The sequence below is a fragment of the Micrasema longulum genome, unplaced genomic scaffold (genome assembly GCF_059751315.1).
Source record: "Micrasema longulum isolate JH-2025_06_02 unplaced genomic scaffold, ASM5975131v1 h1tg001185l, whole genome shotgun sequence".
Lineage (NCBI taxonomy): Eukaryota > Metazoa > Arthropoda > Insecta > Trichoptera > Brachycentridae > Micrasema > Micrasema longulum.
This window is the reverse complement of record NW_028278372.1, coordinates 1-230,915: the sequence shown is the minus strand read 5'-3', so window position 1 is coordinate 230,915 and position 230,915 is coordinate 1. Positions and strand designations below refer to the sequence as shown.

The 230,915-nt window shown below is 31.3% G+C and overlaps 2 protein-coding genes across 2 annotated transcripts; both read left to right on the top strand.

The window, feature by feature from the left end:
• The first annotated feature begins 40,874 nt into the window (after positions 1–40,874).
• Positions 40,875–169,721, top strand: LOC148276599 (uncharacterized). Its single transcript, XM_088234046.1, has 4 exons — positions 40,875–41,060; positions 86,742–86,860; positions 162,807–162,900; positions 169,563–169,721. The coding sequence occupies exons 1-4, from the start codon at positions 40,875–40,877 to the stop codon at positions 169,719–169,721; spliced, it is 558 nt and encodes a 185-aa protein (XP_088090172.1).
• A 25,695-nt stretch (positions 169,722–195,416) lies between these two features.
• Positions 195,417–197,189, top strand: LOC148276598 (uncharacterized). Its single transcript, XM_088234045.1, has 2 exons — positions 195,417–195,542; positions 196,165–197,189. The coding sequence occupies exon 2, from the start codon at positions 196,263–196,265 to the stop codon at positions 197,142–197,144; it is 882 nt and encodes a 293-aa protein (XP_088090171.1). The 5' UTR covers positions 195,417–195,542; positions 196,165–196,262; the 3' UTR covers positions 197,145–197,189.
• The last annotated feature ends 33,726 nt before the right edge of the window (positions 197,190–230,915 follow it).

The window sequence follows — 230,915 nt, the reverse complement described above, 5'->3', positions numbered from 1 at the left end:
TCGTGGTGTAATGGTCAGCGCGTTTGTCGAACATGCAAGAAGTCTCGGGTTTGATTCCCGACATGGTTGATATGAAATATTTATTTAAAAGGGTGTTTTTACTATACAATTTTTTATTATACCTGGACTGGTATCTGAAGCGTAAGACTGGTCATTTTATTTTTTTATTTAAAACTTCAAGTACAAATAACAAATTATTTATCGGACTTATTGCTAAAAGCAATATCTTTCAGCCAACTAAAAAAGAGATTGGTCAAAAATAAGAGATTGGTCAAAATTTCGTACTAAAATAAAACATCAGTATATACCAAGAGATAGGGATACATAATATAAATAAAAACTAATTTATTAAAAAAACCCGCTGTTTTTTTTATTGGAAGATAAGGCTTGCACATATTAACCTTAATAAAATTTAAAAAATACATTTAAGTTGTACATGATAAATGATGAGAAATGTGGGATCAGATAGTGTGTTTGGAAGGAGAGAGAAAGAAGAACCAAAGAAAGAAAATTAGGGATAAAAATACATATTTAAGAAAAAAAAAAAAAAAATCAGTTAAACTCAGGAAGTTCAGGATTCTGGGGATATATAATATTAAAATATAATACCTTCATGTTAAAAAATATGATGATAAAAAAAAAGATACTATGTACCTAAATTGGTATACCAATGCAGTGCCCTATGCACCATTAGGTGCAAAAATGGAATGATGATGATGATTTGTTTTTTATTTTTTTAATTTGAAATTTAATTTAAAAACCCTTACGGATTACATACATTCAACAAAATATGTTTTCTTTTTAATAAATTAATATTCTACTGTTATTGATAATATTTCTTCATCTTTTGTGAACGTTGTCTGAGTCTTTTGTTTCGTTTTGTCTGATAGTTTATTGTATAATTTTAGTCCCTGGTTTATTACTCTCGACTGTTCTTGTCTCGTTTTAAAAAGTTGAATACGATATTGTTTTTATATTCTCGTATTTTGTGTCCATGTTTACTACATTTATTTAAAAGTTTTAGTTCTTCGTCTACAATTATACCAGCGGCTACGTTATAAATAAAATTTAAGGATTTTAGTTGAAAGAGTCCAGTTACATTACATACTTTTCTTTTTTAATCCCTTTCTTTTTCTTAAAAGTTTTACATATTTTGTAATTTTAGGTTTACATAATATTTCGAATATTTCAGTATATTTTTTTATATTCTGAAATTGTAAGTTTTTATATTATTTTTCTCGTATATGTTACTGATGCGCAAAATAAAATATTATGGACAAATAATATGTTTCAAAGGTACCGCTTACTTTTGAAAAAATAAAATAAAATAGGAATACTAATAAAATTTTACATTATGTTAAAAGTGTTCTGGCTCTTTCATGAACAATATATTATTAGTTAGGACTAACAAAGTCAAAAGTAAAATAATAAACATTGTTCAGTAAACAAAATAATAATCAGACATATTTAAACTCTGAGTAAGGGCGGATGAATAATACAGTTTATAGATTTATAACATTCATGCTTAAAGTTTCGGGTTATATTCTTAGCAAGGTGAATATGAGATATTATTTTTAACTGCACGTTGCATTTGTTTAGAAAATTTCTTCATGGGGTCGATTATTTGGGATAGTTGCTGAATGTACATCTTGAGTGGTTTATGCTATGTATTTATGTAATGTATATGTTTGTGTATGTTTTATATGTGCGTTCATGTGTGTGCGTGGATGGCTCGGAGTGTACATTCGGTATTTTTATTTTTTTTTATTTTTTTTATTTATTTTAATTTATTACCTCCATGGAAAACGCAAATGTCAACAATTATCCTTTTTTCACTTAAAATTCTTATTTATATTTTATTTTTTGTCACATTTAATGTTTATATCTTTTTAATTTATGAAAACTTAATTGGTCTTTTTATGTTAATTTTTTTTGTTTTTAGTACTTATTTTGTATGACTGTATTTTTTTTAATTTTTTTTTTATTTGATTTAATAGCATAATTATACATTTTTACAATTTAAAAAAATTTCACTTGTTATATTTTTACTAAAACTAAAATCCCACCAAGCCACTTTTTGTAGCTTGTTGGTGAAGATTATATTTATACTGACTTAATAATATTATTTACATTTATTAAAAACAATGAATTACATATAAAAATTAACAATTAACAGCCGGAAAGATCAGAATAAACATGTTTATACAAATAATAATATATAAATTTATTTTTTAAATACAAGAAAATACATGAAAAAATAAAATATTTATACCTAAGCTACTATTCATATATAAACTCTTGATCGAGTAGCCACTCTCTTATTTTGCTCTTGTTACAATGTGAGTTAAATTTAAGTTCTTTTGGTAATAAATTAAAAATTCTAGGTACTAAATATTTGAGAGTTCTATTTCCATATTTATTGCATACTTTTGGTACTACCAAGCCATCATTAGACGTGAAGCGTGTATTATGGTTATGTTTGAGAGGAAACTTGAATGTATTACTATGAAATTGTTCCAAAATGATGCAAAGCCACAGTATTCCTCGAACAGGCAGAGTTTTGATTGTTTTGTACAGGAGATCATTATTACTTCTTTGTTCGTAAATCTCTGCAGGTACAATTCGCTTAACTATAGAATACTGTAGACCCTGGATCATTTTAATATTAGTTTTAGTCGAATGTCCCCACGACTTTATACCATATCTTATTATTGAATAAAAGATAACTTATAGAAAGTACTCACAAGAGTCCGCAATCGATCACAAAGTTTAAATATATGACGATCCCATTTAAAATTATGATCAATAAAAATACCCAAATACTTATACTCCTCCACAAATTCTATGAGTTCACAATTACATGTGTTAGAAATACCATCATGCAAGCAATCTGTGCAATGAGCAATAATATTAGGCAAAACATATTTTTTGGCATGAGGAGATTTTATGTATAAGCATTTAGTCTTTTTTGCATTTATAATGAGACCATAGTCATGAGCCCATTTTAACAATTTATTGAAATCACTTTGCAATATCTCTTGTGATTCTAATGGGTTTTTATTGGAAATAACTAGTGCGGTGTCATCTGCAAAAATAAATCTCCTTACTTCTTTAAAAACGTTGCAAATCACTGACACATAAATTATATACAATTTAGGACCCAAGATAGACCCTTGTGGCACCCCTGATAGACATTCCCTCGCTAGACTTAATGAATTCTTTATTTTTATACTCATTTTCCTCCCCACTAAATAATTTTCAAAAAAAGTTAATAAATTACCCCTTATGCCAATTGACTCCAAAATACATATTAATTTAGAATGACACAAAGTGTCAAAAGCTTTTGAGAAATCGATGAAAAGTACAGTGACATGATGCAAAATATTTAATTTGTTATTGATGAAATCTGCGAAATCCTGCAGCAAGTCATCGCAACTCTTTTTTTTTTGAAAACCATATTGGAAAGGATCAATGATGTTGAACTTTTTTAAATAAATATCTAAATAAATGCAGACATATTTTTCTAAAATTTTTTCAATTGCAGGTAAAAGTGAAATTGGTCTATAATTATTAACAATTGAATGATCCCCCCCTTTGTAAATTAGTCTAACTATGCTATGTTTAAACATCTCCGGAATCACACCAGTCAGCAAAATAATATTTATAAGGTGTGTAATTATAGGACCTAACACCGAGACATGTTTTTTGATATCGCACATTCTTATATTGTCAATACCGGTTGTTTTAGAATTTTTCATCGAGCTTATAATTTTTGTTATTTGAGAAGTTTTAGCTCTAGGCAAATACATTGAATGCTGTTTTGGTGTAAACGTGATTTCACTGGTTTCAATAGTGCATTTGTGCAGCAAGTCTTTCACTCCAACCTCAAAAAAAGATCCAAATTTTTCTGTCGTGTCTTCTATTGAATTTTTCAGTAAGAAATATTTTTCAATAACTGTGTCACAATCAGTTTTATTATTTCTTCCTAATACTTTATTAATTTCATTCCAAGTAGACTTAATGTCATAGCCGCAACCATAGAACCTGTTATTATAATAGTTTTTCTTTGTTTTGAGCACATATTTGTTTAATTTATTTCTATATGCTTTGAATTCCCTTTCAAAAGTTATGTTTTTAGGTGATCTTTTCCATCTGTTCCAAAGTGCATCTTTTATTTTTATTTTTACTAGTAAATTAGAATTTGCCCATATTTTTCTTCCACAGTTTTTGACCGTATTTTCTATATTTCTAACTACTATACTTTTGGAATAAACTCTTTCAAAATTTTCATATATTTTATTATACAAACAAACAGATCCAGTCTCCTCTAGAAGCGGCTCCCAATTTATTAGTTTGATGTTCATGTTAATTAATTTATCAGATAGAAAAGTAAAATGTTGGGACTGCTTACTCTTGTCTTCCATCAATGGAGTTTCAGGAATGATAAGAGCTATCAGGTAGTGGTCAGCTATATTACTCTCATAAACACATGTCCTTAAATCCACGCACTCCCTGTCACGAACATAGATGTGATCCAGGCACGAGCATACTGTCCTCTGTTGAACGATCACCTCTCTTGTTACGTCTTTTATACATCTTGTCATGCCGAAGGAGGCCATCATATTTTCATATTGTAAAGTTGTCCCATCATTGCAATCTAGAAGATTTAAATTGATGTCTCCGAGAAATATAATGGAGTCCTTTTCCGCAATTTTTTTAAAAACGTTTTCAATTTCTTTTATAAAAACCATTTTATTTGTATTTGGTGGACGGTATATTGAATACAGGTGGTATTTTTTGCCATTTTTTAAAGTTAATAATCCACACACAAATTCAAAAACGTTTTCAGTGCATTCAATTTTTGTTTCCGTAAATTTAAGATTATTTTTAACATAGAGTAATATTCCACCTCCCGTTTTTTTTGGTCGGCAGTAATAATACATATTATAACCCTGTAACGTATATAAATCGATATGGTGTGGGTCCGTTATTGCAGTTTCACAAATACTTATTACGTCGATATTTTCTAACGAGTTATTCAAATGTATATTTAAAACGTCCCAATATTTAGATATCGATCTTATGTTTAATTGAATACACACACGTATGTTTTCTAAATAAAAAAAAATAAAATAAAATAAGTGTTTTTAGACTACGATATTTTACTGTCCGTGGACTGGAACCTGTAGCGTAAAATTTTTTTTTGTTTTTTTTTTAAAGTAAAAATATTTGCATTCTTATGATTTTTTCAAATATTTCATTTTGAGGGTCATTTTCTACTAGTTGTTAAAAACTCACTATTACAAAATAGGAATCAAGTTGGGGTAGAGTGGGACTCGAACTACAGACCTTTGATCCGTGAGTCCGATACACTAACACGGACCACACTTATCACCGTACCTTCTTGTAACAGGTGATTAAGTTACACTACATTTGGTTTACCAATGCATTGCCTTGTCTATTTTTGGTGCAGATAGGGATATGATGGTAAAAAGTAAGAATAAATAAGAAGTAAAACAATTGACGTACGTAACTTGGTCAAAATAAAACCTCGATGGACATCAAGTAAATTAAAATAATAAATGAAATAAATGATACATTTTGAAAGAAAAGTAAAATTAAAAAGAAATAAAAACTCTTGGCTTAAGGCATCCTAAATAAAAATGAATAACACAAATTGTAATAAAAATAGTAAAAATGTCTATCTGGGTAGGAAATTATTATATTTTAAAAGCCGTTTTATTTTTTAGCTAAAATATTTTCAGGATCCGAAAGGTTTTCTTTCTTTAAGTTTCGATAGAGTCCATAATTGCTTGAACTTGGGGTCGTCATCATTATTGGCTCCCTTTGTAGATGGTCCCGGAAGTGAGGGAGGACACACGACCTAATGGGCTACTTCACAAAGGATTTCTCCCCGAAAATGTGAGGTCTGCTCTTATGTCCTCTAAACGCAGTTAACAGAAAACCATCGCATCATTATAATAATAATCTAATATAAACTAATCTTATATTATATCAACGTCTTTAATACGCGATCTTTTCCTTTCCATTATCCCAAGCTTAATGATGCATTATCTTCTTTGAACTTCTGTACACTAATATATTGCGAGATAATGTAATTAAATAGAAGCAATATTTTTACAAATTTTACAATCTGTGAAAAAAAAACTTATAACGTTAAGAGGAGGACGTTTGCATACCGAATCGTAACACTAGATCTACCAAATATCTTGTCATAGGTATGAAAGTATAAATGAACGGTAATTTAGTTGGAAATTATGTTGCTTTCAATGTTAAAAAAGCGTATTTATTCGGAAAATTTATTATTGTATTTTTTCATGAAAACATTTCTTATTTTATTACGTTTTAAAAGAGTTTATTGGCGTTTATGTCTTGATGAATGAATTAAACAATGACGATCTATATTCTGCCTTACAGAAACAATAAGATTTGGCAGTAAAACTTATTTTGTTTTGATTTGCCTACATTAAAAGAAATATTATACGAATACAAGAGCACCTTAATTACAATGAGTAATTTTTATTTATATTAGAAATCATTATACGTAAATAAACGAGTATAATTAGTATACAACTAAAAAAATATTAGTTTATTTTATTAGTCTTACATATAAGGTAATTTTATTAAAAACACACAACGACAGTATTAGGGAGCACCATTGCTATCTAAGGGTGATATGAAACTATTGTTAAATATGCATAGTTATTTATTCATTCAAAGTAAGACTTGTTTGCAGATTCATGATCGTATTTAGATTTTTGAGTCTTTGAAGAATAATCAACGAGAATAAAAAATAAAAAAATAAAAAAAAAAAATTTACGTAATGCAATACAATAAAAATCCAGAAAAATAAAGCACAAAGAAAAAAACGATAAATGATAACATTTTAAAGAATATAACATAAAAAATAATCATATGTGAATATAAAAATATAAATAATACAAATTTAGTTGCATACATAATTAAATTAGGTCGGGTTGTGGTCCTGTGGCTAGTGTCTCGGACTCACGGAATAAAGTTCCGTGGTTCGAATAGAATCTTGATTACATTTTCTAATAGTGAGTTATTTACAACTCGTTGAAAATGGCCCTAAAAAAGAAATATTTGAATAAATCATAAGAACGCAAATAATCTTTTATTAAAAAAATATATATACGTAAAATAATAGAATCATTGATTTTATCAATCGAAAATAATACGAAAATATAATTAAAATCATTATTGATATATGGTTTATGAAGTAAGATCTTTAAATTATGAATAATATGTCAAAGAACGGTAAATATTTAATGAAAAGATACAAAAATAATTTATGAAAAAATATCTATTTATTTATATAATAAGAAAATAAAAATATGGAAGGAAATCAGATTGGTAAATTATTAAACATAATACCTACTATTCATAGTGTATTTATAATATCCTGTATTTATAATATAAGTTCTATATCACCCGTCGATGGAAGACGTGCTTCCAAAACTGTAATAGAGTTTTTTTAACTAGAATAAAGGCATATGTGTATCACCATTTACAAAGTTAATTATTATTTTTTAATTATTTATCACAAAATCAATGCCGATTCAATTAATAAACGAGTACATATCAATATCCAATTCACGTTTTATTACATTTTGAATAATTTTTTTTAATTGTGTTCTCAATTTAAAGGAACACATAAAAAATAACAAGAAATGAAAACACCGGAATTTCCTGGTTATAGATTTAGCTTTGTCTTATAAAATACAGATAATCTTATCAATTAAAAAATACATATCTTCCGAAAGCTTTTCGAAAGCTACAATTTACCCTGCAATGATTGAGAAACAGTTTGCTATTATTGCGAAGTCTGTGGAGGAGTTATCTTTAGTATATTTCATTTACGTTTATTATTAAGTACGTTTCAATTGAACCCCTTCTAAAATTTCTTTCGTGCAGATGTACCGAATAATTTTCCTTACAATAATAATTGAACTAAATGTTTATGTAAAAATGTTAAATAGGGAACTGAATATCATTTAACAAACGTTTTATTTCATTTGAAAGAAATATTAAACGATAATATTTTGAGTCAGAAACTGAAATTATTGTTTTTATACATATTAGTTCAAGGAGATATTTTTAGGCGTTGCCAATAATGCAGGTAAAATAATACAGTCAGATGAATCTAACCCTTATCAATAAAAATTTCAGCTCTATTTCTTTAATAAAATCAACACATGAAAGAATTGAAGAAATATGGATGTTTAAACATACTAAAAATGATTAATGTTAAACAGTGTGAAAAGTGAACACTTAAACTTGCCTGGACTTACATATTTACTTCTCAAAAATATTCTCCATCTATATAAATCTAATATATATTAGCATTATTAATTTGTTAAGGTCTGGAAGTTTAAGGTAACATTTACTTATTTTGCAAAGAATTTTCGAAGTATTAATCTCAAATACCTAGGCGAGCTTTATCCGAAACATCTAAGCTACTTTTTAAATTATAACATCTAAAGAAACACATTTTAATCGCTAAGGGAAAACGTGGGGTTGGATACAAGTGAAGAAAACTCTCTTTTTCTCATTAAAATGTATTCCAACATTTTTCAAGATTTAAATAAGTGATTTATAGAATTAGCTCTCAGATGTAACTTCAAAAGATCATTTCTTTTGATATTTCGTATTTGCAGTACAAATATGAAATCATTTTGGATATTCAAGTATGGATTTTGATTAATTAAAAAGAAAAAAAAAACTGGTGGAAAAAAATAAAAGGAACGATACCTTGATTAAGGATTTTATTAGAGATTCTTAAATTAAAATTCGTCATATTACTTTATTGTATGTTAATATTGCGCGAGAACCGTCAAAATACGTGCTTTATGTAAGGCTAAGGAGACGCATTATCAAAAAGCAGAACTCCGTTGGTTTAGACATGTGGAGTAAATGGGCCGCAAAATAACGGCTTAAAGGATTTACGATGCAAATGTTGATGGATGTAGAATACGAGGAAGACCTAGAAAGATACGGCATGACCAAATTCAACAAATACTTGATGGACATGTCAATTGTTGACGACGTGCGTAATAGTGACAAAACGAGTTTTTTACCACATTTCACTATCACTGAACTGCACCCTTGTACAATAAAAGCCATCACCTATTTTAATGTAAAAGATAGCAATTTAATTAATTCAATTTAATTTTACAAATCATTTATAATTCAAGTAACTAACATTTAACAAACGATTTATTAAATCAATACTTATATACTATTATCGCAATCAATATAAAGGATGTATTTGAAAACAATATTAAATTTATTTGAATATCTGTTTTTGTAACAGGGGTTTTTTTCGTGTTCATTTTTTTTTTCTTTTAGAATACTGTAGATTTTTTGACAGGTTTTGGTTCGGAAGAAAATGGGAAGTGAGATAGGTATGGATAGGTGGATATTTTTTTTGAGAGTTGGCTCACTTTCATCACTTCACTTCCCTCTTTTCTCAATCCAATGAAGTACATATTATGTACTTCTGGATTACTTTCTTTCAGCACACAGATGTTAAGGCCACCAGATTACAAAAAGCTTCTTCGTGCAGCTTTTTTCGTTCGGCAACGAGCAAATTTTCCGTGTATGTGGCAACCGCCAAGGAGACTTGCGTCCTCAGATGAGGTTTGCGGTATGTGGTGGGCGAGCTGTTGAGAGTCGGTCCGAACAAAAACAACGTTAGCGAAAATGATATTACTTTCTAAAAATGTTGTATGTTATAGTGAAAAAGATGAATAAACATTTATCTTTTAATCACAGGAAAAATCGTTGACGCCGTGAACGATTTTAATTTAATTTAAACGAGCGCGTATAAATTGCAATATTTGTTTAGTGAACTGGCCAATCGATAATTAATTATTCAATTTTGAGGCTGCCTTTGTTGAATATGGTACCAAAGCCTGATTGGTAATTACCCAACTAAGCATAGATCCTCACCACAATTCTAAATCTAATCGAAGCGCAGTATATATTGTAGGTAAATGATGTTCAATAAACATAATTTTATCAACAATAGGACCTGCATGCGATTAGTAACTTTAACGGATTATTGTATTTGTCGTTAACATTTTGTTTATGAAATTGATATAAAACCCTGGACAAGGAACGGACTTAACGGTGCTTAAATGAGATCTATGCATTCTATGACATAATAGTTTGTTTGTTTTAATTACATATATCGTTGACCTGACTTGTAAAACTAGTTTTTTTTCGATATTTGATTTTTTTGAAATAATGCAACACTATACAAATATACAAGGTTTACCAATAGGGGCGATAGGATTTTACAGCTCATGGCGGCCATGTTCAAATTTCAAAACTGAACATTTACTGTCAGTTGTCATCAAGAAGGTTCGCTATTTCATTATGATTCGTTTCACGTTACCCCAATGTTTGAAAATTCTTCAAATATTCTATCGAAATTCGAAAAGTTTTGTTGCTACTCTAGAAGATTTTCGCACAAAATATGGTGGTCATTCCACTCCTTCTGAGTTTGCTATTTGTCGGGTTATTCAAAATTTGGAGACTGAATTTACTCTCCACGATTTTTTTTGTGGTACCATGTTAAATCACATGTTTATACCGACAAACCCAGGAGTCTTAATGAGCTTGAAACCAATTATTATCAATCCTCAAATTATATTTTTTCACTTTCGAAGCTATGGACTAAGATTCCGGAATAAATTATTTTCATTTTTAAAATTGATATCTTCTGTTTTTAATGTTCTTAGTTGTTGATTAACTATATTCCTGAAACAGTTAATGTTTCTCGTAAACTAAGGTTTATTTGTCATTTTGAAAAATGTGTGTACCTACCTAATTTTAAAATTTGTCTTTTGGATAATTAAAACTAGAATTATTGGTATGTGTACTTTAATGTAACATTTCTATAAATAAAGAAGATTTATTAATTTTTCTTAAGTTATCAACCAGATTTTGACAACCCTGAGGCCTTTAAATTGCTAGTATGAAAACAAATAGAGTTTGGTGGGTAAATTTGCCTACTTGTTTTTAGACGAATATTTTATTAATTAGCCATTAAAAATATACTCAAACGACAATTTTACCCTAGAATTAATAATTTAATAAGCAGTGCTTAGACAAAAACGTTATATGAGCTACAGTTCAACAAATAATGGTTGCGAGCAAACATGGACGAAAGTGAAAGTTATTAAGCCCACCATAAAAATTCCTAGGAAATTAAAAAGTAAAACATAGTTAACATTTTTTTTGAGAAAATCAACATATTCGGGTTTCGCGGTACCATCTAAAGAAAATCATTCCGCAAATTTTTCAATCAATTTTACCGTGTTTTATTTCAATTTGTAATCCTATACAAGTTTTACACACATATGTTAAGGATTATTTGAAGTCCTGACCAAAAACGCAAAAATATTGTTTGTGGGCTAAGGATTTACAAGTTCTTACTTGTAAAACCGCAGCCCACATAATATACACAAATAAAAATAGCGATATCTCAATATTGATATTAATGTTTCACATTCAATTATTGTTAGCTTACATTTTAATTGTTTAATGATCATTTAATAATAAAAAAAACTCGTAACAAAGAAGACCCTGCCTTAACACGAGAAATTCCTAGCTAATCGGGACCAGAATTAATGAACCTCCGTGCATTGCAAAAATGGTGAAATTAATGAAACATCCTAAAACGGGTAAGCTTAAAAGATTAGTTGAAGAATATTATCGAATTGATTAAGACGTTTCACAAAAAGAAATAAATTATTTGTCTGCGTCAAAAGTGCAGATCAAATGTAATGTTAATAATTTTTTCCCATTTTTTCGGCCATATTAGATTTAAGCCTGGTTAAGCTTATACTTTAAAAAGGTGTAAGTTGAATAATTATTGCATTTTTACCATTCTTGTATAACACAAAGAAAACAATAATAAAGGTTCAAACAGTTCGACGATAGGAATTTAGATATAATCGGGAGAAGTACCGCTGCATTACAATACAATGAATTGGGATTAATCCCAGTGAATATTTTTGTTTCTTAAAAATTAACCCACACCGGACCAAAAAATCTTTGAAGTGTTTATTTTAAATAAATCATCATCAATAATAAAGTCCTGTGGCGGTATTCTGGATCTTCTCTACCCCCTAGAGAGTGATTAATGTGAAGATTTTTTTTAATACGACGACACTCTTTTCATATAATGGTCACACTGATGATTAAACGTCAAATGGTGTATAAAACTGCTTCAAAACCGGAAAAAAACTAATACGGTTTGTTCAATTAAACCGAATCAAGTGTTTTGGGTAATGCTCAAGGTTGCAACAATGTTTTAAATGAAAATAATCATTAACATTTTACAACAGAGATGAAGAACATTTAAGAGAAGGTAATTAAGAAGTCTAGGCATCTACAGGGCTTATGATCTGGTCAATGGCTGGTTTAAGTGAAAGTTTGGACAAACTCAAAATATTGTTGATAAATTACCTGGTCCATGAAGAAGTATAGAAATTGAAAAAATAACATTTTCAGGCGTTGCCTAGTAAATAGGTGAAATAATTCAATTAGATGAATCTCACCCGCATAAATAAAGGTTTCAGCTCTTTAACTTCACAAACATCAACAGATGAAAGAATTGAAGGAATATAGATGTTTGAATATGGGCAGAATGGTGAATGTTACACAGTGTGTAAAGTGGCCACTTAAACCAGCCATTGACAGGTCATAAGCACTGTAGATGCCTAGACTTCTAAATTACCTTCTCTTAAATGTTTTTCATATCTGTTGTTATATGTTAATATAAACAGCTCCCCAGGGAGTTGAATCCAGTCCTTGTCTACAAAAATTTGGACAAACTCAAAATATTGTTGAAAATAATCATGTTTAAATTCACGTGTTCATATTTTTAGACAATTAATTTTCAATTTTCAATTTCAATTTTATTTATTCATATGTATTTTTATTACAAAATGGAATCTCTTAATTTATACATATGGAAATAATAAAATAAAATTAGGTATATATAAAAAAAAACACATAAGTGTACATAATATCTAGAGAATAATATGTTCAAAAAGTAAGAGAATCTTGTAACGAAAAACTCCTTTAGAGACGCGAAAAATGTCAATGTCCGAAGTTATATTGTTCAACATAGATATAAGCCTTCCAACAGGCATAACCATTGGCAGGTTGGTCCTGTATATTGGAATGTGAAACAGTCTATGCTGATGCTGTCTAAGGTAATTATCCGGAACATAAAAGCTAATGCTTCGCATAATTTCAGGATGTTAATAATAACACACAACAATCGAAAGACGTGCGTTGTTAAATACACATTCCTTCTAGTCTTCAAACTGCTGTAACCAAGCATACCCTGGAAAAACTCAGTGGATTAAATCCATGGATAATATCCGCACTCCCTCGTGTAGAGAAACTGAAGAATTTTTTTCTGAACCTTCTCCACCATAAGAGAGTACTTCAACCCACACGGTCCCCAAATCATCGAGCCACTCTCGAGTCTACTCCGCACCAACGAATTATAAAAAATTCTCAGTACTCGTGTACTACCAAAAACCCTGGCAGTACGCAAAACGAATCCTAAGAACTTCATATTTAATCATCAGTGTGGCCATATATGAAGCAAAAAGTATTCGAATAGAAAAACTAAATATTCCCAAATTAACCAATCTCAAGGGGGTACAGAAGATTCACAATTGCACCCCTGGGTGACTATATGAAAGCACTGCGTAGATAAAAAATACCTAAATAATTCCTAAGGAACACAATCTCTATGTTAATTAATAAGAGGAGGAAAATGATATATGTATGAACAAAGGCTAAACCTTCGTCCCTACTACTCGAATTCCCTCGAATCTCCTCAATATAACTTTTTATTGCTTATCTATAGTATCGCAAATATAATTATCGCAATTGATGGTGGTCTTGTTTTCAATAATAAATAGAGACACGTATTCAAATGGTTTGTTTTAGTTTTTATTTGCATGTGCCGCGGGTTATTACTGCTTCGGAATTTGACGGCGCCCGGTAAAAACAACGATATGAATATAAAACTACAAAATTGGTCTTCTATCGAGATGTGTGAACTTATTTTCTAATAAGTCATTATAATATTTTATATATCAGGTGCATGCAGTGTCTATAATTAGAAAAATAAAGAATAATCTGTTGCTAGATCGCTATGCTGGCAAAAATTGATTAAATTTTACAAAATTAAGAATTGTTGAAAATAACGATAGTTACTTACGAAAAGAAACAAAAAATAAACGCATACGGGAAATAATTTGAGAATACTTTGTTCACCAAATGCGGTGTACTATTTCTTACGAAAAGGTCTTACTAAAGATTTCAAGCTTTAGAAGACGGTCAAGGAAACGAGACGTGTACGCACGACAATGAAAACAAAAAATGTACCAATATTTTTTAAAAAATTGTGATAAAACTAATACGCAATAAAAATTAACCTAAATTTTGAATAGGAAACTAGATAATTTGAAAACATATAGACCATTTTGAAGAAATAAAGTTTTAATTTTTGTAATGATATTTTGTCTACTGTCATTTTTGGAGGAACTACATTTTTATTATAATAATAAATATACGTGTTTAGTTAGTGTCACTATTATTTTTAATTTTCACCAGTGACAGAGTTTTGTGATCCGACATCGTAAGACTGGAAACCAAGCCACCGGGGAAAGCATAAATAAAATTGGGATGAAACAAATTTATAATAATTATAAAAACACTTCATTTTCGAGATCGAACCCGGGAACGTTTATTGCATAGAAACTGGGAAATATTTTGCAATATGTTACGAAAATATCTATGGGCTTTGTAGAAGTTTACAACCTATTTATCAAGTTTTCGAAGTCCACTGTGTTTCAGTCAATTCGTGGGGGGAGTGAATTTTTTTTTCGCAATCTTGTCAGTTGGCGAGTTTCCTTAGCCAATGCGCAATACTACGTAATATGTATATTCAAGTAAAAGACATTGGTGCTGAATATTTCTTTTACGGAGGTTTATTTTTGTCAGCTACAAAGTCTATCAGTTCTCAGCCCGCTGGAAGTTAAGTGCAAGTAAGACTTATTTTAATCTTCTTTATATTGTTTCTAAGGAATTCACTTTACAAAGGGGAAACATCTTGAAAAGGGAATTTTATAAAGGCATGTTTTGTATATTAAGATTCTACGTTTGGTGTCACCTTTTTCAATATGTTTCGCATCTAAGGAAATTTTAATTTCATATTTATAATATCTACAACTAAAACAAAATAAAATATTAGAAAAAAAAATATTTTTAGCACTCACTTTGTGATTATTCATTATAATAAAACAAATAAAAACGACTTTGTTTTTAACAAATTATTTTTTATACCGACCGGTTTCAAAGCTATACAAGTTTTTTCATTAAGGTACGCTTAACTTATAAATTCTATCATATTTTATTTTTTCAGTATTTACTAAATATTATATATGGAGCTAATGGATCAATTATTTGTGTCTTGTAAGGGTGGGAAGCGTAATGTGTGAAACCAAATTGTTTTAATTTATTTTATTAAGATATATTTGAGTTGCAAAATTTAATTTGAAATTATTTTCTTATTCGCAACTTATGATGTTGGTATAATTAACATTTTGAACACCTAATTAGCAAAAAGAAAAGGATTATGTTAAAGTTCCTATAAAGACACACAGTATACAGCTTGCTCACCACATACCACATCTGATGACTTAAGTCTCCTTGGTGGTGCTCACAAAGATGACTCGTTGCCGTAAGAGAAAAGTTGTTCAAGGGAGCTGTCTGTAATCTGGTAGCTTTGTCATCTTTGTGCTTAAAGAAGGTAATCCAGAATTACGTGACATGTACTCCATTGGATTGAGAAAAAAAAGAATGTGAATTTTTCACTGAAGGGAATCTCTCTTTTGGAAATTTATTCGACATGATGAATTCGCCGAAATGATTACAAAACTTTCAAATAATATTGAAATTCTGTTTACAAGCCACCAGATCTTTATATTCGACAGGATTTATAACAGGTCCACGAATAGTAGCAAGAATCTCGATTCAATGTTAAGGATACACAGCCGAAATTTTCTTCTTCCCCACACTCTCAGATAAGGATAGCCACAATCTACAAATAGATACATTTATAAGTAGATCGTGTTATCGTTAAATTCACAATAATATGGTAAATACCCCATTTTCCCTATCATTATGCCTAACTACTCTCCCCTACTTGAAGCGATATCTAAGTGTCGATTTAATTTAGAATTACATACTACATTGCAGTTAGTATTAATGAACGAACCAAACAATTAGTTTTTTCATTGCAACTTTGTAATTTTTTGGTTAGTTAAATTATTTCTTAATTTGATTTTTATTTACAGCGTTGCCATTCACATTACATGTATAATATTGTTTTTGTTGTGAAAGAGTTTTCTTTAATTATTATTAGTAGAAGAAAAAAGTAGGAAGTTTATATATACGCTTTAAAAACTTTATGATTTTTGACAAAAAGATTTTTAAATTAAAAAAAATAACACAGTAATTTAGTATAAAATAAAGTTGATTGATTTAATATACAAAAGTTTCTATTTGATCTAGTTTTTTATGCAAAATGTTTTTTTTTAATGTTTATTTCCTTTATTTATATATTTATTTCCACAACAGTTTTTTTGGGAACATTTTATGCTAAAAATAAAAATGAAAAATTCACATTTCCTAAAAGTTATAGTAGTAGCTAAAAATCCACATTCATTTAAATGCAAATATTTTTGACAAGAGATATATAGTCAATTATTCCAAGAAAAACAAATAATATACTATCTTATGAATATGTTCGATAGAACCAACATTGACTTTTACGTATTAATTTAACAGGTACAACACCCAGTAAACGAGATAATGAGAGTGTGAATTGTTAAAAAAGCGTTTTGTTTTATTAATTGCGAAGTACATTAGTAATCTTCTTCTTCTTCTTGTGCCCTATCAGGTATCTCCAACGCTGGCGATCACTTCAAAAAATGCCTCTCTGTCTTGGGCTGCCCCGAATAACTCTTCCACTTATCTCATTCCGGTTCAGTCTTTTGTGCAGCCAAGGCATTTGATTTACCAGGTCTAAGTTGTACTTCAATCTTGCCCATTAGTATAAGTTGGAGGATTTTATACTTGCTTGATGTGACCCAAAAAGGAGACCTATATGTTTAAATCTGTCTGTTGTAATTAGCTATCCTCAGGACCTCTATAATTCTGATCAAATTTGTCCACGGTAAGCGAAGCACTCTTCTGTGAAGCCACAGCTCGAATGCGTCCAACCGGTTCATAGTGTGTGCTTTTAAAGCCTAGATTTCTGAGCCATACAACAGAACAGACCAAACACAACACTTCACCATTTTCTGCCTATGTTTAAATTTAATTTATCATTTCAGAATATTGTTGAATGTGTTACGGGCTATTTCGCACCTGAATTTTAACTTCAGATCTGGGTCTACAGACTTTGTAATAACACTGCTACGGTATTTAAATTCTTCCACCGCCTTCAACAATTTATTTTCTTGCCTTGAAGTAGTCTGCTCTGCCAAATGCCATCCACTTTGTCTTTTTGATGTTAATGTTTAAACCCAATTCCTCTCCAGCATTATCTTAATAAGGCGTTCTTGAAGGTCAGCAATGTTATCAGCGACAGTTTCACCGGATATTTTATATTGTTGATGAGTGTGCCGTTAACCTTCACTCTTTTTAAAGAATTTCCTGGAGTTTTTATAAAGATATAATCGAAGAACGTCTTTATTTCATCAGAACCGGCATTGCTTATTTTGATTTTGGCAGTCTGGAACTAGTTAAGATTGCATAAATAGTTAATTTAAAAAAAAACCTTTTCAACATTCAAATCAAAAGATCGGATTTAAGATTTGAGTTTTTAATTGAAGCATAACAATGTAATGACTCTCATTACTCGGTTGAATGTGTCCTTTATTAAACAGAAGGAGTGTTTCTTATTAGGAGTAATTTGCTAAAATTATTCACCAAATTACATTGCGTTAAGGCGATAATGCACCCTCTAATTTGATAATTCGTCTGGAAATGGCAGAAATTCCAGTAATTTCCTTGTAATTTACTAAGGAATTCTCCGCAACTGCGAAATGAAGCTAAGTCTTTGATATTAAATAGCAAATTTAAAACAGTTATTTCGTAATTACTTCTTGTAAAGGTACTCACAAATAGTTAAATACTGTTTGTACTTAAATTATTACCACAAACTAAGCTGCAAAAAAATTAGGAATAATTTACAGAAAACATAAATTCAATCTCTCTATAAATATAATTTCAATATGAATTTTAGTAAATATTAGTATATGTCCATATACATTTCTATGTCTACCGGTTCCGAGATGAACCCGTCTCTTTGTCAGGACAATAATACACTAACATGCAAAATCCCACTTTACACCTTCACCATAGAAGTTAGTGTAATTACCCGTCTCGAAACCTTACGAAAATTTAGTAAATGGTTATATGGAAATATTTACTAACATTTATTGAAAAGTTAATGCATTAAATATGAAAAATAATTAGAATATTTTGATTATATTTTGAAAAGTAATTTCAGACGTTACTTAGTATGTATCTAAGTGAAAAATTGGTATGAATAAATAATATTTTAATGTTTTCACCTCACAAAAATCAACAGATAAACAGTTTTAATATATAAATGGGTAAAGAACGCATTGCTAGGACGTAATTGCAATATAAATGAAAATATAAAACGGTTTTCATATCATATAATTTAACATAAAAATGAAAATTATAGCCGAACTTCACAATCTCAGTGCTAGCGCAGGCAACACTAAGAATCCAAATCCGTTTGTTCAGATGTTTAATAAAATGTATATTTATGTAATAATTTTTAATTTTTATCTTTGGTATTTTTTAATAATGCACATTATTGTACATGTTTCCACATTCCATTATGTTCTATTTCAACTGAACATAGGCCCCCTGGCCTCAGAGTTAGGGATACGTTATAATTTTTTTTTAAATATATAAGTGCTTGTATGAATTTTTTTTTTCTGAAAGCAAAAAACACACTCGCTATGTCAAAACTGCCATGTTTTAATTAGATAGAGGTTGGGTCAGTGCGGCACTGCTAGGATGTATGCCAAAGCTGCACAAATTTTCCTTTAGCTCTATCTGGAGCATGATGGCTGCTGGTTGCTAGCCGACTTCACCCTTAACTAGTTGATGATTTAAGAAAGATTATTGTGATCTATATTTGGTGATATAGAGATCGTTGGTCGATATGTTTTGTATTTATTTAAAAAAATAAAATTACGCAATTTTTAAACGAACTATCGTTAGTATCAAACAGTCTAGAAGTCTCAAAGAGTCTCGTCTTAATCTCGATATTTAAATTTGTGTCGAGACTAAAAGCCCTAATAATCATGTTATTATCTGTTTATAAGAAATCGAACTTTGATTGCATTGAATGGTGTATTTTTTCCTTTTTTTTACATCTTTCTAAATATTTTTTTGAAAACATAAATTATATGTACTTTTTTTTCGCTCTTTATATATGAGTTAGTAGTAATTATTATTATACAACTATGTAGGACTATCATATGATTAATTGTAAACGATCTTTACCGACAAACCATATTCATTGGCTTGGTGAGTCCTGTAAAAAAAATTTTTTTTTAAATGTTTTAAAAATAACTAAAATGTAATATTGTATGTAAATAATAAAAAAAATACCTGTTGTTAAATAAATAACAGCATTTATCGATACTATTCCTGGCCGATTACCTTTCACTCCCATCCTTCACTTTACCCATCCTTAGGGTACCTACCTAACATCAAGATAGAACAAATTCAAAATTAGAAGATTTGGATTTAGAAGATTCGGATTTAGAACAAAAACAATATTTTTGACTTCACATAAAATCGGATAAAAAGTGGTTGGAATCGTCGCGCGTCGTGGAAAACATTGTTACATTTTATAGTTCATTTTGTCATCCAGTGCCCGAAATTGAAGAACATTCAAACCATATTAATGGTAGGTATCCATTCCATGTTCCTATCCTTTTTTCAAATATTTCCCAATCAAAAAAAAATATAAAATTCGTTTTTCATTTACAGTCCGCCTTTTCGTTAACACCTGTGGTGTAGTAGTTATATAAAATGAACTTTGGTTAATTTTAGATTTTATAAACAATTAAATGGTTTGTAACAGAACTGTCGCATGACGCCCAAATAAAGTTAACATGTCGATATTAACAAGAGTAGTAAAAGCATATTGATTTATTTGTACAAGATTCACAACTCGTGGACACTTGCGAGAGTAAAGTAATAAATTATTCACGATGTGGAAAAACAAACGCATCTTTTATCTCGCACGGATGCTCGTGAATAGCGTTTGCGGTTTTATTGCCTTATACAGGTTGGGCCTTAACTGTATACCTAGTTTCAATTAACAACAAATAAATAATTGTAGAACTTAGAAATGTTTTATTTTTATTTTCAGAATCTACAATAATTGGAAATATTAATGTTATAAATAAATATGTAGTTGGATAATTTATACAGCGCCATTTTTGTGAAAATCACCTCAAGGGCGCTGTACAATGAAAAAATATCCCAGCACGTCTTGCGGCTACAGAGCGCATGGACGCTTGGGATTCTAGTTCCTCGTTTTCAATTAAGATCATTAAAAATTACAACAAATAAAAGCTTGATAACAGGACGTCTTGCAGCTACAGAGCGCATAGACAATATAAATGTAGCCCCTATTTACACATTTTGAAAATTGATTGATAAATTAAGTGTATTAATGAAATAAAAAAAAATAATAATATGAATAATAAAAAAGAGTAAGATTACAACACGTCTTACAGTTACGAAGCACATAGACGGTTGTAATTCTAGACCCCATTTACAAAATTTTGGTATTTTATTGTTGATATAAAAAAGCTAGATAACCAATCATCGTGTAGCTACAAAACGCGTGAAAGAGTGGAATTCCAGCAAAGTTAAAATGATATCAATAAATTTACAAAAAATAGAGCATAGTAGAAAATTTGTCAAGTGTTCATGCCAAGAAGTAGGCAATAAAAAACTAAATAAATAAAGCACTGTTTCAACTCCATGGTTAACAAAGGGAGATAGACGTCCGAAGATAAGCTTTTGTAGACGGTAAGTAGATACCGTCGCCACGTGGCCTTCTGCTTGATAATTTCTGGAAACTTACGTGTGTAGTTACTGAGGGATTATGCCTATTGTTCCAACGATTTAGTGTTTATTTTGGTCCGTATTATTTCGTTTCGACGCAACATTCCTGTTCAGTTTACTTATTTACATGAGTATTACACAAACGCGTGTTAAGCGGTTTGATTTATCATTTTGTATGTTATTAGAAGGCAGGTATTTAAAATATTATGTTTTAATCATAATATCTATGTTTTAAAAATTATATTGTCCAAGTGATTTCCACCACCTTGTTTATTTATTTATTGTGGATAACTTATATAGCGCCATTTTCGTAATAAAATACCTCAAGGGCGCTTTACATGGTGATTCTATTGTTAAGTTAATTTCATTGAAGCTTTTAAATTTGTAACTTAATCAAAACAATCTACTTTGTTGTCACGTGCTACGGATTTATTCAAATGATTTAGAGAACAAGTGGGTTTTAAGTTTTTTCCGAAACATCACTTCACTTTCACAGCCTCGCACCTCTGCTAGGAGAGCATTCTTGTTGATATTGTTTAAGGCGGATTCGCCAATTCTTAAAAACAAATTGACAATTTGCTGGCGGGATGGCGTTAATTTTCCGTAAAATGTTTTATTTTAACTGAATTATTGTTGTTGGTTTGTCCTCATAGACTCTTGATTATTAGTTTACCCACAACAAATAATCACACGGGCTGAGATCTGGGCTCTGTGGGAGCCACTCAATGTCTCCTCCTCGTGAAATAAGTTTCCCAGGAAACATCTCCTTTAAACAGTCGACGATCGGTATTATTCGGCATTAACTCTTGCGTCAGTTGAATTTTTAAGGCTTTTATATGTTAACCGTAGCAAAAAAAAAATCGTAAAGTGCTCTTCTTGTTGTTTAAGACATGGTTTTTCTTGCAAGTCGATTGTTGTGGATTTTCCCTTACTGATTCACTAACATGCTGAATTACTTTTGGTATCCTCGCTGACTTCGGGCGACCTTCATTCATTATTATTACTGTTAAACCGGTTGTCTCGAACATGTTGATCCATTTCCAAATAGGCTTTGCGCTTGGTGCTTGACTGATGTCTCGTAAACCGAAGTGAGCACGGTACATTCGTCTCGAAATTGTCAGGGAATAATTGTTTATGTAATATGCGTGAACACAAAACGCGCGCTGCTATTCCGCGAATGGCTCTATGGCGAATTAAAATTCCACGAAATAGTCCAACGTCCAACGCTACCCCCTGGACCGCGCCCACCCTACGTATTATTTAAAAAAAATAACGAGACGAACCGCAAACACAGTTAAGGCCCACCCTGTATAAGAGGGTTTAGTTTAGTTTTTTTTGCTGAGCACAGCACGGAATGCAATTTTCCATAGACTTACTTTTTGACATGTTGGCATTATTGAGTATTGCGAAGAGTCTTTGCAAAGTATCGGCAGAAAAGATTGATATCCAAGACGAGACGAAGAAATAATTGGGGAACACGGAATTGCAGGCATTTGAAGGGATTATTATTTGCTATTTTTTTATTGAACTAATAGTAATGATAAACAGAATAAAAAAAACTATCGTCAACAATGCTTTGAGTATTTCCGAATGTTTGTAGACAGCCTGTATTTCCTCCATAGAGAGTTATTTAGATCTAAATATGTTGCAACAGAGAGACAAGACATTTTAAAAAGGAAAATGAAAGTCTAGGCATTAACAGAGCTGAAACCTTTATTATGTGGGTGAGATTCATCCAGCTGAACCATTCCACCTACTAGGCAACGACAAAACAATTTTTCAATTTTTGTACTTCTTCTAATACCAGTTAATTAATTCAACAATGTTTCTAGTATTTTCAAATGTTTGTAGACAGGCTGATTATTCTCAAGAAGGAAGGAAATACTGCCAAATTTTTTCCCTCTGTTGCAACAAATTTAGATCTAACCTGTCGTCTTTTAAAATAAACGAATGGACGTTTTGTATTGTGAAAATTCCGATCCTTTGATAGATCCTTAATATAATTATTATTTCATAACAATGGCCAAGGTAGATTGAGGTAAATTGTATACCAGTAAAAGCAGGCAAATCCTATTTTTGCCTTTGCTTACGGAAAATTCAAAGTCAAATCTTGCTTTCCAATTTAACCGTTCAAATATCACAATGCATTTGACAGGAAATTGTAAATAATTGTATAAGATTAAATAAAACGGGTAGCGTTTAATCAACATTTTTTTTTAGTTTCTAGGTTTATTATTCATCTACTTAACTTTCTACCTCGAATTCGCACTTTTTGGTGTATGAGGCACTACAGAAGTAATTATTTTTTCAGTTCGCATGTCCAAACCTTTAAAACAAAATAACTTGCTTAACCCATGTCCGCTCCCTAGGTACCACATATTTATTTATTTACAGTTCTATATTTAGTAAACAATTTTTGAGACACTTCCAACTCCATGGACCAAAGTCAAGTGTGTTTAAATGTTTGTAGACAAAATACTAGATTTCACCCTTAAGGGAGTTGATTTACAGATTACAACAAAGATGACAAACGGCGTGGCGCAGTTGGTTAGACAGCTAACTGTGAAACTGGCGTCGCGGGTTCGATTCCCGCCAGATGCACGAAAAAAATCCAAGAAATATTTTTTTCACAATCGGTCATAGTGTTGTAATGTATTTTTCATTACCTCCTTCCATATCCCCTCTATCCCACCTGCTGACAAGGTTTTGAATTAAGGCTTAGCGGGTTATTCCTTCACAAAAAAATAAAATAAAAATGAGAAGTATTTAAGAAAAGTAAATTTGGAAGTCTAGGCATTTACAAAGCTTATAACCTGTCACTGGCTAGTTTAAGCCACAACTACACACAGTGTACATTCACCATCCTGCTCATGTTTAAACATCCATATTTCTTCAATTCTTCCTTCTGTCGATTTTAGGAAAGTAAAAGAGCAAAAACCTCTATTTATGACAAGATATTTTTTTTATTTATTTATTCACATAAATATACATATTTCAAAAAAAAAACATATCCCTAACTCTAGGAAACCAAGAGCCTTGTGTTTAGTTGGAATACAATAAAAGATAAAGTGGAAGCATGCATATTATTTAAGAAAACTGCAAATTAAAAATTATTAAATAAACATAAATTTCGATTTACATCGGGACAGCACTCTTAATAGTATTATACATAAATCTATGCAATATCTCGCAGCAGTCTCCTGCAATGGTATCTTCCCTTAGACAAAATCCAAACTTGTACACCTTTCTTGAAAATGGCTTTCGTTTTCAAGAACTTAATATGTTCATCCAGGACATTGAACACTCTTGAAGGGAAACGAATATTTTTTCGAAAAAAATAACAGTTAAAACAATTTTCAGAGCAGCGTGAGAAAAGCGTGCCCCCCCTCCCCTATAAAAAAGTTATCTGTGAAACAGTTTTCTTATAATTTTATCAGTTCAATTAATTATTATTAAACTAATGCAGCAGTCGTCTGATCACGCAAGAGGTCTCGGGTTCGATTCCTGGCATAGTTGACATGAAATAAATATTTATGGTGGTTTTTACACTATAATATTTCATAGTCCCTGGACTGACCCCTGAAGCGTAAGGCTGATCTTCTTTCCTCAATGAGTCAAAAAATGATCAACGTAAGCTGCGATGTACCAATGCGGTGCCATGTGCACCATTGGGTACCAAAAGAGGAATGATAATGTTGATGATGATGAACTAGCAGACGCTTGTACCAGAATTTTTAGCTCACGCTGCTCTAAACTGTTATTGAAACATAGTTTAATTTGTGAAACCGTAAATGTTATTGCTGCTTCTTTTTAATAACCAAAACGCCCATCTCTACGAAATATAGGTAGAATGGTGAATGTTATTCAGTGCGTAATGTGGCCACTTAAATCAGCCAACGACATATCATAATTTCAATATTCCCTTATATTAAATGTTCTCCGTCTCTGTCGTAACATGTTAACAACTTCCAAGAGAGTTTAATCCTGTCGTTAAACCCTATAGAGCAGTGTTTTGCACGTTGGGGCATAACGTCTCAGAGGTGGGGCACCACGCTTCAGAGATGAGACACGTTGGCATTCCACAGATAAAAGGAATACTCATCGGTCATACTAAAAAATGCCTGAGATGTACAAAATTATAATATACGCCAAATTGTACTTAAAATAGAATGAAACCCGTTACAATTTCAATAATTATCTAAAAACACAGGAACTGTGCAAAATTTAGGGATAATGGCATGGATTCGCGAAGAAACACAAAATATCCTAATATCACTTTGCATGCCAGAAAAGGATTATTACTCTTTCCCTCATCTTATTTGGTGGAATGTGGTTTTTTTATTTTTATTTTTCAGTTCAGTTGGTTTTAGCGCCATAAACAAATTACTCATTAAAAAACGAAATCGATGGGATATAACTAATAAAGGTATAAAGGGGACCTAAGACTGAAATTAACTAAGTTAGATCCGGACATCAAATTTCTTTGTAGCGAGCGTAACTGAATTTAATAATGAATTAAGCGTCTATATATGTGTGTGTTTGCACTAAATTTGAATGAAATGACTACGGTGGGGCATAGCATAAAGAAGGCTAGGAAACACTGCTCTAGAGAGTTATTTAGGTTAATTGAATTAATCAAAACATTAAAGCTCTTCTAAGTTTTCAAGCTGGACTCGGTTCGTCCGTTTACCCTTATTTTAAAAAAATGTTTACCAAACGGCAGTTTTTCCTTTCCTGAATAACGTTCAGCAAATAAATGATAAAAGAAGATCTACTTCAACATTATGCAACTTTTACTCCAGTTTAAAGATGAGAATGATGTTACTTTAAAAACTAACTGCACTAGAGTTTGAAATGGTATATCTGGAAATGAAATTTGAATTGTTAAGCAGAAACGTTTGCACGCTGGTCGCGAAAGCGTGACTGAAAATGTTACATAATTTGGTATTCGTAATATGTACGCAATTTGCTCGTTATGATTGCCAAAAAAATATTTATGTATTAGGTGTTTACACTGTTTACATAAGCTGTGTCTGTTTTTTGCAAATTTAAAAATGACCACCAAATATATTAAAAAGGTAAACGTTATACATATGTCATTCAAAATCAAATATTCCGTTCTTCAAGATATTGTGTTTGCTTTAACGTAACATATTTTATTTTTGATTTTTTATTGCATTTTATAGTAGGTATACATAAATTACAAATACAAAAAAGCTATAACATAAACACAAAAAATACGTTCAAATAAAAAATCAAGTACACGAAAGTGAGCATTTTTGACAACTGTTTCCGTTGTGAATGAAGCTGCCTTAGCTGCTCGAAATGTTTGGGCAGTTTACGGTAAAGATGCTATGCATTGCTGACTATTTTTTTTGTAAAATTATGATGAAAAATATATTATTGACTAATTTAACTTTTTCCAAATCACTTTTTTTTTCTCTTCATTTGGGAAAAAAATACACTTATGTTCATACTAACAAATAAGTCAATGATGTATGTTCTTTCTTGTTTTTAGAGCAAATTGATGAGTGATTTATAGAATCTTCACTGTACACTAAGCAAATTTTGCAAGCAGCTTTGGCAGCTTTATTTCCTCGATTTAACGCGAACAGAAATGGGTATCTAAAACTTTCGTCTACTTAACATTAGATTTTGACGGCTTGTAATTAAATAAAATAAACAAACACTATTTCTTATAGAACAGACAATTTTCTTTCTAATTAACTTTACCATTTTTTTGTGAGCCTCGCGGTGTAATGGTCAGCGCGTTAGCTTGCTATGCAAGAGGTCACGGGTTCGATCCCCGACAAGGTGTATATGAAATATTTATTTAAAAGGGTCTTTTTACACTAGAATATTTCATAGTCCCTGGACGCCTGAAGCGTAAGACTGATCATCTTACCTTCATGTAACAAAAATTTTCAAGATACGCAGATTAGTGTACCAATGCAGTGCCCAATGCACCATTAGGTGCGGAAAGGAAAAAAAATGTTTTTTACTTTAAGCTCTCATTTTTAATTCGCAAAAAAACGGACACAACCTTTGTTCACATCCAAAAGAACAAAATATCATTAAGAAATTCTGTGTGTGAAATAGAACAAGAACCCTGATCGAGTGTTTTAGATTCGATTGGTAAAACTTAATCTTAATAAAACTTAATTATATGGTGTAGCTTAATCATGGTATACTGGTAAGTGCATTTTTCGACCATGCCAGAGTTGCCGGGTTTGTTTCCTGGCAGAATCGACGTGAAATATTTTATTGATTAGTTAGTAAGTTATCACTTAAAATTTCTCCTACTGGCGCTTAAAGCGTGAGATCGTTTTTGGCAGCCTCCATCATGAAGAAGACGCTTCACGCACGAGAAATTTCGTGTTCGATTCCCGGTGACAACACAAAAATTAAATTGCATTGTTCGCAAGCCTGGGTGCTCTGTTGTGTAATTCACTACTATAATTGGGCCCCCTGACCTGTTTGGTGCTAAATCAAATAATAAATCTGATTTTAATGTATTTTACATCTGATCTCTACAATGTAGTGATGAAAGTACCAACGCAGTGCCTTACGCACCAATGAGTGTGGATAGGGAATTGATGATGAAATTTTGTTCTTAAGTAAAAAACAAAACTACAATCTTAGAGAAGAGATATAATTTATATTTAAGCAATCTAGGCAGAATGGTGAATGTTACAGAGTATGTAAAGTGGTCACTTAAGGTAGACAATGAAAAAAAAAATGCTTAAACTTGCACTTTTCCTCTTTAAAAACGTTTTCACACTCTGTTGCAATAAATGTTAATCGTATCAATAATTCCATATAATTTTATTTACATTTATGGAGACACAGGTGAAAAACTTTTTTATTTTATAATCTCAGAGTCATAGAATTAAGAATAGTCCAAAAACCGTATACGCGCATCAAAAAGAAGGCGACTGAACTACTCTTAAAATAGTAGTTTAACGTTTTGACCCATAAGTTTCTTTGTAGACGTCGCCCAGTACGCAACTCCCGATTCGCGTTCAACTATGCAGTGTTGTGTCGTTTTTAAGTGTAGAAATACTGCTGGTATCTTGAAGAAACAGGATGGGAACACATTTCACGTATAATTAGCAAATGCATGTATAAGTAGGAAATGCATAACTTAAAAATTGAATTATTTTTACATCTGTCAGATTGTCAAAGAAAACAAAATGGACATTTCGTTGGTGTTGCCAGGGTAGTAATTTTTTTCCCTTCTTTGCTCATCTAATCAGAGAAATAATGAAAAATGGACTTCGGATTAAACAACGCCGTGGTGGACATTTGACCGATATTATCTTTAAAACATATAATTTTATTTTACATTGTTTAAAAATATCCACTTTATGTTAGATAAAAATTGTTTTATATGGTAAGTTCGAAGTTCATTGATTAAATTACTCTTATTAATTGACGCTTTATTTATCTACTTTGATGTGTCAATTAATGTTTCCGCGTGCACAATAACATTTTAGAGAAATTAACAAATTGATTTTTTTTTAAACTTTACATTTGTGTTGTGATTATATTTTTTTCCATTCGGCAACATTACGCGGTGACTTCACGAATGCGCGCGGCGAAAGTGGAGGGATTTTTGGACACAGTCCGATGTATTCAAATATGATTTTACGCTTTTTCTGGATTTTTCTAAATTCTGTGCTCAAAGTAATAATTATTCACTAGAGACGTTCTTTATCTCAATAGCACAGAACAAAAGCGTTCTAAATTTTCAGTTTGGTTTTTAGTTTAACAACCAACCTTAAAATGACGATTTTGGTTTGCGCTTGCAATTCTCGACCTGAGTACCTACGGCCAGTCGTATTGCTGTAAAGTATAGCTTACTTTGTGATTGATAATCATATCATATGAGAATGATTTTTGAATGTATGGTCGACTCTATTAGTCATTGGCTTGTTATTACTCTAAAACTATAAAAATATTAATCATTTTCACGTACACACACACAGTTGTAAATTGAGCTTTGCATTGGTGTAAGGTGAGTTTATTATTCAGATGATAATCCAGGAACAAATGAATATAGCAGTTTATTTATTATTTTTTTTAATATTCAAGTAAACATTTTTTAATATTTTTTTTTATATGTGAGTTGCTTTATTATTCACCTTACTTATAACATACAAGGTTTATACATAAAAAAGTGGATTTGTCTGTAACTGGACATTAAGCATTGTGTGCAAACATGCTAACCGGTACAACACCAGACTCACTAATATTTACAATTGAAATTTTCTTAAGGACCTGAGATTAGCCATCGAGCCAAAAATACTTGTCCTGGGTTCTAGTACTTATTTGAAGCTGATAAAAATATTGCAATTTTTTGTACACAACGAAAAACTCCATACAAACTGTTTTTAATTCTGTATTTGATTGAATATTTCGATTTTAAAGAAGACCTACATTATTTTGTAAAGTATGTCAATAATTCAATGTAGTGCTTTACTCGAGACTCTGAAATCTAGTACGAATCGTAAAATTATCAAAAGAAGATAATCCCTTTCGTTCGTTTTATTGCACATTTTGTGAAATATTACGATGAATAAAAAGTAACGTGTTCCTTGTCAAATGAAGAAGGAAAAGTTCCACTGTAAAGTATGGCGGTAACTGCCACAACGGTATCAAACTTTTGTCATAAACTATATTATCTTTACGTCGCAATTTTTCATTTATTTCCACCCTCTAGTTGCTTGAATATAAAGTCGTTCTGATCTGCCCGATGAAGCCTGTAATGAAACAGCCATTTCAGGAGAACAGAATATTTTATTGTCTTCTTCGTTGTAAACCTAAAGATTTTTTCATTAAACATTCTTTCATAAATACCGGAATATCATACGCTTTTTGTACCTTCGACTAATTAAGTGTAACGATGGTTGCGACATGGTATAAAATCTTAAGAACGTAGGGTTATAGAAGTACATTAAGGTGGTTCGATTCCTTATTTTTTGGAAATTTACAACAGCCCTATGCAGGAAAGATCTTTTATGACCAACAGATTAAGTTATTTAGGTTTTTTAGCATTTTCATAGTAGTACTAAAAAATTTTTTTTTTGGCCAGAATTTTTTTGGATGTATTTTGTTAGGATTTATTACAAAGATAAAACATAAGGAAAGAGAATACATAAAAAAATATATAAAATATATATATGTATTGAGCAGTATCAAAATATTATTTTTTTTTTTGCTAAAAAATATATCAAAATTACAGTTGACCTGTTTCTTTTTGGTTTCTGCAGACATAAACTGACGCTTTGATAACTATTTTTACAATTCCTGTGGCTTGACTGTGATAGGAAAACCACTTGATGAAAGGTATTGTGGCCTCCTGAATAATGAACGTGTCTCCGATTGCTTCAGAAATCATTTTATAAGTAAATTGTTCAGTCATTCGTGGCTCTGTCAGATTATCTCACTCAATCAAATCCACATAATCTGTATGTTGCTTCATGATATAAGGCCAACATCTTGAAGTGCAGCTGACACAATTGTTGTCTCTCCTCGATCAGAAACCCCATACTGATCTAATGTTCTAGCTATGGTTAAAAATTTGGCCACTTCAAGTGTGAGGTCTTTTGAAAACTTCTGTTAGCGAGTATATAGGACAGACGCATGAAATCGATTGTGGAGTATTAATATTATATTTAGATAATAAAAACTTGTTAATATATTTAAACGTCTTTGATCATATTTTGTAAACCAACAAGTTATTGTAATATATACAAGTTTATTTTACAATCCACTGTAATTCTATTTCAACATTGGACTTATCTAAGTATTTCAAAATAATTTTCCACTGAGGATGATGAAAACGCTGGATTATGCGGATTAATTTGTTATTCAAAGAGAAGCATTATTGCCAGCAATGTATTCAATCCCATAATTGTGAAGACTGAAATACTGCATTTGAAAATATATTTATTTCGAGTGGATAAAATGAGGAGCGTAAAATACATCAGGTGTAAAATCCCTTGAAATTGAATGATGGATAAAAACACAATGTTACCCTTAACTCATAAAGTTCATAATTTTTTACATACATTTTATTTCTTTTACTAGAAAAAATGCTCAAACCAAAAGTACACAAGCACATTTTAATAAAGCATAATGTTCAAGTTTATCTTAATACTTCGAAGATTTGATTTCTAATATACCTACATATATGTAACATGTATTTTTAGCGGGTTAAATACAGTGCCAATTTTGACTTATCACCAATGGACTAAAAATAAAATAAATTATGCGATATATTCTGGTGTATGAAGAACTTGAGAGACCTTGGAAAAAAACTAGTTTGTACTATGACGTGAATTGCATTTTTTACAATTGAAAGTTTATTTGCATTTTTTATTCATAACCTGACTTGTGTGGATGCACAAGAGTTGGCAGCCGACCGAGATGCCTGGAGGATCTTTGTGAATACCATATGCTCCAACTAGGTAGCGGACATGGAATGATGAAGATGATTATGACTTTTGGTAGGTCAACTACCAAATAATTAGTAAAAAATTAGTGCAAATACCGCTTTTCCGCTATTTTGATAAACTCTATTTGATGTTCAAACGTGTATCTTAGAAAGTATTGGTTCGATGAAAAAAAAAATTTACAACTGTTTGGTAAACTTTATTTTTTCAGACTTAAATATTTTCTTATAAAATCTAGAGGGAAGCAAAAAAACTTAATTTTTTCAAAATTGCGGCATAAGCAGTGGTCGTTCAAGGTCACAAACTAAAGGTTTTCTCAAGAGTCCTATGTCCACCAATCCTGTTAAGTTGTAAAACATATTAGCCTTTTTTATCAAAAGAAGTAAAAAAAATACATACCGAATGACCTTGAACGTCCCACACTTATATAAAATCTCGACAACCAACCGATGGATCTAAACCTGGTTTTCATATAACGTGTCCAAAACAAAGCTACTCGCATTTGTTATATCTTCGAAAAATAAACATTAGTATGTCATATTCGTTACTTACAGAAAATTACCGTAAAATACTGAAAAATACCGTATTTTATCAAAATCTGATAAAACTCCCGTAAAACACCGCGGTAATTTTAACGTCTTGCATTTCTACTTTTTATAGAAACTATCTCAAATATTATAATTTTTCCACGTTTGATGAGCGGTTCTTATTGTGAACTAAACTCAAGTACAAACAATAAAACGCAGGAAGCTCTTTTATTTCACCCATAAATAAAGGCAATTTAATTAATGGCAATTTTGCGTGATGCTTGGTGCCACATGATTTGGACTTAACTTATTTTGTTTCTGACACCAGTGTTGGTAAAAGTTGTCGTTTTGCTCCTATATAGTATTGTTTTCTTTTGTGGCCTCTTCATCCTCAGATATCTCGCACAATTTTTTTATCTGTGTCTCATTAAACATATTTACAATTGAATCTAGACGTTAGCACCAAGACAAAAACCGTGGAATATTTTCTGGATCGCTTATCGCAATGTTTTCACATCGCTATGGATCCTTCAGACTCTTAAATGCGTGATTCCGCCTGACAGTGTGTATATTTTTGCTCACAGACATTTTGACAAAAAGGAACTTCAGCCCTACGGGAAATTGGATTCAAAAGATATTTTCTTTCCCGTGGTCAAAATAGAAGCAAAAAAATTTGTGGCAAAGTTTCCTAAAAATATACAAAAAAATAAAATAAAAATAAAAACGAACTACTTTGAACGACGTTACTCGTTCACATCAATCAACCAATGATATGAGAGTTATGGAAGATTTACGGTTTGCTTTCCGTTAATAGACCAATGGGAAAAACTGATCGAGAATAAGCGGAAGAGATCCTTTGACATCACACGCGGAGTTGTTTCAAAAATACACCATAGTGCTGATAATACGACATAGATTTTTTTTTGATACAGTTTAATAGTCTTTTAACAAATAAAAAAACCACTGAACTTCCTCATTGAAAAATGATTTCAAAGTACATAGTTTGGATACACAATAACGGAGTTTTTCGTTATTCGATCAAGTATCGAATAACAGAACGTATTTATTTCAACTGTATTCGAAATGTTAATGCAAAAACATTCTTCGCTTGACGGGCCGCTCCGCTTAGTATTGACGCGCAAAAAGTAGGTAGTTTAAAATCTTGATACAAATAAATAATTAAACGAAAGCACACGAATATTTTACGTAAACGAATGTTTTGATGATGATTATACGTTTCAAAATATAAAAGAATAGTGTTGGTATGATACAATGACAATTCAACCATTAACCAATACAGAATTATTTTCTTCGACGTTTCGCAAAAAGGCAATTTGTCCGAATGTATTATTAATCCGCGAGATGGACCAAATTATGTTCGTTATTACTTCGACTCCTTGGTGGACTATAAACACGGGATGCCTGTTCCCGGAACGTGTTCGAAGAAAATTGGTGTGTGTTAGTTTGGTTTTCGATATACGTTATAATAAATGTGTCAATCTAGGAATTGAATGAAAAGGATAAGGACTTACGTTTTTCTCCTTTTGGCACCTGTACCAGTACAGCACTCTGTCGATTTATTAGCACTTCTTACGTTATTTGAATTGTTTCGGGCACGTTATCTTAAAAATCAATTTAGAATATGCGTTTTTCCGCGTGTTGTTCGTTGCGATGTTACATGAAAGTACTGTGGTTTCTTGACTTGCCGCTGGGGAAAAAAGTGACGCCAAGGACTGAAGAAATCAAAACAAGGAAAGGGAATATTCAGAATAGGATGGTTTGAAACTTGAATCAAAATACACAGGAATCCGAAAGAGTACCAATGTTCTCATTTGAAAATAGGAGTGTATAATATATTTATTAAAATACAATTTGTTTATTTGTTTCATATATATGATCGTAGTTCAATAAAAAAGGTATGTTATGTATATGTTTGTGTTAAGGAAATAGTGTTATTCACCGCATAGAATTAAGAATAGTCCAGAAACCGCATACGCGCATCAAACAGAGGCGGCTACACTACTCTTAAAATAGTAGTTTTACGTTTTGACCCATTAGTTTCTTTGTAGACGTCGATCAGTACGCAACTCCCGATTTGAATTTAACTATGCCGTGTTGTGTCGTTTTAAAGTGTAGAAATACTGCTGAAATCTTAAAGAAACAGGATGGGATCACACTTCATATATAATTAGCAAATGCATGTGTAAGTAGCAGCTGCATTACTTAAAAAAAAAATTATTTTCCCATCTGTCAGATTGTCGAAGCAAACAAAATGGACATTTCAAACACAATAAAAATAAAATTTGTTTTATAATTTAAGTTCAAAGTTCATTAATGAAAGTCTTCTTATTAAATGACCCTTGACTTATTTCTTCTATTGTATCAATCAATGTTTTCGCGTGTGCAAAAAAATTTAAGAGAAATTAACGAATTGCTTTTTTTGTACCTTACATTTGTGTTGTGATCATATTTTTTCCCATCTGGCAATATTATGCGGCAATTTCAAGATGCGCGCGGTAAAAATGGGGCATAGTGGGGTATTTTCGGACACAGTCCGATGTAAATATGATTCTTCGCTCTTTCTGGACTATTCCTAATTCTATGATTCACCATTTCTATAATACAATTACAAATTCATCGTTCAGAGAAAAACGCAACATATCCATTTCTATTGTGTATCAAAGTGATGGAGCCAAATGCATGATTTTGACAGTGTTTTTATTTATTTATTGTGCAGATAATTGATAGAACTCCATGTTAAAATTTAGTAAGGTATTTGAAATACAACTATTTTATTGGATTTAGTTATAATTATTATTTTTTAAATTTATGTGACGCGCTTTATTTTGTTGGGTTTCCTTATATACTAACAATTATTGCTGTTTAATGATTTATAAGTTATTTTATGGGGGAGGGGGGGTATTTAGGAAGTATTGAGGATTTTTATATAAGTAGACCAAGAAAAGTAATGTATTTTCTAACAAGACGAAACGCGTCATACCAAATAGTAGAAATTTTTTTCGAAAATCGGAAATGTAAAACAATGAATCGATGTACTTAAATTTTATATTTAACTTATTAATTATTTTAAAAAACCCGTTAGAGTGATAAAATTTAAAAAAAAAGTCTATTTATGTTATGTCTCGTCTGGTTAGCGTAGTCATAATGTGCTTTTTCGGGTTGATTTCAAAACTGTCTCTAGTGTAATTTTTCAAATGGTCAGGCTAGTCATAGTAGTGACGTCCATTGTACAGTATTTTTGACTGTCCTACGTTTGTTTTTGATTTTTTAATGCGGTAGTGTTATTGTTGTTGTCTGGTTATGGATACTTACTGTGTATGTCAGAATTTTTGGTTAATGTCATCGACTTGTATGTTTCCCAGTACAATTTTACCGTCTTAATTTTCGTCTAGTTTTTAATGTAAAACAAGTGTGTTTTTCATACAGTTCAGTCGTCATTAAGGGTCAGATAGTACTGTAAAAATTGCAAAAAAAAAAAAATTGCCACTCCGTTGCCCTTTTAAAGTTCGTATCAGGTAAACAGATCTGGTAGCTTTCAAAATGAATTCCAATGTTATTAAAAAAATTGTAATCATTTTGGCGAATTGATCGTGTCTAATCAATTTAGTGACGAATTCACTTGCCTCTTTTCCTCAATCCAATGAAATACACATTATGTACTTCTGGATTACCTTCTTTCAGCACAAATATGTCACGGCTACCAGATTATAGAGCCTTCGGGCAGCTTTTTTCATTCGGCAAAGAGCATTTTTTCCTCTAGTGTGAGCACCGCCAACGAGACTTAAGTTTGCGGTGTGCGGTATGTGGTAGGCAAGCTTTAAAAAATCGGAGATAGATTTGATAGTTCCTAATTGTGTGTCCCAAATGAGAACTAGGTTAATTAATTTGCCACTCGTAATACAGTCATCATTGCAAGTTTATGAAAACAGCGAAGCGATAATGTATTTAGTAGAAAATTCGTAAAATAGAGATGTGAGATAGTTATTTTGATCAGCAAACCGCAAGCGCGGGTGGCCACATTTGGCAGATAAATGCGCTTCTGTTGTTAGTGATTTGAGCGTACAAATTAACCGAAACATTATAACCTACATGACATATTTACTAACATGTCTACATGACATGTCTATGACAAAAAAAAAACTATGGAACAAATTATTTTTTTATGTATCGTATTATCATCGCTAGAATTTTGGAACGTTTCGTTATTTTGAAATTACTGCGCCCGTGACGTCACTTACTAGCAGCCGTCGGTGAGTTGTCCGATATTTAAAAAGTGAACCCCGTACAAATAAAAACACGCTAAACTGGCTATCTGTAAACCTGAACTAAACACATAACTGATTGCCTATTTTATGCAACTGTTCACTAAAACTTCTGACGCATTAAAGAAATTCATTTGTATGATTTTTTTCATACATTCCCGAAAAACTTACAATTGAGAATAGTCCAAAAGGAGCGTAGAATTACTATTTGAATACATCGGACTGTGTCCAAAAGACCCTCTACTTTGCCCCACTTTCGCCGCGCGCATTCGTGAAGTTGCCACGTCATGTTGCCAGATAGCGAAAAATATAATCATAACACAAACGTAAAATAATTATATTGAAAAAAAAGCGATTTGTTAATTTCTCTAAAATATTTATTATACACGCGAAAACATTGATTGACAACACAACAGAGGAGATAAGTAAACGGCCATTTAATAAGAGTAATTGAATCAATTAATTTTAGAATTTAAAAAAAATTACAAATTTTATTTGACATAAAACGAATATTTTAATGTCATGTTAAATAATATTTGATATTTTAAAGATAATGTCAGTCAAATGTCCACCACGGCGTTGTTCAATAGAGAGGTCCGATTTTCGTCAGTTCTCTCATTAGATGAGCAAAGTAGCGTAAAAAATTTGACGACCCTGGCAACACTAACAAAATGTCAATTTTGTTTTCTTTGAAAGTCTGACGGATGGATTTGCTACTTACACACGCATTTGCTCTACTTACACATGAAATGTGATCCTACCCTGTTTCTTTTTGATCCCATCAGTATTTCTATACTTTAAAACTACACAACTCGGCATAGTTGAATTCAAATCGGGAGTTGCGTACTGAGCGACGTCTACAGAGAAACTAATGGGTCAAAACGTAAAACTACTCCTTTAAGAGTAGTTTAATTGCCTTCGGTTTGATGCGCGTATGCGGTTTCTGGACAATTCTGAATTTTATGGGCAAAAAATTAAACGCTCTAATTTTTAGCGAGAGTAAGAAAAAAATAATATTTTGTCCAATTTCACGTAGCACTAGACTTCCTGGTGATAAAATAGGTAGCAAATATTTTGTGGATTTTTTTTCAATTTTGTTTTTTTGGTTTATCCATGCAAGGGATTGTAAGTAAGTTCAATAATTGGATTCTTGTGCATGGTTCATGTATGTATATAAACATGTACGATCCTAATACTAAACATCTTCAAAACGCACAAACAAAAATCTTATTTCCCCAGTTAAAAAAGCGCGGAATGACATCATAATCCATAAACCAACATTTGCAAGTGTGACGTCATCATTTTTCTAACATTTTTTTTTTAATTATCATAAATTTAAAAAAAATAGCACCAGACTTCACGAAATTAAAAATAATGCACATTATTTAAGCACATACTGTAGCTGAGAAAGGGGAATATCAGAGTCAAGGCATTTACAGGGCTTATAACCTGTGAGCTGGTTTAAGTAGCTAATCACCACAATATGCAACATTAAATAAATTGAAATAAATAATCGTGGCCTTTTTCAAGGCCCTGTCGGTTTTACAATTCTGGTGGCTTCCAAAATCAATTTCTAGGCCTTTAAAAAGTTTTGTAATCATTTCGGCAAATTGACCACGTCTAATCAATTTGATTCCAGTCATTTCCCTATTTCCCTCAATCCAATGAAATAAATAAATTGTAGCCCGAATTCGTTTTCAGCGAAATAATGAAATTCATCGCTATCTTAAACAAGAATCCAGGCAACTCAGAAAAATCTGAATCGTTAAGGATATTTAATGAGTTGTCAAAAGAGATGAGGGATGCTGGGTCTATCGCATCGGTTCGTGGCAATTTTAACAATTTTATTTTTTTTTTTTTTTATAAAAAAAGAAATATTTGCGTTCTTATGATTTACCCAAATATTTAATTTTGAGGGCCATTTTCAACGAGTTGTAAATAACTCACTATTAGAAAATGGAATCAAGTTGGGGTAGAGTGGGATTCGAACCACGGACCTTCGGTTCGTGAGTCCGAGACACTAGCCACAGGACCACAACCCGATTTATGTTGATGTATAATAAAAACAAACATCCACATTAGTTAAAATTGATGTTTTTTTTAATGATATTTCTTGATAAAACTCCATTAATAATGATTTTGATAAAATATAAATAAAGTTATCAATAAAACTAAACCAAGAAGTTTTATTGATATTTTTTTTTACAATTTTATCAAAATCATATTAATTAAGTCTAGTTTTATGTAGATACCCTGGTATAAAATATATATTTATTTTTTATTGTAAAATAAATATTTCATCGTCGTCATTCCCTTTTCGCATTAATGGCGCATAGGGCACTGCATTAGTGCAGCAATTGCAGCGTATCTTGATCATTTTTGTTACATGAAGGTAAGATGATCAGTCCTACGCTTCAGGTGCCAGTCCACGGAATTTGAAATATTCTAGTGTAAAAACACCCTTTTAAATAAATATTTCGTATCAACCATGTCGGGAATCGAACCCGAGACCTCTCGCATGGTAGGCAAACGCGCTGACCATTACACCACGAGGCCGAAAAGAAATATTTGCGCTCTTATAATTTATCCAAATATTTCATTTTCAGGACCGTTTTCGACGTGTTGTGAACGACTCACTATTAGAAAATGGGAATCAAGTTAGGGTAGAGTGGGATTCGAACCACGGACCTTTGATCCGTGAGTACGAGACACTAGCCACGAGACCACAACCCAATTCATATGTATGCTTATTTATACGATAAGTTTATTAAATAAATAAACATGGGTGGATAGATTGCATCGGAAAGCGTCTGGATTTTATGACAATGTTTCGTTATGAAAATAATTTTTGTGAATATATTGTTTATTCGTTAAGAAATGACAAGCTGTTAAAATTTGTTTCGTAATTAATCTAAAAATAAATAGATTCATTCCACTCACCATTCTGCATCCACATTTCTTCAATTCTTCCACCTGATAATTTTTGTGAAATCAAAATGCTGAAACCAGTCCTTGAATACAACAATTAAGATAAACTCAAATCATTGTTAACTAGGCCAACTGATCTAAGAGGAAGTATAAAAATTTATGTAGAAGTATAAATATTTTCAGGCATAGCCTATCATGCAAGTAAAATTATTCAGTCAGATGAATCTTACCGGCGCGGCATTAATAAAGATTCGTTATTTGTAAAAACGGTTAACAGTGTGTTATGAAATATTTGGATTTTTTTGTTTTTTCGATAAAATTGATTAAGTTTACGGTGAGGAATGGGCCTCCGAAGTTTTGGTCTGGCCCAGAAACACGTGTATATATCAATATATGAAATAAAACACTACATTTAACAAAAAGAATACAAAAATTTGATGTGATTTTTTTAAGTTTGGGTGTTCTGTGCTGTAGTTCACTACTGTTTTTGGGCCTCCTGGCCTGTTAAAAAAAAAGTAAGATACAATTTTTTTTTTTAAAAAATGGCATAGGGCCTTACTCATAAATCTGGCATAAAGTTACACTTAAGTATAGTGGAATAATTATAAGTATGGGTATATGGGAATATCATCCGTATTATAGCAGTATAGTGGTAGAAAAAAAATATATCCCCATCCTAATTATACTACTATACTTAGACGTAACTTTACGCCGAGTTTATGAATAAGGCCCATAGAACTTTAAGGTGGGGAAAATCCTAATAACGAATTTTTTACCATCTAACAATAAAAAAAAGCCTAGAATGTATCAAATCTTATTTATTGTTTAAATCATTTAACATAAATACAGTAGATAATTGAAAAAACAACTTATTCATTGCATAATTGAAATAAGAATATAAAAAAATTATCCATATTCCTTAAAAAAATATGCATAAGTGTATAATTATAAAATAAATTTTTAAAATCCGTAAGTGCAAATACAAAACGGAATGAGGGGGTCAAGACAATAATTTAAAAAATAAATAAGTATTCTAATAATAGACGGCATTAAATAATACACAAAACTGTAATAAATATTATTTTGTTTCAGATGCTCAATATCCAACAATAACAACTGGATTACGCTCAATCAAATATTATATTTTTTTTAAATATTAAATACTTAAAAAATATGAACAGAACTCACGTTTTGTATAAATTATTAAAGATTAATCATACAGTTTCTTTTAATGTAAATAACCACATCAAAATGTGCTATCAAATAAGATTGTGTATTTAAAATACTAATGCTTCAGTAGCTTAAAAAACATTGTTTTAAGTGTTTTAAAATCTGTATTTTTCATACACATTATACTTAAGCTACACGTTCGCGGAGTCTTGCGTTATTTGTCGGATGAGTTCGGAATGAGCGGGTGCAAGGGGGCCACGGTGGCCCGCGGCGAGGGGGCGTGCCACCCCTCCCCCGGGCCGAGGGCCTGCTGCTGGGGGGGCGCGAGGCCGCCAGGGGCGCAGCGCCAGCAACAGTTCTACCACGACAATAGAGGAAAATGCTGTAGAAAGTTACTGAGACATAACGGTTACCCAAATAAGGTAAGAGAGTTACCATTTTGAAAAACGTTTTTATATTTATTTGTTTATTTATTGCGGAAATTACTGGTTTAAAAAAAATACAACCCATAAATATTTCTGAAAATGGTTTTAGAGGAGAAATAAAATATATTTATATGTAATGTGGAATAATAAATTGAGTATTAAAAAGCAGAAATAATCTTTCAACACAATATAGTGCCTATATTGACGATTTATGATAGTTGGAGAATACGGTGTCCACAAAGAGCCTCTCGCATCTCTGTTAGTAGTTAGTTAACAAAATCATTATATAAAAAATACCCAACTCGATTTTCTCATCGTTTTTCCCCTCTGTTTCCATAAACGTTTATATTTTTAAGATAATTAAATATTAAAATTGAATTTTTAAAATAAATTTTACGAAAATAACTAGAACATGCTTTAGATTTACATTTTTTACTTTAAAAAAACTATGTGTTTGTGTTTTTATGATTAACTTCAATAATTTAATTTTTTTGGGCCGTTTCTAAGGAATGTAAATTACTTACTATTATAAAATGTGAAGGAATGAATCTCGATTATTTAAAAATAATAAACTTTGAAATTTTACAAATTTTTACGGAGGAATCAAATAATTTCAGCAGCGAATTGTATGTTGAGCTTAGGTGGAAGATAATTAGGACGAAATTAAGTTATATTTCGTTAAGTCTTACAACTTCTTCGGTTAATTTGAAGGCGAAGTAATAATATTATTGCTATGACAAAATCCTCCGCTTCCCTGCGGTTTGTTTAACCGCCATTAAATTCACCTTATCCCGCAGAACAGCACACTGCGACACTGAATAGCACAGCACAGCATAGCAAAGTGTAGCATAGCACAGCTCCATTAAAGAGTGGATTGTACATAGACTATATACTCATATTAGGAGAGAATAACGCACAGGGAACAGCTCATTTGCCGTATAATTTGGACCATTTCGCTCAATTTGCATTTCAAACGAGTCTCAAGCGCTCTCCGTCTCGCTTATAATACACATTCCTCGCCCTTAATTGTCTCGTTACCTCCCTTTACGGTTTTTTCATCTCATTCTAAACCGTTTCTTGATTTGCGCCTCGTGATTGCAACTGCATGCAGCTGGAGTTTTAATTTGTTGCATGGCATTTTACGTATTTCTTCACTCCATAAGTTCATTCACAATGGCAATAAAAATATGTTTTTGAGATAAACCAAACTTAGTACATAGATTCGCAGGTGCAATTAATGGGTATTTTTAAATATGATTTGAGCAAGGTATTTGAGAAAATCAATTTGATGCGTCATCGAAAATAGGCAATGAATGATTTAATACACTCGTTTTGAAAACATCAAACTCAGTTTAAAATAGAAAATTTATCTAAGTATTTTAAGTTCGCTGAAATACATAGGCCCAGTTAGATTTATATGATTTTTGAAATAATCAGTTTATATTGTATGAAAGCACGTCTTGTTATCAAACAAATCAAATAAACACAACACGTAAAAAATACTTTTTCCATGTGTTATACAACATTTTTACTCTTTTATTATTTGAAACTAATTTTGGATCATGAACATTGACAGTATTTAAATATTGAATCAGATTTTTAAATAAAATAAAAAAATTACAAAAATCATATAGGATAGTACACAGGTAGCTACCACAAAATGTATTTATTTTAGGAATAATTTTTAGAAAAAAAAACGTTTTTTAAAAACAATTTTAGTACAAATAGTAAAGATCGAAATAGTGATTTTGATGTACTTTAACCAGACAAAAGTTGGTTTGAATATTTTTTCCTTCAAGATGAAACTCGTTAAAGAGAATTTCAAATAAAAATGATGACTTTAATATAAATCGTTCAATTAACTTTTATTTTTTTCCAAAGTCTGGCAATCAAGCGCTGTAATGACAGACTGTTACAGTTAAAATTTGCCAACGTGCGTCAAAATGGCGCCAGAGCCTGCGGATAGAACCCTCATTAGAATATTCGTTATTATAACCAATGTACAAAGGGTTGAATCGATGTGGAAAATGAAGGTTCATTAAAATATGAATGTGTGTATACTGAGCATAACATTTACATAGAAAACGTGTCTGATTTAATCTGAATGTGTTTGGCAAGACAATTTTCAAAACTAAGAATGCTTATTAGCTAAAATTAATACCAGGATCAATGGAAAAACTTGGAAAAAACAAGTATTTCTAAAAACAGGGAAAATGACTGAACGAAAAATAATTAAACAATGCAATAAAAAAAAAAAAAACAACGATTGTAAAAATATTTTTTTTTCTACATCAAATTTTAGTGTGTTAAGTGATCACTTGACTTAAACCATCTTTTTCTATCATCTATTTGAATAAAAACATCATGTTATGTAAGGAAAGTTATGTAGAATACACAATAATCATTCACAAAAGTCACCAAACAATGAAGACTTAAGATTGACGTCACAAAAATCAAAGTTTTGCGAAATTCACAAATTTAATGTCCATAAAATTAGTAAAAATATTGTATACAAATTTTATATGAACATTAAGTTAAAAATCTGAAAGAAATTTTAAAAACTTACCTAATCCTCGTTTCGTCTTTCACAAAATTTTGCGTCATCTTGCTTCTAATAGAAATGCAATATTACAATCCTTTTTAGAAAAAAATAGCTTGTTCTTCTTGTTGACTTAAAATTTAAATTAAATGAAAAACTAATGTTTTAATTTATAGACCTTAGTGGTTTTTATTACCATCTGGTATTAGACCACAGCATTAGTATACGACTCAGGACCATCTAATGGAGCTTAATTTTAAAAGTCGTTATGGGTGGATCGTTTTCCAATTCCAGCATTCCATTACTATCTAGTTGTTTCACATTCCGTATTGTCAGACATTCTAAAAAAAAGTGAGAAACTGTATTGGGAAATATTTTTTTACATGATTAAACACAAAATTAAACATTTTGGTAAGTGTTGAGACATTACTTTTACTAGTTTTTTTCTTCATTTTTTATAAAACTTCCATTGATGTAAATACTAACAAAAAACTTTTAAAATAACTTTCTTACTTGGATTTAATTTTTGATCAATTTTCTGTTATGTTTTTTCCTTTCTTTTTTGTACTAGAAAAAAGATAAATAGTAAATTTACAACCCTCAATATAATAAAACTATAATATGGTAACTTTGCTGGTCCATTAGAGTTAAGTCACTTAGTTGTATACTCTAAAACTATGCAATTGTACAGTATGTTTCCTAATTTAAAAAAAAAACATTGACTGACAAAACAAACTAAACAATGATCCTTCCGATAACAGGATATTTTGTTGAGACCAATATTTTTAGTATACTCAAATGTTTTTAAATAACGTCTAGATTTTACTCCATAACCCTAAGTATTACAAAGATTGAATATTTTTAAAAGGAATATTTACATTTGAATTGCAAAAATATTTCAATTTTATGCTGTCTTTCTTTTAGCCGTCAATAACGTGTTTAAACAATGGAAAACAAGTGTTAGAGGGGCATTTGAGCTTTGGACCTTCTAATCCAGAGTCCGAGATATTATTCACAGGACCACAAGCTGTTCATCACAACAGATAATGAAATGTATTTCTAGACATTACAAGGGGCTATAAACTCTTATTGGCTTATGTGTGTTTTAGCGTTTTAGCTCATAAGATTTGTTAATGCCAAGTTTTACATTTTCCTTTCTCTAAAATGGTCGCAATTTCTGTTATAATACGTCAATTAAATTTTGTAATTAACATTTTTCAAATGTTGAAAAAATTATTTGCCCAAATGTAAAGACTTTAGTCATCGTATCAAACTTTTATACCAAAATAATTATCAATGAGCTATTTGCAAGTACGCCGTGGGTGTTTTCCGACGACTTCTGCATCTGTAATTAATTCGATTTGCACCTTGGTTCAGTGGTAGAATAATGTCTATTTGGCACCCCAGCCCGGCCCTCGCTTGGCCCGAGGCCCTGAATACTGAGTACCCGAACCAAACTCAACCGCTGCTTTGTAATTCCAAATTGACACCACTCGAACAGCGAAATGGGATTTGGGATCCGCCATTTGAGGAATTGCCTTTTGCCTATTTATTACTTATTTTCTCAGTCAGGCTGTCAGTGAGAATTCATCACATGGTCAAAAAGTCAATGTGTGGCAAGTAAAATACTGTTGATAAATAACTACTGTAAAACTCCAATTATCCGAATCAATTGGGACCGGACCCCATTCGGATACTAAAAAAATTAGGATAATTGGACTTTTTACGAAAAAGGGGTGAAATTTACTTAATTTCGGTATGTACGTTGAAAATAGGAGAAAAAACTATTTAAATAGAAAAAGAGCTTTTAATTAATTAAATGAAAAGGCAATTCTTTTACATGTTAAGCGTGGAGGAAAGGACAATAGCGCGCTTAGTCAGAATTATTATTTTGCGAATCACAGTACGTTTCCGTCATATTTTTTTTTCCTCATGATTCGGATAGTCAGAGTTTGGATAGTTGGCATTCTACTGTAATTTTTCTTACAACAGAATACTGAATGTTATACATTATGTAATGTGATTATAAACCATGCAATGATAGACTATCAGTCTTTCATACTCCTGGCCTTTCACGTTACAATTCTCAATTTTTTTTTTATCTCTATTAAAGTATGTCTGTTGTAGACTTACTATTGTTTATCATTATTATAATAGGGAAATATCTCATACTACAAATACTGATAAAAATATATGAAATGTGTTCAGAATAATTGATTGTATTTTAAAAATCAATAAAGATATTGTGGAGAAATGTTTTCATAGAAAACTTTAAAAAAGAAATTACAAAAAAAATTGTCACTAGAAAATCGCAACATGTTTGGCATTGATAATTGTGACGTCAAGATGTTCTAGAAACATTTGAAAGGTTATGAACAAAGTTCAAAATCAACATGAATCGTGACGTATAAGGGGCGTGGCCAATGCAATGACTGTCTGCAGGAATTTAAAATTACAAATTTGAAAAAATATACATGGCACTAAGAAGTGGCAAATTTTTTTTTTTGACGACATTATTTTGTAGACCTTTATTTTTTTTTTAAAGTTTAAAAAAAAGTGACATTTCCACATTATTATTTTTCTATCAGCACCCAGTAGTGCACGGCCTTGGTATTTTTATTGCAAAATATCTAAACTATTTTTAGTAAATGGTACTAAATATTTGTAAACAACCACTTACTGACTTTTCTATGTCTACCGGTTTCGAGATGTGCCCGTCTCTTCGTCACAGTTGTTGTGCAAAAATATAAAACCAACACGACATGCATTTTAATAAGCAACCCTTACATGCACCGATTAGGTTATGAAAATATTTTATGTTTTAGGAGAAATAGTTGAAAAAAGAAGGAGGGGGTAAGGAGAGGGTGGGCATTAGTTTAATAAATATAGAGTGACTATTACTATAGAACATCGTATAACGGGCTATATTGAAAGATTGTTTGATTTATTGATCAAAGTAAAATGATTTTTAAAGCTTTTCTTATATAAGATATTTCCATATTATTTACTTTTAAAGATATAAACGCAGGTAAGTGGTAATATAAAAATATTTTATAAAATTTAGTTTAATGTTTGACCACAAAATTCATGCTTTAAATATTAATAAACTATTTTTGTCGCATGGAAGTAAAATGTAATTAGTCTTACACTTCAGGTGACAGTCCTGTAGCGAAAGCACTCCTTTCCGTACGATAACGTTTTAAAGACCGTGGGTTTTCCTATCGGATTCGCTCATACAAAAACAAAAAAAAATGCTAATGAACGAGAATTAACTTTGAATTTCAATTCGATAGTTTTTACTGTTTCATTATCCCTTTCACCGTGAGTTTGCCAACTTGTATGAAAGGCTTTTTGATTTATTTATTAAATATACGGGAAAATGTTATAATTACAAAACTTGTGTAAAGAAACAATTTACAGGATCCGGAACAAAAAGAACATAAAACCATATGGCAAAAACAAACAAGGAAAATAAAATGATGGTTTACAATAATAAAAAAATAAGAACACTATTTACATACAAGACTTCGAGCTAAGCTACGCCAATCATTCTTTATTCCATGCTGTGTATTAATGGTGAAGCGATCTACAAAAAATCAGGGAGATCCAACTCAAATAATTCCAAGTTTTGCGAAGAATTGACTAAATTACATATTCTAAACATCATCATCATAATTACCTTTCCACACTTAATGGTGCATATGTCACTGCATTGGTTCACCAATCGCAGCGTATCTTTTTTTTTTGTCACATGACGGTTAAATGATCAGTCTTACGCTTCAGGTACCAGTCCAGGGACTATGAAATATTCTAGTGTGAAAACACCCTTTTAAATAAATAATTCATATCAACCATGTCGGGAATCGAACTCGAGACCTCTTGCATGGTAGGCAAACGCGCTGACCATTACACCGCGAGGCCGACAATCTAAACATTGGGGCATTAACACTAATGTTGCTATTAGAAGACTTGATAAATATCAAATTTTGACCTTTGGTAACACGGTTAGAAACGTACGAAGAAATTGACTGCAGCTGAGATGGAACAATTATTGCATTACGGGCCTTACTTATTAGATTTCCTTATACCAGGTTTACATTAAGAAATAACTATACCCGATTTAACTATTTACAACTGATAGAAAACAAAACTTTACTCATAAAAATATTCATTACCCGGAATATCAATTCACTGGTTCATGCTTCATTTTTTTAAACAGTCAACACTGATATGTGCGCGTGCGCAGTAACTTTTATAACAACAGCAAACCAACGTCAAAGTCAAATCGAGACTACTGTCAGTGTAATGGAAAACATGGAGAAAACCGTTAAAAAAAGTAAATAAAATTGGGATAAAGAGGAGAAGGTAAAAACGAGTTCTTTAGTTTATTCGTGTTTCTTTTTTTATCACAATTGATTTAAATACAAACAAACCTATACAATTTCAGATATTATAAAACAAATTATTAAAAATCACTTGAAGAAGGTCGTAGGAAACCATTTAAAATTGAAAAAAAGGACTGATAAACTATCTATTTTCATTGCTGAAAAATATTACTTTTGATAGATTGTGTGCTTATTCCAGCGTTATACCACATAATGTTCAGATATAAGTTTCTATTGTCGCTATCTCAGATTTAAACCAAGCTTAACTCTATGCGAGGTTTATAAGTAATATTTTTTGCTTTACCATCATTATTCAACCACTATTCTCAAGCTTAATTTTATACCCGATTTATAAATAAGGCCCTACGTATTTTGAAAACGCATATTAGGTTTATCTCCGTTGTTCGTCGACTTGTGTCGAATATTGTCGTTCTTTCTTATGACCATGTTGCAATCGCCCAAATGGTTAGAAAAACCGTGTTAATTTACTTGTACGAGTTCCACATGATTATTTTATACGAATTTATTGATATCAATTAAGATTATTTTAATCATATTATTAAAAAATACTTTACTCCTGTCCCATTCATTCAAATCACTAAGATATTTATTCTATAATCATAAAACAGGGAAATATCACGTAACAAAAAACAATGTTATTTTTACAAATTTAAATTAATTTAGGGTCTATGAAATACTGCCGAGTAAAAAAATATATTTGATTGTATTTATTAGAAGCACAAAAACTATTTTTTTATTTATAATTTTATATTTCCGCAAAATTGGTTCATTGGGCCACGCTCCTTATACGTAACGGTTCGGTTAAATTTTGAACTTCGTTTGTGATAGTTTAAAGTTAAATAGAATATCGTCATGAATCTTGACGTCACAATAAAACGAAGTTATGCAGAAAGCAGCTAGTCCACAATTTTGAAAAAAAAGATATTGGTGTCATCTGGAGCAATGAGGTCAATTCTATGTTTTGCTTAAAATAGCCAGACCGCTTTCACACAAAAAACGTTAATAATCACTTTTGAAAATAGTGTCGATCACAAAAACGGCATTTCTCAAAATTCAAAAACACCCAAAAAAAACTAGAAGAATATTGCGGTACATTGAGAATCATTAAAACTGGTCAAAAACATTATAAGATTCTTGTTTGTGATACTTAAAAAAACGAATGTATTCATTGTTTATCACTTGTCAAAGTCAAAAACATTTCAACTGTTGTGTAGATTTGATTATTCACTCTTTTCATAAAAGTGCTATTATCTCAGTTGCAGTCTTCTATGGCTGGCTGCTTTCTACATAACTACGTTCAATTGTCACATAATGTTCAGATTGTCAAAATATAATTTACAGGAATACTGTAGCGTAGAACTGCCTTTAAAACAAATATTTCATGTCGACTCTGCCAACATCGAACATAGGAACTCGATCGTAGTAGGCGATCGCGCCAACTGCTACACTTCAGGCAGACTCATATCCACTTGATTTACTTTCGTCCGCCTATTAAAAACGCACCAAAGTGATAAAATATTAGAAATATATGAATAAATACCGTCGAAAACAGTACGGAATAATTTAATATATTGCTCGGCCGATTTCAATTTTACTAAACTCACTCTATCCAAAAATATTTCGAGGACAATAAATAATTAGCAATCAAATTTTAAGTTGGAATATAAATTCTCAGTGGTTGAAATCAGACAAAATATTACTAGGGTTTATTTAGTGAACCATAAAATTGTTCAGAAATGAAGAAGTGTTCGTTTTTCAGCAATTTGTCACGTTTCTCACCATTGAAATTCATTACATGTTCGTTAGCGGCTACCACTGAAAAGTCCTTCTAGAGCCGTTATTTCAGTTCGTTATTTTAAATTGCGTATTTTGCTCATAGAGACTGGACAAAGATAATCCATACACGAAAAATAATAATAAAATAAATGTCTTTATTCACACCTTTTTATATCTCCATCCACACCCGATGGTGTATGGGCCATATGCAGTGTATTCTCAGAGTATTTTTTTTTTTAGATAAGCCCTTAAGCTCCATTGCATAGAATAAAAGCGTTTCAAATTGTAGGTTTAGTTTTTAGTTTAATAACAAACATATAATGGATGGTTTCGGTTTACGCTCGCAATTTTGAACGCAAGTACCTACGGCCCGTTGTATTGCTGTAATCTGTAGCTAACCTCGTAGTCAATAATCGAAGAATAGTTTATTTTCCGTATGGGCAACTCTATAAGGTTATTACTCTAAGAGTGTAGTAGGTAAGGTGATTAGTTTTAATCTTCAGATACCGGTTCATGTACAATGAAACAAATACTTCATATTGAACTTACCAAGAGTAGAATCCGGGACTTCTAACAAGGTAGGCGAATACGCCAACCACTAGACTAATAGGCGGACTTAACCGCTTTTTGATTATTTTTTTGGAGTTTTTACCTGAGAAAAGCCATGCAGTCGAAAACACTCGTCCTGGGTTCTGATTCTATTTTACACAGATAACTATATTTTTCATCCGCCTGGACACGAACAAAATATATTTCTTTAACAAACATTACCATTGTTGCATAATAAATGTAAACAACGAATGTCTTAAACGAGTAGTAAAATTTATATCTGGGAAGCATGTTTTTAAGAGATGGAAGAATAGCAAAAGATGTTAAAAGGAGAGTGGATCCGAGCAACAAAATTAGTATAGTATTAGATAGAGTAATTGCCAATAAAAATATGTCAATAAAAGCTAAAGTAGCAGTGCACAACGGAGTTTTAGTCCCGTTAGTTTTAGTATAGAAGTGTTACATGGAACTGGCAGAGGAAGGATGAAAGCCGAGTGAACGTGGTTGAAATGCGATCTCTTAGATGAATGTGTGGAAAAATCAATGTATGACAGTGTTGCGAATGATGAAATCTGAGTCAGATTTAATTGATAAGATTAATAAAGGGTCTCTGAGATGGTTAAGTTAAGTAGATCGAATGGATGACGAAGAATGGTAAACAGGTATATATGTCAGAAATGAACGGTAACGTGGGACTAGGACGACCAAATAAGACGTGGCATGAACAGATAAATCAAAATCTTAAGTCTGGTCATATCAAAAGCAGGCAGAACCGAAGGGCATGTATGACAAGATGTATGAATGTGGAAGAAGCTAGAAATGTATGCCAGGATAGAAGTGTATGGCGGTCCATTCTCTCTGCTTACTTCTATGGGAAAATGGCGTGACGGTAGTAGTAGTTAGAATCAATACCAATGAGATCACCAATACCCTGTAATGCGTCATTGTACCTACATATTTTTGTTACGCGGAAAAAACGAAGTTGCTGACTGTTGCGCTGGTAGGAATTAATACGAAAGTTTTATTTTTAAATTTTATTTTCATGTTCCAACTTGTTCGAAAATTTCGTGTTAAGTCAGGACTCTAAAATACGGTTTTTCAGGGCCAGACCGCGTAACTTCAGAGGAACATTCTTTACGGTAAGCATAAAAAAAATCTTAATAAAATTTTTCCAAAAAGTCATCTTTTCTTTTTTTTAAATATTTTTTTTTAAATCTTAAAATAGAGTCAATCTTTAATTTCTTGGACAAGCATCCCTTCTGCAAGCCCCTACTCCTCTTCAACAAAAAAAATTGAGATTAAATCGTATTTGACCAACGAAGCGATACGCACCAAACGCGGACAAGTGAGGCGGCTGGGTAGGAGAGGGGTTTGGGTTTTTTGGAGGGACTGCTTGTCCGAGAAAATAAAGATTTACTTCGTTTTGATATTTTTTTTTTTTTATGTCTTTTTGGAAAAATTTTCGGTCTGGCCCTGGAAAACCGTGTTTACCAAAATCAAAACATTTATTAATATTATGGCACATTAATATACAAAATACCAAATAGAAATTTATGCATATAAAAAAATTAGAATTTATAAATTATATCATAATACATGGTGTAATTAAGTTAATATCACGTATCTAAAATCTTAGTTTAATTCTTAAGTAATTTCATTGTATATTTTGGTAATGAATTTTAATAAAAATAAAATAATTCTATTAAATAAAAGTAATATGGTAAAATCTTTAATTTATTAATTATTTAAACACATTAATAAATAATGTTATGCTTCAATAAGCAATTGTTAAAACACATATTTACAAATAATATATTAAATGTAATTATTATTCGTGGTGTAATGGTCAGCGCGTTAGCATACCATGCGAGACGTCTCGGGTTCGATTCCCGACATGGTTGATATAAATTATTTATATTAAAGGGTGTTTTCACATCCAGAATACTTCATAGTCCCTGGACTAGTACCTGAAGCGTAAGACTGATGATGATTATTATTATTAAAAAAATATAACATGATCAGGATCCGCTGTAAAATCCGAATTCATCTACCTTGGAAGTTAAATGGAATAGCCGCTTAAGAAGCGAGATTGATTAATAGCTTGTTTACTCACTAAGCAAAACTAGTGCACAAAAAAATACCCAAAATTATAAAATCGATCGAGATATGAATCTCCGAAAGCAACTAGCTGTGCTATGTGTGGGGCATCTAATTGTATGGATTTGAAACATGGTACATTAGTTAAAAAGGGAGCATCGTCTAGAAGTGAGATGTGTTCTTTCAGAAGAGTATCTTCAGTAGACACTGTCCCTACACATTTTTTTTTGCTCATAACAATAACTTTTTTTTTTTGACAAAAATCGAGTAACTTTATTTATTTTAAATTTCATGAACTGTGATTTTTAATTTAATTTAACTCTACTGCTTTTATTTCCCTTTTCATTGTGAATTTAAAAGATTATTTGGAGTTATAAAAAAAGTGAAATATCATAAAACTGAAAAACGCAATATAAATTTATTTAATTTAAGTAAATTCCTACTAAATTTTATAAGATTCAATGTACTTAATGTTCACGAAATTATTTATTGAGTTTATTTGAATACTGCTATTTGATTCGATTTATTTATTTTTCCGTAAAATGTGTCACATTTTCTTAGGATCTATGAAATATTCAGCTAGAGAGATTACTTCAAGCGAAATCCTTTGTGAGACGAATGTCCTTGAATTATTAATAAGGACTTGAAGCGACTTATTGTCCTTTATCAAGTCACGTTCTACCAATTACTTTTCTCTCGTTCAGTTAGTCCACTGCGCGATTTCTTCGTCCTAATGGTAGAACTGAATTTTTAATAACTCACTCATTGTATGCCAATTAAGTATTATTAAACGCCACAAATGAAGCAAATGATATAAAAAAGAAAACAAAACATTATTTGTAAAGGTAGAGGTCAGTGCTATTCAAGCTTTTGACGTCACTGCGACCTGTTATGATCGATTATGACAGGTCCCCGTAAAAAGTTCTCACCTTCTAGGCCTAGGTTGATAAAGAGCCTAGCTACTGTCTGGAATGCAAGAGTTTACATTTTGCTGAATTCAAGCCCTCCAAGCCCCTTCCAAGCCCAGATCCGTAAAGTATCAGGCTATTAGGTAGAGGAAGAGCTCTTTAATATCCTAACGTTAAACCAGTGGTCCCCCTTTAGGCTCCTTTTATGATGTAAAGCATCACATTCACATATAATGTGTATGGGTGTAGAATGTACATCTACACTGCAGAACCTACATCTAGAAGTTTCAGGAAGGTTTATTCTAGCAAGGTGTTTGTTGAATCTGCAGTGCCCTGGGCGGGCTCTAGTGATAACCCTCACTTGAATTCGGCTGAGCTTTATTAGCACGAAAGCAAACCTTTGCGAGTACCCTTTTATAAGTTCCTTCGCATGGTGCTGACCAGGTACTTTTTGCCATAACGCTCTGCTTCCTGACCCATGACCTAAACTCGTTATGAGGAGCACATTTAGGCAACCCACAGAAGGCTTTGGGTCTATTGGGGCTGTCTCAGCTCCCAACCTTTCCAATTCATCAGCTGCCTTGTTACAGTCGATGTTTGAGGGTCCAGGTACCCAAATTAATGTCACACTGTTACACTCACCGACACAACTAAGCGCTCGTAGGCATTCCAAAGTTAATTTAGAATTGATTTCAACAGAGTTTAGTGCTTTTAGAGCAGCCTGACTGTCTGAGAGAATATAAATTCTTTTGATTTTGTATTGTCTGCGCAGGTTTTCATGTGCGCAAGCATAGATATCATGGAGTTCTATTTGGAAGACAGTAGGATAGAATCAGTACAAAACTCCCGATTTGAATTCAAGTACGCCGTGTTGTGTCGTTTGAAAGTGTGGAAATACTACCGGGATCAATAAGAAACAGGGTGGGATCATATTTCATGTACAATTTAACTATTTTTCCACCTGTCAAATTATCAAAGAAAACAAAATAGACATTGTGTTAGTGTTGCAAGGGTTTTTAATTTTTTTTCGCTACCTTGCCCATAATTATATTATTTAACATGACATAAAAACATCGCTTCGTGTAAAATGAAATTTGTTTCATTTTTTAAGATCAAAGTTCATTAATTAAATTATGCTTATTAAATGACCCTTCCTTATCTACTCTGTTGTGTCAATCAATGTTTCCGGATGTACAATAAAATTTTAGAGAACTTAAAAAAATATATAATTATCTTACATTTGTGTTGTGATTATATTTTTCGCGATCTGGCAACATTACGCGGTGACTTCACACAAGCGCGCGGTGAAAGGGGAGGGGGGGTTTTGGACACAGTTCGATGTATTCAAATATGATTCTACGCTCCTTCTGGAATATTCTTAATTCTATGAATGCAATGCATTGTTTGTGCGGAGAATACTCGGCAATCTTACAATTCTAGTTTAAGACCCGTGAAATTTATATTTTTGTTCGAGATTAATATTACTCCGCCGGCGCCGATGATATTTGTTTGATGCTGCCAATGGCGTAAGACTAGGTAAAAATGAGAAAAACATTCACTGTTTAATGTAAGTTTACTTAAACCAGAAACGTTTCAAACATTACGTCACTTCATAAAACGAATGTGAATTAATTAGAATAATTTCAAATTTTCACTGCTGTCAGTTCAGAGAAGCACTTCAGAGTGAGTGCGAACTGCGAACCAGCCATTCCTGTTCAACCAACCATTCCTGTTCAACCAACCCGCCGTTTCTGTTCAACCATTGAATCCTATTCTTCAGAAAAGTTTTTAATTACGCCTCTCTGATTAGCATTACAAAGCTGTGCTGGAATTTCCAGTGGGGAATTCCACAAAATCGGTATTAACGTCGTTCACTTTCAATGAGATGAGTTTTATAATTCCACGCGGAAGATGTGCCTTGCAACTTGACGGCATTTATCTGTAGGTGCAGAGAATCCAAATTTATTATAAAATTGTATTTAACGAGCTGACATAGTTAAAATCTGCATAAATGTGTTATCTGCATCCGTATTATGGTATATGTACATAAATATATACATATGTATGTAATATAAAATGTTATTAGATAAAATGTCTATCTTATCAAGTTACATTAGTAGGTGTTTTAACAGCTTTATATCTTGAGCCATCAGTACATTCAGTTTATACATAAACTAAATATCGACTCTGGGGTGAAAGAAGTTACCTACCGCCATGTAACAACTTTACAAGAATATCCAGTGACCGGTTTCATCGCTTTCGCGACATCTTTGAGACTGGTATCTTTATTAAGGAGTTCAATGTATTTGTACAAAACAAAGGCAAGGATAGATAATTCAAAGTTATTTGAAAGTAAATTAAATAAAATTATTTTTATCTTAAGGGTCATTATCAAAAATTTTTCGGGTTAACTAATGAGTGGATATAATGCTATTTTAGTGAGTTTAAGTATTTTATTTTATTTTTAGTGTCCCATCCATCGTGAGTGTGATTTTTATAAATTATGATTTTCGAAAAACAAAGGGGAAAAAGTCATAAGTAAAAATATATTACAATGGGTAAAGTAATGGTATAACGCGACGTGGAATTCATTAAGTAATTCCACGTCGCGTTTATTATTTGATCTAATAATATAATAAATTCTAATGAACTTCCATCAAGAATTTTCACTTACAAACTTAAATAATTTAACTTTACAAGAGTTTTTTTTGTTTTTTTGTTTTTTACAAATAATTTATTTAAACATTTAAAACGCTAGATTCTATATTAAAAAAAACATATAAAAGCTTTAATTGGCTCTTTTGTAAGTTGCTTGGTAACTCTTTCTTTTCTTGTGTCGACATCATATATTACTTTTTATTTATTTTACATTATACATCTATATCTAAACATTCATATTGGTCATTCACGCTGTGTTTTTATCTTAAGCTAGGGTTTCCTAGGACAGCGGTGCCCGTATTTTAACGGCCGTAGTGAACGGTGATGCAGTGGACAGCCGTCGTAAAGGTGACTAGAGTGTGGTTTTCTAGGAAAACGGTGTTATCAACACCATTTAACACCGTTTTCCTAGGAAACCACTCTCTATTCACCTTTACGACGGCTGTCCACTGCATCACCGTTCACTACGGCCGTTAAAATACGGGCACCGCTGTCCTAGGAAACCTTAGCTTTACAGTGATGGTAAATTAATGCTCAGTTTTCGTCCAATTTTCTGTCGTACTAACGTGGACGGCAGCAGTTTGGTTGACCGAGGCATGGAGGCGGAATAAACGTTACTTTCGGGTGGTTTCTGCGGTAACTCGAACTTTCTTGGCAATACGTCACCTACGTTGAATTATGTATGCAGTAACCCACTCTCCGCTGTCCATTATTAAAGTTACCACAAACAAAAACGTGGTGAGATCAGCTTAAGGATTTAAAAATAATCAAATACAATAGAAAGGATTCTATTAAGTTCGCAATAAATACATATCGCATATCCGATAAATTTAAAGAATAACTAAAAAAAAAAAAAAAAATATTTGGGTATACTGAATAAAAAATGCATATCGCATATCCGATAAATTTAAAGAATAACTAAAAAAAACTGATTTTTTAATTAAGTATACTGAATAAATTGTAAAAGGAACGAGTAAGTTCAGTGGTTTCCTAATTTTTTATTTTTTATTTTTTTTATTGTATTACTATCGCTCTGATTTTTTACAGTTTTGTAGTATTGAAATTACTCCGCTTGTGACGTCACTAGTTGTTATCGGCGAGTTGTCCTGCCATGTAAAAAGAGAATCCCGTACGTATGAAAACACGCTAAACGTGCATTCCTGGAAACCGGAAATATGTCAAAACATATAATTAAGTAGTTTTTTTTTCATATATTTTTGGGTCGTACAATTTAATGCTTTTATTTTTACGACGGTTTTTTATATCCTATTTCCTTAGGCACTGAAATTCCTCATTCTAAGTATATGATTTACCCGCTTGATTGCTGTATGACCCACTTACACGTATTTCAGCGCCTCTGTTTTCAAAAAGAGAATTCTCTAGCATGTTGCCTGCTAGTAAGGAATAACACAAAAAATGCATTTGCTTAACAATGCTATTATATTTAATGCTATTAATAATTATTTTGAGCCAAACTTTAAATTTTAGATATTTAAAAAAATAAATAAATTTTAAAGTACTTTTCGCTAGCGTAAAAACTAAATATAATAAAATACCACGCTGAAAATATACTTAAAGGCATCATTTATAAACATCTAAATACTAATTTATTTGTAACGGCGGATAAAGAATACAGTTTTAAATGTGAAATAGAATTATAATCTTGGACGAGTGCTTTTGACTCAATGGCTACTCTTAGGTATGTGAGGATCTGAATAAGTTTATGTACTGGTTAGGTAATAACTCATTAACAATAAATACAAATAAGACTTAATATATGATAAAAAACAAAAAAACAAACGCCCTATAAAACTTAACCTAATAATTAAAGATGAGCAAATTAAACAAACAGAAAATGTAAAGTACTTGGGTTTGGAAGTGGATAAAAAATTAGCGTGAACAAGAAATTTCAAAGCAGTTATAAAAAAAACTGGGTCCAAGTATTGGGCTAATGAGAAGAACAGAATTCTTTGATAAAAGTACACAATTAATGATATACAAGGCTTTTATACTTCCACACTTTGCATACGGATTAATAATATGGTCGCAATGTAGTAAACAAATGCTAGATTCAATACAAAGAACAATGAATAAAGCACTTAAAGTATCATTTAATTTTAATAAAAATACTAAAACCAAAGATTTATATAGAATAACCAAAATGCTTAATCTAGAGTAATTAATCTGCACAGAAAAAATATAAATTATATTTAAGATGAAAAAGAATAAAATAAAGACAAATATTAAATTTAATTTTAACTACAACATACGTAAAATAAATACAAGAGCATCAAATAATTTAACTTGCGAACAACATAGGACCAACGGAACAGGAAACAGTGTTTTGTATACAGCAATAAATTTTTACAATTCACTTTCTAATGACCTAAAAAATATACAAAACATATACGTACTTAAAAAAACACAAAAAAAAACAGTTCTTACTGCCCGTGTGACGAGTGATATGTGATGTTATTTTATCGACTTTTTATTTGAACTATTGTGTTATTGTGTTATCGGTCGGGTTGTGGTCCCGTGGCTAGTGTCTCGGACTCACGGACCAAAGGTCCGTGGTTCGAATCCTACTCTACCCCAACTTGATTCCATTTTCTAATAGTGAGTTATTTACAACTCGTTGAAAATGGCCCTCAAAATTAAATATTTGGGTAAATCATAAGAACGCAAATATTTCTTTTCTTTTAAAAAAAATAAAAAAATATAATATATAATATCCCCGCATACCAGCATTTTTGCTGATTGTAAGTATTTTGTACAAATAAAATATGTTATGTTAACTTTATAAACTTTGTATTTTGTCATAAATACATAAATCATAGGTAAAAACCCTAAAAAAGATAACTGAATGGAGAAAAATCCACCTTGTAGCGCAGTAGTTGTACTGTTCACTCACCATGCTTGAGGCCCTTGGTTCAATTCCTGGGTTTTACATTGGAATCTTTCACTGACTCCGATTTGACACCTAACGTGTAAGACTGATCTGACTTACCTTCCACATCACAATCGAGATATGTTGAATGTACTTTTACAATACTTGTGCACTATTAGGTGTTGATTAGAATTTGATGATGATAATGAATTAGGTACTAAATTTAGCACGTCACGTCTGTAGACTGGTCGGAATGAGATAAAAACATAAGTTTAATAACATTTAAGTGAGATTGCTGGACATTATGTGAATGAACTTGAGAAACAAATTCATTACATGTTTTTTACTCTGAAACATTTTTTTTATTCATTCAGAATTACACTTGTTTATAAATTCATGAAGCTATTGTGGCTTCTTAAACTGTGTTTGTGTTAAGCCATAATTATTTACAAGAATAAAAATTACTAAGTAAAATAAATTAAATTAAAATAACACACAATTAAATTACAAAAGCACAAATGAAAACATTGGTCAAGCGTATAAAAAAGTGTATATATATTTTTATAAGACTTAGAAATATCATCAAAATTGAATAATTGAAAGCGGTGTATTATTCCATCGTATAATTTTTACTCCAATATGGTATTTTTGGTTGGGGAGGTTCGTACACAAGTATTATAAACTCAGTAAAAATATTACAAAGATAAATAATAAAAGGGATTTAAAAAAAATTATCAACATTCCCAACAAGAAAACTATTTTAAAAATTTAATGTTCCATCAATTTGACAAAATATATTAAAACAATTTTTCAAATCCATAAAGAGCATTAAAAACAATCTGTGCATTAAGTTATTCACGTAGACATCAATTTAATATTATTATAACAAAACTTTATACAAAACATTTTTAAAAAGCCATGTAGAGTAAACCTAGGTATTGTCGGCACCTTCTCGGTAATTGGCACTCTCTTATTCAAACAAAAAAAAAATGATTCTAAATTTTAGTTTTGAAAACGGAGTACTTACATTTATCAAGTTTAATTATATTCTTGAATACTGGCCACAATTAATCGTTGTTATTATATTGGTATTCCTATTTAAAACCATATATCAATCTGCCCTACTAAAATGTGCGAGAAATCGAGAGTTTTTAAATATTTATTTAAGGATAGAGCTGTGTTAAATTTAATTTTCAGCGAGGTTAGTACAAAATTTAATTATATTATGGTTACCAGTGATTGAATACATGTTTATTAAGCTAGTTTTTAAATGTGACTATTTTGCTAAAAAAATATCTTTTTTAATGGGTGCCGAATATACGAAGATTTTTTTACAAAATCAGAGATTGGCACTGTGCCAATAACTTACATGTTGTAGTATTATTGGTTAATATTTGAATTATTGGCACATGCCAATCAGTATTTTACATGCATTTATGAGATTTTGTTTGTTTATTTTTTCGGCAAATAAAGTAAATTATTTTAGCATTTAGTACGAAAAGGATTGGCTTATATAAGCAATACTTAGAATTTTTTTTCAATACAATTTTTTGAATAGAAAGTGCGTTGCTACGAGTATCTTCGTCTGTTTATGGTTGAGTTATGCTTTGTCTTTTTGTAATAATATTAAATCCATTCAATAATAATTATATAAAAAAAAACGACTTTCGTATTTTTTTCCATATACACGAAAATTTAAATGGTGCTAATAACAGACAAAATTGCTGTGCCAATTGATAACCAGAGGGGCCGATAAATTACTAAAACAGTATGTTTTCAGTCGTCTTTACTTGTCTTAAAAAAATTAAAGATCCTCTGAATAAGAACATTTGTTGATGCCAAAAAAAGGTTTACATTCAAAGGATGATTATTTGAATTATAAATAAATACTGACTAAATCAATTCGCTTTAAGTGCCAATCATTGGTGGTTTTACCACATATCAGAAAATTAATTAATATAAAAATTTGCCTGACGAATAAAAATTATCAATGTCTTTTCAAAATTCAAGCTAAAGGTAAAAATATGTGTATATCAACCACATCAACCTTCTTAATTAAATGTTGCTTTTTAATTTTTATGTTTTTTATTTTAAAATTAATGAAATATTGAATTTTTTTTGTTAAGCAACTAGAAAATCTTATTTTATAATTAAATTAAAATATTTTATATATTTTTTGGATGTCTATTAAGTGTTCCGTTGTTGAAAAATTTTCGAAATGCATATTGATAAAAAAAAATTATGAAAATCTACGGATCAATGCATAAGTAATTGTATTTTAAATTAATAAATTATTATTTATATTTAGTTTCTCTTATAAGGAAATTAAACATCATTTGAATAAGAAATGTAGACGTGGGTATTAATTTCACATGACTCACCCCTGAAGCTATCAAAAATCTTATGTTTTATTCAATGAATATATTTTCATATTCCAAATGAGCTTTGCTCTGCGAAAGACAACTTAAAAGTCATGGCTTCCAAGTAGTAAAATCGAATATTCTTGAAATTTCAGAAAAGAACACAAGGTTAATAAAATAAAACATTGATATTCCTATTAAAATTCTAATCGCGAGTTTGATTATTTTTTTGTTAATGGAGAAAATCCACTTTGAATCGAGTTCACGCAAATGTTACGAGTTCAATTGATATTGATAACTAATGTTAGTAAATATAAATATATAACCACTTACCGACTTTTATGTCTTCCGGTTTTGAGACGTATCCGTCTCTTCATCAGAACACTCACTACACCAACATGCAAATACTAAAATACACTTTCACCTTTACCATCATCGTATTATGTATAGTATTTACGAAAAAATATAAAAGTTATATGTAGAGTTAAAGGGAATGCAAACACCATCGTGTCCGAACATGCAATAAAAAAATAGGTTAATAATATTCAGTGGTGTTTTAGAAAATATGTGATTGTGGAGGGTTGAGAAAGGGAGGGGATAAGTGGTTGAAAGTCAAACGATTGGTGAATTTTAAAATCAAAAAGTGGGGTTTATTGAAATGATATTTGATTATTAACAAGCGGTATTAAGGAAATCATCTCCATGTTGCTTAATTTAAGTTTTTTTTAGTATTCGAATATAAATTTTAACTCTTGTATCCTTATTAAACTCGTGATTTGAATAAATGATTTGATAATTTATATTTATTTGTATGGTTTTAGTCCGCACACGAAATATTTAAGAATCTATGAGTGTTTAATTATTAAGAATATTATAAAATATTTAACAAAATTTAATTGACTAAGTTGGTTCTTAAACACCAACCCAAAAAATTATTTATTATAAATTTATTTACTCAACAAAAACAACACTGAAGATATTATTGGTTTAAATCCAATAAGAATTTATACAATTCTTTAATGATCGTCTTTTTTATTTATGTTTTTATTTTTTTACATAACACAACAACCATAATATAAATAGGTCAAAAAAATAAATTTACTGAAAGACTTTTACAGATCAAAATTTAGGAGCAAAAAGAGGTAAATGTGTTTAATAAATCATTCAGAAATGTCGAAATGTCGATCGCGGCTGATATCGGTTTTTCTTTCAAAATGATACGCGTTCGTTTTGCAATTTGGGTCTCGTACATAATAGAAAACCTGGTACCTTACCTCTCCACAAACAATGTGCTCCTGGGAGCTGAGATTGCAATCCTAGGCTTGAAAAGTAGAGTCCCATTTCTGACTGACGAATGAAGGCTCCACCTTGATTGAAAAAGGATGAAGCAACATGAAAGAGATTGAAAAGGCATGGAACGTCACCCTGAGCGAACATTTAAGGGTTAAATAACAATATCTTGGTAAAGTCAACCTGTGCTCATTTGAATATAGAGAAGTCAGATGTCGTACCATACTGGAATGTGACAAATTTATAATAGGAGAAATGAGTCATGGTAAAGAACAGAGCTCGGTAAATATATTATTATCATCATCATCATCATCGTCGGCCTCGTGGTGTAATGGTCAGCGCATTTGCCTACCATGAAAGAGGTCTCGGGTTCGATTCCCGACATGGTTGATATGAAATATTATTTAAAAAGGTGCTTTTACACTTGAATATTTCATAGTCCTTGGACTGGTACCAGAAGCGTAAGACTGATCACCTTACCTTCATGTAACAAAAATGATCAAGATATGCTGCGATTGGTGTATCAATGCAGTGCCCTATGCACTATTAGGTACGAAAAGGGAATGATAATGATACGAGTATATATTATACGTTAACACAATTTATATGGTTTATAATCGATTTACTCCTTAAATGTTGAATTTCATAAAATTAGATTTTAATTGAATTTAACTGAACTGCTTTCATCGCTTCTTTTACTATGAGTTTGGAAAATTGTATGGAGACTTTATGTCGGGTTTTGTCAATCTTCTTTATGACTACTCGTATATTGTTATAACACAAATAGTTGCAAAAGCTTTTTTTACTGATATTAAATTCAGTTACCAAAATCTGTGATTGAAATATTGTAGTATGCAACTATTTTTTAAATCAAGTTTTTATGTCAACCGTTTCAGAAATCGAACCAGGAACTTTTTGCGTGGTAGAAAAATGCGCCAATTACTGCATGACAAAATGGAATTAAATTTTACTTAAAAACAATATTGAAAAAAAAAACGTATTTTTAAATAAATATTTCATGTCAACTACGTTTAACAATTTAACCTGAAACCTCTTGCATGGTCGACAAACGCGCTGACCATTTGACCACGAGGCGGGAATACTACAGAGGTATTAAAAATGTTAACTTGGTCTCGTTAATGTGACGGATACTACCTGATACACCATTATGTTGCATTTCCTGTAACAATACTAGCGGAAAATGGTCTAACCAAATCACTTAACCCACATTGGGTGCATTCCCCACAGTGTAGGGTTGACCACAGGGACGTGAGATTGACAGGTCAGACCTACCACGAGGGTTGATGTTCATCCCCCAAGCCATACAGCCTCCATATTCATACACCCCGCACGTAGAAGGGTTGATAATGACAAACCGAATTCAATCATTCAACCGTCAGGTTCGATTAATCAATACCTCTCTAATATTTCAGCACTTGTTCTGAGTGCTGATCAGTATTTTTCACTTGTTTTGATTTATCACTTCCTTTTGTTACTAAAATTGATATATTATATTTAAGTTTTGAACCATCTTTATGTTTTTTAATTGAAACAATGATACTACGGATGCCTTGATTCAAAACTTACACTGAATTATATTTTGTCAATGTTTTTTTTATCGAAATATTTTGCGAGATATTTCGTGCATTTAGGTATTTTTTGTAATTCATATAATGAAATCTTTACAGATTTTATTAAAATTATTTAGATAACTGAATTTAATCTGTTGTATATTTAATTTTAGTTAGAACAAATCCCTTATAAAAAACACTTTGAATATTTTCAAAAATGACAAATTATAATTTTAATATTAAAATCGAATACTGATTTCAGTCTATTTTATTTTACCAAAACTGGTCATATAGTTTATTATATTTTTAAACACAAAAATAATAAAAATGGACAAGTGTTTCAACTTGTTATGGTATTTTCAAACGAATGTGAAGATTAAGTAGGCTGAAGTTCCTTCTATGTATTGATATAATTCCAGGTACTTAAGTAGTAATTGAACGTATTAAGTTCAGAGCGTAAAATAATTATAATTGTCTAAAAATAAGTCAATAAATAAAAAATAAATATAATTTCAACACACTATATCGAGAACACATTTTTTTGCTTTGAAATCAACAAAAAAAATCCTCTAATTTATAAAAATATCTGCAAAGCACACGTTCTTTGAGTTTTTAAATATTCATTTTAAAACATTGACTTTTTATTACCAATCAAATATGATAGTTTTCCTTTTCGCTGCTTTGGCCCTCCAATTGCAGCGCATCTCGATAATTTTTGTTACTTGGAAGGTAAGGTGATCAATCTTAGGCTTTAGCGCCATTCCAGGAATAATGGAATATTACACTTCAAAAAATTTTTGAAATCAATATTTCATGTCCATCCCGCCAGGAATTAAATTCAGAACTTCACGAATGGTAGGCAAATGCGTCAACCGCTACACAGCGAGGTGATTTTATCACCATTAAATTTCTTTTTTTAAGGTTTTTGCTTTAAAGTAGCCACCTTATAAAAAATACGCGTCCAGGGTTCCGGTTCTTTTTCACACGGCGAACTAAATTCTTCATCCGCTCGGACATAAAATATGCAAAATATACGCAAACAAAAACAAGTACTATTTATACTCGAGACAAATCCCATTAAACAAAAGGGGAAAGCCTTAAAACAAGAATCGTAAAATATGATATTTCCAATTTATCTTTTGAAAAAACTTCATTAAATATGCCCACTCGTATATAATCCCTATCTCTCAACAATAATCCAATAAAATATCCCCTCGGATTTCAAAGAGAATATAAATTCTTCACCAACGCTTACGTTTAATGATTTTGCGTAAATACTTTAATATTTGTCGCTTTAAGCTACCGGTTTATCTTACTGACGAAAGGAGAGCGGTGGAATTCGCCCTTAGAACAGAGGCTTAGGGAAAGCCCTGTATAGGGCGGAATCGGATAACTCAGGGGAGGATAAAACCAGGTGAAGCACCTTTTGGGACTGTTTCTACCGCCTAATACTATTAGTCGTTTGTTTGCCAATACTCTCTTTAATGGAGGAATATGATACTATCTCAGAGGGTAACAAGTCATTTTATTTTAGGGATTATTAATGGCGCGGCTGTAATTTGATTTTTTTCGATTGATTTGAGATTTTTGACAATTTGTAATACCCTAAGCTAGAATAAATTTTAAGGAGTTAAGAAGTTTTTAGCATATTATGACTTCTAAAGGAGACATTTATTTTTAACTTATTGAATTTTATCGTTACTAAAGTTGATCAATAATCTTTAGTATGAATACACTGTTAATTATTTATTTACGCTTACAGTCATTTGCTCTTGGCATAGCAGTCGAGTTGGGAAGGACGTTGTTAGGTTCCACCTGTTTCTGTCTTCGGAGCTTCTCAAGGCCTCCTAAAATGTCACTAAGTCTGTAGGACTTCTTGAAAAGCGGAATTTTATCCATACCAATATTGGGAGATTCTTGCAAAAGTGTGTTTGTCTGTTTGTTTGTATTTTTTCCACGTCGTAGTGACGTAGACATTGCAAAGAGATAGCAGCTGCAGAGCTGAGAAGTTAAATATGCTACTATTCATCCCGAAAAAAATATCATCCTCACGGAAAAATTATTAGTTGAAAAATTAATTCATCTTTTACTTCGCAACAGAGCAACCGATTGACGTGATTTTTTGCATAAAAATAGCTGAAAAGCCATACCATCCAACTATTTCGAAAAATAATCAGTCTCTTGAGAAAACTCTTAATGGAAAAATTAGTTAGTATCAATTACTGAATAACGTTGCTACATCATTTTAGACTAACGGATAGTCGAATTTGTAAATAGTGATTGTTAGAGAACTGGCAATCAATACAAGCTACGTTTTATACCAAAACAATAAATCATTCCCCAGAGAAAAAAATTATTGTTTGATTTCCAATTTTGATTTTCCAGATGCTATAATTTAAAATTTAAATGAAACCTTTTCATTAAATAATAAAACCCTTTTCATGGCAATTTATTCTTAATGTTTTTTTTATTTTTATTCATGAACAAAAACACAAACAGACTTAAGATAAACTGTGTAAACTGATTTTGGAATCTTTCATCAAAATTAAAAAATATATTTTTTGGAGATTTTAAAGCCTTTTTAACCATTAAATGTGCAAAAAATCATTTTTTGTTACTGCCAAGATAAGGGGTAGCTAATTTCGTCCGAACACCACGCAAACAAAGCCGCAGGTAAAAGCTAGTTACTATAATTATGTATAAAGGGACAGAACTGTTTTAGTGCAGTTACTAAACATAAAAAAAAATTAACAATATTTTACTCGAAACAAATTTATGTTGAAAATTATTATTTTCAAAATCCTGTCTATTGCTTTAAACAAATAAATACATTGATCAGAAATTGAAGTTAACATTCCAAATATGTGTTTGTTTTCCGATATCCACACGAAATTGCAGTGTTTGTGTTCTAAATCCTAGGATCACATGTGAATGAAAGTAAACAAGTTATTTTTACGCTTGACTGTACTCCATCCGCAATTTCACGGATGAATCACTCGATATCAGAAGGTAAAACCTCAACTACCTCCTCACCACATCTGTTCTCCTGAGAGTGTCAATCAACTAACACTTGTTATGAACGTGTTTGGCATATAAAAATACACCAGGGGGTTTATTATTCTTTCTAACAAGTACGTCAATAAATCTATGGCAATAACTATATATCTATGGCAATAGAAATTTTTTTGTGAAAGTTTTCTTGTCGATGAAAATCCAGAAAATAAGAAAAATGTAGGACACTTAATAATGGTAAAATTACGCTTTTATAATGCATAGTAAAATCAAGGCAAAAAAGTTAACAGAGATAATATTTACAATTAAGTTGTTAGAATTATTCTTGAAAACCTGCATTCAATTCTTGGCAGGATAGTCATGAAATGTTGATTTTAAAGTAAAATATTTATAAATTAATATTTAATATTGATTCAGCTGTTAAAACATTATTCAATGAAAAATACATATAATAAAAGAGGTCGTGCCTTAACATAGGTAATGTCTAGCTAGTCGAAACCTGAAACGAAGAAACACTAGATTGTAAAGGTTTTTTGAACTCCAAAATATCATTGTTTCTAGACTAACACCTGAAGTCTAAGACTGATTATCTTACCTTCATGTAACCAATGATCGAACAACACCGAATTTGGTTTAAAAACGCAGTGCTCTATGTACCACTGTAAGTGATTAGAATATTGTAAAGTAATACAAATATATAATATAGCCTAGTGTCAGAACCATAAGTAATTGAATTTCAATTTATTTATGCATAATAATATTATATCAGGTTTATACTGACAGAATGAAAATAACGAAAACAACAGACTTTTTTAAATTTTAGAAATGTCTGTTGGTAATTTTTGGGAAATTGTTAAAACACTGCAGAAAAACTCAACTCATCTGAGTCTTAATATTAATACAAAAAAAAATCAGATTATGTGCAACGAATCCTGTCCTGACCCTGATTAGCCTCTCTATAGTAATGAACAGAGGATTGAGAAAGTTGACAGCTGTAAATACTTGGGAGTTCACATAATTGAGGATGGAAGCATGCACAAACAGCTCGCAATCCGCTTAGAGATTGCTAGAACAACTTTTAACATGATGCGTGTTGTCTGGAACTCTAGTCTATACTCGGTCAAAACGAAATGCCAATTTTTCAACTCTTGTATAATGCCAGTACTCCTATATGGAAGCGAAGAAGAAGAAGATATTGACAGAAAGCATGAAGTCAACAGGCTTTATATATTTCAAATATTTTTTAATATGGGTGCAATATGTTGATTTTAAAGTTATAAAAGCGAATAAAGATTACTCTTTCAATGCTTTAAAAAAATTGTGGGAGAAATTGAAACAATTGAACAAAAAAGTTTAAATGTGATTATCTCGTAACTTGTTTTAATGTCTCAATGCATTCTGTCAGTAAAGCCTCGATATACTTGCTAAATAGTACATTTAGCATGTCTATAAACATATGGATATACTGAAAATATTATTGGTAATACTACTGGTAATATTATTTATAAGATCCCTTAAATAATTCAAATCCCACTCTACCACAACTCTATTTCCATTTTTCCAGCAAGTTTTTTACGACTTTCAGAAAATGGTCTGAAAATAAATATTTGAGGAAATGATAAGAACTCAACTATTTCTCCATACATAAAAAAGAGGTAAGAAGTCACTGCTGTCAAATATTATTTAGTAATACTTTTGATAGCAAATAAAACATTTCACAATTCTAATCTTACGTGAAACGCTTTATTTATTTTGTATATTTATTTATTTATTCATACAAATACATACATATTACAAAAAATACAATAATAACGTATTCCCACCTCTATGAGGCCAAGAGCCTTGTGTTGAGTTGGGATACAACATAATAGAAAATGGAAGCACGTACATAATTAAATAATAGCAAAAAAATTTTAAAAATATTATTACATAAAAATACATATTTTTCCAAGGGCATCTGAAAAACACGCTTAATAGTATAAAAAAAATATTTTAAAAAGTCTTTAAATGTATGCAATTAAACGCGCAGTCTCCTGCAAAAAAATACATAAATTTGAAACTATGCGAGTAAAAAATTCTCACCTGGCGTATAAAAAAATGTTAAAGTAACAACCCACATTCGAGAAACTTTGTGTTAAAAAAAAATTCACTAGGAAATTTTTAAGCACAGACCGAAATTTCTGATATGGAAATTCGTACTCAAAAGGAATTTTTAGTTCGTTTGCCACAATCCGAGAAAAATTCGCAACTGAAACTTAAATCAACAAACACTAATTTTACAAATAATAAAGAAAATAAAACAAAAATTTTCAGTATTACGGTTAAAATTTTTGTTGAACATATTCACAAAGAGATAAAGCATAACTTTGCAAATAATATTAAGAATATGTAATCTGAAGAATATCTGAAGAAACATAATTCAATTATTTTCTTTTTGATAAACGCGGTTAAGTTAGTTCCGTCAGCTAATTATTAAATTCAATACATGATACTAACATTTTGTAATAATACTATAGCTTCAATCAATTTCTGGGTCGAAGAATTAATTTTGCTCTTCAATACACGGCGTGTTATTCGTCGAGAAGTGGCTTCGCAAATATCGGACGTGTGAAATGGAGATACCTGACGCGTTATCCACCCAAATAATAATCGGAAAAATCAAATTCTTTTATATGACATTAATGGCGTAGCCGAGATGCTACAATTAAAAATAAAATGGATCTGTTGATTGACGTTAGCGGGTGCTTCTCACTCAAAATAAACTGGTACTGTATAATAACGAGACTATTTCTGATTTATACTGAAGTACCCAAATGGATAACGCGTAGGGTTTTTATTTTTTAATATGCCTCCCGGTGAGAACACAAAAAACTAAATGTTAATTTTCTCAAGCTTGGGTGCTCCATGCTGTAATTCATATCTGTAATTGGACCTTCTAACCAGTTGTGCTGCAAAAAAAAGAATGATAAATAATTAACTAGCCAAGAAGTGGTTGAAAATACTTTCAGGTCTTAGAACACCCAAAATTTATGATTTAATTATTTTTTATTGCTTTAAATCTCATCTTAGTACTGCAGAAGCTCAATAATTTCTATTCAGAATTTCGTTTTTTTTTCAAACGAAATGCTTTAGTAAAAAAGTTTTTTTAAATGGTTCCGTAAAAAGACTGCTAGTTTTTTTTTACTATGAATACGATTTTCTTATGTAAAATTTCTTTACTTCAAAAGTGTCTTCCTATCTGTGTAAATAAGAAAAGCTTCGCAATTGTACCACTGGGCGTAGATTGAAGTTCACAAAAATAATATTTTTATTTGAGTATTAAGTATTTTAAGCTTTGTTAATCACTCATGAACAAATATTGATCTATAAAATGTTACACAATTCTTTTTACAATCTTTATCCGATATGTTTTTGCACGTCTTCATGATACAAGCAGGCATTTTTGTTTCGATTCTAAACGCTACACCTGGCTGGCGGTCGAAGAACGACTAAATACGCTCTGGGTACCACTGAGCGTTTGGACATAACTTTTCGTCATCATTTTTGAGAGCCCAAGTATTAATTGAACGTAGTTATGCAGGAAGCAGCCAGCCATATAAAAGTGAAACTGAGCTAATAGCACTTTTATGAAAAGAAAAATAGTCAAATCTACAAAACAGTTGTAATGTTTTTGACTTTGACAAATGATAAACAAAAATATTTTTTTTTAATATTACAAATAAGAATCTTTTTATGTATTTGACCAGTTTTAATGATTTTTAAAGTACCATATAATTTTTCTAGTGTTGTTTGTGTTTTTGGCGAATTAATAAATGCCATTTTTGTGATTGACACTATTTTCAGAAGGTGATTATTACATTTTTTTGTATGAATGCGTTCTGGCTGTTTTTACCAAAACATGGAATTGACCTTACTGCAACTGTAAACACCAATACCTCATTTTTTCAAAATTGTGGACGGGATTCTTTCTGCATAACTACGTTCAATTGGTCGACGCCTTTACCATTTTGTTTTACTTTTGGTACTTATTTTTATATTTAAAAAAAAAACGGACACAACTTACGTTAACACCATTTAACAATGTAAGGCTTATTGCGAAATTGACTTTTTTTTTTAATAAACCAATATAATACAGGGTGAATTTCTAAAAAAATATTTATAAAAATTACAATGATCTCATTAATGAACTAAAAACTATTAAAACTAATATATGAATTCAAAATAAAATATTTTTTTTGAAATCGAGTAAAAACGACTTTTTATTTTAATTAGTATTACTGTACTATTATTTTCTGTTATTGTTTTTATTTTGTATAATTTTAATTTTTTTTTCATGCGTATTCGAAATTAAATAACTTTAATTAACTACTTAGTAAATTAAATAATTAAGTCACTTTCCAGGCACAAGAGCTAGTCTCTTTTTTGGAAAGTAACAGCCTTACCATGAATATTATTATTAAAAGCAGATTGCATATTTTCAAAAAAATATGTATCAATAAAGTAATTATATTAATCAACAAAAAAAAAAAAAATTAATGTGTCCAAACCACGTATATATTAAATACGTCCAAACACATACACGAAAACATGAAATTACACCTAAAAAAATAGAACTAGTAATATATGCAAACAAATTAATTTATATCGTTACTGGTCTTCGAAGGGAATAAAAGGATAGGAAAATAGTACAGATAAGGGTATCATTTTACCGACTACCATTTTGCCATATTTATAATTCTTCTATATTCCCCATTAATGATTTTTTGTTATAAAACAGTTTTATATTAATATATTCAAAAGTGTACTTGGTTATTGAATGTTCCTACAAATTAAACAATTTTATAATGGACATTACACGCGCTCTAGAGCGTGTGAGGGCCGAAACGCTACGTTTGCGTCGACATACCTCGAAGCCGGAAACTGCAATATTTGGCGGCAAATTCCACATCCGCTCCGGAAACCGTGACCATTTAACTGACAATCGGACCCGAAACAGTTTTGCGGAAAACATAGCCTACATTCACAATGCATAAGGCTTTTATTCAAATGGAGTAGCTGGTTTACGTTTATAGTCGATTTATCCAACCTCCATTGTGTTCAGTCACCCTGTTCTGATCCGAGTAACGATTTACATACGATATTCTTTGCAACTTGACAACAAGAAATTGGTTTACCTTCATTTTGAGGAAAAAAATTACAACTCGAAACGGAAAGTTTCCGAAATTCCGAAAATCTCATCATTCCCTTTCCGTACCTAATGGTGCATAGGGCACTGCATTTGTACACTAATCGCAGCACATCTTAATATTTTTTGTTACATTAAGGTAAAATGATCAGTCTTACACTTAAGGTGCCAGTACAGGAACAGGCCAGTCGGAAATCGAACCCAAGACCTCTCTAACGCTTTGACCATTACACCACAAGGCCGGCACACTTAAATACACTTTATTTTCACTTTTTTATAAAGTTAAGAATAAAAATCATCATCATCATTATTACCTGGTGGTACCCACAACGGTGCATAGGACACTGCATTGGAACACCAATCGCAGCGTATCTTGTTCATTTTTGTTACATAGAGGTATGGTGATCTGTCTTACGCTTCAGGTACCAGTCTAGGGACTATAAAATATTCTTGTGTGAAACACCTTTTGAAATAATATTTTATGTCAACCATATCAGGAATCGAAGGTAAGACCTCTTGCATGGTAGGCAAATGCGCTGACCATTACACCGCAAGGCCGACAGATAATAAAAAATAATAAAAGTATCCAAAGACACGGCAAATAAATTCCCGAGGGGTTAAATTACAAAATTATAAATTATCTTAATATATATAATACCTATGTACGTATGATGTCACTGAACTCCTTCTAAACGGCTTAACCGATTTACGTGCAGTTTTCAGAGAAATGTAGATCTTTGCGCTGTGCGTGTTCGTATATATTAAAATCTTCAATCTAACATGTAAAAAATAAATAAGGAGCATAAATGTTTTATTTATCGATCTACCAGCGTTGCATTCGAGGAGAACGCATGTACAAAAAAATTGAAAGAAGTAGTTTTTTAGTGTATAAAAAAAATTGGTTGCAATGTATACAAACAGCATTCATTTTTTGTGGATCTAAATCAGAATAATTCCTTAAATTCCTTATAATTTCTACACATTTATTTCTTTTTACTGGATTTTTGCAATACTAAAATAATATTAAATTAAATACATTTTTAAAAATCGTAATCCTAGTACACCCCTCTGTTGGTGAGACGGCCAAAGTTTGACGTTTGCAAAAAGAATGCCTTATTTGAAAAAATATTTGTATTACGTTTCGGAATTGAACTATAAACAAGTACCTAGGTACCTATTTAAATTCAATATTTGAATATTATCAATTTTTAGTTTTAAAATTTAATCACAAACAATTACCTAGGTACCTACTTATCAATGAAAAGTCTTTTTCCAACGTTCTGTTCAACATAAATTTAAGATTCGGTCGTAAATACAAGTTTTTGACAACAATGATTTGAGTGTGCCCAAATACTTGGAGTCAGGCTGGATTTTTTCCCTAGGGAGTTATCAAGATTTTAATTTGTTGCAAAGAAAAACGTAATGAAAAGGGAATATGAAAGTTTAAGCATTTAGAGGGCTTATGATCTGTCATTCTATGGTTTAAGTGGCTACTTTTCACACATTATGCATTATGGTAAATGTTACACAGTGCGTAAAATGGCCATTTAAACCAGCCAATGACAGGTCATAAGCCCTGTAAATGCCTAGACTTCCATATCCCTTCTCAAAAAGCGATCTTACTCTATTGCAACAAAGTTTTTGTATTCAAGCATTTTTTAGTATTCATGATTTTTGTAATACTTCACTACTTTTTAATATTTTTTGCACGATTAAATATGTACGCATAATGATTTATACATCACTCAAACGTAATCGGTTTGAATATACACGTATAACTAAATGTACAAGTCCATATTATGTATCTATTTTTTAGTTTTTAGTTTATTGATACAATTATAAGAAACTTTATATTGAAAAAAGGAATTCGTGTTTTTAATTTTATCAGCGATTTTAAACTAAGTGAGGATATAAATTATTAAAAATTTTGAACTGTGTTTATTTTCTCAAAAAATAGATAATGAATCTGAAGGTGGTCTCGTGGCTAGTGTTGTGGACTCACGGATCAGAGGTCCGAGGTTTGAACCCCACTCTACCCCAACTTGATTCCCATTTTCTAACACTGAGTTATTTAAAACTCGTTGAAAATGGCCCCAAAATCAAAAATTTTGGGTAAATCACAAAAACACAAATATGTTTATAAAAAAAAAAAAATATTTCAAATTGACACACCTACGAAAAAATATTTACCCCAGTTTCATTTTTAGTTGTGTTTTGTTGAGGTTTTTTTTTTGCACGATTGTTCAGTTCGCCCAGTTTTCCCTGAAAAATGGCATTCGATAAATCAGATGAAAATCTATTCAAACTTTTACAAAGGAGCTACAAGGTCTTAGCGAAGCTTTTAAGTTTAAGTGTTTAGTTTCCAAGTGAAAGAAGATTGTCAATATTTTTAGCACTTTTAAAGTGAAACCTTATTTTTAACAACTGCGTTCCTCCCCCTCCGATAGTTACATAATGGCCGGACACGAATAAACCAGCTGAATGCTAAAGTTTGAAGAAATCTCTTTGAAAACAAATACAAGCTCTCAAGTTAGTTACCCTCGTTTGGTAAAGCAATTTTTCAAAGGGTTCTCCCTACAAATTTCGAGAGCTAAAGTACATTAAAGATCATCTAATTGAATCTTATTTCAGCAACTTGTTCGGCTCAATTAAGAATTTTCTAACTTGATTACCGATTGACTAAAACCACTAATATTAAATAAGGTTTTCTTTTTATTTATTTATGAAACATTTAATATAATAATAAATACTTATTGTATTATGATACATTTTGATCTTTGAGTTGCATCTTCGATCAAGCGACTTAAATTATCAAAATGATACGAGATTTTTTTGTTTACTTTTACAACAATTAATTATATAATTCTCTTATAATAAACACGTACAAACATACATTCTCTGGAGATAAAGAAGTAATTTTGATAAAGCACATAATTAACTCCTTAATAAAGCTTGACATGATACATATATAATATAATTTGAATAATATTTTACTCACAAACAAAATATGCAAACCCACATATTTTTTTGTTGAAAACAGTTTTAAATACATGTTACTAAGAAAACAATAAATGAATATTTTCATGGTGAAATATAATTTTATATTGAAAAATGTGTATTTTATACACACAATTAAGTTTATGATACAGTTTTCAAAATAATACATCAAGTGGATTACGGGTTTTGTTTTCACACCACCACAGAACAGGAGGCCCAGCGTTGAATTACAACACAGAACACCCGGGCTTGAGATAAAACACTTTTTTTTGTTCTCACTGGGAATCAAACCCGGAACCTTCACGTGAGTCAACTATCCTAACCATTATATCACGGAAGCCACCAATAAACAAATAAAGGAGCTTTAAGATAAAACCTATTTAATATTTTATTGACTTGTTTGAATAATAACCACACACTTGCTCTCATACAAATACACCCTTTTGCTATACCACAATTTAATATGTAGAAACTTTGCTGGCCTGTCTTTAAACCGTATCTTTTTTATGTTATAATATCACTGTCGACTGTTTGTTTCTGTAAAATAAATAAATGAATAAACGAGTGCTACTTAATTATTTTTTTAAATATGAAGGACACAAAAAGTAAGACAATAACTAGGTTAACCATTTGAAAGAAAACATGAAATAAATTCAAAATAGTTTATTGCTTTAAAAAATGAGGCATGTATTTATGATATTTAAATAAAATATATATTTCCCAAGAAAATAAAATATCGTTTTGTGATAAAAAATGATTTAAAGTATTTTAGAGCATTTCTTCTTTTTATTAACGATATATAAATTGGGCGTGAAATCGTCATATGTACACGTGTAGATTGTATAGCAATGTAACCTTTGTTGCTGTGAAGTCTGTAGACTATTTTGTGAGTGAATATTTTGTGCACGTTGGGAGAATTTCGGATTACGAGCATAGCCACCGAACAATTGTAGGGAAATTTAGTGGAAAGACACTAGAAATGCAAAAATAACAGTATATAAAATAAGAAGTAAGCCAAAAATGGACGGAAAAATACCAAATAAAAAAACCTTTTTTGAATTCTAACAAAACGTGACTATGTGTCAATAGAATTAAATATTTTCCACTTCTTTCTTCAGATTTAATGGGTATAAAAATATCGAGAATATATAGTTGATTGTATTTTATTCACAATCACTAATTATTAATTAAATAATAACGAAATTTTGTTAACTTTTTATTTTATTGCCCCTAATGCAATATTTAAGGTTCGCTGCGAATTTTTTTTCTGCCTTTTTAGGGCGCGCTTTAATAAAATGTATAATAAAAATACAAACGGTGGAAATGATTAAAAATAAATGTTAATTATTTATTTGTTTTTCTGTAAATAAACTAACAATAAAACATTATTATGGTTAGTCAAATATAATGGTAGGCTGCGCATAGTCGCTTCTATACACGGTTCACCCCTGGTATTTACAGTTGTTTACAAATGTTTATCCTCTCTGCTGAAATAAATTTAAATATGAATAACTCCCTAGGGAGGAAATCCAGCCAGTCTGTAAGCATTTGGACAAACTCAAACATTGATAATTGACTAGTTACAAATAAACGTTAAATAGAATAGATGTGATATTTCACCGTCGACCAATTATTGAATATCCTGGTTGATGTAGCAAAAAAGTTTACGTTATTTATCGTAATCTTACATCAAAATAAATAGTCTTTGCTCTCGAATTCTTAAACTCCAAACTCCAGCCAATACACTAGCGAGTTTCCAAACTACGTTTTCACATGGGATAAACTTGCGAATTTCGGTCGGGTATTGTCGCCCTATAAACTCGATACATTTGAGAGTGAGTGTTGAATGTTGGCGATGAACTTACTTAGATGCGGGATACCGGCTGTATGTATGCCAACTCCATTTTGTAACGGTTATTTCCTTTTTATTTCTCGAGTCACTAGACTTGCTGAGTCGAAAGAAGTTGCGGCATTATGAAAGAGAAATCTTTTTTGAAAAATATTATCGTTTAATCAGTCTGAAGCGACAGTTTGTAGAGATTTGTGTTAAGATTTTTTACAATTCGCAATCAATCAATGAGTTTAAAAGTGAGATAATAGGGAACAATCACATTCTACGAATACCGGTAAAAATATTATAGGTAGATTAAAAATATTTTTTTGTATTTTCAAAATCAATATGGATATTGTGGAGAAAGGTTTTTATACATAAATTTAACAAAGATTTTTTTAAATACGTCACTAGAAAAGCGCGACATGTTTGACCTTGATAGTTATGACGTCAAGATTCGTGAAAATGTTCTTAACAAATTTGAATCGTCAAGAACAAATAAACATGAATTGTGACGTATTAGGGGCGTGGCCAATAGAATGGCAGTTTTTGCGGGTTTTTAAAATTACAAATTTTAAAATATTTTTAATGCTACTTACTCGAATAAGCAATAAAGAATTTTTTTTCCTGAACAGTATTTCATGGACTTTTATAAGTTTATTTTTTTTAAATGTGATATTTTCTTATTGCAGTGCATTTTTTTATTGCCTGTGTCCGGGCAGATAGAGAATACAATTTTGTTTGTGAAATAGAACCAGCATCCTGGACGAGTGTTTTTGACTAATGGCTGTGCTCAGGTAAAAATCGTGGAAAGTCAAATTAAGTGGAGAAAAGCTCGCCTCGTTGTGCAGTAGTTGGAGCGTTGAAGTATTAATTTCAAGGATTTTTAATATATAATACATTTTAATATAAACCTTCATTTACTTTGTGGATATTTTATATATAATTAATAAAACACTGTAATTTTACACCTCGCAGCATGTCCGAGGTTCGAATCCCGCCCTACCATAACCTGTTTTTCCATTTTCTAACTCAATCATTTAGGCCAAAAAAAAAAAATGGCCTCGGAATGAAAATATTTGCGTAATTCACAAGAACGCAAATATTTTTTTTTTAATAACTCGTTATTAAGAAACAGTAAATAATTTGTGGTAGAGCGGTGTTCGCACATCGAAGCTTTGATTTGTGAGTTTGCGGCAGTAGTCACGGGACCACAACCCGGCTCAGTTTAAACCACAAAAAATATATTTCAACTCAATACATACATTGAATTTATGCGGTCCAAGCCTTAAATAATTATTTTTTTTGGCAAAATCATTAATCAGTTAATAACTGAGTAAAAAATTTTATTAAAAAAAATATATTGACAATTTTTGATGGAATTCCATTGTAATGATGTAATAACTTATATTTACATTTTAGTTTTTTTTTTTAAATACTTGGTACACTTTCACTTAAATGTTTGACCAATTAGCGCTTTCACCCTCTAATGGGCATCTTCAGACTGGTGAATATAAAACAGTGTGTGGATAATTTATATAAAACTAAATATTATCTTAAGTGTAGATAAATTTAAAAATAAGTTGAAACAGATACAATACGCAATATTTCAATGGACCAAGTACCAAGTATTTTTTAATTTATAACTTACATGTAAATATAAGCTATTACATCATTAAGTAAAACGAACAAACTATCATGCCGTTCCCCCGTAGGGGTAGGCAGAGAGGATAGAACGTTATATCACTCTATCTTTGCATACAGACCTCGCTTCCTCTACATTCATACATCTTCTCATGCACGCACGCCGATTATTCCTACTTTTGACATGTCCATCTTCAAGTGTTTGATGGACTTGATCGTGCCATGTCTTTCTCCGCCTTCTTCGTTTTCTGCATCCATCAACATTCACATCGTAGATCCTTTTAGCCGTTCTTTCGTTGTCCATTCGCTCTACGTGTCCAAACCAACGCAGCATCCCTTTCTTGATTCTGTCGATAATGCATTTCTCAGCGTTACACAGTTCACGGATCTCGACATTTGTGCACCTATCATACATCCTTTTACCACACATTCGCCTGAGGGATCGCATTTCTACAGCATTTAACCTACTTTCATCATCATTTTTTCAATTCCATACTTCGCTCCCATACATTAGAGTTGGCACTAGAGCTCCATTGTGAAATACTAGTTTAGCCTCCTGCGATAATCATTTGTTTGCCGAAGTAGATTTGAGTGAACCGTTCACCCTGTTCCCGGCACTCACCCTCCATTCAATATCTTTCTCGGTCTTTCCATCCCTAGTAAACATACTTCCCAGATACACAAATTCTTCTACCTAATTCAAAATATCTCCGTTCACACTGATCTCACATTTAGTTATATTTTCATCCCTACACCATTGAGTTAAATAGTGTAAAATCCACGCACTGGGTCCTTATCACTCCAGGTGCTAGTGATCATAATTTAGATTCGTTAAATACATTAGATAGTTAACGACAGTTCTGATAATCTTAATAAAAAGTATTTTTCATTCTGTCAATACAATTTAAACAATTCTAACTACTGACTAACTAGGAAGGCTAACCCGAATGATCGCGGACCCGGCCGGCCGCGCCCGCATATAATTCACACACAGAATATATATGTATACAGTATTATGTTAGTGATAATACTCCAAATAGTCACTCCCAAAACGTGTATATGTATTTAATTTGTATGTAATTTGTCCATATTTTCAAAATAGACAAGTACGAAAACTACCCAGAGTGTGGTGGTATTAAATACAAATTTAATTTGTTGGCGGTTTTCTGAACAACGTTTAAACTATTGCATGCACAAATATTTCTAAGAAATACGCTTGGTATGCTCGTTCCAAATAAAAGCACACAAATTTTATTTTGTGAGCATATTTCTCATATATTTTCTGAAGAGAAAATATTTTAACGTACTCTTGAGCAAACTCTTTAAAGTAATAAGTTTTCCAAGTAATCACCCTTAGGCTCTGCTCATCCTATCTCCTTCTATCTTACATCTCCTCTATCCTCCCGTCTCCCCCGACTTATCATAAACACATATGCAGACGTTTTCAATTTCAGATACAGCTTGTGTGGAAATTGAATTTCTAAACCATTTTAAATTACATAAAATAAATAGCAAAGTTAACAGAAAATCTGCATATGTTTCCAAATTCAGGCAAATAAATCAGTATTTCTTACTTTTAAATAAAAATTAAGTAATATTTTAAAAAATAAAGTATGTAAATGAATGCTTCGAGACAAGTTATGCCTAGCCAGGTGAGGTGGGAAAAAAGTATCCATAAAATTATACTAACGAGTAATATAGTTTTTTACGATTACTACCCAAATTTATGCCACTTTTAAAAAGTATCAGATCACAATTTGCATTCTCGGCGTATTTATAAATATTAAACATAATTCCAGGAATCGGGAGAAAGCATGAAAAGTCTACTAATTTGGAAAGTCAGAATGTGAAATACTAAACAGCATCCTTCAGCTTCAGATCCATTAGTAAATATAAATTTGAAACCAGGCCATTTTTTTCTACCTTCGCTAAGAATATTTGGTTGTTGCCCTGGCGATTCAATAGAAAAAATGATTTGTCAATACATGTATTTAAAAAAGTTAATATTACAACATTTCAAATTAATATATTATGATAAATTTATATTTATAATTAAAAGTTTTGAAGAATGATAGATCTGTAGGCATGCCTTATATAATTAATTACCCTCAAGGTAGTAAAATACATAAAATACAGCGATATGATCGAAAAAGAAGTCCAGAGATATATATTTGTTTAGTTATTGCTTAGAAGAGAGATATTTATTTGAAATATTTACATAACTATGGAAAAACATTTTTCAGAAGGGAAAAAAAATCCCTTCTCAAAAAAGTCCTTTCTTTTGCCAAAACCATAATAAATAATCGTTAAATAAAATTTTAATTTGATTAAGTTTAGAATTTCGTAAATATATCGTTAATCAAGATCTTAGTAAATAATCGAAAAGCCATTTTAATGGATACAATTATGATTTGACGTACGTTTTTTTAAAACAAGTCTTTTCCTTCAGGAAAAAATATACCAGAAAGAATAAAAAACTCGCAACCATTGTGTGTTTATATATATACATATTTATTATATTAATTATTTTACCTCATTATATGTCCTATATATCTAATTATATTAAACGATTTCATTATTCATTTGTATTCTAACTGTATTTCATAAAGTTTAGTGTAATTGTATGTAAAACATACATTTTTTTTAACAATTTTAACTTTTAATTTTATTTAGGGTTGTAAAGTAAGAATGTTATTTAAAAAAAATTATAGTGTCATGTTAAAGGAAATTTAGAATCACGAAGTAACCAAGTCAACAAAAATCAATTTAACTGTTTTGTTATTTTTATTAGACCTTCTTCGGATTTCAATCAAAAGTTAAAATGGTTTTATTTTTTAATCAATAAATTATCGTCTTCGTGTCATGCATTGCGTGTTACAAGGAAAAATTTAAAAACTGTTTTTTCGAAATGGATAAGTTCATTATTAACATTTATTATACATTAATGGAAATTTCAATAAAATAAATTAGAAAACTTTATTAATTTCACTTTTGTTCAGACTAATTGATCAAAAATTATTTGTTGAATTTTTAAAATATTTTTTTTTTCAAACAATATATACGACGTAGGACAGATGCCAAAAGAATGAATAACATCAGAATTTATCACACTTCTAATAAATCAAATGATTAGTCATGTAACGATTACAAATCGATTGGTGTAATAAGCACACAATTAAAAAATATATTTTTACGAACCTTGCACCTCAGGTTTTTCAAAAAGATTGATATGCACATAAGAGAGACGTAATTTGGTTTGCGCAGTGGTTTTGGCACAAGAGAGGCCCATTTTTCCATTCAAAAGCTGACCCAAAAATGTCTTCACCGACAAAGAGATGTCTTAATGTGTTTTATCGACTATGAGAAGGCATTCGATAATGTAAGACACGATAAATTATTAGACCCCCTTAGTAAAATTCGGTTGGATGAAAAAAATTTAAGGACTTTTTTGGGATCAAACTGCACACGTCTGTTTAAATGACAAAAGAACTGATAATATACATATCCTGAAAGGTGTTAGGGTTCTTTACTTTTGCCAATGCCTTTTAACTTACATTCTGAATTTGTGTTTAGATAGGCCTTGCTAGATTTTACATACGCATTAAACGTGTATAATACGTGGTTACCTACTGTATTGTATGGGACTCGTCGCACATTATTCATTCGATGTGTATCAGTTAAATTTAAAAAATAAAATGCTTTTTTTTTTAAAATACGGTTTTGAAATTTAACATACAAAAAAAAAAAAAAAAACAATTTATATCATTTCGTCGTTCATAACAAAAAGGTTTCTAACTTTTTACTAAGCTCTTTATTGTACCATTTTTAATACAATTTACAAGTTTTAAGCAAATATATTATTTTCATACTTACGCACCCATACACACGCACCCTCTCCCTCTTTCATTCCCACACGCACATGTATCCTCTCCCTCATTCATTCACGCATACACACATTCACATACACATGAATACAAACGTCACACAAATACAATTACTAAACTTCTTTTCTTATATATTATGTGTCATTATATTTACAGTGGATTTTTGTAATTGGCTTTAGTATTGTTAAGATTTTTCTAATTATTTTGTTTATGTAATAGCTGTAAAAATCCTAAATAAAATTAAATAAAAATAAAATAAATAAAATAAAAGTCAAAGTAATAAATAATATAAGATATGCTGATGATACTGCCATTTAAGCTAATACTGCTGATAATTAATCTACAGAAACTTGTTGACAAGGTAAATAATGCATGTAAGGATTATTTATTCAATATAAATGCTTTAACGCTAAATGACGAGTGGAATCCAGATTCAGAAATAAAGACCGAAAGTGAGGCAGCTAGATCAACCTTTTTTAAAATGCAGAAAGACGGAGAGATAAAAAAGCTTATTCATTGCCAGTGTTGTTGTACGGAGTGGAGGGTAGGACTCTCAAAGTCACAACGATGAAAAAAATTGAAGCCTTTAAACTATGGTTGTGCAGGAGAATGCTTCGAATCTCATGGACTGATAGTGTCTCCAATGAAGAGGTTTTGAGAATTATGAATAAAGATAGTGAGTTACTGACCACTGCCATAAGAAGAAAAGCCTCGTACGTTGGTCACATATTCCGCAATGAGAAATATGCCCTCCTCCATTTTGTCATTGATGGAAACATAGACGGCAGGCGGGGTATGGGACGGAAAAGAGCATCATGGCTCAGAAATTGCAGACAGTGATTCAGTGTGCTGGATGCAGCAGCGCTGGTTAGACTGGGCCAGGATCGTAATGAATTCAAAATCATGGTCACCACCTCTAAGAGGAGTGACAAAAGAAGAAGAAGAACAAGATTTAAATTATTTCATTAATTAATATGATTGCTCGTGGTGTAATGAAGACGCGTGCCTTACACACTGGGGCTCGGGGTTCGATTCCTAGAGAAATTTAAATATTTAAAAAAGTAACAAACCCTCAGCTCAGGTACCATCATTTACAATGGTTCACAAAATCATTTATATTTATACATTTACTCTGTATACTTTGTTATGTACTATTTGAGAAAGGCTACGATAAATCAATAACCTGAACGAGGTTCCAATTTTGTAAAAATAGATTTAATAATAAAATAAATATGCAAGTCTTAAAGATGTCGCGAAAGTGATAAGAGAGGTAACTGCTCATTACAAAAACAGATATATATGTTTTTTATTTCTATAATAAATTACCGTAAATTTCCACCAGGAATTGAAATGAACCAACTATTATTTAGATCTCAACTTGTTGCAACAGGGTGGAAAAACAGTTTGAGAAGGGAATATGGAAGTCTAGGCATTTACAGGGCTAATGGTCTCTTATCGGCTAATTTAAGTAACCACTTTACACACTGCGTAACATTCACCATTCTGCCTATGTTGAAATATCCACATTTCCCCAACTGTTTAATCTGATGACTTTTGTGAAGTTTAAGAGCCGAAACCTTTATCACGTGGATGAGATTCATCCGGCGTGAACCAGATGGAAGAGTTGAAGAAATGTGGATGTTTAAAAATATGCAGAATGGTGAATGTTACACAGTGTGTAAAGTGTCTCCTCAAACCAGCCAATGACAGGTCATGAGCCCTGTAAATGCCTAGACTGCCATATTCCCTTATCAAAACTCTTTTTCCATCTCTGTTGTAATAAGTTTAGATCTAGATCCCTAGGGTTCATCAGACCGACCCGCGACTCAGCGAACATTCAGCATTTAGCACAAATAAGAGGATATTTAATATTATGTCCTTTTGGCAGATCCTCCTACATATTTAACGCCATCATTGTTTCCAAAGCACCTTATTATTTTTTTGTGTCTTTATAAAGCGTTCCTAGGGGTAGTTAAAATTGTGATGGACATTTAGCTCCCGTATCAGGAATTCCGAATAACTCAAACAGCATGATCGTAAATGAAAAGTTATGTTTTTTTTTACCGAATGGTAATTCATGGTTAAGTAAATTGATGTGATTTTATTAACATATGTTAAATGTAAAAAGACATTTTTTTATCATAATTATCGTGTCCTTATCACACTTTATAGTGAAAAGGGCACTAAATTTGTACACCAACTGCAGTCTATCTTGGCCATTTTACAACGTGAAGACAAAATGATTAGTCTCACGCTTTAAGTGCCAGTTCAAAGACTAACGTATTCCAGTGAAAAAACAACCTTTTAAATGAATATTTAATGTCAACCGGGTCGGAAATAAAACCTGAGACCCCTTGCATTACATCATTGTAATTACACAAAGACTTTAAATGTATTTTATTTTATCATCATAATTCCCTTTTCGCACTCAATGGTACATAGAACAGTGTATTGGTACACCAATCGCAGTATATCTTAATCATTTTTTTTACATAAAGGTAAGATGATCAGTCTTATGGTTCAGGTGCCAGTCTAGGGACTATGGAATATTTTAATTGTAAAAACACCCTTTTAAATAAATATTTAATGTCAATTATGTTGGGAATCGAGCCCGAGACCTTTTGCATGGTAGGCAAACGCGCTGATCATTACACCACAAGGCCAACACGTATTTATTTTACGAAACATTATTATTTGTATACTTTTTCATAAATGTTGGGGTATATTTTTGTCATAATATGTATTTAAATATTTTTATTACTCAGTTTTAAAAATTCATTTTTTCTGATGTTGACATTGAATTACGAGTACTAATTTTTTATTGGTATATTTTTTATGCGCTTGAAATTTTTGCTTTTTGTTTCATCATTAATTTTTTTATTCTGAAATCTATAATTCTTAAGTTATTATAGGGACTAATTTGTGCATTCTATTAATTTTTGGTTTGTCAATGTTCCGTATCAGCAATGAGCAAAGGTCCCATGTTTAGTAGACCTTCAACATAGTTGATGTAGTAATTATTTTTTCCTTCATATTGTCAATTATTAAAATTAAAAATATGGTGAATGTTTAGCATAAGTAGGTGACTTAAATTATTGACATTAGACAAAGTTCTCATAAATAAATCGAAGGCGTAAACAAATTTCACACGCAATGCATGGCCGGCCACCAGAGGGCGCTGTCAAACATTATAAAATGAAGAACAAAAGATCGTTTTCTTTTCCACACCGACAGCTTCCAGCAAACACATTCCGTCTTATCTCTAAAACTCTTCATTAAAAATTACTTAAACCTTATAAACTCAGTAAAAAGTAAATATTATATAAGTTATAATTCAAAAATCATGATCTACATAATTTTAAATAACCAACTCGTAAAAGCGAGCATTTTGGTTTTTGTAAAACAATAAAAGATTATTATTGGGATAATAAAAACGGACACAACCTATGTTTACAACTAATATTTCTATAATTTTGTTATCGAAATTATAACAGAACTTTAAATTAACTTAAGATTAAATTAATCCAAATGTATCTTTTTTTAGCAAACTGAAGTTCAAATTCTAGTTTTGTTATTTTCATTGCTAACGAACAAGTGATTCTTGTGTATCTCATCATCATCATCATTCTCTTTACGCACCTAATGGAGCATAGAACACTGGATTAGTACACCAATCACAGTCTCGATCAATTTTGTTACATTAAGGTAAGGTGATCAGTCTTGCGCTTCAGGTTACAGTCCAGAAACTATGAAATATTCTAATGTGAAAACACCTTTTTATAAAATAAATATTTCACATCAACTATGTCGGGAATCAAACCCGAGACCTCTCTCGCATGGTAGACAAACGCGCTGACCATTACACCACGAGGCTGACATAAATACTTGTGTATCTAATTGATAAAAAAAAAACATTTTTCCTCAGAAACTTATCTGGACCAAAACGAACTATAAATAAGTTACATGAAAATAACATGCTGCTCACATACTGAATACATTTTTAAATATACGCGATAGTGTATTTCTGTGGTCATGTCTCTAGGGTAGTTTACTAGGGTTGGCACTTACTTTTCTTCGCTTCCAGGTGCTCCTGTTCCCTGAGGAAGGTTGGGCCAGAAGTGCCTCCTCATCCTACTGGACCCTTCAACCCTCTTGGTGGAGCAGAACCAGGTGTAAAGTGGTGGAGATTGCGGGAACCAGAAGGTAAATATTGCGCATTAGATATTTATGCAGGTTTTTCCGAGAGGTACTTTGATGTCTTCAACACGAGTTAAAATATAAATTTATATTTCCCTCAAAATACCTTTATTTATAGGCAAAGAATGAGGGTTAGGTTAAGCATACTGTTAAATGACGCAAAAAAGTTCATGTATCTGGGAAAAATGATTAAACGGGTTTAAAGTTAAGCAGAATTGAAATATTTATAAAAAGCTCTGATTAGTCGATTATCATATAGAGTCGATGACGGCTAAACTTAAACTGTAACCTTTTGACTAACAACTTCACTTGAGAAATTCTGAATCAAGTTAATTTAGAAGTTAAGAATTAAAATTTTAATTATTAATTAAAAATATTCATACGATGTTTTTTTTTTTATTCATGCGTTTTTTTTATTGGAGCTGAAATCATTACCATTTAAAAACGCCTGAAAATATTGTTAAATATTTTTGTATTTTTATTAAAAGGTGTTTTTTTAAATAACATTTTAATTGGCTACGTTTTGTAGATAAACACTGGATCACAATTTTTAAAGATGTCGTCGAGGGGATTATAAAGATTAACATGTTTATTACAACAGAGATAAGGAAATATTGCTCTACATCCCTGTTGTAACATATTATTGTAATAGTATCTGTCTACAAACATTTTGACGAACTCAAAATATTATTGACTTAATAATATAAATGATTTTATTTACAACAATAATAGATTTTTGAGTGTGTTCTGTTGTTTTTGTTAAATAAGAACGTTGAAATATATTGCTAAAGAATCGGGTAGTTTTACAATTGTTTGTATGAATTTAATTTCAAAACTGATTTCCTTCAATGTCGAAATCCGCAAACTTATTGAGTGTTATAAGCTTAGAAGTACATAGTAAAATCCTTTCAAAACTGTAATTTAAGTTTATACGCGTCACGTTAAACTACTATAAAACAAAGGAAACCAATTTATATAAGAACCATAAAATGCAAACGAAAGCTTTGTATTAAATAAACATAAAATTTATAAACGGTTTGTATAAATTGTACTCTAATCAGTAACGTATAATTAAATAGACCCCTTACTTGAGTGAAAAAAGGGCATTTCAATTGTGGACAATGAATCGGGGTGTGGTCCCGTGGTTAGAATCAAGGGCTCGTGGATCAGAGGTTCAAGGTTCAAACCTCCCTCAAACATAACATAATTCTCAATTCATACAGTGATTTATTATATAAATAAAAAAACGAGTGATACTTTAATAAATAACAATGAACTTCCATCAAGAATTTTAACTTACAAACTTAAATGTTTCATATAGTAAGTTATCTAACTCGTTGAAAATGGCCCTCAAAATAAAAATATTTGAGTAAATTTTAATGAATGTCTACAATAATTTATTTTTTTCAAATAAATAAATATTTTCATGGGTAGTTTTTTCCGTGCCTTAGGTCATTACGTACTCGAAAGGGATTTCATTATTATCAGACGTGATGGTACGCATAAATATACCATCGTAGGTAATAGAAAATTGCTTTAATTTCACAACAACTGTAAAAAATAGAAACAAAACATGTTTTTAATGTTTTTTATAACATATACGGCTTAAACTAATAACAACAGTTTTATGTAGAAACATATGAACAAGAAACTGAACAAAAATAACAAATACAAAAAAGTATGTGGCAAAAACAAACACGGCAAAGAGTAAACAATGTATTCATAAACACGATCAACATATAAGATTTTTAGCTAGCCCATGCCAATCCATATTCATTCCAAATTGTTAATGCCGAAGAGATCTATGAAACACCGAAAGTTCTATTCTAAAGAATTCCAAATTTTGTGACTAATCTATACATTCTGGTCATTGGGGTATAAGAACCAAAGTTGCTCTTAGAATATTCTTAGAAGAAAAGAAATTGATCGGAACAGAGATGAGACATCATTGTATAGCATTACGTATTTTGAAAATGCGTATAAGGTCCATCTTCGTTCATTTAACGTTTCAAATACAACCCACAAAAAGTGATACGCAGAAATATGGACAAAGAAAAATTTGTACATCTCTTTCTCACACGATTGTTGACATATGTGTGATTTGTTATTTCTTCATTTTGAATTGTTAAGGGAAATGCAATATTTGCAAAACAAAAGATTCAGTTACTATGGGAACAACGGGTATATTGTACGTCAGTGACTAAAAGGTTTTATTCAATTCAATAAAAGCATGGGCACCACGTTTAAAGATCGATGACGCATTCAAACTAAATGATTTTACCAGAAATCTAGAGCGTCGACCGTAGAAGATACTTACCATTTTCATAGGACACAGGACGTTAATGCAATAACAAAATCGAATGCTATATCCTGTGCAAGGTTTTGGAGTCTATTAACTTCATCCCCGCCTCACTGACATCAAGAACAAAAAGTTACGACTTATAAAAGGACCATAGAGCGTGGTAAAATCAGTCAGTCAAGTACAGTCAGCCAAGTTTAGTCAGCCAAGTTCAGTCATCCCAGTTTATTCATCATCGCCGTTACTTATGCTTCATAAATTCTGTATTTTATTGAATACGAGGTGAACCCCGCAATTCTTTGCTTTTGCTAGATTTGAGTACATAATCGTTTATATGTATATTAAATGAACACAATCGAATGTTTGGTATCAATTATTGTATTGAGTTTTAATTAGTTATTGTCATACTCATTTTTAATATTAAATCTTACCTTGCGGCTAATAGTCTCAGGTAGAACTTGTTCTTTTTGATCTCAAGGTTCCTTGAAGGATAACATGGGTCCTTAGTTACTTTCCATTAGGTATTATTGCAAAATTCTAATAAAATACTGAATTTCTTGCTTGGTTGTGAACAACGGTGGGAAAAGACAGAATAAAGTGGTTCATTTCAAGTTTATTTATTACAAATCAGTAAAATATAGTTTTACAGACAACGGACATATATGTTTCTCAAGATGTTCAACAATTATTTATGAGGAACTTAATTATAGTAACCAGGATTAATAATAATTGGAGCAGAGATCTCTCCTAGTAAGAATTAAAATTGAAAATAGCCCATTATTAAAAGGATTCGAAATTAACCTACAATGTGATTACTTCTAAGTGTCCTAGAACCGAAAATAATTTGGGCAGCGGTTCCCCGTAATGAGGATAAAGATTTGAATAATCCTGCGTGTCCATTAGTTCACTGTAGTATTACATTAGGAGTCACTAATTTTCGAAGTATATTTCCACCAACCTTTATGAAGAGATGCACGCGAGGTACTCACATAATCCTCTGAGAGATTCGAACCATTCTATATTATTTTACTTGAGAAGGAAGTACTAGGAACACCAGCGATTACGAAGGATCCTAGAAATGGCGTCCTGTGTCGATTTGCCATTGAGGAGAAAAACTGCTGAGTCACGCCTCTGCAGGATGAATCAAAGAAAATGTCGACAACTCAGGTTCAAGGGCGAGATTCCGGGGTAACCTGACTCTCCATACTACAAAAAAATGTATTTCTTTACAAACGGCTCGAGAAAGTAAGTTAAAGCAAAACAACAGTTCCGTACTGTATACTGTACTTACTAAATGGAGATTTGTTAGTTGTTACGTGGTGTATAAGGCTAAACAGCCGTCATAATGGATTCTAGCTTAAAATGATCATACGTATCCGATCTGTGGACAATAATGAAAAATTACAAATTTGTATAAGCGAAACAAGTTGATTTATATATTCGAAAGTTGTTGAAGACTTACCGGAAGCTGGTTTAATTAGAATACAAGTTTTTTTTGGGCACAGCTCAACATGGTGCATAGGGAATTATACCAAAACTCCCATAGTTATTTGCGAGGGAAAACTGGCCTAGCGCGGCGTGGACACTGCTCGCGAACCAGATTGCAACTGGCTGGCTCGCCAGCGGCGAGTCCTACGGCCCTGTATTCAAAAAAACTAGTGTGGTGGGAGGTATCACGTGACCGCCGCAGAATGACCGCTGTCGGGTAAAGTGTTTATTTACGCGACTGATTTGTTTTCTATATTCAATTTTACTTTTAAACTATAACGGTTCTGATTATCTTATAGGTATAATTATTTTTGTCGCGGGACGCGACATTATGTACATTTAAATTTTTTTTTTTGTGTTTCGGATTACATAAATTATGAGGATATGCGATGATAGTAAATTGTCATAAATAAGTATCTGAACATTGTTTTTCTGTAATTATCTTTCAAATGCCTCCCAGATACTGCACGGAAAAGACAACTGCATGTCGTTACTTAAAAGGTGCTAAACTAAAATAGACAAAATTCGTTGTCTCATTTTCCGCACTTCAAAACTGAACCAATTTTGTTATTTTTTATCATATTTGCGTGCCTTGCGCCCGAAGACAACAGATAAAACTAATCGCTTATGTCGGTTTTTGGATGGTTCTAGTTACCATAATAAACAATGTAAAAATAAACAAAACAATAGGGGCACGTCAATGGTAAATATCTAAAGTGTTAAAAAAATCGACACCCTAGTGCCATAATCCAGAGAAAATACAAGAATACGTTTTATGAAGAAAAGCCGGACCGCGTTTCCTCTTAAGATTAAATATTTACTCACAAAACTTTACTAAAAAATCTTCGTTCTCTGTTCGGATAAATGTAATAAATATGTTGTAACTTTTCATCGATAAGTAGATACCTAGGTTCTTGTTTATGATTGAATTTCAAAACACAAAATAATTCATTTTTAAATATTGAAATAAGGAAGGTACCTCGGTACTTGCTTCATAAATACATAATTCTTTTTGAGAATGTCAAACTTCGCTCTTCTCACCAACAGAGGTGCACTGTGTATAGGAATGCGATTTTCAAAAATGTATCGAACGTCAGTTGAAATTATTTCAATATTACCAAAAATCTAGTAAAAAGAAATAATTGGGTAGAAATTATAAGCAAGTTAAGGAAATAATCTGATTGGGATTTATAAAAAAACTCATTTTGTTTTGTAAACATTCAAAACCAAACTTTTTTTAAACATTAAAAAAAAAGCATCTCCCCATTTCGTTATTTATTGATTTATTATTATAACTAATGACCGAAGCCAATTTGGACAACAGTAAACTTAAATACAAAATTATATGATGTAATAGAAAGAAAACATAGTTATTAAATTTTCGTACATAAGCACAAAATGCTAATGTACCAAAAATATTTAAGTGAAAACTGATTTGGACCGTTTTTTTATTTATCGCTTCTCTTGATGAAATAATAGTAAACGTATGCATTTTTATATATATTTTTAAATGTTTTTTATTTGAAATTAAAAAAAAAACGATAATGTTTTTTGGAGTTTCGTCGTATACTGTTTGTTATTTTGTTTAAAGAAAGATAAACAACACACCACACAATAACCTTAATTGTCATAATTTTTATTGATTGTTAACTATCAAGTGTTTTTATCAACCACAACTTATTGTAAAATGAAAATAAGACACATTTTAAGACCATGAAATTCGAAACACCTATGTAAAATGATTTATAGGGATAAAAAACATATATCTTCAATTATGAATAAGTTGAGGTTTTGATACCTAAAAAACACTATTAATAAAAACTGTGTTTTCAAGTGAAATATTGAATATTTAAAATATTCACCATTTTCCTTTAGGCGGTACATTAATAGCACAACCAGACCTAATACGGGAGATTTTCGGTTTTCATTTGTACTTCACAGGGTACACAATACTCGTTCTAAAGCATATCTTAGGAATTCCAAGGGTTCTTAAAAACGTGCTTTGAAATAAATCATAGGGCTTTCTATCAAAAAATTCTCAAAAAAATTCAATAATTCATGAAATTATCAACTATGTAATTAATTGAATATGACAATGTTTGAGTTGTTGAGTCTCAAACATTGTTGAATTAACTACCTGGTAAAATAAGAAGTATAAAAATTGGAAAATTATTTTCAGGCGATGCCTAGTAGGTGATTTGGTTCAGCCGGATGAATCTCACCCGCGTGATAAATGTTTCAACTCTTTAACTTTACAAAAGTCAACAGATGGAAGAGTTAAGGAAATGTGGATGTTCAAAAATAGGCAGAGTGCTGAATGATACACAGTGTGTAAAGTGGCCACTTAAACCAGCCAATGTCAGGTCATAAGCCACGTAAATGCCTAGACTTTCATATTCTCTTCTCAAAAATGTTTTCCCTCTCTGTTGAAATAAATTTAAATATTGAAAATGATTTCAAAAATAATCATGTAATCGATCAAATGCCTGATTTTAATTCGAGAGCTATGAACCATTTAATGTTAACGTTTTATACAAACACGTATAAATTAACTTACTTCTGTACTTGACATAGGTATATCCTATAAAACAAAATATTTTATGTTACATTTCTAAGAAATTTTTGTCCATAAAACTCATTTGTGAAAATATAAAAATATAATGTTAATATATTCGTTAGAATAGAGATGGTAAATAATTCCTTTTTAGAAATGCGTGGCCTACTTAGAAACAGAGACTTTAATCTCAACCTTGGAATGCGATGTATATCTTTTCAGTACTTGCTCGGCGCCAGCGTCGAAAGCTGGACACTCAGCCAAGCTACTAAAAAGAAGATTAAAAGCATTCGAAATGTTGTGCTAAAAATATCATGAATGATCGCAATAAAAGAAGTATTAAGAGGCATGAAAAAAAGAGAAATAATACATTAAAAAATAGACAGTAAAATTATAGTTAGATTAGACAGCACCTCTCTTTGAAAAAAAATCAAATTGACATATAATATCGACGCTAGTAAAAAAAATCTCATACATAAGTATTATTTTGATTAACGAGAATCTTTATTAATTAAAAAACAAAGTTATTTTTATTTTGCTCTTCTGTAAAGTTGATACATATCACTTGGTTACTTTTTTTTTATTCCAGTGTTGATATAAACTCGTATGTACATTTGTAAGTCCTTTTTTGTCGTTTATAACTAGACTATTAAAATATAAAATAAATTAAATTCATTACTAATATTTAAAGCATAAACTTTGTGGTCAAACATTTTACAAAATGTTATTAAATATTTGTATATTACCACTTACCGAATTTTCTACGTCCCTCCATCCCCTCTACTTTTTTCATTAATTCTCAAACAAGATAATATTTTCATAATTTAATCAGTGCATGTTTGTCCTAATTAGTTCATGTGCTTATTAAAATACATGTCGTTTAAGTTTTATATTTTTGTGCAACAACTGTAGTGAAGAAGTTTTGTGGATTTTGCATGTTGGTTTGCATGTTGGTTTAATTGGTGTCCGTACAAAGAGACGGGTGCGTCTCGAAACCGATATACATAGAAAAGTCGGTAAGTGGTTATTTACAAATATTTAGTAAATTAAATTTGTTGAAAAAAACTGTTTTTCAACCAACAGTGTTCATGAAATACGACATTCTGTTTTTTAAAAATTACTGATGACCTTAGATTATAGACTATATATATTTATTTTAATACAAAACAAGGAATATTGGAATAAAAAATACCTGCATATGTTATAGAATTTATATTCGACCCTAGAATAGTTCTGGTTATGCAAAGCGCCTGGTTGGCGCCTCTACCGAGGGATGGCATTCTGATGGAGCACTTATTTATGATGCTAAGCGACTACATCTGAAGCCATTTCCATATCCGTCTCAACCGCAGCAAGGGAACAAAATAATGGAATATGACTCGCAAATTTTGCAAGAAAAGATTAAGTAGAGTAATACAAAACGCTTTTCGTCTGAAGATTTGATTCTTACATGATTAAGATTCCGACTAAATATTTTAGTTACTAGAATATTCATGATTTGCCCATAAAAATTATAATTGCTTGGCATATCTACTAGTTTTATTAAAAAAGAAAATCGTTAAAGTAGTTCGTTTACAAATTAAAAAAAAAAAAATTAGCCAACAAAAAACTATTTTTTCAGAAATAAAATATGTGATTCTGATAGTATTTTTCCTTTTGACTTTATATTTGGTATCAAGTTTTCCCATTACATAAGTTTTCTAATATACATTTGTTTATAATTTCAAACATTTTAATACTTTCCCCATTCTTAACTGCACGATATTCGAATATTCCGACTTACCTAGAAACTGAGACGAACATTTCTGAATGCTTGCCAAGCTGCATTCTCCGGTGGATGCAATAGTTTCTCAAATTTTTCATTGTATTTGCCGACGCCAAAATATTCCCTATTTTAATTTTTCATCACTAATTTTAGGAAACTTCTGTTTGAGGTACTCGAAACCTGGATTATTGTCCATGGACTTGACAAAATTCTGTGGGTGATGGAGAAATTCCGAATACATAAATGAAAACAGGATAAAAAAACTGCGTTAAGTGCATGTAGTGGTACTCGTGAGACAAAAATCATGTTCACTAGTCTTAGTATATATTTTATTCAGCATGGGAATGATATTTCTTTATTCTAGAGGATGTTTTTTGTTACATAAAATGTATCATATCCTACCTGTATAATGTTTAATCGACAACAATCGAATAAGGTATTAAATAGGTTAACCATACAATTGAGAACAAGAATATAATCACGTACAGTTAGGTAAGACATAATTTTTTTTAACATTATACATAAGTTTAGTATTTTGTTATTTTCAGTTTGAGTGCTGCAGAACAGCGTTTATTTTATATTTTTTAAATACACATTAAAATTTGTTACCCACTCAGTCTAAAGAGAATTTTTTTTCCATTATTTTATTTTTATAGTACATATTTATTTATAACCATTTCACAAGTATTTAGAAGATATTTCAGACACTATAAACTATATTCAGAAGATATTTCTTCAGATCTATATTTTTCAATTGAAGATCTTTCATGTTAATGATGGTTTGTGAGAGATCATTGAATAACCTTGGAATAACGCAATTTAACGTTCGTTCTCCAAAGTGACTTGTAATTCGAAGAACCATCATGGAACTTTTAGTTTTTTATCTAGTTTTGTGAGTGTGGAAAAGTCTTTTTTTTTAAAAGTGATCTACAATGAATACTGAATTTAAAATATTCACCTTCGCCCATACGTTTTGCTTAACAAATAATGCTATTTGGTACAATTCCTTTTAACAGTTTCACTTGAATATTATGAATTTTACCCAGATGTGACTGGAATCCTCTCAAAAAAAGAAACAAGCTCTTTTCTCCAAAATATATGTATATACGGAGTGATATTTAGGTTAGTGATTGGTCTTTTAGATGCAAGTCCAAATAATCAAGAAAATATTGCAATAAAACAATAACTCTATTAAATCATATTTACATTGTCAAAAATGGAACCAGGTACTTAAAGCATGCAAGTAAACTTACCACTATGCCATGGATAAAATTTCATTTTTACAAATATATAAATATTTTTCTAGTTTCATAAGAGGTTTTTCTGGTAAGTGTTTCCTTATTCAAAATAGTATTTGAAATTTTCCAATACAGTTAATTATAGACATCTGCACAATGGGGTATTTTCACAAAACTGCCAATAATTTTGAAAATGTATAATATATACATACAAAACGGCTTGCAGTTAGCGCCATGTCATTTTATGAAACACGTTATAACCACTGAGTCTGTTTCTAATACACATTGCGTACAAGTATAATGCGGTAACATAAGACGTGTCATTTGTCTCTTTGGGCGTAAAACATCTTGTTTTCAGGTTGCTCAAAATATTCGTATATTAAACTACTGAAGAGAATTTATCCGACTTTTCGTGGAAAAAAACGTAATTCGTTATTTTAAAAAAAACCGTTTCAAGACATAATTATATTGTATTTTAATTTAAATTTTCACTGGCATTAAGAAAATCATTCAAAATTAAAAACACGATTTTGAATTTCACGAACAGTCAGAATTATGTATATCAGAAGAAAAATATAAACTTCTGCGGTTGAAACTTTTGCATCAAATGGAAATAAAAAATAATTCAAGGAGAGTTAGTGTGTCCATACTCTATTAAGTAAAGAAAACACGTAAGATATGTAGTAGTTTATTTGGAAACTTCACTCTATCCAATATGTATTCATGAAATAAATACACGATAAAAATTGCAACATATTTCATACTTAACATAACAAATGTAATGGGGTTAAAATGTTAAATCGGTGTTTGAATATTGCGAAGTAATCGTTTGAAAGCCTTCAATAAAAATCTTCAAACGATATTGCCGTTTATTGAATACACAAAACCTGATTTAACATTGCATTATGGTAAAATTTTTAGAAGCAGACATTCTAAAAATTGAAAACGGTCTGTGTTTTATGCTACTGTTTTTACTTATTTGCTTAAATGTATTTAAAGAAGTGCAGAAGTTTGTTTGGTTTATTTTTTATTATGACAACAAACTAAAAAAAAAACTATTCGACAATTATTGTCTCAAAGTATTTTATTTTTATTTTTATGTCTCCCGCTCTATTGAGAATTCTCGCTTGTTTTGTATGATCAGTATGATTTTTTATTTTTTCTTGTAACTAAGCGGGAACCTCTTCAATTTTAGCGGAAATTATAAGCACAGTTTGCGAAAAAATCATTTATTTATCATATATAATAGTTAAAGGAGTACCTCCCCAACAACATTGGTTTCTGAAAGACTAATCATCCATGTATAACTAGATGATGTTTTAAGACTATGTGTTGCATTGTATGGAAAAACTCAGGCAAGTTAATGTGGTCCACACAGATTTAGAAAAAGCTTTCAAACAAGTAGACCACATAATCCTTATGGGAAAAAAATGAGCTTGGGTGTAAGAAACGATATTTGCCATATCATTATAACATCCTATCATCTCTACTTTTACATAATATCACGAATACACTCACCCTCACAACCAATTTCTTAAACATATTTACACACACAAAGAAACCAATTTATGTACATTCATTTCATGTATTCTTTGGATATCTGTCATTGGTTTTGCTACCAGTACACATCGTTTATAATATTTTTTTGACCTGTATTACTGATATTAATGATGTTTCTCATAAACAAAATCTGTTTATAATAATTATTTGGAAATAAAATTAATTAAAAAATTGATCTTGTTATTTTGCGCTTTATTATTATTTATGTTTTACCATAGTTATTTGTCTAACATCTATGTTTTTTAAATTTTGTTTTTGGTTCTTATTTAAGTTATGAAATTTTTATACTCCGTATCAAAATGTAAAAATTGGACTGCGTCCGGTGAATTGTAAATAAATAAATGTTCCAGCAGAATTTGATTGAAAGACTCCGGAAGTGTTTTCCAAGGCATCGCTTCATGGGATATAAAGCTAAGCTCAAAGCTCCTATTGACGGAAACTGTTTCAAATTGCAATCACATCTATAACGATGAAAGCATAAATTACTAAATCCATGATCGCTGAAACGGGGCTACATATCAATCGCAATAAACAAAAATTTGAATTCGGAACGTCAATAGCATCCCTCGGCGTTAAAGGGAACAATAAATATTGGAGCTTTCATGCTCTTTGGCTCTTCCGGTTAGTAAAAACATGGCGTATTCTCGTATCCGGTTTGAAAGCCGAGGCTTAAATTTGAAGAAAAAATAAGGAAAAAGTAGGCACGGTAGGATCTAATACGGTGATGCGCATAACCGGTTAAGTAAAGTAAGCAAATATTAGGAACCAGTTATAGTATTTACCTGGTTGTTAACTTATAATAGAAAAAATAGTTGCAATAAATGCCAAAACATTCAATAATCTTTTTTTATTCATGATTGAGCATGCTTTTTATGATGTACTATTTTTCCGGTATTAAACTTTAGGATGATAGGTTGAGATAGTTTCAGGATTTTTGTATATCTTTTGAGGTTTCTAATTAGTTTTTAAGAAATTTCCAGCCTATTTTTTAAGAATCTGATTTTTTCTATTATTTTATCACCATCTTCCGCACCACACAGGAAACATTTTAACAAACATTCTTAATTATAGTAAGTACATAAATGTAAGCGAAGAATTGGGTCTTGGTCCCGTAGCTAGGTGTTGCGGACGCACGGATCAGACGTCCGAGGTTCAAACCCCACTCTACCCCAAGTTGATTTCCATTTTCTAACAGTGGTTATTTACAATTCGTTAAAAAAACTAAAAGAAAATTTTATTTAAAATGACATATAATCGTTACCGTTTTGTTTTATTTTTGGTGCTTATTTTTAAATTTAAAAAAGATGGTTAAAACTTATGTTAATACTTGTACTTAAGATAAAAGATTTATAATAAAACTTTCATAGTGGTTTTAGAAGAAGGCGTCCTTATTTGATACTAACCCCGATAATTCTTCTTCGTTAGTTTACAATAACAAAAATCTTCCCTTTCGTCTAATTGACATTCAATTTTGAAGGCTTGTAATAAAAAAAAAAAACAAATGTAACGTAAAAAAAACCAATGTACTATAAAGCAGAAATTTAATACTAATGAAGTTCAACCGTTACCATTTTGTTTTACTTTTGTCGTTGATTTTTAAATTTGAAAAAAGACGGACACAATTTGTGTCAACACCCAAAACAATGCCCTTTTCAAGCATTACAACAATAAGGAATTACATCATTATCAATCCTCTTTCTATATTGAGCACTGTATAGGGCTCTACTTTGGCTCTATATATTTTTTGTAACATAAAAGGTATAGGTGATCATTCTTACACTTCTGGTCAGGAACAACGGAATTCGGCATCTTCATACTAAATATTTTACATCCGGTTTACTAGAAATCAAACACGCGACCTCAAGCGTGGTCTAGAATAATTCGCCAACTACTGCACAACGAGACGGACTTATCTTTACTCTATTTATTTTTTAATAATTTTTAGCTTAGAGAAGCCATTGAGTCAAAAAAACTCGTCCAGAATTCTGGTTCTATTTCACACACGAACTGTATTCTTTAACCGCCCGGACACCAAAATAAATTATTCATATTTCATTCACTCCCTTTTCACACCTAACGGTGCATCGATACACCAATCGCAGCGTATCTTGATCATTATTGTACCATAAAGGTAACATGATCAGTCTTACGCTTTAAGTGCCAGTCCAGGAACTATGAAATATTCTAGTGTAAAAACATTGTTTCGAATAAATATATATTTAAACAAAAATATATATATATTATTAATAAAACATATAGTACAAAAATAACATATTATACTCCCAGGAGTTATTAAAGAAACTCATTTGGGACCGTACATAAGAAAAAACATTTTTTTGACAATACATAGTATCATGCATATTAATACATCCGAAATAGAAAGAAAACATTTTTGTTTAAGAAACATAAAACACCATCTACATAAATTAAATTAATAATTATCACTATCAAAAAGATTTAAGAAATATTTTTTTATTGCGACACTTCTGGAATTTTCATTAAATTTTTCGTGTTTTAGCTCATCGGGCAGTTTATTATATTCGGAATGGCTAATATTTTCTAAAGACCTACTGTCAAACTTTGTTGAGCGAAACTTAGACACATGAAGATTCCCTGAGCAACGCGTATTGTAATAGTGAATACTCGTATCATGACCAAATGTGTATTTCTTGTAAACCATATCGGAAATTGAACCCGAGACCTCTTGCATGGTAAGCTAACGTGCTGAACACTACACCATGAGGCTGTCTGTATTACAAATATATAAGAATAAATAATATATGGATATTTTATTTATTATTAAAAAATAACCGATTATATTAGCGGTTACTAACAAAATCGAATAACTCACGCAATAATTATTTTAACCTCTTATTCACATCCCTAGTGAGAGCTGAAGCCTTTTTGAATTTCCTTTCCGAGCCGCGAATGTAAATCATATTTATATTATTTCCAAGGGGAAAATTCGAATGGGAAAATTGCCGCAACGAGCAACGACTTCAATGGCCGAGCAATAACTATGTTTAACGACATTATTTATACATTCCGCTGAATTTTTCTCCCGTTTCTTTAAGAAAATGTAAAAATGAATGAGACCTGGCAGATTTTTAATATGAGAGTAGGCCACTCAATAAATAATACAGTCAAGGTAGTAAAATACCGCATTTGGAAAAAAATATTTCGTGAATGAGTATGTTTTTTTTTACTTAATATTATTATTGTATCCATAGAATTAAGAATAGTCCAGAAGGAGCGTAGAATCATATTTGAATACATCGGACTGTGTCCAATAATTCCCTCACTCCGCCTTACTTTCACCGCGTGCATTCGTGAAGTCGCCGGGCAATGTTGCTTGATAGGAAAAAAATAAATTATAACACAAATGTAAGGTAAAAAAAGAGTAATCTGTTAATTTCACCAAAATTTTATTGAGCACGCGGAAATATTCATTGACACAACAGAGTAGATAAGCAAAGGGTCATTTAATAAGAGTAATTGAATTAATGAACTTTGAATTTAAAATATAAAACCAATTTTATTTGACATAAAACGGATATTTTTATATCATGTTAAATAACATAAGTTTTTTAAAGATAATGTTTTTCAAATGTCCCCCACGGTGTTGCTAAATCTGAGGTCTAATTTTCATTAATTCTTTCATTAGGTGAGCAAGGTAGGGTTAAAATGTTACTACCCTGGTAACACTAACGAAATTTCCATTTTTTTTCTTCGACAATCTGACAGATGGAAAAATAATTTAATTTTTAAGTAATGCATTTGTTATATACACATTTATTTGCAAATTACAGATGAAATGTGATTGCATCCTGTTTCTTTAAGATCCTAGCAGTATTTCTTAACTTTAAAAGAACACAGCACGGCATAGTTTAATTCAAATCAGGAGTTGCGTACTGAGCGACGCCGACGTCTACAAATAAACTTATGGGTCAAAACAATGGGGCGGCCTCCGTGGTGTAGTGGTCAAGACGCTCGACTCACAGACGGAAGGTCCCGGGTTCGATTCCCGGTGAGAACACAAAAATTAAATGTGATTTTTCTCAAGCCTTGGTGTTCTGTGATGTAATTCACCACTGTAATTGGGCCTCCTGGCCTGTTGTGGTGCAAAAATAAAATAAAATAAATAAAACGTAAACCTATTCATTTATGAGTAGTTAAGTCGCCTTCTGTTTGATGTGCGTATGCGGTTTCTGGACTATTCTTAATTCTATAATTGTATCCATAAATACTCGTTTTTTTACATAATCCCTTCACTGGACTCGACTTTTTCGATTTCTAAATTCATAAGTAGATTGCTATAGTTACAATTTACCTAAGTAGAAATGCGAATCATAAAATACTATTAAAAAAAAACTCTAATTGATTAGTAGAGATATGTTGTTTCCTCGTGGCTAGTGACACGGACTTTCGGATCAGAGGCCCGAGACTCGAACCCCACTCTAGCCCAACTCGATTCTTATTTTCAAATGGTCAGGTATTTACTGCATGTTGGTTTTTCTATTTAGTTTTTCCACTTGGTTTTTCGTATTTTTTATTTTCTCTCTATCTATCCTCGCCTCTGTTGTATACGCCATGATTTGGTCTGACACACGTTTTGTGTATCCGAATTATGTTTCCTATATAAATGTGTTCATTGTAATATACTACATTTCTTAGGCATCCAGATGTTTACTAACTGAGATGGATATGTTCTCATCATCACTATGGCAGCATCATCTGCATGGCATGTGATGTTAATGACCTTATCTCCCTTAGTGGATTCATGACTTTTTTATTCTTAAAAGCATTTTTTTATATATATTTATTCTACTTGTGTAAGAAAAGGTTTTAGGCGTATATGTTTTTGTTGTATATTTAGTTATAAAGGTGCTAAACTTGCTTTGTTTCTTTGTTGTTCTTAATATGTGTTATTTTCTAAATGATAATATTATTTATGTCCCGAATTGAGTTATTGCAACTCCTGGGAATGTAATTAAACGTATTTTACCTATAAAATACTTTAAATTATATGATTTATAAATAAAAAATATAAAAAAATGCACCACGCAATATAAGTTGTTAGGTACTTACACGAAAGGATACCAAATGGTTTTTTTAAATTTAAAAAAAATTGTTTAAATTATATTATTCATGCTTTATTAAACAGAATCAATATTTATTCATGTTTTTGTTTGTATTTGTTAATAGACTACTAAACTAAGCCATATTAAAAAAATAATTTTAAAAAATGTATTTTATTATCACCGACATGATTTTTTATAAGTTTTGCAATTTTGAAATTACTCCACCCATAACGACACAAGTTCTCGTCGTTTAGTTTTGCTGATCGGTGAGTATTAAGTCCACTCCTGTCTAGTTTAGGGCATATCCATCTCAAATTACGCCTCCCATCCTTAAAATACAAAGAGACTTAAATTACTAGTTCCATACAAAACACAAAAATGATAAAATAAAGTATAATTTGTTGGTTAAGTATATATTAATAAAGAAGCTTGTAAAGCTTTGAAACCGGTTGGTAGAAAAAAAAGTGGTTTTCCCAAAGTTATTTTATCTATTAAACTATAAATTCTACAATTTTTACCGCGTTTAAGAAAATATTTTTTGTATCCAATTTCCCGTAACACTTAACTTTCTTAGTAACAAATAATATTATTTCATTGCTTTATTAAAGCTTAAATATGAAAAAAGGAAAAGTCACTGGTAAATACATTTTAGGAAACGAAAAAAAAATTATTTGACATACTTAAATATAACGAACAAAATTCAAAAGGTTTAAAAAAGCATTTAGCACGTAAAAAAATCGTTTAAAAAGCTATTTTAATCGAAAAAGAGCTAACGAGCTTTGTATATTTTAATTGGCAGCAAGGAAATGCTTTGTTTTACCTTTTTTGCAGTAAAACCATTTTTAAACCTTTTACAACGTCATTTGAGTTTAAAAAAGAGTTTTGAAAGATTCCGTGTTCTATGACTGACTATAATGTAGTCAATATACCCAGACTGGAACGTGTAATCTTATTTTCATTTGATCGTCTCAGCAAATTACTTTACTCGCCTTTGGCTGTTCCCGAGCAAATTTCGGGACATAAAGCTATTAAGGAGAATAGCCAATTTTTTCCCTTTATTGCCATACAATATTTGATATTTATTTTCTGAACGAACCCATTGCGCAACGGACGATATTACTAATAATAAAGTATTTTTTTGATAGAATAAAAAAATGATCCTTTTAGTAAGTAATCAAAAATATATTCCGATTATAAAGAACTTCAAAATAGGAAACGATATTTTAGTAAATCTTTAAATTGATTTTTCCCTTTTAATCAAACAACAAAATAAGTGTTTGTTTTTTGAACTCTTGAATAGCTCAACATTTTTATCAAATCATTATTTTTAATGTATAAGGTTAACACAGTAGAAATATGGGATTTTCTGTTGAGTTTATTTAATTAAATAAGATTTTCATTTATCATTGTATTTGGTGATTGCAATATACTATAACGTTGAGAGGAAGGATTGAATGAAGACAATAATTCCTTTAAAAATTTGCATGTATAATATAATTTTAAAAAAACATACGAATTGAACACAAAAGTATTTAACCTACTTATTAGCTTTAAACTTAATATAACAACTTAAGAATTAACTTAAATTTACCCGGAGATGAAGACGTAGTGAATGACCCTTCGGGTTCTCGAGCAGCTAGGGCACCAGCGGAGAGTGGGTGTTGCACAATCTGGAGGCTGCTGAGATCCGGACGGAGATCTGGGGATGGATGGCTTCTCGAGGAAACGTGGCGTCTTCTGACTTGAGGGTTAGCACGGCGGGGGGTGCTAGGCTGCGAAGGTGACAGTGGTGAGGTCAACGCTGGTGGTAGGCGAGCGCTGCTGGCTTGATTGGCACGTCCTCTGACTTGAGGATGCTGAACTGCGTCGGTGGCAGTGTTGAGTCCTACGCTGCTGGTAGGCGGAAGCTCTTGGCTTAAGATTGGCACGTCCTCTGACTTGAGGGTGCTGAACTGCGTCGGCGGCAGTGTTGAGTCCTACGCGGCTGGTAGGCGAGATGACTTAGACGTGGCGGCGGACGGCCACGTATTTCGTCCTGGCAGACTGGCCAGGGAAGTCCGGAGACTGAGAGCAAGCCGAACGGCTGAGTGCCTGATGCCAAGTATTTACCCGTGGCGGGTTGCAAGGAATTTGCTTAAGCTTTCAAAATTTACCAGAACGCACGTGTATAATTCTTATCATTGTCGGTACCCTTAGTTTAACCCCAATTTTATTATTAATTATTTTTGCCAATGGTTTTATTGGTAAACACCGCTTTGGTGTTTTTCCATACATCAAGATTTTAATTTTTTAATTAAAAAAACACTTTCATAGGATTTTTTTAAAATATATGTGACGCGTTTCGTCTTATTAGGACATTATCAAACTCCAATAAGGAACTACAGTTTTTTTAATGTTTTTTTATTTGTTAAGAGACTATTACACTAAGCCAAAAAAATAATTTTTCTTTTTTAAATATCGTACCTATTATCAGAGCTATGATTTTTTAGAGTGTTGTATTTCTGAAATAACTCCACGTGGGAGACGTTAGAGGTTCTTCTCTTCAGTTTTTCCGATTGTTTCGTTTACAAAAAGCAAAAAGGATATTATTCCAAGCTCTCATATCATTGGTTGATTCATATGAACTAGTGACGTCGTTCAAAGTAGTGCGTTTTTATTTAAATATTTTTTATTATTTTCTCCGTATATTTTTAAGAAACTTTGCCATAAAATTTAATGCTCTAATTTTAAGACAAAAAAAACATGTTTTTGTATCCGATTTCCCGTAAGGCTGAAGTTCCACATTGGTGTTTGATAGTGTCCTAATAAGACGAAACGCGTCACTTATATATAAAAAAAAGAATTTCACACAATAAAAGTGTTTTATTTTGGATGCCTTACTAAATTTTAATATGGAATCCTACCAATTACCTACATACTCGAACACAATAAATAAATCATTATTTGTTTTGAAGGTGATTTTGCGCTAAAATATTTCGTTCATTCTTGACTGGTACCTGAATCGTAAGACGAATCACCTTACCTCCATGTAACCTGTAAACAATATACTCTGCATTTGGTGGATCATTACACTATTGGATAGGGACATTTAACTTTTTTTTTAAATGAAACATTTGGATATTTATGATTTACCCAAATATTTTAATTATTGCGGCCATTTTCAACGAGTTGTAAATAACTCACTGTTGTGCCTCAAAGTAGGTACCGGCGAAGACGGTCGAAAAGAACGAGATACCTAAAGATAATAACCCTTAGGGTCAGTGACGTAGGCAAGCCTATATAAAGCCTACACAGTCTACACTCTGATCAGTCGGCCTCTTCTCTTCTTCATACCTCGTGACAACCTTTCACGATCGACGAACATTGTCGTGTCGATTTTGTCGCTATCCCCGCAATTAAATTTTATAAAACAATTATCATTATTCTAATCAGTAGAAAACATTATTTTTATAAACTGTTCATAATAAATAGTGTTCTTGATTCCTGTTTGTACATTTATTTTATTTTTCATTATTGATGGTTTATTCAGCGACCTTCTGAGATACAGAATAGGTCACCCGCAAAACGGCGATATACGATTTCAGTCGACTTCTTACATAGCATTTAGTCCGTAGTACGTCGATAGCATCCACCACATTTCCGAATCCATTTTAATGACTAAATGTCTTTCTACGGATTAACTCATTCAAGCGAGCATTTATTTTTCATTACGAATTGATAATATTTTTTCCTCGACCAACCAAACTCTGTAAGAGAAACCGCGAACAAATATTTACATTTACAACTTTCAATGTCCCTTTCACTGTCGCTTTAAAAAAAAACCCTATTCGTCTACATGGTAGGGACAAGGCGAAGTATAGATAAAATAAATAAATTAATCTATCAGCCAGTTCAAACTCTTTTCTGTCGACAGTGATAGGAAATGTTAGTATAGAAGCACCAGAACGCCGCCAGGTGACCCTCAAGGCCGTTCACCGGCGGCGCATCAAAAAGCATCGGACTCACCTAAAGACTACTGGTTGCAAATCAACTTTTGTCACCACTCATACCTACTCAAACTGTAATTATTGAAGAATTTTTACTCATCAAGCAAAAGCGATAAAGAAGATGTATGTATGTATTTTGCTCAGTCAATAAATAATAAAATTGATTCCCCTGATCTACTTGAAAGACTTCCCTTCTGTGTACCATCTAGACCGGCAAGACAAAATTTTCTGTTTTACACAGAATGCGTGAACAAACTATTTAGTGAACACGATAAAAATAAAAAAGGAATCAATTCATTAGTTACGTAAACCTTGACGAAGAAGCTTGTTTGCTTTGAAACCGGTCGGTGGAAAATAAAAATTAGTGGTTAAAAACAAAGTTGTTTTATTTATTTTATTAAAATGAATAACCACAAAGTAAGTGCTTCAAATATAAACTTTATATTTATAACAATCTACAATACCTAGAATACGCCAGCAATATAACAATATATTTGCCAAGGCTGTTATTTTTTATGACAACGTGTGTAAATTTGAGAAAAAAAAATAGAAATATTGAGAGAAGCAGATATTTAATTAAATTTATTATTAAATACATATTTTTCATTTCTTATCTTTTACATTTGTTATATTTAACTTAATTAAAAATATTGTCTTAACTGTAAATCATATTTTTGGTGTGTGCATGAGTGTCCTATACTATTATATAAATAAATTGACAATATTTATGAACATACTATTTGTTTACCCAATAAAATAAATACATAATGGAAAGTGAAAGCAAGCATATAATCATAAACAGCAAAAATAAATTTGAAATGTTTGTTTACTTTTAATCCTTGAAAAAGGAACAGTTATGTTCTGAAACCGGTCAGCATATTTAATTTATGTTAGTGGTTTTGCACTAAGTAATATTATTTGAGTAAAAATGTTCAAAGTTTTATTAAAACGTTAACTCAATTTTTCATCAATAAAAACTGGGAACTTTGAAAATTAATTAGAATTTTCACCGTCATTCTTTTGTTTAAATTCGATTTACCGATTTGTTATGCGCGTGTCGTTTATTGTTTCCCGCGATGCGATGGCGACAGACTTCCCTTTTTGTGTCGCGCCTTTATTGTCTATGGGGCTGTTTTATGGAGGGGAAATTGACGTTATCAGGAAAATAAATCTCTTTCAATTGTGTTCTTAAATAATAATGCTTTCCTTCACAACAAAATAAATATTTTCACAGCCTTCCGCGGAAATCTTGATCGATCTGTTTGAAAAAAAAGAAAACAGTAATTTTCAAATTCGGAATATAAAATGTAGTCAAAAATTGTATTGAAAAAATATAGAAACAACACATAGGCGTGTAAGATGAAGGGTCGTAAATGAAAATTGCGCAAATCTGTTCCCAGGAAGATGAAGAATTCAGTTTTGTGCTCGTATTACAATGGAAAGTTAAAATTTATCTACAAATTAAAATTAAGTTTAATGTATAAAAAATAGAATACGTTACTTTTTTCTCGATATGTGTCGATGAACATAGCGTTTGTAATTGCGGCCCAGGTATGAATCCTGAAAATGAAAAATCGAGTTGGGAAAAGTCTGCCTCGTGGGCAGTGGTAGGCGTATACACCTGCCATGCTTGAGGTTCTGAGTTCAATTCTAAATAAGTCTAACATTAAATATATTGTTTACGAGGTGGTACATTGCAATATACCACTTCATGTTTTGCAATAGGGTCACGAGGATGAAACATAATATCAAACAAAGGCCCTCCATTTTATTTGCCAAGTTCACAGTAAAAACAGTAGATTTAAATTAAATTCAGATCGCGGTTTATGAAATTGAAAATTTTAAAAAACGTTTCTTGTTTATTTAAAAAAAAAAACAGTTATTTTTAGTATGCGCGAAACCTAAACAGACCCACGGAGTGCTTTTACTGCAATATATCACTGTCCCTGGACTGGTTACTAAAGCGTTAGACTAAGTCGGGTTGTGGTCCTGTGGCTAGTGTCTCGGACTCACGGACCGAAGGTCCGTCGTTTGAATCCCACTCTACCCCAACTCGATTCCATTTTCTAATAGTGAGTTATTTACAACTCGTTGAAAATGGCCCTCAAAATTAAATATTTGGGTAAATCATAAGAACGCAAATATTTCTTTTTAAAAAAAAAAAAAAAAAAAATCTCCTTACATTCCCGTAACAGATGATTGAGATATGCAGAATTTGATTTAGCGATGCAGTGATGTTTGCACCATCAGATGCGGATAGGGTTTGATGATGTTTACTTCATAAAATAATCAATTTTTTAATCTGATTTTTAATTTTTTTTCTACTTTATCGTTTATTTTGTTTCATGAAGTAAAGTAGTAGTTTCTCTAAAATAAAAAAGATACTGCAAAAAAAAAACAGTGAAATAAATCCAATAAGTGCAGTAGTTTTTTCTATTTGTCAATACACTATCAAACTAATCACATTAAAAAATATATATACGTGTCTAGTATTATCATCATTATGATTTTTTAAAGTATTGTAATTTATAAAATACTCCACGTGTTACGTCACAAGTGCTCTTTAGTAAGTTCTGCGGATTGGTGAATTGGAATCCTGTAAACCGGAAATCAATCACAACATTTTACCATTGCTTGTTTTGCTAGAATCAGTGACGTCGTTGAAAGTAGTTCGTTTTTTTCATGCATTTTCAAGAAACTTTGCCATACAATTAAATCCTCTAATAAAAATTAAATATACTATATATATATATAATAGTAAAAACTACGTGTAAAAAATCATTTTTATATCCAATTTCCCGTAGCACTGAACTTCCTCACTGAAATAAATAAACTCCCAAAATATTGCTCAATTAACGATTTTACGGGATTATAAATTTTTAATATAATATTTAATTGTTGTGATGATGATTTGTTTACGAGCAATTAAACAGGCAATTAATTTATGTTATTGTGACAGTTAAATGCGCCCTTCGAGCCGATGGTAAAGTTGTATGTAAATTCGTCGTGCTGGGCCATCTACATTGTATGTGTAAATAGACATATTTATGTAGTTCTGGATAGTATCGAGTCCCAAGTAGGAATTATAATACGTTGAACAATAGAGTTGTGATTTTGTTTATGGACTGTTAGAAGCTATGTATGGCTAACAAATATCTTGCTTCAATTACCGAGAGAATTTATGTAATGTTTTGTTACTTTATTCCAAGGGGTTGGTCCCCGCAGCAACCTCTGTTTAAAGACGTTATATAGGTACCTATTCAATACATCTTTACAGATACTAAAGTATGTAAGGAGAAAGTAATTTTTACAATAAAATTGATTTATTCAATATTCACGCATATAATAGCATGAAATTAAAAACCACATAAATGAATTATGCGGTAATTAAACATTGTAAATATAAGTTAATAACCACTAACCGATTTTTTTTCGGTTAAAACGTTTTCGAGACGTACCCGTCTCTTCGTCAGGACACTCACTACACCAACATGCAAATACTAAAATACACTTTCACCTTTGCCATCACCATAGTATTTACGAAAAAACACATAAATTACATGCAGAGTTAAAAGGGGATGCAAACACCACCACGTCCGAACATGTAATATATTAGGTTAATAACATTTAGAAATATGTTGCAGAGTATGTAGGGGTGAGGGTTAGGCAGGGGAGGGGCTAAGAACTAAGTTCAGCTCTAAAAGCAAATCAAAAGAACATAAATAATAGATAATTTTTTAATTTCCAAGTGTTTTAAAAAGTTTTATTTGGAGCAACTACGATGGATATATGAGTTTTGAACGTGTTTTTTTTGGCAATGGATTAAAAAACAATGCTTATCGCGTTCACTTAAAGGGAACATTTATTAAAAGGGGTCCTTAAGATATGGTAAAAGCGAAGAATTTCATAAATTTAATAGTGGTTTTAAAAATTCGTCGTCAATCTCAAGAAAATGGAAGTGACATGCTGTATTAAATGTTTTAATATTTTTTTACTGAGGGTATGCAGTACAAAACACACGAACTCTAGTATTATTAACATTAAATTCGGAATTAATTATCTCTCGGCGAGAAACAATAGAAATGTTTGTACCATAACAAACATGCACGTTGTTTACTGCAGGCATTATGCCTCCATTTTGTGCACTCACCTGATATTAACGCCACCTGTTAACAAATAGGGACAATGCAAGTTATGCTAAAATATTTCACATGAGCATTTTGTAGTTAACAACTCGTGCGTATTCACTAAACCAATTTTCCACGCATATTTGTCACGTATTATAATACTTCTAGAAACAGTTACAGTTTATATCTGAATGAAATTGACGCCAATCCTTCTGCTCCAGAAAGGCTTCTGGAAAAGGTATGTTCCTTCTAACTGCTCTTACTATTGTATGAGTATCTGGGAGGAAAGTCAGCTAAAGCACTGTTAATAATGTTGATCCATCCGGGTCTAAGGGAGGTATCTAGGATCCCCCAAGTGGTACATTTTTTCAAAAACTTTTTTGCTAATCATCAAATAGATTAATTGTTTGTATAGTCCTACCTTGTAATATATCGAAATGCAAACAATATTTTCCTGCCGAATTATTTTGAAAATAATTCATTTTTGTTTTTGCTTTCGCCCCGTGCAAACAGCGAACATTTCAATTAATTGCTCTACAGTTTAATATTCTTTGATAGGTCAGTTTGCACGTGTGCTTTTTGCTATTTGTTGGCTTTTTTTCAGCCATAACCACAAAAATTCAGACTTCGTGCTTTATATATTACATGCATTCTTCCTTCCAATTCCCCGCTGTACCTCCACCCTAACGGGTGGTACGACATTACGTCAGTACTGTTTTACGTCTCACACACAGCGTAATGTCATACAGCATGCTCTAGCAACAGTATTTTACAAAAAAATGAATGAATTTCGCAGTAATATTATGAAACAGTTTTATAAACATTAGCATGATATATTCATAAGAATATTTTTAATTATTTTTAAATGTCGTATTTACAGTATTTTAGCTTGGGAACTCCCGGATTTTTTTCACGTTCAGACTCTGAAAGGTCATGGAACTTTTCTGCGTTTGCCAAATAAAACATATTCAGAAGAAGCTGGGCTATTGACAGACATCAACATACCTTCAGTTCCACCTAGACAGGGATTGGTCTTTTGTGTCCTTCTTTTGTTTATTTCAACAATTGCTTTTACAATAAATTCCAAACATTACCCATCGTGATAAGTTCTCCTGACTTATTCATTGTTATGCTTGCTTTAAATAAATATTACAAACTCAACCATATTTTGGGCCTCTTTATTAATAGGATATTATATGGAAACAAATCCATACAATACCCTATTAAGTAAATACATTTGATATTTGATTTATTCGTGTTAGAGCATTACGCTTAGCTGATATTTCAGCCCACACAACGACCTTTGGGCTATGTAACGGACGTTGATGCTTCTGTCGGGGATCGTTCTCAGATCAGTACTGGCAATTTTGCTTATTAACATGGCCATTGATATGAAAATTGGCCTCATCGCTGAACATTGTGCTGAAAAAAACGTTCCAGCATCACGTTGGCAAAATTAAGTCGAAGATCGGTATCATTCGGCTTGGGTTGGCTGAATTGTTTAGGCTTTTAGATGTAAATCGTGGCATGAACTTCTTCGTGAAGTGGTCCTTTTGATGTGTAAGGCTTGGCCTCTCTTGCAAGTCAATTTATGTGGATTTCTTCTTACTGATTCATTAACATGTTGAATAACTTCTGGTATCTTCGCTGACTTAGGGCGGCCTTCATTCATTATATTTACTGTTGAGCCGGTTGTTTCGAACATTTTGATCCATTTCCGAATAGACTTAGTGCCTAAACCCAAATCAGCACGACTCATTCGTTCACGAAATCATTACGGAAGAATTGTAAACGTTATATGCACGAACATAAAACGCGCACTGCTCTCCCGTGAACGGCTCCATGGCGCCTAAATTTCCACAAAATAGGGTGTCAATCGCTACCCCCCGCACTGCGCCACCCCCCGCATTATTAAAAAAATAACGAAACAAATCGCGAACACAGGAAAAGTAGAATTTAATCGAATTATAGTATTTTATGGATCCCTTACCAAATAAAAACATAATTTGTTGTTGATTACAGAAACTGTTTTTTTTTTATTAAAATAATTACATTTATAAAATTTTAACTTATTTATGTAAAAAATTCCTTTGTTTAAATTTAAGATAATTTCGGCTCAACGCAGGGTATGCTTATAAAGTTTCAAATATGGAATATATCATGTAAGTTATTTGGATGTTGAGGTCTTTTGACTTTATGATGTTGTCATCATATGTTCACAACTTCTCACCGCACGTCCTCTCTATCCTGAGCTTTCTCTCATTACTTCCATAAGCTTTTACAAAAGCTTCAAAATAGGTAGGCCACATGCAGTGCGGGAACTTTATACACCGGAAGGATGTCTCATCTACCAATTTGATGCTTGCATCTCTGAATACAAAATTTCACTGTGAAAAACATCTTTGAATGGCTGAAAAGTATAAGTTTTCTGTTCTGACCATGATAATGGGTAGAGGATTACGAAAGTTGACAACTTTAAATACTTGAGAGTTCACATAACTGAGGATGGAAACATGTACAAAGGGCTCGTTACTAAAATGCCGATTATTCGACTCTTGTAAAATGCATATACTCTTATTTGGGTACAAATCTTGGCACCTTACCAAAGCACAAAACACCAATCTTCTGAGGTGAGAAGTGCTTGAGGAAAATATAAGGCATGAATTGGTTTGATTTCATAACTAAAATAACTAAAGCAGGCTACTATAACGAGCGTCTCGAGGATGCGGCTGTGGACCCGGCTTGAACATGTGCTGCGCATGCTGCAGGAGAACCTTAACCCAAGTTGCCTATTCTTTACACCTGCGGGCTCCCGTCATCCTGGAAGGGCGTCGATGACGATCCTTTGGTCGAATTGACGTGCTAGGAGGCGAGATTGCTGGTTTGCGATAGGGTCTCCTGGAGGCGTGCGGTGATGTCCTATAAATATTTCTTTTTTTTTTTAATCTTCAGGTAAACCTTGACACATAATAAAAAACACATATTCAAGTATATTATACGATTTTAAAGGAAATACTTTGTCTATCAGGATCTCCAAAGGTGACAAAATATCGTGTACGCTGAGACAAACATAAAAAAATAATATGAGAAAAAGAGATGTGAATTACATCACTAAACAAGATAAAAAAATAATGTTGATAAAGTAAAAAGAGACAGTGATTATCAGGCGATTATTTCCTAACCTCAATTTATCTATGGTTACCTTAATGTAACATCTATTCTAGGGAGTTTTATTACACATCATTTTCAAGGACAATAAGTTTTGGCATTTTATTGGGACGAAAGGGTACAAAATTCATGTTTTTATATTATTTTTATGTCAATAAATACTGTTTTTCGTGTTTGGCTTACGTAACTGCCTCACTTTTGATGACGTAGGAACGTCAAATGAAAGGAATGACGATGCAGAGTTGTATGAAAGAACGCGAATTCATGACAAAACGAAACCACGATAAGAAACGGGCTTTACAACACAAACGTGTTTACTACTCAGAGCTCATTATTTGGAAATGAACACGTCTTGAAGCTTGTAGATATCAAAGAAATAAGGCATTAAAAAAAATAATACGGTAAAATTAATGTATAAATTTATTTAAAAAAAAACCTTTATCGTTATAATTTCTTAATCTGCACTGTCTTATGGAGTATCTTAATCAGTAATTGGAATTCACAATGAAAGTCTTGGTGCCCATACAAATGAAAGATAATTATATTGAAAAAAGCAATTTGTTAATTTTTCTATAATTTATCGTATACGCTAAAACATTGTTTGACGAAAAAAAGCAAACGGTAAATAAATTAAAAAACTGAAAACTAACTTTATTTGACATAAAATGGATATTTTTATGTCATGTTGAATAACATTTGACGTTTTAAAGATAATGTAGGTCAAATGTCCACCACGGCGTTGTTTAATCCGAGAGGTCTCATTTTTCTTAGTTCTCTCACTAGATGCGCAAAGAAGCTTTAAAAAATTACAACCCTGGCAACACTGACAAAATGACAATTTCGTTTTCTTTGACAATCTGACAGATGGAAAAATTATTCAATTTTTAAGTTATGCATTTGCTACTTACACATGCAATTGCTACTCCCATCATGTGTCCCATAATGTGATCCCATCCTGTTTTTTTAAGATCCCAGCAGTATTTCTACACTTTAAAACGACACAACACGGCATAGTTGAATTAAAATCGGGATTTGCGCACTGAGCGACGTCTACAGAGAAACTAATGGGAAAAATGTAAAACTACTCCTTTAAGAGTAGTAAAGTCCCCTTTTGTTTGATGCGCGTATGCGGTTTCTAGACTCTTCCTAATTCTAATGTAGAGGTCTATCCATTACGTACGGCTGCGATAAGCATTATCGAATAAATCTCGATCGAGCGCTGAGTTGGTTTAGATTTGTAGAACGGATGGATAGTGAAAGAACGCCTAAAAAAATAACGATGCTACTGATGGATTCTTTGAACGAGGAAGACCGAGAAAGACATGTCTCGACCGAATCCAACAAATATTTGAAGACGGACAAGTGAAAAGTTGGAATAATCGTCACGTCGTCCGTGCATGAGAAAACGTACGAATGTAGATGAAGTGAGGTCTGCGTGCAAAGAATAAAGTAGAATTCTATCCCCTCTGGCTACTCCTACGGAGAACCGGGATGATGGTTTGTTTACTTTTTTTTATCCTACGCTTTAGAGATTATGAAAAATGTCTTGACTTGGAAAAATAATAATGACCGACTGAAATAAGATTTTCAACCGAAAACGGATTTCAGATTCCGTTCTTGTTTTGGCCGAAACTTATTTAAATAAGATAAAAATCAGTTGTTAACGCCCAAAATTAGACGTTTTCATTGTTAAACCTTACGAGTTCATTAAAACAAGTGTTAGATAAAATGCACCTTGAAATAAAAAGAAAAAATTACATAAGTATATTTTTAGCGCTTTTCGATTCGTTGTTATATTATTCATATATCTAATATTCAACAATCATTCAATGTTCACTACAGGATCTTTAACTAACTAACTGTAAAGGAATTACAAAAATATAAATATGAAAGATCTTAGAACTACGAACTATAGTCAACAAATCACAAAATCAGTCTAGTCCGACACATCCCGACCGCAGGTTTTGGCTGAGCCAAGTTTCAGCCATTTTTATCCGAAGCCGAAAGCGAGACCGAAACTCGTTTTATTGGCCGAAACATAAAACGAAATTTTGGTCACTTACTAGAAAATACACTTCCTCTACTCAGTAAAAAAAATATATTTATAAAACGAAAAAGACAGACTCGAGACATGTTTTACTCAAATTACGTCTAGGATGTTTTGAAAAAAGGGACGAAAGTAGACGGAATGCTGTTGAAATGCGATCCCTCAGGCGAATGTGCGGAAAAACAATGTATGATAGGTGCCCTAATGTCGAAATTAGAGCAGAATGCAAGGCCGAGTTAAGTATTATCGATAAAATTAAGAAAGGTCTTTTGCGATGGTTCGGTCATGTGGAGCGAATGAATGATGAAAGAACGGCTAAAAAGATTTATGATGCGAATGTGTCTGGTTGTAGAAGTCGAGGAAGGCCGAGAAAGACATGGCATGATCAAGTACAACAAATTCTTGAAAGTGGTCATGTGAAAAGTCGGAATAATCGACGTGCGTGCATGAGAAGATGTATGAATGTGAAGGAAGCAAAGGAAGCGTGCCAGGACAGAGTGGTGTGGCGTTCTATCCTCTCTGCCTACCCCTCCGGGGAAATAGCGTGATGGTTAGTTAGTTAGTTAGTTAGTTAGTTAGTTAGTTATGTTTTGTAGGACATGTTGCGTGTATCTTTTAATTTATGGTTTTGAAGTATGAAGCCGTTAATTGATTATTCCAAATAAGTGTTTTTAACTTTTACTTGAATATTTGCGTTCTTTTGATTTACCTAAATTTTTCATTTTAAAGGCCACTTTTTTCTATTAGAAAATGGGAATCAAGTTTGGGTAGAGTGGGATTTGAACTACGGACCTTTGATCCGCGAGTCCAAGACACAAGCCACAGGCCCACAACCCCACTCAAGTTAATTATGACTTGTCTCTCTGCACTTAAAACATATCCGCTTATTGTTGTTATTAAAAAGTAAATATATATTTTTTTGTGTTATACTGTTGAGGGCACGTCAAGAAATTCGTTTTAATTATATTTTAAATAAAATCCATCTCCGTGCGTACGTAACAATCTAAAGTATTTGAATTCTCCTCAGTATTAAAATGCTAGACATTACTATTAATCCTACTCAGAACGTCAGACAGGCTTTTTTTACAAATTTCAGTCCCTCTGTCACTGACACGAAATCAATCAGTATGAATCAGTTGTGTTGACATGACAAAAATCAGATAATAAAATCGCTCGTTTTAATTTGTATCGAAGTAGGGCAGAGAGAAACTTCCATTTTAGAACTTATTTTCTGTGCTTTTTGGTAGATACAAGCAGAGGAAACTAAGCCATCAAAACATAAATAAGTGGTCTAGCGAGTCGAGGCAGGTTTACAAGCAAAGGTCATTCATGATTGTGTCACTACAAGTTGTATTCATTGTACCGATTGATTCAATTTATAATCCACATAAATATTGAATCAGTGCGGTGTTTAATCTAACACTAAAAATGTTTTGTTTTTTGTTTTCATTTCTATTTTTCAAATGTCTTAAGCTCGTATAACACGGGTCAGAAAATATTTCAGTAAATATTGTGTCGTGTGATACACAAAGAAAGTACCCATCAATATGACGATAAATTTGTATTAGGTATGTGTGCTGCCCGTAGCTATCTATAACCTTGAAACGGTCTCACTGCCCAAACACTGCTCCAAGAAACTATGAGTGATTCAAAGAGCCATGGAAAGACCCATGCTAGGGATAAGCTTGAGAGACAGAGTCAGAAATGAAGAGATAAGAAGAATAATAAAAGTTACAAAAATCATTCACCGCATAGAGACCCTAAAACGGCAATTAATTTTATTTTTTTTATTTTTCATTAACATCAACACATTACAGTAAAAACGAAGATGACTCTCTTCGCAACAATAAAGGTTTCAGCTCTTTAACTTTACTAAAATCAACAAATGGAAGAATTGAAGAAATATGGATGGTCAAACGTAGGTAAAATGGTGAATGTTACACAGTGTGTAAAGTGGCCACTTAAACCAGCCAATGACAAGTCGTAAGCCCAGTAAATGCCTTGACTTCCATATTCCCTTATTTAAGGTATTCTCCATTACTGTTGTAATTTGTTAATCTTAATGTCCCCCGAAGGGGTGAAATCCAGTCTTTCGTCTACGAACATTTGGACAAACTCAAATATTGTAATAAAATCATTTTGTTAAAAATTAACTTCTTTGAACGACGTCATTAGTTTTTCGAAATCAACCAATGACAATGTTGAAATACGACTTAAACATTTCGGGTTACCGGCAAGCCAACCTACTAATCAAGACATCTCATCGTAGAGAACTTGTGACATCATAGGCAAAGTGATTTCGAGATCATAAAACTTTATAAAATCATAGCACCGATAGTACGATACATAAAAATAAAACTTTTGGTATTGATAGTCTATTAACAATGAATGAAAAACCACTGAACTACCTTAATATAATAAAGCCAAATAAATGAGTTCTCAAAAACACCATTCTTTTTTACATACATTTAATTAATTAGGACGTCAATTGTTTGAGCAAAACTGGATTCAAGTGACCCACGTTCTCCCTCTGGATAAACATTTTCATTTCTGTGCCATCAATTTCTCCCCTGAATGGTGTGCATTGTATAGTGAATATCCATTTAGCAAGCCATGGCTCAGGATTAATCAATAATGTCAATCATAATACGGCTTAATTAAAGCCTAGAGCTTAATCACTTGATGGAACCTGACTCTCTTTAGGTGGATTATGAAGGGATGATTATTGGATGTGTTTCGGCAGAGAATAGTGTTATGTTGAGTATTGATAGCTATTATCGGGCAATACTATATCCTGCCTCAAACAAAGCTATTGAATTGTTTGAAAATGAAGCTTTGTCATGCCACTGAGTAATTTATATTTTCAGCTTGAAATCAACAAAAAAAATTCAAAGGTTTTTTTTCTCTCATTTAATTCTACTATTTTTTATTAATTTAAATAAAAATAACGGCCGGGGTTTGAAGATATGTTTATATCAAACTCTACAATACCTAGCAATACCTTTCAACCAGGAATTTATTTACAGGCGTTTTTTTATCATTGCATTATTGAATATTTGTTATTTATTTATTTAGTTTGCATTATTTTAAGAATTATTTAAGAGAAATATTTTTAATGTTGACTGAAAATCAGTTAAAATAGCATAACAAAAGAAAACTTAAGAATTGAAATGAGTTATAAAAATGTAGATAGATGCTAAATAATACAGAAAAACATACCAATATTATGGGCAAATGTTGACTTGTATTCGTACGGCTTCTGAGTGTGTAAAATTGTGCATGAGATCTCGCTCTGGTACTTATTGATCTTCTTAGTATGTTTTATTTATAAAATATTATTATGGCCGCCTCTAAATTATATTAAATAAACATTTTATGATACTATTTCCGAAAGCGCTATTATTTAAGCAATCAAATATAACTATGCCGAAAATAAAAATCAAATAATTAAAGAATAATCTTTCAGAGATCTAACGCGGAGTTTGCGATATAATCATAATTTGTTTTTTTTTTTTTTTTTTACATATTTGGACCCCTGTATTTAGTAGCCTTACGTGTCATGTACAAGGCTAAGGTACTCGGAAATATTCGTTTTTGTTTGTCTTGGAAATGGGATGTTCGATCACTGATTTTGGTTTATTACCTTTATGAGTCCAATCACCATTGTTGCAATGTTCAAGAACAATGGCGCGTGATAACTACTTTTAACTACAGTGTGGATATCTGTTAAGTATATTCCATCTTTCCTGCATTCTGCTTCAAGATTATGGCGTTGCAGACTGAAAAATGGGCACTGAAATAACAGATGTTCGATACTCTGTGAAGAAATATCATCGCATGGACAATAGTCATCATTCCTTAATTTAAACCTATATAGATAACTTTTCATAGCTCCGTGTCCGGTAAAAATTTGGGTCGTTTCGAAAGTACTTTGGTGATGATGACGGAAGTTTGTTGCATCAGCCAGCGTTGGGAAAAACATTTTAGTGATTTTAGTGATTTCAAACAATAAATATTTTTATATAATGAAATCACCTCCTTACCATACACCGCTAAATCGTGGATTCTATAACCTTGTCATTTGCTGTTGCATTGTAATATACTGTACCTATACCTAAGATTATATTTTGTTTTCTATAAATGATCTCAACACTGTGATATTTACTAGTCTGAAAATGTCCGTTAGAAGGTGGATGATCTAATTTATCAAATAAATAAGTGAAGTGTACCGAGTACTTTTAATTTAAAACTTATATTTTAATAAAAGATATTATATCATAATCAATACTTACGTTGTATTTTTTAAAATGAATTCTTGCTCGCAGAAACAAAAACCTTTACAAATTTTGTGAATGTCTTAACGGTGCAGTAGATAACTCTAATTCTTACAAAAATATTGCATTAATTTGTTTTGTTCGTAATATTTTCTTTACTCGGGGGTGTGATTGATTTTCCTAGTCCGACAAACAACCCTTTACCCTTCACCCTTATCATTTATCCACCGAAGCAGCAACTCTCGACAAGCCAAGTGGCCTCCACAGCCCCCGTTATACGTCAGCTTACCAGTCTCTACAGAACTTAGTTACTGCTGAAAGCCCGCTACTAAAAGCATTGCCTTTTGCTATCGAGCCTTCATGCAGCTTTGAACTCAAAGCAATTTATTTTGAATTAAAAGGCGAGACGCCATGCCGCGGTGACTTAAAAAAAAAACAAATTGCTCTTTGACACTTAAATTCCGACAAAAAGCTTGTTAGATTTCAGTGTACCGAAACGAATTAACATACCGTTTATTTAATTAAAATAAGATTATAATTGTTTTACATGTTTGTATTTTTTTTATTTGCGAGTGTTTTATTGTTTTTAATTCATTCTTAACAGTTGGTTTGTGTAATTTTTATCTAAACCCAAAAAATATATAAATAAGAATAAACCAATGTCTTATCTTTGTATAATTGTTAATGTTGTTTCAAAGTTGTGCTGATTTGTGAATAATGCAGTAAAATATTATTAATATAATTACAGGTGTAAAGCTCTACAAATACGATAATTATTATTTTTTGTTATGTATTATTACATTGCTCTTGTTTGCTTTTTCTGCATAGTTAAATGTTATTTTTGTTTAGTTTCTTGTATATATATTTCTTCATGTACCTGTTGTAATTGGCTTAGGCCGTATTTATAATACATAAATAATACTAATTATCGTATAAATATAATGACTTTTTTAATCGACATTTCTTTGTGGAACTGCATTTGAATTATAATAAAAAAAATGCTCACAAGTGACAGGGTTTTATCGCGACCGACATGTCAGTCCAATGTCAGACTCAAAATGTAAAATAAAACTTTAATTTTATTGGTTGGTTAGAAGAAATTGCCATTTGGCAATAAGCCCGCCAATGTAAAAAAAGTAAAAATAAATAAAATAATAATTAAAATGTTAAACAAATTTCAAAATAAAAATTACTGCACATTTAAATAGTGAAGCGAGATTTTTTTTGAAAAATATATGTAGTTCAAAAAACTAGCACTTTATATAATTGGTACACATATTATTTATATGTTTATGTATTTCATTACTTTTTACTTATTTGTTTTTTGTTTTATATTTTACTAAATTATTTATTTTTAAGTAACATGTATTCTTGGCGCATATATATTCTTTATATTTGTATAATAACGATGTTTAATATCTTGCATTTGATTAGCTAGGCATTTATAATTAAGTAGTTTTAGTTTTTTTTTGTTATTGTTATATTAGTAGAACTACTTATGCTCTAAAAGATAAAAAATCTCTATCTTAGAACAGGCTGAGCCATTTTAGATGGAGACTATCATATACAGAAAACATTCCGTTTTCATTTTCTATTCATTAGTTTCTTTTTTTTTTTTTTTTAAAAAGATAAAATAAAGTTTAAGATTTACAAAAATGGAAAAAAATGAATTTGTATATAAATAATCTTAAATCAATACTATTACTCAATGAGAAAAAGGATAAAAGAGGAAAGAGGAAAGAGGAAAGAGGAAAGAGGAAAGAGGAAAGAGGAAAGAGGAAAGAGGAAAGAGGAAAGAGGAAAGAGGAAAGAGGAAAGAGGAAAGAGGAAAGAGGAAAGAGGAAAGAGGAAAGAGGAAAGAGGAAAGAGGAAAGAGGAAAGAGGAAAGAGGAAAGAGGAAAGAGGAAAGAGGAAAGAGGAAAGAGGAAAGAGGAAAGAGGAAAGAGGAAAGAGGAAAGAGGAAAGAGGAAAGAGGAAAGAGGAAAGAGGAAAGAGGAAAGAGGAAAGAGGAAAGAGGAAAGAGGAAAGAGGAAAGAGGAAAGAGGAAAGAGGAAAGAGGAAAGAGGAAAGAGGAAAGAGGAAAGAGGAAAGAGGAAAGAGGAAAGAGGAAAGAGGAAAGAGGAAAGAGGAAAGAGGAAAGAGGAAAGAGGAAAGAGGAAAGAGGAAAGAGGAAAGAGGAAAGAGGAAAGAGGAAAGAGGAAAGAGGAAAGAGGAAAGAGGAAAGAGGAAAGAGGAAAGAGGAAAGAGGAAAGAGGAAAGAGGAAAGAGGAAAGAGGAAAGAGGAAAGAGGAAAGAGGAAAGAGGAAAGAGGAAAGAGGAAAGAGGAAAGAGGAAAGAGGAAAGAGGAAAGAGGAAAGAGGAAAGAGGAAAGAGGAAAGAGGAAAGAGGAAAGAGGAAAGAGGAAAGAGGAAAGAGGAAAGAGGAAAGAGGAAAGAGGAAAGAGGAAAGAGGAAAGAGGAAAGAGGAAAGAGGAAAGAGGAAAGAGGAAAGAGGAAAGAGGAAAGAGGAAAGGAGGAAAGATTAAGGAAGAGGAATGAGGTGTTTCTTCAGACGTGATTTAAAAAGAGATACTATAGTAACATCTTTAATGGTAGATGAGAGATGACTCCACAGTCGAGCGGCTTGGACACTATATGAGAAAAAAGAGAAATTGTGGATGGGAATGAAGAGATTATTAGGTATTGAATATGTTTTAACTTGAATTATAAAGATAAAACTTATATTTGATTGGTTGGTTGGAAGAAATTGCAATTTGTCAATAAGCCCGCCAATTAACGTTATGTACAAAAAGTTGAATAAATAAATGAAAAATATATATATATATATATATTTTATTTGCACGTTATGAAACTAAATAATTGTAAATTAAGATACCTACAGGAAAAAATATACTGTAATAATTGCGTGATTGAATCAGTTTATCAAAAGAGCTATTTAAATAAACAGTTTTAATTTGAACTAAAATCGCCAAAAACATACGTTACATGTTTTCATTTATTGAATTATTTATTAAATGTTAAATTACGTCGTCCATTGGAATTGGAACTTACAGCTTAGTATCAGATTGACTGTTGCAAACTTTCTATGACAAGCCGTACGCCAAATGGGCTGTCAGTCGACTAGAAAATCATTCCCATTGCTGTGTATTGATCGATTATAGATATGTTGGTCTGCTGTAACTTTATCATCCATTCTTAGTCCTCTATCTTCATTTGGAAGTCATTTAAATGGAATCATATTGCAGACGGTTAATACTCGAACCGAACTTCCTTGCTCCAAACTAAATTCGATTTTAAACTCCAATGCATAGTGTTCAATCAAATGCTGGTTAAATTGTATTTAATTATCTTTGTACTGATCATGAGATTATACATATTAATTTTATTTAACCTTTTTTTTTAAATACCTTCTTCGTTCGAAAATTTAAATCACAACATGAATATTATTATGCATGTTAAAAAAATCCTTTACATTGATGTACCTGCTCTAGGATAAAAAGTTAAGTAGATTTTACATCGTGTCAGCGTTGATATGATTATTGCATAATTTAAACATTTATTTTAAGCTCTAATATAGCTGAGATGACAAAAAAAACCGAAATAATTGTGAGATATATAATGGACATAATTTATCTGTTCTCTCCTATGTTTTAACCAAATAATTTGTTAAATAGCGTTTTGATTTTAATAACAACGTACTATTTATTACAATATGTACGTGATTTTCTCTACAAAAGTAATTCAACAATACTTTTTGGTTTATTAATTGAAAGCCTTGTCAAACATCAAGTTTCCGAAATTTTCCAAAATGATATTATTAGATTTTATTATTATTCTTTATCTATGTGTACATTCCATTGTTATTTCAAAGTATTTCTGAAAAAATCCTAGATACCTCAAATTTACTGCTTAAAACACGATTTTTAAATAAAAACAACAATTGTCCACATCAATTTGTATTAATGAACAAAAATGTCATTTAATTTGCATTTCTACAACTATGTAGCGCTAATGCCGCCACTCATTGTTTGACAGTTCAAAGGTGTTCTGGATATTATTTTATATAGGTTTTCAGCAGTGTTTATTGAATATTTCTACAAATCTAAATCTGTAGAGTTCTACTATAATACCAGTTTTTGAAAAATCGCTTTTTTTTTATTTGAAATGTTCCTTGTAAAGTAGTTTAGTTTTCACTTAAAACAACAAAGGTCGAAATATTGTCTAAAAACAGCGAATTTTACACCAACATTTACAATACTTATTATTTTTTTAATTTTTAAGTAGTGCACAAACAATCTGAGTATATCTATAATTAAATTTTATTAAAAGACATGAAAACAAAAGTGAAACCGTGGTATTAAGTTAAAACACTCTTGAAAACTTATTGGTTTTTGACATTTGAGATTTTTAAATCCAGGTCTCATATTTGAAAATCATTACTGAATCGGGTAGTGTTTTAGACTCATGGCTCAAAAGTCCGTGGTTCGAATCTTACTTTACCACAACTTGATTCCCATTTTCCAATAGTGAGTTATTTACAACTCGTTGAAAATGGTCCTCAAATTTAAATACTTGGGTAAATTATAAGAACGCAAATGTTTGAAGTTATCAGAAGCAAACTTAGAAATCTCCACCAAAAACGGAAAATGAGTTATTGATGCCAAAATAAACTAAACATGAAAACCAACCTACCTAAATAATAGCGTAATTCAAAACTATCTCTAAATCTTGCAAAAAACCGATTTCAATAATACTTATTGACACCGCAAACTTAGCATAATTAGAAATCTCACAATTCTTTTTTCAAACTTTTTCGCAAATATCTCAGCAATTCTTTCAATTGAGATTTCTTAGTTTGCTTCTTATACCCTTATTTCTTTAAAAACAAATTGAGGTATTTTTCTACCACTTTGAGTAATATTATCTCTAAATTTAAACGTGAAATAAAATTGTTAAAGGCTATGGACTCCGGCGACTAATTTATTTGAAAATTTTTGGGACGTTTTATTTTCGTTAGGTATTTTAGACTTTTATTAATATCAAAAGCTTTAATAATTTATTATGAATAAACCATAAATCAATCTCACGAGACTTGATTTTTCATTATTCAGCTGTTTTTAATGTAGACTAGATGTTATTTGTGTAGAAAGAATTAAAGAATGCAGTTGAGCTATGTAAGAACACGATTCCTACCCCAACACATTAATTTAGCAAAGTTTTGTACTGTTTAAACTTGTAGCTAACTTAACTATCCGAGGAAGAAAAATTTTGTGGTTTCTTTCATCGCAGAAGTTCTTAAGAAAAAATCCAAATAAAGTTGATAAAGATGGACGGAGGGAATGAAGATTCTTCGCATTTTCTTTTCTCTCTTTACTTCCAACTTTCAGTATGAAAGTCGCCATAGTAAAGGAGTTCCAAAAGAGGGTAGTTAAGCCAAATGGAAAAAAATATATTTACACAGTTTTTTCCTTCGTTTCGATTAGTTATTGTTACTTCTTCATCAAATAAATTTTAAAAAAAGAAGCAAATAGTACTATTTAAAGATGAAAAAAAAAATAGTTCGAAAATTTTCGTTTATGTTACAATTTTTTATACAAGGTAGGGTCTATATTTGACTAACACCGTGTTAACTCTCGTCTGGCTATAATGTCACACTAGTTTACTTACGATACAAGACTTGATGTATCTCTTATTTATTTAAATTATGAAGTTGTATTTTTAAATAGACATTGCTACACCGGATTTGGAAAGTTAAATTTTTATAACTCTGCTGGATTTTAATATATAATAAATATTTATTCTTTCTACTCGAAGAATGAATGTGACGCCAACACATAAATAAATCTACGTAAGAGAGAGGATGAAGATAGAACTCATAACAAGGAAGACAGGGACGCTGTTTTGTGGCCAGTGTTTGTAAGAAACAAATGCAGTCGGTTATTGACAGTGATGGGAGACGCACGCTCACAATATGACCGGCGTATGATTCTAATTTTAATTTGCTGTAACAGGCCTAATTATATTTTTATTTTTATAAATTATGGAAAAGGAATTATTAAACCGTATTGTCCCCATGTTTTTTTTTTCGAATGTCTGAACTTAAGTATATTTCGTCTTTTGCATGTGGTAACAAGATGTTACATCACCGCGTGCAAAGGAATTAATTACCACAGTCCTGTAAGAGTTAAAAGAGCATCATTAGCGTACCGCAAATTGTAACCCCCATTTGAAAAAAATTGCAATTCACATTTACAGAGCAAAAAAATCAACGAATCCAGTTTTCTGCGTGTCAATATTTTTCTAACAACTTTTTTCCGCCAATTTCTTCCTAGAATGATCAATTGAAATAATAAACCGGATTATTTTTATCTCTTTTATGCAATGATAAAATTTGCTGACAGCGATTTTTTTTCATCAATGTTTTTTAGCCACCCACGCACTTTTCGTTAGGCCGCTGTGTACGTGATAACCGTATTTATTTTCGAAGAAAACATTTTTCATTCGAAGTATCTAGATAACAGGTCAAAGAACGTGCTTTATATTCGCGAGTAGATAGAATTGAGAAGGCAGCGGAAAATTTATTAACACAAATATTGTTTTTAACAACTTAGATGAAATACGAGTTTGCCTTATTAGCTCACTAGGCTATCACGCTAGTGGTTCTAGGTTATAAAACGAGTCGGTTCAATTTATTTAATGAAATAAAAAATATTTATTAATTTTATTTTATTTATAAGTGTGTCATATATATACACTAAAAAAAACTTTTTTAACTCGAACTTTTTTTTAAATTTTTAAACATTTTCATTAGTTTTTTAAGTATTGTATTTTTGTAATTTCTTCATATTTATTACAAAAAAGTACTATTATTGTTATTATAACATATTATTATTGTGTATATGGTGTATACGAGTATACCTTTAGAACAGGTGTTTTTGTAAGTAGTGAAGCCGCTAGAGTTATTTTCTTGCAAGTTTACGTGTCAAATATTTATTTTAGATTTCAAGTATATACTTTAATTTTGCTGCCAATAAACGCTATAATTTGACACTGAACTGAAATAAACTAAATTACTATAGTTGTTTTTTTTTTAATTATTTTCTATCGTAATTACGTTATTAAAATATATTATTGTTTTAAATATATATTTTATTTATGCTACGTAGCAATTTCTTCCAACCAACGTACATATTTTATTCATTTATTCATTCCAAATTACTTAACTGTTATATTTAATATTTCTTATATATGATTATTATTATTTGTTAAAGGCAAACAGCCTTTGCTGATGCGCCTATGTCTCGTGTACTGCCTTTTGTCAGCGTTCTTCTTTCTTCAAGAAAACATCTAAATGATTTTTGAACTGGTTGACCAAAAAAAAGCATCCAAATGAAGTGGATGACTAGGCTTGAGAATTTATTCCAGTTTGAAACTACCCTGCTGGAAAAGAAGTTTTTCTTGGGACTGAGGGGGAATTGAGGACGATAGGGCTTCCAGTTATGACCCCGTAAATTGTGTTGAGGTTTAATTGATACATCTCATGCAGGGAGCAGTCATAGTAATTATTGAATATCTTTTATGTTTCTATCAAGTCTTCTCTCTTTCGTTGTTTTTCTAGTGATGTAAGTCCAAGTCTTTTTCATCAACCGTGATAAAGCAACCTTTTGAGTTATTTTAGGATCTTTAAACTTTTTCCAGTAGCTCGAAGTCTTCAATAAAGTAGGGGCTCCATACTTCATATCCATACTCCAATAATGGTCTTACATAGGTGTTGTATATTATACAGCAAATTTTCTTTTGAGTAACGTTAACATGAGGCACCCAGCAAACCCAGCAAATTCCATAACCTTAAAAAAGTTAAATGAAATGAAACTTTATCAAAATACATTTGTTCAAAATAATTACAACATTTTCATTTCAAAATACGCCATAATTTGTGAAAATCGGACTTTTAAATTATTAGGTTTGTTGCAAATATGGCAATCTGAGTATTTCCAAGTTAGTAATCTTTAAAATTAAATATTTTACTTCTCTTTCTTGACATAATGATGATTATTTCAACACAAGTTATATAGAAAATATAAACTGGTTATAATTAAAATTTGAAATACTAAGAAATTTAAGAATTATTGTATTGGTTTTATATGGTTTGTTCAAAATAAAGGAGAGATAGATTTTGAAAAGAGTTGCTAAACTTTTTTTTAAACTTTTGATGCTCATTTTTAAATTTAGAAAATAACACATTTCATTTCTTGAGTATAGTTTATTCAGAAAAAAAGCAAAATAGTATTAAAATGAAATACAAACATTTGTATGAATTCAATACTGACATATATATTAACGTTTCTCTTCACGCAAAAGAAAAAACAATTCTTACATCAAATAAGTGACGTCTTACAATAACGTCTTTTTTGTTAGTAAATATTTTCTGTATAAAATAAAAATTACAAAAACATTGATTTACAGTGTTTTTAATGAGTGGTACATAAAAAATAATTATGAATATAGTTTTGGGCTTCTTTCTTAAATATGTTGTATTCCTCACTACACTTTTAATTTATTTTGTTCATTTAATTTAATAAAAATATTCCTCTGTAAGTAACAAAAATGATGTGTTGTTGTTGTTTCTTAATGTTGGTATTTATTTATTTATTATAAACACGGTCTAAGCCAATTACAACAGTTACATGAAGAAATATAAATTCAAGAACTGAACAAAAAGAACATAAATCTATGTAGCAAAGACAAGTAAGGGCAATACAATAATGGTATACAATATATTCATAAAAACGGAAGACATAAGACCTCGAGCTAAACCATGCCAATCCAACTTCATCCTACACTGTTTTAGTCGCGAAGAGATCTACGAAAAGCTAGAAGATCTATCCCAAAGAATTTCAAGTCGTGTGATGAATTTACTAATCTACACATTCTGGACATTGCAAAACAAAAGTTGCTCTTAGAAGTTTTAATAAATAGCAGATTTTGATTTCTGGTGATATGGTTGGGAACATAAAAAAAAAATGATTGCAACAAAGATGAGACATCATTTAAAGCATTAAGTATTTGGAAAATGCATACAAAATCTATCTGCATTTTCCAAATACTTGAGATGAATCAATTGTTCTAGGTCGCGTACTTACGTTTCGTGACGTAGAAATACTACAACTGTTATCTTTATGGATTTAAAGCAAACGATTATTTTTAAAAAACGATTTCATATCTAGATCCCTGAATTTCTTAATCATGTGAACATTAGGAAAAGTAGATGATTTTTTTATATAAAATTTTATTTTTTAAATTTTACACTACTCAACAAAGCTGACTTATTTTCTCAATTAGATTTCTCTTTCCAGGATTTTTGCTAGAGAGTAGCCATCGAGTAGAAAACACTTGTCCGAATTTTTGTCTCTTTTACACACAGAGCTGTGTTCTTTAACCACCTGGATATGGAGTAAAATTTAAAGAATAGAAAAAAATATTCATTATTATGGCTTGACTAATTTTTTTTTGTCTTTTTTATTGTGTCACAAAGATTTTAAAATATAAAGATCTGTAATAATAACGGTCAATAAAACCGTTTAAAGTAATCGGGACTATACTTAATGTCAGTTTTATCCTAGTTTTATCGATCGGAACACAAAATGTGTTCATTTCAGGCCATTGGGCCGCCAAGCAAGGAACCTGCTATACCTCCATACTAGTGATAAAATAATTAGCATTAGCATTAACATCACAATTAATATACAATAGCATTAGAAACTACTAAATTAAATTGCTAATTTGTATCAATGAAATTCTAAGCATTTTCAACATTGGTATAACTTCTTCTTCTTTGTCTGCTTGTAGATCTGACAATTTGCTCTTCTTAGACTACTCAGTTTCCCCTGATGAGGCCCAACTATCCTTCCATCGCTTAGGGGGTCTTCCAGGTGGGCGCTGTCCGGAAGGCAATTCTTTGACTGCTATGGACACCCGTCTATCGCTGCTCATTCTATTTATGTAGTCTCTCCAGAATTTTCTACGGATCCTGCTCCAGTGCACTTTATCTTTGATTTCGTACGTTTCCCGTATAAAGTCATTTCTGATCCGGCCACGCAGAGTGTTTCCTGTAATTGATCTGAAGACCCTCATCTCTGATGTTCTTAGCAGGTTCGTCGTTCTCGTAGTGTTCGCTAGTGTTTTTATGGAATATTTCAAAATAGGTCTCACACATGTCTTATATATTCTAACATTTCTGTCAATTTGCATGTTTTTATATTTCCATATTATCTCTCTTACACATCTTGATAGAGGCTTTGTTGACTTGATCTTGGACTTTGTTGGACAACTAATTATGGCTGGAGATATCAATTCCTAAATATCCGAAGCTTGTGACTTGTTCTATTGATTTATTGACAATAATCAGTTTACGCCTTTTAGTTTAATAACCAAACTTTTTGTTTTAGAAACTGAAATAGACATATTGAACCTTTGTGATACAAGATGGATTTCATCGATTATGGATTAATTAAGATAAACAAATAACAGTGGTTTAAGTGGCCACTTTAAACACTGTAAAACATTGGAATGAGATGGAAGAATATAAAAATATGGATGTTCAAAAATTGGCGAAATGGTGAATGTTATACTCCACTTTTACCACTATGTTCACATTCTACCACTTCTTCACAAATTTTTTTAACAATTTCATTTCTCCAGTTTCTCAGAAAGAACTCTCCCAACCTCTATCACGGCACGGGTTACCTCTTCGTTCTAGTAATGAGAGAATCTTTTCTATATCCATTTACCACTTTATTTTTTTTTGCCTCCTCTTTCACAATAGAAGATACTTAATTGTAGAATAATCGACCCACTAATGTCAGAGACGCCCTTTCTTTATTTTTATTCAAATCACGTATAAAATGTCGCTTTCCGAATATTTGAGTTTTTCCTGTCTCCCCCCTCTTTCCCTCTTTCTTTACCGTTTCACTCTTCATAGTATAGTGTAGATATAAGATCAATTTTCGTTGGTTAAAAACTATTTATGTATTTCAGCGTTTTGTTTTATAGTGAAAATATTATAACATACATAAAATATGTTCATATTCCACTGACATTCTTAAATTGAACGGTTTCGATAGGTGGGAAGAAATATGTATGTCAATATGTATGTCAACTGTATATAAATAATTAGTGTCCAAATAAATAAATATATATATTTGAGAACATTAAGTTTATGTCATCTCCTTTTTAGGAGTTGGAAACAGAAACACTGAATTTCTTTTATTTCTTATGAGAAAAAAATATTTCTATTTTCGTCATATTCTGTTGTTATTAAAACTTCGAGTATACAAAATCAAATGTGATATTAAAGGTCTCGGTAAGCAAAAAATAGCAGCGCATTCCTGCTATTTCGTTTCGCATGCTAATGAAATACTGAAGTGTGTTCATTTTCATATGTCCACACCAGCTGAGTGGGACGCCCGGTGGGTTGTCATGGTAACCGTCCCGACCACTCACAACCTCCCCCGCCAGAATCATCGGATATGAATTTTAAATAAAGAAGAGAACAAAATCGTTCTCACTTTTATCATTAAATTGAACGCGAATTAAAAAAGAAACGGAGCGCATTGCGTTAAGTGGCTTTTATTTATCCAACGAACTTTGAGTTCATTTTTTTAATGCAATTTTAATAAAAGTTAATTTAAAGTTAATTTGGTGGGAAAAAACATCAAATTTAATTAAATGTACAATATTTTGAGTCAATTCAAAAGTTTATAGGCGAAGACTTGGTTTATTCCTATAGAGAGTTATTAAGATAATCATATTACAACAGAGATGGAGGACATTTAAGAAAAGAAAATATAGAGGTCTAGGCATTAACAGGACTAATGATCTAGCATTGGTTGGTTTAAATGGCCATTTCGCACCAGGTGGAAGAATTGTAGAACTATGGATGTTTAAAAATAAGCAGAATGAGGAATGTTACACGGTGTGTAATGTGGCCACTTATGACAGATCATGCCTACATTTCTACATTTCTTTTTTTTAAATAAATGTTTTCCCTTTCTGTTACAACAAATTTTATCTTAATTACTTCCTCGGGAGGAAATCTAGCCTGTCTACAAACATTTGGACATACTCAAAACATTGTAGTAATGTTGGACTTATATTTAAACCTTTGTGGTCAAATATTTCAACTAATGTTGGTAAATAATAATATTTACCCAAAAAATTGTTATGTACTAATATTTTCCAACATTGAGCACCATATTATATCTAGTAAATACGTGAATGTAAAATGTGTTTCTGTTTATTTTACGAGACAGAGAAAAAAGGGAGGCGTTTAAATATATTTTAATGGTGCTAGTGCGTACATGATATTTTTTTTTTTGGTTTTGAATCTAATTAATAACTGCAAAAAAACAAAAGAATTAATTTATCATGTACGTGCAAACGTCCATTGTCTTTAAATCTACGAGGGTAATTTTATCCTTCGTATTATATCCAGATTTTCCCGATAAACGCCCTTAAACTTCGTTATCACAAAAGAGAGAAATATACCGGGGTGTAAATGACGTCACCAGGAATCGTTTTTCCGACACAAAAGACTGCTGAAGCCTTGAAATCTCGAGATACGTATCGCTAATAGTTAAAAATAAGAATCCCAGGGGAAAATAATTGTAATGGAGTTTAAGCCTTACAATATCTGCCAGAAACAAATAAAAAATACAAAAACATATTTATCTACCAAAATAATAAGTGTATTGATGTGCTAGGTGGTTTTTTTTAAATGATGCTCATGTTTTTTAAAATATTATTGTTGTATATAGTACACGAGATGAACCCGGCAATGCTTTGCTATTGCTTGATTTGAGAACATACTCGTGTATAAATTAATTGAACACAATCGAAAGTTTGATATCAACCATGGTATTTACTCCAAATTAGATATGCACGTTTATATTTTTTTTTGTTTACATAAATTGTGAGGACAGAGAATTTTTTTTAATAGGTATTTGAACATTGTTTTCCTATCACTGTCTCGCGGGTGCTTTCCCGATGCTTTGCAAAATAGACAACTGCATGTCAGACCTTATGTTAGAATTTACAAAATCGACGTTTTGCTGTCCCGTTTTAGGCATCTCAAAACTGAACCGATTTTCTTATTTTTTTAGACACAGTATTAGAAATATTTTTTTTTGCGTTGGTACGTTTTGCGTTTGTTAAAAATACTTATATTTGTGTACCGTACGCCCGAAAACAACAGATAAAGCTGTGTTTTTTTACGGGTTTGAATGATTCTTGTTCTCAGAATAAACATAAATAAATAAAAGAGACACGCCAATGGTAAATATTTAAAGACTTCCATATTCCCTACTCAAAAATGTTTTCCTTCTCTGTTGAAATAAATATAAATTTGAACAACTCCCTATGGAGGAAATCCAGCCAGTCTGCAAGCATTTGGACATAATCAAACATTGTTGATTTACTACCTGGTAAAAGAAGAAGTATAAAAAATGGAAAATTGTTTTCAGGCGTTGCCTAGTAGGTGATTCGGTTCAGCAAGGTGAATCTCACCCACGTGATAAAGGTTTCAGCTCTTTTACTTCACAAAAGTCAACAGATGGAAGAGTCAAGGAAAAGTGGATGTTCAAATATGGGCAGAATGGTAAATGTTACACAGTGTTAAGTGGCCACTTAAACCAGCCAATGACAGGTCATAAGCCCTGTAAATGCCTAGACTTCCATATTCCCTTCTCAAAAATGTTTTGCTTCTCTGTTGAAATAAATTTGTTTATGAACAACTCACTAGGGAGGAAATCCAGCCAGTCTGCAAGCATTTGGACATAATTAAACATTGGAGATTTAATTAACTCATTTACATCTTTGATGACGTCAAATTTATATCAATTATTAGGCTAACTAATTCACATACGGTTGTTAACATGGTTATAACATATTTATTTACGTCATTTTTCTAAAAACAATTGTATGAGGAAAGGTATTATTTATGAATATGAAAAAAACTTTTAAATACATTTAATGAAAATTAGAAAAAAAAAACATTTGATTTTAAAATTAAAATTAAAAATACATAAAAAATCTCTATTAAAATGATTCATGTTCTTATTTAAATAAGTTTAAAGACTATTGAAGAAATATTAAGAGGATGAGCAGTGGCTGAGACATTTGATGAATAGGTATTTGAACAATGTTTTTCTGACACTCTTTTGTAAATGCCTCCCCGATACCGTGTAAAAAAAGACAACTGTGGGCCAGCGCGCGGAGTCGGACTGGTTTTGCCTTACTAAAATCAACGAGATCGAGGTTTCGTTGACTCATTTTCCACACCTCAAAACTGAAACAATTTCGTTGATTTTGATGATTTTTTGATATGTCGGTACGTCTTTCTTTTCTCAAAAACAGTAACCATATTTGTATATTTATACGGCAGATAAAACTGGGCGCTTTTAAGAGTTTTTTGATGGTCATTGTTCCCGTAGTAAACAGCTTAAAAAAGCAACACAAAAGGGACACGGCGATGGTTAATATACGAGTTTATATATTATGTTTGTTTAAAAAAAAATTGAGAATGCGTTTCTTCTGAAATATTTTCAGAATAACGATAGTTTTTACATAAAAAGCCATAAAATAAATACAAATACGATTCAATCATAAGCACGTGTTTCCATGTTATGAAAACGCAAAATAATATGGAAATAAACGTGAAGGATTTCTTTGTTTCGCAAAGCTCCTGAAACTCTCCTGTGAGTGATGTTATTATTTTATGAAAACACTGAAACCTGTACAAGTATGAGCATTTACCGTGTCAAGGGAATTTTAAAATATTGTTACCCTTAATTTTATTTGCGCTTTACCATAATTCACGTTTCGTTCCTAAAAATCATATTTCCACGTGACAGCTTGTCCAGAATTTAATGTCGGCATTGAGTTTGTTTTAAATGTTCAAATTTTCAGGAGAATTTTTCTGACAAATCAAATTCATATTTTCATTATTTTATTTGAGTTTTAGGAAACATTTTCAAGCTTCGCCGTTTTTTAAACATGACAGATTATTTTTTAAAACAAAATTAAATTAAATGAATTGCGATTAGCGCATTTTTATAAGTTCATCGCAAATGTTAATTTCATAAACACGAATAATTTAATTATATTGTTTTTATTCTTAATTTTTTTTTTCTTTTCAAAATTGTAATTTTTGTTATTGACTTGCAATGGGGTAGTTCTCCACGGGAAATTTGATGAAACAATGTTTTCTTATGGGAGGTAAAAATAAGAGCATTACATTCATTATACAGCAAAGTTTCTTGAAAATATATGAAAAAAATAATAAAATAGATTTTATTAAAACTACTTTGAACGACGTTACTAGTTCTTTTTAACCAGTCAAAAATAAAGTGCTGTGATAGATAAATACATATAACATAAACTAAGACGACGGGCTTAAATTAAACTCAACATGGCTCTTACTCTTAGAGTAATAATACGTCATTGGGTAATAGAGTCGCCCATTCAAAAAAAAACATTACATGATTATCAACCACGATGTTAGCTACAGTTTAACAGCACTACAACGAGTCTTAAGTATTCATGTCAAGAATTGCAAGCGCAAGCTGAAACCGTTCGTTACACGTTTATTGTTAAACCTAAAACCAAACCAAAAATTTGTAATGCTTTTGTTTTATGAAATGAAGCTAAATAATTTCTCTTGCGAATTATTACTCCCTACACTAAGTTCCCGCCGATACACACGACAAAAATGTCACTGGATATAAATGCCTAGATTTTCACGGTCACTGTTATAAATGTGTTTTTTTTTTGGTGATCCCTGGCTGGATTTGTTTTGACGTTTCTACAACCATTGCTAGAGCTATGTTCAGGGTGCTGTGTATTTTGAAAAAAAAATATTATTGCCAAGGATGTGACAAAGTGTACATTGGATAAACAGGGCGCATTTCAAAGAAAATAATTGACGAACATAAAAAAAGCATGTAAACTTGGGCACCCTAAAAAATATCCAATAGCAAATAGTTTTACACACACAAGACATCTTTTGGTCTTCAAACCAAAGATTTTGAATGAACCTAGAAATTAAAGTGTAGGAATAATAAGAGACAATTGAAATACACAAACACTTAAATCACATAAACAAACACGAAGGGCTAAAATTAAACTCAACGGAGATGTACCTAATGCCGACTGCGACACGGTAAAAGTTACTAGTATATAAACACATAATTTACCCTGAAGATGACTTCTGCAACAGTAGCTGAGACGTCGGGACGAACCCAACTTACACGGAGTCACCAAAATAGGAAGATGCGTATAGGTTTTTATTAAATTTATTTACTGTGTTACCTAACATGTTTTTTCAACCATAACCATGACATAAAACGGCAACACTAATTTATATAATGGAGTAAATTACCTACACCAAAATAGGAAGATGCGTATAGGTTTTTATTAAATTTATTTACTGTGTTACCTAACATGTTTTTTCAACCATAACCATGACATAAAACGGCAACACTAATTTATATAATGGAGTAAATTACCTACACCAAAATAGGAAGATGCGTATTGGTTTTTATTTAATTTATTTACTGTGTTACCTAACATGTTTTTTCAACCATAACCATGACATAAAACGGCAACACTAATTTATATAATGTAGTAAATTACCTACAAATTTCCCCGAAACAAAATTGAATTAAACTTTTAAGAAAATTGTCTTAAACAAGAAAAGTGGTTTCCTTTTAGATGAAAAGTGGATAACCAGCCGCAAAGCACATTCCGGAATATTATAAAATACTGTTTAACGTTCAGAGATTCTTTAGGGATGATAGCTTCTTGATGTAATCTCCTGCATGTTTATGGGTCTTAATAATTAAGGCCTTGGCGTTCTTCTTACGATATTAATTAAATTGAAGGTACATAATTTATACATTCTTAGTTACGCAATTTATATAAAATTTCAGTATTGTGGTGATAATCGAGAATCACTTGGTACATGATTTCAATATTATTGAACCGGTTGTGGTCCAATAGCCTATGGTTACGGTATAACAAATCAAAGGCCCGAGGTTCAAAACCTACTCTACAACTTAATTTCCATGGTGTAGTAATTTATAACTCGTTAAATATGGATCCAAAATAAAAAAAATCGGGTCAATTTTTAGACATGTTATGTTTATTTAGCTCAACAAAAAATATTTCCCTTTAAACAGGCAGACTACGTATAATCTAGAAATATCTTTTACCATAAAAAATATAGTAGATAAAAAAATTGTAATTTTGTTAATAAACTATTATTATTATTCAATAGGTAAATGCAACCCGATAGTACCTACATAATGACAATAAATTATGAAAATCCAATTGAATCAAATTTTACTAGAACGATATATTTAAAGCGCTACAGTAAAAATTGCAAAATCTAAAAACAAATATTAAAAAAATCATCAACATTTCAAATTTAGATTATTTTTTTATTGGACCAAAATAACATTACATATTAAAAAATGTATTTAAGGCGTCAAATTAGTACTAGATATCAGGCCAGGAACTCTTAACCAATGAATCTATATTATTTAGGCTTAAAACTCTCTGGTAGCATGAGCCGATGGCCTCTGAAACAAAGTTTAATTGATGTGAAAGGTGTTGGTCCCAAACTGATTATAAATACGCCGGTCATTTAACTAGCGCGCATTCCCGCTCACTGCCAATAATTGATTGATTGAACGAATTATTAAAACACACACGACTGATGTTTTCCTGTCTTATGCATGGTGTTTGTATCTACCGTGCTATCTGGAAGTTGTTGTCTCTTTCACACAAACACCGGCCACAAAAAAGTGTCTTTGTCTTCCTTGTTGTATGTTCTATCTTCCTGTTCTCTTTTACATCTCTAAACAGATTTATTGTTGTACTTGCGTTAGTTTCATTCACATAATTATTCTTCGCATAGCAAGGATACATTTTTTTTGTATAAAAAATTGGCAAGTTTTTATAAATTTAACTTTACAAATCCGGTGTGGAAATGTTTATTTGAAGATTAAAATAGAACTTTTTCATTAAAAAAAAACAAAAGGGATGTATCAAGTCTTGCATTCTTTTTAGTTTTGTGTTACGCCACAGCCGCACAAGAATTAAAAGAACCATTTTACATTTGAAATATATGTATTTTACATTATTACATAATATGAAACATGATCATTACCAAAAACAGGACATAATTTAGCAATTTTATTCAGATAAATAAATTTTTCAACAGAGAATCGTTGTTTTATGTTTGTTATTGTTTCAAAATAAATTTTTGTTGATTATATTCTTTCTCTTTATCGGTTAAATTATGTTAATCTGCAATAGAAGTGTGATATAATCAATGCATGGAAAATACGTGTTTCGATTATTTGTGTATTTAGATCTAGAGAAACTATTTGATATTCTGCAGATATCGGCTTTTCGTTCATATATTCCGTCACGTCTTTATTTTATCACGGTGTTGTCGATAAATTAGCGTTAGTTAGTATAACGGCTTTCCTAAAGTTTCATGCATGTGGTAGACAGTTTATTAGATTTGAGCGAAGCTTTGCGAATACGGAAGTATACAAACTAATATAAATTTAAGATATTTGAATGGCTTTCAAAGCAATATGAACTCCTTATTTCATTCAGATTGAATACAAATTCAGATATAAACATTTACCTGAAAGGCAAATGATGTGACATAGTTTAAATTCTTTTGCAAATAAATTATCGTAATCCGCATTTCAAAATATGCAAAACATTTCTTCAAACGAATTAATATGTAAAAAAAATACTAGAATTTAATAATTTCAATTTAAATTAAGTGAAAAGTCTACAATGTATAGGATTTTGCTGGTTGAGGGTTGGAGCACCTACTCCTACGTTGGAGATAGACAGAAAACACGATGTTGGTGTTAAAAAGTGTATTTATTAGGTACATGGCGAATAAATAACTAGAACACGGGAGTAATGGCGATGAGTTGAAGTGACGGCACTTGAACTACATGCTGGAACAGATTTGCTGCAGAACTGGGTTGACTTGCTTCGGTCAACTTGTTGGTCTGACTCACGCCCAGTCAGTCTCTTTAAATACCACGTTCCTCTGTTCTTCTTATCTATATGACATAAATGTACTGCAAGACAAGTTTATGTGCAATACTGTTAGTCTTGCAGAATACAATGTATTGTATACAATATAAAATGATGACTTGTTTCATCGGTCGTTGATTTTTATTTCAGGTGAAATAATTGCACGTCTGTGTATCATTGAATGATAGACTATGAACCCCACTGATGTATGCGAGGAGAATGATTAGCTAATGAATAGATAAATAAAATTTGATCTATTTCTTAAGAAATGAAAGTATGACATAATGTGAAACCACTGTAAATCGGGTTATACTGAAACAGGTAGAGGAATTTGTGTGTCTGGGAAGTAAGTTTACTAAGGATGAAATGACTGAAAATTTTACTAACAAAAGGGCGAGTGCTAGGAACAGAATGAACGGTGGACTCAACAAAATCTTGACAAATTAACGCTTGTCACGGGATGCTAAATTAGCAGTTCATAATAAGTCCCGGTGCTGACACTTAAGAATGGGAGCGAAGTACGGAATTGAAAAAACAAGGATGAAAGTAGGATGAATGCTGCCAAAATGTGATCTCGTAGACAAATGTGTGGTTAAATTATAAATAGTACAAATGTCGAGATCAGTATAGGCTGAGATAAGCATTATCAAAAAAATCATGAAAGGGGTTCCGCGATAATTTGGCCATGTTGAGCAAATGGACAAAAAAAAGAATGGCTAAAAAAAATTACAATATAAATGTTAATGAATGCAGAGAACGGGGAAGACTTTGAAGGATATGGCATGTGGCAAAGTCGGAATAATTGGCGAATTGTCGAAAAGAAAGTCGGAATAATTGGCGGGCGTGCATGAGAAAATGTATGAATGTAGAGGAAGTGAGATCTGTATGCCAAGACAGAGTAATATGACGTTTTATTGTTTACATTTATTTTCACGAGGAAACAGCGTGTTGGTTTGTTTGTTTGGTTTGTTTTAGATAAAGAAAGTAAATTTTATAATATTTAATTTTGAATAGATTCTATGATAAGACTGAGAACCCTATTCTGTATTTATACTATAAGTTTTGTATCACCCATCAATGGGAGGAGTGCTCTCCCGAAACAATAGTTCTATTATTAAAATAAAATAAACATGTAACACTAATAACAACTAATTTTGTTCATTAGTTCATAAGAACCATTCTGGAACATTCGTTTTGTTTCCTTTTTGTTTTATTTTCTAAAACTTCAAATATTTAACACAAATCTTCAGAGAATATTTAAAAAAGTGAATGTTTCAATAAAAGCAGCTCGTATCTGTTACAAAACTTTTAATGTTGATTGGGGCAGTAGTTATTGCCCAGGTACGCTTAACTGGGGCAAACTTAAACAATTTTGGAAGTGTACCTACAGGACTTCCGGTCTTAATCTCATCCCTGTGCACAATTTCCATCGGAATTGTGAAATTCGGCCTGAGATGTGTTAGTAGCTTCATGCCTCCCCATAAAGATAAGGGTCCCGAATCCCGTCCCGAGTCTTGATAATTATCACCCTGGATAATAGAGAAGGGCAAAAATAATTAATGGATTAATCGAATAATTTTGAACCAGCTAAAAATAACCGATTTCAAAAATATCATGATTTAATTATTATTTTGAAAAAATCCCAATTTTAAAATTTTTTGTTTGACTTAAAAAATGTAATTTTCTGCATCCATGCGGATAAAAAATACAATTCTTTATATGAAATATAGCCAGAAAACTGGACGAGTGTTTTCGACTAGATGGCTGCTCTCAGGTAAAGTCTTAAATAATAAAATCGAGTGGAGATAAGTCCACTTTGTTGTGTAGTGGTTAATGTGCTTGTCTACCATTCTTAAGGACCGGGATTTGATTTTTGTAAGGCTGAACGTGAAATATTTATTTCGAAGGTTTTTTTTAATATTAAATTTAATTTTTCCAGGAGGAGCACTTGAAGCATAAGACTGATTACCTTATCTTATTATAATACATAATCGAACTACGCTGCATTAAGTTCACCGATAAAGTGCTATTTGCACCACTTGGTGAAGAAATTATGATTTTGATAGTGAAAAAATGTTTAATAATAAATGAAACCTTTGCAATAATGACTGAACAGAAAGGTAGGTTAAAAATGTTATACACGTTTATAAAAACCACACTTCCATACTTATATTACAAATGTGAAAGTGTGTATACTTGTTTGTGGTTCCTTCAAGTCGCAACGGAGCAACCAATCAACGTGATTTTTTTTATTGTCGGGAGCTGAAAAATGTCAGGTTACTTTTTTTACCAAAAACATATCGTTCCCTCTGGAAAATGGTTGGTGAATGAAAAATTTCTTAGTCTAAAATATATTGAATATTAAAACATAATAACGATGCTACGTTGCCGTAGACAAATGGATTATCTTTTCTCTTTGGACAGCGATAGTTGGAGGATTGGCAATCGGTACAGGCTACTTTTTATCCCGAAAAAAAATATTATTTTACTAGGAAAATTCTAATTGCTAAACGACAAAACCAATAAACTAACTAAGTACTTCCTAATACCACGCGAGGGAAGCAATTAATTTTATAAAATCAAATAATACTTTTCGAAAATAAATTCGACGTGAAAAATCGTTTGTAACTGTGATTTAAAAAAAAACAGCAGTATTTAGAAAGTTATTATTTTTTATATCTGTTGCTTGCGACTGATCATCATGTTTTTACGACCAACTAAAATCAGATACCAAATTTAAAAACCGTTTTAGTTAATAATTAGTAAACGTTAGATGTAAATATTAAAAAAAGAATGCAAAAAATCTGTTCTGGAACAATCTGAACAGTTCTGGAATAATTTTGTTTTGCATGAAATCTTAAATTTATTTTATCCTGTCATTCGAATATAAAAATATTTTTGAATGTTAACAATATTTCGCATCACTACTAGAAAGCAAGGCAGGGGAAGTTAATATATGTGGATAAACCTTCGATACATTTTCTATTGTCATCAAGGAATCTCGTTTTGTTCCAATTTGGTCTAATGAGAATTTATACCTTGGTTATTCCAAGAGGGTTGTTTAACGTCAAAGGTCTTTCTTTATCTTTATTTGTTTGTTCATCCAAGTAACAGGAATTAACAGGTGCTAATTGACAAATCAAATTATGATTTCAAAATTATTACATAAGTTTTTATCAAACTGTTATTGGAGAAATAAAAAAAACTCACTTATCGAAATTGTGTAAAGTTAAACATATGGCATGTTTACTGTTATTTTTACTTGGAAAACTATTTCGAAATAAACACCATGATTCTGCATTTTTTATCTCTAGTAAAGTTACTGTCAAGAGGCAATGCCGATTTTGATTAACTATGCAATTGCGAATCAGAATTATTTAATAAACTTATCAATCCTCAACAAAAAGAGCTGATGCAGAGATTCAAATTTAATTACTTAAGTCTGATAAAAAGTAAGGAAATCTTACGATTTTGCCCGTTTAAAATGCCGTTTTTTAAAATTACGTAATTTGAAAAAACAAATATGGTCATAATTTTTTTTTTGTATGTCTTCAACTTTTTTAGGTTTATTTTTTAACAAAAATATAAACTTAAATATTATTACATAACTACAATACAACTAGTTTTGACTAAAAGATTACGCTTTTTGAGATTAAGATCAAACTAAGGTACATTAGTACTAAAAAAAACGCATTGTATTCAAGTAAAGTTACATGGTTATGGTGATTTGAAGATAATTAATAGAACTAGCAAGTTATCAACTCATAAAAGACAGTGGTAAATAATGTATTTGTATGTGGTGATGTAACATTGTGTTACCACAAGCAAAAGACGGAATATTCTGAAGTTCAGGCATTAAAAAAAATACAAATATGGAAACATAATGTTTAATAATTTCTTTTTCGTAGTTTATAAAAATAAACATGTTATTTAGCCCTGTTATAGCAAAATAAATTAAACATCATAAGTACACCAGTCATCTTACGTGCGTCCGCGTTTCCACTATTATTGTCAATAAACGACTGAATCTATTTTCTCATAAACACCGGCCACAGAACAGTATTTCTTGTTATGAGTTTTATTTTCGTGCTCACTCCTAAACATATGTATTGCTGTATTGGCGTCACATTCATTCTTCGCGTAGCATGGATAAATATTTTTTGGATTAAAATCCTGCATAGTTTTACAAATTTTACTTTCTAAATTCGGTGTGAACATGTCCATTTGAAGATTTTAAAAAATCCAACTTCATCATTTAAAAAATAAAAGAGATATATCAAGTCTTGTATAGTATGGAGACTAGTTTGACATTACAGCCACACGAGAGTTAAATAGAAAAAATCTCATTTGTTTTCCGAAAAAAAAAAACTTTTTGAATCACGAAAAATTGCCATATTTTTCTGGAATTTTGGGTTAAACTGCCTTCTTAAATCTAAGTTTCCTTCTTAGTTTTGTAAAATTGGAAGTAATGTTTGTCGTAATTTCTAGCGTTTTTTACAATTTTTATCCACAACATAAATAAGAGTTTACTTTATTTACAAATATCGGTACATATTTTATTATTTCTTTGTAACAAAATATTCACCTAAGGTCCCTTAGCATTTTAATTCAAAATAATAAGCGTCCAGTTACGAGGGGATTTAATGAAAGGCTTAGCCCAGTACGCCTTCAGTAGGAATAAAACCTCGCGTTACTCGCAAAGCTTTGTGCTTTAAGCTCAAACTAATTCTTTAACATATGGATACCAGGAAACATGACGTCAGAGACTTGAAACTATTTCAATAAAACCCTTAGCCTTCTCTTACCAGAGTCGTTACACGCACCTACATAGACAAGCACTTGGTGTAGGGGTGATAAGAATGGAGAGCATGATATATTCGCGGAGCTTTGCAAGTGCGGAAGCGAACATTCAAACATTTTATTGCATAATTAATTTTTATTAAAATATAATAATAATTGTAAAATCTGTTTTAGTGCTGATTCGTCTTTCAATTTCTTGATTAAAGTGATTTAGAATCTTCGCCTTGGCTAGTTTTGTAACTATTTTTTAAAAGAAAATCTTTATAATTTTATTAACATATTACGACAGAGATGAACAACATTTTAGATAAGGAAACATGGTAGTCTTGCTATTTACAGGACTTAAGTCTGCCGTTGGTTGGTTTAAGTGGCCACTTTACACATTGTGTAACATTCACCCAGATGGATGAATTGAAGAAATGTGTAAGATCAAAAAAAGGCAGAATCACTCACGAGGGTGTAAAATTCAGTCCTTGTCTTCAAAAACTCGGACAAACTCCATCGCATGCGTAATTGTTAGTCAATATTGGCCGATTGTAAGATCAAAAATGCAAAATTGGGTTCACATTTAAAAATAATACAATTTATTATGGTAGAAATAAACGGAAAAATGGGAAAAGGTATTTAACGAAATAAGCAAGTGTTTAAACATTAGTATAATAAATTCATAGACAAATTGAGTTCTCAAGTCGTCTCAAAGCCAAGTAAAAGTATTTTTTTATCAATCAAGGATTCAATACATTATGTCAATTATTTTATATGAACTCAGAGGCTTGCACTTACCACCTTACGATTTGCAAAAAAAAAATATTCTCATTTATACGTTAGCTCATTGCGTTTCGGTAATATATATGCATTAAAAATATTTTTTGAAATTTTAAGATACCTATTGCACTGATAGTTTTATCAATTGTATTGCTTCTGCCCATGTAAGAAAAATCGTAGTTAGATTGTAGAATCACGTCATACGATGTGCTTTTTTGACGGTTTTACTGATCAAAATATGATCATTTTAAAAAAAACTCAAAAATATGTTTTATTTAAATTTCAATCGAGAGCTTAAATGCAAAATATACGAATATCAGTACCACCCCTATTACAGTTCGGGACATGGGCTCACGTAGTAAGTATGTAGGTAGATACAAGAGTTTCGTTAACGGAAGATTAATGAGAAATTCCTTTAGCGATTCAGAAAATGTCTTTGTTCTACTGTTTTTATAATTAGGCGCATTACTAAATGATTAATTTCTTTTTAAGAACCTTAAGTCTGACGAAAACGTTGGTAGAGCAACATTAATCTTACCTTGATTTTATATAAATAGTTTTTTTAAAACAGTTGGATTAAACACAAAATTATGCTTTACCGTGTAACAACTGTAAAGGTTTTTTATTATATTACTGTAGCTGTGAATAATGAAAAGCGTTGTTTCTTAGCAGGAATTTAATTTTGAAAGATTAAACTTTAAGCCAGTGGGTCTCTGGTACTGCGAAACCCGCAAAAATAGGGATCAAGGATCACGCCTGGTGTTTCGGGAGCTAGAGACGAGCTAGCTAAGCACGAAGGAGAAAGAAGAAGAAGGTCTATTTCACTGCCTTATATAGCTCCACATAAAAACCAAAAAAAATATCTAATGCACTGGAATCTACCCTAAGAAACTAAACAAATCCATCCAGCCTATCTGCAAACATTCGGTCATATTTGAAATACGTTTTATCAAACTAACTGGTATAGTATTATTCTTAAAGGTAGAGGTCAGTGCTATGCAAGTTTCTGACGTCAATGCGACATGTAAAGATATGTTGTAACGGATCCCCGTTAATAGTTCTCTCCCTCCAAGTCCAGGTTTATAAAAAGCCTGTCTACTGTGTGAAAGGCGAGAGTTCTCATTCTGCTAAATCTTTCCTTCCAATCCCAAATCCATAAAGTATCAAGGCATTCGATATAGAGCAAGCTCCTTAATATTATCATGTTAAACCAGTTGTCTGCCGAGGATAAGACTTGTTTTATGATGTAAAGCATCACATTCATATATAATGTATATGGGTGTTTCTTCATTTGCGCTGTAGAACCTACATCTAGAAGCTTCAGAAAGGTTCATTCTAGCAAGGTGTTTGTTAAATCTGCCGTGCCCTGTAAGAACTCTAGTAGTAACTCTCACTTGATTTTGGCTGAGCTTAATTAGGTCGAAAGCAAACTTGGTTTAAGATAACTGGTACAAGAAGAAGTTTTAAAACTTAAAAATTGTTTTTAGGCGTTGCCCAGTGGGTTTATTGGTTTAGCCAGATTAATTTTACCCCCACGATAAAGGTTCCAGCTCTTTCACTTCACAAAAGTCAACAGATAGAAGAGTTGGGGAAAATGAGATGTTTAAACAAAGGCAGAATGCTGAATATTACACAGTGTATAAAGTGGCCCATTAAACCAGCCAATGACAGGTCATAAATTCTGTAAATGCCTAGGCTTCAATATCTGTTGCAACAAATTTAGATCTCTATTTTAGATAAATAAAACATTTATAAGTTATGAGACAGATTATGAAGACACAAAACACAATTAAAGATAATGTATATTGTCACTCACGTCCTCAAGAAAAATGTTTTTGAAAGATTTATTTTGAATATTTGAAATAAAGAAGGGATGAGTCGTTCGTTTTTTACGTTATAAAGTTATAAACAAAATTTTCAGTGCCTTCGCCAGAATCTACATAGGCAATTACTAGAAGAAACCCCGTAAATTGATATCCCTGCACATATAAAAGACTCAAAATTTAAAACAAATTTTAAAATAAAAATAACTGCACATGTAAATAGTGTAGCAAGAGATTTTTTTGAAAAATATATGTAAATCAATAAACGTAGTACTTTATATAATTGGTACACTTTTTTTAAATATTTTTATGTACTTCATTGCTTTCTATTTGTTTTAATATCTATTATACTATATTATTTATGTTTTAGTAACATATATTCTTGGCACATATATATACTTAATATTTGTATAATAATGATTTTTAATTTCTTACATTTGATTAGCTAGGCATTTATAATTCAGTAGTTTTAGTTATTCTTTTTTATGTTATTGTTTTATTAGTATAGAACTACTTACGCTCTAAAAATAAAAAATCTCTATCTTAGAACAGGCTGTGACATGTTAGATTGAGACTATCATAAACAGAGAACACTCCGTTTTCATTTTACATTTATTGGTTTTATATAGATTCCCTGTTATTAAGGATGTATATCATTTTTTGCAATAAATTTATAAAAAAATAATTAAAATAATATGTACAAATAATTCTAGAAATTATTGAAAGTTTAAAGAAAGGAAAATGTTACACAGAATGTAGTGATAACTTAAAAATACCAGTCATCAGTCTAAAGTAGCCTTTCATTCCCTTCTCGGAAATGTTTATTCTGTGTCTGTTCAAATATCAATACATCTTCAGGTAAATATTATTTTTTATCATAAGTTCTAACAAAATTTCAATTTTAACAAAAAAATCTTGAAGCCAACGCTTTGTTGTTGCAAAAACACATAAATAAACTTTCTTTTCTGGAAAGTTCCACCCAAATATTCGAAGTCATTTTGTCGACAAAACTTGAAGAGAAAACCACAATCGCTATAAATTTATCATTTTTCTTATATTAAATATGATAATCCAAGATCCAGTTTGTGGAATCTTCTTTTATAAAACTTCCGAAGGATATCATTTTGGAAGAAAATTTTCATAAATATTTTATAAAAATTTGCCGCATTTATGGATTCTCATTATCATATTAGACCCAACAAAATCATTCAGTCTAGAGAAAGCCTAGAAAAGTATACTTATCAAAACAAAAATATCCCATGTGAAATATACTATGTTAATCTAAATTCATTACATATTTTTTTGTGAGTAAAAGCGCTAGTTGATGCATGCATTTATTTATGATTAATAAGTAGAGACTGATAAGTATTAAAGTACTAAATTGATGTACAAGATTGCAGTCTACCTTTGTTGTTTCGTCTAGTAGGCAGAATATTTTGTGAATTCGCCAATCGTCAGACTACACCGGCTCAACAACGAGTATGGATAAATTTATATGTTTCATTTTCTATTGTCAGTAATTAGAATAAAAATTCTTACGGCGATATAATCAAAAAATTATTTTTAAAACATTATTCGAATGTTGTAAAAATCACTTCAATCACTTAAAAATACCTACTGTAAACTTTATTTTTTTGCCTGAAACTATTATAATTTTTTCAGAAACATTTAATTTGCACCTATCTACATTTACGTAATATTTTAATTTCATTCATATTTATTTGTTTATTTGATTGGGTAAACAAACAGCATGTACAAAATGTATTGACAATATTTTTGTAGGACACCCATGCACACAAAAAGTTTTTAACACTGACAAGATGTGAAACAGAACAAATATTTAAAAACGATAAGAAATTAAAAAGATGCGTAAAATAATAAAATTAGGTAAATATCTGTTTCTCTGAATATTATTTTGGGTTTTGATTTAAATTTACATTTATTTTTGAGTTTTATATAAAATTATTGCAACAGAGAGGGAAAACATTTTTGAGAAGGGAATATGGAAGTCTACGCATTTACGAGACTTATAACTTGTCATTGGCTGGTTTAAGTGGCCACTTAACACACTGTGTAACATTCAACATTCTGTCTATGTTTGAACATCTATATTTCTTCAAGTTTTTATTTGTTGACCTTTGTGAAATCGAAGAGCTGACACCTTTATTGATGCGGGTCGACATTTTATTTTCAGACTTTGCCTAATATCTAGGTGAAATAATTCACTCGGAATCTCACCCGCATCAGGTGTCAGTTCTTAAACTTCACCAAAATCAACAGAAAAAAAATTAAATAAAAAAAGATTTTTAGAATGGTGAATGTTCATCATCATCATCATCATATCCTTTCCGCACCTAATGGTGCATAGGACACTGCATTGGTGCACCACTCGCATTGTATGTTGATCATTTTTGTTACATGAAGATAAAATGATCAGTCTTACGCTTTAGCGACCAGTCAAGGGACTATGAAATATTCTCGTGTGAAAACACCCCTACAAATAAATATTTCATATCAGCCATCTCTGGAATCGACCCCGAGACCCCTTGCATGGTAGCCGCTGACCATTACACCACAAGGCCGACATGGTGAATGTTGCACAGTAAATAAAGTAGCCACTTAGACCAGCCGATGACAAGTCATAAGCTCTATAAATTTCTAGACTTCTATATTCCCTTCCATAAAATGATCTTCATATCTTTTGTAATATATTCATGAAATGTGGTGTTCTCAGCAAATTTAGATTAAATATAGCTCTTTACGCCTATATTTCACTTAGTATAAATAATAATAAACGTCATATAAATTTAAACGAATGTAACAGTTTTAACATTGTTTACAGAGAAATTCCGAAATTGCGAAATAAATTAAAAATATAATTATTTAACAATCATAATGAATTTTATTCATAAATTAAAAATATTATCTTTATTTATCTTTTTCTCACCTTCGCGTTTCGCTATCTTGCATCCCCCCTCACCTGCACATCTCTGAAGTAATTTCCTCCTCGCGGGACGATTAGGGCGGTTAATTAAGTACAGATCCCCTCCCTATCTCTCACATTACCCCTCCACAACGTGCTTCTTAGTATCGAATAAATCACATCAGACTGAATACAGGGTTGCTAAAACGTAACACTGTTGTTCCACATAATATAATCGTGTTAATAACACAATTAATGTGTTCAAATAAAAGGAAGTGGGTAAGATTACATTTGACTGGGCAACGAAGCATTTAGTAAATACTCTATGGTATTGTAAAAATGAATTACGTTGTTCAGGAGTTATCGTTTATCTGTTCAATCCTTGATAATCTGATACAATTAAAAGATATCAAAAATTTTCATACACATAATTACTTTAATAACGTAAACAGTACAATAAAAACTACTCAAAACGTATTACAAAACGCGTATAATACAATTTTATTAAAAAAAAAAAAAAATTCAAACATTCTTAGAAAACATATTACAACAGATATGAAGAATATCTTTGAGAAGGTAATATAGAAGTCTAGGTATCTACAGGGCTAATGACCTGTCATTGACTGATTTTAATGGCCACTTAACACACTGTGTAACATTCACCATTCGGCCCATATATAACCATCTTTATTCCTTCAATTTTAGAATGGTGAATGATGAGCGGCCTCCGTGGTGTAGTGTTCAAGACGCTTGACTTACGCACGGAAGGTTCCGGGTTCGATTCCCGGTGAGAACACAAAAAAATTTAAATGTTATTTTTCTCAAGCCTTGGTGTTCTGTAATGTAATTCACCACTATAATTGGGCCTCTTAGCCTGTTGTGGTGCAAAAAAAATCGTTCATCTGTTGATGTTTGTGAAGTTAAAGAGCTTAATCTTTATTATAGCATCGAAACAGTATAGATGTTCAAATATGGGCAGAATGGTAAATGTTGTCCTAATCAGTGCATGTGCTTATTAAAATGCATGTCATGTTGGTTTAATATTTTTGTGCAACAACTATGGTGAAGGTTTATATTGGATTTGCATGTTGGTTTAAGAGATAGATACGTCTCGAAACCGGTAGACATAGAAAAGTCGGCAAGTGGTTATAAACAAATATTTAATTACATTAAGTAAAATGTTTGACCACAAAGTTAATGCGAAAAATATTAATAATACATAATAACGTGTGTTATTTGCAACTTAATAATTAGAACACTCACAAAAATATATATCTCTACTTCAACACTAAAAAGAACTAACTGTCTTTGTATTGAATTTTGTAATTAGGCTACCACTTTTGCACATGCTGCAAAAGCAATGAAACTAGTCATTGGTATTACAAAATTGAGAATCTAAATATAAAAAAACATTGATCTTTAAAAAAAACTCTTCAGAAAATACCTATTATACATTAAGCAAATGTTTTAGTACTTATTTTTGTCGGCATTTATTTGTTTATCTTCCTGTCTTTCTCGACACAACATGTTGTAGCTGTCGTTTACGTAAGTTCGAAAAAAGTTGGAAGTTTAGAAGCGAGTGGAGGAAAAATAAAGGAAATAATGTTTCACTTCTTTTAGTATCAAAACGAGCACCTTTTTCAACAGATGTCTCAATGAAAGTAAATTCTAGATTTTTCTACTTTTCTTTTTAAAGTAACATTAAAAGAAGCAACTAAAGCGCAATAATTACGTTGCTGCTTTTGAGAGAGCATTCTTTCAAAGGAATTTAATTTTGAAAATGAACGGCAAAAGGTAAAAAAAAAGGAAAAATTTCAGATAATATTCCATGGAAAATATTTTACAAGATCATTTCCAAGACGTTTATTTAAAAATAAATTATTCTTGTTTGTTTATCAGATTCTATATTTGATAAAAAATATGAATTAATGAATAAATTCTGTACCTTAAAGGATAAAACATTGAAGTCCATTTTTTGCCGCATTGAAGTTTAAAATACCGAAATTATCGCAATATTTATTTATTATTGATATACGGCATTTCTGCTATTAACATACATGTGGTTTAAAGAGTGCTTAAAAATAAAAAATAAAAAATTTAAAAAAACGAGTATGATGTATTAATATACTCATAAATACACATTATAAATTACTTGAAATACATATATATTTTAAAGAAATTAAACAATAACAAAATACATTAATCAATCAAATTATATCTATTCCAACCCAATCTCCTGAAGTTAATTTGCTCTTTTTGATAAAAATATGTTGGTCGCTTTATTTTTTAAATTAGGCAGAGATAAACTAAATATAGTCAAATATGATGCATATTCATTCCCGGTGTTCTGTAATCTAAAAGTAGGTGAGTTATATTGAGCTACCGTTCGAGAATTTCGACATTTAAATATTGTAAATATTTTGCTTAACCTAGGTGGTACATATAATGAAATAAATTTCAGTAGATCAGGGGTATATACGTAGCCTAGTCCACTTTCGTCGTAAAAATGTATTTTTAAGATGGAAAAAAAATCTGAAGTACAATCATCAGCATCATCATTCTATGTCCGCTCCCTAGTTAAAGCATATGGTATCCACAAAGAGCCTTCATGCATCTCTATTGGCTGCCAACTCCTCTGCGTCCTCCCAAGTCAGGTTCTCGTCTAGAAGTTCTGACATAAACTGTCTACGAACAATCTATTTATCCATTTTATGTTATCGTTTAATTTTAAGATGTATTTTTATAAAGTGTATTATTGTTATTATATTTCTATGTAAATAATATATGTATGGAAAAAAAAAAAATACGAAAATATATACTTTGGAAATATGTGTCTCTATCTGTTTTTCTTAAAATATTTATTTCATATACCGTTTTCATTAAATATTTAAAGTCAAACATGTCGGGAATCAAACCCGCAACACTTATTAAAACAAAACACTTATCCAGAGTTCGGGTTTTATTTTACAAGCCATTATTTGTTCCACTTTCACGCGGACAGTTAAATACAAAGATATATAGGTACTTACTTAATACGAGTAGAAACATATTTTAGTTCTGAAAACATTCTAACAAACATTATAATTAGGTTAAAGTTGGTTCAATAGTAGTCGTTCAAAATGTAAGTTGTTTGCGTCATTAGTTAAAATAAATTGATATACTTTCGTAAAGTTCATATTTTGTGACGACCGCTTAACCGTTAGTGCTCACAGTGATACACGCCGAGCGCCTTACGGTTAACTTAAAACTTGTGGGAGGAGATGAAAACGCCAACTGTAATTATTTATTTTATTTTGGTAAACAAGCTTTGTTTACAAACAAAATTAGTCGAAAATGTATTCTCCTTCATTATTTTACAAAAAAAATTGACAGTAATTCTAAGTATCTTCACCGTACACAGCGCAAATAACGCGAGTAGCTTTATTCCCTCGATTGAACGCGAACTGAACGAGGCGAGGTGTAGAAAATGCTCCCTTTCGTCTACTTGGCATTCTCTTTTGGAGGCTTGTTATCAAATACAATAATATTTGTAACGTAAAAGCAAACGCAATATCTTGTAAAGCAGAAAATTTTATTTCGAACGACGTATACCATTTTGTTTTACTTTTGTTGTTCATTTTAAAATTTTGAAAAAAACAGACACAGCTAACACATAATTTGAAAAAGGTTAAAAAGATTGTTTTTTAAATCAGGAAAAAGAAAAAATAAAAAACATACCAAAAAAATACAACGTGCATAATTTATTAAATATTTGATTATTACCACTTACCGACTTTTCTATGTCTACCGGTTTCGAGATGTTCTCGTCTCTTCGTCAGGACAACCAAAGTGCAAAACCCACTAAACACCTTCACCATAGTTGGTGCAAAAGAATATAAAACCAACATGCCACGCCTTTTATTGGTTGTAAGAAACAGAAGTTTGATGTTGTGTGAGAAAAAGTTTTATAAAGAGGGAAGAGATGAAAGGAAGGGCGTAGATTTGATTGATAACCATTACAATTGAAAATCGTATTGCACGTTGGTTTAATTGGTATTCTGACGAAGAGACGGATACATCTCAAAACCGGTAGACATAGAAAAGTTGTGTATGAGAGCGATACGGCGAGAGGAGATACGGCTCACTGGGTCATATACTCGGATTACGGATGCCTCCCGAGAGCCTTAACTACGCTTGCCACATTACAAGGTACCCGATTCTTGTGGTTCTGGACGTCAATGGCTGACAGTTCGTCGGCTTTTTACGTCTTAACTAAGGGACGTGGACCTTACTTGAGAGGAGAGAGGTCTGCACAGATTTTGTGAAAACCATGCGCTCCACCTAGGGAGCGGACATGGATTAAGTCATTTACATACTCAAAGGGTACAATACATAAAACAAATAATAGCACATCTTTCATGCAGAGAACAATAGAATATTCGCGATTCGTTGTAATTTTGAATATCTCTTTCAATAATTTACAAAAGGTCACCTTACGCTCCAACGGAATCTGTATTGCTTTATTTAAGTTTCCGAAATCCCGTCATAAAGGCCAGAGGGTTTAATTCCTTTGTGAAATACAAACAGGAAATTACGAAAAGCTCAACCCCTCAGAGGGGCGCGATAAAGATGATCTTCGGGATTTAAACTTGTACCCGCGAAGCTCCCTCCACAGAAAAAGCTCCCATTCAAACAACTAACTAAACTTTCCTCATTTCGAATCACTCGCGAATCACACTTCCTGGATGTAATGATTCCGAGCTCAAATTTATCTTGCATTTAAATGCACGTATTTTCAGTAGGTTCAGCTCCTATTCTACACAAAACTTTAATTACTGAACCTTCGACTTCGACAAGTCACAAAAGAAATCAAGTATAAGAATTCGAATACCTATTTGGAGTTATTTTTTTAAATAATTTTAAAGTAACTCACACTAAAACATTGTTTATGTTTAAAATAAGTATAGGTGCAGGGTCCTACACGAAAATTGAGAACATACATTATTTCTTTAAAAGATTGTGAATATTTAAAATCATTAATATTTAAAGCATTAACTTTGGGGTCAAACATTTTACTAAATGCTATTAAATATTTGTATATAACCACTTACCGACTTTTCTATGTCTACCGGTTTCAAGTTTTCTTAATTCTTTCGAAGTGAAGTCCGAATGCAGTAATTAATTAATTAATTAATTAAAATTAATTTCTATTAAGCTTATCCCCTCCCTCCATCCCCTCTACTTTTATCGTTAATTCTCAAACAAGATAATATTTTCATAATTTAATCAGTGCATGTGCTTATTAATAGGCATGTCGTGTTGGTTTTATATTTTTGTGCAACAACTACGGTGAAGGTGTATAGTGGGTTTTGCATGTTGGTTTGCGTGTTGGTTTAAAATTGGTGTCCTGGCAAGAGACGGGTACATCTCAAAACCGGTAGACATAGAAAAGTCGGTTAGTGGTTAAATACAAATATTTAATAACATTTATTTAAAATCATTAAATATATTTCTCGTTTCTTCGGGTAAATCATTGTACAAGATAGGGGTAATTTGTTGGCTTACCCTTTTTTGTCTCTGGTTTCATAATGTATGTCATAGTATGTTAAATATTTTTTTTAATTAAATTTAAAGACCCATTAAAGCTGCGTCGAGAAAGATAATATTTTGTGCTCATTTTTTGAGAGGAAAATATGGAAATCACAGAATTTTCTAGAGCTGGCCAATGGGCCGGGCCAATGATCTATTTTGATATCTATCAATTTTGATAAACTAGGGGGCAAAATCTAATAGTATACACAACTGCCGTTTATCTAAAAATAAATAGGTAAATATTGTTTGAGTAATATAAATAAAAACAACCTTGTTTTTAACAACATTTTCTTTTCTACCAACCGACTTCAAAGCTACACAAGATTCTTTATCGAAGTATACTTAACTAATGAATTATATCCTATTTTATTTTATTAATGCTGGGTATGGAGATAATAAATTAAGTATTTTTGCCTTATAAAGGTGGGAAGCTTAATGTGAGATGGGTACGATCTTTGAAACTAGGCAAGAGTGGACTAAAGGAAATATTTTTTATCTGGTTATTTATTTCTTATTATGAATTACTTTTTTAATTCAAAAATTATCAAGTTGTCTAATTGAAATATTATATTTTCTGCATGAAGAACTTTGAATCCAATGCCTTTATTGAAATTATGATTTTTTTCTATAAAATGGTTTGTGAATTCAAAAAAATATTTTTTTTAGGCACCTTAAGTGAGGCATACCCTGATTAAGAAGTGAATAAACACACGGTTAGTGCTTCAAATACAAAATTTTAAATATTCTTGAATTGTTTTTATATACTATTTTTAATTGACTCGCGTCGTGATTTATGCCATTTGAATAAAACATCTTTATTCTGTTTCATTTGTGTTCAAATACAGCGTTCATTTGAATGTTTTATAAATAATTCTACTTTGTGGAGGGTGACAGCTATTAAATGGCTGGTGATAAAATACTGGAGCTTCCCTTAATTTTCTCAAGGGAACTGAGGAATTTGTCTTTTAATTATGTATTCTGTATTTACCCAAGGCCCAAGGACCTACGCTGTTGGCCTCATTCTAATCTGTATGAATTACGTATTTCTAACCAAATTGCTCTTAATTATGGTACCAGTTTAAATCAAATTGACTTATATTACAACAGAGATGATGAATATAATTGCGAGGCTAATACGGATTTCCAGGCAATGGCATGGCTTATGATCTACCATTGATTAGTTAAACCTTTTGTGTATTGTAACGTGTTCACGCGCTCTTCTTTCCCGCGATCAAAGAACCGACCATACCAAATAAGCGTGTATACGCGCTTAACTTTTTACGGTCAAAGTCTTTAAAGTCAAGTGTACCAAAGAATTATTTTTTTTATACTCGTATTATTTGGTAACTTATGATAAAATTTAAGCGTAATACGTTTTTTAATTGTTTGATAATACAAAGAGTTTCACCTTCAGATTAATAATTTGAATAAACTGTAAAATAAATATTTGAAGCCCGAACATTATGATTTTTCGTTTTAAAACAAAAATATTTATAAAATGTACGGCTTGAATTTTAGTTTGAAATGTATTTATTATTATTTTTAATAAATGAATTTAATTAAATTGACTGGTACCTGAAACGAAAAACTGATCATCTTTCAACTATGTAAAAAAATGATCAATATTCGCTGCGATTGGTGTATCAATGCAGTGCCCTATGCACCATTACGTGTGGAAAGGAGATGATGTGTGTTAAAATGACAGTTTGTAAAATGGTGATTTAAACCAGCCAACGACGAGTTATAGCCCTGTAAATGTCAAAAGTTCCATATTACCTACTTTAAAATGTTCTCCATCCCAACTGAAATATGTTGATCTTAATAACCCCATAGTAGGTAAAATCCAATCCTTGTCTACATAAATTTGAATTAACTAAAAACTCTGTTTCTCTCATATTCTCTATTCTTTGTTCGTATTTGTTACGTATTTTAGGATTCAAAACATTCATTTTCCGCGACGCGCATTTTATAATAATGAAATCTTACTAATCACAATTTCTCTTTTATCTGTGGCCCATGATTTATGGTTACCATTTGTTGTTTGTAGCACTAGTGACTTTAAGGGGGCAATATCCGTGATTTACGGTTAGGATACAAAGTTTTCTCCGATTTTACAGCGGGTCAGGTTTGATTTTAATTAGACCGTAGTCGCACTAGAAATACCAGGTGCCTCATTCCTCGCTAACAGCCCCTTTAGTGCTAAACAAAACCTATCAATTCCTAGGACTTTGTGTGGTCGGGGCCCTTTTGATAGAAATTCAACAGAAAGTCGTCATTTTAAAATATTTTTTTCCCCTTAAATAATGAAAAATGTCAAAAACGGAATTTATAAATTTATTTACTTCTTGAAACGCCATAAATGATTTTACGACGTTTTTACACAAAACACATGTGAGAGTGACTAGGGATATATTAGGTGTTAACATAAGTTGTGTTCTTTTTTTTAAATTAAAAAATTAGCACCAAAAGTAGAACATAATGGTTAAGGTAATACTCATTTGAAATAACATTTTCTGTTCTACAAGATTAAGTATTTGCTATTACCTTATATGTATTATTTTACTTCATTACAAGCCTTAAGAATGTTAAGAACGAAAAATTGAATGGACGTGAGTATTTTCGATACCTTCTCTTCGCGTTCAATTGAAGGAGTAAAAGAGTCCACCAATAATGAGAATAAATTATTTCTTAACTTATCTGAAAAATCGTCGTCCGTGGTGTAGTGGTCAAACACAGAAGGTTCCGGATTCGATTCCCGGTGAGAACAAAAAATTCATTGTGATTTTTCTTAAGCCACGGTGTTTTGTGATGTAATTCACCACTGTAATTGAGCCTCCTGACCTGTTGTAATGCAAAAAAAATATTAAAAAATGAATATTTATTTAAATTGACCGTTTTGTTTTACTATCGAAGCTCGTTTTTAAGTTTGGAAAAAACGGACACAAGTATGTTAACATCCAATTTATAAAGTTATGTAACATCCAATTTATAAAAGTTATGTGATAGCGAAATTTTTGATAGTAGATATAACGTATTTCGAAGAGACCGTGATTATGAGAAAACACAACAGACTCTCGGTGGAGGCGTGCTTATAGCTGTCAAAAGAATGTTTTGTAGTTCTGTAGTAGATTCTTGGGACCTAACGGCGGAAGTTATTTGGATTAAAGTAAACACACTCACACATCACAAAACCTTAAATATGTTCTGTTCCTACTTTCCTCATGGAAATTCACATTTGCGAGTGATATCCGAATTTTTTGACAAAGTTTCCGATACACTCTTAACATCCCCCAATGAAATTTTCCTGATTATTGGTGATTTCAATATATCTAATGCTGCCTGGCTTTCGAATTCCAGTTTTACTCACTGCACCCTCGATCCTAAGGATGATCCACTTAGCAAGTCTCTATGTAATTTTATGTCATTTAATAACTTCTACCAGTTCAATTCGCATGCCAATACTCGTGGCCGTATTCTAGATCTAGTTATCTCCAACTTTGACTGCGTAGTCACCGAATGTGTATCCCCATTAACACTGGAAGACGCCCATCATAAGACTCTTGTAATTTTGCTCAATTTACAATTTAAAATTCTTCCCGATAATCAACGATTTGTTCGTTTATTTCATAAGGCAAACTACGATGATGTTTGTGCCCATTTAGATGATATTAATTGGTTCGATACTTTGTCTAATCTGAACATGGAAGACGCAACCCAGCAATTTTACATTGTTCTAAATGGAGTTATAAACAATTTTGTTCCCAAGCGTCTCACAAATAATAATTGCCGATATCCTCCATGGTACACTCGACCGCTAATTAAGTTAATTTCAGAAAAAAAAAAAATTCACAAAAAATGGAAAAAGTACTCTCAAGCGTCTGATTATCATACTTTTTCTTTGCTGAGGGAAAGACAAAAACGCACGAATAAGAAATGTTACCTACATTTTATCACAACTGCTGAATATAACATTAATCGAGAACCTAAACTTTTCTGGTCTTTTGTCAAGTCCAAGCGAGCTGGGTGTGATGTGCCTCTTCAAATGTCCTACAAAGATAATTTGGTAATTGGCGGTCAGAATATTTGTAATGCTTTTGCGGAATATTTCCATTCTGAATTTTTGAAAACTAATGCATCTAGTTGTAGTGTTCCTGCCGAAGAAAATAGTTTAATTGATCTTAATGCCATAGAAATAAATGAGTCATTGGTAACAAAATATCTCAAAAAACTTAAAGTCAGCAAAGGTGCTGGCTTTGATGGCATACACCCTTTTTTTATTTCTAAATGTATTAAACAGCTTGCACGTCCTCTTACTTATCTTTTTCAATTATCAATAAAGGAAGGCACGTTTCCTGAAATATGGAAAAAGGCAAATATTACACCTGTGCATAAAAAAGGAAATAAGAGTCTTGTAGTAAATTATCGACCCATTTCTCTTCTTCCCATTTTTATTAAAATCCTTGAAAATATAGTAACCGATCAGCTCTTCGATGTTATAAAACCACATATTAATCCCAATCAACATGGATTCTATAAGAAACGGTCAGTTGAATCAAATCTTTGTGAATTTACCGATATTGTTTTGAATGCAATGGATGCAGGTTTTCAGGTAGACGTTTTATATACGGATTATTCAAAGGCTTTCGATAAAATAAGTCATTCGGTCTTACTTCGCAAGCTTTGGAACATTGGTATACGGGGGAATCTGTATCGTTGGATATGTTCCTACATTAGTAACCGCAGTCAATCGGTCTCACTCAAGGGATTTAATTCATCATTTTAACCAATCCCATCAGGTGTCCCTCAAGGTTCGCATCTTGGACCCTTATTTTTTATTATTTATATCAATGATATAAGTTTATGCATTCAAAACTCAAATTTTTTGCTATACGCTGATGACAATAAAGTATTTAAAATTGTGTCTTCAATAAATGATTGCGAAGTTCTTCAAGCTGACTTAGATAGAATCTGTTGCTATTGCAAGGACAATCAGTTATTATTGAATTCTGATAAATGTCTTGTCATATCATTTACTCGAAAGAAAAAAAGTATACTATTTGACTACAAACTATCTGGGAAAATTGTCAATCGTTCAATGAAAGCGAGAGATTTGGGTGTACTGATGGATGATAAGCTTTTATTTAGAGATCACATAAATACAATAGTAGATAAGGCGTACAGACTTCTAGGGTTTATCTTACGAATCTCCAAGCCATTCTCATCACCAAATACATTAAAACTTCTTTACTATACTTATGTGCGAAGTCAACTCGAATTTGCTTCATTAGTATGGTCCCCTCAATATAATGTATATATTAATCAAATTGAAAACATTCAAAAGAAATTTATAAGGAGCCTGGAATATCGTTTTGGTAACATTGAAAATGAATACGGCGCATCTTTGATCAATTTTAATATAGAATCACTACAAAAAAGGCGCCTTAGATGATTTAATTTTTCTTTTCAAAATTCTCAATAACATAGTTGATTCGCCGTATCTTTTACAAAATATTGGTTTCCGTTGTCCTCTTCGCTATACTAGATTAAATTCCCTTTTTTATGTACCAACTTGTAAAAACAATTATACCTCGAATTCATTCATTAGACGTACCTGTAGAAATTATAACGGACTTAGTATTGATGTAGACATTTTTAACTGCACGTTGCATTTGTACAGAAAATTTCTTCATGGGGTCGATTATTTGGGATAGTTGCTGAATGTGCATCTCGAGTGGTTTATGCTATGTATATGTGCCGCATGTAATGTATATGTTTGTGTATGTTTTATATGTGCGTTCATGTGTGTGCGTGGATGGCTCGGAGTGTACATTCGGTATTTTTATTTATTTTAATTTATTACCTCCATGGAAAACGCAAATGTCAACAATTATCCTTTTTTCACTTAAAATTCTTATTTATTTTTTATTTTTTGTCACATTTAATGTTTATATCTTTTTAATTTATGAAAACTTAATTGGTCTTTTTATGTTAAAAAATTGTTGTTTTTAATACTGATTTTGTATGACTGTATGTTTTCTAAATAAAATAAAATAAAAAAATAAAAAAAAATAAGTAAGAGAAATATTAATAAGATAGACGGTGGTTGAGAGTTTAAATAAAAAGGTGATTGATCATTACTTTTCTGTCACTGTCTCGCAAATGTCTTCCCGATACTGGGTGAAAAATACAACTGTACGTCGAACTAATTTTCATCATCATCATTATTCCCTTTTCGCACCTTATGGCGCATAGAGCACTGCATTGGTTCAACAATCGCAGTGTATCTTGATATTTTTTGTAATATGATGGTACGATGATCAGTATTACGCTTCAGGTACCAGTCCAGGAACTATGAAATATTCTAGGGTAAAAACAGCTTTTTAAATAAATATTTCATGTCAATCATGTCAGGAATCGAATTCGAAACCCCTTGCATGGAAGCTAAACGCGCTGACCACTACACCACGAGGCCGACTAATTTTAAGTGACTAAAAACGACAGAATCGACGTTTTGCTGTCACGTTTTGCGCACCCTAAAACTAAAGCGACTCGTTTTGTTTTAAAGAAATTTTCTGTGTCAGTATCTTTTGCGATTATCAAAAATAGTTTTCAAACTTGTATATCTTAAGTTCGAAAACGGCAGATGAAACTTCACTTTTTGAATGGTCCTAACTCACATAATAGACATTAAAAAATAATAAAAAAACAACAGAGAAACCCCCATGATGAATATCTATAGTGTGTGAAAAAGTTACGACTCTAGTGGTATAATCCAGGGAATACAAGAATACGTTTGTGTGAAGGAAAGCCAGTTATCTTAAATTTATTTCTTTTATTTTCCTATTAAAAACAAAACTCTATATTATTTTCGAATTCATTCAACGGTTTCAAAACATCGATCTGAAAATACACGTTAAAGGTATCTCAATGACATGCTATGAGAATATCCTTTAATTAATCTTTAATAATTCTTAGTGAGGATGAGAATAACATATGTGAGGGAATGTGTGAGAGTGTGTATGTGTGAGGGGTATAATAAATATAATAAAATTCCTAAAACATATTTTAATGAAAATTTGAACGACGCGACGATAATTCATAGAAATTTTCGATATACAAGTACGTATAATATAAATTCAATGATTTTTAAAATGCTGAAAATGAAGGTTTTTATGTAAACGGTAAAATTTACTTTCGATATCTATTGGTGTGGGCTCGTACAAAGCAGCTGTAATTTCTGAAAAATGTAGAATATATGCACAACCCAATAGTGGCGCCTGTTACTCAACCTTTTAACGATCAATATGATGTAATGTTTTGTAGGTCTGCATAATAAATCATGTATTTGTATTGTTTCAGGCATAGTACATGGGCAAAGATGGTTGATAATGGTACAGGGGCCATATACATCATAGGATCTTTCAAAAGAATGCAAATCGATCCTGATTTTAAGGTAAAAAATAATTTATTTCAAACCCATGTTTGATGTAAGATGAAATTGGTTACATAAAACGTCAATACGTTTAAAAAAACAGTTATTATAATTATTTATATTTATAATTATATGGAGAAAATACCGAAGTATATGCTCCCAACGAAACGAGAATCTTTACGGATGGTAGCCTGCTCGACGGCAAAGTGGGAGCGGCATTCGTTCTTTTTGAGGGTGATAAAGAATTACCAGGCAGAACATTTGAATTAGACAATTTTTGCTAAATTTTTAAGGCTGAACTACTTGCAATACGAGAGGTTCTCGAATGGTTATTAAAAAAACAACCAGAGAGATGGGTTATTGCAAAAATATTATCAGATGGTCGTTCGGGCGTTCAAGCTATAACTGGTCGGTAAATCCATTAATTGTAGATATTCAAATTAAAATTAAGCATCTAAAAATAAAAGGGATGATCATTCAAATATGTTGGATAAGAGGACATGCCGGTATCGTAGAATGAAAGAGTGGATGAACGAGCAAGAGCCGCAACTTTTAAATGAACGATACTTTTCTTCTCAGAATTTTCCCTTAGCTTTGCTAAACGCTGTATAAAACAAAATACGCAGCAGCGTTGGGAGGATCATTACCGCGCTTCTTCTACAGGTAAAATCCCTCAAATGTTTTTCCCAACGCTGGCTGATGCAGCAAACTTCCGTCGTCATCACCAAAATACATTCGAAACGACCCAATTTTTTCCGAACACTGAACTATGAGAAGTTATCTATATAGGTTTAAATAAAGGAATGATGACTATTGTCCATGCGATGATATTTTTTCACAGAGTATCGAACCTCTGTTCATATAGTGCCCCACAGCTTACAACGCCATGATCTTGAAGCAAAATACAGGAAAGATGGAATATCCTTAACAGATGATCACATTGTCGTTAAAATTAATTATCACGCGCCACTGTTCTTGGACTTTGCATTAATGGTGATTGGATTCATAAAGGTAATAAACCAAAATTAGTGATCGAACATCTCATTTCCTCGATAAAAAAACACGAATTTTTCCGAGTACCTTAGCCTTTTACATGACGCGTAAGGCTACTAAATACAGAGGTCCAAATATATCTAAAAAAATGAAAAAATTACATATCTTTTATAGTATAGGTCTTTGTAAAACCTTTTTTATGAATAAATACAAAAAAAAGTCAAAGTCGCATTTTTGCATATCCGTTGTTGTTTTACTATCACTACGATAGATATTATATTAAATCTGCTAACATAATTTTTTGCGTTTATATGCGATTATCGAAGGATATATTATGATTATTTTCTGCATACCGAAAACGTTTGATAACTCTAGAGCATTTAAACACTAATATGGAGTGCCTTCGGGTTTGGTTACTCATGCGAACTTACTAGGAGGCCCAATAACAGTGATGAACTATATGAATCACAGAACACCCAGGCTTGAAACAAATCACTTTTATTTTTTTTGTTTTTTCACCGGGAATCAAACGTGGAATCTTCCGTTTGTGACTCAAGCGTCTTAACCACTAACTACGTCACAGGGGGCGCCAAATGTCTTGTGTCTTCAAAGTGATTTGTCAAATGAATGTCATGAATTTTTTTTGACATTTTATTTGCGATGAATCAACAAACACTTATTTAGGCTGTTGTTATATTTCTAGATTAATAATATAAACTTCCTGAATATGTAAGCTTCATGGGTTCAAAATTCCCGAGAAAGATTAATGTTAAAAACCCTGATTGATATTATTTTAATTATATTGGCAATCCGATGATTCGCTATGTTCGACATTCTAAATAAAAACCATAAAACATAAAATCGGGCAGTCTCATTTAATGAGATTTTTAAGAAGCGTGGTGGCTTTCATAATCCCTAGCAAATCATTTCGCTTGAAGACTTTTCCTGCAAAAAAATGAGCTTCGGTGAATTATCGGATTAGGTAATTAAATTTCATATGAAGAGAGCGCCACCAGAAAACCGGTTAAGTATCATTTTACTTATTTTTCCCAGTCAGTATGGTTCATTCGTTTCAGTCTAAGCGTAAACAAGTTGAAAAATGCCCACGAGGAAAATTGTTTCCACTGCCGAGTTGAGTTTCCCGCTTATTACTTGGGGATTACAGATGAATGCATGCAGTTTCCTCGGTACATCACTTAGAAGTAATCCTATTCGATTGGCAGAACTATATTGGAAATGACTTTTTTTAACTAACCTTTTTACTGATTTTTATTTATCAAAAAAATCATATGAATCTAATTTCGTAAAGGCTTTCTGGGCTAAAAGCTATGTGACCGTATGATAACTGATCACGCTTATCTTTACAAAGGACGGGTTGTTATTTTCAGGAGCAATAAATTTTAATTTTCCTGATTAATTTTATTTAATTTATTTTTAAAAAATTAACATGAATTAATAAAATAAAATAAATAAATAGATATGATAAACATTATAACAGGCTCCGTGAAATAATAATGGCGAAGAAAAAACTGCATCTTAAGCAAGGGAGTTCCTTGTTCGACACCATTGACATAATTCATTCATGATTTCGTTAAGCCTAGTATTGGATTGTTGACTTTTGATTTTTTTTTTTTAAATCGTTATTCTTCCTACAAATCGCCTCACTGAATCAAAATAATTTTCATACCAAGGACGCTAAAATGAAGATTTTTGCATAAAGTATTCATAAGTCTAGTCTAGTGTGAATATTTACGTAAAGCATTTTACCGGCAAAGGGGATGGTTTTTGCGGAAGTTGCTATGTATTCCCTCTTTAGGTTTTCTTATGTTATATAATATTGCGAAATGGAAGGGGGCTATCGTTTAAGAATAATATTTCCAGTCGGGTATTCCATATTTATTTTTATCTCGGATAAAAGCTGAGACATGAATTATTATCCCATATTATGGGCTACATAATGTGGAGATACGGCGCCATAAATGTTTTCTGCGTAATTTATTTATCAATGAATATAATAAATTTATTTTGATTTATGATTCATTTTACTTAACAAATTTTCGCTGATGATAATGGATTTCTTCAACCATCTTTTTTATAAATATTACATATTTAATAAAAATGAGTTCTTCAGACATATTACAAATGTCAAACTCAGCATATTTATTGTAATCTTGAACGTATTTATTTATTATTTCTTCCATAGTTTTCTCATCATTTTTTTTTTACATAAAATATAATGTTTCCTCACTGGAGTGTCCCGTGCCGAGGGAAACATTTAACCTAATTTGGGACATGCCTGAAATACATACTAAACGCACCGAAATCATGTGTCCGACCGAAACAAATTTTTCAACCAAAACCGAAAACGAATTTCATCTTTTCTAGTTTCGGCCAAAACCGAAACCTAAACCTTAACCAAAACTTATTAAAAAAAAAATTAATTCACCTTTGAACGCTCAAAATTACGCGTTTTTGTTTTTAAAACTTAGGAGTTCATTATCATATGTGTTTAATAAAATACACTATGAAATAAAACACATTAATTTAATAAGAAAATTTGTTTGTTTTAAGAGCTTTTAGGTTCGTTGTTATGCTATAAATATAGCTTTTAGAGCCAAACGTAATCCGAAACATCCTGACCGCAGGTTTCGGCTGAGTCGAATTTCAGGCCAATTCTTGGCTGAAACCAAAACCGCTCGTTGTAAAAAAAAACTCGTTTTATTGGCTAAAATTATCCGAAACAGAACCGAAAATTCGGTCGGTCTTTAAAAATCTTTAAAATATCATATTATAACAGATATGATGAACATTTTATAGAAAGGAACATAGAAGTCTAGGCATTTACGGGGCTTCTGACCATTAGCTGGTTTATGTAGCCACCTTACACACTGTTTAACATTTACTATTCTGCCTTTATTTGAACATCCATATTCCTTCAATTCTTCCATATTTTGATGTTTTTAAAGTTAAAGATTTAAGTCTTGCTTATTTTTAAATTATGGTAAACGATAATTTAAGACTATACTTTTTTGAGTTGTAATATTTTTGAACTCAGGCAACAACGCGGAAACAAAGATTAAATGCAATTTAAGACATCGCTTTGGAGACCTTTTGAGACAAGTCTTTAAGATGTCGTAAAAGCGATGAAACAGGTCACTGTTTATTAAAAATGTATTGACTTAAGTACCACTTCTTTTTTATTTTTACAATAAATTAACATGAACTTCCAGGAAGAAAATTTAACTAACAAACTTGATTGTTTTAAACTATGGATCAGTTGGATAAAAAAGGTTAATTTAAATAAGTTTAAAGTTCAAACATTGTTGCGTTTTCATCAAAATGGACAGTGGAGTTCGTATGAAAAAATCAAATAAAATGACTTATTTTGCGCAGTTTGACAAAAACGCAACATTTATTTATCTGTAAACTTTGAACCAAACCTTTTCAGACAAATATGTAATTTAAAGTAATATTATTTTGGTTGAATTTCGAGAGCCTTATTTTGGGTATGCAATATAAAACTTATTTAATTTTCTCAACTAACATTTGAGATATAGGCACACATAGCGGAACTTTTTCTTATATGGTAGATACGTTCTACGTAGTAGTGTAAAAAAACCACAAGAAAAAAACACTAAAAAAATTACGATAGTCGGTAAGTTTTCTTGTATAAAATACAAACAAAACATACAAACTTTTGTATTGCAGTTTTGGAATTTGATAACTATTAATAAAATCTTCACTCGATTTATTTTTTCAGAAATTTTACCAAAAAGTACCTAATATATGCTTAATTCCATTCTTTAATTGTTTTTATTTACGCAATCCAAATAAACAGTAATGTTACTAAATAATACATATTCGAAATTGTTATACAGATTGACTACTTTGGTTTAAGAGTGTTTGTTTAACTAAAAATATTTAGATATTTAATAATGCCATTTTTGATTACACTTAGTAACTTCATGATGAAAATAATACGTTTTCATAAATTACAATAATTTATGTATCCAATGAGGTGGCAAAAATTGCGTTGGCAGAAATATTTTGTTTTGTAACAAACTGGTCATAAAAGTCTAAAAAGAAACATTATGAATAAAAGATTAGAAAAATTATCATTTTTCGCCTTCACAAAAAACGTACCTACTAAATAATTTTTAATTAGTTATTGCTATTTAAATCATTTTAAAAATCAAATGATTCAAAATATTTCATAAACACGGGAAAAATGTCTGGGTTTTCTTCGATATTTGTGAAAATAAAACGAACATTAAGAAAAAAACTTTATTTCCAATTTTGAAAAAACTGTCAGGGTTATATAAATATTATGTTATATGTCGTCATGTCAAACTATCATGTGTTTTTAAGAGGGAGAGCGGTCTAACGTTTCTTCATACAAAATTTTCCCCGTATTTTCTCCCTGGATTATGGTACTCGTGAACTGTTTTTTTTACTCAATGTAGATTGTTATGATTGTTATTTTGTTTTCTTGATAAATTGCTTTTTTGGGAGCAAGGAAGGGCCGAAAACCCATCCAAGTTTATTTTTTATTTTTATTAAATTGAAAACAAATATTATACATAATTCAAATAATATTCCCAAGGAGTTTTTGTTAAAAAATCATTTAAGGACATGCAGATAACAATATTTATTTACACACGTTTTTATATTTTAAACTACAACATTATTTACGAAAGCAGAATAAAAATTATGATTCTCTACAAATTAAAGGGGTATGAAAAATATTTAAAAATAACAAAATAAACATAATACTAGGTATGGAAATAAATTCAAAATGATGTGTACATTATACAATCTGAGAAAAAAAAATTTAAAAATATAAAAAGTTTAAAAATTACCTGTAAGTATATATACAAACTGAACTAGTACGAGAGTGCAAATGTTAAAAATTCCAGGAATAAAAAAAGTTTTTTTTAAATTAACAAAATATGCGCACCCAATACAGGTTAAAAAAATATTAAAAACTTAATCAAATTACATATACATATTACAAGCTAAAAAATATAAAAAAACCCAAATTATATTTCAAAAGTATTAAAAATTACATATACAAGCAAAAACGGTAAAATATTAAAAGTTATATGTTCAAAATGAGCATTCTCTGGATAAACTAACATTATTTATTCAAAGTACTTCTGGAAAAAATAATTCTTCGATTCGCACGTTTACAAAACACCCAGTTTTACTTGCCGTCTTTGGACGTACGGTACAAAAATGATAAATAATTTTGATAAATGAAGCACAGAAAAATTCATTCTTAGACTCTTTTTTAAAAAAAAAAACCAAATCGGTTCAGTTTTAGGGATGCGGAAAATAGGACAACTAAGCCTTGATTTTGTCGATTTTAGTCCGACGCCGACGTGCAGTTGTATTTTTCGTAAAATATCCATTATTTCCACTACATATTCTCTTACGGTTGATTTTAAATTTGTCTCCAATATAATTTTATATAAACATAACCATTTCGCTATTTTCCAAAATACAAATCAATCAAATTTGTCAACTGCATACCTACAAGGAATAAATTGAAAACATGAGAGATTATTTATTTCCATTTCTTATGAAAAAATGGACCGACCTTACATCATCTTTCTACACGATGTATATTGTGAAACCTTGGTTTAATCTTTTGACAATTGCCATAGTCTTATTTGCCTTTTTTGTTTCAGTTATACCTGACTTCAAATGTCACTTCTTCTGACTTCAACATGGGCTACTCCATGACTGGTACCCTGGAGCGAGGCTGCAAGAAGACCAACACTTTCCAGATGACGCACTTCGCCGTCATTAGGAGGAAGGACTTCGAGTCCGGTAGGGACAAGACATAGGGCAAACTTCCCGGGGAGTGTGGCAGCTGCGTGAGCTTTATAGAATGCTGAGAGTTCGTTTCTGGAAAACTTTGGAAAATTCTAGAACATTCTAGAAAATTCTGGAAAACTCTCAAAACTTCTAGAACATTCTGGAACACCGTAGGCGCAGTCATTGCAACCCTGGGAAGGAAAACAATGAGTAGGTCTCAGGATAATGTGAAATTGTGACGATAAAGATGGAAAAATTGTTGACTAATAAATGGTTCGTCAGTTTGTATCCTAATAAATATGACAGGAAAATATGAATACTGACAAAAACAGAGGCGAAGAAAAAGTAAATCCAAACTCATATTATAATTTAATGAGTGTTTTTTTTTTTGAAATAAAGAAATATTTGCGTTCTTATGATTGAGGGCCATTTTCAACGAGTTGTAAATAACTCACTTTTAGAAAATGGGAATCAAGTTGGGGTAGAGTGAGTTTCGAGCCACGGACCTTTGGCTCGTGAGTCCGAGACACTAGCCACAGGACAACAACCCGACCAACGTAACGTTTATAGTGACTTCCTACTTGCTTTTTTTGTACTGTAAACATTTTACTCATTGAGAGTTATTTAGGATTCGTAATGAGACCGAGCATAAAAAATGACTGTATTTTTTGCACCACAGAAAATATTAAAAATAAACGAAATAATTTTCACTTAGCGCTTCAAGCAATTGTGTTTGAGACTTTTAGACACAGTAAATTTAGTTTCATAAAAATACTTGTTTAGAACTTTTGCATACTGCTTTAAACTTTATCTCAATAAATACGAATATTTGTAAATGTAATTTAATCAAGAGTAAATGCGTAACACATTTCAACGTGATTTTATTGTCTTTGAAAATATTAAACCTCGATTAATAAATTTATTTGATTGTTAATATTTTGTTACAAATAAAAATAACGTTTGTCGCAAATAAACTTTTTTAACAGAGCTCTATAATAAAAATAGTAAAAACTTCATATTATGTACTTATAATTATAGAACAGAAAGGTTATAATATCAATTCACTTATTACAAGTGATATTATTTACCACCAATAAAATTTAAATCTCGTGATATGCATACAATTCAATTTTTGAGCACTTTGGAGTTCAATTATTCTTTTGAAAATCATTTTTGCTGTACGTTTATGTTCATTTTCAGTATTTTTTACGCTCTTAAGAAAACCAATACAGGTGAAAAGTATTTTTATAATTGCTTGATTACATTCAATCATTAAAAGCACCCATTTCAAAGATACAATTCTAAACATATACCTGAAAAGATAATTATGCCTAATTACGCAGTCCAGAGGTAATTTTGATTATTTATCAGCCAGGCTTAAAATTTTCTACGATTTGATATTATTTTATATTTGATAAGATTTCCAATTTCAAAAAAGGGATTAGTTATTCAATTAATTGAAATTATTTTAGTTTCTCAGAAGATTATTTGTTTTGAAAATATTAATACAAAAGATACTTCCGTTTTATATTCAAAATAAAAAAACAAATCCCTGAAACGGAAAGTTCTCTATATTTAATTCTCTTTGAGACAATCTGCGTCAAGTTATGAGGTTCATGAGACATCTTTGATGGATGTAATATCTCTTTTACCTACCTCTGAGTTGTGACTGATGACGCCTTCGTAATGTTATATTGATGATACTATAGTGTTCAGTATGTCACTTTTTATGTCCTAAAAAGTCTAGAAAGGGAAGCTTTTGTTCCAAGAAGTGATTTATTTTACGTCAAGCGGATCCCTAAGACCCAAAGGCAAGGAAACTAAATGTGATCGTTCAGGGTTTTTTTATTGTTATAACCGAAAACCCCGAATTTAGGAGATCCGGGTATTATTTGACTTAACAAAAAAGTGATTTAATGAATTAGTGGTGTCTTAAAAAACACGTGTGATGCTGAAAAAGTATCATTTTATTTTATCGATCGGGTTATACATGACATGTAGCTTAATATGATTGATAGTATTCCACATTTTTCTTGCTAAGATGAATAGCCCATATAAGATATGAAAAAAAAACTTTTTTTTTTGTTTAGCATACCTATAATTAATCCAAAAATAAACGAAACGATACGATACGCAAAATGTCACACTTTGTAAGACGCTAAATGAAACATTAAATATTTAAATTTATCTTCCTTTAGCAATGTTATTTTTTCATGAAGGACACAACTTGCCCACCACATACCACACACCGCATCTAAGGACACAGGTTTTCACAGAAAAGTTTTTCGTTGATAAGTAGGAACCTAGGTACTTGTTTATGATTGAATTCCAAATCTAAAAGTAATTTATATTCTTCTCGCCAACAGGAGTGCACTTTATTTAGAAATGCGTTTTTCAAAAATTTATTGAAGTTAATATTATTTAAGAATTACTAAAAATCCAGCAAAAAGAAATAAATGGGTAGAAATAACTAAGAATATAATTAAATAATCCGATTGGGATACATAAAAAAATAATGTTATTTCTAAGCATTTAAAAACAAACTTTTTAAGTACAAAAAAATAACATTCTCCCAATTTTTTTCTATGCGTATTTTTGGCAAATGCCACCCTGGTGAACGATGAAAAAAGCATTTAGGCTATCAACTTTTTTTCGACTTAATAAATCAAAGATTTTAAGAGCTATAAATATTCTCATGGCAAAGATCTTCATTTCGCTAAAACGCGCTCGTTAATCGGTCCAGTAGTTATTCAGTCTATAGAGGACACACATACGAACATTTCCTTTTATATATAAATATATAAATATACCGTAGCACTGGACTTCCTCGTGGCACTTTTTTCTCAAAAATTAATTGACTAGTGATGTATCTTAATTTACGAATACACAAGTATTCGTGTTCCGTTAAAACGTATATTAATATGAAAAAAATATCATGAAATCCCTATAAGATTTTAATGTAATAATTTCTCAAGAGTCACCACAAAAATATACCTAATTATGTAGTAAAAATGTGTTTTGGTTATGAAAAAAATCCAAATATCAATTTTAAACGTTTACTTTGTGTGCGGATATTTCAAATTGAAATCTCGGGAAAAACGTTTAACATAAACATATCATAAAAAAACTTATTTTCAGATATGTCTGCATTTGATTTTTTGAGAAAGGCATCTCTATCGATGAAGCAGTATTGCTTGTTTATTTTCTCAATATTAGTTTCTATTGAAATAATTCACGTACTCCTGAGACCGGAAGTAAGATGCACCATTTGCAATGCAACCGCATCTCCGGAGAACACGGTTTCTGTTTGCCGCCCATCTGGAGTTTCCTGTTACGTATTTGATTGAATCAAAGCTTTTATCTACTTCAACCCATTGCAGAAAACTCTTATCCGAGAAATACAGTTGATTTACAGTTTAGCAAGAAATGTCTATTTACCTTTTCACCATAAATTATAGCGAGAATCTGTATATAGAATTAAGAGGTACAATCCTGTACAATAAATTAAAAACAAATATCTACCTTTGGGTAACTATAGAAGTTAAAGGTTTGCTTACAGCTCTATCATAAGTTCATTATCATTTTATAAGATAAAAATATCCCAAAATTCAATATTCAGTGTATACTGTCTTAACTTATCCAGGCCGAAGGAGGGTATGTAGAGTCCCCTATAGCATATTCGTTTCAATAACTTTTTTGACAACTGTAATATTGATTAAGTTTTTTTTACTCCAGAATGTTACAAATGTATCAAAATTATTACAGTATTTCTCTGCCGAATTCTCTCAATCATACTTCAAATTTTTCTTCCATGCAAAAAGCAAGCATATGAATTAATCCGCTCTACAGTTTAGTAATTTTTCATATATTGCATTGGTCAGTTTACACTTGCGTTTCTTGCTAGTGGGTTGCTTATTTCTAGAGATAACCACAAATACCCGGATTTGGTGCGTTACATTTTACATGCATTCACCCTCACAACACCCCGTTGTACCTCTCTACTAACTGGTTGCGTGTCTCGATCAGTGTTATTCAACGTGTAACAGCGAGAGCATCGCGATATCATAAAGCATCCTTTCGCAACATTATTTAATGAAAATATGCAAGAATTTCGAAAAAAATCTTTAATTTTATGAAACCGTTTTATACAAACTGTTATGAAAATCATAAGATTTTTAAAGTCAAAGTAATAGCTGAGGTATTTCTAGTACCCTTCTCCGGAACTGGACTAGCTCAGAAATTTATCTTTAATACGATACCTTTAATACGATTATGATGTACCTTTAATACGATTACGATGCGCCATGTTCTTTGCTCTTCTGCCATAAATAGTACACCGTTTGCTGATACAACTATTGCACCTATTGTTCATTTTTAATTTGGATAACGAATTGCAGTAGCACTTACGAAAGATAATAATGTAATGTCAAATTTGAATGTATTTTGAAAGTAAAATGGATTTCCAGGTATTTACAGGACTTATGACCGTCATTTGAAGATTAAAATGATAACTTTACACACTGACCAAAATGTTGACCTTGTCAAAACATCCGTACGCTGCCGCCCAGGCAAAAGTCACTAACCGTAAAAAAACACATTGTTGAGTTGAATATGCCATTCATAGCCGAAAATTGTCTTCTTTAAAAGGCAGAAGTCACTAAGGTTACTTTAAAGTTGGGCAAATATTAATTATTTGTTGTTAGTGAAAAACACTGTCGTGCTTTTAAATAAAATGTCAACAAGCATATATCACTAAAGCCAGATATAATTTATTGATAGTTTAGGCAGATTTTTATAATTTTTTAAGGATTATATTTTTCTTCCTTAGAACAACAGGTTGTTTGTATTAAAGTATTTGTACATAACACAATAAATATTGAAGAAGAAAAACACTTCCTTCCTGTCACTGGCCCATTTGGGTTTTATAGTCCAGATTAACAAGCAAAAATCACTAAACCAAATTTCAGCCACTTTGCTACATTAATAACCTTCCAAACAAACCATTAGGCCGTTTCTCCGTAGAGGTAGACAGAGAGGATAGAACGCCATATAACTCCATCTTGGCATACAGACCTCGCTTCCTCTACATTTATACATCTTCTCATGCACGCACGCCGATTATTCCTACTTTTGACCTGTCCATTTTCAAGTATTTGATGGACTTGATCGTCTTTCTCGGACTTCCTCGTTTTCTGCATCCATCAACATTCGCATTGAAGATCCTTTTGGCCGTTCTTTCGCTGTCCATTCGCTCCATATGTCCAAACCAACGCTGTACCCCTGACTTGATCATGTCGATAATGCATATCTCAGCCTTACACAGTTCACGAATCTCGACACGAGTGCACCTATCGTTTTACCACACATTCGCCTGAAGGATCGCATTTCGACAGCATTTAACCTACTTTAATCATCATTTTTCCAATTCCATACTTCGCTCCCATACATTAGGGTTCCTTCAAAAACCTTCCAAATATGTAAAAATGTATCTGAAATAAAAATATATAATTGAAATTGATTAAAAAAGACATAAAAGAATTTTATTGAATATGTTAAAATACCGAAACACAAAAATCAGATTTTTTATAGTTTTCTAAACGTTTATTTCATTTCATTTCATTTCGATTTTTGCACCACAACAGGCCAGGAAGCCCAATTACAGTGGTGAATTATATTACAGAACAACCAGGCTTAAGAAAAATCACATTTTAATTTTTGTGTTCTCACCGGGAATCGAACCCGGAACCTTCCGTGCGTGAGTCAAGCATCTTGACCACTACACCACGGAGGCCGCCTTTCAACAAACAAAAACTTTCGATAAAACATTGAGTTCATCATTCTGATGGGACCAGTTAGTTTAATCAACAATATTCCATATCTTGATTTTTAGATAGGTAACATAAGAGTGGATTAAAAAACGAAAAGTCAATAGACTGGATAGGAACTTTATTAATATTATTCGACATTTCAATAACTTCTGTTTTCACTTTCCGCATTTTGAATGAACACACTATATTGACTGTATTATCTTCCCGATGTAACCTTTTATCGTAATAGTTAATGGAAAAAACATCTCTCTTCATGGCGTTATCCAATCATGTATCCCAATAGGTTCTAAGGGTGGTTCAATATTGCTAGCAACGTGCACCATCGGAGGGGGTGGTTCTTGTTTGTTTATCTATTTTACAACCCCCCTTCGAGCTGAGCTCATTCTGGTCGATTTGGATGGTAATATTATATTCAATAAGGCTTTCCGATATTGCTGAAAAGCATGAAATAATCTAATATAGTGATTACGAAGAGAATGTAGCTATTTCAATTAATCACAGTACTGAAGAGAAATTAAATTAAAATGTATAGGTATTTTCAAAAAATCATATTTTAAATTTTATCACACAAAATGACGTTTTTTACATGTATGCACATAACATACAAATTATTTTAGTTGAATTAAAATAAGTATTTTTTTAATCTTTTCAAAATCTTAATTGGAAATCAAATATGACACAATGGACTTAAAATCAGCCTTTGCTCGATCACATTACGGGATGGTTTGAAAATTAAATTATTTTATACATTATATTGCATTGCTCAAAGAATTTTTTATTCGTAGAAATTAAAAGAAAAACAGCTTAATTGAAATATGCCTTTTTTGACAAACCTCGTAATTGTCTTTTAAGTGGTTGCATTGAAGCAACTTATAAGTAAATATTTCACTTATTTTTCCTTAGCAAAGTTTGTGAACGTTTTATTCTCTCCATTTTTCAGCTATGCCGTTATAATATGGAGTGCCTAAAACGTGTCGGTCCCATGTTTTAAATTTATTTTTAAATGAAAGAAATATGTATTTAAATTTCACTATGTTGTTTACTAATGAAACTTAAATATTTATATTTATACGCTAGTAAATCATAGTATAGTCGCAAATAGCCGCTTCTTTGTTTCTTTTTTAAATTACATTTATGCTATCAAAAAAGGTCAATAGGGTTTTTATTATTTTCTGAGATGGGAAGTGATTGAATTAGGGTTTGCTCTTTTAAGCCTTACAGTAAAAAATATCAATTTGTTTGTTTTTCACGTTTATGAGTAATCTTATGAAGATTCAATCGGTTAAATCTAAATCTGGTATTCCAGAAAGTATTAAGTAACTGTTGAAGGTACGTAGACCTTTCTTTATTGTAAAAATTATTTACATTAAAGAAAGGTCTACATACCTCCAACGGTTGTCTGCTGCTGACTGTTGGTCAGCAGCTTATGCCAGAACTACGGGACGCAACTAAAATTGGGAGGACGCACAGGTGTTGGCAGCATAAAAAGATGCATGGAGACTCTTTGTGGATACCGTATGATCCAACTAAAGAGCGGACATGGAATGATAATGATAATTTTAATTTTTGCATTTTTTAATTAATAATGGACAATGAAATACAGTCGAGTAAAAAAAATATTATTACTTATTAGTAGCATAAAAAATATTTTTGAATTTATAATTTTAAATTTCCGCAAAAACGGTTTAGTGCATTGGTCACGCCCCTCATACATCATTATTCGGTTAAATGTTGAACTTTGTTTGAGACAGCTTAAATTTAAGGCCGTCACAAATATTGACATCATAATAATTGTCAAGGCCAAATATGTCGCGTTTTTGTAAAGACATCTTTTTTTACACAATTTTGTCTTAAAAATTATGTATGAAATCATCAAAACTTTTTTCACAATATCCATATTCATTAAAAAAATACAGTCAATTATTCTCAAACGATTGAACGTGTTTTCATCGATGTTCGAAGCATGTGATATTTGTCTATTGCACGGATAATTCTGGCTCCGATCAGCAATCAAAAATGACTGAAGTACCGTTACTAGTCATTAGTTATCACTGTATAAGTACCAAGGAGCAAGGGCGAGACCAGGCCAGGAGCCAAGACCCGAGGAGTAGTTAGATAACATGATTACAGAATTTCACACCGAAAGGATAACGTCGAAGTGATGAGCAATCCAGACGCGTACAGGACGTACCCGTCACATTAGAACCATTTTCATCTAACACCTAATAATGCATTGGGCACTGCATTGGTACATCAATTGCAACGTATCTTGATCATATTTGTAACGTCTTACACTTCAGGTACTAGTCCAGCAACTATGAAATATTTTTGTGTGAAAACACCCATTCAAATAAACATTTCAAATCAACCATGCCAGGATCGAACACGAGACTTCTTGCATGGTACGCAAACGCGCTGACCGTTACACTGCGAGGCCGACAATAATAGAGGAGTGTTGTGATACAATTCCGGTTTCCGGAAATCTAACTCACTAATTACCAGAACTCGACGACGAGAACGTGTAATGTCACGAGCGGAATAATTTCAAAATTATAAAACTAACATATTACAACAGAGATTTTAGAGAAGGTAGTATAAAAGTCTAGGCATCCACAGAGAATATGACCTGTCATTGACTGGTTCAAGTGGTCACTTTACATACTGTGATATGATGTTGATGATGTTGATAAATCCACCTGGTACATGAAGAAGCATAGAAATTGGAAAAAAAAAGTATGTAGGTGAAATAATTCAATTAGATGAATTTCACCCGCATAAATAAAGGTTTCAGCTCTTCAAATTGAAGTCACAAACATCAACAAATGAAAGAATTGAAGGAATAGAGATGTTCAACATGGGCAGAATGGTGAATGTTACACAGTGTGTAAATTGGCCACTTAAACCAGCCAATGCCCGGTCATAAGCCCTGTAGATGCCTAGACTTCTATATTACCTTCTCTAAAATGTTCTTCATCTCTTTTCTAATATGTTAATATTAACAGCTCCCGGGAGTTGAATCCAGTCGTTGTCGACAAAGATTTGGACAAACTCAAAATATTGTTGAAAATTATTCAACTTTAAAAAATTATTACGCTGAAAGTGGTCCTCTTTAAAAAGCACAGAGTGTACAATTCACTATTACTCGCAGACCGGCGCTTGCTGGTGGTGTATTATTAGCTGGGCATGAATATTCATGGCCGATTTGGGATTTCTTGTTTACCTGCAAGCTCCTAGTTTCTTAATTTAATAGAGCGGCGCAAACAACCCCCTGGGTGGGTGGGGAACTAATAGTCTATCGCCTATAGGCCCAGACGCAGGCTGGCAAATCAACGTATAGATTTGATATTACGTCACAACGGGAACTTGGAGGAACTTGTGCTTTGCACATTAGACATTTAATTTCATCCTTAGAAACACATTTGACGGGTAAATGCCCCTTTTGTTTAGTTTCTCTTATTTATTCTCTTGTTTATTTTTAAATATTTTTTATTTCCTTATTTAATTACTATTTAAAAAAATGCCATATAATCTTTTACAGAAGATTTTACATTTTCTTTCTTATGTTCCACAAAAATTATAACTGTCCATTATTTATTATAGGAGCAAAAATTCATTAACACTTTCTTGTATACCCACGAACAGGCCATGCCTTTGTGGGATTTTTTTGTTTACTATTAATATGTATTTCATTACTATGTAGTTATGATTTATTTTTTTAAAACTCTGTTTTATCACTTATGTTTATTGTAAAAAAACAAAAAAAATAATTAAAAAAATAAATATATATAAGTTTTTCACTAGCACTCTTCTAACATAAACTTTAACTATAAATAAACAGGGTTTAGATTTTTAACTGTCCATGCACTATGTAGCTGCAGGATATATCAAAATCTGGATTTAAATGTAAATTTGTTAAAAACACGCCAGTCATTTTATTTGTAAAATTTATACGAGGGCTAGATTTCTAACCGTACGTGCGTTATGTAGCTGCAAAACGTGTTGCAATATATCATCTGTGTGTTATTAAAGTTTCTATATAATTGGAAACAAGGAACATCCCAACCGCTTATGTGCTCTGTAGCTGCAAGACGTGTTGGGATGTTTATTGTACAGCGCCTTTGAGGTGATTTCGACGAAAACGACGCTACAGAAGTTATTCAGAAAAATAACAGTAATAGTAAAATCGGGCTAATTAACAAATAGTGAATTTTACAGGAGAGCAAAAAGAAGAATAAAAACTTAATTTGTAGGACACTGGCTTCATATATTCAACAAAAAATATTTTCAATCTAAGTAAAATATAATTTGAAATACAATAACAGAAAAAAACGAGCAAATACGTTTACTATATACATTTTTTTTTTTTATTTGAACATTCAAAAACTAGCTTAATGCAGCAGTAGTTTACTACATTTTTTTTTTGCCAGCCGTGACCCTATTTTTTTACCTTGGTTTATAAGACAAAGAACCGAATTTCGATACCTCAAAATATTTCATTCTATTGAACATATTTTGGATAAAATATGGTGTTAATACCTCGAAAATCAGAAAAATGCAGTTAGCCCGTCATTATTGCGTACCCTTCATATGTTTTTACAATCAGAATGGCAAATGCCGAGGAGTGTGAGGTGATCACCGAAAGTTACGTTAAGTTTCAACGAAATAATCTAGTCTCTAAAAATGCTCAATTGAACTCTACTTTTTTACTGCCCCCTTCACTGTTAGTTTATAAAATTATGTTTAAGGCAAAGGCCTATAATAATAGGAAAATATCCGTCAAAGGTCGTATATTTTCATTCTTTTCAAAAACTGTGTTCACTTGTATAAGTCTATGTATCCACTACAATACTCTTGTAAAAATGACGTCAAATAACATAATCTTTATCATTATTTTATAAATTTCTTAACATGGCAACTACATAACTCCATTAATTCTATCGCGTGACAATAATGGCTATGTTGGCATCTTGAGTGTAATGGACGCGAACGCTTGCTCGCTTCCCGCCAAATCCTTCCCGTGCACTATTTGTTCCGGCGCGGGAAATCCATCACCGATGAAATATTCATGAGCTGATTTGAATTTAGAACATCACATGCCAAGCTAACGGCGCCATTTTGTGTCAAATAATGTGTTTTTAAAGCTGCAACATGGCGTCGCCGCCATTATGGTCCAGAGTTCGAACGCACTGCAGTTGATTTTTCAATTTTCGGTTTTATTTATAACAAATTAGAGGTCTAATTTATTTATATTCGTACAAAACAATCATGTATATAAATAGGTTAATTAAAAAAAGTATGAATGTGTCAATTTAAAAAAAATTGAAAACCATGATTTTTGTAACATTTACGTAATCACTCATACGTTTCTTATGTCATTTTTTCGGTTTTAAAGTAAAAACGTAATAAAACCTGAAAAGACAAATTGATTCTGAAAATATAATCTTTAAAATCTGCATTCATTTATTTTTACTCAAAATCCTGCTAAAAGGAAAACGTTTTGAAGATTTGTCCCGAAAACTAAGAAAAAAACATTAAATTTGGCTAACACTTGGTACAGTACATTATTCTTCAAAATGTAATTTTTACACCACATTATAATATATTATTTGATTAGACATAAACGTATTTTTATTAGTAAATTCAACCAACTTTGAAATTAATTATTGTCTTCTGTACACACAGTTTAAACTTTTTTCTCTTAATCTCAAAATTACAATCCCTTATAAGTATCAAACATTAAATTTAAAAAAAAAAACGGAATTTTCAATAAGACATTTGTCTTAATTTTTTTGCTGAGTTTATTTTTTTTTTCTTGTGATATTTTATCATTTTATATTTTATTATATTGCGTCCGTTTTTCCCAAATAATGTATTCTTTTTCAGTATTTCAGAACAAATTAGTCAATAATTCACAGCATTTTCACCGTATACTGCGCAAATATCGGGAGCCACTTTGGCAGCATTATTCCCTCGTTTGAACGCTAACAGAAAGACGTCTCGAAAATGCTAACTTTCGTCTACTCGACATTTCATTTAGAAGGCTTGTAATCAAATGAAATAATATGTGCAACTTAAAAACAAACACAGTTTCATATTGAGTAAAAAAAATTCTTTCGAATGAAATTTGGTAAAAAAAACAGAGAGCATAAACACCCAATATTTCAATATATTGAAACAATATATGTATTAACTATTGTGATTGAAATTTATTTAAACATTTTTAAGAACGGAATATATATCGGTAGTCAGATGGAAAAACGTATCATCCGCATTTTTTTAAATTTTAACCAATTTTTTCAGTAAATACACACAAAAAAATAAAAAAAACGGCAAAATTTAAAATGTTTATTAACTATCGAAAAGTAACATTAAAATATTTTAGTTTGTGGACTATTGAAATTGAGTCTTTTTTCAACACTCTTCAGCATTTTTTTATTTTACTGGTGGTTCCTTCTGCCATCTAACTACTCAGATGTCTAGGCATCTACAAGGCTTATGACCCGTCATTGGCTCATAAGCCCTGGAAATACCTAGACTTCCACCTTCACAAAAAAAAATCCCCTCAAAGTAATAATTCTCTAGAGAAGCCCTTAAGCTCTTTTGCGTAGAATAAAAGCGGTCCAAACATTTAATTCGGTTTTATTTTGGTTTTTAGTTTAACAGCAAACGTGTAATGGACGGCTTTGGTTAGCGCTTGCAATTCTCAGCCCAAATACCTTAGGCTCGTTGTATTGCTGTAATTTGTAGCTTATTTCGTGGTCAATAATCATAAAATTTTTCTTCATATGAGCTACTGTATTAGGTTATTACTCTAAGGTTTGTCCTCTATATTGCAATGAATTTTAATCATAATAATTCCCTAAGGAGTGAAATAAGGCCTTGTTTTGAAACATTTGGACGTACTAAAAATATTGCTTGTATATTGTTATGTTTCAGATTCATATCCGGATTCTCATTAGCCTCTGCCAGTCTTTCAATATTCATCAGTCGGGTGTACCCACTTGGTTGCATGTGTTACTAGAACCCGGAATACGAAATCTTTCACTTTTCATGCTTCATACGTTTACACGCTTGTGTAGGAGAACATAAGAAAGCTTTTATGTTCCCAAGCTACACTGTACTATGAATGATGGATTGATACTGCGCAGATATGCTAGGGAACTTTTGCCCGGGTCGTTTTATTAAGAACTTGTCACGTTGGGTTGTTTTGTTTTATACCGGAAAAAATAATAAGCACGTAGCGAAACATTGAATTCATAATACTTTTAGCATTGACATACAAGAACACATAAATATGCCATGAGCCCTCAAAAATAATCACATTTCATTCATTTCCAAACGCTCAGTCATGTCCTACGCGTATTATGGGAAGATCAACAAAACCAGTGGCCGAATGACTATTTCTGTTTAGTTTAATGTTAATATTCAACTTAAAATGAATAGTCTTTTTGCTACTTGTTATACCACGCACAAATTGCACATTGAATTTAAAAGAAGTGGTCTTTTTGCTGCTGGTTTAGTTGGTCATTCCAAAAATAGTGATCATGCGCAGTGGCGGTTTTGCATTTAACCCCTTCATTTAGTCGTTCTTCCACCCAGCCATGCGTGATGGTTTAGAATCGAAACCAAAATACCTGCTTGTGTCATGAAAGCGTGTAAAATCTTTTTGGATTAACATTGCATAAATTAACTTTTCATTGGTAAATATTTGTTCATGAATGATTAAAAAAGCTTAAAACAATTCATATTCAATTATAAATATTTTTTTGTAAACGTAAAACTGCGCCTGGCGGCGCAATTGCAAAGCTCATTTTACTTTCAGGGCTGCCCTATTATTATTTATTCATCCCTCAAAATCAGGTGATAAGAAATAAATGTGTGGAAATTATAAGGAATTTAAGGAAAGAATATGATTGGGATCCACTTAAAAAGAATTTTGATTGATTACGTTAAAATACAAACTTTTTATGTACCGAAAATTGGTATTCTCCAATTTTTGGTAGAATATGCATGATCGTTGAATGCATCCCAGGGGTGGTATTTCAAACGCTCTCGTGGCCGTATTATCTCTCGTGTGCAAAGTACACGAGAAAAACTGTTTTCTCGGGCCACGAGAGCGGTTCAGAATAGCACCTTTGGTATAAACAAACAAACTTTGTAATTATGGGTACGTTTTCGTGCCACTAGTTAAAAATATTTTACTCTATAGGGCGCGTTCATGTATTAATATGTTAATACTTTTAGCGAGAATTTGACAAACGACTTTCATAATTTTCCGATGCATCTTTTTCCTCTTCTTTCTCAGCCTTCGTCTTTCCTCTGCTGTTAGTAGGCCTCTTCCACACACTTCCATTTTTCTCCGTCGTTTGCTACTTAAGGCTCTTTTTTATTCCCGTCAGAGGCTTTATCGTCAACTTATCTCGTTTAAGGTCTTCTGATGACTTTCTTGATCTCCCAAGGTCTCCATTTCAGAAATTTAAGAGTTCATCTTCTGATACCCTGCCTTGTGACATGACATGTTTAACGAAGTATGCATAACACAATATTATATGAAATATGTTTTGAACAGTTGCGATACTAACAAATAAAAGGAGAGAAAACGCATTAGCTGAATAGTTTTTTTTTTTAAATTGATTTATTTTATGAAACATACGGTCAATAAATATTAAATTACATAATAAAGATTTGATCGAAAGACAGACATGCGAGGTTTCTAAATAATAAGCATACAAACCTCGGCACGAGTAACCCCAGAGAGGTCACATAATTTTTATAATTAATCTTTGTTTACAATGGAAAAAAAAAGAATAAATAAATAACCATATTGATCTTTAATACATTCTTAAATTTGTGCGTCCGTATACATATATATAAGAGGGTGTGTTTATGTGCATTTGTATGAGAGGAAGTGTTTAGGTGTTTAGGTAATCATGTGCATTATTAAAAAGAAAGTGGGAGTGTATTGCGGCCAAATAGAATGTGTCGTAATTTATATATAATTTAATTAATGGGCATGTAAAATACATCAATTAGTGAGAAAAAAAGAGTTATAATTTGGAGAAGAACGATAGAAGAAAGGTTGTTATGCATAGTTAGTGCTACAGACTGGCAGATGGAATAAATATGTTGTGTTTTGTATCGCGTGAAAGGGGACACCAAAATTCATTATTAGGAATAGGTTTAATGAGTCAACTTGATAATTTATACGAATTGCATAATTCAGTCTATTTTTAAGGGTAAAAATTCGTTATAATGTCAGTTAACAGGTATTTTAAATATGTATGCTTTTAAATGGTTTCATATTTTCCTAGGGGCCGGTTTCAAAAACATCCGGAAGAAAACTTGATACAATTTTTAAATTATATTAGGTATACTGGCCAAATATTGAGATTTTAAAACGTTTGTAGCATTACGAGTCGTTAAAATAATAGTTAAATAATGGTTATTATGGGTACTGCTCGAATTTAACTGGTTAAATGCATTAAAATATATTATATTCAGCGCCACTGCAGTATTTGACACTTTACAGGTGCTTCGACACATTGTTATTTTATTTTTATTTTTTCTCAGCTTAATTAGTTTTTTTTTATTTTCAATAATAAACAGATAGCTAAACTAATAAATTTGAATGTAAATTAAAAAAACACTATCAGAAAAACTCCGCCGAAATACGTAACATCATTGACCGACCATCTATCTCATGTATTTTTAAACTTTACATCTTATTGAAATTTGTAATATTGCTTAAAAAAAATTTAAAAATAACGGCCAGAATTTGAATTTCGATCAAAATACTTACCGATGAACGTATGCTAACAAAATTAGTTATGAGTGGATAACGATTCGTAGCTCTTACGTAAGTTTAAAGGATTGTTTAAAAAACCGGCCCTCAAGCCAAAAAACGCTCGTAACTATGGCCAAGCACTAAGTGCTAAATGCTTGGCTATAGTGGCGAGCGCGGCACGGGCGCAAAATACGTATCGCTAAGAGTTCAATTTGTTTTCAATACTTGTAAAAAATGAGAAACAAAATTACCTAAATCTTCCAACTCTGCAAATAATTCATTAGAATATAAATTTTTTTTTATTCATATGCCTGTTCAATAATTATGCCTACGATCATTTTTATATTGAAAGTAGGCTCAGGAATCGATTGTACTTTCGTTTTCAAAGTACTTCTTTATGATTCGAGACGGCTTTATACATTTTTTCCCCGAGAGCAGGCAATTTTCTTTTCGACAAGGGATAAAGTTTGTACGAATAAGCTTTGCCGAAGAATTTTCAATATTATTTTCTAATAATATCCTCTAACGTGATTTATTTTTAAAAGTCTAGGCTGAATCCAAGTGGAAAATTTGTTCTGTAGTCTTTTGTGTTCTAATACGTTTTCGAGAAGTCGTACATGCCCTTAACTTGTTATTTTCATTTTTCGGTTATTTAATAATTATTCAATGATAAAAAATGACATGAGTATAAAAAAACCTATTTATTTTGTTTAAAAAACTATTTCCAGGCAGAATATTTACATAGTGTAAGACTTGTTATTAGCTGGTTCAAATAGTTGTCACTTTAAAAACTGTGTATTATTTACGATGTTTCCTTTATTTCAACTCCCAGATCGCTTCAATGATATGTAGAAATTTGTATATTTAGGTACATGCTTATTTCGAATATAAGATTTTTCAGACGTTTGTCGAAATTTGCTAAAGCAATTAATTGATTTTGTAAAAATATACGTTGCATTCATTGGTAATTATTTAATTGGTTCAAAATGGTCGTAACAACCATATTAACTTGTTTGGATTAAAATCGTTAGGCATACTTCTTAAAATATTTTTGTAAACGTCAAACTATTATCAAAACCAATTATAATGTAATTATCAAGCAATCAAAAGTTTTATCAACCCTTTTTAATTGAATTGAAGCTAAATCTATTACCAACGAACATTATTTTCCAGAGCCAACGATAAGAGAGGCTTAATTAATAATTCTATCCAGTCTGAAGTCATAAAGTTGGGTGGTTGGCTTGAATAAGATGTAATGGAATAAGGTACCTGTGTCTTCGTTCGGCGATTTGCCAACTGTTTAGCTGAATAAACCAACTTCTTGGTACAAACTCCCATAATGCTTTGCTCTACATCACTTGAGACTTGAGTGTAAGATATATATTATGTACATTGAGTGAGATTTATTGTCCGTGTAGACAAGTAGTGGTTACAGTATATTTTAAATACCTACCTTTCATCGTCTATTGTCGAGAGTTACTACTGAAAAATTGGTTAACGATTTAAAGTAAGAAAAATGATGCAAAAGTTTGAACACCACAGTTCTCTTAATTTATTAGTGGTCAAACATATTCAAACTGTTTATTAGAGTATTCAAAATATGAATGGATAATTTTTTGATTTTTGTTCTCATTAAGGAATATTATCTAAATTGATTTGTTTACCTCGCACATTGTGTCAAATGTACACTTTAAATGAATGCTTGAATATTTTAGTTGTGATGAAGTCATTTAAAAAAAGAAAAAAAACTGTCATATTTGTTAGTATATCAAATAAACATTTAACTGTGAACTGCAGTAAAATTTATAATTGTTAAATTATGAAGTTTGACACTCCTACAACAAAACCATTTTTAAACATTTTTTTAGAGGCATATAACTTTATGGTGTATATAAGTGTATTTTTATTTGCACAGTTAAGGTAATAATAAAAAAAGATCTCTTTTCACTTCTTAATATTTTTTCAACCTCCTGAATGTCCTTTGTTTATCTCTGATTATGAAATTTCCTCATATTTACAGAAGTCAAGTGATATGTATTTTTTTAATTGTCGAAAGCTAAAACACATATAATCATGAGGCATACTTTTCCAATAATTTAATTCCTCAAAAATGCAAGTACCATCTTTTAACTCTGAAAAATATCTCAAAATATTTTGTTACTGGACTTGATGTATCGTAATATAACGAAATAATGTTATTTTTTCGTTAAAAAATCATAGAAAATCGTACTCTTTAACAAAAAAATATAATATCAAATGCTTTGATCGAAGTCAAATTGTGCTTAATTAACTATCGTATTATTGTTTTTAAAACGGTTCATTATTTGCATAATGCTTAGTATTGTGTACTGTATAATGAATCTAGTCGTAAAAGTAACAAAGCATTGTGAAAAATGTAAATACTTTTTTAATCTATGGAAATTATAAATACGTAATTGAATTAGTACTTATGTCAATGAAATGTTAACGTCCCTTAAGAATATTTTTTACCTATGTATAAAAGTCAAAATATCCATAGTATGTAAATATTGGTATTATAAAATTGAGTGCTTCGGGTATCAATTAAAAATCTTCAGACTTCCAAAAGTAATAAAATAAAATACAATAAAAATTTCAAGTATTGAGGTTATGTAAAAAAAATGTGTTTGGTTCAAGTCCAATTAAAACAATTTATTGTTCATTAGACAAAAACATATTTGGATAGAAAAAAAAATCATCAGTATTTTATTTCATTGCTTATTAAAAGGATTTCAATAAATTGGACCTAAGGTTGCAAAACGAATTATTTCTCTTGTTGCCGTTGCAATAACTAAAGTCCAATTATTGTTTTGAACATGAATGTAAGACTACCAAATGTTTTTTTAAAAATAATTATTACTTGTTATGTTACCAGATTTTTCAAAAGAATCTAGATGTTAGATTTAGATATCTGTAAAAAAGCGCTGTTTTTATTTATTTACTGCAACCTGATTTTTTATAATAATTTATGTAGTTTGCACATGTAAAATAATACACGTAAATTTCTTAATACACTTCTAGGTATTAATCTATGCTTGCTAGAATCTTTGTATTCTAAACGTCCGATATCAGCATCCATCCAAAAAAATTAAAGGATATTTTGTATCAAGAGTAGATTAAATAACTTTTAAAATAAAAAGTAGAAATATAGAAGGCTGTTGCATTTGTATAAACATTTTTTCAGGTACATTATTTTTGTATTTTCAAACATTAATAAGGCTTGAATTTATGTAGATTTTATTCCATTCATACTTGGTTTTTAAAGACTTTATTAAGAATTTTTGTCTGTAATACTCTCTCTTCATACTCGTATTGTAAGTGTTAGAATTATATATATTTAGTACTTAAATGGTATGTATTGTCAGTATTTAAAAGCTTTTTGGCTGTGATTAGTATTTAAGTTGAACTGGATAAAATTTATAAGCCAAAAAAATTTGCTCTATCTGTAAAAAAGTATTTTGATTAATGTGATTTAGCTATTTATTAAACCGTCTACAGTGTACCATTATTAATAATCTTGTAATTATAATATTACGATTTTATTTCACGAAGTCAAAATAATCCTTTTCAATAATGAAAGATCTCATAAAAATAACGTAACTTCTCATAAAGTTTCATTTAAAATGTTCTTAATATTTAGAGCATTAATTTTGGGGTCAAACATTTTCTAAATATTTGTAAATACCGACTTACCGACTTTTTTATGTCTGCCGATTTCACAACTTTCGGTGCAACAACTATGGTCATGGTGTATAGTAGGTTTTGCGTGTTGGTTTAATTGGTGTCCTGACGAAGAGACGGATATGTCTCGAAACCGGTAGACATTTAAAAGTCGGTGAGTGGTTGTATGCAAATATTTAAAAACATTTAGTGTTTATAATGTATTCAGAAAAAACTTAACGTGCAATATTCATTGATTTTAATAGTTTATTATTATTTTTGATAAAGACACAAAATGTTTTTAAAAAATCGAATTGACTTTTGTCAGAAACGTCATCCAAAATTATTATGAGTTTTAATTAATAACATTTTTACTGTACATAACTACAAATATTTAGAAAGGTAACAGATTACGGTATTTTTTGTTATTCATTACGCTTGTAAATCGAATTAGCATTGTTAAAATATGATTCTGTTTCATTTCAGTATTATCCTGTACCTATTTGTCGTACCAATGTGAAAATATTAAAAAATGTTTTATGTGTACCTACTTAAAACAATCAATAAAAGCGTTTTCTTTATAATAAAACTGTTTGTTTATTAACAAATCCATAACTTCCCATTTCCTATCACAAATATATATTATGTTATCGGAAATTGACTAATCTGCTTTCCTTCCATACTTTTATTTGCTTTTTGTATATCTTGATATTTTTATGTTTTTTCACTATGTATTTTTGTATTATTTAATTTAGAACTCACTGTTATTTGGCATGTAATTTATTACTTTTTTTAAAAAGTTCAAAATTTAAGGGGAGTGTTTCGTAAAAAATAAAAAACAATGGATTCTCTGTTCATATGTTCAGAGGATGATGTATACAAACCAGTTCTTTGGTATTTTCACTTGCTTTTATTTACCAAAAAACAGTAAATACCAGCACCAAGCACAATTAGAATTTTCACTCTCCATCCGTAAATAATTTCTGTAATCTTCCCGGTAATTTTCGCGTAGCTCATTTAACATTTGTAGATGTCCATATCGACGTCTATACTGCCGTTCCAAGCAAGAAGGCAGCAACAAACATTTAAAAAAGTGTTGAGGATATTGAGGTTTTACGTATTTGGTATTTTTTTACGTATTAAAACATTTTTTTTTGTACATTTTAGGTGTTTTTATTAGAGTAAGCTCAATATGAGAAAGGGGGTTTGAAAATATTGGAAAGATTACAATTATTTATCAGGTGGCATTAAAAAAACACAGTTTTTAATTTTTGCTAGATACTGCCTTTTAGCTTGGAAGGGCAGTATATTTGCCGTTTTTTTGTAGTTGTTAACGCTATTACAACCTCAAAAGTATCCGTGTTACTAGAATACCGTAAGCTCGTAAAAAAAAAACTGCAGGACTGTAAAAAAAAAATTGAACTGTAGGACGGTCTAAACGCCATTCCAAACTGCGGTAAAAACAGTCGAAACGCCCGTAAGTGTAAACATGCAGTGTGATCCGCGGAACGAGAGAACGCCAGTTCGGAACGCGCATCAAACTGTGGTGTTTTTTTGACTCAACGGTTTGGACCGCAGTCCGACATGCGGGTTCGGCGCACGGTTCCACCCGCAGTTTGGAACGCCATTCCAGATGCGCGGTCCGATCTGTACGTATAATGGGCCCTTAATAAATGAACGCATATATCAGGTTTCAGGCAAAAACGATTAAGATACATATATAAATATATATATTTTATATCTGAAACATTTTTCACTTTGCGATTTGACATTTCAAACTTATTTATTTGTTAATTTGTATAAATCACTTTACGTTTAGAGTTACACGTTTTCCGGTTTTGAGGTTACTTCCTCATCATCAGAATGATATATATACATTTTCCTATTTTTCTTATCAGATTTTTTTTCTCATATAAATAAAACATTTTTTAACACAAAACGAATGCCTATTTTTTCGATTTCTAAAACAGTACGGGTATTTGTTTTTAAAGAAGAACTCGTGGCTATCAATGTCAATAATAAAGTTGTTTTAATATATTATAGATATATAAATTGCGTATATTAATATTTTTGAGATGTAATCACGGTAAGTTTAAGTTTCATGTGATTTCTCTGTAGAAAACTTTGAACTTAATTGGGCCTCTTCGTTTGTAGATCTTTTAAGCCGGAAGACCATTCCGATAGTTTTAAGTAACAGGCTGTCAGAGGACTAAGGAGGTTAATGTTTACACAGGGCCAAAGTTAAATAACCCACTCCCTCGCCTCCGAGCGCAGCGGCTGTCGACACTGTCTAGTGGATCGAGAGGCTACTACAGAAGTCGGCGTTTAACCACCCCATACGACTTATGCTCTCCTGGGAAAACGCTCCAATTAATTTGAAGATGTTTGTCGACAGAGAGGAGACTGTTTTCATCAGTCAAAATTGCTCACTTGAGGTTTGCGTAAAAACGCTTCTGATTATGACACCGTAATTCTTTTACCTTTTTAACAGGGTTTGAAAATATCATGATATTTGACATGACATACTCGCATATCAAAATATCGTACATGACAAAGTTATACACATTTTGAATGAACTTACAAAGGGAAAATCTACATTTAAAATACAGTTTAATTAGGTAAAAAAGAAAAATTATAAACGATAAAAAATAAATCAATCTTTGATCAAGTTAACTGTTGGAATATGTATAACCAGACGACGAGGAATCCTCATTAGCTACTGTGATTAATGCCTCCCAAACTTAATTAAAATTAGTTAGTTTAGTTTCAGGGTGTTGATTGAAATACTAAAAGAGAAATACCAGTTTGGCGGCCTTTTTCTAAGCCTTTATCCAGCCTCTTTCTAAGTTTGGACGGAATCAAACCAAATGATAAAACGCATATCTCTAGAGCTGCTATCAGTATATATTATTCTCCTGCTCCAGGTAAATCCCTATTTCGGTCCACAATACGCAGAAAACGCGGCTCCCTATGGTGCCCGGTAAAGTTAAACACTTAGAAACGTAGGAATGTCTTGTAAGAATAGTTACGACTTCTAAATTATAAACATCATGATACATGTATATCGTGATTTCATCATCATCATTCCACTTCCGCACCAAATGATGCATAGGGCACTGCATTAATACACCCATCGCAACGTATCTTGATCATTTTTGTTACATGAAGATAAGATGATCAGTCTTACGCTTTGGGTACCAGTCCAGGGACTATGAAATATTCTAGTGTAAAAACACCCTTTTAAATAAATAATCCAAATTAACCATGTCGGGAATCAAACCCGAGACCTCTTGTATGGCAGGCCATTACACCACGAGGTCGACAAAATATCACATATCGTGATTTTATGCATAGTATTCCATTATGTATAACAATGATAAATGTTATATCCTTCGAACCCTGTTTTTAAAAATTTGTTTGCCGTCATTCGTATTTTTAACTATTGTGTGGCTATGATGTAACACGAGTCTACAAAGGATGACTTAATATCTCTCTCTTATTTGTTAAAATGATGAAGTTTTATTTTTTTTAAGCATCTAATAAACATTTTCAGACTGGATTTAGAAAGTAAAATTTATACAAATTTGCAGGATTTTAGTACGAAAATCATTTATTCTTACTATGTGAAGAATAATTATATACTTAAAAGTTATGCCAATACCACAATAAATCTGTTTTACCGTTTGAGAAAGAGCACGAGAATAGAACTTATAACAAGGGAGACAGAGCCGCTGTTTTGTGGCTAGTTATTGGAAATTCATTCAATCAGTCGGTTATTGGCAAAAACAGGAGTACACGCTAGTTATATATGATCATATGATCAACGTATTTATTATTTATAATTAATTTTCCTATAACAGGCTTTAATTATATTATAATTATTGAAAAAGAATTATTGTTTATAAATGTTTCTTTTCAAATGTCTAAACTTCAGAATACTATGTCTTTTGGTCGTGATAACACGATGTTACATCACCGCGTGTAAATTTTTTTTTAGCACAGTCTTGTAAGAATGAACTTAGTTAAAAATGTTACACCATTTATTGGAATGCTCAGCCACGTACCTTATTTTAATATACAAAACAATTGTTTTTTATGTTTTATTTATAAAGCCCTATATCGTTCTTTCATTAATAGAAACATAATGATAAACGTACACAATAATGTACAGATATAAATACAAATACAAAACACTACACAAAAATAACAGTAAAAACACTAGGGTTAAAATCTAATTACTCATTTTTGATTATTTTTTATTTCATTGGATAAATAAATATACTGATTTTAGACTTAATATTTTATTTTCTATATTTTTATCGTTATTATTTAAATTGTTTAAGCATCATTGAATGAAAAAAACGCATGTGAAAAATAAGATCCTGTCTAAACTCAGATCCTAGCTAGTCGGGACCTGAAACAAAAAACCGCATATTTTAAAACTTTGAATTAAATAAACCAAATACAGTTTTTATTTTATTTGTTTATTTTATAGAGACTAAACCTGCAGCGACTCTGCGCGGCGCGTCGTAGCAACACTAATTATTTTTTATACTGTTTTAGGTGAAACAACTCGTACTACAGCTGCGCTACACTGCACGGCATTCCATACAAAATGTTATCGCGTAGTGCCACTAAAGTGCAGTTTTACCTTAAATGTACATTTAAAAAAAACAAAGCTTAAAAATAATCAAATACCTGATTTATTATTATCTCATCAATGGACAAAATCATCAACGGCGAGATTAAACCAATCTAAATTTTAACTGTTTTGATCTGCAAGTCGTTGAATGTACGCGACGCGACTATGAATTTATATTTAGCATTATTTTTTTTTAAATATTTTAGTATTACATTAGTAATGACAACATTGAAACAAAAATTAGTGGAGATGTTCTATTAGGGAAACGAAAATGTATTTAACAGTTCAGAGCAATGTTTGCAGTTTTTATTTTGACTTTAATTTTTTATTTTATTTGGGGTGGCAATTTGTAATTTGCGTGGGTATTACTTGAATGAATCGTTGATCTGTGTAAATTTTTGCAGCGTAAGAAAAAACCGTTTGCACGATGATTCTAGGTGCGGACCAAACAGTATGCGGCCAAAAAAAACACAGCAGACAAAAATCTTACCTTTGGGAAGTCAGAAAAGGGGACCAGGGACAGGAATCCGGATGCTAAATCTCAAAGTCCTGACTTCTGGGTAGTGTTTTCTTTTTTTGGCAAACACAGCACTTTCACTATAATAGGGTATTATCACTCGGGAGGAATATCGGATTTAACCTACTCTACAAATAAAAGATTTTTTAAAGATTCTCCTAGTGTTTATATAAGCTCTTAAAATGAATATTTTCATTCATTATTTTCGTTTGGAAAATAAGGTCCATCGAAAACGATTCTTTCGTAAGTTGGTTATAAATTTCGTCACAGAACTTCACGAGTAATGCATTCATTTTAATGTTGGTAATGCCACAGGCCTCAGATAGAAAAATAAGGAGAGTTGTCTATGCATATTATCTTAAGCCCCCCCCTTACCCACTCCACTCTCCAGTTCCAGACGTTGACAGATGAAAGTGAAAACGGATTTCATATCGAATTAATTTGATTATTTTATGTTTTTCAACCTTTTCTAAATTAATTCAATTTATCATGACGGACAGTGGCTTTGTACAAGGACAATCTGACAATTTACCGCATATTGATGTTTATTATATAAATGAAACACGAGTGATACTTTAATCCACAAATTTGGAATTAAAGTATCACTCGTGTTTCATTTATATAATAAATTACAATGAACTTCCATCAAGGATTTTCACTTACAAACTTAAATGTTTTAGATAAAGCATATTGATGTGTTTATGATGACTAATTACTTTACAAGTAACGCGAGTTTTATTAGCGCCGAAATTCGAGGTGTTAAAGCTTTCAGGTAAGAAATTAATACTATAATTTATCATATAATTATATATATAGTGTTGTATAGTATGGTTTGTTGTTAAAAATTGCTTTTATATTACTTTATAAACATTCTTTCGAATTCAGCTTTGTCGACTGAATACATAACCTCAATGTGTGAAAATTGTTATTTTGGTCATCCAACAATCTGTTTTTTTTTTTGTTTTGTAGAACTGTTTGGAATTTTTTAATGATTTTTAAGATTCTTTTCGGTTTTACGAAGTAAACTGACCTACTTTTGTATAAAAATTTCCCTGGAAGGGTAGCCGGAAGTCGTTTTTCTCTACTCGAGGTGAACGCGATATGGATGTCAAATAATATTTTATAATCTCTGGGTTCTTTTAAAAATACTAAAATTGATTACTTAAATTTACAGTTAGTAGTAACATGTTTGTTAAAATTTTAGATCGACAAGAGAAAACTACGGTGACAATTCGATAGGATATGTCTAAGTAAAACATACTGGCGACATTTGTACCGTAAAGGCTCGTGTAACTCCGGAACACAAAGTACGAGCCAAAGCCTATGCAGTCACATTAATATGTAATGAAGTGCAAGAAACAATTGAATCATGCCAGTGTCATGATTGTCCAGCTTCTCAAGGTATTATATTACAAAATGAAACACTCCTATATCTTGACTGTCAAACTAAGACTCGACGTACATATTTGCCAACACATATTGTATTAGTCAAGGCCAAAAAAAGGTTAATTTCCTATTTATTAACACAGGTCGCGGGTAATTCATATTATATTTAGGAAAGTCCATGAAGAGAAGAATGCACACAGATAATATTTTTCATTATTTTCTGTTGTAAAATTTATTCTCAACATTTTTTATTAATAAAAAAGAAATATTGGCGTTTTTATAATTTACCCAAATATTTAAATTTTGATGGCCATTTTCAACGAGTTGTAAATAACTCACTATTAGAAAATGGAAACCAAGTTGGAGTAGAGTGGGGCTCGAACCTCGGACCTCTGATCCGTGAGTCTGCAACACTAGCCACGGGACCACAACCCGATTCATTGGATTTGAACATGGATTTTAATAATTGTACTCGACACCAGTTTTTCAACCCAGTATCTAAATTATTATTTTTACTAACTAAAAATCATTGTAAAATTTATATTTGAAACATAAAGTTTGTGATTTTTCATGTTAAATAATGTAGTTATATTGTTTTAAGTTCGTTGTGTTAATTTTGTTTATTTTTAATTTACAGGAGGATGCAAACATGCTTTAGCATTTGTGGCGTGGCTCAACAGGCGTTCTGAGGAACCCTCGAGGACGTCAACTGAGTGTTATTGGAGAAAATCCAAGATGGCTGCGATTGGAACCTCAAAAAAGTTCATTAAAGCCAAAGAAATAGGAAAGGACCCGCATCCCAATTTTGCTATCCATGCGTTAGATAACAATTTCTTTGCCGAATTTATAAATAAAACAATTCGGCTGGGAGTATTTAACAGCCAGTTAACTAAATACTACAGCCCAGCCACTGAAATTGAAAAACATTGTATTAATTACCTTGTGTATGAATTTATTAAAACAAGAGATATTTGGTCTGCAGATGATTTTATAAACTACTGCCGGTTAAATATGAATGAAAAATCATGTAAAATGGCAGCCAATGCCACCCTGCACCAAGCCGACTGTGCTTTATGGTATAGCCTACGATTTGGCAGGATAACTGCATCCAAACTCTATGAGGTTGCAAATTGCGGTACAGTAGATGGGACACTTATCGAAACTATTCTTGGTGGTAGAATAATTGAAACTGCAGCAATGAAGCGTGGTCAACTTCTCGAAGCGGAAGTTTTAGAAATTTTACAAAAGGACTTGAAAATAAAATTTAATAAATGTGGCCTCCTGCTTTCCAAGGAACTTCCCATATTTGGAGCCTCTCCGGATGCGATAGCTGATCATTTTGTAGTGGAAGTGAAATGCCCTTCAACAGAGTTATCTGCAAAACGATATTTTGTTCATGGGAAGGAACCCAATGCAAGATGTATGATGCAGATGCAACTGCAAATGCATTTGGCAAATAAAAAAAAAGCACTTTTCTGTGTGGCTGCGCATGATTTCGAATTGACAAAAAACATAACAAAATTGTATGTAGATTATAATGAAACACTCTGCAAAAGTTTTATAGATAGAGCTCAAAAGTTTTGGTGTCTAGCTATATTTAAAAAATTATTATTATAAACTTATTTATGAATAAAAACTTTTTTTATGAATACAACTTAAACATTTCTCCTTAAGTAAAATTATATTATTTTAACAAGTGACTAACATAATATGGTGTACAATGGATAACGAAAGTTTCTACTTTATTATTGTATGAAAGAACATTTTTCGTTGTAAGCATTTCCTTTTTTTTTTTAAATTTGTTAAAATCAACCTTTCTTTGTTTTTTTTATTTACTGCTTCATCCATTATACAAGTAATCACATATCAACAGATTCATTTCCTTGAAATTTATACTTCTTCAATATTAAATTTCCCACTTGTAAGTCATGATGAAAGTACATAAGACAGGCAACATTAAGGTATGAATGTAAATAAAATGTGCATATATTTAGTACGCAGGTTTTATTTTATGAGTTACATTATAGTTACAGTAAAAAATTAATCAAATAAAAAAACATTTAGCCATGAGAGCATAAATTTTCATAAATACAATATTGAAAATGAAAATAAAAGCACTTTGTTTATAACCGCTTAATATTTATTTTATTACTGATCAGTTTCAAAGCCACACAAGCCTCCTTATAAGGGTTTAATTTAGTAAATCTTGATAAGAAAGCTTGTGTAGCTTTGAAACCAGTTCGTAGTAAAATAAATATTAGTGGTTAGAAACAAATTATAAGAATGAATAAAAAAAATATGTTTCATTTTTGGGTGATACTGTGTGTGTTGGATTTGTTGCGACGTTTCGGCTACCATTGCAGGAGCAATCTTTAGGGTAAACTGAAGCTCAGTTTCCCTGAAACTCAGTTTACCCTAAAGATGGCTCCTGCAATGGTAGCCGAAACGTCGGAACAAATCCAACACACACGGTATCACCCTAAAAGAAACATATTGATAACAGTGACCGTAAAAACCTTCGCACCTATTTGAATAAAAACAAATGTACTGCTTCAAATGTAAAAAAATACAATTACGTATATTTATATTTATGTATTATTTTTCAAATAGGTAATATTACGTTTACATACAATGTTTGCAGATTTATTCATTTATTAAAACTCCTTGCAAATTCACTAGTCCACACACAATTATTACAATTTCATCCATTAAAAAAATGTGATTATAATGGACACCTGCGTACATTTGTGTCATTGCGAATTCTCTGATTCTACTTATAACACGCTCAACGTGGATCCGTAATGCAGCTATTTGCTTGGCTCGCTGCACTTCCTGGGGTGTACACTGAACTCCTGCAGATACGCTGGGCGGCCGCACGAGCTGGCATTGCTTGCTTTCCAGAAGTTTGGATATGTTTTTAAATCCTCTGTCACCCATTATGTGAGTACCTGGTTGCAAATGACTAATATATCCACTATTTTCAACTATGTCAGTGTCCGTTGCACGTCCACCATATCCGCAAGACACAAAATTTATTAATCCGTCAGGAGTGCAAGATAAAAGGTATTTAAGAGTATTTGTATGTTTATACTCGGACCAAGTTAAAGCTTGATTTGTAGGATCTGACGGCTTATGAATTTGTATTTCAAAGCAATCGATAATTGATTGCACTTTCGAATATCTTGATATAAATGAAATAGGTAATTTGTACCTAATTTTCTCAGCAGATGGCCAACAAATCATTTCTTTTAAGCAAGGAGCTAGAATTTTCACAGTTGTTGTGAATATCCGACCTATTGTACTTATGGACATCCCAAATTGAAGAGCAAGAATAGCATAAGACTCGCCAAGTTTAATTTTTTTTAGAGTAATCATAATAGCTAAAGCGTCACAATTTACTTTAGAAGTTATATATTCTATGAGGTGATACATATTTTTAGGTAATCCTAAACATAATTTAGGATTTTGTTTTAAAATTAAAACATTTCCCTCTCTCATGTTACATGAAGTCAAGTTAATTTGATCTTCAGAACCTAAACTAGATTTAATGGACATATCTGAAATGTTTTCTTTGTCAGACTCATTTTCTTCATCAGACACAGCAGAGACTGATGTAGAATCTTCTTTACAAAATTTAATCTTAATAATTTTTTTTATAGGTGAGCAAGCAATTGTCTTGTACTCTAGACGAGTTGAAGTCGATTTGCTTCTAACTGTAGGCATTTTTTGCAAACCAACTTGAATTCCTTTATTATGCTGGCTTAAAGGCACAGATATATTGGTACGTGGTGACACTGACATAGAATATGATGTACTCGCACAGGGTAAAGGCGCAGGTGTAACGGTGCGAGCTGGTGGGGACACAGAGAACACGCGAGGCACCTCGGTACACGGTAACGGTGACACTAATACATGCTGTACAGAATACGATGAACTCGTACAGGGCAAAGTCTCGGGAGTAAAAGTGCGATGCGGCGGCGACATGGAGAACACTCGAGGCACAGAGTAGGACGTGGAAGGTAGAGGCTCAGGAGTACTGGGGTGTGGCTGCCATTGCGTTGAATAGGTATCACGTGTGGAGGCGTCAACGGACCCTTGTGCACATCCCACAAATGATGAAAGTGGCTCTTCATTTTTGCCAATAAAAATATGTGGAATCGCGTGATTCTTCAAAAATGGACGGCCTCCCATTAAAGTAAATTTAAGATAGTTTTGTATATCTTCTTTTATCTATAAAATAAATGTAATATTTTATAAAAAAATTCATTGCCCATGGATCTAAGTCATACACATAGTGTACCATGATTTGTGAGCCACGAAATTGGAAATTAATCCTCACACTGAGAAAATTAAAATGTGAAATTTGAATTTCAGGTTTTGACATTAATTTGTATATTATTAATATGCTCTGAACGCATAGTTTCTATAAAATTGTTACTGAAAGTCTAATATTTCTATTCATTGTACATATAAAACGGTATACTCAATGAATTCGTGTTATAATACTTACATTAAAATGGTCCTCACAGAAATAAACATTGGTTTTGGCTGAATATATTTTGATGCTTTTAATCGCCCGACACCACTTCTCTGCCATTACTGGGTTCTTGGGTAAGCGAAAAAATTGTTTTTTCGGCATATCTTTTGATGTATTTCTGCATTTAGGAACAACGCATCGATAATACATCTTAAAAATGATCAATCAAAACTCGTAGCGTCTAATAATTGACAAGACGCCGCAAATGTAAACATACGACGCATAGAAAGAAGAAGCTATCTACAATACTCTATAAAATCCATAGACATTGATGAAAAAGAAATCCGATGACGTCACAAAACATCCGAAGACGTCATACTTGATGACGTCACGAGCTGTTTGTTTTTGGCACCATTCAAATTACTAGAATTTAATCCTTTATATCTCCCTTATTTCTTAACAGATTTCAAAAAGAATAATACCGATCGGCGTGTGATTTTTTAGATTAATTTAAAAGCTAATAAAAAAAATCCATGATAATAGCCCATCATGCGGGGAATATATCGATGAATGTGGCGGCGCGGCGGTCAGAATATGTGTTCGGTGGCGAGCAGATGGTTAAAAAGCGAGCGGATGTGGGCAGATAAATTATGATACATGCGGTTGTTGATAGAACAAATTATCCAGAGTAAAAAAAATAGATTATTAATATTGGTTGCTATGGATATGGAAAATTGTTCTCATAGCAACCGTAGCTACCCATAGCCATAGCGACGAGGAGAATAAATAAATATTGGAAGTTGGGAAATCACAGGATGGGTAAGAAAGGTGGAGCTTCATTAACTGTCGGTCCATCCAGCTACAAACCACTCAATTCCACCAACCACTAAAGCAACCAGGTAACTTCTAACAAATGTAAGAAATTTTCATATTCGAAAAATGTGAAATGTTGAAAATGGTGGAAAAAATATTTTTTTTTTACCAACGACTGAAATATTTAAAAAAATAATTTAACTCGTACGCCCATCGGTTAAATTTAAAAGTATTTTTTTCCTCATAAAACGTTTTTCCCATTTCATTAAGAATCTCCTTCTTTTTGTATTAAGAATAAGATTGTATGACTCATGTCATGCATCTTTTTTTAAATATATACTTTCACTTTTGATTGTATCATGGGTCGTAACTTAATTCAAACCTAATATATTATTTATTCTTACACATATACATATAACAAAAAAATATAACGTATCCCTAACTCTATGAGGCCAAGAGTTCTGCGTTGAGTTGAGATACAACCCAATAGAAAGTTAAAGCATGCATATTAAAGAATTCAAAAAATAAAAATGATTTCATTAACATTTAAACAACAATATTCGCGTGGAGTTGAGATATATATATTATTTTGTGTAATTTATGTAGCTACTCCGTAATGAATAATGATCAATCTAACGGTACGATAAATAAAAGTGTTGGTTCAAACAAATTGTTTCCGAAGTATTACCAAAATTTATTTTACTATTTAACGAAGCTTGACTAGCAATGCACAACGGGGTTTTAGTCCCAACACTCATGTATGGAATTGAAACACACAATTGGTGTAGGAAAAACGAAAGCAGAGTGAATCTCTTTGACTATGAAATCAATGATGACAGGGTTACAAATGGTTCAATCAGGTAAGAGTGCAAATCAGAGAAAAGAGTAATTGATAAGATTAAGAAAGGGTCACTAAGATAGTTTGGTCATGTAGAATGAATGGATGGCGAAAAAATGGTTAAGCTGATGTTTATATGGCAGAAATTAATGGTAACATAGGACGTGAATAAGCAAGAAAGACCTGGCTCGATCACATACATGAAATCTAAAGTCTGGTCATGTCAAAAGCAGACACCACCGAAGGGCATGTACGACAAGATGAATGAATTTGGAAGAAGCTTGGAATATATGTCAGGATGGACGTGTGTGGCGGACCATCTTCTCTGCCCGCCCCTATGGTAAAGTGGCGTGATGATAGTAGTAGTAGTACTATTGTATTTATATATTTGTAAACTTGTATAGGCGAAATAAAATATAAAATATTTTAAAGGCATAAATAAAATTATTTTGTTTTATGAACCACTTTTTTTATTGTCAAAATCGACGAGTTTCCGCAACTCACGTTGCCCTCTTCAGGGTTATATAATAACTAAATATTCATACGTAAAATAAACAGTGAACAGGAAACATAAGGAGGGCAACGTGAGTTGCCGAAACTAGTCGGTTGTGACAATAAAAAAAGTGGTTCATAAAACAAAGTAATTGTATTTATACTTTTTAAATATAACAATAAACTAGAAAACTAGTGTTACAAATATCCAAAATATTATAAAAATATTAATAAACTTAATAAAAAACTTATATAAAACATAAAAAAATAATCGTTGTATCTAAGAAAATTTCCTTTTTTCAGTTTGATATCCTTTAGTAAAAATATTTATATAATGTAACTTGGTGGGATATTCAGAAACAGTCAGTATGGAACAACTCTTTCTTCCCAAGTATATCGGGACACAAGACATATTGCTAGCTTTAAGCGCCTCGCTCTCCTGACTGTTCCTAAGTTCTACTCTATTATATGGTGCGACACTAGTAGCCTTAGCTGACAGTGTGAACTAATCCACTTTATATCGTGTGAACAGGCACTTAATATTTTTATGAATTTAGTCGTGAGAAATTTTTCAGTTTACACTCACTTAAAAGGCTACAGAAATTCTTATCCGTTAATATCAAATATATAATTTATATCAAGTGATAACAAATATATAGAGTGTCATTAATTTTGAAGATGTTTTTAAAATGACTTAAATTTATTGTCTTATATTTCATTTAAAGATTCTTCTCATCGTTTCTTTGAATTCCTCAAAATATTTATTTGTTTATTTATGTTTTTCCTTTTTAAAAACGTTATTATTATTTTATTTTATTTTTACATATGAGCATATTTTTTATTCTTTGTTTTAATTCTTAATTTTTAATAACTTTTACAAATTCTCTTAATTTTTAATATTATTTCCATTTGTAAATACTAACCACAAACTTTAAAATAACTTTTTTTAGTTTAATATTAATTTTTAAACAACTTCCAAATGTTTTTTTTTTCTTCTCATTTTTGTACTTTCATTAATAACCTTACGTCTAATTATAATATAATATGGAAATTTCACTGGTGCATTAGAGTTCGATCTAACTGTGTAAAATATAAAACTATGTAACTGTACTGTATGTTTCCTAAATAAAAGAAATTTAGAAAAATACGTTTACATGTACATGCATTATTGCAACCCAATTTAGATTCATCATCATCATCATTCCCTATCCGCACTTAATGGTGCATAGGGCAATGCATTGGTACACTAATCGCTGCGAATCTTGATCTTTTTTTGTTACATGAAGGTAAGATGTTCAGTCTTACGCTTCAGGTACCAGTCCAAGGACTATGAAATATTTTAGTATGAAAACACCCTATTAAATAAATACTTCATATTAACACTGGCGGGAATCAAACCCGAGACTTCTTGCATGGTAAGCAAATCCGCTTACCATTACACCACTAGGCCGACATTTGGATTACACTGATGTTATGCTGCAAACTGCTTGATAAACTATTTAGAACTTTCAGAGGTAAGTAAAATTGCTGAAAATAAGGCAGCGGAGATATTATTAGACCATTACAATTCTGATATTTGTTTTCTTAAATCCTAACGCTCCACCCCGTAAAAAAATTAACACTTGTCAAATCATACACGACTTCCTCCTTCGTCTACATTTAAAACACCTCTCAATTGCCATTTATAATTAATTTTTCTTTACAAAACTCAAAACACATAAAAAGTGGAATCATCTCCATCCACTATAAAAGATGTTTCTACATCAACTTAGTTATAGTCACGTCTGAGAAAACGCTTTTTTTCCTTTTAGAATTTCTCTTTTTTAACTAGTTTTTTTTCGGGTGAGGGCTAATGTCAGTATTGATTTATTTGCAATCCCACACAAATGGCTTTGTCAAATTAAACATCGACCTCCAAAAAAGTTTCCTTTTGTTAAGTGTTGCTAAGAAGTATCTAGTAAGTTCCTTCCGCTCCGGTGTCTGTCTCCTTCCCTTCCCATTCAAATGTGTCCCTGACTGTGGTTTTTCGTACTTTCAACAAAAATTATTAGAGTTAAGGTAAAAACTATCAATGGAAAAAATACCTGCATTTTCATAATGGAAATATTGTTTGTCTAAAATAAACAAACGAAAAATAATGATTTAAAAAGTGATAAATCATTTTGGCTTTTCTCAAATTTTAGGAATACGCTGCTAACAAAGTGAAAAGTAAAATAAAGTGTATAACAACAACCGTAGTTCAATATTCGTTTTACAAAGTTACAAGAAAATTCAATTTTGATATCAAGCAGGAAAAATAAATCACAAAAAATAAACAGAACAAACTGGAGTGATCGTAAACAACTGTTTACATACCATCTTTTTGGGAATAAATTTTCTCCCACTCGTTTTGAAATTGCTTCCGGTTCTCTTATTGTTTCATATATTTCTGTTTGTTTATAAGAAAACTAAAATGGCTATTGTGAATTTATTGCTGGCTGTGTCGAGACCCTGTAAATAGTGATGCAAACGATATGTCGATGTTTTCAAAACATCGATGCAGTGTTAGAAATATATATACAATATCTTAAAAAGTAATATTTTTTAACAAAAAATTAGAAGGTACATACACCGGGTACACCTTTTATATTATCAAAACAAAAATATAAAAATAAAAATTACTTTATGCATATAAAACAAATGAAAAAAATTAAGATATGTATCTGTTTAAACTTAGAAATAATAAAAAATAGTACACAATATTTAAATTGAGTTTTATAATATTTTTTAATGTTTGAAGCAATAAATTTAAAATAAAATTACTTTGTCTTAAATGCACCACATTATTATTTTTGTTTATGAACCTACAAAAATTAGTATGGCCGAAACCGGCAACACAGAGATTTAACTGTTAATAGACGATAGAGAAGATTTTTATACATTAATATTTTACAAATATTTTTAAAAAATAGTTACCGGATGACATAAAACCAGCATATTACATAAACAACAATATAGGAAATGTACTAAATAATAGAAAACTAAAAACTGACAAATTTGAAAAATCTGGCATTTATAACATAACTTGTCATGATTGTTGTTCAATTTCTGTCGGAAAACATTGGATCCATTTTAAACTAGAGTTAAATAATACATATATAAGATGTCGAAAAATAATATTTTTTCGAGGTTTCTTTAAATAAGAAATATAAGTGATATTAAAAAGTAATATAAGCGATCTTATAATTTACAGTAATATTTCAATTTTTGTGGCCATTATCAACGAGTTGCAAATAACAGTATTAGAAAATGGAAATCAAGCGGAGGTAGCGTAGGATTCGAACCTCGGACCTTTGATCCCTGAGTCTGCAATACTAGCGACGGGACCACAGAGCCAACAAATGGAAGAGTTGTGGAAATATGGATGTTTAAGGTAAAATGGCCGCTTAAACCAGTCAACGACAAGTCACAAGCCCTGTAAATGGCCTAAACTTCCATCTCCCACTCTCAAAAATGTTTTCCCTCTCCGTTGCAATAAATTTATTTCTAAATAACTCCCTAGGGAGGAAATCCAGCTTGTTTACAAACATTTGGTCATACTCAAAATATTTTTGATGAATATTATTTATTTATATATTTATTAATGGATTTATTCCATAAAAAAAATGGCAAACACATATCCTTATAATACATACACGCACAATTGAAATGAATACAAATAAAGGAAATTAAAGCTAGGACAAAAAAATAAAAATGATTACCCACTCAAGAAAAGATTTGGTCTATCTTAGTGATTGTTTAAATCTAGAAAGACTTAAACCCGTATGCAGAGACAAAACTTAAGGTGAGGAAAGTACATTCTATTGTCTTCACCTTCGGGTTATTCTCCGCATTTGAGATTAGAATGTACTTTCCTCACCTTAAGTTTTGTCTTTGCATACGGGTAATACACCATACATTCTATTTAAGTTTCGACAAATCGATGTATGGGTAGGCGATGTCGCATCCCTAGCTCTGAGGAGCGCCATCTGCCGCGCGGTGGGAAAAGCCTCTAAATTTGTATGAATCAATTTATTCGCGAAATAGGGTATTGATTGAATAAGTTCTATTTTCGAAATGAGTTTTTCTTTCAGAATTGGAACAGCACTTACCCTACAAGAAGTATATCTTTTCAAAAATCTATCTCTTAAAAAATAAAAATTTAGTGTTGACTACGGATAGGCAGAAAAACAAAATTATTTTTTGACAACACGGCTGCTCTCGAGTAAAATCTCTGAATAAGGAAATCGAGTGAACTTAACGAGCCATGATTGCTAAAACATCTTTACCGACAAAAACATCATTTTACCGGAATATTTTGTTTTCTTAATTAATAACCCTGGAAAGATTTTTTTTGTACATTAATAATAACCATTTGTCGATTTCAAATATTTCAATGCACGCATTTTGGATTGTGTACTAAATATGAGTACGTGGTTATTTATTGCAATAAAAGTTATATTTTTATTCTGATAAATATTCAAATAACAATAACAGATACTTCTTACTTTCCAAAATTAAAAAAATATATTAAGATCCCTTCTTAAAGACCTTTTTTAATCAACTTTTTGTATGAAAAACGTTAGAATTGGTTTTTATGAATTTTACTTTTTAACCCGTTTTTTAAAAGAAAAAAAAAAATTAGCGTTCTTGTAATTTGTCCGAATATTCGGTGGCCATTTTCAACGAGTTTTAATTAACTCACTACAAGAAAATTAAAATCAAGTTGGGGCAGAGTGGCAATTTAGCATTGGACCTCTGATCGGTGAGTTCATACACTAGCCACTAGACCACAACCCAATTCCTAAAAAAAAACATTTTTTATAAAACATAAAGATAACCATACGTCACTTCGACTTACGGTAGGTGTTCACTTGTAACAATACTTTGGTTCACGAAAGTATTGCACTTACATAAATGGCACAAGTGTCTGCTGTGAGCTCTGTTGGTTGACTGAGTGGGCAGGAATGGCGAGCGCTTTGGCGCCATATACGAGTGAATTATATGTTTATTTTTAATTGGTTACGGCGATTCGACGTAGGTTATCTTTCGAAGGTTAATATATATTTTTTGAGGGCCAAAAATGTGGCTCTCAAAGTATGTATATTTTTTAATATTAAAGAAATCATTTTTTTCCCGTAAAATATTGTTTTTATCGGTTACAATCGTTGCAATATTTTGGTGATCGTGGCTTGATCCGCCTCATTGTGTAGTGATTCCCGTATTTGCCAACCATTTATGATGTCTTGAGTTCGATTATTGGAACGGTGGATGTGGAATATTGATTTTCAAAGATTTTAAAAATGTAACATTTCATTATTCAGGGACTGGCAACTGAAACATAAAACTGATCACCTTACCTTCGTGTGACTAATAATCAAAATATTTTACATTCAGTTTTCCTATGCAGGACCTTATGCACCATGGGTTGCCGAAAGGGGAATGATGTAAAACATTTTTTTTTAAATACAAAGAATACAATTGCATAGCGTTGATATTTCTCTTAACAAGTTTTTACCCGTAAGAATTGTCTTCTCTGATTTTCTCTAAAACGTAATTTTATTATCAATGTTGAAAATAGCACCACCAGACTATTTATTTTACGAAAGCTTGCAGAATAAGCTTTCCGTTTTTATTGGTGTTTTGTGTCCACTTGACTTCCCTTACCGACCAATAAGAGGCGACAGTCTGATCCTCTTCCTGTTGAAAAGTACAAAAATAAGGAAAGGGGAGAAAATTGCTCGTAGGATATTTTAAAAATAAAATTCGAATTCTCAAGCCTTAGAGAAATCTTGAGTTAATTATGAATAATATGATTCAGCGTGCAAAAATTCGTGAATAAATTGAAGAATAATACGGTTCTGTTTTTTTCTGTTCTTTTTTCCGTTTTCTGAAAATCGCATTTTTTATGTTAATGCCTACTTAGAATAATTTACGAATTAACACTCCCTTTTCTTTGCAAAAAAATATTATTTCAATGAACCAGTACTTTAATCTGTGTTTTATATAAATATTGATAAATTTGAAGGAGTCCCGGAAATCAATTTTCATTGTCAGCTGACCTATTGTCGTATTAAAGACAACGCAGAAACGAAATCACACGATCCCTTTGTGTAAACAATTTATGAAAAACACCTCAATTACTGATGTAAAATTATTGCCGACATGCGCGGATATCAACCGTCTCAATAAAATCGCTGACAGCAAAGGAAGAAGTTCAAAAAATCAAGTTCCCAGTAGGAAGTAAAGTGAATACTGGACAAGTAATAACATCAGTTGCAATATGCAGTTACAGTATGTAGTCTGGTCTAGAACTGGTTCAGTGCAGATTCAACAAAAAACGTCTACGCCGTTATCCTCGCTGTTACTCTATTTATGCATAATGTAATTTATATACATCAACGCACAATATGCATATTTTTCTTCCGTCATTCTCTAACTGCCGAACAATTAACACCGCTGATTTCAAAGTTATTAACTTCTTTAAGAGGAAACGCGGTCTACTTTTCTTAATATAAACAAAGTCTCGTATTTTCTTCCTAGATTAGCACTAGAGCAATGATTTTTTCACACACTTTAGATATTAACCGTTGGTGTATCTTTATCGTTTTGCTTTTTATATAAATTGCTTCTTATGAAAACTAGGACCATCCAAGAATCCAAAAACGCCCAGTTTTATCTGTCATTTTCATATTACTATCTTTCTTTATCTTTCTACATCTTCTAGATCACTTTCTTTTAGCACAAATATGCTATGGCTTTCAGATTACAGAAAGTTCATTCAAGCAGCTTTTCTCGTTCGGCAGCAAGCAACTTTTCAATGCATGTGAGCACCGCCAAGGAGACTTCAGGTGGTATGTGATGGGCAAGCTGTCATTTTCGGACGCGCGGAATACAATTATATTAAATAATTTCAAAATCGGAAAAGTACCTACGGACACAGATTTTCTCTATGTTCTTTTTAATAAAAACATGAATATTGGTTAAATTATGAGGTGCGGAAAACCGGGCAGCAAAACGTCCATTTCGTCGATTTTAGTTATGAAATATCAGTCAGTTATGCGGTTATCTTGTTTGCGCTAAATCGAGGAGGCATCTGCGAGAGAGTGAAAGAAAAACAACATTCAAATACCTATTTGGCAAAAGTCTTACCAACGCACATCATACAAATGTTGTCGAGTACACAATTTCGTCATTGTATTCAAATCAGTAAATATATTAATTTGGCCTATCAATGAAACAATGGGAGGGGAATGAAGAAAATATTTTATTTCGTAAATACTATTTATAATAACTTTTGCTATATTTTTGTGACACTATACTTCTAGCAGAGAGTAAAGAAAGCCTGCATATATTATTGGACAAAATACACACGGCTAGTTTGAATAATGGGCTAGAAATGAATATTTCTTAGACAAAAAAAGGCAAAGTCACAAAATTCAATTTTATTTAAAGCAATTAAAAAGTATTACGAAATGGAAAAAAATATTTATGAAGAAAAAAACATATCAAAATTTTAAAAAATGGTCAAGACATATGTGATAAACAATTTATAAATTAAATATATTTGCAATGTTATTAGAACACACATAACAATATGTATGATATGTGTGCCCTACTTTAAGATTTAAATAAAAAATCAAAATGTATGGTTATTCGGAAAAAGCCACAAACTTTCTCAATGAGTTTAAAAATTGGAGCTCAGACTATTGAGCAAGTCCATTTATATATATTTATATTTTAGATGCTGCCAGTTGGAATGATAAATGGGATCACTCACAAGAGAATAAGGTCAAACTAAAGATGGCCCGTAACTTCTTTTCCAGGATGCGGAACACCGAATGCAAATTGTACGATGTTATGTCCTCCTAGTACATTTTTATAGTGTTGAAACGTGAACGCTCACCCAAGTCACTTAAAAAAAGATAAAAACCTCGGAAATGTGGTGCTACAAGAGAATTTTAAAAATCTCCTTGGTGGACAGAGTCCAAAACGATGACATTTTCCAACAGATCAAAAAAAAATAAAGAGGTACTCAGGGCCATAAAGAAAAGAAACACTTCGGACATGTGATGAGAAGCGAAAAATATAACATTTTACAAGTCATTCTACAGGAAAAGATTGAAAAAAGGCGCACTGCAGGTAGAATGCACATCTCTTGGCTCAAGAACTTGCGAGACTGCTTCCATTGCAGTTCGGGGTAGCTGCCAACAAAGTGAGAATTGCTGCGATGCTTTCCAACCTCCGTCAGGGAGAAGAAAGATAAGAAGAAGAAGAACAACTGTTGAAGGAACATTTATAAACAGCTCGGATTGGATTTTGGACATTCAATTGAAATAACGAAATACAAAATAATTCATGTTTCATCCAGATGCATTTTTATTTTTATTTTACCGAAAACAAATTTAGGTTTGTTGAAAATGTAAATATTTTAAATGAAATTGTCACAATTGTTGTGAAACTCGGGTAATTAGGAAAAGAACAAAGTTTTGACACATATAAATATTCAGATAGGATTAAAGTACTGGAAACGTAGGCTGGGGTTCGAACCAGGGTAGGCCAGGGGTAGACAGGACAAGGGGGAGCTGATAGGTCGGTCGGTGGTAATATACGAAATAATAATAATGTAAACAAATAACTTTTAGGGAAATGTTTCACTTTGAAACGTAATTTCCTACCTCAAAAGTTACGAGCTGTAAATTAAAAAAAACAAAAACTTGCGGTGGCTCGTTTTTAATTTACATAATGAAAAAAACAGTCAACGGTTTATTTATTTTAATAAATTTACAGAAAAAATCCGTTTTCTACATTTATTATATAACAATACGATACAGCAACATAAAACTAGAATCCGAACAATAAAAGAAAAAGCAAACACAGAGCTCAAGAATAAATTTTCTGCTTAATTTTTTATCATGCTTCCATATAAAATTACTCGTAAGTAAATTGAAAACGAACAGACTTTCAAAAGCGAAATCAAATTCTGGCCGAAAAAAATTAGGAGAGAACAAATAAACAAAATATATGAGTGACAAATGAAATATGTCAAAATGAACATTTGAACACTGTACGGGGTACAGTGTACAGCGGAGGTACCCAAACTTTTTTGTGTCGTAGACCCCTTGCCATGTTTTTCGGTTTTTGGTAAACCCCCACTTACCTGATATTGATTTTTCATAAATTTCTAACTGTAGTGAAGTTTAGTGATTAAAACAAATGTTAGTTAAAGCAAATGTTAAGTTTTATACATTTATTAATTGAATTTAAATTAAAACTACCGAAAATAAAATTTTGTACCAGTTATATAAAATAAACGTAGCATAAAATAAACTTAGCAATAAGTAAATGTTTTTAGTGTGAAGGATGAACCTGATGCTTTAATAATAAATTATCAAGTTTTTACATGTTAAAAATGTATTGCGATCACAAAGCGAATGCCTACATCCTCAACTTACACAATTTTATAAACATATTTAATTTTTTTTTTACTTTATAGGTACTTTTATAAATAATGTAAAGTCTTTATATTATAAGATAGTATAATGTAAGTAAATAGGTACTATCAGTGTATGTTCAGATCTACTATCGTGGACCCCCATTCTCATTTCATGGACCCCCAATTTTTTTTTCGTTGGCGTAGACCCTTTGCAGGTTGTCATAGACCCCTGGGGGTCGATAAAGACCACTTTGAGAATCACTGGTGCACAGCATGGGCGAATCGTCAAAATAAGCGAGTATGCACAGCTCACCATTATATTTGACTTTCAATAGTCAGTAAATGTTTTTCGTTATAAATCACCACCACCGTTTATATCGTCCAACAAAAAAATATGTACGCAGTGCGCCCAGCCCGTTCTCAGTGGACGATTACCTCAGCGTATTCCTCCGAATAAAGAAGTACAATATATTTTACATCTTTAACCCAGGTCAGCTTTGTAGTACTTGAACAAGCTTGCAGATAAATCTTATTTAAAGATTCTCTTTTTGGAAACTAGTATTTCGAACATTATTTCCGAGGGAATATTTTCCATTGATAGGATACCGTTGACATACTCGTATTATGTATCACTTAGGACAAGTGACGTTCGCAGTGGTCATTTTTGTCATTTTTTATGAACAGGAATCGGCCAGTGCTTAATGTTGACAGTTACTGCTGAATGTCGTTGTGGTATTTGTAAATAAAATTGTGTACAAGTATTTTATTAAAATCGTGACAATTAAAGCTTCGTTTATCGCGTGGCTAATAATAATTGATGCTTGCGTTGATTTTTACAGAACCACAGAAAAAACAATTATTACTAATAAAATGTATTACTTTAATATTAAGTACTTATATATTGGTACAAATTAATGTTTATTTTGTAAATTACCTTTTAAATAACCACGGCTCACCACTGGTGTACAGTCCTTCTTTGAACAAATTTCCTTATGTTGGAGGACTCTTAAATTACTGTTGTGTATTAAAAAAAAACATTCAGGGATCCAAGTTGTTTATAAATATAAGAAATTTATTGCATGTAAAATTTAAAAAAATATGTTTAATTTTAAATATATAATTTTTCCCTCCAAGTGGTTTTATTTTTATTTTTATTTTTATTTTATTTGGGATTTTTACAGCTATTACATTCACAAAATAAGTAGAAAAATCTTAACAATGCTAAAGCCAATTAAAAAAATCCACTGTAAATATAATGACTCATAATATATAAGAAAAGAAGTTTAGTAATTGTATTTGTGTGACGTTTGTATTCATGTGTGTGTGAATGTGTGTATGCGTGAATGAATGAGGGAGAAGGTGCGTGTGTGTGAGTGCGTAAGTATAAAAAAAATAATTGTTTAAAACTTGTAATTGTATTAAAAATGGTACAATAAAGAGCTTAGTAAAAAGTTATTAAATTTAATAAAGTTAATAAAAGTTAAGTTTAATGGTCAGCACGTTTGTCCACCATGCTAGAGATTCGGGTTTAATTCCTGACATGGTTCACACGAAATATTTATTTTAGTCTCTTTTTTACAGAATAATATTTTATAGTACCTAAACTGACACCTAAAACGTAAGATTGATTTTTCACCTTCATATAACAAAAATAATCAAGATACGCAGCGTTTGATGTATAAATGCAATGCTTTATGCACCATTTGGTGCGAATAGCAAAATGATTATAACGATTATTATTTAAATCTTTTACACTTTCCTTCGTTTTTTTTAAAATAGCACTGAAAGACATAAATTTCAATAAGTACAGCGATCGCAGATTTTTTTATCGTTAGAGTTTATCGTCGTAAAGTAAATGCATCAATATTATTCTTACGTCTTATGTGCTTTTCCCGGGACAGTGGAAAACTGCAGCGTAAAAACACCTGTTACAATAAATATATCATGTTTATTTGTATCTGATTACAGAACCAAGAAATGGTTCAGTGGCGGTGTCCCGGACTTACAAATCAGAAGTCGGAAGTTTTAATCCCACTTAACCACGACTTATTTTAATATTGAGTAATTTAACTCGTTGAAAGTGGTCCGATATTTTTGGGTCCACAATTATATATTTTATATATTAATGACTTATCACTGTACAATTTTTAAGGAAACATTATTATGTATGCCGACGACATTGGACTATTCTATAAAAATTAAACAGACGTATTTACAAACAATGTCATAAACAAAGACCTAACAATGTTTACTAAATGGACAAATACAAACTTGCTTACACTTTATGAAAAAAAATGCAATATTATCCATTTTGAAAATATTTTTTTTTTTCATAAAGTAGATTCTTACATAAATGACGAACGACTAACTGAAATCGAACAAGTTTTAACGTAGGACTAACAATAGACAGACAATTGACATAGACAATTCATATCAACAATTTAATTCGCAAAGTGGCGACATTATTGAGTCTTGTTTTTAAATCAAAAACTTTGTTCCAAAAACAGATAAAAATTATAATGTATGAAGTGTTTTAAAAATGAATGTAAAAACTCAAATATGTTATATGCAACTACTATGGGAAACAGGAAATCAAAATCACATAAACACACTTCAAAGACAGCAAAATAAAATATTAAAGTTAGTATATGACCTCCCCTTATATAACAACAACCAAAGAACTCTTTAAACAAAATAAGCAATTAAATGTAACTGAACTCTTTGAACTAGAATCCTTTAAATGTATTTATAAATGAGTCCCTTTTGTAATTGTAGACAAAGAACTAAAACTTGAAAAAAATTGTAGTAAACATAGACACAATACGAGAATATCAGATCATATAAACTACAATAAAATATCATTTACAACCTTCTAAAACGAGACAAGGACAGTCGAGACTAATAAACCAGGGACTAAAATTTTACAATAAACTACCGGACAAAACCAAACAAATGACTCAGACAACCTTTACAAAAGATGTTACAAATATTTTCATTAACAGTAGAATATGAATTTTAAAAGTTTAAAAATTTTGTTTAATGTCCGTAAGGGTTTGTCAAATTTATAAAATTTAAATAAGAAAATAATAGTTTCCCCGTACGAATGACAGAGAGTATAGAACGCCACTTTTAACAATCTTTGCGTACATACTTTGCTTCCTTTAGATTCATACATCTTTTTATGTACGCACTACGATTCTTTCGATTTTTGACATGTTCATCTCGAATGATTTATTCTTGCCATGTCTTCCTCGATTTTTCCAGTTTTCTGCACCCATCAACATTGGCATTCGTTATACATGTCCAAACCGACGAAGCACTCCTTTCTTGATTTTGTCGATAAAGCTTGTCTTAGTGTTGCATAATGCACAGATCTCGACATTTGTGCACCTATCGTACATAGTTTTACCACATTTCGCCTGAGAGATCGCATTTTGCCAGCATTCAACCTACTTTCATCATTGTTTTTCCAATTCAATATTTCGTCATTCATGAATACGCAAATATTTGTTTGAAAGAGTCTAATGATAAAATTAATTCTTAAAGCCCGTTGGCTCAAAAAATACGTTCGTGGCGGTGGTGGGACATATTAGACCTAATTTTAAAAGTCACCTTTTAGGCATTTTTAGTTTATTTTTCAATATTATTTTATCATTAAAATATGCCCTAAATTATAAAGAAACCGTTTGGTAAATTTTTTAGCTCAATATCTCAAGACTTTTTTAAGAAAAATAAAGTATAAAAATTATTTTTCACATAATTGATCATTTTTATTACTTCCAGGTGTAATTGAACTCATCACCAGGGGTGTAAGTTAATGATTTCCACTGAATACTGAACCCAGATCATCCACGCAAAAAGTCAGACTCTTATCGTATCGAACTATTTCAAAAATAAAGAGCATCAAAAATAAAGCACGCACACATGAAAATCACTCAGATTTGCAAAAGAAAACTAAAACTCTCGCTATCTGCACAAATGACCACAGTAGTCACACTACTATTAAAAATAGACTGCTTGAATTGGAAAGGAGTCTGCTAACTATACAGAGCTTAGTCGAGATTTCTCTAGAGGCGGAACTGTGCAGGTACTTCTCTCCACAGAAGCTTTCAAACTACCGTAACCCACCCGACTTACATACAAAACACCGTATGAATGAGGACAGCCAAACGGAAAAATACTTCTAGCAACCCCAGAAGTGTCCCTGTTCTCACTTAGTTAATAAGAGCAATGGGGATCCAGTCATTTGCAGGTTTACCCCTTTGTTTTGCAAAAGCCACATTTGTGTTTTTAGTGTATTCATTTTCATTCGTTATTTCATACTTATATAAAAAAATATTGTAAGTATTTTGAATGAAATTTTCTAATACTTTTCTTCTTCTTTTATACCGTATAATTATCATTAATGTATTTATTATTGGTAACAAAAAATTAACGTATTTTTTTTTTTTATTTGGTTAATATTTTGAGTATTTTGTGTTTCAATTTTAAGATGTTTTTTCTTCCTCTTTGAGTTATGGCTATTATTTATTAGTTTGTTTATAAAAATAATGCATGTTTATTTTAATTTATATGGTGATTTATTTTTGCACCATTTAGAAATTTTAGTGTAATTGAAACATTATTTTCAACTCTTTTAACAAGCATAATTATGATTCATCACATAAATAACATTACATAAAATAACCTTGACAAAAAATACGAAACAAAGGCAAACTTAACAATTTTAACAATATTATTTTGGGTATTCATACCATCATATGTTTCAACACTACAAAATAACGCATTTAATTAATTTTTTTAAATCGGGTTGTAGAACTGTGGTAAGTATTGCGGACTCACGGGTAAGAAGCCCAAGGTTCGAACCCTACTCTACCCTAATGAAATATTTGAGTAAATAATAAGAAGGCTAATATTTCTTTTTTCTAAAAAAAAGCATAAACTCCATACATATATTTTAAAAACTAAACATAGATCTTTGATTTAAATGGCGCTTAGATTTTCTTTAAAGATATCCCATCCGGTACAAATAATGATAGAATTTCATTTAAAAAATGAACGCACACGGCACAGTAATCCAAAAAATCTCATTTTGCATTTGTACCACTGCCACTGCTATGAAAGTCAACCCAATTCAACAAAATTTAGTAAGCTAAACTTTCTTATTGCTGCTTTTTGTTGAATGGAAACCGTTTTGATGGAGGCTTGTTTCTTTCGTGAAGAATTGTTGTGTGTACGTCAGCAGTACACAATCACAAAATTATTTATGTTGCTACGTCCTCAGAACACAAGTGTAAAAAGAAAAAAGTCCTCAGAGAACGCGTCTTAAGGAAACTCCAACATAGAAAATGTCCACCACTGCAATACACGCCTTCAATTATAGTCTTTTCAATGAAAATAAAATAATAAATATTATTTTAGTTTTTTTTAAATAATCTACTATCTTTGCTTTAGGTCTCAGCTTTATTTAGTAGAAATTAGGTGTTTCAAGAGTTTGAACAAATATTTTTATTGTTTCTGGGCCCTGACTGCAACAGGAAGCAAACAAAATTATCTTTTGTTGTCTTTAAAATAAAATAAAATAAAATATTCTTCCAGGAAATGTTAATATTTGTAGGAAAATATTTTTTCGTCAGAAACCTGTATTTAAACACGTTTATTTTATTTTTCCATCCGAATATTGAATATTTTTGTACAGAAAATTATATTTGACTTTTTACAGCAGATAATTTTGCTAACTTCCTATTTTAATCGAAGCCCTGGACTAGACTTAAAGCGTTAGAATATTTTAATTCTTTGATAAAAACATAAAATTATTTTTACCATCTTTTAAATAATTAAGTAATTACTGTATTAGGATATTAGACATCAAGGAAAATTTGTTTAATTTTATATGACATAAAAATGAATAAAATAGTACTTTTTGCTACTAACTATTGACATTGTTCTTGGTCTTTGCAACAATGGTGATTGGACTCATAAAGGAATTAAATTAAAATCAGTAATCCAAATCCCATTTCCAAGATAAACAAAACTATTTTTTTCGAGTACAGCCTTGTACATTGTACATGACACGTAAGGCTACTAAATGCAGGGATTCAAATATATATACAAAAAAAAACAAAAAAAAAACTATAGACAGTGGTAGTAACTAACTAGTAACCTTTTTTATGTAGCAATTTCTTTGCAAATTTAGACAAAGTTTTACTATTTTCTGTTTATTTTAATATTTATGATCATACATATTTTATTTTTTAAATGAATTGATTAATTAATAATTCACATTTTAAAATTGACTAATTGAAATTTTATTTGGATGATTTGTAGAAGCATTATATGTGTGTCTATTATCTTATCACATTCAGTAAGTTGAAATTCTTAGTCTTTCAATAATTATACTATTTGAGCATTAATGTTTGTTTCATTAGTAAAATGTAATCATATAAAAAGTCTCACAATCCTTTTGTTTGTTAAATACGACTACAGATAATCAAATGTAAAGAAAATACTTTTTTAATGCTCATTGACATTCCCATATTGGAGATTGAATCATAAAACGTCAAACCCACGTTTAATACACTGCTTAATAAAACTAGAATAAAATGTCTCGTTCCTTACTATCGGACGGAGTATCGTTTCACCTGCGCTGTCCTCAGTATAGGCCGGCTTAGTCACATCACGTATTGTTTTAAGTGGGGAAAGCGAACGGTTTGCTTTTGTTTTCGGCGTTTCACTTTTTTCTTCTCCCTATTTTCTTCGTTTTATTTTATTTCCCTTCTCCCCCCTGGACGATACTTGAGGCCTACGGGACATGCATGCTGATCATCCACCAGCCACTGGTCGTGAGCCGATCTTCGCCCCCAAAAAGGGACTCCTATTCATGAAATGATTTTAGAAATTGAACGTTTGAAACGATAAAAGATCACTGACAATTTCAGATGAGAGTTTTATTGCTCGTTTTTATACTTTTTCTACACTTATACACTTTTGTACCATCAAAATCATATTACCCTTATTGTGTTATTATTTTTGATTATAGAATTAATTATCTGAGGTGAGTAACTCAATTTCAGATTACTCGTAGTAATGTTTAGAATATTTAAAAAAAGGTTTTTTTATTACTTAAAAAATACTAGACTTGTTAATATTAAAGTCATAATAAATCACATAATACAACAATGTTTTTAGTTTGTCAAAATGTTTGCAGACTGGCTGGATTTCCTTCCTAGGGAATTTTCCATATTTAAATTTGTTGCAAAAGAGAGAGGAAACATTTTTGAAAAGGGAATATGGAAGTCTAGGCATTTACAGGGCTTATGACTTGTCATTGGCTCGTTTAAGTGGCCACTTTACACACTGTGTAACATTCACCATTCTGCCTATGTTTGAACATCTACCTCTCCTCAACTCTTCCATCTGTTGACTTTTGTGAAGTATAATTCCAAGTAAAATTTTCAGTCAATATTGTAGAATAAAAACATATTTTGAGTAGGCAAAACTGAAGAAAAATTTTCAGCCGATATTGTCGAATAAATACATATTTTGAGTCAGTTAAACTAAAAAAGAAATCTTAGCCTATATTGTAGAATAAAAACATATTATGAGTTGGTAAAACTTAAATAGAATTTTTAGGCTATATTGTAAAACAAAAACATATTTTGAGTTGGTAAAACTGGAATAGAATTCTCAGTCTATATTGTAGAATAAAAACATATTATGATTAGGTAAAACTTAAAAATAATTTTTAGGCTATATTGTAGAACAAAAACGTATTTTGAGTTGGTAAAACTGAAATAGAATTCTCAGCCTATATTGTGAACAAGACAAAAATGGGAACGAACAATATGTCAACAATATATTTAAAGAGAAAACACCCACATGTGGTTAGTACTTCTCTGTTGGTATGTTGAATTTTCGTGATAATATTTCTGTCTACAGTTACCTACCCTGTCAGATTTTTTCTGTGTACTCACTATATCGGTGGTGACATGTGTTATGCTATATTCTCCACACTCCCTCCCGAGGGATGCTGTACCTTTCGCAGCTACCCCTTTCCTCCCAGAACCACCCTTCTATCGCCAATAACCACCCCAGCCCCTATCGCGCGGCCACGGCCACTAGGGGACTTTAAAGTAATGGGATTTCGCGTTGCTGGTTCGATGAGCGTGTGGGCAATGAGGCGTAATGCCTGTTTTTCGCAATATTACATTTGTGTCAGGAAAATTGAAAGAGATTTCAATGGGATTCTTTGTACAGATACAAGTTTAAAGCAATGCAAAAATACTGCTTCAATAACCTGGGATTTTTAGCTAGCTTGTAATTAAAATGAGCCTAAAATACGTCAGAATATTAAAAATATTAATTATTAATTGGAGTTTGTCTATATATTTTAGATGAGTTATGTTATTTAACGTATTTTATTCCGCTTAAACTATTATATATTGATTATATGAAGGCTTATAATAAGGTATTCATTCAAATATTCACGAATATTAAGTGTTTTTACTCTTTTGTAACTACCGAAATTCAAAAGCAGCGAGTTCATTTTTTAATTACTGAAACCTAAAGTACGTCTCTTTTTTTTGTTTACATTGATAATCAGCATTATACACAAAAATTTGTTCTCAACATCTACAGTAGGCTTTTGACTGATTTGTTTGTTTTGGAGCAAGAACTCTTGTCTTGCGTGTAAATGATATGCAAGGCTAGTTTTAAACACATTTCATTCAAATGATTGAGTAAACATATTATATTTTAAAATATAAAAATACATTTTAAATGAATGCTGTGTATTGATTATCAGTTTGACACTAATTGTTTATAAAAAATAAACACTAAATAATGTTTATAGTATAAACGATAAAAAAACATGAAAAATACAAAAAGAAATCAAATTCTTTCTTTAATACAATATTTTAAAAACAATATATCCACGGGAACTGATTCAGGTATAAAAGGGTTAATTATTCTTATATTGAGAAAGCGTAATATGCCTCAAATTTATATCCAATAAAAAATGAAATAAACAAATGATTGCCATTTTTTAAAAATGTGTATTTTATATTTTATTTTTGTAATATTTAATATTTCTACCTTTAATGGGATTAGATGCTTGTGTTTAGTGAGGGAAAATTTTTAACATTTTATTTTTGTTTTATCAATCATCCAACATTTATGGCGTCATTTTTTATTAATGAAACAAAAACATTTAAAAAAATACACTTTTTACCCCTTATTTATTTTGACAATGAAATATTTATTTGTTCATTAATAAACATATTTATTTATTTATTAATATACACGGCACGCAGTGCCTTTTATTTTAAAAAGATACATATTTAAAATAATACAAACACTTCAATTTAATGTGAAAAACTTCAAAATTAAAATGTTAAGTATGTTACATAAATGCTATATATGTAACTCAGCAGTATTGTATAAAAAACATATATAGACATAAAAAATAATTAAACAATGTGTGCAGAAAAAAATATAAAAGAAAAATAATATTTATATATTATATTAAATACAATAAAATTATTTTGTCTCTAAAAAAATAAAAAATAATAACAATTTTAAAAGTTTTAAAAATAGGTAAACACGTAAATATGGTACACAATAGTACCCATACAAAAGTAAACATAGATAGCACTATAATCTACCAAATGTAAATTACCGTTCACCATCTTTGAAATGATTAAATTGAGTTGATTTATAAAAACTGTGCTTTATAATATCATATTTTATTTAAAATTAAAAACACAATGTCTTTAAACAGTACGAAAATTGAGTTATAATTAATTCTACTGCACTTTAGTCCATCGTATATCACAATGTTGTAAATGTGGTTGAATATTCGAACGTCAAGACAAAAATATCGATTTTGGGTGACAATTATTTGGTATGTTTTTGTATTCAAAATTTTTTTTTTTTTGCATATTATATTTTTATCGGACTAAGATAATAATATGTAATTATTTAAAATAAAACTGTGATACTTTAAATGTAAGTAAAGACTAAAATTTGAAATTCAGATATTTTATTACACAAAAAGATTTATGATATTTAAAATTCAAGCAGTTTGGCTTTCTACTTTCTATGTTTGTATCCTGAAAATTCCTTTTAGTATATGAATAATGCAGGACTTTGATTTTAAAATAAGTTTTATGTTTCAGATTCAAAATCTATTGGAGCGTTTCGATTCCCAAAACTCAAATGCTGTTTTTTCAAAGCCATTCACGTATCCAAATAAATTGATACCAGCTATATTTTGCATGTTTTATTTCTGAAATTCATCGAATACAAATATTATTAGAATACAGCGGCGGATTGTGGTGCTAAATTAGTCGAAAAATAAAATAAAATTCAAAATGTAAACAATGTCTACATCATATTGTCGCCGTTCAGGCATAGGTCACTTACCCTAAGAATTAAAGTTTTGCGTAAAATTATGCTCTTTAAGAGTCAAACATCACCAAGGTATCTTAGTTAAAAAAAGATTTATTTGCTTTTTACTTTGTTTACTAATGAAAATTATTTTTTAACCACAAAATGATAATAATTATTCACAATATTTCCTTCCTTTTACAAACTCTTTTACCTTGCATTGTCTAGGTTATAAACAAGAAAAAGTCATTTAACCAAATATTAGCCACCTTTTCTCATTGAAAATCTTCCAAATATTTATAATATCTCAGAAGGAAAAAGCGACCAATGGAATTTATTACAAAGACATGAATGAATTATGTTATACACATAAAACCTCCAAAATACGAAAATCTGATATACACTTGGTTTCTAAACTTTCAAATTGCGATTTCTCAAAATTAGGTTTTTGGGTAAGTGACTTTTGTCTGAAAGACGGGGTGATGATATATTGTAATGCAATTTGATCAAACCCACGTTTTAATATATGATCGTATTTTTTACATTAAAAAATCTATTCCAATAAAAGTAGTTATTTTAAAGATTTTTCTCTATATTGCAAAAGGCACTGACATCAAATTACCCGATCCAGCGCCATCTTAATAGTTTATTAGAGAATTGTAAGTTGATGATGACTACTTCCATAGCGTTATGACTTTTGGCATTCTGTTGTGGGGAGAAGCGGCACATATACAAACAATGTTCGTATTGCAACAGGAGCCATTTGAGGTATTTACCAATTAAGTTCTGAAGAATTTTTAAAATAAATATTTTAGAGAATCAATATCCCCACTAATAATTGAACAGTATATCCATGAAAATATTAAGCGTGCTAGGAAAAAGAGAAGCACTAACTTGGTGATTATTAATTATTATAAAATAAATAAATGAAACTTTGTTTTTAAAAACATATTTTTTATTTTTCCAACCAACCGGTTTATTTATTTATTTGACACTTTATAAACATATCCAATATATATATATATATATATACATTTAAGGGCGGGCATATTACTTTAAGGCAATTTCTTCCTACCTACCCAAACCGTTCAGTTTGAGAAAAATATAAATACATGGACATATTGAATCTCACAATTTTATGCAAAAATTAAAAACAAGGATTAACAAAAAATAATAATAAATAACACTATACTATGAAGAGAAGAGAGGGAAGGGGAAGAAAATAAGAAGGATAAAGGAACAATTTAAATATTTAGATGGTGACATTTCAATCTTGACTTAAATGTAAATAAAGAAGAGGCGTCTCTAACATTAGTGGGTAGATTATTCCACTATCGAGTGGCTACTACTGTGAAAGAGGAGGCAAGAAAATTAGAGCGATGACAGGGTATTAAAAGGGTTCTCTCGTTACTAGAACGAAAGATAGTCAGTGTTGTGAAAGAGGTTGGATGAGCTCTCTCAGATAAACAGGCGAAGTGGGATAATTTAAAATATTGTGAAGAAGTGAATGTGAATGTTTCTTCTAAGCCTGATACTGAGCCAGTGTAGTTGCGTGCGATACTCGGTTTTGTGGTCAAATTTGCGAAGATCAAAGATATAACGAATACAAATATTCTGCAATCGTTCTAACTTATTAAGTAATTCAGAGTTAGCATCTGGATAGCATACATATAATACGGTTGCAAAGCTTCTTTATCTAGGCAAACTTAACGAAGGAATTCTATCCTATTTTATTTTATCAGTATTATGCTGTGTATGTACCTTAACAACGCAGCTTGTATAGCTTTGAAACCGGTATGTAGAAAAAATATTTAAAAAGTGGTAAAAAACAAAGTTGGTATTGTTTATTTTATTGTAATAGATAAATATATAAAATGCCGCGAACACCCAGTTGTATTCCACCGGCAACACTATTGACTAGCCCAACTCGTTAGCGTCCACGTCGCAAACCCTGGACAAAATGGCGCTGTATAAATTATCCAAACATATATAATGGGATCACACTTATAAAGGAGTGATCACAGCAGATAACGAGAGGATGAAAGGCGAGTTTCTGACACCTAGAAACCAAAACTAACCAGCCAAGGGAAGGTGACTCCGATAGGAAAATCCACCAAAAAAGGCAACGAGAATCCACTCTGGTCATTTTTTCCTAGGAATCACTATGGCGAGTACATCCAATAAGCAGTTGTCCCGTTTGCGAAATATAAGCGCAGGAGCGAGATTCTTTCGCTGTGGTGATTGCCAACGCCAGGGGGGACCTGACAACATACCGCAAGAAGAAGAAGTAATAGAAATGACGTGAATCTGCCTAAGTTCTGACTCGGTAAGGGTAGTAATTCTTTAATGGGGGAGTTTGAGGTTTTGAAGGTTTTCTAAATAGGAAGACCCACGGTCTTTAAAAACCGTTTCGGGTATGTAATAAAATGTACTCTCAGGAACCTTCCTAAATCGATTAATTTAAGAACCTCGTCATTCGCGATGCGGTCTCTTCAAGAAATTTCCAGAATTTATCTTTAGGACCGCATTTCGAAAGCCTCTAGTTTCTTCTTTTAAAAATAAAAAGAAACTTATTGTTAAGTAATTAATTGCGATATTGGTCATTATAATATTGGTAACAATATTAAACCATATATCGCAGAATAAAAAAAAACACAATGAAACAAATTTAGAACCGCCACTGCAAACAATCAAATATTTTAATATTTTATACGTCTTAAGCCTTCATCCCGGAAAATCTTCACGTTTTTTCATACTTAAGAAAGTAGAGAAAAATAAAGCCACGCAAAGCAAAAATGTTTGATTTTTTTTCTTTATATTAAAGAAAATTAACAAACAATTTTGAATTTATTTTTAGTATTTAATGTTAGTAAATAATTGTATATCACCACTACCGACGTTTTCATGTGTACCGGTTTCGAGACGTACCCGTTTCTTTATAAATACACTAATAACACTATTATGAAATCTCACTATGCATCTTCACCCTAGTAGTAGTTACACAACAATATGAAATCAAAATGCCGATAAAACACATGCCATTAGTAGCTAACTTTATCATTGTTTTTATATTTTTATGTAACAACTACTATATTCAACGCGCATAGTGGGATTTGCATATTAGTGTACTTAGTGTCCTGACATAGAGGCAGGTGTGTCTCGAAATCGGTACACATAGAAAAGCGGGTAAGTGGCTATATACAATAACCTATTTACTAACATTTGATATAATGTTTGACCACAGAGTTCAAGCATTAAATATGAATAGTATAAATAGCGGGCTTCGTACAATCGGCCTTTCGGGCGTTGTTTCATCGGCCTTACGGGCCTCAATTTATCGGGTTTTCTTTGTTGTTCCGTGCAATCTAAATTTTATAAAGAAAAAGCTATCTCTCAAAATAATGCTACCAAAACCACGCCAAGTTCAGAGATGTTATATTAAATATGTGAGCAAAAAGTTCAGTTAGTAAGCAATTAACATTAAATAGTAAATAATCTGTAATTTAAAATAATAACAGTCAGCTCTTGGTGACATTTACAAGCGGGTCTAATTTGATCGAACGTGCTGGCCTTAATCGATATATCCTTTTGGCCTGGTAATTAAATCGGACTTACGGTCCTTAGTTGATCGGCTCTTCGATCCTAGACGCGCTATATAATTTATCCATAATACAAATTAAAATCGATAATTATGAATCACCGTGTAACTGCGTATGGCACCCCTGAAGGATTATATTACAAAAATGGAGCTACATAAGTAACCGGTTTTAAAAATAAAAATAAAAGACACGTTAAATTATTTACGGTACTTCCTTAATTTCGCGATGTAAAAAAAATCGTTACAATGTAAATATCCAAATAAATAACTGATTCAATAAATTTGTTGTTGTGTTTCGTCTAAATGGGCAGAATGAGTTGTTTTGTCTATATTTTTTCAAGTAAAAAATTTAATCAATTTGATAAAAGTAAAATAGTACTAAGAACGTAGATGGTTCGAAATTTCCGAATGAATTGAATTTTTTATAACATTTTATTTTGACTGTTCTATTTATCTTAATATATTAACTCAATCACTAAGAATTTACTTTTTGTCTTAATTTAGTCATTCTTTTAATTACTTTCTCGAGTAAGACCATAAATTGAACTTAGTCTGACCATGTTAATCTTGTTCATACCTCCTTATACGATAATATGTACCTATTTAATTTAAATCACGTTATGCAAATAAGAACCAAACTGCAAAACCATAGATATACAAAAACAATGGCAAAATCGAACGAAAACGAACTTCTCCAACATTTGGTGATTTAAAAAAATATTTTTGTTCCTTATTAGACGCTATGAATTTATTAACGAAATTCGTGAATCTTTTCACATTATACAACATTTTGTCGTGCAGCGCCGTTGAAGTGCAGTGACGCTGTAGCGCCGTTTGCACTAGGGGCAAACCTTTTTGAGAAGTAAATCTTTTATTTTTTTTATTTAATTATCGCTCATTGGTCACTAATTCACTAGGAAAGGGGGACGGAGAATGGTTAAAAACGATGTTTTTTTATAGTTTTCACTTTTGAAACCCTGTAACAAATTTAAGTTTCCTTTTCGTTTTATAACTTTTTCTTTTGCAAGCAAGCTAAAAATAAATTTTTAGTTGGAAAATTTATCTTTTTTTCTCTTTTGTGATGCAAAAATAAAGGTTTGTAAAAATCAATGCGTGGGTCTTTAAAAAGCTATAACTGCTATATTGCATCACGTTACTCTCTCTGCTACACTTAGAAAAAAGTACACGTGCTAACTGACTAATATATTAGAGATTATTAAACTGTCAAGCGCAAAGTTAAAATGTTTGTTTGCACGGGGTAAAAGCGAAGAAAAATCTGAATTATTCTTAAAAGAATTCGTTAGAAAAATAATTTAAAAATTTCGATACACTGTCAACATTATTGGATAGGATTACGCAAAAAATTACATCAATATGGTGAGTAACAAAAAAAAATATTTTTTTTCTGTCTTGGGGACCCTAGATAACCTTCATAGGCACGGAAAGGTTAATAAGCCTATGTAAGTATTAATGTATATCAGTGAACTCAGTGAAAATACTATTTTTGTTTGTGTTTGTTGGTAAAAAATAACAAATTTTCACCAATTCTTCTGTTGACCAGCATTTCGGTTGGCTGGATGGTATTGCTTTTATCAATAAGACCAATGTGCAAATAGTTTGTATAAAAACAGAATTAAAATATTTCATTTAAAATATTTTGGTCACGCACGCAAGACAAGGTTTATCAAAGATTTTCTTAAATTGAAAAAAAATAATTTTTTTTTACAATTTTAAATACTGTCGAGTAAAAAAATATTTTTGTACTTATTGGATGAATACATATTGTTTAAATTTATTGTTTTAAATTTGCGCAAAAACGGTTGATTGCATTGACCACGCCCCTAATACGTCACCATTCAGTTAAATTTTGACCTTCGTTTGTTGCCGATTAAATTTAAACAGAACGTCGTCACGAATCTTCACGTCACAGTCGTCAAAACCAAACATGTCGCGTTTTCGCTGAGACGTTTTTTAAGAATTTTGCTTTATAAATTACGAAAGGAAACATTTTTCCACAATACCCATTTCGATTTTGAAAATACCATTGATGTTTCGAAATCCATTTTACCTATTTTTATCGATATTCGTAGTATTGTATTTAACGATAACGATATATTTTGTTTTTATTTGCTCTATTTTCGGTACAAGTGTAACGCGTTCTTTTATTTATCATATTTTAATTCAAAAATGTTTTGAGTATGTCTTAATGCTTGCAGACTGGCTGCATCAGCTCTTTTACTTCACAAAAGTCAACAGATGGAAAAGTTAAGGAAATGTTGATGTTCAAACATAGGCAGAACGGTGAATGTTACACAATGTGTAAAGTGGCCACTTAAACTAGCCAATGACAAGTCATAAGCCCTGTAAATGCCTAGACTTCCATATTCCCCTCTCAAAATTGTTTTCCTTCTCTGTTTGAACAAATTTAGATATTTTAATTGTTTACAAGTGGGTAGGGTGTCTTTTGAATAACGTCGCCCGTTTAGTACGTAATTTATTCTAGCACTAGTTGTGTGAATTTCGTTTCCCGTAAATTCCGGGCTTAGTATCGTTAATCCATAAACAAAGCGGGCAACTATAATATCGTGATATTCCCGACACGAAACTATCATACCCTTGAGGTATGCGGTAGCCGTAAGATTCGAGCGCAGACCCACGATATTTAGGAAGCGGTACTCCAAAATGCTTGGTGCGGTTTTTCACATGTATTTCATCATAAATATCACGATATTAAGCAATTTAAAATAAAACATAATAAGAAAAAACACTCGTATATCCAAGCGCAGCCGAAACTGTAAATACAATTTTATTTAATATCTTAAAAGTATTTAACACAATAAATGTAATAAATCTATCTGTTTTCGTAAATTGTGTCTGTGTCCAGGGGAATAAAGAATGAGAAAAAGATATTGTGTAGAAGAAAAGTCCGTCTCGTGGTGCAGTGGTTTGTCTTGGATTTGATTCCTGGGCGGGTCAACATAAAATATTTGTTTATGAGGTGATTTAACACTGTAATATTCCACTGTTCCAGGATTGTTGACGAGATATACTGCACGTATTTTACGAATGCAGTAACCTATGCACCACCATGCGCATATCGGAGTTTGCTGATTGATTATGATTTTACAGATGTTTTATATTTCTTAAGCCTGCGTGTCATGTGCTTCAATTTTAACTGTCATTGGGCCTTTTGGTTTTTTTTTAGTGTAAAAAATTATATGGAAAAAAAAATTTCAACAATATTCGTAGTTATAAACTATTAACTAATATATCAACTTGTGTAAATAAAAAAGAGAGTAATATTTTATACATGCAAAATAATAAACATATTTTATATATTATTGCAACAGAGATGAGGGATATTTTAAAGAAGAGAATATGGAATTCTAGACATTTACAGGACTTATGACAATTCATTTTCTAGTTTAAGTGGCCACTTGACACACCGTGTAACATTTACTATTAAATATTTATTTAATTCTTCCATCTGTTGTTTTTCATAAGGTTAAGAGCTGAAACCTTTATTGATGCGAGTGAGATTTATTTGATTGAATTAATTCATCTACGTGCAACGCCTGAAAATATTTTTCATTTTTTATACTTCTTTTTTTTATTGTTTATTTATTTAGTTCTATGTATTACATAGTCTAATATATATTTACAACACAATATTTACATCTATACTTATTCTTACATTATTTATCACTATTATACACTTAGTATCCTAATTTATAATATTAACTGTTTCATATGTACATTTTCATTAATTATATTCACTATTTACACTATTTACTACCTAATATTTTTCACATATATACTTTTTACATTTAATTTTAAATATATTTACATTAATTTCATTTTTTATGCTTTCTGGCATTTCTTCAAATAGTTTTATTCCCTTGTACATAAGGCAGTTCTGGGACATTGCTTTTGATTTCTTTTCCAGTCTTATATTTTAAGATCCTCTTGTTGCATAGTTATGAAAGAACTCATTATTTTTTAGTTTATTTTGAAAATATCTCGGAACTATTCCTTTAATAATTTTGTTTATTTCATTGGCAACATTGAATTTGATTCTTTGATCAATTGTCATGATATCTAGAAGTTGAATCATTTTCTTAACATTTGTTCGTCTCCCACATCTTAATATTATCCTCATCGCTTTGTTTTGTATTATTTGGAGTCTTTTTAGATCTCCTTCATTACTTAAATATAAAATACAGTTGGACCAGTTGGTTTTATCAACAATATATTGAGGTCCTTGCCAAAACTTTATAAAAGAAAAACACAATGGAGACGGTTTTTTTTTCTACGCCGACAGCCTCCGAACTAAAAATATGTAAGGTTTAATCTCTAAAGCCTTTGAAAGTAAATTATTCTTACCATAGTAACTTCAGTGAAAAATAAATCTTATAAACACAGCAATCCTCATCCCTTATCGTTTAAAAATCGTGAACGACATCATTCTCAATAACGGTAATGAATTCACATTAAGCTTGGTAATCTAACGATAGATCATATCACGATTCAAATATTTGTAGAAATGGATTGAATTTAATCTTTATAGTTCCCGTGGGGGTGAAATCTAAGTCTATAAGTTTTTGTACAAACTAAAAATATTGTTGATATATTATTATGGTTTTGATATTTCTTTCCTGTGGAGAGTTTAAGAACCAACGTCGGGTTCTTTTCTCCTCCGCCAAGGATCCTCAGAACAGTTTTTAAAAATCTCACCAAGGGCAAGCGTTCAAGAAGCAACCGATTTTATCACTCCTACTTGAGATGACTCACTTCCCATGTCTGCCTAGATCGTGCCATGACTATTCCGATTATAAATTTCAATAGATTCTAATTTTACAATATTTGAAATTATCCAAACGTTTGAAGACATTCTGGATTTCACCCCCTTGAGAGTCATTAAGATGAACAAATTACAACAGGGATGGAGAATACCTTCAAGAAGGGAATATGGAAGTCTAGGCATGAAAATAAAATCATCAAAAGGAAGAATTTAAGAAATGTGGATGTTCAATCATAGGCAAAATGTAAAATGTTTCACAGTGTGTAAAGTGGCCTCTTAAACCAGCCAATGACAGGTCATAATCCCTGTAAGTGCCTAAACTTCCATATTCTCTTCTTTAAGATATTATTCATCCGTGTTGTAATTTGATGATTGAATAAAATTGTTTAGGTTAAGTTAATCCAATGTATTATATATCAAAAATGGCAATCTATTGGGGCTTTCATACACCTTTTGATTGGCTTATTTTTTTTTTAAAGTAATCAATCTATGAATATTCAACATTTCCATCAGTCTTGAAGGTGCCTCA

Excerpts from the sequence above, each read along its gene's own strand:
- LOC148276599 (XM_088234046.1), top strand. The coding sequence starts at position 40,875 with ATGAGCGGGTGCAAGGGGGCCACGGTGGCCCGCGGCGAGGGGGCGTGC. Across the intron at positions 41,061-86,741 it reads ATAACGGTTACCCAAATAAG|GTGCTCCTGTTCCCTGAGGA; the intron begins GTAAGAGAGTTA and ends CTTCGCTTCCAG. Across the intron at positions 162,901-169,562 it reads AAATCGATCCTGATTTTAAG|TTATACCTGACTTCAAATGT; the intron begins GTAAAAAATAAT and ends TTTTTGTTTCAG.
- LOC148276598 (XM_088234045.1), top strand. The coding sequence starts at position 196,263 with ATGGCTGCGATTGGAACCTCAAAAAAGTTCATTAAAGCCAAAGAAATA.